The 251,109-nt window shown below is 42.4% G+C and overlaps 8 protein-coding genes, 1 long non-coding RNA gene and 1 pseudogene across 25 annotated transcripts; 7 read left to right on the top strand and 3 right to left on the bottom strand.

Moving 5' to 3' along the window:
- Positions 1 to 13,132: 13,132 nt before the first annotated feature.
- SLC38A5 (solute carrier family 38 member 5) lies at positions 13,133 to 73,821 on the bottom strand. Of its 3 annotated transcripts, none has more exons than XM_077145740.1 (16): positions 73,516 to 73,821; positions 23,872 to 23,924; positions 23,733 to 23,790; positions 22,981 to 23,096; positions 22,818 to 22,891; positions 21,994 to 22,086; positions 21,769 to 21,847; positions 17,145 to 17,227; positions 16,767 to 16,825; positions 16,540 to 16,674; positions 16,252 to 16,331; positions 15,459 to 15,559; positions 15,132 to 15,247; positions 14,254 to 14,398; positions 14,063 to 14,166; positions 13,133 to 13,533 (listed from the first exon to the last, which is right to left on the bottom strand). In XM_077145740.1, exons 1-16 carry the CDS (start codon positions 73,645 to 73,647, stop codon positions 13,432 to 13,434), a joined length of 1,530 nt encoding a protein of 509 aa, XP_077001855.1. In that variant the 5' UTR covers positions 73,648 to 73,821; the 3' UTR covers positions 13,133 to 13,431. The 3 variants fall into 3 exon arrangements, with proteins under 3 accessions (XP_077001855.1, XP_077001858.1, XP_077001856.1); XM_077145743.1 differs by lacking the exon at positions 73,516 to 73,821 and adding an exon at positions 25,369 to 25,463; XM_077145741.1 differs by lacking the exon at positions 73,516 to 73,821 and adding an exon at positions 25,096 to 25,147.
- FTSJ1 (FtsJ RNA 2'-O-methyltransferase 1) lies at positions 31,755 to 47,186 on the top strand. Of its 4 annotated transcripts, none has more exons than XM_077145745.1 (13): positions 31,755 to 32,041; positions 33,432 to 33,578; positions 33,853 to 33,922; positions 34,018 to 34,108; positions 34,448 to 34,526; positions 35,953 to 36,005; positions 36,091 to 36,144; positions 36,231 to 36,333; positions 36,435 to 36,518; positions 37,185 to 37,288; positions 37,381 to 37,578; positions 37,780 to 37,821; positions 43,113 to 47,186. In XM_077145745.1, exons 2-12 carry the CDS (start codon positions 33,458 to 33,460, stop codon positions 37,810 to 37,812), a joined length of 990 nt encoding a protein of 329 aa, XP_077001860.1. In that variant the 5' UTR covers positions 31,755 to 32,041; positions 33,432 to 33,457; the 3' UTR covers positions 37,813 to 37,821; positions 43,113 to 47,186. The 4 variants fall into 4 exon arrangements, with proteins under 4 accessions (XP_077001860.1, XP_077001859.1, XP_077001861.1 ...); XM_077145744.1 differs by lacking the exon at positions 43,113 to 47,186 and adding an exon at positions 38,066 to 38,111; XM_077145746.1 differs by lacking the exon at positions 43,113 to 47,186 and adding an exon at positions 38,066 to 38,111 and having other exon boundaries at positions 33,429 to 33,578.
- Positions 73,822 to 75,191: 1,370 nt separating the features above from the next.
- Positions 75,192 to 82,908, top strand: PORCN (porcupine O-acyltransferase). The gene is made up of 8 exons (XM_077145748.1): positions 75,192 to 76,373; positions 76,472 to 76,597; positions 76,761 to 76,861; positions 77,969 to 78,045; positions 78,152 to 78,215; positions 78,325 to 78,410; positions 79,520 to 79,630; positions 82,447 to 82,908. Exons 1-8 carry the CDS (start codon positions 76,366 to 76,368, stop codon positions 82,546 to 82,548), a joined length of 675 nt encoding a protein of 224 aa, XP_077001863.1. The 5' UTR covers positions 75,192 to 76,365; the 3' UTR covers positions 82,549 to 82,908.
- Positions 82,909 to 83,339: 431 nt separating this feature from the next.
- EBP (EBP cholestenol delta-isomerase) lies at positions 83,340 to 88,804 on the top strand. 2 transcript variants are annotated; one of them, XM_077146831.1, is made up of 6 exons: positions 83,340 to 83,373; positions 83,726 to 83,939; positions 84,611 to 84,973; positions 86,291 to 86,327; positions 86,456 to 86,586; positions 87,186 to 88,804. In XM_077146831.1, the coding sequence occupies exons 3-6, from the start codon at positions 84,673 to 84,675 to the stop codon at positions 87,407 to 87,409; spliced, it is 693 nt and encodes a 230-aa protein (XP_077002946.1). In that variant the 5' UTR covers positions 83,340 to 83,373; positions 83,726 to 83,939; positions 84,611 to 84,672; the 3' UTR covers positions 87,410 to 88,804. The 2 variants fall into 2 exon arrangements, with proteins under 2 accessions (XP_077002946.1, XP_077002945.1); XM_077146830.1 differs by having other exon boundaries at positions 83,348 to 83,621.
- Positions 88,805 to 91,789: 2,985 nt separating this feature from the next.
- TBC1D25 (TBC1 domain family member 25) lies at positions 91,790 to 138,887 on the top strand. The gene is made up of 6 exons (XM_077145374.1): positions 91,790 to 91,971; positions 93,503 to 93,612; positions 98,828 to 98,982; positions 131,420 to 131,547; positions 131,709 to 131,897; positions 132,189 to 138,887. The coding sequence occupies exons 1-6, from the start codon at positions 91,852 to 91,854 to the stop codon at positions 133,548 to 133,550; spliced, it is 2,064 nt and encodes a 687-aa protein (XP_077001489.1). The 5' UTR covers positions 91,790 to 91,851; the 3' UTR covers positions 133,551 to 138,887.
- Positions 116,136 to 119,267, bottom strand: LOC143671363 (isoleucine--tRNA ligase, mitochondrial pseudogene; annotated as a pseudogene).
- A 3,466-nt stretch (positions 138,888 to 142,353) lies between the features above and the next one.
- On the top strand, positions 142,354 to 146,039 carry RBM3 (RNA binding motif protein 3). 4 transcript variants are annotated; one of them, XM_077145382.1, is made up of 7 exons: positions 142,354 to 142,486; positions 143,123 to 143,242; positions 143,534 to 143,640; positions 144,294 to 144,399; positions 144,497 to 144,590; positions 144,985 to 145,068; positions 145,799 to 146,039. In XM_077145382.1, exons 2-6 carry the CDS (start codon positions 143,140 to 143,142, stop codon positions 145,043 to 145,045), a joined length of 471 nt encoding a protein of 156 aa, XP_077001497.1. In that variant the 5' UTR covers positions 142,354 to 142,486; positions 143,123 to 143,139; the 3' UTR covers positions 145,046 to 145,068; positions 145,799 to 146,039. The 4 variants fall into 4 exon arrangements, with proteins under 4 accessions (XP_077001497.1, XP_077001498.1, XP_077001501.1 ...); XM_077145383.1 differs by having other exon boundaries at positions 144,985 to 145,072; XM_077145386.1 differs by lacking the exon at positions 145,799 to 146,039 and adding an exon at positions 145,435 to 145,792.
- Positions 146,040 to 151,110: 5,071 nt separating this feature from the next.
- Positions 151,111 to 158,091, top strand: WDR13 (WD repeat domain 13). Of its 6 annotated transcripts, none has more exons than XM_077145381.1 (10): positions 151,111 to 151,331; positions 151,697 to 151,783; positions 152,560 to 152,766; positions 153,443 to 153,552; positions 153,648 to 153,778; positions 154,393 to 154,700; positions 155,607 to 155,787; positions 155,889 to 156,030; positions 157,299 to 157,417; positions 157,829 to 158,091. In XM_077145381.1, the coding sequence occupies exons 3-10, from the start codon at positions 152,761 to 152,763 to the stop codon at positions 158,011 to 158,013; spliced, it is 1,182 nt and encodes a 393-aa protein (XP_077001496.1). In that variant the 5' UTR covers positions 151,111 to 151,331; positions 151,697 to 151,783; positions 152,560 to 152,760; the 3' UTR covers positions 158,014 to 158,091. The 6 variants fall into 6 exon arrangements, with proteins under 6 accessions (XP_077001496.1, XP_077001492.1, XP_077001495.1 ...); XM_077145377.1 differs by having other exon boundaries at positions 151,133 to 151,197; positions 152,526 to 152,766; XM_077145376.1 differs by having other exon boundaries at positions 151,216 to 151,331; positions 152,526 to 152,766.
- Positions 158,092 to 160,844: 2,753 nt separating this feature from the next.
- LOC143671524 (uncharacterized) lies at positions 160,845 to 204,604 on the bottom strand. Its single transcript, XR_013169585.1, has 3 exons — positions 204,561 to 204,604; positions 198,665 to 198,787; positions 160,845 to 161,839 (listed from the first exon to the last, which is right to left on the bottom strand). It is a non-coding gene; the product is annotated as an uncharacterized LOC143671524 (long non-coding RNA).
- A 17,074-nt stretch (positions 204,605 to 221,678) lies between these two features.
- WAS (WASP actin nucleation promoting factor) lies at positions 221,679 to 232,849 on the top strand. 3 transcript variants are annotated; one of them, XM_077147069.1, is made up of 13 exons: positions 221,679 to 221,787; positions 226,562 to 226,727; positions 227,081 to 227,221; positions 227,478 to 227,564; positions 227,675 to 227,768; positions 227,880 to 227,921; positions 228,015 to 228,068; positions 228,979 to 229,153; positions 230,265 to 230,307; positions 230,507 to 230,660; positions 230,875 to 231,278; positions 231,529 to 231,643; positions 232,504 to 232,849. In XM_077147069.1, exons 2-13 carry the CDS (start codon positions 226,596 to 226,598, stop codon positions 232,557 to 232,559), a joined length of 1,497 nt encoding a protein of 498 aa, XP_077003184.1. In that variant the 5' UTR covers positions 221,679 to 221,787; positions 226,562 to 226,595; the 3' UTR covers positions 232,560 to 232,849. The 3 variants fall into 3 exon arrangements, with proteins under 3 accessions (XP_077003184.1, XP_077003185.1, XP_077003183.1); XM_077147068.1 differs by having other exon boundaries at positions 221,681 to 221,787; positions 227,666 to 227,768; XM_077147070.1 differs by lacking the exon at positions 228,015 to 228,068 and having other exon boundaries at positions 221,680 to 221,787; positions 227,666 to 227,768.
- The last annotated feature ends 18,260 nt before the right edge of the window (positions 232,850 to 251,109 follow it).

Here is a 251,109-nt window from a genome sequence, read left to right as displayed (position 1 = left end):
CCCAGATAGGGGTTGTAATGCTTCAGCTGTCCACTTTCGGGTGGTACCTGCATATCGTGCTGAACCATCTGTAAACCAAGCCCGAGTTTTCTCTTTCTCAGTCAATTCACTGTAAGGAACTCCCCAAGAGGCCATAGCTCTGGTCTGGGAAAGAGAAGGTAATGTGGCAGGAGTGGAGACCATGAGCATTTGGGCCACTTCTTCATGTAACTTACTTGTGCCTTCAGGACCTGCTCTGGCTCTATCTCATATAACATTTGCATTTTACAATAGAGTGCTGCTGTGCATGCCCAACTTTATGGCTTGGTGGGTAAGACAACACCCAACTCATGATAGGCAACTCAGGTCTCATGGTAACTTGGTGGCCCATGGTTAAGCATTCAGTCTCTACTAAGGCCCAGTAGCAGGTCAAAAGCTGTTTCTCAAAAGGAGAGTAGTTATCTGCAGCAGATGGTAAGGCTTTGCTTCAAAATCCTAAGGGTCTGCATTGTGATTCTCCTATAGGGGCCTGCCAAATGCTCCAGACAGCACCTCTATTTGCCACTGACACTTCCAGCATCACTGGATCTGCTGGATCATATGGCCCAAGTGGCAAAGCAGCTTGTACAGCAGCCTGGACCTGTCGCAGAGCCTCCTCTTGTTCAGGTCCCCACTCAAAATTAGAAGCTTTTCTGGTCACTCGATAAATGGGCTGGAGTAGCACACCCAAATGAGGAATATGTTGTCGCCAAAATCCAAAAAGACCAATTAGGCGTTGTGCCTCTTTTTTGGTTGTGGGAGGGGCCAGATGCAGCAACTTATCCTTCACCTTAGAAGGGATATCTCGACATGCCCCACACCACTGGACACCTAGAAATTTTACTGAGGTGGAAGGCTCCTGTATTTTTGTTGGATTTATCTCCCATCCTCTGACACGCAAATGCCTTACCAGTAAATCTAGAGTATTTGCTACTTCTTGCTCACTAGATCCAATCAACATGATATCATCAATACAATGGAGCAGTGTGATGTCTTGTGGGAGGCAGAAACGATCAAGGTCTCTGCGAACAAGATTATGACATAGGGCTGGAGAGTTGATATACCCCTGAGGTAGGACAGTGAAAGTATATTGCTGACCTTGCCAGCTGAAAGCAAACTGTTTCTGGTGGTCCTTACTAATAGCTATCGAAAAAAAAGCATTTGCCAGGTCAGTAGCTGCATACCAGGTACCAGGGGATGTATTCTTTGTTCAATCAATGATACCACATCTGGAACAGCAGCTGCAATTGGAGTTACAACCTGGCTGAGCTTATGATAATCCACTGTCATTCTCCAAGACCCATCTGTTTTCTGCACAGGCCAAATAGGAGAGTTGAATGGGGATGTGGTGGGAATCACCACCCCTGCATCTTTCAAGTCCTTAAGAGTGGCAGTAATCTCTGCAGTCCCTCCAGGAATACGGTATTGCTTCTGATTTACTATTTTGCTGGGTAAGGGCAGTTCTAGCGACTTCCACTTGGCTTTTCCCACCATAATAACCCTCACTGCATGAGTTAGAGAGCCAATGTGGGGATTCTGCCAGTTTCTCAGTATGTCTATGCCAATTATACATTCCGGAACTGGGGAAATAACTACAGGAAGGGTCCAGGGGCCCACTGGACCCACTGTGAGATGGACCTGAGCTAAAACTCCATTGATCACCTGGCCTCCATAAGCCCCCACTCTGACTGGTGGTCCAGAGTGACATGTTGGGTCCCCTGGAATTAATGTCACTTCTGAACCAGTGTCTAATAATCCCTGAAATATCTGATCATTTCCTTTTCCCCAATGCACAGTTACCCTGGTAAAAGGCCATTGGTCTCCTTGGGGAAGACTTAGAGGAAGATTAACAGTATAAATTTGTGGCAGTGTAACAGGTTTCTCCCCCAAAGGGACCTGGCCTCCTCTTCATTCAAGGGGCTCTGGGTCTGTAAACTGTTTCAAGTCTGGAAATTGATTAAGGGGCCGTGACTCCGTGTTTTTGTAATTCAGGTTAGACTTCTGTTCACTTGACCTAGAACTCTTTTGTTTATACAGCTCCAACAAGAATTTAGTAGACTGCCTTTCTATTATTTTTCTAGGTACCCCATGATTTACTAGCCAATGCCACAAATCTCTGCGTGTCATATAATTTTGATACTTCCTTTGAGTTTGCTGTCTATTATAATAGCCACATCTACCCTGTCTTTGGTGATTAAGTGCTGCCACCTGACTTCTGCCAACTCAGGATCCTGTCATCCCCATTGCGTTTAAGGATTCCAGCTCAGTGACAGCAGTTCCTACAGTAATATCTGACCTACAGAGAAGTGCAACCACAGAGCTCTTTAGGGATGATGGTGCTAGTCTCACAAATTTATTTCTCACTGTTCTGGTAAAAGGTGCATCCTCTGGACATTCCTGGGGTGTAAGAGCAGGCTTTGCATGATAAATCCACTGTAACATTCCAATCTCTCTAAGCCTCTGGATCCCCTCATCTACATTATACCAGGGCAGTTCTGGCATTTCAACCTCAGTTAATGTTGGCCACCTTTTGATCCATGTTTCAACCAACCACCCAAACAAGCTGTTAACACCTTTTCTAACCACTTGAGCTATAACATTGAATGCAGAATCTCTGCTTAGTGGGCCCATATCAATAAATTCTGCCTGATCCAGCCTTATATTCCTCCCACCATTATCTCACACCCTTAAAATCCATTGCCACACATATTCCCCTGATTTCTGTTTATATAAATTGGAAAACTCACACAATTCTTTTGGAGTATAACATACCTCCTCATGTGTGATACTTTGCACTTCACCTTTAGGGGCCTGTTGGGACTTTAGTTTAGTTATTGGTCTGGAAGAAATGAGGGGTGGTAGGGGTGGGTCATGAAAAGAATTAGAAATACCTTCCAAGCCATTTGCTTCAGGGCCTTCATTTGCAGTTTCATCTGGTGAAACAGGATTAATCACTCTAGGACTAATCCCTTCAGGAGGAGGTTGGGTGGCCAATTCCTCAAGGCAGGCTGGAGGTGAGGTGGCTATGTCCTCAGGGCAGACTATTACAGGGTTATCTAGAGAAGACTCAGCATGGTCTAGGGTTTCAACCTCGCCCCCAACATCATTATCAATCCATATGTCACCATCCCATTTTTCAGGGTTCCACTCCTTTCCAATCAATGCCCTCACTTTAACAGCAGATACCATGCAAGACTAAGATTTCAGTTTATATTGTAAAGTTGCTACTCTAACAATAAGATTCTGAGTCTGATTTTCAGAAATCTCAAGTCTGCAGCTATAGAAAATAAGATTTTCCTTCAGGATACTCATAGAAACGTCTACATCTTTCAGATAGTGCTTAAGCTTCTCGTTTGAAGACTTAAGCCCATCCCTTTCACCCCTTAATGTAGCCAGTGTATCTAACAACAGCCAACCAACATCTCTATACCTCTTATTTCTACAAAACTCTGTAAAGGTGTCAAAAACATTATCCCCGAGAGTCTGGCTTTGTACAAGCGAAGCATTAGGAGAACTGAATGATGATATTTTGACTATCTCCTTTGCCAACTCACTCCATGGATTGGGAGTGTCATTCTGATTACGGGAATCAGAGTCCTTAGTGTCTCTGAGTCCAGTCAGAGTAGAAAACCATTCATAAAAACCCATTTTTAAGATTCTGTTTCTTAAGAACCACTCCTGGTACCAAGATGTATTAGTGAAGGTTCTCTAGAGAAACAGAATCAACAGGGAACACTTGCAAATATAAAATTTATAAAAGTGTCTCACGTGACCGCAGGAATGCAGAGTCCAAAATCCACAGGGCAGGCTGTGAAGCCAACGACTCCGATGGATGGTCTGGATGAACTCCACAGGAGAGGCTCACCAGCCGAAGCAGGAATGGGACCTGTCTCTTCTGAGTCCTCCTTAAAAGGCTTCCCGTGATTAGATTAAGCATCACTCACTGTAGAAGACACATCCCTTTGACTGATTACAAATGGAATCAGCTGTGGATGCAGTTGACGTGATCATGATCTAATCCTATGAAATGTCTTCAATGCAACAGACAGGCCAGCACTTGCCCAATCAGATAAACAGGTACCACAACTTGGCCAAGTTGACACATGTCCCCAACCATGACAGATGGTATAATCTAGGAATGCCTAGAGTGTATAATGACAGTGACTAAATGTACAAATTTCAAAAATGTTTGTGCATGAGGAAGAACAAAGGAATGTCATTACTGCATGGTGCTGAAAATAGATGATAATTAATATTTTAAAATGTCACCTTATGTGTGAGACTAAAGTAAAAAATATTTATTTGCTACAACATTTATATTTTGACTAGTGCATCTCCTAATGTAACTTATGTTGATAGCTTGATTGAATACAATAAGTACTTGGAATCTTGGGTAGGACATGAGATTTTGTTGGTTTGTCCTGAGTGATGCCCCAATGAATCCCAGAGTGATTTGATCAGTGAGTGGAAAAGTATTTGCAAAGTCCCCTTTGGGGAATGGTGAGAACGGGGAGAAATTCAACTTCCCCAAGTTGAATTCTGGATATTCTCACAAGCAGTGTGGACAACCAAAGCTATAGGCTGAGCCCCCAGTCTTGGGGTTTGTTCATATGAAAGTTAACCGTGCAAAGGATAGGTCAAGTCTACTTAAAATTTAGGCCTAAGAGTCACCCCCAAGAGAGCCCCTTTTGTTGCTCAGATGTGGCCTCTCTCTTCAGCCAACACAACAAGCAAACTCACCACCCTCCCCCTGTCTACGTGGGACATGACTCCCAGGGGTGTGGATCTTCCTGGCAATATGGGACAGAAATCCCAGAATGAGCTGAGACTCAGCATCAAGGGATTGAGAAAAACCCTAGAATGAGCTGAGACTCAGCATCAGGGGATTGAGAAAACCTTCTTGACCAAAAGGGGGAAGAGTAAAATGAGACAAAGTGTCAATGGCTGAGAGATTCCAAACAAACAGAGTCAAGAGGTTATCCTGGAGGTTACTCTTATGCATTAAGCAGATATCACCTTGTTATTCAAGATGTAGCGGAGAGGCTGGAGGGAACTGCCTGAAAATGTAGAGCTGTGTTCCAGTAGCCATGTTTCCTGATGATGATTGAATAATGATATAATTTTCACAATGTGACTCTGTCATTGTGAAAACCTTGTGTCTGATGCTCCTTTTATCTACCATGTCAACAGACAAGTAGAACATATGGAATAAAAATAAGGAATGGGGGAACAAATGTTAAAATAAATTTAGTTTGAAATGCTAGTGATCAATGAAAGGGAGGGGTAAGGGGTATGGTATGTATAAATTCTTTTTCTGTTTTCATTTTATTTCTTTTTCTGAATAGATGCAAATGTTCCAAGAAATGATCATGATGATGAATATGCAACTATGTGATGATATTGAGAATTACTGATTATATATGTAGAACGGAATGATACGTTAATGTTTTTGTTTGTTTCTTAATTTTTTAATGAATAAATAAATTTAAAAAACAACAACAACAACAACAAAAGGTCACCAACATTACCTGAGGTTGAAATGCCAGATCTCTCTGGTGTAATGTAGATGAGGGGATACAACAGCTTAGAGATATTGGAATGTTAGAGTGGATTTATCATGGAAAATCTGCTCATACATCCCAGGAATGTCCAGAGGCTGCATATTTTACCAGAACCTTGAGAAATAAATTTGTGAAACTAGTTCCATCATCCCTGAAGAGCTCTGTAGCCGCCCTTCTCTGTAGGTCAGATATTATTGTGGGAACTGCTGTTACTGAGCTGGAATCCTTAAACACAATGGGGATGACTGGATCCCGAGTTGGCAGAAGCCAGATGGCAGCACTTAATCGCCAAAGACAGGGTAGACGTGGCTATTATAATAGACAGCAAACTCAAAGCAGGAGTCAAGATAATCTGACTCACAGAGATTAGTGGCATTGGCTAGTAAATCATGGGGTACCTATAAATATAATAGATGGGCAGTCTACTAAACTCTTGTTTGAGCTGTATAAACAAAAGTGTTCTAGGTCAAGTGAGCAGAAGTCTAACTTGAATTACAAAAACAGAGAGTCACATCTCCTAAACCAATTTCCATATTTGAGACGGTTTACAGACCCACAGCCCCTTGAATGAGGGGAAGGCTGGGTCCCTTTGGGAGAGGACCCTGTTACACTGCCACAAACTTATACTATTAAACATCCTCCCAGCCTTCCCCAAAGAGACTGATAGCCTTTTACCAGGGTAACTGTACATTTGGGAAAAGAAAATGATTAGGTATTTCGAGGATTGTTAGACACTGGTTCAAAAGTAGTATTAATTCCAGGGGAAAAAAAAACATCACCCTGGTTCACCAGTCAGAGTGGGGGCTTGTGAAGGTGAGATGATCAATGAAGTTTTACCTCAGGTCCATCTCACAGTGGGCCCAGTGGGCCCCTGGACCCATTCTGTAGTTATTTCCCCAGTTCCAGAATGCATACTTGGAATAGACATACTGAGAAACTGGCAGAATCCCCACGTTGGCTCTCTAACTCATGCAGTGAGGGCTGTTATGATAGGAAAGGCCAAGAGGAAGCCACTAGAACTGCCCCTACTGAACAAAATAGTAAATGAGAAGCAATACCAGATTCCTGGAGGGATTGCAGAGATTACTGCCAATCTTAAGGATTTGAAGGATGCAGGGGTGGTGATTCCCACCATATCCCCATTCATCTCTCTTATTTGGCCTCTGTAGAAAACAGATGTGTTTTGGAGGATGACAGTAGATTCTTGTAAACTCAACCAGGTGGTGACTCCAATTGCAGCTACTGTTCCAGATATGGTATCATTTCTTGAGCAAATCAACACATCCCCTGGTACCTGGCATGCAGCTATTGAAGCTGGAAAATGTTTTTTTCTCAATAGCTGTTAGTAAGGACCACCAGAAACAATTTGCTTTCAGCTGACGAGGTCAGCAATATACTTTCACTGTCCTACCTCAGGGTATATCAACTCTCCAGCCCTATGTCATAATCTTGTCAGCAGAGATCTTGATCATTTCTCCCTCCCACAAGACATGACACTGGTCCATTATATTGATGATATCATGTTGATTGGAACTAGTGAGCAAGAAGTAGTAACTACTCTAGACTTATTGGTAAGACATTTGCACATCAGAGGATACAAGATAAATCCAACAAAAATACAGGGGTCTTCCACCTCAGTGAAACTTTTAGATGTCCAGTTGTGTGGGACACGCTGAGATATCCCTTCTAAGGTGAAGGATAAGTTTCTGCATCTGGCCCCCCCCCCCCATGAGGAAAAAAGAGGCACAGCGCCTAGTTGGTCTCTTGGATTTTGGTGGCAACATATTCCTCATTTGGGTGTGCTACTCTGGCCAATTTATCGAGTGACCATAAAAGCAGCTAATTTTCAGTGAGGACCTGAACAAGCAGAGGCTCTGTGACAGGTCCATGCTGCTGTACAAGCTGCTCTGCCACTTGGACCATATGAACCAACAGATCCAATGGTGCTGGTAGTGTCAGGGCAAATAGAGATGCTGTCTGGAGCCTTAGCAGTCCCCTATTGGGGAATCACAATGCAGACCCTTAGGATTTTGGAGCAAAGTCTTACCATCTGCTGCAGATAACTACTCTCCTTTTGAGAAACAGCTTTTGACCTGCTGCTGGGCTTTAGTAGAGACTGAACGTTTAACCATGTGCCACCAAGTTACCATGAGACCTGAGTTGCCTATCATGAGCTGGGTGTTGTCTGACCCACCAAGCCATAAAGTTGGGTGTGCACAGCAGCACTCCATCATAAAATGGAAATGGTATATACGAGACAGGGCCAGAGCAGGTCTTGAAGACACAAGTAAGTTACATGAAGAAGTGGCCCAAATGCCCGTGGTCTCCACTCCTGCCACATTACCTTCTCTTTCCCAGACCAGAGCTCCTCTTGGGGAGTTCCTTACAGTAAATTGACTGAGGAAGAGAAAACTCGGGCCTGGTTTACAGATGGTTCTGCATGATATGCAGGTACCACCCAGAAGTGGACAGTTGCAGCACTGCAACCCCTTTATGGTGTGTCCCTGAAGGAGGGTGGTGAGGGAAATTCCTCTCAGTGGGAAGAACTTCGAGCAGTGCACCTGGTTGTTCATTTTGCTTGGAAGGAGAACTGACTGGAGGTGTGTTTGTATACTGACTCATGGGCTGTTGCTAATGGTTTGGCTGGATGGTCAGGGTAACTTGGAAAGCGCATGATTGGAAGATTGGTGACAAAGAGGTCTGAGGAAGAGATATGTGGACAGACTTTTCTGAGTGGACTAAAAACATGAAGATATTTGTGTCCCATGTGAATATGTACCAGAAGGTGACTTCAGCAGAGGAAGGTTTTAATAATCAAGTGGATAAGATGACCCATTCTGTGGATACCAGTCAGCCTCTTTCCCCAGCAACTCCTGTCATTGTCCAATGGACTCATGAACAACGTGGTCATGGTGGTAGGGATGGAGGTTATGCATGGACTCAGCAACATGGACATCCACTCACCAAGGCTGACCTGGCTACAATCATTGCTGAGTGCCCAATCTGCCAGCAGCAGAGACCCACACTCTGCCCCTGATATGGCACCATTCCCCGAGGTGATCAGCCAGCTACATGGAAGCAGCAGCGATTTGTTCTATCTGGAATAGACACAAACTCTGGATATGGGTTTGCTTTCCCTGCACGCAATGCTTCTGCCAAAACTACCATCCGTGGGCTTACAGAATGCCTTATCCATCATCATTGTATTCCACACAGCATTGCTTCGGATCAAAGAACACACTTCACAGCAAATGAAGTGCAGGGATGGGCACGTGCTCATGGAATTCTCTGGTCTTAACATGTTCCTCATCATCCAGAGGCAGCTGGGTTGATAAAATAGTGGAATGGCCTTTTGAAAACTCAATTATGGTGCCAACTAGGTGGCAATACTTTGTAGAGTTTGGTGATGTTCTCCAGGAAGCTGTGTATGCTCTGAATCAGCGTCCACTGTATGGTGCTCTTTCTCCCATAGCCAGGATCCATGGGTCCAGGAGTCAAGGGGTGGAAATGAGTGGCAGCACTCACCATTGCCCTAGTGATCCACTAAGAAAATTTTTATTTCCTGTCCCTGTGACCTTGAGCTCTGCTGGTCCACAGGTTTTAGTTCCAGAAGGGGGAGTGTTTCCACCGGGAGAAAAAACAATGATTTCATTGAACTGGAATCTAAGACTGCACTTCGGGCTACTCATGCCCCTGGATCAACAAGCCAAGAAGGGGATTACATTTTGTCTGGGGTGATTGACCCTGACTAGAAGGGGGAAATAGGACTGCAGCTACACAATGGAGGTAAAGAAGAGTTTTCCTGGAATATAGGAGATCCCCAAGGGCATCTCTAGTACTACCATGCCCTGTGATTAAAATCAATGGGAAAAAATAAAATAAACAAAAAAGTCAATGGAAAACTGCAACAACCTAATCCAGGCAGGACTACCAATGGCTCTAAAACTTCAGGAATGAAGGTTTGGGTCACCCCACCAGGAAAAGAACCACAGCCAACTGAAGTGCTTGCTGAGGGTAAAGGAAACATGGAATGGGTAGTAGAAGAAGGTAATGATAAATATGAATGACGACCACGTGATCAGTTACAGAAATGAGGACTGTAATGGTATGGATATTTCTTCCTTGCTTTGTAATTAATATCTATGTATTTATACATAAATCAAATCTTTGTTTTCCTCTTTATTTTATCCCTTTTATCATATGACATAAACTGTTTTGCTCATGTTATAGTATATAAGTTGTAAGATATCAAGTGTAAGAGTGAATATAACCCAAGGACTTGCACCCTATTCTGGAGAGATTTAATACATTTCAGGTTGTACACAGGACAGTTCAGTGTTGTTAGATGAGAAATAAATGTGTCTGTTATTGTTTTCTATTTATAGATTAAGTATGGTTTAAGGTGATGTGTATAGCTGCCAAGTTGACAAGGGGTGGAATGTCATGGTCAGGTTCATGTGTGAACTTAACCAGGTGGTGGTGCTCGGCTATCTGGTCAGGCAAGCGCTGGCCTGTCTGTTGCTGTGAAAACATTCCATGGACTTAAATCATAACCATGTTCACTGCATCCATAGCTGATTGCATTTACAATCAGCTAAGGGTAGTATCTTCTGCAATGAGTGATGCTTAATCTAATCACTGGAAGGTTTTTAAGGAGGATTCAGAAGAGACAATCACTCTTCTTGCTTCAGCCAGCCAGCCTCTCCTGAGAGTTCATTGAGGACCTTCATTAGAGTGCCAGCTTGAGGCCTGCCCTACAGACCTTGGACTCTTACATCCCCACGGTTGCCCAGCCAGTGTCTTCTGAGAGGTCATTGAGGACCTTCATTGGATTCCTACATGAGTACACATCATTTCATTTCATCCTGCACAGTTGCTAAGACACTGGATGTTAAATCAAAACGCTGATAGTTAGAATGAGGTTAATGCTGCCTTATCCCTTTGATCTTGTGCTGGGAACCTTTGAAGGCTTGTAGGTTGCTATCAGATTTGTACATTAATGTCTGTTTATTAAGCCTCTTAAAAATTTTTTTTTAAAAACCAGTACTATTATGTTTATAGCAACATTATCCACATTAGCCCCCAACTGGAAACAACCAAAATGTGGCATAGCCATACAATGGAATATTATTCAGCCATAAATAGGAATAAAATAATGTGTTGATAGATGCTAAAGGATTAACACTGAGAACATCAGGCTCAGTGAAAGAAGACAGACACAAAAGGTTACAAATTGTATTATTCCATTTATATGAATCTCTACAGTAGGCAAATCCATAGAGACAGAAAGTAGGCTAGTAGCTGACAGTTGATGGGGGAAAGGGGAAATAGGAAGTGACTGTTAAGTGGGTATGGGGATTCTTTGAGGAGTGATTAAAATGTTTTGAAATTAGTGGTTATGATTGCACAATCTTGTGAAGACACTAAAAACCACCTAACTATACACTTTAAAATTGTAGACTTTATGGTATGTGAATTATATCCAAAAAAACATTCAAAAGAAGAAATGAGGAAGATCTCTACGCAATATACCCAAAGTACTAGTAAAGCTCCCAGGATAATATTTTAAATGGAGTTCAACATTTTTTTTCACATGACATCAATTCCAAAAACCTTCAGAGACTCCCAAGACAGATTTATGTTAACAGAGAGCAGAACAAGTTATGACCATTTATATTAACAGAGAACATCAAGTTATGACCAGAACAAGGTCTCCATGCTGCATTGGAAAATAGGATTAAAATTCTTTTGAAAGCACTCACTTTAACATCACTTCAAAACAGGTCCTTTGATCAAGTTTTATGAAGCAGGAAGTTCTTGGCCTCTGCCAATGTAGGGAAGCAACAGCACCATCTTCATCTCTTTTTGAGGTACTTTTGGTTAACTGTGAAGACTTGCATTTTTAATGCCTGGCATCAGAATTTTAATAGTTAAAGTAATTAAAAAGCACACTTGTTGATCTTAAGGTTAGTGGCAGTCAGTGGGTAAGGAATGAAGAACAGTAAGACAAGACGCACATAGTATTAACTGACTCCAGTCTACTATCCTATTTGCAAATGTGGAGAGGGAAAATAAGACGATGTATCTGCATTGGGTTATATGCATTAAATGATGTGGGAAGATAAGCAAATGTCTCCTAAACATCCAAAAATTTTTCTCATAAAGAAACACATGAATTTTAACTATGATTTTTCACCCATAGGTCGTCAAAAATCCAAAAGTTAACATATGGATTAAAAATAAGTAAATAATAGGGGGAACAAATGTTAAAATAAATTTAGTAAATTGAAATGCTAGTGTTCAATGAAAGGGAGTGGTAAGGGGTATAGAAAAAAATAGGGAAACAAAGGCTAAAATATATTGGGTAGATGGAAATACTGGCAGTCAATGGGGGGGTATGGTATATATGAGGTTTTGTTTTATTTCTTTTTCTGAATTGACACGAATGTTCTAAGAAATGATCGTGGTGATGAATATACAACTATGTGATGATATTGTGAGTTATTGATTATATACAAAGAATGGAATGATCATATGGTAAGAATGTTTGTGTTTGTATGTTGCTATGTTTAAAAATTTTTTTTAATTAAAAATATATATTTAAAAAAATTCAAAAGTTTCAGAACTCAGATGGTCAGTGAATTTGTGGTGAAATCAGCGCTCACATATGCTGCTGCTGGGAGTGCAAAGTGGCCACACTGGTCTTCTCCTCCTTGAACCTGCTATGCTCATTCCTACCTCAGAACCTTTACACTGGCCACTCACATTGCCTTGAACACTCTTTGCCCAGATAACCATGGGACTTGCACCTTCTAGGACCCAGCTCCTCTTCTCTTCCTCATTGAGGCCTCCCTGACTTCCCTAAGTCATTGTCACATTATTCATTGTCCTCACGGTGCTAGTCTTCATTAGAAATTATTTCTCTCTTTTCCTATCCCCTCTGCTCCATCAGGAGTCAGCAAACTTTCTCTGTAAAAGGCCCAAGAGTAAATAGTTTACACTTTGCACCTGTTCTCTGTTGTAACTCGTCAGCTCTGTGGTCCTAGCATACAAGCAGTCATAAATAATACCTACATGCACAAGAGGGCAGGACTATGTTCCAATCAAATTTTATTTATGGACTCTGAAATGTGAACTTCATGTCATTTTCAAGCATCACAAACTATTATCCTCCCTTTGATTTTTTTTCCCCAACCATTTAAAAATGTGAAAAGCATTCTTAGCTCGAGGGCTGTAGAAAAATAGGCAGCAGGCTGGATTTGGCCTGTAGGTCATAGTTTGCTGAGCCTTGTGCTAGAACATTAGCTTCAGAGGATTATTGTCAGCTTGGTTCACTGCTATATCCCCAGCACTCAGAACAGTGCCTGGCACCCATGAGGCCCTCAACAGATGCTTCCTGAGTGAGTGAGTGAATCGAGAAATGACCAAAGGCATGGAGAAGTGGGTGAACATGAGAGTTGACTCAGTTCTACTCCCAGGGTCACCTTTTACCCCTGCCTGGACTTAGACAGGCTCCCCCAGGAAGTCTTAGGAAGAAATCAGAAGGTGGAGGCCATAGTTAGAATTCATTTTTATTCTTCCCTTTTAGCCTGAGGGAAACCCTGACAAACAGCTTCTGCCAGGAAGAAGCACACAGGTCTGAGCTGGGCAGGGGGACCTGCCCTTCCCCTCCTCCCATGGGGTTGGCATTGAAATCAGAGCACAATCCAAGCTCAGAATCCCTGGGGAAAAGGAAAATGGACCCCTCTACAGTCCTTCACCTTGATAGCCACGTTAATGGGAACCAGGCCTCCTGTACAAACCTCCTCCACACAGGCATGCGCAAGGGATCCCTGGGCAGGGCAGGACATGGTCAGTGTCCAGACACATGACTCTGGCCTGTGGCCCAATTGGCAAACATAAAGCCCAGACTGCCTGCCATAAAGAGGACCCCCAGGACACCAAAACACAGGGCCTGCAGGCAAAAGGGGGAAAAGATGGGACTGGTTGGGCCTCCACAACCTGAGTGCCCCCTGAGAGGGTTTCTGAAACCCCCCTCCCCCTCCAGAGAGTACTCCATCCATTCCTGACTTTCCTTAGTGCTCCCTCTCCTTCCTCAAAGCCAGCTCCTTCCTGAGAATTCCCTCACTCAAGGGTTTTCTTCCATCCTCCTCCTTAAAAGTGCTCTTGAGCCCCTTCCCACTAGTGCTCCTTCCAGCCTTCTGGGAAATGCTCCCTCTAGTCAGTCCTCCTGAATGCCTTGATCACTCAGAGCCAGCCCCATCCTAAGAGTTCCTTCTGTCTTCCCAGACTTTGCTGGTGTTCTGCCTGCTTTGTCCCTTCCTAAGACAATCTCTACTCTTCCAAACTAACTTCCCCCCTCCTTGGGTGCTCCCTCTTCCCTCAGGCCCCTTCTGAGAATGTTCTCTCTATCTCTGGCCATCCTGTAGTACTGCCTCCTCAGAATGCTCCGTCCTTCCTCAGTTCTCCTCTGGAATTCTCACCTGGATCTTGGGCCATGAGAAGAGGGGCTCCAACTCAGAAGGTACAATGCGAAGGTAGAAGATGCTGGGAAGCATGAAGATGAGGCTAGGGGCTGAGGTGGACCCTAGAGGACAAGAAGGACAAACAGGAGTCAACCCAGGTCTAGGCCCCATATTAAGTGGGGGTTGGGTCTGAGTTTGGGGGTACTAACCGATAACCCCAAAGATATACCGGATGGTCGGCACACAGATGACGAGGACATTGACCAAGACAAGCAGGACCAGGGCTATGGCCACGTGCCATGGCCAGCTGAAGGCCTTGCTGGGGAAGAGCAGCTGCTGCAGTGCCCGGCGGATCTGTGGCCAGGGAGTGACAGGACAGTGGTCAGGTCTCAAGTGCCACCTCCCCTTCCATGTGATCATCCATCTTTTAATTCCCCTTTTAATTCACAGGCATCCATCTGTGCCTCTAACCTGTTTGATATCCCTGATTCCTCCCCCATCTGACTATGTCTCCATACTGTCTGACCATCCACCAGTGCCTCCACGTTCTGAATGGGGTTCCTGCCTCCCCTTAGTCTGATGTCTCTTTCATCTATCCCTCCACTGCTGTTTGAGATCCTTGCCTTCTCCTCCATCTGACTATCTCTCCTTCTATCCTCTAATTATTCCCATCTCCCTAAGATCCTCACCCCTCCTGCATCTCACTACTTCTGCCTCCATCTTTCTTATGTCCATCCCTGTTTCCCCACTCTGGCTGGCCATCATATCTATGCCTCTACCCTGTCTGGCCATTCCTACCTCTCCCTTCTGTCTAGCCAACCAGCTGTGTCTCCTGCCTCCAAATGACTACCTCTGTCCACCAGTACCACCTCTACCCTGCCACCTAGGTTCCCCCTTATGTCTTACCACCTATTTTCTGCCCTCCCTGTCCCTCTGACAACTCTGCATTCTCTGTCTATCCATCCCTGCCTCCTTCACCAATCCTTCCACTCGTACCTCCACCCTCCATGCAACCATCCTTGCCTAACCCTTCCACCCATCCATCACTGTCCCTGCACTCCATGGGCCCACTCTCGCCTCCACGTACAGGGAACAGCACAACTGGGACAGTGAGGGTCACCGCAAGCAGCACAGCCAGGCGCACACAGAGGATGAGCAGGTCCTTGTGGCTGTACATGTGCAGCATCTCCGCCTCCACGCTATCTGGGCCATGGAACATGAAATACAGGATGCAGGATGTGTGGGAGCACCAGCACAGTGCCCCCCAAACTCTCACACATATATACTGTGACAAAATCTATGAACATGATGCAGACCTTCTTTGGAAATTAATCAATAGGCATGGAGGGAAGGACCTCAGAGGCACCACCCCTCTGCCCAAACCCCACCCAACCCTGGACCCAGCCCCACTCACCGTAGAAGGTGAGGTATCCAAAGGTTGCTGTGAGAGCATACATGCAGAACATTGCCCCGATGGACACGTTGGCCACTGCCTGCATCCTGTGCTGAGAGGGCCTGAGGTGCAGAGGAGATGGAACCATCATGCCCCAAATCCTGGACTCAGTCAAAATCCCTCAAAACTACCCCCTCCACACCCCTCTCAGAGCATTCCACAGCTGGTACACTGTGGAAATGCCCATCCTTGCCTCCCCTGTGTGACTAGCCAAGCCTCCCCTTTCTGTCCATCTATATCTTACCCCATATGACCCTCATCCCTTGCCTTTGTCAAACCATCCCTTTGACTGTCACTGCCTCTCCTTTCCATCCAGCCACCCCTGCCTCCGCCTCTGTCCATCTACACCTCTATCCTCCATCTGACCATCCTATACTCTCCTCTGTCTGTCCATCTAAGCCTCATCCTCTGTTTCACCACCCCTACCTCTTCCCTCTATTCCTGCATCTCCTATGTCCACTCAATCACCCCTGCCTCCATCCCTACTTACCCTCTCCATCTGACCATCCATGCCTCCTCCCTTCCATCTGATCATCCCTGTCTCTCCCCACTCCGTTCATCCACACTTATACTGAATGTTAAAATAGTAGAATACTTAAACCCCAATCAGTAAAGTGTTGCTTGAATCCCCCAAGGTCACTTTGCCACCCAAAACCCCTCCTTTGATACAACCTACCCGTGATCAAGCTACAAACCCAGGACTCCTGTAGGGACTATCACCCTCCCTGCTGGCCCGTCATGCATGCCTTCTCACCGGCGGAGCTCTGTGTATATGGGAAGCACCTCAGGGTGGCAGACGAAGGCAAAAGCCATGATGGGCACTGTGTACGACATCTGGAGGAATGGCCCAAGTACACAGGATTAGAGCCCAAGGGGGTGTGTACTCTGTTCCCAATCTCCCTGGACCCACCATTGCTCTCCATACCACACCCATAGAAGCCCCAAATGCCCAATATCCAGCTCCACTCTGAGCAGGATGTATCATGTGGCAGGGCCAGATGGCCTGAGCAAGATGCAAGCTCCTACATGCCTGGACACCCACCTGAGAGTCAATTGTGAACATCTGGGCCTCACAGCTTCTGTTGAGTCCCTGGGTGGGGAGGGTTGGGTGCTCAATCTCCATTGCTGTCTCATTGTATCCCACAGGACAGACAAGCTGGAACTTCTTATAGATGACCTGGGGAAAGGGGAGGAGACAGCAAGTTCTTGAAGGAGGCTGTGTCCCAAACTCCCTTCCCACTTTTTCATGTTCTTCTCTCTCAGACTCACCGAAATGAGGAAAAACAGCATGCAGATTAGAGAGAGACCGCTAGTATACCCAAGGTAGCCTGCAAGGGGCAACATACAGAGCCTCAAAAGTCAGGGGAACCCCTCTGCCCCAGACAACAAACCTATCCAAACTCTTCAAGGTTCTCTCACTCCCAATTACATAGCTATGTCTGTATCTCTTATGCCCTCTTTGCAAAAACTTTTACTTTCATATGGAACAGCCTCCCCCTCCTTAGCAAACTCCTACTCATCTGTTAAAACCCAAATCAAACAAGTTCTCCCCTGATATTTTAAAGCCCTTGAGAATGGGGATCTTTATCAGTCTGGCTCCCCATCTCTAATTCTGCTATCAAACAACCAATCCCGGAAGCCTCTTACCCAAGTGTTTCATGAGGGCCAGGGGAAGGATGATATGCACACTGACAATGATGAGGAGGAGGTTTCCCTTCAAGAACCAGTCCCTAGGGAAACAGGCAGACAGAATGACTAATTGCCAGTCAAAGAAAACTGTCAGGCAGACACTCATGGAAGACAACTAGACAGCCACATTTCTGCCTGTAGACAGAATAGACAAGCCAACACCCCAGCTGTGAGAAGTCATTCAGGTTGCAACAGGGCCAAATGGCAAAAGAGATGAACAGAAACAGACTGATGGCCAGACTGTCAGTCAGATACTGTCAGTGGGATACAACTGAAAATAGATGTATGGTCAGACAAAACTGTACCGTCAGCCTTACCAGTGGGCATATAATCAAATGGTCAAATATTCTGAACTTCCATATACAAACACAAGGTGGCAGAAAGAAAGGCAGAGTAAGAGTAGTGATCCTGGCACACTGGATAGGTAGAACAACAGCCTGATGATCTGACAGATAGGCAAAAATGCAGAGTTGGGCAAAAAGTGACAAACATACAAGTGATTGCTTGAATAGCATGAAGTCTATTGAATGCGTAGAAGTAGCTGGGCAGGTCTGGCTGCACAGCCAGAGAAAGACTGGAATAGAAACAAAATCAGCCAGCTAGCCACTCCATTGGAACCCAGCTCAAAGGAAAGTAGGCTCTATACAGATAACCGGAAGGAGGTGCCGAGTCAAGACAGCTAATAAACACAGAATCAGTTGGGCCACTGTTCATTCATAGTATGCACTCAATAAAATTATAAAAAAAAATTGTATTGAGTGCATACTACATGCCATGCTCTCACATACTCTCTATATCGTACACATAGTCACATAGAAATAAACTCACAAAGCACCAGTAGCCATATACACCACTGGAGCTGATCATAATAATTGGACACATGCAGTCACATAGACCACTACCTAGACAGTCTCAGAATCAAAGTACAAGTTCTAACAAGATACACACAGGTGGTGAATATCAAGCTCTCAGTTAAAACTTGTTAGGCGGACTCACAGACCCCTAGCTCAGTTAGACTGACAAAGCCCAAACATGCACAGTCAGACGTGGCACCGTCCAGGGGACCCACACAGCCAGAGTCAGACATCAGACACACAGCTGTGCATTGTGCATACAGTCAGCAACACACACAGCTGATTCTTATCATTTGTGGTAACATTCAGAAACGTGGTTATGAACACTGAATTAGCAACTACTGAACCATTGCTCCTTGGGAAATACGGGGTTGGATTCTTGTGAGCCTCTGGTCACAATATTTCTGACAATCAATCAATTCATAACCTGGTTTTATGTGAAGTTTTTGCTCAAAGAACCTTTATTTAATATATATTGTTGATTCATTAACATTGAACTCAGTTGACAGCACTCCAACTCATGCCTAAACAAAGCTTTTCTAACACATGTATGTTCTCCACAAAGGACATCACAGCCTTGTGCTTAGGAACACTAGACAACACTTCAGTACTACACTTGGCAGACATTTTTAAAAATATTTTTATTGATAAAACAACATACAAACATTCTTAACATACAAACATTCCACACATGGTGTACAATCAATGGCTCACAATATCATCACATAGTTGTGTATTCATCACCATGATCATTTTTTTGGAACATTTGCATCACTCCAGAAAAAGAAATAAAAAGAAAAAAGAAAAAACACATACATTCCATACCCCTCACCACTCTCTCTCATTAACCACTAGTATTTCCATCTACCCAATATATATTAACTTTTGTTCCCCCTATTATTTTATTTTTTATCCATATTTTTTACTCATCTGTCCATACCCTAGATAAAGGGAGCATCAGGCACAAAGTTTTCACAATCACACGGTCACATTGCAAACATTATATTTTTATACAATCATCTTCAAGAAAAAAGGCTACTGGAACACAGCTCTACAGTTTCAGGTACTTCCCTCAAATACACTATAAACTGAAAAGGGGATATCTATATAATGTATAAGAATAACCTCCAGAATAACTTCTCAACTCTTTGAAAACTCTCAACCATTGACATTTTATTTTGTCTTATTTCTCTCTTCCCTCTTTTGGTCAAGAAGGTTTTCTCAATCTCTTAATGCTGGATCCCAGCTTATCCCGGAATTTCTGTCCCATATTGCCAGGGAGATTTACACCCCTGGGAGTCATGTCCCATGTAGCGGGTAGGACAGTATGTTCACTTGCCATGTAGGCTGAGAGAGGGGCCATATGTGAGCAACAAAAGAGGTTCTCTAGGGGTGATGCTTAGACCTAATTTTAAGTAGGCTTAGCCTATCCTTTGCAGGAATAAGTTTCATAGGGGCAAACCCCAAGATCAGGGCTTGGCCTATTGATTTGATTGTCTCCACTGCTTGCGAGAGTATCAGAAATTCTCCAAATGGGGAAGCTGAATCTTTCCCCCTTTCTCCCTATTCCCCTAAGTGAACTTTGCAAATACTTCTTTATTTATTGTCCAAATCATTTTGGGATTTATCAGGGCATCTCACTAACCTGAACAAACCAACAAAATCTCATGCTTAGGTGACATTTTAAACAGCAAAATCCTCAAATGCAAAAACCGTGGCACTAAACATACCACAAAAAGGATACCTGCTTACAGAATCAGAAAGGCAGAGTGTCACCTTGTTCCGTCTCAGCAGGAAATATGCACGTCAAGTAATTCAAATTTTTTACCACTCTGCACATGTCTGCAAATTACTGTGAAAGCACCACTAGTATTGATTTGGGGTTTACAAACAAATTTTAGCAAGCAGGCAACACAAACATGGAATCCATGAATAATAAGGATTGATTGTTGGTGGCTGGACCATAAGGACCACAGTATACTGCGCCCTGCCCCCCCCACGCACACACACACACAGCTAGGATCAGCCATCATATGCATACAACCAGACAGATTCAGCCAGCATGATGGATCCAGAATCAAACACAGAATAAGCTGAACCAAAAGTCAGAATAAGGGTCAAACATATATGGTTGGGACCATAGTACAGAAAACACATACGGTCATAGTCAGGTATCACTCACATACACACCACAGAGAATTTTCCAGAACAATAGGCACCAAATTGAACATAGAGATAGAGCCAACTGAACAGGTACAGTTAGAACAAGTCACACACACATAGCTGGTACCAGAGTACACATGCACCAATGGGGTCAGCAATCATACACTCACAGCCAGACCGATTGAACCAGCCTGATGGACCGAGCCAAACACAGAGAATCAGCTAGACAGGTAAAGTCAAAGCAAGTGTCAAACATACATGGTTGGCAAAGCAATAGGCTGAGCCTTCAATCTTGGGGTTTGTTCAAATGAAACTTAACACCACAAAGGATAGGCTAAGCCTACTTAAAATTAGGCCCAAGAGTCACCCCCAAGAGAACCTCTTCTGCTGCCCAGATGTAGCCTCTCTCTCTCAGCCAACACAACAAGCAAACTCACCGCCCTTCCCCTCTCTACATGAGACATGACTCCCAGGGGTGTGGGACAGAAATCCTAGAATGAGCTGGGTCTCAGTATCATGGATTGAGAAAACCTTCTCAACCAAAAGGGGGAAGAGAGAAATGAGACACAATAAAATGTCAATGGCTGAGAGATCCAAAGAGAATTGAGAGGTTATCCTGGAAGTTATTCTTATGCATTATATAGATATCATCTTTTTAGTTAAGATGTAATGGAGAGGCTAGAGGGAACTGCCTGAAAATGCAGAGCTGTGTTCCAGTAGCTATGTTTCTTGAAGATGATTGTATGATGATATAGTTTTCTCAATGTGACTGTGTGATTGTGAAAACCTTGTGTCTGATGCTCCTTTTATCTACCTTATGGACAGACGAGTAAAACATATGGATTAAAAAGAAACAAATAAAAGGGGGAACAAATTTTAAAATAAATTTAGTAGATTGAAATGCTGGTAATTGAGGAGGGGGAGGGGGAGGGGGTATGGTATGTACAAATTTTTTTTCTTTTTATTTCTTTTTCTTTATTTTGATTGATGCAAATGTCCTGAGAGGTGATCATGGTGATGAATATACAACCATGTGATGATATAGTGAATTATTGTTTATATACCAAGAATGGAATGATCATATGGTAAGAATGTTCGTTTTTGTATGTTTTTATGTTTAAAAAATTTTTTTTAATTAAAAAAAAAACATACATGGTTGGAATCACAGAATACAGGACACAGTTGTCATCGGCTATCAGCTAGCCAGCCAGAGAGAATCAGGCAATACTACAGTCACTGAATCAAACCTACAGTCTACTGGATATGTACACCAGAATACAATGGATATATAGTCAATCCCCAGACAGAATCAGCCAGAACTACGTCACAAAAATCAACATGTGGAGTCTACTGGATTCATATAGTCAGGGCAACTCGTCACACAAACTGTTGGCATCACACTATAAAGGAATCACAGTCCAACCAAATTGGCCAGCCCAACAGTCTCAAAATAGAACACCTGGGAGTCAGTTAGATGCACTAAGTCAAAGATAACAGCCGCACCTCACAGGCAGAGTCAATGGTCTGGGAGGGTCACTGGCCTCAAGGGGGCATTGCTCACTCACCCCTCAGGGTCCTTGCCCAGGAAGGTGCCGATCACCAGTGGAAATTCGGATTTGATGATGAACAGGTAACTGGACATGGCTGGTACAGTTGGAGGGAGGTGTAAGCAGAAGGATTCCCCTCACCCACCCACCCCCTAATCTTCCCTGTCCCACCTGGGGAAGCCCACCATACCTAACCTAACCCTCTTCCTCCAAGCTGACTCCCCCAAATTCCAGAGTCCTCACCCCCAACATTGTGCAGACAGATGATCACGGCCACTACTATCTTTCCCACAGACCCAAACGCCCTCTGTCCCAGCTGCTCATAGGCTCGGATGCCTGGGGGTGGGGGGAGAAAAAAACAGGTTATGGGTCAAGGGGGCCAGGCCACAGGTGAGCAGCAGGGGACCACGGGGTCTGGTAGCTGGGGAGTTGGGACAGAGAGGATTAGGTCTGATAGATGGTACTGGAGGTAAGGGTTGGGCTTGGAGTAGAGTCTGGGAAGTGGGGTCTGAGGCCAGAGACTGGTGGCCAGGGAGAAGGCTGGGGGCTAAGGGTAGATAGAGGGGGTCTTAGAGCCAGGATATGGACTAAGACCACAGCAAGAGGGAAGTCTGGGATCTAGGGCAGGCAGAGCTTAGGAGCTGGTGGCTGAGGAGTGGGGATCTGGGGTTTGCTGGACTAGCTTCCAAGGTAAGGGGGAGCAGAGCCTGAGGGGTTGGTGTTAGAAGTTGACCATAGTGGACTGGGGGTGGGGAGGGGCTGAGGGATAGGATCTAATGGCCAGACTGAGGGGTGGGTACTGAGGATTGGAGTGTGGAGATCTGGGAGCTGAGATAAGGTCTGAGAGCCAGGGTGCAGCCTGGAATCTGGAGTCCACGGGCATCAAGTGTGGGCTTCAGGTACTGGATCTGGGAGTCAGAAAGGTATTCCCAGAGTCTAGAGTTTGAGTGGAGGCCTTGAGGTCCTGAGTGTTTGGATTCTGAGGTCAGGGGGGATGGGTCCAAGGTTTTGCATCCAAAGACCAAAGGGGTGGGGGTGGGGACAGGGGTCCAGGCTCTGGATCTCACCCACAACACCAGCGCAGGTCAGCAGGAGATGGATGGAGTAAGAAGACAGAAGTGCGATGCACAGCAGCAGAACCCTGTGGGGGATGGGACAGCTCAGACTTAGTCGCCTGGCCTCCCACCTGCCCCCAATACCCCAGGTCCCCCAGGCTGCTCACAGACTCACAGGAAGAAGATGACCCCTGTGTGGGCCATGGCGTAGGCCAGCCCCAGGATGCCGCTGCCCATGATGGCGTTGCTGAGGTTGAAAACTGACATTCCAAATGATGTCTTCCCCTCGAACTGTGGGCAGAGGCACAGCCCAGGCACAGCCCAGGCACACCCGGGGAAGGAGGACTGAGTGAGAGGACCAGTGCTGGAGCCAGGGCAATGCTGGGGGAGAAGCAGCTAGGGAGGGAAGAAGCCCGGGAAAGGTCTTTGGAGGAGAGGAGAAGCTGGGAAGGGAAAAGAGTCGAAGATGGGAAGAAGCTGGGAAAGGGAGACCTGGGAAGGATAAAACTCAGAGGAGAAACTTTGGGGAAGAGTAGGGGAAGGTGAAACAGTTACCTGAGGCAAAACAACCTGGGAGGGAAGTAGCTGGGCATGGAGGGCAGCTGAGGATGGAGAACACTTGGGGAGGAAGAGCAACTGGAGAGGGAAGTCACTGAGTAGGGGAACCAGCCAGGGAGGGGAGAAGCTGGGCAACAGAGATAACTAGAGAGGGAGTACCTGAGGAGGAGGAGAGGGACTATCTGGAGAGGAGAGCAACTGAGTAGCGAATAGCTGGGGTGGGAAATAGCTAGGCAAGGGAACAGCTGTGTAGGGGATGTAGCTGGCAAGAGGGAGCAGCTGGGGAGTTGATTATCTGAAGGAGGAGACATGGTTGAGAGGAGACTAGCTGGAGAAAGCACAGCTGAGATAGATCCTGTAGTTACTCACATCCGTGAACTGGCCAGGATCCTGGGTGGGCTGGAAGTCCTCAGGTCCCTGACTGTGTCTGGATAGGGCAGGGGGATAGAAAGGCTGATGAGAGGAGATCCCTAACCCCTGACCCCACCTCCTTGGACTCCTAACTTACTCCACAGTGCCCTCAGGGAGGGCTCCATTCATCTTTGAATCCTGCAGTTCCATCTGTAGGCAAAGAAATGGGGGGGAGGGTTGTCAGAGATGGAGCAGGGGGCTACAAAATGAGAAGAGCTAGGAGGGGGGAAGGGATGAGAGACAGAGACAGAGATGAGGCCGAGGGAACAGTAACAGAAATGGATAGAGAGAGACGGGGAGATAAATGGAGAGAGCTGGAGACAAGAGAGGCAGATGGAGACAGCGATGGGGAAGAGAGAAGAAAAGAATCGGGGTGGGGGGAAATGCCAACAGTTACTCAGAGAGACAGTCAGGGAGACACAGAGAAAAGAGGGCAGTGACAGATAAAGGGGGAGAGAGACAGACTGACAGAAAGATACAGAGAGATAAGACCGACCCCACAGCAGATGAGATGGACACTTGGGGCTAGGATAGCCTCTCCTCCCAGACCCAGATTCACTCTGTCTCTCCTTCTCTTTCCCTGGTCCCCTGCCCTCCCCCCTGCCCCTCCACACTCACTCTGTGGCCTGCCAGCCCCTCACTCCTTGCAGGGACACGTGTCGCCTGGCTGTCCCACCCCTCCTAATGCCCCTCCTCCCTTCTCCGAGGCTGAGCCCAGAGCTGATGCAAGGGGCTGGAGCTGGGGGATGGAGGGCCATGAACCCTCAGAGACCCCAGACCAGGACACCCCAAACTCTCTGCCCCAACTCCGCATATCCTCACTGGACACTAAAGACAGTTCCCCAAACCCAAGCCCTGGAATGGGACTCCAGAAGGGACTCCCTTCTCGAGGGACTCCAGAACCCCCATTTAGCCCCCTTCTAGAGGCTGGGGGTATTTTCTGGGACACATGTAAAGTCTTATGCACTCCTCTTCTAGCAGAAGTACCTTTGTTGACACTCCCAGACTTGAGACTCTCCTGGGTCTTGGGCTTCTCAGGAACCTGGCCTGAGCCCTAATTTCCCCTCCTGGGAATGATCTGTTTCTGAGACATCCATCAAAGCCCCCTCCCAGGGTCCGATGGGTTTCCTAGGGTGGGGATGTCTCTGCACTCCCCATCCAAGCCTGGACCTCCTGTCCTACTGATGGAGGGTCTCTGAAGAAGCCCCACACCCCGAGCTCACTTCCTGGGAATGAGGTATCTCAAAACAGCCACTCCAGTTCCCCATTGGTGCTAAAACTCTATCCCGGAAACCCTCTCCCCAAGCCCTAAAGCCCCTACCTGAATATGGGGAGAGGTCTCAAGGGGCTCCATTCCAAGTCACCGGCACCCTGTGGGAACATTCCCCCCCCCACACACACACACACACTCCTGAGTTCGCTTCCTGCAGTCAAGATACCAAAAGGACTTAACCCCCACCCCCATTCAATTTCCCACTGCTGCTAAAAATGTCTCCAAGGGACCCCTGAGCTCCCTCCAGGGACACCCCACCACCACCACGATTCATGCCCTGGGTCTACCTCCACGCCTCCACCCCACCCTCCCCTTCCTTACCTCTCTGCTCTCCTCAGCTTCAGAAGCGACGGCAACTCCCGGTTGAGCTCAAAGACCCCAAGTACCCGCCAATCCACTCCGCCCGCGCCTGTCCCACAGCCAATTAGTCTTGCCCGCGCCCCATCGGCCCGCGGGTTTTTTTTTTTTTTTTCTGGGAAAAAGTTTTCATTTTAATTTAGTTTCCCTCCTTCTGGCCCTAGGGCTGGGGAGGCAGGGAAGAAGGGGGGCGGGGGCGGAGGGACGGGAGACACATTTCCACCCCCACCCCCCCTCCCATTTCCCCCTCCCTCCCGCAAGCCAGACCCACGTGGAGGGAGACAAGTTTGTGTGTGCCATGGTGGTGGAAGAGACTGACAGAAAGATTAAGACAGCAGGCTAGATGTCAGGAAGAGATGCAGAGAGGACAGAGTGAGAGGGAATTAGAGAAATAAGCAGTGGCAAATAGAGAAAGGCAGGCAGGAGAAACAACCCACAGGGAGAAAAACAGATGTGAAGTGGGGATGGGGGGGTCATAGTTGACAGGCAGGAGGACAGTAGTCACTGAGAGAAAAGACAAGACTCAGAAACAGGCAGGCAGGGATAGGCTCACACAAACACTTGGAGGGAGGCAACGGGCAGTCAAAGCCCAATAATAAACAGGAGAAACAGGCTGATAAACAGGTGAACACAGCCAGACACATCCCTATCCAGAGATAGAAAACAGACACACCAGCCCAGAAAGACAAGGGGACAAGAGAAGAGTGGTGGAGGTAAAGAGACACCAGAGGGAACACATGACAACAGGAAAAAAAGTCAGGTTCTGGCAGAGGAGCAGACAGGGTGGATGATCAGGTCTGGGGACGAGTGGGACAGGTACAGGGCAGACTAAAGCAAGCAACCATAGACACATGCTGGGAGACACCCTTAGGTCCTGGGGCCCCGGGAGGGAGGCAGGGAGGGTGTTTGTGGTTGGGTGTGGCATCTGAACACACAGGCTTCAAACTCGGCACGCCCAGGAGTCCTGGATTCCAGCCCAGCCATGGGGCTAGGCCTGTCCAGGACCTAACCGAGGAGCCCCACTGTCTCTGTCTTTTTCATATGGGGTCCATCTGTCCATCCACTTCAGGCATCTGACAAGCGTGTCTGTCCCAGCAAGGCATGTGTCCCCTGCAGAGTCGGGCTGGGTGGAATTGGTCCAGGTCCTACTTGACTGAGCTGCTTGAGGCCCAGGTGGATGAAAAGCATCTTGTCCAGGCCCCTCCACCCACCTGCCACCCCCCTACCCCCACCCCCACAGGGAGTGCAGAATTCCCGGAAAGGCTAAGAGCTGGCTGGGGCTTCAAAGTCAGAACTAGATGCCCCCATCCCACCCGCAGTGGAGGAGGGGGAAGAAGGGGCGTCTACTGCCCCACAGCGGGACAGAGGTTCCTACCCAATCAGGAATCACAGCTACGTAGCAGCTCCCATGACAGCCCCACAAAAGTTCAGAGAGAGACCACGGAGGCAGACTCACAATCATCAAAAAGGTGCAAACAAACAGGCAAATTTGCACACAAACTCACAGCTGCACGGAGGAAGTACAGGTTGACATCTAATACACACACATTCTCACCACTGCACATAGAACACCCAGGCTCCTGGCACAGTCACCCCCACACAGCCACACAGAGTCACAACAGTTTCACGGCCTCAGAGCTGCACAGAGTATAGCCCCACACAGATTTACAGACATGCCAGACTCACAGACATCTTTGCCCACTGACTCGCAGCCACATCACAGAGAACCAACAGACAGGCAAAGCACACACAGATTTACAGCCACACATGAGCAGATATGATTATGCACAGCTGACAACATCATGCATGGGCCCTGTGTCTCTCCCACACATATGATTCCAGGTACTGACAGCCCTGGAGGCTGACTTCCAAATTCAGGCTTTTTGATGATACCTCTGTGCACGTGAACTTGCGCGTCTGGGTGTAACCACATGTAACCATACACACAGCTCTGTTCACACAGAAAGGGGTACTGGGAGGCAGACAGAACTGTATGGACAGAGAAGCCACAGTCAAAGGCACATGCACAACTGCATTCAAGGATACAGCTACACACACACACTTGTGGGCACACACACAGCTATTTGCAAATCAAGAAACAGGCAGAGAAACAGCTACAGGTGGGCAAACAGGGGACGCAGGAATACAGAGCGTATCCTTACTATTGTTACAAAGAGGAAATACAGAAAACACACTTAAAAGCTGCCTGAAGGGAAAAGAGGGGAATCAGATAACACGCATACAATGGCACCGATGGCATCAAAAGAAACATCCACAGCTTGAGCACCTACAACCCCTCCCCAGGGAGAGATGCAGAGACAGTGGCAGATTCAGAGAAGGAAAGCACATACATCCTTAGAAGACGTGCTCATGGGAGAGAGGAATCCTCCACCACGTTCACCGCCCACAAGATTACAAAGGAACCACACAAACACCCAAGAATCACACACACAGAACCCCATACAGATGAAATGCACAAGTAGTTTTTACCCAAACAGTCAACAAAAGGAAACCACCAGGCAAGTTGCATAGGAAGACACTGGGACAGTTCACACGCACATGGCCGTGACAGAGTAATGTACAGGTAATGAGCTATACTCAGGGTATTCACACACACACACACACACACACACACACACACACACACACACACACACATCCCTATCCATCTCCACCACCCTACCCACTCTCTCCTGCCCTACTTCCATTTCTCTCTTTTCTTATACTCCTCCCGCAATCACACACTCCCCGCACCACCCCAGCCACCCGGGTGGTACAGGCTGGCCAGGGAAAGAGACACCTGTTAGCAAAGGCCTTGACCCAAGTGGCTGAAGTAGGTGGGGGAGGCTACATAGATGTCTAGATTTCAAGCAAAGTCTGAAGTGTTCTGTCCTAAGAGCTAGTATACCTTGAACAAAAATAGACTCCCTCCCACCCACCACCTCCGGATAGCAGCTTCCTGCTCTGACCATTCTCCTCCAGTCCCAGGACTTCCCCAGCCTTTCAGCGTGGCCCAGCACAGGGCCACCAGCACACAACAAGGGCAGTTTTCAATGGTCATGTCCTCATCATTATGAGTTTTATTTCTTCCAAGTGAGCTTTTCTAGGGGAAGAATGGATCATCATCCATACTCCACAGCACAGCTAAATTCCCTGGGGAGTGCAAATAGTGGGTGCTCAACATTGGCTGGTACAAGGGAAAACAAGGGAGAAAGTGAAATCTGGCGGTGGAGGGCAGTCTGCTTCAGAAGGAAGAGATGTGTCTGTCTTTAAGCAGAACAGAGGCCTTGAGGCTGTGCCAGGGATAAGAAAGCCTTGTTACTTTATCAAAGTAGGGCCCCTTCTCAGGGTCAAGAGGTTTTTGCTGGTTCATTAAAGCAGATCTTCATGTGACATTTTAGATTCTTATCCAGTTTATTAAAATTCATTAGAAGTTCTTGTTGGTCTTTTTAAGCAGACCTCTGTTCCATGGCAATTTGAGCCCTTATTTTCATTAAAATGGATCATGCTTGGCAGCCTTCGGGGGGGGGGCAACCAAGCAAAACCCTTAACCACACACGCTTTCCCATTTCTGCCACTTGTTAGCTGTGTGGCTGCGAGCAAGTTACTAAGCCTCTCTGTGTCTCAGCTTCCTCAAGGCATAATAATGCCTACCTCATAGGGTTATTGGAAAGACAATGAATTAATGCAGGTAAAGCACTTCAAACGATAGCAATTACTTAATATATTTTTGTTCAAGGAATTCGTGAATTAATCCCCATTCCTTTAAAGCAAGTGCCCACTCAGCTGCCTTTAGGATTCTAATTTATCCTTTCAGGAAGGCTCCCCACTGACTAACTCTTTGAGTGGCTTCCGCCCCTCAAAGCAGCCCCTGGAGAGCAAGTCTTCTTGAGTCTTGGACCCTCTCTTTTCCTCACACTGTGAAGATACCCTCCGGGAAACAGCTGGCTTGGCATGGCCCCCATCCTTGACCTCTTCAGGAGGCTAAAGGGAGGAAAGAGACCTTTATACTCAGTGGGGTGCCGGGTGGGAGCTGCAGGATGACACCCTACTTCGGGAAGAGCCTGGGAAGTTCAGAGGGGAAGAGCCTGGGAAGTTCAGAGCCTGGCTCCTGCCCCCAAGTCCCTGGCCCTGCTGGAGGAAGCAAGTTTCTTTACTAAATATTAAACATCTCATTGTGTGCGGGCGAAAAAACAGGACATGGGAAGCATCCCACAGGGTGAGCATGACCCCACACCCCCACCGCGCAATGCCTGGCGCTCCCTCCTCTCTGTGGAGCAGTGACCTGGTGGATTGAACCCTTCCTTTCCCACACTCGCTCACCACCACAGGGGAGCCAAGTTCCCACCACCCTCAAGGACTCCGGCCCCCACAAGCCCCTTGAGCTCCACAGACAACACTCTGGTTTCCTCCCTGGTTCTCAAAGACTCCTCCAGGAAGCTGCTCCCACAGTGTCTCTGTCTCTGTCTCTACCTCCTTCCTGGGATCTCACTGCCTCCTCACAGGTCCTGTATAAACGCAGACCATACCATGGAGGGAAGAATGAAGGACGAAAGCAACAAAAGGGTGAATTCAACAACCATTTCTTGAGGCAGCAGTAACTTAACAAGGAAATCCCTGCCTTTCTGAAGCTCACATTCTAAGGAAGGATGAATCAATTGTTCAGTCTTTTTTTTTTTTAATATTTTTATTGACAAAACAACATACAAACACAAACAACTGTTGTGTCTTTTGGCTACTCATCAACCTTGTTCCCACTTCAGGGTCTTCACACTTAGTCTTCCTTCTGCCTAGAGTGTTCTCTCCCAAATATTCCTACGGTGTGCTCCCCTGCAGTTAACCTGGGGCTCAGCACCACGGTCACCTCCTCCAAGACGCCTTTCCTGAGACAACTCAGGAAAGTTAACCCCTCTGTTACTCTCCATACCCTTTCTTCAGAGCTTTCTTCACTACCTGACAAAACATTACATATTGACATCTTTAATAATATATTTACAACTGTAGTTACTTTGTTGTATAAATAAATGTATATAGATAGTGTATTTATATATTAGCATACACATCTATATATTATATATAAGATGCTATGCATATTTTTACACACGCTATAAAATGCATAAAATATAAACCATCATAAATGTCTTTATATTTACATATAATGGCATAGTCGTTATGTTTCATATCATTTGTATATTAGCAAATATACATTACTATATTTTTATATAATTACAAATATGTTAAATGTCATATATGCTTATATATTTAATATAATATATCCCATCTGTTATCTCAGTTTCCTCGTCTGTAAAATGGTGATAATTACAGTAACCACCTCATAGGGTTGTTTTAAAGATTAAATGAGCTAACACAAAAGCATTCAATGGCTTACTGGAACCCACCCTGATAGGTTTGCAGAAAAGCAGACTTAAATTTTCAGGCATTTTGCAAACTGGTCGTTAAACACAACTATTACTAAAAAATTAAAGGATATACATTTACAACTAAATAAATTCTGTTTTTAAAATGGTGATGAGTACTCGGAACTCGTCACTGCCTAATAACCCTGTTAGGTTTCACCATTATCTCTGCTCTTTAAGTTGTATAACCTCTATTCTAGCTAGATGGTGGAAATATACAGTGGCGCGCTACTGCATCTCTTTCCAGTTCCGTGTTCAGTGACCACACGTTAGTTAACTTCGAATCTGCCAAGATGAGAGTATATAAATCATGGAAACCAGCAACTGTTGGAAACTAATCCGCAGCCCGCGACCCCAGCCAGTTGTTAACATTTACCAACATGCCACTGAAAATACGTAAATCTCCATTATTATATTTGTATTTGTGCACTAGGTCGCGATATATATATTGGGGGAGGGGCGGGTTCAACAATGTTAAAAGAACACAGAACTACGAAAGACCTGACAGTGTGTTAAGCTACATCTATTTAGTCCTCCCGATAACCCGGAGAAGTCTTGTAGTAGTTATAATCCCCATTTTACAGATGGGGAAATCGTGAAGTCCCGAGGTGGTAAAATGCAAGCAGCATTAGCAACCAGCGGGGGTGGGAGTCGATCCTGTTACAGAGCAGCTTTAGCGCGCTCACCCACTTAACACACCTTCCTCATTCACAAATTCTCGAATTTAGGGAGAACGTTGCTTCGAAGCACGCTGAAAGGTCACGGACACCGTCGCGCTCGTTGCATCCTGGGAAATGTAGTCCACAGGCTCAATTAACGTCTCGGTCCAAAGGAAGAATGCGGGAGTAAATAGATCTTAGCCTTGGAACAAAAGAGCAAAGAGCTAGTTCTCGTGCCTCGCGATGTTTCAACTACGGCGTGCGCGTTGCATGCTGGGAACGGCAATTCGCATGACCAGCCACGTCGGCACAAGATGAGTGGATTCACGTTGTACGTTCAAGTCGAGTCCAGAATTTGCCCGTGCCCCGGCGTCCTACGGTGCCAGGAATGGCATGCCGCTTTAGCCTTTAGGCATGCGCGAGAGGCATTCGAATCAACTAGGGACACAAACTGAAGCCCTCCAATCTCCCACTCTCCCACCCATTTGCGCTCTCGCCGAGGCTCGGGCTGCTGGCATACTAGCCTCCTTCCTCCCGTTTCTCTCCGCCGGGTGAGCCAAGGTAGGCCGTCCGGCGCCTTGAGGCGCGCCTGCGCTCTTCCGCCAGCGCGGGGAGCAATGATCTGCCCTTGTCCCTGCCATTGCGTAGTCCGGGAAGCTGGCACTGGGTGCGCTCCAGACCCAAAGTTTGTTTGCAGAAAGGGACCACTGTTCTTAGTGGGCTCGGGAGTCCGATAGGGGTGGGAGACGGGAGTCCAGATGTAGGCATAGCCACCTTCGGGGGGGTCCCGGTGGTCCCAAGGTGCCATGGTCTTTGAGGTATTGATGAGGAGGGCACTGAGGTTGTGGTCAGAGGTCAATGGGGGATGGGTTACGTGGACAGCGTGCATAAAGTGGATGACTGGCGGAGCCTTGATCCGTGAACTCTTGGGAGCTGATAGGAATGTTTTAGTCAACTAGGTTCATGGTGTGATGATCAAGGGATTGATGGGGTGATCAAAGAGATGAGAGGCTGTGGGGCATGTCATAGTCAAAAGTTTAATGGTGGGTGAGTCTAGAATGGTCATCGAGGAATTAATGGGGACAGAATGAGCAGTGAAAGGGTAATAGTACGTTTTGGAGGCATGATCAAAGTGATTGGTGGGAGAGGGTGGGCAGTGAAGGGAGAATGAGGAGCTAGCAAGTGTGTGCTCATCCAGGGATGAATGTCAGTGGGTGGTAATGGAGGGATTAATGGTTAGTCCTTGCGTCATAGTAATTGGTAGGTGGATAGGAAACTAATGAAGGTGTGAGCTGAGGTATAGATTGGGGAAGGGCCATTGGGGGTGAATTGAGTTAATGGGCTGTTAAATCATAGTAATTGAGAGATAATAAGTCTGACCATTCAGGCATTCTTGGGAGCAGATAAAAACAGAGTAATAAAAGGAATTACTGAGGGCTTAATTATTTTCAGGGATTAATCTGGAATGAGGAGAGCAGTGAAGGATTAAGGGGGATTTATAGGGGAATACGAATGTAGGGCCAATGGGATCAGTTGGGGCACACAGTCGGAGAGATGTTAGTGGAGATGATTTGGTCATATTGTGAAAGTCACGAGGTTTAATGTGTGGCATGTGGATGGCAGTGATGTGCAGTGACAGGGACAGTAATGGGTCGGTCATCTGTGAGCTAAGTGTTGGCGGGATTGCAGGGCTTTTTGTGGTCTGTGGAATCAGCAATGGGGGATCTGTGCCATGAGTGATAGAGCCTGAGAGCTCAGAGATGGGTCCTTTGGGGTCTATGGGGATCAGTGACTAGGCTTCAGTCTTCCCATCTGTTGAATGGGCTGTCATGTGGGTCAGATAGCCCAGTTTGGTTTATATGTCCTTGCTGCCCTACAGAGGTAGGTGGTGACCACCCCCACCCCCCCACCCCCGTACCAATATGGGGTAATGTCAGCTTTCTGTCAGCAGGTCCCTGGGTAAACAGAGTATATGAAATGGGACGGACATCGAAGGACAAACGGGATGTCTACTACCGCCTGGCAAAGGAGAGTGGCTGGCGTGCCCGTAGTGCGTTCAAACTGCTCCAGCTCGATGAGGAATTCCAGCTCTTCCAAGGTCTCTACCCAGTGGGCAAGTCACTGGGGGACAGAAGAGCAAGGGGGAGAGACAAATGAGCTAGGGCTACAGGGTTCTTTGTGTAGGTGGGCTGACTTGGAGGGTCTCTGGGGCAGGGAGACAGACAGGAAAATCTGCGGAATCCCTGAGAGGAGTTGGGTATGTGGGCAGTGGCTAGACGTGGATGCTTCCCAGGGTAGAAGGATAAACTTTGCAGGGTCTGCATTGGAAAGACAGGCACAGCTGACTAGTATACGTTCCTTTCTGTGCCCAGGTGTGACCCGGGCAGTTGACCTGTGTGCAGCCCCAGGCAGCTGGAGTCAGGTGCTGAGCCAGAAAATTGGGTGAGTGTGGGGTCCCAGGTAGGGGCCAAGGAGAGCAGGTTGGATAGGGGTACCAGAGATGCAGAGTAGGCTAACATGGGCTGTGTTGTCCACAGGAGCTTGGGTTCTGGCCATGTAGTTGCTGTGGACCTGCAGGCTATGGCTCCACTGCCAGGCGTGTTACAGATACAGGGAGATATCACCCAGGTAAGTCCACGGCCAGTAGTAGTCAGGGTGTATCCTGGGCAAAGGCCCTCACTTAGGAACTACAGAACATGAAGGAGAGACAGAGAGAGAGAAAAAAGAGAAACAAAGACCAAGAAAGACAGTAACAGTAGCCATGTGCACATAACTGGCGAAACAGGCCATCATTGCAGAGAGACAGAGAATGATGAGACTGCGTCCCCAGAGATGGAGCCTGGTCTTAGATGGGCAAAGCCTGCGAATTTGGCTGCTCCAGGAATTGCAGGACAGGTCTCTGGGCAGGTGGGGATCAGAGGCAGCAGCTGGGAGCCCTGGAGCCACCCATTCTCCCTCTCTCCATAGCTGTCCACTGCCCAGGAGATCATCCAGCACTTTGAGGGCCACCCTGCAGACCTAGTGGTGTGTGATGGGGCTCCTGACGGTAAGCAGCAAGGGTTGGGAGGCCGGGCAGGAGGTCCTTGTATCTGTCCTCTGTATTGCCCATCTCTTGACTTCTTTCAGCTACTCCCTGCCTCTCCCCTCCACTGCTAGCTTCTCCCCACCTTTACAAGCCTGCCCTCTGCCTCTGTCATCTCCTTCCCTCTCCCTTCCCCAACTCACCCTTTCTGTTTTGTGTTTGTTGTCCAAACATCCCTCTTCTAATCACTCTGGCAACTGTCCAATTCCATTTTTGCTGTTCATTCACTTCTTCATTCAATCACCTATCTATTCTGCACATATTTAGTGAGCACCTACTATGTATCAGGCACTATTCTAGGCATTGGGAGACATCAGTGAAGAAAATCCCACTAATCCTTGACCTCATGGAGCTGATGTTCTAATGGGAGCAGATGGGAAAGAACCAAAGTAAATGATTGAACTGTGTAGCCTGTTAAAAGGTGATAGGCACCATGAGGAAGTCAGTTACACGCAGAGTATATGTTGGAATCTTAAATAGAGTAGATGGAAACTTTAGAGCAAAGTTCTAAAGGAGGCAAGGAGCTGAGTTCAAGTATGTCTGGAAGAAGACCATTCTATGCAAGGCCATAGCCAGTGCAAAAGTCCTGAAGTGGGAGTGTACTTGGCATGTATGAGGGACAGCGAGGAGCCTAATGTGGTTGGAACAGAGTGAGGAGGAGAGTGATGGGGGTGGGGAGAGGTCAGAAAAGTGACAGGGGCCTGAGCCAGTAGGGTCTCATGGGCCATGGTGAGGACTGTTTTTTTCTGAAATGAGAGCTCAGAGGAAACCAGGAGAGGGTTCTGAGCAGTGAAGAGCCATTCTTGGCTTGGGCTGTAACTGGATCCCTCTGGCTGCTATGAGCAATGTAATGACAAAGGGTGAAAGCAGAGGTATCAGTGAGGAGGAGGCTACTGCAATAGTGGTAGCAGTGGTAGAGATGAGAAGAGGGTGGAGTCAGGATATCATTTGAAACTAGAGCTGGCAGTGTTTACTAATGGCTTGAATGCGGGTGTGAAGCAAGGGAGGGGCAGTTCCAGCGTAACTGAAGTTTTTGGCCTGAGCAACTGGAAGGATCAAATGAGATGGGGAAGATGGTGGAAAGAGCAGGTTTGGCCCGGAAGTTTGGTTTGAGACATATGGAGTTTGATCTGAGTCTGGAATGCTAAGGAGCAGTCTGGGCTGGAGATGGAAGTAATGGTCATGATACTTGTGTTTGAGGTTGTTTTGAGAATTAAAATGAATTCCTAAGGATTAGGAGCTTAGAATATGTGTCCGATTGGCAGATATTTAATTTGCATCCCAGTAGGAGAACCTAGAGAAGGTTGATTTTAGCTTTCTAATCTTTTTGGTACAAAAGGATACATAAAACTTGATGCCCCCTCCCCCTAATGCTATTCTCTTGTTGCAGTAACTGGCCTCCATGATGTCGATGAATACATGCAGGCCCAGCTCCTCCTCGCTGTGAGTAACCCTGACTGCCCCTGCCCTGGTTTGGCCCCCTCCTCGCTGTCTCCACCGCAGCCTTAGCCATCTCTCCTGCTCACAGGCTCTGAACATCGCTACACATGTTTTGAAGCCTGGAGGCTGCTTTGTGGCCAAGGTGAGCTTTGGGGAGCTTAGTGGAGTATAGGGAGGGGTCCCTGAGGGCCGCCCTCGCCCCTCCACCTCTGACTCCCCACCCTGCAGATATTCCGAGGTCGTGATGTGACACTGATCTATAGCCAGCTACGTGTCTTCTTCTCCAGTGTGGTCTGTGCCAAGCCCAGGAGCAGCCGGAACTCTAGCATTGGTCAGTGGGGTACATGGCCTGGGGAGGCAGATGGGAACCTTGCAGATGCTGCCACACTGGCAGAGATGGCAGTCGCCCCTCACTCCAGATTCCATCCACAGAGGCCTTTGCTGTCTGTCAGGGTTATGACCCCCCTGAGGGCTTCATTCCAGACCTGACCAAACCCCTGCTGGACCATTCTTACGGTGAGAACCAGAGCCTTGGGCCCAGCCCTGGGGAAACTTGGCCCCCTTCTAGGAATTCTGTCCTAGGAGGATTCTCAGCCCCGCCCTCTGGGGAAAATTCCACCCTGTTATGGCTATTTTGTCCCAGGATGCTCTTTAGCCCAGTCTCCTAGTGGTAACTCTTTAGCCTGGTAAAGATTCTGTCCCAGGAGGATCCTGAGCCCTGCCCCGATGGTGATTCCACCTGCTTAAGGAAATTCTACCCTAGGAAGAGTCAGCCAGTACCCCCAGGTGGAAACTTCACCCCTGTGTGGAAATTTTGCCCCATGAGGGTCTTTTCCCTTGCCCCAGGCTGAAAAAGACAATCCTGCCCTGTGAAGATGACATACGAATAAGACAAGATACAAACAAGCTTATGTTAGAATGCCAGGTGGAGATAAGTCCTATGAAAGAAAATAGAGCAGGGGGCTCCATGTTTTAATAGGGGTCCCGAAGGCCTCCCTGAGGAGGTGATCTGAACCAAATGAAAGCATCCTGGTGCAGGGGTGTGAAAGTAGCTGGTGGCACTTTGGGCCAGATTGGTCAGGAATCTACTTGGAGGAGTTAATAGCCAGGTTGTGGCCTGGGTCCTGACTCTTTCCAGGCATCCCAGTCCCATCCTCAGTATTCTGTCATCCTCCTCCTCAGACCCAGATTTCAACCAGCTGGATGGCCCGACCCGCATCATTGTACCATTTGTGACCTGTGGGGACCTGAGCTCCTATGATTCAGACCGCAGCTACCCACTAGACGTGAGTGCCCCAGCAGCAATAGGCAGAGTGGTGGGAAGAAAGGCTGTCCAGATTCCGGGCTCCTCACCATCTCCTCCCATGTGTCCCCGCAGCTAGAAGATGGCTCAGAGTACAAGTACACCCCGCCTACGCAACCCCCCATCTCTCCACCGTACCAGGAGGCCTGCACGCTGAAGAAGAAGGGGCGGCTGGCCAAAGAAATCCGCCCACAGGACTGCCCCATCACCATAGTGGACATGTTGCCCCCACCCATGGACATCCCACAGTGCCACACTCTGCTGACCTCTGAGGTCTGGAAACATGGCCAGGGCCTCTCTCTGAGCCCACACTGACCCCCTCCTGGTGTACCTCTTTCCCCATTTAGCTCAAGTGGTTTCTCTGGCCAAAAATTCTCTTCCCTGCCTCCCAATAGCTATAGACATCAGTGGGGAAAACCAAGCACGGTAAATGGAAAAGCTTAGCCAAGGATCTCTTTTATTTTTCTTTGATAGGTGGAAGACAGTGATATGAATTGTTCACCTTAACACCTGAAGGTGAGTTTGCCTTTTATCTAAGAGCTTTCATAAAGGGCACCTTTAAGCAAAAGCTCAGTAACATTTCACCTTTGAAATTTTTATATCACCTGATAAGATTTTTTTTAACATTTTTTAAGTGTGAAAAATAACATACATACAAAAAAGCAATAAATTTCCAAGTACGTTTTAACAAATAGTTATACAACAGATTTTAAAGTTTGATATGGGTTACAGACCCACAATTTTTCATTTTTTCTTCTAGCTGTTCCAAGACACTGGAGACCAAAATAAACAATCAATATATCGATTCAGCAGTCGTATTCATTTGTTAAATCCCTTCTCTATTATACCCTTCTCTTTTTTGTGAAAAAATAATATATATACAAAAAAGCAGTAAATTTCAAAGTACATTGCAACAATTAGTTGTAGAAAAGATTTCAGGGTTTGGTATGGGTTACAATTCTACAATTTTAGGTTTTTATTTCTAGCTGATCTAAGGTACTGAAGAAATATCAGCACTCATACTCATTTGTTCGACCCTACCTTCTCTGTATAATTCCACCATCACCTTTGATCTTTCTCTCACTCTTTAGGGATATTTGGGCTATGCCCATTCTAACTTTTTCATGTTGGAAGGAGCTATCGATAATATGGGATGGAAGGTGGAGCAAATTAATGTTCTGGAGAGGCTGGCCCCTCTACATTTTAGGATTTATCTGGTCCCGGGACCCATCTTGAGGTTGTAAGTTTATGGATAGTTACCCTAGTGCATGGAACCTTTGTGGAATCTTATATAACACTCTAGGTATTCTTTAGGAATGGCAGGAATGGTTTAGGTTGGGGGTTGGCAAATTGTGATAGTAGCAATGTCTTACTGAAACTTGTGTAAGAGTGACCTCCAGAGTAGCCTCTCAACACTATTTAAACTCTCTCAGGCACTAATACCTTATTTGCTATATTTCTTTTCCCCATTTTGGTCAGGATGGCATTACCGATCCCACGGTACCAGGGCCAGGCTCATCCCTGGGGGTCATCTTCCACACCACCAGGGAGACTTTCACCCCTGGATGTCATGTCCCACGTACAGGGAAGGGCAGTGGTTTCACTTGCAAAGTTGGGCTTAGAGAGAGAGAGGCCACATCTGAGCAATGAAAGAGGTCCTCCTGAGGTGACTCTTAGGCGTTCCTATAGGTAGGCTAAGCTTCTCTGCTATATTCATGAGCTTCACAAGGGAAAGCCTCAAGATCAAGGGCTTGGCCTATTGATTTGAGTGTCCCTAATGTTTCACACAATATCAGGGGTTTCCCGGGTGATAAAATTTAATGGTGCCATGTTGTTTCTCTCATCCCTCAAGGGCCTTTGCCAATACTTTTTGGTTATCTGCTTAATATACTTTGGGATGTATCTAGGCATAATATTAAGCCATATAGGATTAAAGGCCCTCATTCTTATTCTGGGCTCCCTGTGTTTGGATTGTTTAAATGATCTATCCATACAGGTTGCCTTAGATTATGTGCTACGAAAATTTTGGTTCTGGACAAAATAAACCTTTCTTCCTTTGGTCTCAGAGAGTAGGTGAAATTCTAAAATATGGACAATGTTTTCCTTACCCCTGTATTCTGAATTACCTTAATCATGACCTGATCAGCTTTGTTCTTATCTGTAAATACCAGGTTGTACATATATAAAACAGCCCCTCAAAATCCAAAAACAATTACTCCAGACTTAATGTGACTGCTATAAGAGCTTACAGTCTAGGCCCTAGGTTTCTTATAAATATTTTCTAAATGAGATCATACAATATTTGCTCTTTTGTTTCTGATTCATTTTGCCTTACCAAATGTCCCACATGTTCATTTACATTATTACGTGCCTCACAACTTCCTTTTTGTAGCAGCACAATGTTCGATCATGTGTATCAACAACAAAAAAAGATTTCAGTCAAGCTTTTCTTTCTTTTTAAATGCAATTTTTGTGACATGTATCCATACACTATATAACCCATCAAAAGAATATAGTCCATGGCTCACAGTATTGCCACATAGTTGTGCATTCATCACCACAATCAATTTTAGGATATTTTCATTACTCAGGAAAACAAAACATCCCATACCTCTTATTACCCCCGCCATCATTGACCCCCTAGCATTGGTGTGGTATATTTGTTACTTTTGAAAGAATATTACTGTTAACTATAGTCCATAGTTTACAATAGGTGCATTTTTTTTTCCATATACCACTCTATTACTAACTCCTTGTAGTAGTGTCATACATTTGTTCTAGTTCGTGGAAGAAATTTTTTATATTTGTGCTGTTAATCATAGTCAGCATCCACCATAAGATTTACTTTGTTACACTGTCACATGTTTTGTTTTTCATTTTTTTAATATTTGTATTGAGATATCTTCACGCACCATACAGTCCATCCAAAGAATACAATCACAGGCTTACAGTATCATCACATATTTGTGTATTCATTGTCATGATCATTTTTAGAACATTTTCATCACTCAAGAGAAGTAAATTATAAGACAAAAGAAAAAACTCATACATCCCACACCCTTTACCCCTCCCTCTCATTGGCCACTAGTATTGCACTCTACCAATTTTTTTGGCTCTTATCCCACCCTCCCATTATTTATTTTTGTCCTTATTTTTTTACTCATCTTTCTGTACCCCGGAAAAGGGAAGCATCAGACACACCATTTTCATAATCACACATTCACGTTGTAAAAGCCATATAGTTATATAATCTTCAAGAATCAAGTCTACTGGAATACAGTTCAACAGTTCTAGGTACTCTCCTCTAGCCACTCCAGTACACCACAAACTAAAAAGGGATAACTATATAATGCATAAGAATAACCTCCAGGACAGCCTCTAGATTCTATTTGAAATCTCTCAGCCACTGAAACATTATTTTGTCTCATTTCTCTCTTCCCCCCTTTTGGTCAAGAAGGCTTTCTCAATCCCATGATGCTGGATCCCAGGTCATCCACTATATGTTCCCATGTTTTAACCTCTGGCTTTCTGGTGACACACATGACTCTAAACGTCCCCTGTCAACCACGTTCACACACACCATTCAGCACTGTTAATCATACTCATGGTAATGTGCTACCATCACCTCCATCCATTTCCCAGCATTTAAACTCAACCTAGTTAAAAATCCTGTACATAGATTCTGTGTCTATGAAACAAATTCTTAGTAAGTATCTGTTGTTATATGACAGGAACTGCTTCAGGCAACCTACACATTACATATTCAGTTGTACTGTGTACCAAATACTGTCCTAGATTTGGAGAAATAGCAGGGAACAAAACACAAATATCCTGACCCTCATGAAGCTTCTGGTTTGGGAAAGAGATAATTAATAGTACAACATTCTGTGAATGCAGGAGTTCCATATATGTGAGAGACAGAGCAAGTTTGCTTGCATTTCACTACATATTTGTATTTAGCATTGCTGTATGTGTGTGTGTAATATAAGGTAATAAGAGTTATGAAAAAGTAGAAAAAAGTAAAGCAGCATAGATATGAGTTCATTATAACATGTAAACTCATAGACATAAAATATAGAATATAGGTAACCAGGATATAGAATGAGACTAAAGAATGGGGAGTGGTGGCTTAATGCATGCAGAATGTTTAGGGTGTCCATTTGGAAGTGAACAGAGGTGACAGCATGTTATTGTGAGAATCATTAACAGTACTGAATGGTATGTGAGAGTGGTGGAAAGGGGAAGTTTAAAGTTATGTGTGTCACCAGAAGGAAAGTTGGAGATTAAAACATGGGAATGTATAACACAGTGAATCTTGTGGTTGACAATGTCAATAATTAACTGTACAAATACAAAAAAGTTCTTACATGAATTAGAGCAGGTGTATAAACAACACTATTATAAGGCGTTAATAATGTATGACACTATTATAAGTTGTTAATAATAGAGAAGTATGTGGAGGGAAAATGTACCTGTTGCAAACTATGAGCTATAGTTAGCAATATGTTAATACTCTTTCATCAACAGTAATAAATGTACCACACCAACACTATGGGTCAATAATATGGGGGGATAAGGAGTATGGGAGGATTAGGGTTTTCTTTTTTTTTTATTTACTTTTATTTCTTTTCTGGAGTAAGGAAAATGTTCTAAATTTGATCATGGGACTGTATGCACAACCATGTGATGACACTGAACCGGTGATTGTATACTTCGGATGGTTTCTATTCTGTGACTAGATTGCAATAAAATTAATTGCATTTAAAAAAACATAAAGAGAATCAGGAATTCTAGGGTTGGCAGTTTGCACCTTTTAAGAGTAGTCATAGAAGGCCTCACTGATGAAATAGCATTTGAACAAATACCCGAAGAAGGTAACGAAATGAATCCATATGTTTATTTAGGGAAAGAACCTTCCAGGTAAAGGAAAGAGCAAATGCAAAAGCCCTGAGGTGGAACTATGCCTTGTGTGTTGTGAGAAACAGCAAGGGGGCCTGTTTGCCTGTAACAGTGGGCTAAGTCCATCAGTACTGGAGAAATTCTTATATTTAGGATATAATAGTAGAGGATGTCCTTTTCTGACAGTGGTTTTGGGGGTTATTCAGACTAAGCCTTCCATTTAAAAAAAAAGAAAAAAGAGACACCTTTTAAAAAGTGAAATGATAAATCACAGCAGGAAAAGATAGTTTCAATCCCTGTACATGGTATCCATAAGATTAGAATGCTCCTACAAATCACTAAGAAAAGATACAAGAATGACCAGTATAAGCCATGAAAAAGTGCTCATCGGGGGAAGGAATGCAAGCTAAAACTGAAACGAGTGACAATACTAAATGTTTGAGATGCTACATGACACTTGGAACCTTGTTCACTGCCGGTGGGAGTATAAAATGGTGTGGTCTCTGTTGAAAACGGGCATTATCGACTAAAACTGTAAATGCCAATTCCACTCCTTAAGAAATGAGTGGAATGCTCATTGCAGCACAATTTGTATTACCCCCAAAAACTAGAAAAAAAACAAACATTCATCAGCTGTACAAGGGATAATAAAATTGTGTTCAGTTCACCACAGAGAACTACATGGCAATGACTGAACATTCTACAGTTATAATGCAGATATATTGTTCACCTGATAGTTACTCATTAAACTGAACATACCTGTTTTCTGTGGGTTTTTTTTAATGTTATCCTTCACAATAAAAGTAGGGAAAGCCTTCACAAAAATGCTACTAGCTTAGTGACCAGTGTTTAGAGAATAAAGTGGGAAAAAATATTTTTGTGTAAAATTTTTTTTCTTTGGCCTTCAGTTTGCTGGCAAACGGCTACAATTCAGAAGCCATCAGGAAAGCTGGAACTGATGAACTTGTTTTCCATGTATCATTATTTCATCAGCATGACATGAACATACAGGCTCCACATGTGAATCTGCTTCAACCATCATGAAAACAGCTAGGAAACAAACATTGCAGAATATCCATCTGTACTGCAGTGGAAATTCAAGAACAAGGTCTGGCCCCTTCTCTAAGTGAACTTTTCCAGGGGTGTTCTAGTTTGCTAACTGCCATGATGCAATATATCAGGAACAGAATGGCTTTTTAAGAGTTCAGGTTTCAGTTCAGGTTTCAGGTTTCTCTCTCAAGTGAGAAAGCACATGGTGAACACTATCACAGTTTCTCTCGGCTGGAAGGGCACATGGAGAGCTAGATGTCATCTGCTAGCTTTCTCTCCTGGCTTCCTGTTCATGAAGCTCCCTGGGAGGCCTTTTCCTTCTTCATCTCCAAAGGTTGCTGGCTGGTGGGCTCTCTGCTTCTCATGGCTATGTCGTTCTTCTCTGCTCTCTCTGAATCTCCTTCATTCTCCAAAATGTTTCCTCTTTTATAGGACTCCAGAAACTTATCAAGACCTACCCAAATGGGTGGAGACATGTCATTACCTAATCCAGCTTAACAACCACTCTTAATTAAATCACATATCTAATTACAGTTTCAAACATAGCAGGGATTATTCTGAATGGGATTTTGATTAAAACATGGCTTTTCTAGGGTCCATACATCCTTTCAGACCAGCACAAGGGCTGTCCTAGTTTGCTAGCTGCTGGAATGCAACACACCAGAGATGGATTGGCTTTCAATAAAAGGGGATTTATTTAGTTGACGTATAGTTCTTCAGAGGAAAGGCAGCTAACTTTCAACTGAGGTTCTTTCTTACATGGGAAGGCACAGGATGGTCTCTGCTGGCCTTCTCTCCAGGCCTCTGGGTTCCAACAACTTTCCCCGGGGTGATTTCTTTCTGGATCTCCAAAGGCCTGGACTGAGCTGCGAGTGCTCAGATGAGGTATGCTAAGCTGCTTGGGCTCTGTTACTTGCACTCTCTCATTTAAGCACCAGCCAATTAAGTCAAACATCATTCATTGCAGCAGGCACGCCTCCTAGCCAACTGCAGATGTAATCAGCAACAGATGAGGTTCACATGCCATTGGCTCATGTCCACAGCAAGGCACCTTCGCCTGGCCAAGTTGACACCTGAATCTACCACAAGGGGTGTCCTGAATTTACCCCTCAAGGAGGGGTTCATAACTTGCTAGAAGGCAAGGGTATCTGTGAACTTAATGGAGGAAAATATTGCCTCTTTATTTTCACTGATATAACTGAAATGTAGCTTTATTCCCTACAGTGCAAATACAAGAGTATCCCCACTGGAGTCTCTGCAACTCCAGTGATGAACACATTCCAGTCTGTCACCACCGGAATGTCCACACCCTAGCTTAAACACGCTAGGAGGGTCCACAGAGTTCAGGCCCCAGTCTGTGTGACTCCAAGAGTGAACACACCTGTCTGTGACCCCGGGAGTGTATGCACTTCAGGCTGTGTGTCCCTACTTGTGTTACCCCCAGTCTTGTGACAGCAGAAGCTTACATAGCGAAGACTCCAATGGAAGGCATATCCTATTCCCAGTCCACGTGACCTTGCAGTCAATAGCCACAAGTGTGTCCACGTCCCAGTGTCTGACTTCAGGAGCCTTCACATGCCTGTCTATCACATTGTGAGTCCCCACACCCCAGACCATGTATATCCCCATGGAGTATGCATCCCAGATTGTATGACCCTAGAAAAGTCCAAACACCAGCCAGTGTGAACCCAGGAGTGTCCTCTTCCCAATTAGTATGTCCTCGAGCAGGGCGTGCCTGGGGAAAGAGCACTCCAAGCAAAGGGAGGCCCTGAGATGGAAGCATGTATCTGGAACAGGGAAGAGGAGGAGGTCACTGTGGCTGGAACAAAGTGAGTGATGGGGATAGTGGTTGAATTTGAGGTCAGAGTAGAGTCTTGTGAGCTCTCAGAGAAAACCATGAGAGGGTTCTGAGTAGAGGAAGGCCAAGCATTTTGAGTTGTAATGGAACCCTGCTGGCTACCCTGAAGACAAACTGAAGTTCCTGAATGGCAAGCCAGGGATCCAGCTGAGCCTTCAAGGGTCCCAGAGAGCCTAGCCCAGCATGTAGGGCCGGCAGCGAAAACCACTTGGCAGACATCCCTAAGGGACTGTGCATTCTCTCAGGGGCATATCGTGGGCTTCTGGTCTTCCTGTTCCCCCAGAAACTCAGCACATTTTGGGGAGAGTGCGTAGCAATTGAGTCAAGATGACATCACCGTGGGACCTCAAGCCAATTCTGCCTTTCTCTGGACCCCGGTTTTCCCTGTTTATCAGATGAGTACTAATTCCTGCCTGCCAGCCTATCAAGCCTTCCCTACTCATTTCATTTTCTACAACTACACCGGCCTCATTGATGTTCCTCAAGCACACCTCAGGGCCTTTGCATTTGCTGATCCCCCTGTGTTTGGACACTGTTCCCGAGATATGTACAAAGTTCACATTTACAGGGCTGCTATTTACATGGATACTATTTACGTGGATACTATTTACATGACTACTCCTTCATTTTCTTCTCAAAGATCACCTCCTCAGGAAGCCTTCCCTGATTACTCTATCCCAAATAATACCCCCATCACTCTCTATCCCTGCATTTGTTTTCTTTCATAGCACTTAGCACTTCTTGATAATATATTATTTATCTACTTGTTGGACCAGACAGGGTCCTGGGGAGGGGGTGGGACACAAAGCATACACAGCTGGAATTTTGTAGAGACTTCAATGAAGGGACCATTGATGGGGCTGTGAGAAGGATAGAGTAACCCCAAAAAGAATCCTGAGATACTCACGGACTAGCAAAAGAGGGGAGCTGTTACCAGAATCCAGGGGAAACTGGAGCCCAGCCACAACCAGAACTACAAGGCTGAAGTGGTGAGAGAGTGAGCAATAGAGAACAAGATTTCTCTTTCCTTCTATTATCCAGTTACCTGCCAGTGCCGCTTATTGGCCAAACCCAGAAGCCAGAGTGGGGCAGAATCCAGGTAATGTAGTCCACAGTAACAACCTTCTGGGCCACAGAGCAGGGCAGGGCAGGGGGGCAAATTGGATTGGGGGTACAAATAAAATATCTAACACATTTGTTTGGTATTTTCCATTATCTGTTTAATAATATTGTACCTGTGAGGTCCCTGAACGCAGGGATTTTTGTCTGCTGTTTCCCTTCTGTTTGTAGTTCCTGATGCAGCATCCAGCCACAGAGTAGGTGGTTCTTAATAAATATTTGTTGAAACAATGAATGAACCAAATAACAGATATTAAAGTAGAAATGCAAAAATGAAAGGACACTCAAAGCAGCATTCTTCACAATTGCCAAATGATGTAAACAACCCGAGTGTCCATCAACCGATGAATGGGTAAACAAAATGTGGTATATACATACAATGGAATATTATTCAGTAGTAAAAACAAATGAAATCCTAATGCGATAACATGGATGAACCTTGAGGACATTATATTAAGTGAAATAAGTCAGACACAAAAAAACAAATATTATAAAGGAAAAATATTGTATGATCTCACTAATAGGAACTAATTATAATATGTAAATTCATAGACATAAAATCTAAAATATAGGATACCAAGAGATAGAATGAGGCTAGAGAATGTGGAGTGATTATTTAGTATGTGCAGAATTTTTAACTAGGTAAAATTTAAATGCTTGAAAATGGATAGAGGTGATGGTAGCAATTATTGTGAGTATAATTAACAGTGCTGAATGGTATGCGAATATGGTGAAAAGAAGTTTGGAGTCGTATATGTCACCAGAAGGAAAGCCAGAGATCAAAACATGGGCTGTATAACACAATGAGTCTTGTGATGGCCAATGACTGTGATTAACTGTACAAATATTTAAAAGCTCTTTTGTAAGCTAGAACAAATGTACAACACTGTTACAAGGAGTTAATAATAAAGTAGTATATGGAGAAAGTGCATCTATTGCACTTTCTTGAACTATAGTTTTATAGTTTTAACTATAGTTTTATAGTTTCTTGAACTATACTTTTATGAACTATAGTTAATAGTAATATTTTAAAATTCTTTCATCAACAGTAATGAATGTACCACACCAATGCTAGGAGTCAATGATATGGGGAGACAAGGGACATGGGGGGATGTTTTGGGTTTTCTTTTTCTTTTTTTTTGTCGTGATGAAAATGTTCTGAAATTGATTTCAGTGATGAATACACAACTATGTGATGATACTGTGAGCCATTGATCATATACTTTGGATGGACTGTACCATGTGTGAAAACATCTCATAGTATTGCATTTTTAAAAATGAAAGGACACACCACAAGCCAGAAGAAAATATTTGTAAACCACATTGCCTGGTAAAGGACCAGTATCCAGAATATATAAAGGATTTGATAATAAGAAAACTAACAACCCAATTAACAAGTGGGCAAAAGATTTGAGCAGACACTTTACCAAGGAAGAAACACAGACAGCAAACAAGCACCCAAGAAGATGATCAACATTATGAGTCATTAGGGAGATGCAAATCAAAACCACAATGAGATATCTATTGCATTATTATAATTACAAACTTTAAAAGATTGACCATATTAAGTGTTGATAAGAATGTGGAGGAACTGAAACTCTCCTGTGCTGCTGGTGGGAATGTTAATGGTGCACTCACTTTGGAAAACAATTGGCAGTTTTCCATAAAGTTAAACATACAGTTACCACGTGTTCTAGTTTGCTAGCTGCCAGAATGCGACACACCAGAGATGGATTGGCTTTTAATAAAAGGGGATTTATTTTGTTGGTTCTTCAGAGGAAAGGCAGCTAACTTTCCACTGAGGTTCTTTCTTATGTGGAAGGCACAGGATGGTCTCTGCTGGTCTTCTCTCCAGGCCCCTGGGTTCCAACAACTTTCCCTGGGGTGACTTCTTTTTGCATCTCCAAAGGCCTGGGCTGAGCTGCGAATGCTGAGATGAGGAATGCCGAGCTGCTTAGGCTGTGCTACATTGCGCTCTCTCATTTAAGCACCAGCCAATTAAGTCAAACCACTCATTGCAGCAGACACGCCTCCTAGCTAACTACAGATGTAATTGGCAACAGATGAGGTTCAGGTACCGTTGACTTATGTCCGCAGCAACAAGATTAGGTATGCTCACCTGGCCAAGTTGACAACCGACGCTAACTAACACACCACGTGACCCACCAATTCTACTCCTAGGTATTAAATAAGAGAAATGAAAAGTTATGTTTGCATAAAAATCTGTACGCAAATATTTATAGTGGGTTTATTCATACCCCTCCCCCCCCCAAAAAAAACTGGAAACAACCCAAATGACTTCAACTGACAAATGAATAGACCGGTACATCCTTATCTATTACTCAGCAACTACAAGGTACAAACAACTGATACATACAACAACATAAACGAATCTCAAATGCACTATGCTAAGTGAAAGAAGCCAAAATAAAAAGCCTACCTGATGTATGATTTCAATTACGTGACATTCTGGAAAAGGTAAAACTATGGGAATAGCAAACAGATCAGTGTTGCCAATGACTTCAAAGTGGCCACACAAAGGAATATTTTGAGGTGAGAGAACTGTTCTGTATCCTAATTGTGGTGATATTTATCCAAATGTTTTTGTGTGCCAAATCTCAGAACTATACACTAAAAACAGCGAATTTTACTGTATGTAAATTACATCTCCATAAACATAATTTTTTTAAAGTGCAATGGTGGAAACAACTGATAAATAGATGAACAAAATGTGGTATATACATACAATGCTCTATTATTCAGCCATAAAAAGGAATGATATTCTGATACATGCAATGATATGGATGAAACTTGAAGACATCGTGTTGAGTCACAAAGGGACTCAGACACAAAGGGACAGGTAGTGTGTGTGATTCTACTTATATGAAATATCTATAATAAGCAAATCTATAGAGGCAAACTAGATTAGACATTACCAGGGACAGGGAAGAGGGGAAATGGGGAATCATTGCTTAATGAGTACAGAGTCTCTTTTGGGGGTAATGAAACTGTTTTGGAAATAGATAGTGGTGACGGTTGTATGACATGAATGCAATTAGCGCCTCTGAATTGTGCACTTGAAAACGGTTAAAATGTGTAATGTGTTCTATATATATTACCAGAATAGAGCTTTTTTTTTTTACATGAAATACTTTACAAAGCAATAAAGAAGTATGTGAATACATGGAAGGTTGTTGTGACAGCATCTCTTATTCCTCTCCAAGAGATTTCTACACGGACACATCTCAGGAATGCATCCTGAAAAGAAGGATATGTCTGGGCTGTGACCATCCTGCAGCTGCCCCTGGTGTGCTTTGTTGCTCTCAATTTCAGGGCTGATTTCAGGAGACTCATCTCAACCACCTGTGAGGGGAGCCAGTGTTCAGGGAAAGGAAGAATTCAGGTGTACTTGAAGGGAGCTGTGGAGCCCAGAGAGGGGGCAATTGGCTCAGGGAAACCAGGCTCAAAATCTAGCACTGTGTGGCTTCTGGGAGCTGTGTCCTTGGAATCTCCTCAGCCACATTGCAAGATGAGTAATCATTGTTTGGGGAGCTTTCAGAGCTGCCCCACATCTCCCTTTAAAGCTCCTCCCAATTGGTTCATGCCAGGTTGTTCCTCCCGTGGAACACGTATACATTTTTAGAGCCATGATGCCTTGGTTCGGGAAATTAGCTGTAATGGTGTCATTTCAGTACTGGTGGCAGCGCAGAGGAAGGAACAAATGTCTGGGCCTCTCTAGATGACATAGGGGTCTAGCAAAGCTGGGATGACTCCTGTGTCACAGCCTGTTCCTCCCAAAAATGTTCGGGCAGATTCAAGAACTGGGAGAGATTGCCAGCCAGGCAGGATAGGTGGATAAGCGACTAAATGGAAACTGGGTGTGTATGCCTGCATGAATGCATGTGTGCACATGTGGGAACTGAGTATATGATCATGCAGTACACATGTGCGCATGCCAGCACGTGTGAAGTCAAATGCATACATGATATGGCTGTGCCTCTGTGGGTTCATATTTGCAATGCCTTTGTGCATATGTGGTACACATGTGTACATTTCTGTTTTGCTGGTTTGGATGCAGAATCGGTTATGCACGTGTGTCCACCTATCAGGGAATTTAAGCTTAAGGAGATGATCAGGGTTCCATGAACCACTTCAGGCACTTGCTTACCCTCAGTATTCTCCATTGTCAATTGTCCTGCCTGTTGGCAGCATGGATCCAGAAAAGCATGTGGCCTAAGAGAACAGCCCATGGGCAGTGAAAGTTGGACCACCCTTCTGCTCCTCTGCCACCTCCAAGTCCTCACGCCCTGCCACCATGGGCAAGGCTTGGGAGAGACAAGTGACCCATCAACATAGTAGAGGCCTGGCCTGGTGGGGCTGCAACCCTGCGCTGGAAAGGGGCACCACCATACAGCTAGCTTGGATCCCCCACAGCCTGACCTAGGCATGTCAAGAGAGGCACATGGACCCCAACTGTCCTCTTGGCCCTGGTTGGGGAAAGGATGGCCGCTACTCCCTGAATTCCAGTTGTGGTCCAGATGTTGAGCAAATGTGGAGAGAGCAGAGTAGTCTCCCCTTCCAGCCTCGGCACTCAACTGATGCCAGGTTGTTCTGGGCTCTGTCTCAATCTGGAGGAAGAGGACCTGTGCTTTGTCTGGGGTGTGGAACAGAAGACTGTGACACACTCCAGCCCCAGTTGAATGTTGAATGACCCTCTGGGGTCAGCGGCCCCATAGTTGTTTCCCACCCCCTGTGCTATGCCCCAATTCAGATTAAAGGCCCAGACAGTCACCCTACCCCAACCCCACTCCTCCAGGCCATTCAGACTGGGTGACCATTTGAGTGGGTTTATTCTGAATTTCGGGGGTCTGAAAATGCCCTATTGCCCATCCACCAGGCTTCTATTCTTGTGATCCCTGTGAGAAGGCCTTTATTCTTGGGCAGATTATTTCACCTTCCTCATCTGTAAAATGAAGATAATTATAGTTTCCGCTTTATAGTGGTATGCAGAAAAGTAAATGAAATAATGGACATTAAGTTCTTCAAATAGCCTGGTGCATAGTAAATACTCAACAAATATCAGCTGTGAGTCATTAGGTCCATGTGTTTTGCAAAACTGCCAGACGTGGGAATGTTTGAAAGGATGCTTGGAACCCCTTCCAGATGCTGGCCTGGCTGGGCCCAGCTGCTCCATCCTTGGATAAGACAACCAACAATCCCTGGGTGATGGACAAGTGAAGTCAGATCCCTAGTCAGTGAGAAGGTGCCCTGGCTTGCTCTCTTTTGTGCACCTCCCCCCACATACACCCAATGGCTGCCACTTATTGGATACTGGGGCCCTGTTATGGATTGAATTGTGTCCTCAAAAAAGACACGTTCAAGTCCTAATCTCCGGTCCTATGAATGTGTTCCCATTTGGAAATAGGATCTTTGAAGATGCTATTAGTTAAGAAGAAACCAACCTGGGTGAGGGTGGGCCCTAATCCAATATGACTGGGATCCTTATAAGAAAAGAAAATTTGGACACAGATGGAGAGATAGACAGAGGGGAAATGCTATGTGACAGAATGAAGCAGAGAACACCCTGGACTGCTAGCCAGCCACCACCAGAAGCTAGAAGAGGCACAGAACAGATCCTTTCCTACAGATTTCAAAGGAAGCATGGCCCATTGATAGCCTTGATTTTGGACTTCTGGCTTCCAGAACTGTAAGAAAATTTCTGTTATTTAAGCCATGCAATTTGTAGGACTTTGTTACAGTAGCCCTAGGAAACCAAGGCAGGCCCAGAGGAAAAAGGAGGGGAGAACAGAGGCAAATTCCTGACAGGTAACTGAAGAGTGCCCTGGGAAGAAGTCATCTCTTTGAGCCTTAATTTCCCCATCTGCAGAATGCACAATTTGGAGCTGGGAATTGCTGAGGACCTTTGCAGTTACCTCTTAGAGAAGAACAGATGGTCTCTGTGATGGTTAGGTTCAAGTTTCAACTTGGCCAGGTAATGGTGCCCAGTTGTCTGGTAAGACAATCACTGGCCTAACTTTTAGTGCAAGGATATTTTATGGACTTAAATCATCAGCCACTTGATTGCATCTATGGCTGATTACATCTCTGATCAACTAAGGAATGCTTAATCCAATCAGTTGAAGACTTTTAAGGGAGAGATGACGACTTCAGAAGACAGAAGAGAGCATCTCTCTTTTCGCTTCAGCCAGCCAGCCTCTCCTGGGGGATTCACTGAAGACCTTCAGTGTTGTTGCCAGATCACATCCTGCCCTAAGGAATTTGGACTCGTGCATCCCCACAGTTGCGTGAGACACTTTTACAAAATCTCATATTTTACAAATATCTCCTGTTGGTTCTGTTTCCCTAGAGAACCCTGACTAATACAGGCTCCAAAAACATAACAGCTAGAAGCTGAGGCCTCCTGAGCCCAGATCCTACTCTCAGAGGCAAAGTACACCAGAAGATGGTGAAATTCATTCCTCTCCACGCTATGTGGTAAAATGAGGCTCAAGAAGAGCCCCAAGTCACCTAGCAGGCTGTGCCGGTTTGAAGCTGTCGTATACCCAAAAAAGAGGCATGCTCTTTAATCCTCATTCATTTTGCTGCGTGGGATCTTTTTGATGGTTTCCATGGAGATGTGACCCACCCAATTATGAGTGGTAACTTTTGATTAGATGGTTTCCATGGAAATGCATCTCCACCCATTCAAGGTGAGGTTGTTTACTGGAGCACTTTAAGAGGGAAGCATTTTGGGGAAAGCTCAGTGCTGACAGAGCCCACAGAGCCAGAAATCTTTGAAGATACACAAGGAAAATGCCCACAGGAAAGCCTTATGAAATGAGGAGTAAAAGCTAGCAGTTGTCACCGTGTGCCGTCCCAGCTGACTGAGAAACCCCGAACTTATCGGTCCTTTCTTTGGAGTTAGAGTATCTTTATCTGGATGCCTTAATTTGGACATTTTCACAGTCTTAGAACTGTAAACTTGCAATTTAATAAATTCCCTTTTTAAAAGCCATTCTTTTTCTGGTATGTTGCATTCTGGCAGCTTTAACAAACTAAAACACAGGCTCAGTGACAGGTAGTAGAGAGCCAAGTTGCCCAAGCGAATTGGCCAGTGAATATGAGGTTTTGATACAGTAGACAATGCCCGTGATTAACTACAAACATTAAAAAGTTCTTTTGTGAACTGGAACAAATATACGACACGATTGCAAGGAGGTAATAATAGAGGGGTATATGGAAAAAATTACCTATTGCAAACCATGGACTATACTTAACAGTAATATTTTAATATTCTTTCATCAATATTGACAAATGTACTACACCAATACTATGGGTCAATAATGGGAGGATAGGGGGATTTGGGATTTCTTTTAAATTTTTATTTCTTTTCTGGAGTAATGAGAATGTTCTAAAATCAATCATGAGATTGTGTGCACAACTGTGATGAAACTGTGAGCTAGTGACTATACTTTGGACAGTTTGTATGGTGCATGGCTATATCTCAGTAAAACTGAGTTACAAAAAAGAAAATGGGCGCAATAAAATTGCATGAAAAAAACAGCAAGCCAGCAATTTTAAGTCTTTAGGGCTGCACGGTATTCAATTGACCAACCAGTTCTTATACTTTAGTTACTGCCTCATTAACTCTAAAAATAAATTATCTTGGATTCAAAAGCAAAGCATAGCTTTTATTCCATGAGGGAAAATCCAATTATAGCTTAAAGAGTCTATGTGAGTAATACTGATATGAAATTTAGAAATGAACCATTAAATTATTTCACTAAAATATGAGTAATACATGTATTACTTCTAAGTCAATAATTTTTCCCCCTTATTTTCCAGGAACATTTACCTATTTATTCATTAATTTCCTTTGTTAACTAGGAAAGTATTACCCTTTCATTCAATCTGCACATTTTCTATATTCTTCATTCCCGTCTCATTTATAAAAAGTATTCTGATACAAGGTAAAGGATGATATTGTCTGTATTTTAGAACTATACAACTTCAATTTCTGTGTGGGACCAAAGGAAGAAATGCTTATTTGGCCCAAAATTTAATTTCTGTAGCACACTATCTAATTTAACCCATCTGGTCAGTTTATTTAAACAACATAATAACATGAAACCTAGAATAGGGACTGAGATCTTGCTATCCTGTACATGTTAATGTAATACCCTAATAGATTCCAGAATATTTTGAGTAGAAAATAAAAAAGTATATGTAAAGTCCCCTTGAGGGACTGGGAAAAAATGTGGAGCTACTAAACTTCCCTACTTGGGGAATTCCTGATATTCTCTCAAGTATTAGGGACTCCCAATTTAATAAGCCAAGCCCTCAATCATGAGTCTTGCCCTTATGAAACTTATTTCTGAAATGGCAAAGCTAAGCCTACTTACATTGTGCCTAAGAGTCACCCCTATAGGACCTCTTTTGTTGCTCAGATGCGGCCTCTCTCTGCCCTCCCCCCTACATGGGACATGATTCCCAGGGGTGTAAATCTCCCAGGCAACATGGGACACAACTCCCAGGTGTGAGTTTGGTCCTGGCACTGTGTGATAGAGGAAACCTTCTTGACCAAAGGGGGAAAAGAAATGAAACAACATAAAGTTTCAGTGGCTAAGAGATTTCAAATAGAATCAAGAGTTCATTCTGGAGGTTATTTGTATGCAAGCTTCAGCCATATATTATAAATTGCCATAGTATGCCAAGCCCCCACCGACAGTATTCCTGAAAATCCTAAAGAATACCCTGGGCTTTAAGACTTTATAAAAGTTTTACTTAGTAAGTTTATTTTTTCAAAAGCTTAAGGCCTCAATATTGTCCCTATGCAGGATAAGCCCTGAAATCCAGAGGTACCAGTCTCTCCAAGAACATCAACTAGTTTCATTCCTCTACCACATAAGGTCAACACCCATTTCCAGAATGAAGAAGTTAAAATGGTCATTGCCCAGATATTCCTGAAGACTGAGAGAATGATCAAATGAGAGAGAGGAGGTATAATTGAGAAATTGGGTTCTAACAAAGAATTATGACTACTGACTCTTTATATAGATATTTCTTTTTAGTTCCTAGTATGTTATATATTAGAATAACTGCAAGGAAATACCTGATATTGTTGAACTGTAATCCAGTAGCCCTGATCTTTGATAATGATTGTATAATCATATAGCTTTTATTATGTGGCCATGTGATTGTAAAAGCCTTATGACCGACACTTCTTTCAACCAGTGTACGAGTAGATGAGTAATAAAAACAAAAAAAATAATATGGGGGTGTGCTGGTTTGCATGTATTATGTACACCAGAAAAGTCATGTTTTAATCCTAATGCAATCTGTGGGAGCAAAGATTTCCTTCAATCCTGATTCAATATTGTGTGATTGAAACTTTTGATTAGATTATCTCCATGGAGATACGGCATGCCCATTGTGGGTATGAACTTTGACTAGATGGAGATGTGACTCCACCCATTCCAGGTGGATCTTGACTAGTTTACTGGAATCCTTTAAAAGAAGAAACATTTAGGAGAGAGAGCCAGGAACAATAGAAGCCTCAGAACTGACAGAGAGAGCAGATGCATGCACTTGGAGAACAGTTGCTTTAGAGAACAGAGACATGGATGTTCGGAGCTGCTTGGGGCCCAGCAACCACTGCCATGAGATTAAGCAAGTGTTAATCAAGCCGGAACCTGTGGAGAGCCAAGGGAAGCCAAGAGATGAAAGCCAGCCCCCGAGAAGCAAAGTGAGGAATCCCCACAGGAACAGAGGCTGAAAGCTACAGAGCCCAGGAGCAAGGGACTAGCAGATGCCAGCCATGTGACTTCCCAGTCGACAGAGGTGTTCCTGACCCATTGACCTTTCTTGAGTGAAGGTAACCTCTTGTTAGTGCCTTAATTTGGACACTTTCACTTCCTTAGAACTGTAAACTTGTGACTTATAAAATTTCTTTTTAAAAGCCATTCCATTTCTGGTATACTGCATTCTGGCAGCTTAACAAACTAATACAAGGCGATAAGGGATGTTTTGAGTGTTTTTTTTATTTATTTTTTTGGAGTAATGAAAATGTTCTAAAATAATTGTGGTGATGAATACACAGCTATATGATAATACTGTGAGCTTTTGATTGTATACTTTGGATGTATTATATGGTGCATGAATACATCTCAGTAAAATTGCATTTAAAAAGTGTTCTGAAACAAAAACATGCCATCTATTGCTTGAGTGCATTCGTGGGTTTATGATTAAAAATTAGATGCTATGTATATGCAGCTAAATTATGGCTTTCCCGAAAACATATTAACATTTCAAATAAGTGTCCCAAGTGTAATTCAGAGAAAATCAATTTACTTTCTCTTTTTTATCTCAGATTCAGGTTGTAATTTTGCAGTCTCCAAAACCTGTGAGAAGCCTATGGTATATTCTTCCACTTCTTTTCTAACTATGCATTTCATATCTATCCTTTGGAGTTGATTTTGAAGGAAAATTAATGGGCTCCTTATTCAATATTGCAGTGTTTCAGGTAGCAAAAGCATGACAACTACTTAAATCCCTGAGTAGCCAGCCAGTGAACGTGGTATTAATGATCTTGGAGAAAATTAACTAAGTACATCTATCACTTTGTCGCGTGTGGTAAAAGAATGCATCAGTCAGAGGACAGGAGGGGACTTGACTTTGTTTCTGTCTGTGGATACTACTGAAATCTGTTATGAAAATCAATAGAATAGGAATGGGAAGCTACATTTATGTTGATTAAATAAAATAGGTGGAAAAATAGAAGGTAAGAGGCTGGTAATATAGCTCCCTAAATAAAGCAGATATCAGTTTCTTGAGATAGGAATCAATCCTAGGAATTTGACATTCTTGAGAGGGTTATATATCATTGTCATGTAAGGATGATCTAAATGGTTGAAATATTAATTTTTTCAAAATGCTATTTAACCCATACAAAGAGACACAAATTATTATCTATTTATTATTAGTAGTAGTATTTAATCCACCACCAACATTTGCAATCCATTTAGGAGATTTTCAGTGAACTTGCTTCCTAATACAGACTTAACTTCTGCCACTGCAGCAGTATCTTTCCTGTAACTTTATCTTTTAACTATTGGAATACTTCCATCTCAGTACATATTGTCATCTAGAATTTCTTTAGCAAGAGCAAATATAGAACAAAGTCCCTAAGAAGAGACAAAGATAAAAATAACCCCTGAATTAAGAAATTCTTTCATAAACTGGAACAAATGTATGACACTATTACAGGAGTTAGTAATAGAGGGGTATATGGGGGGAAAGTACCTATTGCAAACTATGGACTATAGTAAACAGTAATACTTTAATACTCTTTTATCAACAAAACAAATGTACCACACCAATGCCATGGGTCAATGGTAGAGGAGGATAAAGGGTATGGGATGATTTGGGTTTTCTTGTTTCTTTTTATTTCTTTCCTGGAGTAATGAAATTTTCTAAAATCGATCATGGGTTTGTACGCCCAAATATGTGATGATACTGTGAGCAAGTGATTGTACACTTCGGATGGATTGTATGATGTGTGAGTATAGCTCAATAAAACTGCATTAAAATAATAATAAGCATTTGATGAATGACTGATATGAATGAAGGAACTGAGGAATAAAAAGACCTCCAAGACTACTAGACCAATCCTTAAGGCAATCATGGAAATTACATTAGCAAGGAAAAAATACAACTTTTAAATGTAGATGGAAGTTAAATAAAACTAAAAATGGAGAAAGCATTGATACATTTCTTCATAGAAGGACAAAACAATGATTCAGTTACTAAAAAATGAGAACGGGCTCCCACCTTCAAATACTTCCCAAGTATATACAAAATTCCAAAGCAAAAGTGGCAGGGACATTGTTGTGTTTATTTTTCAAGAAATATACATGAATTAAATATTCTGGAATTAAGTAACTGTACATGGAACCAAATAGCAACATTATTTATAATAAAATGCTGAAATGACTTAAATTTGCAACAATAGAGAAATGTTTCAGTAAATTATGGTACATCCAAAAAAAAAAAAAACAAGGAAGAACATGGAGGGTGGTGTTTAATAGAAGAAGGCACAGGTGCTGAGTTGACAAAAGGAATGTATGGAATGCAAGGAACATTAAAGTAAGCCACTGCTGATTCCTTAAGTGAAAAATCACTGGGCGCTTTAGTCCCTCCTTTATCCTTTAGAGGTCCTCAGTTTTATGCCTTAAAGTTGCCTTGTCTCTCTCAGCCCCCAGAAATTTTGCATCCTATGATAGTTTAAAAATTAATGTATGCTAAAGTTCAATGACTCCCAGAACCAGTTAAACATGTTCACAGCAGAGGCTGTCTGGGGAAGGCAAAGCCTCCCTGGAAACGATTTAATAAAATGGGAGAAATTAAGGCAATGTGACAAAGGAATGAGTCTCTTGGGAGACTTCCAAATATACTCAATGGACCAAAGGGCATAAAGACAGTTCAAGAAGAGAGAGAAAAGTCTTTCCACTCTCATCTCTCCTTTCAAGCCAGATGACCCTCCCAGGCACATCATAGCTCCAGGCTCGTCTATTCCCCTTATCTGTGCTCTCTGCCTGTCCCGCTGTCAGCCTGTCAGTTCAGCTGTGCTGCAAAGCTGCTGTGCAGGTGTGTATTCATTGAGCTTCCATTTCTAAAGCACTGAGGAAGGATCTTTCTAAAGAGAAAGGTATGTTTTTCTGGGCTGTTAAAGCATAGAGTGAATAGAGGACCGAGGCAGAAGTTGACCCTGGAAAGTTAATCACGGACTATAATTCCTGGCCCTGGGGAGCCAGTGTTAGCTTTTGAACAAAAGATCTGGCCCCCAGAAACCTGGGGTAGCTTGCCTGTTCTTGCTGTAGGCCCTAAAGAGAATTGCCAACCTCTAGTCTCCAACTAAAAGAAAGAAAGAAACTAACAAACAAAAAAAACCCAAACCACAGGAAGGATGCCATTTTTAGGAACTGTTTTCAAGATGGACAGATGGATGGATGGATGCATAGATGGCTGGTTGGTATGCAGAAGCAACCATGAGCTCAGGTCCATGCCACAGGCTCCAAGGACGTATGCCAGGAGCCCAGTGTGGTCAGGGGCATCAGGCATGTCCACAGGGCTTAGAAGGCTCACAGGATGCATGATCAGATCGCCAAGGGGATAGGACAGGAGGGAGTGCTGACAGTCGCGGGGCTAGGGAGTCAATGTGCTGCTGGTGGCTCTAACCAGGCCTTGAACTCTAAGAATTTCCTCAAGCGCAGCAGCTTCTGAATTGTCCTGAGTGTAGCTGAATTTTTCTTCTAAGAAACCATCATAGTAGACCAATTAGAAGCATTGGTGCCATTGGCTCTCTTGAGATGGAGTTGTCTTTCACAGGGAGCAAGAGACAAGAACACAGTTGAGGATGTGTCCTAGGAATGACACTCCTGGCAGAGGACCGGCTTCAGGGCTGAATAAACCTGACCTGTCTGGTGACACTGGCCTCCCAGGTGTCAGGTCTGGACAGAAATGCCCTCAGCTTTGACAGCTGGACATGAGGTCAAGGCAGTTATGTCATGGGATGGCAGAGGGACCTGGAGCAGGGGACAGCACACAGGAAGGCTGTGAGGAGACCCGAGCTGGCTCTGGAAGGAAGTGGGGGGCAGAAGCCTATAGATGGGCTGGGCTTGGAAGCTGAGGGCAAGGGCAATGGGGCTACAGGGTGAGGAAGAGCCTCAGTGCCCTCCCCTAAAGGCAGAGAGTCCTCTGTGGGGCCAATCCCGAGGATTCTCCAGGCAGGAAGAGGGTGGGTGGAGAAGACTGAGTACCAGCAGCACCCACCCCTTCCTCAGCCTCATTATTTGGCTAGTTGGTGGTGTCCTATAGTCAACATTTGCCAGACATCTCCTGAAAACCCAGCCCAGTGCAGGCACCGTTTTTTTCCAGACAGGACAGAGATAGAGGCACTGTCTTGTGAAGAGATAATCAAATGGTTCTGTGTGATGAGGATTATGGAAAGAGAAGATCTGTGGGGTTGTGGAAGGCCCAAGGGCAGGAGGTGGAAAAGATTGGAGGGGATACTGAGCTGGATCTTGAAGGGAAATGATGAGAGCTCAAGGATGAGAAGGGAAGAAAAGGCAAACCAGGGAGAGGGCATGGCTTAGGCAAAGGCAGGGAGGTGCGTCAAGGTAAATTTAGAGATGGGAATGAGGTATGCTTTCGGTGCTGGGGTCTGTGAGGGTCTGGGCCTGAGAACACAGAGCAGCTGAATCAGGGAAGATGAGGCTCCTTAGAGCTGAGGCCTCCCCCAGGGTAACCCAGAGATGGGGGTTCCCTTATCCCCTCACTTCAACCTGGGATCTTACTGCCTCATTTTACAGAAAGAACACTTGGGCAAGGAGGGAATGAAGCCATCCTTCAGCGATGAGCCCATGCAAATCCTGTCGGGTGGTTTTGGGGCTTGTGCAGAGAGGACGTTGTTACCCTTCATGTTGAGACCTGCCTGGTTGGGTCAGGATGGGTGTGGGTACAAGTCCCGTGACTTCTGAACACTCTTCACCTTGAGATCAGCAGCCACGGTTGTCAGTTTCCACCTGGCTACCAGCTCATGCTGGGACTTTGAGGAAATCATTTAATGTCTCTAGCCCTCAGTCTCTCCATCCATTTAAGGGTATTACTGACACTTGAGGCCACTTAATTAGGAGCCCATGGACTAGTTATCCATAAATGGGGATCCCAAGAGCCCTTGACCTTACAACGATCTCTCTAAGCACTCTCTAAGCCCTCTAGTCAAAGATCACCAGTGGTTCAGCAAGTTGAGGTTATTGCTCATTGCAAATAGAGACAATGCACACTGTAGGGAACCATGGGGGTAACTTAGTAAGAGGATGGTAGAAAGCACTTATAGGATGTGAGTTTATGTTAGATGATTTGGAAGCAGGGAAGGGACTACCTTTTACTTTTTCAGTGTGTTCCCAGGGAGAGGGCTCTTAGCTTTTATCTGATTTTCTGGGAGATCTGGGGTCCCAGAGCAAAACAAATGCTTAATCTCTAAAGACTGTCTGTAACTGTATTAGTTAGGGTTCTCTAGAGAAACAGAATTAACAAGGAACACTCGCAAATATAAAATTTATAAAAGCGTCTCACGTAACCATGGGAACGTAGAGTCCAAAATCTGTAGGGCAGGCTGTGAAGCTGACGATTCCGATGGAGGATCTGGACGAACTCCCCAGGAGAGACTCGCCAGCCAAAGCAGGAAGAAGAGCCTGTCTCTTCTGAATCCTCCTTAAAAGCCTCCTGTGATTAGATTAAGCATCACTCATTACAGAAGACACTCTCCTTGGCTTGATCTGAGCCTCGGTTCCTGTCTCTGTAGAATGGGTGGCATCTATGGCAGCGTAAGCCTTGTGTGGGAGGATGAGTCAATCCTGGTGAAATTAAATCACTCAGTAAACCTCAATCTTCGTAAAAAAAAAAAAGTCAATTGTGATGCTAAAAGAATATTTATTCCTTCTAGCCTCCTATATTCTAGAGCAGCTAAAAGGAAAATCTGAGGGGATGGTATGGTAGCCCATGACAAACTCTGGGATCTGTCCTGTAACTACTTGTTAAAGAGTGCTTTAAGAATTATTACTTTTTTCTTTTCTTTTTTTTCTATATATGTTATATTATACAATAAAAAAGTATAGAAAAAACTTCACCTTTGTAAAATTAAATTCCTCCATCTTAAAATCAACATGGACTACTGGATGGCCATGCGAAGGGCCATTTGTCTTTTCATGTAAACAGGAGCCTTTCTTCTTCTTGTGCTTTAAAAAAAGGTCTTTTTACATTCCCAATGGAAGGAAATTCAGCATCTAACAAAACTGCATGGATGCTTATTTTTCTGATACAGCAATTCATTTCTAGCAATTCACTTGGAAGATATACCTCTGACAATGTGAAAATACATACGCACAAGGTTATTCATTGTGGCATGGTTTGTAAGTGTAAAATATTGAAAACAATGTCAGTTCCTATACAAGGCAGTGGTTGCATAAACTGTGGTACATCCACACAACAGAGTCCTTGCAACTGTAAAAGACTGAAGAAAATCTCTATCAACTATTTTGCTCAAAACAGACTCTAAAAACCAAAGTATAGAAGAAGTTTATTGAACTAAATTAGCATTAATGCAGAACAGCAACAAAAGGTCACCGCTCAAAAGGCAAGTTTGGGGCAAGCAGCATATAGGACTACTAGGAACAAAAGGAGGGTATGGGTAGAGGGAAGGGGAGCCAGGGAGAGGGAGCTACAGGAGTTGTTTGGGGTGGGATGTCCTTGGGCTATGTTTCATTAATTTTGCAACTTGGACAGGCAGGATGTCGCTGCAGGAGCTGGGAAGATAAGTAAACTTGTTGTTGTCATCATGACTTGTTTCTTTTCTGCAGGGGCAGAGTTCTTAGTTAGTGCTGCGAAGGATTATGGGTATGTCAGCCTGACTCAGTTGTTCTTTGTTTCTTCTTAGTAGTTCCCCAGATAAAAAGGAAGCTCAAGCATATCAAGCTGATTAGTGAAGCTACTAACCATTCCATTTTCACATTCCCTCTTTTTGGTCAAGGGAGTTTTTGGACTCCCCAAAGACCAAGTACAGTCGGTTTATGATTTTATAGACTGGTACCGTAAAGCTACAAAGGATAGGGGAAAGAGGTGGGGGGCTTTGAGGTATTGTGGGATGAAATTGATGATGATGTGGATGAACACAGAGCCAAGGAGCAGGATGATGATTAACATGATCAGCAGTGAGGCATTAGGCAGGAACCCCTTGACTGATTCCCACATGTCTCTGGGTTGCTGGTTCGTGGTTCATGCCTTGAAGCCATTTGGTTTGTTTGAAGATTTTTTTTTGGATGTTAGTTTCGACTTGTCCAATGGTGTTGATCCAGGTGCAGCAGGAGGTATTGACAACAGCACAAGTGCCACCTTCTTCAGCAAAAAGATAAATCTAAAGCTAGTCAGTCATCCATATCTACAGTTGTGAGGGAATTGAGCAAAGTGGTAGGTTCTGAAAGGGCTTGTCTGGTTTTGGATGCAATTTTTTCTAAGTGTAATAGTTAGGTTTCAGAGGGTGTTTTCATGCATTCCAAACCTGATCCAAAGGGCAGCTAGGCCTAAGAGAGCTCCTGCCCCTGCTAGGATGCTGGCTAGTGCCTTACAACGCCATGGGTGGAAACAGGTGGAATTGTACTTAGTGAGGCTCGGGTATGAGATGAAACCGACAGTGCATTGTCATGTGGTATGATTGTGTGGAGCAAGAAAGACTGAGGAAACCTTCAGAGCTATTAATAGGAAAGTAAAACCTAGAGGGAGGCAGACTTTTCTAAAGTTGCACTTACTGGTGGCAGAGAGGATGAGGGACCAGGGAGATGGGGATAGACTTGGTGGGGGGGAGCGCGGTTATCAGGCTTGAGAGGGTTATTTGAAACACGAAGACTACCTTCACTTTTGCTGAATTTTTCTATGTAATGCAGTGGGTTTTTGGAGTTGAAAGTTACACAGGGTAGATTGTTTGGAGCGGGCTGGGGCGGGGTTATATAGATGCCTGGGGGAATGGAGATGTCACCAGCAGTATTTCAAGTGCCTGGCCAGTAGGAAACATTACTTAAGGATGTTCCCACTGATGGAGGGGAAGAGTGCTGTGGGTTGTTATAGCAGATCCAGCAGTTAAATTTTCTCCACTTATACTGTTTGGGATAATTGAATAATGGCATTATTATTCTAAGCGTACATTAGTAGGAAAGGAGGACAGAGTGAGAGTTCGGGCTAGGGAAGGGGAAATAGAGGCAAAATTGAGGGAGAAGATAATTGATAATTGCCCATATTAGGGCTACAATGATAATAGAGGTGAAAAAAGCAGGTGGTAGTGCTAGCAGGGATGGCTTTCATCATTACCACATAGGGGTGTAGTCAAAGGGTGTTTTCGTTTGTTAAAGCTGCCAGAATGCAATATACCAGAAACAGAACAGCTTTTTTTTTTAATGTAATTTTATTGAGATACATTCACACAGCATTGAAACTAGTATACAATACTGGTTCACAGAATCATCACATGATTGTGCATACAGCCCCATGATCAAATTTAGAACATTTTCATTAGTCCAGAAGACAAATAAAAAAGAAACCCTAATCCTCCTATATTCCTCATCCCGCCCCATTATCTTTTTTTGCATTCTTTATTTTTTTATTATTTTTTTAAATACCAAAAAAAAAACCACCAAATAAACGCAAACATTCCTATTTTGATCATTCCATTCTACATATATAATCAGTAATTCACAATATCATCACATAGTTGCGTATTCATCCTCATGATCATTTCTTAGAACATTTGCATCAATTCAGAAAAAGAAATAAAAAGACAACAGAAAAAGAAATAAAACAAAAACAGGGAAAAAATTATACATACCATACCCCTTACCCCTCCCTTTCATTGATCTCTAGCATTTCAAACTAAATTTATTTTAACATTTGTTCCCTCTATTATTTATTTTTATTCCATATGTTCTACTTGACTGTTGACAAGGTAGATAAAAGGAGCATCAGACACAAGGTTTTCACAATCACAGAGTCACACTGTGAAAGCTATATCATTATACAATCATCCTCAAGAAACATGGCTACTGGAACACAGCTCTACATTTTCAGGCAGTTCCCTCCAGCCTCTCCATTACATCTTGAATAACAAGGTGATATCTATTTAATGCATAAGAATAACCTCCAGGATAACCTTTCGACTCTGTTTGGAATCTCTCAGCCATTGACAGTTTATTTTGTTTCATTTCCCCTTTTGGTCGAGAAGGTTTTCTCAATCCCTTCATGCTGAGTCTCAGCTCATTCTAGGATTTCTGTCCCATGTTGCCAGGAAGGTCCACACCCCTGGGAGTCATGTCCCACGTAGACAGGGGGAGGGTGGTGAGTTTGCTTGTTGTATTGCCTGGAGAGAGAGGCCACATCTGAGCAACAAAAGAGGATCTCTTGGGGGTGACTCTTAGGCATAATTTTAAGTAGGCTTGAACTGTCCATTGTGGGGTTAAGTGTCATATGAACAAACCCCAAGATTAGGGGCTCAGCCTATAGCATTGGTTGTCCCCACTGCTTGTGAGAATATCAAGAATTCAACTTGGGGAAGTTGAATTTTCCCCCTTTCTCACCATTCCCCGAAGGGGACTTTGCAAATACTTTTGTATTCACTGTTCAAATCACTCTGGGATTTATTGGGGCATCACTCTGGACAAACCAACAAAATCTCATGTCCTCCCCAAGGTTCCATGTACTTATGGTGTTCAATTAAGCTGTCTACATAAGTTATATTAGGAAATGCACTAGTCAAAATATAAATTTTGTACCAAATAAACATTTTTTGCTTTAGTCTCACACATAAGTTAAAATTTTAAAAGATTAATTACCATCTATTTTCAACACCCTGCAGTAATGACATTCCTTTGTTCTTCCTCATGCAAAAACATTCTTTACATTTGTATATTTAGTCACTATTGTTATATACTCTAGGCATTCCTAGATTATACCATCTCAATCTTTATCGTCTATCTTTCCTTCTGATTTCATTTGTGCCCCCAGCCTGAAAGGTACAGCTTTTAAAAAGGGAATTTATTAAGTTGCAAGTTTACAGTTGTAAGGCAATAAAAAATGCCCAAACAAAGGCATCCAGAGAAACATACTTTGGTTCAAGAAAGGCAGATGGGCAAGCAAACTCACTGCCCTCCCTCTGTCTGCATAGGACATGACTCCCAGGGGTGTGAAACTCCCTGGCAACATGGGGCAGAAATCCTAGAATGAGCTGGGACCCAGCATTAAGGGATTGAGAAACCTTCTCGACCAAAAGGGGGAAGAGAAAAATGAGACAAAATAAAGTGTCAGTGGCTGAGAGATTTCAAAAAGATTCGAGAGGTTATCCTGGAGGTTATTCTTACGCATTATATAGATATCCCCTTTTTAGTTTAAGGTATAATGGAGAGGCTAGAGGGAACTGCCTGAAACTGCAGAGCTGTGTTCCAGTAGCCGTGTTTCTTGAAGGTGATTGTATAATGATATAGCTTTCACAATGTGACTGTGTGATTGTGAAAACCTTGGGTCTGATGCTTCTTTTATCTACAGTACGGACAGATGAGTAAAAACTATGGATCAAACATAAACAAGTAATAGGGGGAACAAAGGTTAAAATAAATTGAGTAAATTGAAATACTAGTGGTCAATAAAAAGGATGGGTAAGGGATATGGTATGTAGAGTTTTTTCTTTTTTATTTCTTTTGCTGGAGGGATGCAAATGTTCAAAAAATGATCAGGGTGATGAATACACAACTCTGTGATGATATTGTGAGTCATTGATTATACACCATGTATAGAATGTTTGTATGTCAAAAATGTTTGTATGTTTGTTTATTAAGATTTATAATAAAAAAAAATTTAAACAAATGAAAGGCCAATGGGTGTAGAACACCTCTGTCAGCTGGGAAGCCATGTGGCTGGCATCTGCTGTAGTCTCTGGCTTCTTGTTTTAAAGGACTTCCCTGGGGGCATTTTCCTTCTGCATCTCCAAAGGTCTCTGGCTGTGTGGGCTCTGGTGGCTCTAAGCTTTCTTCAAAATTGTTCCCTCTTAATGGGCTCCCGTAAGCAATCCCATCTTGAGTGGATGGAGACACATCTCCATGGAAACCAGCTAATCAAAAGTTACCACCCACAATTGAGTGGGTCACATCTCCATGGAAACCATCAAAAAGAACCCACCCAGCAATATTGAATGGAGATCAAAGATCAACTGTGGGGTACGCCACAGTTTCAAACCAGTACATAAGGGAAGGTATAATAAGCCCTCATCGGAGTCTTGAGAGAGCAGTCTACTTCTGGTGCTATCTGCTTCTGTGGGATCATCAGGTCCAGGGTATCGGGACTGCAGTCTGCAAAGGATGCCGTCTGCTTCTGGATTCCAGAGAATTGCAGAGTCAGGCCTCTGCTGGTTTCAGGGTCCACTTAGGTGGAGGAGCTGGCTTTTATGTGCAACAGATGGATCCAGGATTCTACTCCTCAAAGTTTGGCAGCTGTGGAGGTGATAAGGAGAACTTGGTAGGGTCCTCTTCACCGGGGCTCAACCCCGTGTTCCTGGAGGTGTCATTTCTAATAGACCCAATCTCTTGGGCCTACGAGGGGTGGGGGGTAGGGGTGTAGTGACAAGTGGCTCTCTGGCACAGGAGAAGCTGGGTGAAATTTATTTGCTAGATTTCAAAAGGCCCCTGTGGTGGTGGGAATTTTCCAGGACCAGAGTTGGGGAAGTAAAAAATGAGCCTGGAAACTTGATGTGACCTAGATAAAAAGTTATGCTCAAAAAAAAGAGATGTATGCAAATGTACTAAGAAATGATGATCATGCAGCTATGTGATGATGTTAAGAATTACTGATTGCATATGTAGAATGGAATGATTTCTAAATGTTGGGTTAATTTCTTTTTTTTAATTAATAATAAAAAAAAGAGATGTGATTGTTTTCCTAATTTTGAAGTGTTCATTGCTGGTGTATAAAAACAACTGGTTTTTGCATATTGACCTCACACCTGAAATTTAGGTGAACTTGTTTATTAGCTCTGGTAGCTTTCTTGTAGATTCTTTAGAATTCTTTTAATATAGGATCGTGTTATCTGTAAAAAGTGCTGCTGTAAATTTAAAATACTATAGCCGCTGTGGAAAACAGTTGGTGGTTCCTCAGAAAGTTAAACCTCAAATTACTATTTGACCTGGCAAGTCCACCCTTAGGTATATATCCTAAAGAATTGAAAGCAGGGACTCAAACAGATCCTTGTACACCAATGTTTGTAGCACCATTATTCACAATAACCAAAAGGTGGAAACACTCAAGAGTCCATTGACAGATGAATGGATGCACAAAGTGTGGTATTTCCATACACTGGAAAACTATTCAGTCGTAAAACGAAATGAAGCTATCTACATGCTACGATATGGATGAACCTTGAAGACATTATGCTAGGTGAAATAAGTCAGACACATAAAGACAAATATTTTAAGATTCCACTTATAAGAAATATCTAGAATAAGCAAATTCACACAGACAGAAAGGAAATTAGAGGTTACCAGGGCTTAGGGAGAGAGAAGAATGGGGAGTTATTGCTGAATAGATACAGAGTTTATCTCTAGGGTGATAAAAAATTTTGGTAACATTGTGGTATTAATACCAATGGATTATACACTTAAAAATAGTTAAATAGGAAATGTTTGTGTTATATATACGTTATCACAATAAAAATTAAGAAAAAATGATGGGGCCATGTCAAAAAGACAAAGAAAAATAAAATAACATAAAACAACAAAAAATAATTAAAAAAAAAAAAAGACACAGGAGCTGCTCAAGGGAATTTCCTACTGGCCAGAACTAGAACTATTTGAACATACAAAAAAAAAAAATGATAGTAACTGATTTTAACTTATAAATTAAAATAATTCACAACTTCCAGGCTGATTAAATAAATGAACAAACAAATGAATAAGGGAGAAGGGAAAGCTCTTCCTTATAGTAAAACCCCGGCTATACATGTAAAAGGAAATCACCATTTGGCCACCATCGGAGCTGTAATTTCATCAAGCAAGAATCACCAATGGATGCTAAACTATTAAGTGGAAGTTTGAAGAAAAATAGGGTAGCTGTGTAGTATCAAAATATCTCCCTACAAGATACTTATTAATTACAAAGGGGGAAATTGTAACTTTACAGTGGAGAAGAAACCTGGAAAACACCACCAAAACCAAATAATCAAAGCTAATGCCACCAGTGGTGGGACTAACTGACATCTTGGGCCTCCTGATGCACTGACAAGGACATGACATCACTTCAGTGGAATTTCTGCTGAAAATGCATAACCTGAATCTAATCATGAGGAAACATTAGGTAAGCCTGAACTGAGGGAACTTCTTCCAAATAATTGGACTGTGCTCTTCAAACACATCAAGATCAAGTGAACAGAAGGCTGTGAATTGCTGCAGATTGAAGGAGACTAAAGAGATGGGACAACAGAACGTATCTGTGACCTAGGATTTTCTTTTCCTATCAAAGGACATTATTGGGATGTTTGGAAAAAAATCTGAATGCATTCTGTAAATTAAAAACCAGTACTGAACGAGAAAAGGATGTCCACTAGCTGCCGGAATGTAATATACCAGAAATGGAATGGCTTTTAAAAGGGGAATTTAATAAGTTGCTAGTTTACATTCTAAGGCCAAGAAAATGTGCCAATTAAAACAAGTCAATAGAAATGTCCAATCTAAGGTATCCAGGGAAAGATACCTTGATTCAAGAAGGCTGATGAAGTTCAGGGTTTCTCTCTCAAGTGAGAACGCCCATGGCGAACACAGTCAGGGCTTCGCTGGAAGGGCATATGGTGAACACGGCATCATCTGCTAGCTTTCTCTCCTGGCTTCCTGTTTCATGAAGCTCCCCTGGAGGTGTTTTCCTTCTTCATCTCCAAAGGTCGCTGGCTGGTTCTCTCTGCTTCTCGTGGCTGTGTCGTTATTCTCTGCTCTTTCTGAATCTCTCCCATTCTGCAACATGTTTCCTCTTTTATAGACTTCAGAAACTAATCAAGACCCACCCAAATGGGTGGACACATGCCTCTACTTAATCCACTTTAACAACCACCCTTGATTAAATCACACCTCCAGGGAAATGATCTAATTACAGTTTCAAACATATAATACTGAATAGGGATTAGAAGAAATGACTGCCTTTACAAAATGGGATTAGAATGAAAACATGGCTTTTCTAGGGTACATATATCCTTTTAAACCAGCACAATGAGTAAAGGGTTTCTGTTATGGATGATGAAAAAACTTTAGTAATGGAAGGTGGTGATGGTAGCACAACATTGTAAAAGTAATTAATGCCATTGAATTGTACATTTAAAGATGGCTAAAATGGCTAACTTTGTGTTATATATTTGTTATCACAGTGAAAAAAATCTGAATTGAATTAAGCTAAGAGGGAGAGGGAGATTTAAGGAGAGGAATTAATATATTGCAATGTGTGGATTGTATATGGACCCTGATTAGAACAACGAAATACTCCCAAATTTTTTGAGAATTGAACATGACTCAATAATGATGTTTTTCGGGAATTATTTTCATTTCTAGGTGTAATAATGGTATTATTTATGTTTTTTAAAGCACCCTTATCTCTTAAAGAAGCAGACTGGAATAGGTATGGATTAAAAAAAATGTGTAATGATTCCTGCAAATCAATATTCACTCAAAGTCAATACATATTTATTGAGGACCCTACGATGTGCCAGGCACTGGACTAGGTGCTTGGGATACATCAGGAAGCACACCCCTCCAAAAAAAAAAAAAAACAAGTGTCTAATTGGGGGAATTTTAATATGAGCCTAATGAACTGCATGAAACTAAGGAATGACCATTAAACTGTGTTAGGTGTGATAGTAGCACTGGGGTTATGTAAAAAAGAAAAAAAAAGTCCATATTTCTTGGAGATGCATCCTGAGTAAGGGAGAAGTCTTGGATTTGCTCCAATGTAGTTAAGCAAGGAAAACAAAAGAAAAAGTAAAAACAGAGGGTAGATGAAGCAAATGTGGTAAAATCCTGAGAACGATTGAATCTGAGTGATGAGTATGTATGTGTAGGGGGGTCATTTTTTACTCTACCCGAGTATGTTTGAAAACTGAGAAAAGAAACTAAAATGAAGTCTAAATCATTAAAAATAAAAAAAACTTATGGCCTGTATTCTGCTGTTAGAGAAAGGAATTGGTATTTGTGCATCTAGCTTATGATTTCTATCTAATATATAATCTATCTATATCACTGTATATTCTTACTGGGTTAAATATTTTTCATTTGTAATACATAAGTATTAACTTGTGAGCTAAAACTCCATCTAACTTCATGCTAACTTTTTTTTAAAGAGGAGACTATACATCTCTTCTCGATTGCCTCTGGCGTTTCCAAGCAAAGGACTGCTACTCCTGTTTTTAACAGATAGGAACGCTGTAGCCCGATAGGCATGACTTGCCAGGTTCCATACAGGCAGGTATTAATCTGATTAAAACTCTTCTTAGAGCCTCAGGTCAAGGTGGGGTTCTGTTTCCTTTTCCCTTCTACCATCAGAGCTAAGCATGCAGTAAGTGCCAAATAAATGCTCTTGGGGGGGGGGGGGCGGGAAAGAGGCCCTTCATCAGCCTAGGGGCAGAGTGGAGTGCCCAGACTCTGTAGGGTAGGCAGATGGCAGGTGCTGCACAGATCCTTAGTGAGGCAGATAGAGCCCAATACAAATCTTCCTTCCCGAAGCACTTACTTCCCACTGTAAGAGCTTTATAAATGCTCCCGATCGGTGATGCTGCGTAGCAGCCTCCTTCTGGTTCACAAAGAGCAGACTGAGTGCACGGTCGAGTCTGGTGGGGAATTAAGCAGGCAAATCAGTTCTTAACGACATGCTCACAGGTAGTACCCCTATAGGAAACGCAGGCGTCTAATTCGTGCTCCTGGGTGACACATTCGTTACTTAAGTTTCTGGCGGATCCCTGGGCCACCAGCCTCGGAGGAAGAAGCTAGGTGGAGCTGGCGTTGGGTCGTGTTGGACATTTCTTTTAGTTCCCTCGCGGACGGGGGAAGGAGAGACAGTTTATTTTCCCATCTGTGAAATGGGACGCAGCAATGAGAGCGCGCGCGGGTGAATACTGAGTGGAGGGGAGTTCCTTCTTCTTACCTCCCCCGTCTTTCCCATCGCAGCTTCCAAGGACTAGAAACCTGGTGATTTTTGGCCTGCCACAAAATCTCCAGCCCTGAAAGTTCAGGAGCCAGAAAGGTGCATGCACCAACGCTCTGCGCGCCCAAGTCCCGCCGCGTCCAGCTCCACTCCACACTCCGGCTCCTCCTTCCCCAGGTCCTCTCGCACCCCTCCTCCCCTGTCTCCGCCCCACTCTCGCCCTCTGATTGGCCGAGCCCGCCTGCCGGGCCTCCCCGGGATTTAAAGGGCCCGCTCTCCGCGCCGCCCTGGGAGCCGCAGCTGGTCCCGGCCTTGCGGCCTGCAGGGTAGGCTGCCCGGAGGAGGCGGCGACGGTGGCGGCGACGGTGCGTCCCCGACCGCTGGGACCGCGGATTCCTTCCTGCCAGGTAGGTTGCCAATAGTGCGCGCGCGGCTCCCCCACTCGCATCCCAGATTCGGCCTCCCCGATCCCGTCTGCAGCGCGTGTCCTGGGGCCCCCTCCCCATCACCTTTCCCACACCTCCTCCCACTCTGCCCTCCTCCTCACCTCCACCTCCCTGCAGCCCTGGACCCGGGCCAGGCTTTGTTGGCGGTCTCCAGAGGACGGGTCGGGGTGAGATGGGGCGCGCAGGGATACAGGATACCCCCTCCCCAACCCCCTGCCAGTCCAAACAAGGAGAGATGCACACGGCCCCCCAAGTGTCACAGGATCTCATTCCTTGCCTGCTACACAGAGAGCGACCCAAGCTGGTTCTATGCCTTGGCAACCAGGAAGCAACCCCCCCACACCCCATTTGAAATACAGACCTAGAATGTACACCTCTCAATCACCATCGGACCCGACCGTTCACAGCATACAAGAGACACAGGTCCTTCATTCACTGCAGGTCAGTCTGTGTGTGTGCACGCCCACAGCACCCCTCCCACACACAGTTGGCCAGTCCCTATCTGATGTCCCTGAATCTCACATCCTCCTCCAGACCCCGGATACCCCTTACCCTGTCTCTACAACAGTTGGGCAGCCCTAGACTGAAATCTGAGTGTTGAGTTCGATGGGTGAGCACTGGTCTGCCCCCCTGGACGTCCCAGCTCCCTCTGTGTCCCCCCTTTTTGGCAGGTCTATCCATCTATCCATCCATTCGTGGGGGTCCGTCATGGCTACCTTCAGCCGCCAGGAGTTTTTCCAGCAGCTGCTGCAGGGCTGTCTCCTGCCTACTGCCCAGCAGGGCCTTGACCAGATCTGGCTGCTTCTCGCCATTTGTCTCGCCTGTCGCCTCCTCTGGAGGCTTGGTAAGGACAAGTACCGCCACCCCAGCCTACATCACTCCTACCATGTTCGTCTCTGCCAAGCCGTACACTGCCATGTCCTGCCATGCCAAGCCAGGCCCCACTGTGTCCAGCCTCACCACATGCCACGGGGCCCAGCCTAGGCTGTGCCCTCTGCCCAGATGGCCCTCCACTCTCTACCAGCCCACCAATCTTCTGTTTCTGGTTTTCTCTCACTCTAAGGGTTGCCATCCTACCTGAAACATGCAAGCACCGTGGCAGGTGGGTTCTTCAGCCTCTACCACTTCTTCCAGCTGCACATGGTTTGGGTCGTGCTGCTCAGCCTCCTGTGCTACCTCGTGCTGTTCCTCTGCCGACATTCCTGCCATCGTGGCGTCTTCCTCTCCGTCACCATCCTCATCTACCTACTCATGGGGTATGGGTGTGCATCCTCGTCCTCATGCTGTGAGGTTGTGCAGTACAGGGAGGAAGTGGGAGTCCCTGGAGAAGGGAGTCTGGGAGAATCGTTCTCCTATGAGGGGGTTCAGAACAGGGAGGGTGTTGGATGACCTTGGAGAAGGGAATCTAGAAACACTGTTGTCAATACAGGGTTACTCAGGACAGGGAGAGTGTGAGATCCTCTTTGAGGAGGAAACGTGGGAGACTTGTTCTTTTCCAAGGCTATACAGGATGGGAAGGACATGGGCTTCCCTGAAAGAGGAAGCCCAGGAAACTTTTTCTTCCATGAGGTTTTGTAGGACGGGGGAAGGCATAACCTTCTCTGCACCTGGGGTTTCCACCCTCTGAGGTCTCCGAGGCCATAGGGATCCCAGGGTCAAGACCATCACCCTTTTTTTTCCCCTCAGTGAGATGCATATGGTGGACACTGTGACATGGCACAAGATGCGAGGTAGGCAGCCTTGCCCCTCTCATCTGCCCCAGCCCTTCTGCCCCAAACCCACACCTCTTAACTCCCCCTACGTTGTGTCTTTCTTTCACCCACTTTCCTCCTGGGTCGGTCCACTCCACTGGACATGCAGGCCTCAGATTCCCCTTGTGTCTGTGTCTCTCTCCACTATATTTGTTGCCCCCACCCGTCCCACCCCAGTGTGTCTGTCCCATGCCATGTACATGCCTGACTTTTGAGTCAGGGTGTCTGTCTGTCCTGAGCCCACTTGCCCACCTGTCCATGCTTATACTCCCTTTTCCTTACCACCTCTCACCTGGTGCTCCCAATCCACCTCCACTCTTCCATGTTGACCTACTCTCTGCCCATCCACTTGACCTTGGGCACCACACATAGGAGCCCAGATGATCGTGGCCATGAAGGCAGTGTCTCTGGGCTTCGACCTCGACCGGGGCGAGGTGGGTGCGGTGCCCTCCCCCGTGGAGTTCATGGGCTACCTCTACTTCGTGGGCACCATCGTCTTTGGGCCCTGGATATCCTTCCACAGCTACCTACAGGCTGTCCAAGGCCGCCCGCTGGTGAGGTCCTGGGTGGACAGGTGAGCAGGGACTGTGGGGGCCACCGTGGGCAGTGCTCATGGAGCCTTGATCCCCCCACTACAGAGCCGCCGATGGCTGCAGAAGGTGGCCCGGAGCCTGGTGCTGGCCCTGCTGTGCCTTGTGCTGTCCACCTGTGTGGGCCCCTACCTCTTCCCGTACTTCATACCCCTCGATGGTGACCGCCTCCTTCGCAAGTGAGCACAGCCTTCAAGGCCTCTGCTCTGCAGTGAGGGGGTTGGGTAGGGACCTGGGGTCTCCCCGCCTCTGAGCCTGTCTCTTAATGCTTCTGTCTGTCTTCTGTTACTACAGCAAGAAACGCAAAGCCAGGTAAATGAGGGCAGGTACTGAGGGCAAGTGGGGCTGACTGGGGGATGGGGGTGGGGCCGTGATTGGGGACTGATTGGTTCTGGAAGTCTGCATCTGTCTGACTGTCTACCCCGTGACTAGACAGAGTGGGTGCCCGTCTGTGGCTGGCTCTTTCACCAAGATTGGCTCAGTGTGTGACTCCATGTACAACTGGCGCTCTGACACAAACTGTGTCTGGCTATCCATCTGTTCGGCTGATTCACTCTTAGAAACCAGTTATGTAACTGATGGGGAGTGATGAGTCTGTGTTGATTGGTGATGATGACCTGTCTGGCTAGGGGTACATATGGGTTGTTTGCCTATTGGCATCTGTCTCCCTGAATGTGGGACCAGCCATTTGGCTGTGCCATTGTCGATAATAGGCTGTGTAGCTGTCACGGGATAAGACTGTGTTGCTGATTCTCACCTGTCTGTGTCTGACCACGGCATGTTGTGTGCCCATATGATTCTGACTGTGTGATGCCTTGTCTGGCCCCTTAGCATTGTCTAGCTGAGGGGTTGTAACTAACTATGTACCTGTGCCTGATTGTGGGTTCGACTGTCTGCCACTGGTTTGGCTATAAGATTCGATCTGGCTGTTTGTGACACTCCCTGTCCGCAAACCCATCCACCCCCATCCCAGTCGCCACTGGTTATGTCTAATGCTGAATGAGGTTCCAAAACTTTGAGAGATTTGCCCAGTGTCACTGAGCTAAGCAGCCAGACTTTAAACCCAGGCCTAATTCCAGGATCTGTGCTTTTTCCCATGCAAGATGCCACCTGCCTTTGACAGTGTCTGATTGTGCCACTGATAGGGTGACTGTGCTTGACTGTAGGATTGTGTCTGTGCTAGCAGTGGGGGAGTGTTTGGTAGTCTCTGTGCCAAACTAAAGGGCTGTTTTGTCTGCCTCGTGTTCACCGAATCGGGTTAGAGAACTGCAAAGCTGGGAGTCTGATCGTGCTTCTGTCTGCTTGTGAGGTTGAGGCAGGGTATGGGACTGTCAGGTCGGGCCCCTGACAATGGCTGTGTTTAGATGTCCAGCCATGTCAGGCTGCAGAACAGTTCCCATAGCTGTTTGATCCACAGGAAACTGTCTGACGGTATATGTCTGTGTGTTGGCCATCCCAGTCCACCTCTTTTGCCACTGTGTTTCTGTCTGTCTTATCTGTGAACAACTCGGGCCAACTCCCAGGGCCTCTCTGACTCCTTTTTCTTTTCTGCTGCCTTCCCGACCCCTGGGGTCCCTAGGGGCACCATGGTAAGGTGAGTCCACAGAGTGGGGCTGGGAATGCTGATGGATGGTGGGGTGCCATGCCAGGGGCTGGGTATCACACCTCTCTTGTCTTCTCCTTCCTCCCCAGGTGGCTGCGAGCCTACGAAAGTGCTGTCTCCTTCCACTTCAGCAACTATTTTGTGGGCTTTCTGTCCGAAGCCACGGCCACGTTGGCAGGGGCTGGCTTCACCGAGGCGAAGGATCACCTGAAATGGTGGGGAGGGCTAGTGGGCTCCCCCTGTCCTATAGGGTGCTGCCTAAAGTGGCTGCAGGGAGGAGGGAGAGTGTTCCTGGGGAAAGGGAAAGGCCAAGGCAAAAATGTGGAAGTCAGATGGGTTGAGATCCCCTGTGGATATGCAGGTTTCTTTTGCCCCCAGGGACCTGACAGTGTCCAAGCCACTGAATGTGGAGCTGCCCCGATCAATGGTGGAAGTCGTTACAAGCTGGAACTTGCCCATGTCTTATTGGCTAAATAACTGTGAGTTGCCAAATCACCTCTCTGGGGGTTGTCATATGACAAACATTTGCTGAGCACTTACTGGGGGCTAGACTCTGAAGATACAGCAGGGGAACAAAACAAAAAAATCCCTGCCTTCATGGAGCTGATATTTCAGTGAGGGGAGCAGATAGTAAATAAGAGAAAAAATACACAATAGTTCAGGTGGTGATAAGTCCTAGGTGAAAAAAATAAAGTGGGTAAGGGTGATTTATGAGTGTTGACTTGGTGGAGAGGGGCAGAAGTTAGAGGGCAGGCTGCAGTTTTAAATCAATTAGCCAGGGGCAGTCGCCCTGGGGAAGTGACATTTGAACAAAGACCAGAGGAAGGTGAGGGAAGGTCATTGCGGATTTGTAGGGAAAGAGTTTAACAGATGGGGGGAACAGCCATTGCAAAGGCCCTGAGGCAGGAGCTTGCTTGGTGGATGTGAGGAACACTGAGGTGGCCAGTGTGGCTGGAGCAGAGTGAGTGAGGGAGACAGTGGTAGGAGGTGAGGTCAGAGAAGGACCAGATCCTGTAGGGGCCTGCCTCCCATGTGGGCCATAGGGAAGACTGGTTTGTTTCTCTGAGTGCCATGGGATCCATGGCAGGGCTCCAAGCAGAGGTGGGGTGCACCTGACTTGTGTCATAACAGGATCCATCTGGCTGCTAGGAGGACAAACTGGAGAAAGGGTGAGGGCAGAAGCAGCCAGGAGGCCACTGCAGATGGTGGTGGCAATGGGCCATGGGCGTGGTGAGCAGAGCTCAGATTTGTGATAAAACTTTGAAGGTGGAACTGACAGGAATTGTCAAGAGTTTGGGTGTGGGGATGGGGCAGGGGTAGATCAGGGGTGATTCTGAGGTTTTTGCCTAAGGAGCTGGAGGGGTGGAGTTGACATTGAATCGGGGAAGACTATGGTGGTGAGCGGGCTGGAAGGGAAGATGGGGAGTTCAGTTTTTGGACATATCAAGTTTGAGGGCATCATAAGGATTTAAACTTGGGGGCTCCAATAGGTTGTGGATATCACTCACTCATCCTGCCCTATGACCTTCCAGGAAGGGTGGGGGGGGGATCTCAGGAGTCTCTTGACCCAAATCTCCTCCGTCCAGACATTTTCAAGAATGCACTCCGCCTGGGGACTTTCTCAGCCGTGCTGGTCACCTATGCAGCCAGTGCCCTCTTGCACGTGAGCAGGGGAGAATGGGATCAGGGTGGAAGCTGGGCGGGGCTGGCAGCACCTCCTCCTCACTCATCTCATTGCCCCACCCCCACCCCACCCTGGGTGCACCCAGGGCTTCAGCTTCCACCTGGCTGCAGTGCTGCTATCCCTGGCATTTATCACTTACGTGGAGCACGGTGAGTGCCAGGCCCAGCCTGGCAGGCGGAATGGGAAGGATGGTGAGGGGCTGGAGTGCCACCCCCTGAGGCTAATCTGACCCCTGCCCCTCCCCCCAACCCACCCCAGTCCTCAGGAAGCGCCTGGCTCGAATCCTCAGCGCCTGCGTCTTGTCGAAACGGTGCCCAGCAGGCTGTTCACACCAGCATCACTCGGTGAGGGTTCAGCCCGGGTGACCTTGTGCCCAGCACTTCCCCCTCAAAGAAAATGATACTTCTGTCCCCATCTTTTATCTGTCTCTGGGTGGGGGTGGGGGTGAGGGCCTGGCTTCCTCTACTGGTCCCTGAGCCACCCTCATAACCTCGCCTGTATTCATTGGCATCTGTTTCTCTAACAAGCATTTATTGAGCTCCGGTGTATACACTTCTGGCAAATTTTTCCCCCAGTGAACACTTACTGTGCAACTGCTGGTGCCAGGTACTGTTCTGGGTGTTAGAGATGTAGGGCTGGACAAAACGGGTGAAAGTCCCAGCGCTGGTGGGGATATGGTTTTAATGGGGGAGATGGTAAATAAAGAATAAGTCAGTGAAGTAGGATCGTTTGCTAGGTTGTGATAAGTGCTAAGGAGAAAAGAGATAAGGGAAAGGGGATGGGACATATCAGCGACTTGGTGGTTTCAGTTTTAACTAGAGAAGTCAGAGAAGGCCTCCTGGATGAGGTGACTTTTGCATTCTTTAAAGGATGTAGATGAGGGAAGGAACCATTCCAGGTAATGAGGGCTGTCAGGGTAAAGGCCCTGAGACTGGAGTGGGCCTGGAATATTCAGGAACAGCGAGAAGGGCCTTTGTGGTTTGAGCAGAGTGAGCGATGGGGAAGGTGGTGGGAGGCCTTACAGAGACATAGCTGGTACCCTGCTCTGTTAGGGCCCTACAGGTCATAGCCAGGATTTGTTTTTTGTTTTGTTTTCATTCTGTTTACAATAAGAAGTAAAGACAACCTTGTATCTGTCCTCCCTCCTGACAATTGATGTTTACCACCATAAAACCCTGACTCCACGATCCACCATTTTTCTTTCCCTGCCTGAAGAGTCTCATCTCCCTCAATGGACACTCTCATTGCTAACAGGACCCTCCTTCCTGGATCACCTCTGACCTCCCACAGTTGGACCTGAACCTTCTCTTTTGTACCTCAGGGGGTACCATGGACACCCTCACTCCTTGTACTCACTGCGTCTTGTGTGTCTCCCTGGGCTCCCCTGCTTAGGTGGGTATAGGGTGACAGTGAGTAGGACCGATCTCCAAGCCTATCCATCTGTTCCCCACAGGGCCTGGGGGTGCGAGCTTTAAACCTGCTTTTTGGGGCCCTGGCTGTCTTCCACCTGGCCTATCTGGGCTCCCTCTTCGATGTTGATGTGGACGACACCACAGAGGAGCAGGTGAGGTGGGACCCTGCGGTAGGAAGGGTTAGCTTGGGGTGGTGCCACCTGGTCATGGGAACCAGGAGGACAAAGGTGGAGTGGCCAATTGTGAGGTCCTCTCGTGCTGTGTGTCTTCAGCTTGTGTAGCCAGTGCTCCTCTGTCCTTCTCATTGTTCCTCGGGTTCATTCGCTCACACTTTGGGCCGTTAATTTGGCTGGAGCATGCCACAGCGATGTTTTACTTATTTTACCTTGTTGTTGTTTTTTTTTGTTGTTGTTGTTGTTTTGCATGGGCACGCTCTGGGAATTGAACCCGGGTCTCTGGCATGGCAGGGGAGAACTCTGCCTGCTGAGCCACCAGTGCACCGCCCTTTACTTATTTTAAATGAAAAGATGTATTTTATGGAGCTGGAGTACAAAACCCAGGTGTTACTTTTTTTAAAAAATTAATTTTTGTTTCCCTTCTTTTCTGTTGAGCTCTGGGTTTTCATTCTTATATACTTTTTTAGAAAAGATATTTTATTTTTACTCAGGTTGAGAGTGCCAACTCTGGGTTTTTCTACCTTAAACATTTATATTAAAAAGTATATTTTATTTTTATTCATGCTGAGTATGCAAATTCCAGGTTTTACTTCTTTCTTAAATTAAAAGCATTTCTGAAAATAACTGTCATTCATTTGGCTGCCGCAAAATCCAGGCTTTGCTTCTTTTTAAAACAATTCTTTTATTGAAAATCAAACTTTAGTTCATTTTGGTTTTGTCATTAAAAACAATTTTTTAAATTTTTATTCAAGTTGAGTGTGCAAAATCTGGTTTTGCTTCTTCTTTAATGAAAGTTTTAAACAAGTTTTTATTAAAATATTTTAAATAGTTAATGCACCGCGCATGGGTCAAAAACCAAACACTTTTCAAGATATTCAGGGAAATGTCTTGCTCCCATTCCATGCCCTCTCTTCCCAGTACTGCTCTCTGCCCCCTTACATGTAACCACCTTTGTCCATTTTATTAAAATATCCTTCCAAACTTTAAACACGACAAGAAAATATAAATATATATATTCATTTCTCCCCCCCCCCCTTTTTCTGAAATAGAATTCAACCTTATTATTATTATTTTTTGGAAGATAGGATGAATCCAACACTGGTGATTGGGACTCTGAGGCTGCACTTTCTCTCAGGACGGTGGGCTGGGCTGGGGTGGTTTCGGATCTGCCTGGCTCCCTAGTTGAGCCTCAGGCCAGTCTCCCCAGAGCAGAATCCTGGGATCATTGAGAAATCGTTGGCTGCATTGTCCAGCACTGGCCCTGGTGCCATCTCTGGACCTGGGTGCAAGTCAGGCCTGGGATGAAGAGGGAAGAGCCGCCACAACACAGGGGCCTCTTCACTGAGGGGTCTCACCGTAGGATGAACCTCATCACTTTGGTCCTCTCCACGTGGCTGTAAAACCTCGCCAGTGCCTGAGTTTTGGGGTCTGTGCCAAGACGCAGTGGGTGGTATGGTACAGAAAGCTGAGCCTCTGGAAGGCCTAGTAGTCCCTCACTGGCCTTGTCACCCATGTGGGTTCAGGAGCCCCAAGCACCCTCCCCCTGGTTTTTACTCTAAAGGTAGCACATGAAAGATATTTTTGTGCATGTTGCCTTTTTCACAAAATAATACTTGAGAATCTTCCACATCAGTATGGAGAGTACATTCTCGTTCATTTTTTTTCCATTGTGAGGATGTGACACAGTTTATTTGGTCTGTCCCTTACTCATGGGTGTGCAAGTGGTTTTTCCTTTCCTATTGCAGATGACACTGCTGCAAATGACCTCATACCCACATGGACTCACACAGGTGCAGTTTAGAACTGCTCTCCCACCAGCAATGCATGAATGTGCCTGTTGTCCCACCATCACAGGGTACCTTTCAAACTTCCTAGTTATGTTTGCCAGTCTGATAGGAGGATGATGACAAATGAGGCCGAGCACCTTCTCATATATTTAAGGGCCATTTATTTTTCCTTCACTGGGAATTGCCTACTTACCTCTTTTGCCAATTTTTTGTCTTTTTAAAAAAAAAACTGGTATCTAGCAGCTAATCCCTAATAGATACCTTGTCTTGTTTTTAAAATGGTTTTGTAAAGGATCTTTTACATATTTATTTAATCTATTTTTTATAAACAAACACTCTACCCCCTTCCCCTGCTAACCTCTAATCTGCTTTGTCTCTGCAAATTTGCTATAAAATGATTTTTTTCAGCTATAGAACTCAGATTTATTGAGATTTATACAGGTATATCTTTTTAGATACACAGTTCTATGGATTTTTGACAGGTATATATAGGTGTATACAATCATAACTACGACCACAATCAAGATACATAATTCACCTCTTCCCAGCCAAAGTCCCCATTGTCCTTTTAGTCAATCCTTTATCCCCCATCCCAAGCCCCTGACACCTGTTTTCTGTACTTAGAGTTTTGCCTTTTCACACAGTATGTAGCCTTTTTGATTTTGGCAAGAAAGTCAGATTTGCAGAATATATACAAACACGATCTAGTAATATTTCTCATGGACATTTCATTATTTTATTAATATAAAGCTTTAAAAGATTAAAAATAAAAGTAAACTTTGCATTAACACAATATAGTGCACAATAAAACGTTTTTTTAAGAAGAAAACACAAAAGAAAAAAACAAACTAAATCTGTTTTACCTTTTGTATGTATGCAGGCCATTCTATGGGGCCTCACCTAGGATTAGTGGAGTCACAGAAATGTCCTTGAGCAAAAGGATGGGTTTTCCTGAAACCCTCTTGTCCTGGTTGAGTGGGACCATCACCTCTTTCTCTCCTACAGGGCTACGGCATGGCATACACTGTCCACAAGTGGTCAGAGCTCAGCTGGGCCAGTCACTGGGTCACTTTCGGATGCTGGATCTTCTACCGCCTCATAGGCTGAGGCACATCTGTGGACCCCCACACCCTCCTCAAGACCCCTCTTCAGGGTGCCAGCTGAGGGCAGGCCCCTCTCCAACCTTGACTCCCAACACCCCCACCCACTACACACACACACACACACACGCGCGCACACACATACACACACACACACACACACACACATCATTCCATGCTTGACTATCCCCACACCACCAGAAGACGGGGAGGGAGTGTTCCCTACTGGGGCCCAGAAATGGAGGATGCGTGGGGAAACAGAGGAGGAGATCGGGCCTCCCCGCCTTCCTTCTCCCTTTTTATATAGTTTGTTACTGTCAAATAAAAGTAGGAAAGCACTGATAGGCTCTTTCTTTACTGCTCAGAGGGGAATAGGAGTGAATGAGGAAGGGGGTACAGAACGGACAAAGGTTTAGAAGCTGGAAACCAGGAAAACGGGCAGGTTGTGATTGGTTCATGGTCACTCTATTATTTATAATTGGTTCATGATTGGATAATGAGGCCGAGGGTGGAAATGTCCTGGTCCTTACGGACTTGAGTGGCACGGGCACATGTTGGACAGTTGTATGACGAAGAGGCCTGATACCAATTGGCTGGAAACGCTGGGATGCATGTTATGATGGGTTTTTCTGTCTGGGACAGAGAGGAGGAAAGGTAAGACAGATGAAGGGTTGATGCTTATTGGCCTTATGCTGAAGGTTCTGGGTTCTAATTGGTTGAGGGGGTCTGAGTGACAGCTCTGTGGAGGCGCCCATTGATTTAGGATTCTGGCTTCTGATTGGCTCTTTATAGGGCCTCCAGGCCAGTCGGCCGGCAAGACTGAGGGACCTAGGTTCGACCGGGTTTTCTGACTTTCAAGCCGGGAGGGCGAGGATGACATGTTGCCATTAGGACTAAAGAGTTCTGAGCGCTGAAGAGCCTAAGAACTGAAGGGCGGCGGCTGGGGGCGGAGGGCTGCCTACAGGATGTGATCTGCTGATCTGCCTATCGTATTAACAGTTTTCTTGACCATTTGGGCATTATGACTGGGGGTTGGTACGGGATCCGACTAGTTGCTCTGCCTAGAAAACAATGATGGAGGTGAGAGATCACAATGCGATGGGTCTTTGCAAGCAGGTGCGCTTGGGGGAGGGCAGAGATGAACACCTCAGTGATTCCCACTTTTGGTTAACCGCTCTCACTAGGGTCCCCGCCTCCTCTGCCGACTGGTCTCAGCCAACAGTAGAAATGGCACCATGCATGGGGGCGGGACCGGCGGCGCACAGAGAGCTGTTATTGGTTGAGAGCTGGACTGACCGCCAATGAAGGCAGGCTCAGGGCAGAATTCTTCTGGATCCCGGAGCGAGCCTAGAGAGGGTCTGGAACCTGTGGGAGAAGCCGCTGCGACCGCGCTGCTGGGTAAGTGGCCTCTGCCTGCCTAGTCCCCCACTCCATCCCCTTACACTCAACGGGAAATGGCAGGCCTGCACAAGACCCTCTACACCACCTGCGCGAGACCCCTCCCCCCTCCCCTCCAGGTTACTGCGCGGTTGTCGGGACGACAGGAGAGCTGCCCTCTCATTGGGTGGCTGGATTTGAGGGTCCTGGTTCTGATTGGTTATCTCTGTATTTGACACGTATCCCTTCCTCACTTTTCCTCATTATCCCTTTTAGGAGGACTGCTAGCAGCCTTCCACTTTCCTCACCTTTTTTTGTTTGTTTGTTTGCATTAGCCTATTACTGTGGGGAGAGTCTGGTTTTACAGACTCTGGCCCTGAGGGTCGTGGTTCAGGTTTTTCGTCTCCGGTCTCCCCAGTTGCAATTTTGAGGACTTCGGGAAGGGTATAGCTTTCCACTGAACGGTGCAACACAGTGATCCCTGTAATGGGACTAAGCCTGGTTCGTGTGTCTCTCTAACCAGACAGTGACCCTTAAGGGCTGGAACTAGACCTGGTCCCTGTGTCTCCCCCAACAGACTGTGACCCCGGAGGGCCAGGATCCAGTCTTTTAGTGCATTTGTATTTATTATGATTGATGAAGTATTTGAATATTTAATTTTACTATCTCATTCTGTGCTTTCTATTTGCCAGGTTTGTCTGTTCCTTCCCTCTCCTCTCTACTTAACTAAGCACAACCATCAGCTTACAAAGATATGGCCACCACCACCAGCCCCTTGCACCCATACTGGCCTCAGCACCTGAAGCTGGACAATTTTGTGCCTAATGACATCACCACCTGGCATCTCGTGACTGGCCTCTTCTCCATCTCAGGGGTCATAGTCATGACCACATGGCTGTTGTCAGATCGAGCTGCAGTTGTCCCACTAGGGACATGGCGTCGACTGTCCCTGTGCTGGTTTGCAGTGTGCAGTTTCATTCACATGGTGATCGAGGGATGGTTCTCCCTCTACCACAAGGATATCCTTGGAGACCAAGCTTTCTTATCTCAACTCTGTGAGTCCTGAGTGGGGGGGGGGGGGGTTCTGAGCCAAGATTGGCTTGGATATTTACTCACCCACCAACTCTTCTTCCATTAATTTATTTTTTAAATTTAACTTTTTTGTTGTCATCATATCACAGGGATCAAAAAACAATTTAAGGAGGTATGCTGTTAAAATGTGTCTTCTATCTCACCTAGTTTCCCCAAACACACCAATAACCACTGTTAATAATCGCTATACTTTCTTCCAGAGTTATGTACCTATAAATTACATGCAGAGGCTTCAGTTTACTCAACTGTAAAAGGAGGATAATATTAATATCCAAATATACTTAAGGCACTTAAAACAGGGCTTAGTACAGACAATGCCATGTAACTGTTTACTGCTACTGCTACTATTATCATTATTGTTTTAATTTCTCCCTTTTTAACACAAATGATAGCATTCTATATACACTTCTGAACTTTGCTTTTTTTTTTAAACACTGTATCCTGGAGGTCACTCCTTGCGGGTTCATAAAGAACCTTCAAAATGTAGATATTTAGAATTATTTGACTTGCCCAGTAATGATTGGCATTTCCCTCAAATCTTGGTGGTTATAAGCAATATGAATAAAACTGCTCTGACCATTCTTATAGAAGTTTTGAATGGGCATAGGCTTTCATTTCTCTTGGGGAACTACATAGGTGGGGAATGACTGGGTCCTATGTTATGTGTGCTTACCTTTATGAGAAATTACCAAACTTTTCCAAAATGCTTGTATCCTTTTACATTCCTACCAACAGTATATGAAGGATGTGAGTGGTATTCCATTATGGCTTTAATTTGCTTTTCCTTTATGACTAAAGGAAGTTTGAGAAACTTCCATATGTTTATTGAACATTTGGAAATCCTCCTGGGAAGAATCTGTTCAAGTCTCCTGGCTATCTTTGTATTAGGTGGTCCGTCTTTTTCGTACTAATTTCTCTGTTCAGTCTTCCATTAATCTATAATCCATTCATCTGTTCGTTTGTGCACTTGCTCTTGTGTCCCTGCCTCTTTCCCTTTCTCTCTCTCTCAGGTTTCTTTACTCACTCTATCATCTATACCTTCCTCTTTTCATTCCACAAATATTTATTGAATACCAAACAATCACAGGAAGACTTTTCTGTACCAGGCTCACACACATTATCCTATTTTATATATATTAACTTATAGAGTCCAAATAGCTATCCCATTTCACAGATGGAGAAACTGAGGCATGCAGAGATTACAGGGGCCCTCTGTAATCTCAAAATGTCAGTTCTTTTTTCTGCCTTTATTATTCACGTGTCTCTCTTGTTTTCTGTAGGGAAAGAGTATGCCAAGGGGGACAGCCGATACATCACGTAAGTGTTTGCCTTTATCAAGGGAGATCTACATTGTTTGGGGGTGGCAGCAAATCAAGGAGTACTAATGGGGTACCTGTGGGCAGAGTTCACTGATGTCAGGTATCTCCTATCCCTTTCTCCTGCAGGGATGACAGCTTCATAATAACCATGGAGTCTGTCACGGCTTGGATATGGGGACCACTCAGCCTGTGGGTGGTGATCGCCTTTCTCCGTCAGCAACCGCATCGCTTTGTCTTACAGCTTGTGGTCTCTGTGGGTGAGGAGAGGGCCTACACTGGGCACAGGGGTTGGTGGGGGAGCCACAGACACAGGGGCAGCCCTGTGGGTGGGATCTTTCAATTGTGCCCACACAGTAGCAAGTCAGACTGGATCAGAAATCCCTTGAGCTTCTGGGACAGTCCTTGTCCCTCTCTGAGCCTGCACCCTAAAGCAGGGAAGGTTCATTTATCCTCCTCCATCACACAGTCTCCTGAGACAGTTACATGAGGTGGTCCATGGTGGTGGGAAGCCCCTAGCTCCTCCAGGATCAGGATTCTGACTTCCCTTCATCTGAGATTCAGTCTTCTTATATACTTAAATCATTCACTTTCTCTAGTTTTGGAAATATAAGTTCTCTTTAGTTCTGGAATCCTGAGCTGTCTTGAATTCTGTAATTTAAAATTGCAGAAGTCCTGGAGAAATGAGCTCTCTCAACTTCAGAAATTTTTAGCTCTCTGATTTTGGAATTCTTGGTTCTCTGAATTCAGAAATCCTGAGCTCTGAGCCCTTGAATGATAATTTGGGAAAATGCCTTGGAATAGAGAGCATAGAATAGCTCCCACTTCCTCACTGGAATTCTCCTCCTCTTTCCCATAGGCCAGATCTATGGGGATGTACTCTACTTTCTGACAGAGCAATACAATGGATTCCAGCATGGGGAGCTGGGCCACCCGCTCTACTTCTGGTTCTATTTTGTCTTCATGAACACACTTTGGCTAGTACTGCCCGGAATGCTTGTACTCGATTCTGTGAAGCAGATCACTCATGCCCAGAGCATGCTGGATGTCAAGGTCGCAAAAGCCAAGAGCAAGCGGAACTGATGACTGGACTTTGAAAGCTAGCTGTGGAACTCACTGCCTGCTAGAAGAGTCAAATCCTGCTCCCTCAGGCTGGTGGGTGGGAACAAAAAGAGCCAGGGTCAGGATAGGGGTGGAGCTACTGGCAGGAGCCATTGGGACAAAAGGAGAAGAGGGTATAGGAGGTCTGTTGTGGTGGCAGTCTTGAAAATAAGGAAACAAAAGATCTTGACTGTATCTCTGTGAGACCTTTATTAACCCCAACCCCACAGACCCCTCTGTTGGTTATTCAACAGACCATCCATCTCCCAGCCCACCTACCCTCATCATCGTCACATGGATCTCTCCTCTTTGACCCCACAAACCCCTATCATGCACCACATAAACCCCATCACTGACCCCACAGAATCTCATCAGTCATACTGCAAAACTCCCCATCGCTCAGCTTACGGGCCCCCAAACACTCACCCCACATATACCCCAGCACTTATCCCATAGATGTCCCATCACCTACCCTCAAGACCTCCATCACTCACCCCACAAATACTCATAGCTGACCCTACGGACCTCCCCATCACTCACCCCACACAGTTCAACACTCACCCCTCAAATAGCCCATCATTCATTCTACAGACCCCCCCCACATCACTCACCTCAGTCCTCTATCAACCCCATATACCCCATCACTTGTGCAACAGATCGCATAATTCACCCCAGTCACTCACCCCATAAACTCCCATCATTCACCCCACAGATCCCCTATTATTCACCATATAGGCTCCCCAGTCATAGACTTCACAGATCATCCATCACTCACCACAGACTCCCCTAACACTCACCCATGGACTACCCCCATCACTCACCCTAAAGACTCCCTATCACCCCACTAATGCTCCATCATTGGCCCTACAGACCCCTTATCACTTGCCCTACTCAATCCCCAGTATTCACCCCACAGACCTATCACCCCACAAAACCCCCATCACTTCTTCCACAGACTCACCCTTCACCCTGCAGAACCCCCATCACCCCAATCACTCCCTAACTCACCTTAAATACCTTCCATCACATATCCCTGAGACTCTAATCACTCCCCCACAGACTGTGCATCACTTCAAAGAACTATCACTTCACAGTCCTCCATCGTTCACCCGTAGATAGGCCCCATCACTCACCTACATGCCATAATTCACCTGTCTCTCCATTACTTAACCCACAGACCCCACTGCACACTCCACAGATCCCTCAATACTCATCTGACAGGACCCTTTTCACTCACCCCACAGATACCCTCATCACTCAGCTCATAGATCCCTCATCACTGACCTTAAAATCCCTATTACTCAACGGGCAGTGCAACGGTGGTGCAGTGGCAGAATTCTCATCTGCCATACTGGAGACCCAGGTTTGATTCCCGGAGCCTGCCCATGCCAAAAAAAAAAAAAGTCCCCATTACTCACCCCTCAGACCTCACATAACTCTTACAGACTCTCTGTCATTTACCCATCTTTCAACCCGGAGGAATCTGAATCATCCCCCCCCACACACACACACACCTCCATCACTCTACAGACTTTCCACCAATCACCCTACAGGCTCCCTCACGCCTGGTCTCCCTAACATTCACCTTGGCTACTTGATGAATTTTGAAGACCTGACAAAGAAAGAATAAGAAAATTGTAGACACACAATTGTGGAAAAATTGTAGACTGGCTCCAGGTGTTCTGTATTGAGCAGGACTTCAGTTCAAATCCTGCCTTTGCTTGTGCTGAATGTACCTTTTGATAAATGTCTCACTGTGACGCCAAGACCCTGCATGACCTTGCGCTGATTACTTTTTCACCTTATATCCCATGATTCACTCCATGGTTTACTCTGATTATGGCATGCTGGCCTCCTTGCTCTTCCTTGCACTCCAGGGACAACCCTGCCTTCCGGCCATTGCAGCGGCTCCTCTCTCTGCCATTTAATATCCCTTTGACCTTGAGCATGTTTCTTAAACCCCCTGGCCTTCCATGTTCTCATCTGAAAGATGCTAATAATAATAATATGTCCCTTATAGGGTTGTTTTGCAGACTAAATGAATGAATATATGTAGTCCACCCAGCATACACTTAGAATTTATGAAATGAAGAAGAAGGAATAAACAAATGAAAGAAAAAGGAGAAAGTTCTCCCCAGGACTAAGGCAAGGATCTCCTTTTGGGTCTCTTCCATATCTTCCATCCGAGGCTCACTCTCCGCAACCAGTACAAGAGGCATCTGACCTCAACACAACCTACACCTTTGCCCTCAGGATAAACTCCAAGCTCCAGACTAATGTCTTGCGCATCCCATTCTATGATAACTTATATGAGAAGCTGACTCTCAAACCCTTCTTCCATGAGAAAATCCAAAACCATAGATGTTGTATACTCTATGGGACGAGAGACATGCCATTAACCCTCTTCTGCCTTTCAAGGAAAATTCCCCATTACTTATACGTTCCAGAAAACAGAGATGCCTATTTAACTATTAATACCAAGGCAACAAATTATTGTAAAAGAAACCAAAAGAGAATTGTGAACTTTTCTTAAAAGTTGACATTAAGATACAGCTTTCGGGGGGAAAATTCAACTTCTCCAAGTTGAATTCTTGATACTCTCACAAGCAGTGGGGACAAGCAAATCAACAGACCGAGCCTTGCATCTTATGATTTGCCCTTTTGAAACTTATTACTGAAATGCTAGGCTAAGCCTACTTAAAATTAGGCCTAAGAGTCACCCCCAGAGAATTTCTTTTGTTGCTCAGATGTTGCCTCTCTCTAAGCCAACACAGCAAGTGAACTTACTGCCCTCCTCCCTACAGTTGAGAATGACTCCCAGGGGTTTAAACCTCCCTGGCAACACAGGACAGAAATTCCAGGATAAGGAACCTGCCATCAAGGGATTGAGAAAACTTTCTTGACCAGAAGGGGAAAGAGAAAAATGAGAAAAAATAATGTGTCAGTGGCTGAGAGATTTCAAACAGCATCAAGAGGTTTTCCTGGAGGCTATTCTTATACATTATATAAATATTCCCTTTTTAGTTTATGGTATATTGGAGTGGTGGGAGGGAAGTACCTGAATTGTAGAGCTGTGTGCCAGTAGCCTTGTTTCTTGAAGACGATTATATAATGATATAGCTTTTACAATGTGACTGCGTGATTGTGAAAACCTTGTGTCTGATGCTCCTTTTAACTAGGGTGTGGACAGATGAGTTTAAAATAAGGATAAAAAATAAATAATAGGGGTAACGAAGCTTAAAATAAATTGAGTAGATGGAAATAATAGTGGTCAATGAGAGGGAGGGGTGAGGAGTATGGGATATATGAGTTTTTTTCTTTTTTATTTCTCTTTCTGGAGTGATGCAAATGTTAAAAAAATGATCATGGTGATGAATACACAACTATGTTATGGTATTGTGAGCCATTGATTGTATACCATGTATGGAATGTTTGTATGTTTTTATGTTGTTTTATTAATAAAAAATATTTTAAATGGCTTTTTTTGTCAATTATTTAATGAAATATAACACAGGTATAGAAAGTAAAAAAATCATAAATGTACAGCTTCAGGAGTTTTCACAGTGTAAACTAATTTTTAATCCTTTTTGTTCAAAGTGTAAAATCAATGGCTGTTAGGATAATCAGTTATGTATTCACCACCAGTCAATGAGTACATTTTGATTTCTTAAATAAAAAATTCCATATCCCTTATAGCCCCCTACTATTGACACTTAGCATTGGTTTAGTACCTTTGTTACCACTGATGAAAGAGTATTACAATATTACTTTTAACTATAGTCCATAGTTTGCATTAGTTTTTCCCATATACCATCCTATCATTAACACCTTTTACAGCGACGTACATTTGTTCTAGTTCATGTGAAAACATTCTATTTGTACAATTAACCACAGCCATTTTACAACAGGGTTCACTTTTTGTTAAAAAAAAAAACTCTAGAAAAAGGATGTTTTTTTCCTCCCCCGTACAGCGAATTCATTTGAAGCTAGGACCACAAGTATTTGAAATACATGACATCATTCATCAGCGGAGGCTCGGGGCGACAGGGGCGGGGCCTAGGGCTTGGTGTCAACGCGGTAGCTTCCTTTCCCCGCCCACTCCTTTAGCCCGAATTGGTCGTCAGTATAACACACAGCAAGGTGAATCCGGAAGTAAACTACCAAAACATCCCAACCGAAGGGAGGTGGGGCCTTACTGGGCCCCTGCACACTAGCTGAAGTGAAGCTAAAAACCTGACTTTTGTGGTGAGGGCTCCTAACAGCGCCCTCTGCGCATGCGCAAAAGTGACCCCTCCCCCCTTGCTAGGTGGGAGGGGCGGTGGGGGTAGGGTCGCGCAGTACCCACTGCGCTTGCGCCCCGGCGCAAGGTGGGGCCGCGGGTTTCTGCACTCTAGGGTTCGCGCACTCTAAGGGGTGGGGGCGGGATGGCGACGGCTTCAGGGTCCACGGACTTGGCCGGCTCTGGACCGCCTCCGCCCGGCGGTGGACCCCTGGCGGCGGCGGCCGAGGAGGAGGAGCGGGAGGTGGTACGGGTCCGAGTCAAGGTGAGGCCAGCGGCGGGTCGGCCAGCTGGCCGGGCTATCCTAGGGAAGTTGGTGGCTTTCCTACGATGGAGGCGGGACCTGACATTTGGGGCGTTACCTAGGGGCGAGGCTGAGGGCAGAGTGGTGGGGGCGGACCCGCTGGCAGGGAGGCTCAGGGACATATCTTGGGGCGGGGGGCATTGAAACTGGAGGGGCAGGGCCTGAAGAATGGATGGGTGGAGACTGTGGGTAGAGGGGAGTGGCTGTAGGTTTGGAGGTGGGACCCTAGTACTTGCGTGGTGGGGTCCTGAGAAATGGGGGGAGGGTAGGGGGAGAAGGACGAGCTATTGCTGTCAGAAAGGGGCTCTGAAGTCAGTCCACACATATGCATTGAGAGTGGACTTCTAGGCAAGTCCCCACCCTCGGTGAGCGAACATATTCATGGGGAAGACAAACAGTTAAAGGAGATGTTTGCATACTGATGAACGTCAGGAGGAAATAATGGAAAGGGTGATGAGTTAGGGAGTTACTTTAGCCAAGGTTGTATGGGAAAAGCACAGAAGAGGTATTGAAGGAACAGAGACTCAAATAAAAAGGAGTCAGTCATGTGCATATCTGGAGGAACAGTGTTCTAGACTGACGGAACAGCAATGGCAAAGGCTGGGGGATGGGGATGAGCTTGGCATGTTTCCGTAGGTTCCCATATTGCTGGACTGGAAAGAGTGAGAGGGAGGAGTGGTAGGAGGTGAATCAGAGAGGTAAAAGATGGCGGGGTGGGGTGGGATGAGTGGGGGACTGTGGGGCAGATGGTGAAGGGACTTTGGTGTGGCTCAGACCAGTGTGGTGGCAGAAATAAATAGATCATTTCAGTCTAATAATGCTATAGTAGAGGTTTGGGGGTTCAGAAAAGAGATAATGCCTGAGCTGTGAGTGAGCCAGGTGAAGAAATTGGGAAGGATGTTTTATAGACTGGAAGATCACAAGCAGAGGCCTGGAGCCTTGATGCATTCAAAGTAACTTCTAGCAGTTTGGTACTGCCAGAGTACTAAGGTTTAAAAAGCTGACAGGAGGGCTTACTGGAGCCCTATAGGCTCACATACTGAGGACACTGGGGTTTCTCCTGCAGGTGGTGGGTGGCCATTGAAGAGGTTTAAGCAGGGGAGTATTGTAGACCCACATGCTAGATTGGTTTCAGCATAGGGGCCTGTTTGAATAGAAATCAGACTGGACATGACAATGCTGGTGATGGTAGTTGAGGGGATACAGAAGAAAAATTGGGTGCCTGGACTGTTGCAGTAGCCTCCTCCTCTGTTCTCAGATCAGCCAAGGGATACTGTTAAATCTTAAGTCACGGCACATCCCTCCCCTGCTCTGAACCCTCCCGTGGCTCCCAAAACCACAAAAACCACAGTCCTCGCTGTGGCCCCAAATGCCCCTCCTTGATCTGTCCCCGCCACCTCTTTAACCTTGCCTCCCATCGCTCTACCCTTCACTCACTCCACATTAGCGTGATGTGGCCCTGACAGCCTACCCCCATGTCTTTTTGCCCTAGAAATGTGAGAGCTTCTTACCGCCTGACTTCCGCTCCTTTGCTGTTGATCCCCAGATCACCTCACTCGACGTGTTACAGCACATCCTCATCCGAGCCTTTGACTTGAACGGGTGAGTGAGGGGATGCTGGGAATTGGCCAGTGGGTAGGGTGTTTGTTTATTTGTTTGTTTTACTATTACAAATAGTCCCATAGTGAACAACCACATATACATATCTTAGAGTATTGGGAAAGTCTAGTCATAGGATAAAGTCTTAGTGGTGGTATTGCCAGGTGAAGGCTATGTGCTTTTAAAAATTTTTGGATGTTTCCAAATACTTCCCAGACAGGTCTTGCCAATTTCACCAACAGTATATCACACCCGCACAAACACTGCTTATTACAAAACACTGTAAAATTTGCCACTTTCATAAATGAAAAGTGGTGGTTCTTAAAAGCAGGTGTGATGGTTATTTTGTTGTGGTGGTTTGTTGGAGAAGGAGTACACGCTTTTGGTAACAAATTCAAACAGTACAGAAGTGATGGGTATTTAGGATATTTCTATGGTTACAATGATCACACAACATACTTTGCACAATTGCACAAATATATCTGAAGGTAAATTTTTTTTTCATTTATCCTGGTAGCATGTACATAATAAAAATTTGCCAATTTTAACCATTTTTATGTGTAAGTTGTGGCATTAATTATATTCATAATGTTAGGCAACCATCACCACCATCCAGTACCAAAGTTTTTTATCACCCCAAACAGAAACTTTGTACCCACTAAGCAATAACTCCCCATTCCCCCACCCCCCAGTCCCTGGTTACCTCTAGCCTACTTTCTGTCTCTATGACTTTGCTTATTCTAGATATTTCATTTAAGTAGAATCTATATATTTGGCTGGCTTATTTCACTTAGCATAATGTTTTCAAGGTTCATCCATGTTGTAGCATGTATCAGAACTTTATTCCTTTTCATGACTGAATAGTATGCCATTGCATGTATATATAGTACCATGTTTTATTTATCCATTCATCTTTTGATGGACATTTGGGTTGCTTCTACCTTTTGGCTATTGTGAATAATGCTACTATGAGCATTGGCATACAAGTATCTGCTTAAGTCCCTATTTTTTTGTTCTTTGGGGTATATACCTAGGAGTGGAATTGTTTGGTCCTATGGTAATTCTACGTTTAACTTTCTGAAGAATTAACAAACTTTTCCACAGTGGCTGTACCATTTTGCATTCCCACCGGCAATGCATGAGGGCTCTAATTTCTCCACCTCCGCATTAAATTTATTTTCCATTTTTAAAACAATAACCATCCTAGTGAGTGTGCAGTGATATTTCATTGTGCTTTTGATTTGCATTTCCCTGATAACTAATGATACCGAGCATCTTTTCTTGTGCGTATTAGCTGTTTGTATACCTTCTTTAGAGAAATGTCTATATAAGTTCTTGCCCATGTTTAAATTGAGTTGTCTTTTTGTTGTTGAGTTGTAGTTCTTTATATATTCTGCATGTTGAACCCTTATCAGGTATATGGTTTCTAAATATTTTCTCCCATTCTGTAGGTTATCTTTTCACTTTCCTGATAATATCCTTTGATACACAAAAGTGCTTTTTTTTACACAAAAGTTTTTAATTTCGATGAAGTCCAGTTTATCTTTTTTTTTTTTTAATTCGGTTGCTCTGATTTTGGTGTCGTTTCTAAGAATACATTGCCAAATCTAAGGCCTTGAAGATTTTTCCCCTAGGTTTTCTTCTAAGTTTATGGATTGAGCTCTGACATTTAGATTTTTTTTTTTGCTTCTAAATTTTTTTACATTTATTTATTAATTAAAAAAATAACAAATGAAATAAAAATTAACATAGATAATCAGTAATTCACAATATCATCACATAGTTGCATATTCATCATTTCTTAGAACATTTGTATCCATTCAGAAAAAGAAATAAAAAGACAATAGAAAAAGAAATAAAAAGAAAACAGAAAAAAAAAAGATTATACCTACCATACCCCTTACCCTCGCTTTCACTGATGACTAGCATTTCAAACTAAATTTATTTTAACATAAATTATTCCCTCTATTATTTATTTCTATTCCATATATTCTACTCGTCTGTTGACAAGGTAGATAAAAGGAGCATCAGACACAAGGTTTTCACAATCACACAGTCACATTGTGAAAGCTATATCATTAGTCAATCATCTTCAAGAAACATGGCTACTGGAGCACAGCTCTACATTTTCAGGCAGTTCCCTCCAGCCTCTCCCTTACATCCTGAATAACAAGGTGATATCTACTCAATGCATAAGAATAACCTCCAGGATAACCTCTTGACTCTGTTTGGAATCTCTCAGCCATTGACACTTTGTCTCATTTCACTCTTCCCCGTTTTGGTCGAGAAGGTTTTCTCAATCCCGTGATGCTGAGTCTCAGCTCATTCTAGGGTTTTTCTCAATCCCTTGATGCTGTGTCTCAGCTTATTCTAGGATTTCTGTCCCACGTTGCCAGGAAGGTCCACACCCCTGGGAGTCATGTCCCATGTAGACAAGGGGAGGGTGGTGAGACTGCTCGTCATGTTGGCTGGAGAGAGAGGCCACATGTGAGCAACAAAAGAGGCTCTCTTGGGGGTGACTCTTAGGCCTAAATATTAAGTAGACTTGACCTATCCTTTGTGGGGTTAAGTTTCCTATGAATAAACCCCAAGGCTGGGGGCTCAGCCTATAGCTTTGGTTGTCCACACTGCTTCTGAGAATATCAAAAATTCAACTTGGGGAAGTTGAATTTCTCCCCATTCTCACCATTCCCCGAAGGGGGCTTTGCAAATACTTTTCCACTCACTGATCGAATCACTGTGGGATTCATCGGGGCATCACTCTGGGCAAACCAACAAAATCTCATGTCCTACCTGAGATTCCAAGTATTTATGGTGTTCAATCAAACTATCTACATAAGTTATATTAGGAAATGCACTAGTCAAAATATAAATTTTGTACCAAATAAACATTTTTTGCTTTAGTCTCACACATAAGTTAAAATTTTAAAAGATTAATTACCATCTATTTTCAGCACCCTGCAGTAATGACATTTCTTTGTTCTTCCTCATGCAAAAACATTTTTAAAATTTGTACATTTAGTCTCTATTATTATACACTCTAGGCATTCCTAGATTATACCATCTCAGTCTTTATCGTCTATCTTTCTGATTTCATGTGTGCCCCCAGCCCTCCTCCCTCTATCATTCTCACATGCAGCTTCATTCAGTATTTTAACAAAATTATATTACAGTTAGGTAGTATTGTGCTGTCCATTTCTGAGTTTTTGTATTCAGTCCTGTTGCACAGTCTGTATCCCTTCAGCTCCAATTACCCAATGTCTTACACTATTTCTATCTCCTGATGGTCTCTGTTACCAACAAAATATTCCAAATTTATTCACTAATGTCAGTTCATATCAGTGAGACCATACAGCATTTGTCCTTTTGTTTTTGGCTAGTCTCACTCAGCATAATGTTCTCAAGGTCCATCCATGTTGTTATAAACTTCCTAAGTTTATTCTGTCTTAGAGCTGCATAATATTCCACCGTATGTATATACCACAGTTTGTTTAGCCACTCGTCTGTTGATGGACATTTTTGCTGTTTCCATCTCTTTGCAATTGTAAATAATGCTGCTATAAACATTGGTGTGCAAATGTCCGTTTCTGTCTTTACCCTTATGTCCTTTGAGTAGATACCTAGCAATAGTATTGCCGGGTCATATGGCAATTCTATATTCAGCTTTTTGAGGAACCACCAAACTGCCTTCCACAGCGGTTGCACCATTTGACATTCCCACCAACAGTGGATCAGTGTGCCTCTTTCTCCACATCCTCTTCAGCAGTTGTCATTTTCTGTTCCGTTGGTTATTGCCATTCTAGTGGGTGTGAGATGATATCTCATTGTGGTTTTGATTTGCATTTCTCTAATGGCCAGGGACGTTGAGCATCTCTTCATGTGCCTTTTGGCCATTTGTAGTTCCTCTTCTGAGAAGTGTCTGTTCAAGTCTTTTTCCCATTTTGTAATTGGATTGGCTGTCTTTTTGGTGTTGAGTTGAACAATCTCTTTATAAATTCTGGATACTAGACCTTTATCTGATATGTCATTTCCAAGTATTGTCTCCCATTGTGTAGGCTGTCTTTCTACTTTCTTGATGAAGTTCTTTGATACACAAAAGAGTTTAATTTTGAGGAGTTCCCATTTATTTCTTTCTTTCTTCAGTGCTCTTGCTTTGGGTGTAAGGTCTATAAAACCGCCTCCAATTATAAGATTTATAAGATATTTCCCTACATTTTACTCTAACTGTTTTATGGTCTTAGACCTAATGTTTAGATCTTTGATCCATTTTGAGTTAACTTTTGTATAGGGTGTGAGATATGGGTCTTCTTTCATTCTTTTGCATATGGATATCCAGTTCTCTAGGCACCATTTATTGAAGAGACTGTTCTGTCCCAGGTGAGTTGGCTTGACTGCCTTATCAAAGATCAAATGTCCATAGATGAGAGGGTCTATATCTGAACACTCTATTCGATTCCGTTGGTCAATATATCTATCTTTATGCCAGTACCATGCTGATTTTGGTGTCGTTTCTACGAATACATTGCCAAATCCAAGGCCTTGAAGATTTTTCCCCTAGGTTTTTTCTAAGTTTATGGATTGAGCTCTGACATTAAGATTTTTGATCCATTTTGAATTTTTTATATATCATGTGAAGTTGAGATCCAGCTTCATTCTTTTGCATGTATATATCCAGTGGCCCCAGCACCATTTGCTAAAGAGACCATTCTTTTCCATTGAGTGGACTTGGTACCCTTGTTGGAAAGCAATGGCCATAGCTGTATTTATATAGCTATATTACTTATGGCTTCTCAATTCTAGTCCATTGGGTGAAGAATAAATTCTTCACTTTTGTTTAACTTTTTTTGAAAAATAGTTTCTGGTTGTGAAAAGTAACAAACAAATAGACTGTTTTATTTCGTTATGCTGTAAAGAATAAAGACTGCTTTCTTCCCATTCTTACCCCCAGCTGCCTTTTTACCCTCTTCGGAGGGGATCAGCATTTACCAGTTTCCAACATGCCCACCCAAATACGAGCAAAGGTGTGACTGTTTCTGTGTGTAACAAAGTAGGTATAAATGACTTAACCTCAGGCTGCGTACAGTCCTTGGCAGAGCACCAGCATATAGGAGGAAGTTGTTTCCAACATCTTCTATCTTACCTGCCTCATTTTGGAAACTGTCCCAGAGGCTTCCAGGGCACTGGAGCACTCAAACCTCCCTGTGTCTCCTCTGTCTAGGAAGAAGAACTTTGGGATCAGCTACCTTGGCCGGGATCGGCTGGGGCAGGAAGCTTACCTCTCACTCCTTTCTGACTGGGACCTCAGTGCAGCCTTCGCCACTGCCTCCAAACCTTATCTGCAGTTGCGTGTAGATATCCGACCCAGCGAAGACAGTGAGTACCCAGGTCCCTGAGAGCATTGTTCTGGGACCCACCCTTTCCCCATAAGATGATTCCGCCTCTTACCGTCTATCTCTTATGTAGACTGCGGACCAAGGTATCCTAGCTTGGCCAGGGGACCTCAGTTTCTTTACTTGTAAAGTAGAAATAATGTTATCTTAGGGCTATTGTGAGGATTAAACAGGGTAATTCATGTAAGATGCATGGCCACTTAGTGAATGCTCAAAAAATGTTGGTTCTAATAATTATATTGTAATATTATAGCATATAATCTGATTGTATATGTTGTAATTATATAATGTAATATGACAACGTAGCTGTAATATTGTATATTTTAGTTTTAAAATTAACTAAGTATAGCTATTCTTATTATAATGGTAGTTATATTTATGTATTCATTCATTTTACACCCATACTCATTTGTTTACACTCTTGGCTCACTTACTCATTTGTTCCCATGATCTCCCAGCCACTTGTTCTCGTCTCATACCTAGATGAAGGTTGTATGGGTTATCAATGTATACTTCTTTTAACTTTATTGTAGGTTTACAATTTTTTTAAGTAAAAAGTTGTGAGGTAGAAGACATGGTTCCCAGCCTCAGTGAACTCACATGTCCACTTGGGATAAACTGAGACATTTCCATTGAGGTCATAATAATATATGAATAGCTAACATGTATTGAGCAATTGGAGGGCCATTCTCCTCACATAATGTTTATTCACAAAATTGTCAAAATAATCATTTAAGGTAGGAAGGATTGTTATCTCCATGTTATAGCAGAGGAAACTGTGGCTCAGAGAGGTGAAGGGATTTGTCCATGTCACAAAGACATTAAGTGGTGGAGCAGGATTTGAACTCAGGAAGTCTGGTTCTGGAGTCCTTGCTCTTAACCATTAACTCGACAGAATTTGCAGCTTGTTAAGGTTGGTAGCCTCAAGAGAAAGTGACAGAGAGATTGGTACACAAGAAGAGTGGGAGAGAGAGAGTGGGAGAGGGAAACAAGTGTCAGAAAGACAGTGACAGAGACAGGCAGACAGACAAACAGAAGGAGACAGCTAGCCAGAGATAGAGGAACCTCTGCCGTTGAGTAACCAGCCATATGTGCTTAGGTAAGTCATGTAACTAATTTCTCAAGCCTCGGTTTCTTCACTTGTCAAATACACGAAGTAGCACTGTTTTAATAAAGAAATCAAATCTGCATGGCTAATAGACTTGTGAAGAAAAACCTTAATTGCAGGAGAACTGAGAGTAATACAAATTAAAGCACAAAGAGAGGCAGTCTCTCTCTCTCTCTAAGCCCAAGTCTTCAAGGGAAATCATTGCCCTCCCTGCTATGTGGGACATGATATCCAGGGGTGAAAGTCTCCCTGGCAACATGGGAGATGATTCCTAGGGATGAGCCTGGCCCTGGCACTGTGGAATCAACAAAGCCATCCTGACTAAAAGGTGGAAAAGAAGTATAACAAAGAAGGTATTAGTGGTGAGAGAGTTCAAATAGAATTGAGATACTATTCTGGGGGTCACTCTTATGCAAGCTTCAGTTAGACATCACTACCTATCATAACTTACCAAACCCCAACCAATACCACTCCTGCCAATCCTAAAGAATACCTAGGGCGTTATATAAGATTCTACAAAGGTTCCATGCACTAGGGTAATTTTCTATAAACCTACATCCTCCAGATGGGTCCCTGAATGCAGATAAATCCTGAAATGCAGAGGGGCCATCCTCTCCTGAACATCAACTAGTTCTATCCCTTATCCCATATTATCAACAGCCCCTTCCAATATGAAAAGTTAGAATGGCCATAGCCCAAATACCCCTAAAGAGTGAGAGAAAGATCAAAGGTGATGGTAGAGTTATACAGAGAAGGCAGGGTTTAACAAATGAGTATGATTGCTGAATCATTATATTGATGTTTCTTTCAGTCACCAGTTTCTTAGAGCAGCCAGAAGTAAAAACCTAAAATTGTGGGATTGTAACCCATATCAAACTCAGAAATCTGTTCTACAACTAATTGTTGCAATATGCTTTGAAATTTATTGCTTTCTTCTATCTGTTATTTTTCACAAAAAAGAAAAAAAAGTCAGTTGTGATGATAAATGCAAAACTATATGATGATATTGTGAATCATTGACTGTACACTTTGGATGATTGCATGGTATGTGAATATATAATTGTTCTGGTTTGCTAGCTGCCAGAATACAATATACCAGAAACAGAATGGCTTTTTTAAAAAAAATTTTATTAATAAAACCAATCAACATACAATATGAACATTCTTTTTTCATTATTTTTCATCACATAATTGTATATTCATCATCATGATTATTTCTTAGAACATTTGCATCAATTCAGAAAAAGAAATAAAAAGAAAACAGAAAAAAATTCATACATACCATACCGCTTACCCCTCCCTTTCATTGATCACTAGCATTTCATGCTACTAAACTTATTTTAACATTTGTTCCCCCTATTATTTATTTATTTTTAATCCATATGTTTTACTCATCTGTCCATAAGGTAGATAAAAGAAGCATCAGGCACAAGGTTTTCACAATCACACAGTCACATTGTGAAAGCTGTGTCATTATACAATCATCTTCAAGAAACATGGCTACTGGAACAGAACTCTACACTTTCAGTCAGTTCCCTCCAGCCTCCCTGTTATGCCTTAACTAAAAAGGTGATATCTATTTACTGCATAAGAATAACCTCCAGGATAACCTCTCGACTCTGTTGGAATCTCTCAGCCATTGATACTTTATTTTGCCTTATTTCTCTCTTCCCCCTTTCTCAATCCCTTGGTGCTGAGTCCCAGCTCATAGAATGGCTTTTAAAAGGAGAAATTTATTAAGTTGCAAGTTTACAATCTAAGAACATGAAAATGCCCAAAGTAAAGCAAGTATGTAAAAATATCCAAGTTAAGGCACAATCAAGATGTTACCTTCACTCAAGAAAAGCCAGTGAAGCTCAGGGTTTCTATCTCAACAACTGGACAGGCACATGGCAAACATGGCAATGTCTGCTAGCTTTCTTTCCAGGCTTCTTGTTTCATTAAGCTCCCCCATGGGCATTTTCCTTCTTCATCTCCAAAGGTCTTTGGCGGTGTGGGCTCTGTGGCTCTCAAGCTTTTTCCAAAATGGTTCCTCTTAAAGGGCTCCAGTAAGCAATCCCACCTTGAATGGGTGGAGGCACATCTCCATGGAAATCATCTAATCAAAAGTTACCACTCACAATTGAGTGGGTCACATCTCCATGGGAACAATAAAAACATCCCCACCCAGCAATATTGAATGAGGATTAAAGGACATGGCTTTTCTGGGGTATACCACAGATTCAAACAGGCACATTCCACCCTCCGGACCCAAAAAGACGTGTTCTTTCCAAATACAAAATACATTCATTCCATAACAATATGAGAAAGACTTAAAGCATTTCAGTAATAATACAAATGCAATACAAATTCAGAAACAGTACAAAATCTCATCAAAGTCAGCTACAGCCATGGTCTGTCCTAAGGCAGAATTCTCCTCTGGCTCTGGGCCTATAAAACTCAGAACAAGTTATTTGCTGCCAACATACAAATGAGAGACAGTCAAAGGATACATATTTCCATTTCTGTAGGGAGAAATTGGAAGGAGCATGGGGCCACCTGACCCAAGCAGTTTTGAAAACGTGCAGGGCAAACTCCATTAGATTTCAGAGTCTGAGAGTCATTTATCTTTGGGGCTTTAGAAAGTGCCAGTCCCACCCTTTCCAAGGGCCTATGCAGTGGCCTGCCTCTCCAAATGCAACCTGTGGGACATTGAGGAGACCACCTTTTTCTCTGCTCCACCCTGTCCCGGCATTGGGGCTGCATCTGGGATCTCTGCCATCTCTGTGGCACAAGCTCAACCCCTCCATGTGGTGGCAGCCAGGCTCTCCCCAATCCCCAAGGAATGTGCTGCATCCTCTCCAAGGCCTGAGGCAGCACAACTCTCCCACTGCAAGGAGGTGGGAGGCCCACCCTCTGTCTTCAGGGCAAACTTACCCTTTCCAAGTGCTTGGGTGGGTCCACTTTCCTGGCAGTGGTTTCTTGACTTTAGACTTTAGCTTCCATAGTTCTGCCTCTGAAGTTATTTTTCCTCCATTGTGTCCCTTCTCTGTCCCTCTCAGTCCAAACTGGCAGTGGTTCTGTTTATACAGATCCTGTAACACTCTCATTGGCTTTCTATGCAGTAGGTTCAGCTCATGTCCATCAGGCAGAAGGAGTTTCCACAAATTCTTACTGGATAACTCCATATCCAATCCTGGCTTCCTCTGAAATGGCTGACTGTTTCCACATTTGGTTAGATCCTCATATGGGGCACTATTCACAGGGATCTCCCTTCCTGGAAGCCCAGAATTTTCCAGAATATCAGTTTCTGGTTTCTTTGTACCCAAGAGTTCAGTTCTCAGCTTCTCTCTTTCCTGTCGCATTTCACTATAAGCTGCAAGGAAAAATCAGGCTGCACTTTCCACATATAATTTGGAAATCTCTTCTGCTAAATATCCAAGTTTATGGCTTTTAAAATCTGCCTTCCAGCTAAAGCCATAGTCAATTTTGCCATATTATCTGCCATTTTAAAACAAGGTTTCCTTCCTTCCAATTTGCAATAGCACAGCCCTCATTTCTGTCTAGACCCTCGTCAGAGGGATCTTTAGAGTCCACATTTCTACCAACAGTCTCTTCAAAGTATTCTAGGCCTTCTCTATCAAGCTCCTCACAGCTCCACCAGACTCTTCCCCTTATCCATTTAAGAAGCTGTTCTAACATGTTTAATATTTCTAAACTGCAGCAGCATCCCACTTCTCTGGTACCAAAATCTGTTCTAGTTTGGTATCTGTGGGAATGCGATATACCAGAAACAGAATAGCTTTTAAAAGAGGGAGTTTATTAAGTTGAAAGTTTATGGTTCTAAGGCCGTGAAAATATCCAAATTAGAGTAAGTCTGTAAAAATGTACAAATTAAGGCACAATCAAGAGGTTACCTTCATTGAAGAAAGGCCAATAAAGTACAGGTTTTTTTTCTCAATTGGAAAGGCATGTGGCGAACATGGTGACATCTGCTAGCTTTCTGTCTAGGCTTCTTGTTTTATGAAGCTCCCCACAGGGATGTTTTCCTTTTTCATCTCCAAAGGTCTCTGGCTGTGCAGGTTCTGTGGCTCTCAAGCTTTTTACAAAATAGTTCCCTCTTAAGGGGCTCCAGTAAGCAACCCCACCTTGAATGGGTGGAGACATAACTCTATGGGAACTATCTAATCAAAAGTTACCACTCAGGATAGGCCATGGTGGCTCAGCAGGCAGAGTTCTCACCTGCTATGCCAGAGACCTGGGTTTGATTCCTGGTGCCTACCCATTCAAAAAAAAAAAAAAAAGAGGTTACCATTCACAATTGGGTGGGTCACATCTCCATGGGAATAATCAGAAAGCTTCCACCCAGCAATATTGAATGAGTTTTAAAGGACATGACTTTTCTGGGGTACACACAGATTCAAACCAGCACAATAATATATATCAATAAAAAAAAAGAGAGAGCGAGGCAGAGAGGCTCGCATGCACAGACACCAGTTTGGCAAAAATAAAATTTTTGGTAAATTATCTTTTTATTTTCAAATGGAGAATCAGTTTTTCAGTTATTGATGAGTCAGTTTTTATCCTACCGTTTTCGGAGCCAACTCTTGATTGCCAAATCCCTGCCTATACACAAGTCTGTTTTCTGAATTACTGGTTCTATTGTTCTATTACATTGATTTCTTTATTAAATCCTACACCAGTTCTGTGTTGTTTTAATCACTGTACCTTTATGATATGTTTTAATGTCTTCTTTTATAAATTGTCCTGAGTATTCTTGTGCACTTACTGTTCTCTTGATTTAATGTAATTAGCTCATTATTCCATTAATATCCTAATGGGAATTTGATTGGAGCTGCATTTTTTTTTAAAGAAACTAACATTAATTACCCAATACATATATTTCCCTTATTAAAAATGAAAACGGAGGGAGGTGCCAAGATGGTAGCTTAGCAAGGTGTGGAATTTAGTTTGTCCTCCAGAGCAGCTACTAAATAACCAGGAACAGTACAGAACAACTGCTGGGACCACGTCAGTGACTGGACACACAGCGTACCCCAGTCTGGACCAGCTGGACTGGCAGCGAGCCCACCCAGAACCATGAGTTCCCCAAGCCATGGTGGCCGGCGCCCCACCCCCACAGGCTGCATCCCAGAGGGGAAAGGAAAGGGACTTTACCTGCAGCAGGGGCCTAGCACAATTAAACTTCAAGTGTGGAATTAATTCACAAATTCTGACTACTAAAAATAGGCCCCCAGCTCAGGTGAACCTGGTCAAAGTGGAGGTTGCTGATTTCAACCCTGGCCCCAAGGGGCAGGGCTGACAGAAAAAGAAAAAGAAACAGAAGTTTTTGTGGCTGTGCTTCTACAAAGGCTTGACTCCCTTTGGATACAGCAGCAGGGCTTCTCAGGCTGCAACTGCTCCAGGCATATGCAGAAAGACACTTGTTTGAGAATTTGTCTGAAGCCTGTGCCTTCCCCAGGGGAGGGGTGAGGCCCAACTCAGGTGGAATCCCTCCCTCAAGGAATTCAGACCCCAGGGCTTGGAAATTTGAAGCCATTAAAGCCAGCCTACAATCTTTCCTCTGTCTCCACCATGGCCTCTGCAGGAGAGTCTGCCAAAGTTAAAGGTACCACATCATCTTATGCTGGTGGGACCTGCAGGCAGACAAGCACCACATACTGGGCAGGATAAGAAAAACAGAGTCTAAAGACTTCACAGGAAAGTCTTTCAACCTGCTGGGTCTCACCTTCAGGGAAAACTGAGGCAGGTGACTCTTTCCTCCTGACAGGAGGCCAGTTTGGTCTGGGAAAATCTGGCTGGGGTGTATAATACCTAAGTAGACCCTCCTGGGTGGGGGGGGGGGGGAAGGCACCATATAAGCAGGGTAAGAAGCAAGAAAACAAGAACTGAAAAATTCTGCTCTGTTAAGCAAAACCTAAGCTAGTGGTCCAGAATAAGCTGAACTGAATGTCAGAACAGACAGATAGCCAATTCATCCAGCAAGAAAATCCTAGGTCAAAGAAGTGAAAACAATCTCCAGAATAAACAAATTAAGGTTATTAAATGCCTAGACGCCAGCAAAAAAATTACAGATCACACTAGGAAAACTGAAGATATGGCCCAGTCAAAAGAACAAAGCAAAAACTCAAATGAGATACAGGAGTTGAAACAATTAATTCAGAATGTTCAAACAGACATGGAAAACCTCATCAAAAATCAAATCAATGAATTAAGGAAGGATATAAAGAAGGCAAGGAATGAACAAAAAGAAGAAATAGAAAGTCTGAAAAAACAAATCACAGAGCTTATGGAAATGAAAAGCACAGTAGAAGAGATGAAAAAAACAATGGAAACCTACAATGTTAGATTTCAAGAGGCAGAAGATAGGATTAGTGAACTGGAGGACTGAACATCTAAAATCCGACAAGCAAAAGAAAATATAGGGGAAAGAATGGAAAAATATGAGCAGGGACTCAGTGAATTGAATGACAACATGAAGCACATGAATATAGGTGTTGTCGGTTTCCCAGAAGGAGAAGAGAAGGGAAAAGGAGGAGAAAAACTAATGGAGGAAATTATCACTGAGAATTTCCCAACTCTTCAGAAAGACTTAAAATTACAGATCCAAGAAATGCAGTGTACCCCAAAGAGAATAGATCCAAATAGATATACTCTAAGACACTTATTAATCAGAATGTCAGAGGTCAAAGAGAAAGAGAGAATCTTGAAAGCAGCAAGAGAAAAACAATCCATCACTTACAAGGGAAGCCCAATAAAACTATGCGTAGATTTCTCAGCAGAAACCATGGAGGCAAGAAGACAGTGGGATGATATATTTAAATTACTAAAAGAGAAAAACTGCCAACCAAGAATTCTATATCCAGCAAAATTGTCCTTCAAAAATGAGGGAGAAATTAAAACATTTTCAGACAAAAAAGTCATTGAGAGAATTTGTGACCAAGAGACCGGCTCTGCAAGGAATACTAAAGGGAGCACTAGAGGCAGATATGAAAAGATAGGAGAGAGAGGTGTGGAGAAGAGTGTAGAAATGAAGACTATCAGTAAAGGTAAAAAGAAGAAAAATTAGATATGACATATAAAATCCAAAAGGCAAAATAGTAGAAGAAAGTACTGCCCGTACAGTAATAACACTACATGTTAATGGATTAAACTCTCTAATCGAAAGACATAGACTGGCAGAATGGATTAAAAAACAGGGCCCATCTATATGCTGTCTACAGGAAACGCATCTTAGACCCAAGGATAAACATAGGTTGAAAGTGAAAGGCTGGGAAAAGATAGTTAATGCAAATAACAATCAGAAAAGAGCAGGAGTGGCTATACTATTATCCAGCAAATTAGACTTCAAATTAAAACAGTTAAAAGAGACAAAGAAGGACACTATGCATTAATAAAAGGAACAATTCAACAAGAACACATAACAATCATAAATATTTATGCACCGAGCCAGAATGCTCCAAAATACATGAGGCAAGCACTGAAAAGAGAAATTGACACATCTACCATAATAGTTGGAGACTTCAATTCCACACTCTCATCAATGGACAGAACATCTAGACAGAGGATCAATAAAGAACCAGAGAATTTGAATAATACAATAAATGAACTAAACTTAACAGACATTTATAGAACATTACACCCCACAACAGCAGGATATACCTTTTTCTCAAGTGCTCATGGATCATTCTCAAGGATAGACCATATACTGGGTCACAAAGCAAGTCTCAAGAAATTTAAAAGATTGAAATCATACAAAACACTTTCTCAGATGATAAAGGAATGAAGTTGGAAATCAATAATAGGCAGAGTACCAGAAAATTCACAAATATGTGGAGGCTCAACAACACACTCTTAAACAACCAGTGGGTCAAGGAAGAACTGATAAGAGAAATCAGTACATATCTTGAGGCAAATGAAAATGAAAACACAGCATATCACAACTTATGGGATGCAGCAAAGGCAGTGCTAAGAGGGAAATTTATTGCCCTAAATGCCTATATCAAAAAAGAAGAAAGGGCAAAAATCGAGGAATTAACTGTCCACTTGGAAAAACTAGAGAAAGAACAGCAAACTAGCCCCAAAGCAAGCAAAAGGAAAGAAATAATAATTAGAACAGAAATAAATTAAATTGAGAACATGAAAACAATTGAGAAAATCAACAAAACCAGAAGCTGGTTCTCTAGAAAATCAATAAGATTGATGGACCCTCAGCAAGATTGGCAAAAAAGAAGAGAGAGAATGCAAATAAATAAGATCAGAAATGGAAGAGGAGCCATAACCACTGACCACACAGAAATAAAGGAAGTAATGACAGGCTACTATGCTAATAAATACGACAATGTAGATGAAATGGACAACTTTCTAGAAAGGCATGAACAACCAACATTGACTCGAGAAGAAATAGACAACCTCAACAAACCAATCACAAGTAAAGAAATTGAATCAGTCATTAAGAAGCTCCCCAAAAGAAAAGTCCAGGACCAGATGGCTTCACATGTGAATTCTGCCAAACATTCCAGAAAGAATTAATACCAATCCTGCTCAAACGTTTCAAAAAAATTGAAGAGGAGGGGAAGCTACCTAACTCATTCCTCAAAGCCAGCATCACCCTAATACTGAAGCCAGACAAAGATCTTACAAAAAAAGAAAACTACAAACCAATCTCTCTAATGAGTATAGATGCAAAAATCCTCAACAAAATTCTAGCAAATCGAATCCAGCAGCACATTAAAAGAATTATACACCATGACCAAGTAGGATTCATCCCAGGTATGCAAGAATGGTTCAACATAAGAAAATCAATTAAGGTAATACACATACCACAAATCAAAGCAGAAAAACCACATGATCATCTCGATTGATGCAGAAAAGGCATTTGACAAAATTCAACATCCTTTCTTGTTGAAAACACTTCAAAGGATAGGAATAGAAGGGAACTTCCTCAAAATGATAAAGGGAATATATGAAAAACCCACAGCCAGCATCATCCTCAATGGGGAAAAGCTGAAAACTTTCCCCCTAAGATCAGGAACAAAACAAGGATGTCTACTATTGCCACTGTTATTCAACATTGTGTTGGAAGTTCTAGCCAGAGCAATTAGACAAGAAAAAGAAATACAAGGCATCAAAATTGGAAAGGAAGAAGTAAAACTCTCACTGTTTGCAGATGATATGATACTATATGTCGAAAACCCCCAAAAATCCACAGCAGAACTACTAGAGCTAATAAATGAGTACAGAAAAGTGGCACGTTACAAGATAAACACTCAAAAACCTGCAGTGTTTCTATACACTAGTAATGAACAATCTGAGGGGGAAATCAAGAAAAAAATCCATTTACAATTGCAACCAGAAGAATAAAGTATTTAGGAATAAGTTTGATCAAAGGCACAAAAGACCTATACAAAGAAAACTACAAGAAATTGTTAAAAGAAATCACAGAAGATTGGAAGACTAAATATAGTTAAGATGTCACTTCTACCTTAATTGATTTACAGATTCAATGCAATACCAATTAAAATCCCAAAAACATACTTTTCAGAAATAGAAAAACCAATAACCAAATTTATCTGGAAGGGCAGGGTGCCCCGAATACCTAAAAATATCCTGAGAAAAAAAGATGAAGTTGAAGATCTCACACTATCTCACCTTAAGGCGTATTATGAATCTACAGTGGTCAAAACAGCATGATACTGGCATGAAGATAGATATACTGACCAATGGAATCAAATCGAGTGTTCAGATGTTGACCCTCTCATCTATGGACAATTGATCTTTGATAAGGCAGTCAAGCCAACTCACCTGGGACAGAACAGTTTCTTCAATAAATGGTGCCTAGAGAACTGGATATCCATATGCAAAAGAATGAAAGAGGATCCTTATCTCACACCCTATGTAAAAATTTACTCAAAATGGATCAAAGACCTAAACATTAGAACTAAGACCATAAAACTGTTAGAAGAAAATATAGGGAAAGATCTTATAAATATTATACTAGGAGGCGGTTTCCTAGACCTTCCACCGAAAGCAAGAGCATTGAAGAAAGAAAGAAAGAAATGGGAACTCCTTAAAATTATACACTTTTGCACATCAAAGAATTTCATCAAGAAAGTAAAAAGACAGCCTTACACGATGGGAGACAATATTTGCAAATGAAATATCAAATAAAGGTCTAGTGTCCAGAATTTATAAAGAGATTGTTGAACTCAACAACAAAAAGACAGACAACCCAATTACAAAATGAGCAAAGGCTTGAACAGACACATCTCAGAAGAGGAAATACAAATGGCCAAAAGGCACATGAAAAGATGCTTAACTTCCCTGGCTATTAGAGAAATGCAAATCAAAACCACAATGAGATATCATCTCACCCCCACCAGAATGGCCATTATCAATAAAACAGAAAATGACAAATGCTGGAGAGGATGTGAAGGAAGAGGCACACTCATCCACTGTTGGTGGGAATGTCAAGTGGTACAACTGCTGTGGAAGGCAATTTGGTGGTTCCTCAAAAAGCTAAATATAGAATTGCCATATGACCCAGCAATACCATTGTTAGGTATCTACTCAGGACATGAGGGCAAGCACACAAATGGACATTTACACACCAGTGTTTATAGCAGCATTACTTACAATTGCAAAGAGATTGAAACGGCAAAAATGTCCATCAACAGACGAGTGGCTAAACAAACTGTGGTATATACATATGGTGGAATATTATTATGCAGCTCTAAGACAGAATAAACTTAGGAAGTTTATAACAACATGGATGGACCTTGAGAACATTATGCTGAGTGAGATTAGCTGGAAACAAAAGGACAAATACTGTATGGTCTCACTGATATGAACTGACATTAGTGAATAAATTTGGAGAATGTCACTGATGACAGAGACCATCAGGAGATAGAAATAGCACAAGATATTGGGTAATTGGAGCTGAAGGGATACAGATTGTGCAACAGGACTGATTATAAAAGCTCAGAAATGAATAGCAGAATACTACCTAACTGTGATACAATTATGTTAAAACACTGAATGAAGCTGAATGTGAGAATGATAGAGGGAGGATGGCTGGGGGCACACATGAAATCAGAAAGAAAGATAGACGATAAAGACTGAGATGGTATAATCTAGGAATGCCTAGAGTATATAATGATAGTGACTAAATATACAAATTTAAAAAATGTTTTTGCATGAGGAAGAACAAAGGAATGTCATTACTGCAGGGTGTTGAAAATAGATGGTAATTAATCGTTTAGAATTTTAACTTATGTGTGAGACTAAAGCAAAAATGTTTATTTGGTACAAAATTTATATTTTGACTAGTGCATTTCCTAATATAACTTATGTAAACAGCTTAATTGAACACCATCAGTACATGGAACTTTGAGTAGGGCATGAGATTTTGTTGGTTTGTCCACAGTGATGCCCCGATAAATCCCAGAGTGATTTGAAATGTGAATACAAAAGTGTTTGCAAAATCCCCTTCGGGGAATGGTGAGAAAGGGAGAAAATTCAACTTCCCCAAGTTGAATTCTTGATATTCTCACAAGCAGTGTGGACAACCAAAGCTATAGGCTGAGCCTCCAATCTTGGGGTTTCTTCATATGAAACTTAACCCCACAATGAACAGGTCAAGCCTACTTAAAATTAGGCCTAAGAGTCACTCCCAAGAGAACCTGTTTTGTTGCTCAGATGTGGCCTCTCTCTCTCCAGCCAACACAACAAGCAACTCACTGCCCTCCCCCTGTCTACATGGGACATGACTCCCAGGGGTATGGACCTCCCTGGTAACGTGGGACAGAAATCCTAGAATGAGCTGAGACTCAGCATGAAGGGATTGAGAAAACCTTCTCAACCAAAAGGGGGAAGAGCGAATGAGACAAAATAAAGTGTCAATGGCTGAGAGATTTCAAACAGAGTCAAGAGGTTATCCTGGAGGTTACTCTTATGCATTAAATAGATACCACTTTGTTGGCCAAGATGTAATGGAGAGGCTGGAGGGAACTGCCTGAAAATGTAGAGCTGTGTTCCAGTAGCCATGTTTCTTGAAGATGATTGTATAATGATATAGCTGTCACAATGTGACTGTGTGATTGTGAAAACCTTGTGTCTGATGCTCCTTTTATCTACCTTATCAACAGATTAGTAAAACATATGGAATAAAAATAAATAATAGAGGGAACAAATGTTAAAATAAATTTAGTTTGAAATACTAATAATCAATGAAAGGGAGGGGTAAGGGGTATGGTATGTATGAATTTTTTCTTTTGTCTTTTATTTCTTTTTCTGAATTAATGCAAATGTTCTAAGAAATGATTATGATGATGAATATGCAACTATACGATCATATTGTGAGTTACTGATTATATATGTAGAATGGAATGGTCAAAAGTTAAGAATGTTTGCATTTGTTGTTATATATGTTTTTTAATTAAAAATTAATAAAAGAAAAATCTAATCTATCTCAAAAAACAAAATGAAAACATTTCAAATAATATTGAAGTCTCCTAGGATCATTATGCCTAACCAGAATCCCCTACCCCTTTCCCCTGAAGGAACCCCTTTGATCAGTTCGATGTGTAAACATACAGGACCTTTATTTATATATACACACAGACACATGTAGAAATGTATCCACATATGTAGATACATGTGTGTATTCCTATTTGTGCGTATATATACAGAAATGGAATGTGTTTTAGTTTCCTAGCTGCTAAAACAAATATCATACAGTGGGTTGGCTTAACAACAGGAATTTCTTGCTCATGGGTTCAGAGGCTAGAAGGGGTCAGTATCTTCTCTTGGGGTCAGTATCTTCTGGCCAGTTGACGATCTTTGGGATTCCTTGGCTTTCCTGTCTCATGGCAATGCACGTGGCAGCATTTTTGCTTTCTCTTACAGGTTCTGTTGATTTCAGATTCTGGCTGCTCCTCATGGTTTCTCCTTCTGTGTCCAGTTTCCTTTGCTTATAAGGATCTCAATGTATACTGGATTATGGCCCATCATCCTTGAGTTTGGCCTCACCTTAACTAATAACATCTTCAGAAGACCTATTGACAAATGGGCTCACAGGACCCACAGAACTGGGGATTAGGACCGGAACATGCCTTTTGTTGGGGACATGATTCAATTCACAACAGTATGTGTTTAGCATAACATCATAGGAGACATTAATGAGTGTCCAATAGATGGGATTTGTTATAAATATTATTCGTTTCATTCTTGTGATCATTTTCATGGCTGTGAAAGGAACAGGCATGTTGTGACCACTTGGATGGCCCAGTACCTCTTTCTGGGAAGAAGCCAGTTTCTATCAGCTCTACAGTGTGAAGATTATGAAGCTTAGTTCTTTGATCAGTTTGTTCATTTGTGATATGGAGCCTCCTTCTGTCATATGTATTGCAAATTTTTTTTCCTAGTTTATCTTTAGTTTTGTTTTTCTTTTATGGCTTTGTTTACGATATCTCTTTTTGGTCATACCAAAATTTAAAATTTGTGTGCAGTTGTATACATTTATCTGTATTTTCCTTTATGATTTCTGACTTTTCAGGACTCAGAACACTTTGGAACATCTTGCCATTCACAGGCTTATACAGGTATTCTTCTAAATTTTCCTCTCATGTGCTGATTATTTTCTTTTTTACATTTAAATCCCTACTCCATCAACAGTGCAATAGAGGACCTAGCTTTTTTTTTTATCCTCCCCTATTCTTATTTTTTTAACTTTATTAAAATTTTTTTTTAATTGACAAGCCAAAACAACATACAAACGTGAACATTCTTAACATACAAACATTCCATACATGGAGTACAATCAGTGGCTCACAATATCATCACATAGTAGTATATTCATCACCATGATCATTTTTTAGAACATTTGCATCACTCCAGAAAAAGACATAAAATGAAAAAAAGAAAAACTCATGCATGCCATACCTCTTACCCCTCCCTCTCACTGACTACTAGTATATGTTCCCCCGATTTTTTTCTATACCCCTTACAACTCCCTTTCATTGATCACTAGCATTTCAATCTACTCGATTTGCTTTAACAATTGTTCTCCCTATTATTTGTTTAATTTTTATCCATATTTTTTACTCATGTGTCCATACTGTAGATAAAAGGAGCATCAGACACAAGGTTTTCACAAACATTGCAAAAGCTATATCATTATACCTTCATCTTCAAGAAACATGACTGCTGGAACACAGCTCTACAGTTTCAGGTACTTCCCTCTAGCCTCTCTAATACATCTCAAATTAAAAAGGGGATATCTATATAATGCATAAGAATAACCTCCAGGATAACCTCTTAACTCTGTTTGAAATCTCTCAACCACTGACACTTTATTTTGTCTCATTTCACTCTTCCCCCTTTTGGTCTAGAAGGTTTTCTCAATCCCTTGATGCTGAGTCCCAACTCATTCTAGGATTTCTAGCCCATGTTGCCAGGGAGGTTTACACCCCTGGGAGAAGTCATGTCCCACGTAGAGAGGGGAGGGCAGTGAGTTTGCTTGCTGTATTGGCTGAGAGCGAGATAGGCCACATCTGAGCAACAAAAGAGGTTCTCTGGGGGTGACTATTAGGCCTAATTTTAAGTAGGCTTGACCTATCCTTTGTGGGGATAAGTTTCATATGAACAACCCCCAAGATTGGGGGCTCAGCCTATTGATTTGTTTGTCCCCACTGCTTGTGAGAATTTCAGGAATTCTCCAAATGGGGAAGTTGAATTTTCCTCCTTTCTTGCCATTCCCCCAAGGGGACTTTGCAGATACTTATTTAGCCACTGTTCAAATCACTCTGGGATTTATCAGGGCATCACACTGGACAAACCTACAAAACCTCATGTCCTATTCAAGGTTCCATGTACTTATGGTGTTCAATTAACGTGCCCATATAAGTCATATTAGGAAATGCACTAGTCAAAATATACATTTTGTACCAGTTAAGCATTTTTTGCTTTAGTCTCACACAAAGTTGAAGTTTTAAAATATGAATGGCCATCTATTTTCAATACCCTGCAATATTGACATTCCTTTGTTCTTCCTCATGCAAAAACATCTTTTTTAAATTTATTAATTAAAAAATTAAGAAACCAAAAAAACAACATATATAATCAGTAATTCACAATATCATCACTTAGTTGCATATTTAACATTTCTTAGAACATTTGCATTAATTCAGAAAAAGAAATAAAAAGACAATAGAAAAAGAAATAAAACGAACACAGGAAAGGAAAAAAAAAAAGGATTATACCTACCATACCCCTTACCCCTCACTTTCATTGATCACTAGCATTTCAAACTAAATTTATTTTAGCATTTGTTCCCCCTATTGTTTACTTTTATTCCATATGTTCTACTCCTTTGTTGACAAGGTAGATAAAAGGAGCATCAGACACAAGGTTTTCACAATTACACAGTAACATTGTGACAGCTATATCATTATTCAATAATCCTCAAGAAACATGGCTACTGGAACACAGTTCTACATTTTCAGGCAGTTCCCTCCAGCCTCTCCATTACATCTTGAATAACAAGATGATATCTACTTAATGCATAAGAATAACCTCCAGGATAACCTCTCAACTCTGTTTGGAATCTCTCAGCCATTGACACTTTGTCTCATTTCACTCTTCCCCCTTTTGGTCCAGAAGGAAAAACATCTTTTTTTTTTTTTTTTTGTAGTTTACCAAGATGACTTTATTTTATAGAACTCTAAATACTGTGCTAAAAAGATTACTAAAATATAGAACATTTCCTGCTCAGCCACATTTTTTAAGGTAAGCATATTCAGTGGCCAAGAATAAGCCCATTACGGATATATATACACGCAAACACAGGCACACACTTCTTTCTTTAATCACGGGAAGTACTTCCCTCATAATTCTCACTGTGCTCTTCACCTTCCACCATCTGCTCTTCTGTTCATTAGCTGAATTTGGATTTCTCTCCAACAATGTAAATAATCCATCTAAACTCTCAATCAGTACTGTCAGCAGGTTCTTGTTCAGAAAGCTGTTCACACCAGAGTGAGGTACTACTTCCCAACAGCATCTGCACATCGGGGACAAAGTGTATCTGAAGACTCAGCTGTATACTTCCAACAACGAGGGCATTTTTCTTTGGTAGCTGGCATGACAATCACTTTATATGAAGACTCTTCACGAATATCACCACCTTCGAAATTGATTAGGAATGTTCCTTCAAGCTTAATTACATCTGCAGTTATCTCTAGTGGTTCCTGAGTAAGCAAAGTTGTCTGGGAAGCCATCATTAATTCATTCAGCTGAGAGGTGCTGGAAGTCTCCTCACTTTGTAGCATCTCTATCATCTCAAAGAGCAGTCCAGGCTCTATCACAATGATAACATTGTACTCTGCTGCATTTTTGCCAGGGATGCTTCCAAGAAACGAATCTCTCATTGCACATGCACTCTCCACTGCTTCTTCCAAGCCAGGCTTCTTCCAGATAGAACTCATACTAATCCACCCAGTACGAAAAACACTCTTGGGTTCTTCAACATAAGGTATGTGCTGGAAGACTTCTTCAGCCAAATGAAGAAGAATGGGAGCAAAAGAACGAACTATTACATCCAAAATTTCAGCTAATGCAGTCTGACAAGAGCGTCGTTTGGGATCATTTTCATGATTGCAATAAAGCCTGTCTTTGATTATGCTGAAATAAAAGTTGGAGAGTTCTCTGGTATAAAATGCTCGTAACAGCCGAATAACCTTTCCAAAATCATATTGTTTATATGACTCGGTAATCTTACTTGCAAAGTCCTGCAGTAAGTGCAGCATATACTGGTCTATGACGTACATATCCTTAGCAGGAACTGAATCTGTTTTGGGGTTGAAACCAGTCACATTTCCCAAAAGAAAGCGGAGTGTATTCCTAAGCTTGTTAATATCATCTCTGGCAGCATTAAGTACAGATGGACCAATTGTCACTTCAGTGAAGACATTGGACTCAGCTACCCACCGCCGAAGGACATCAGCACCATAGGGAGGCTCTTTGCTTTGGTCTTGTCCTCCATTAATGACAACATCAGGATTAATCACATTCCCAAGAGACTTGGACATCTTTTCTCCCTTTTCTCCAAGGGTAAATCCATGAACAACCACTGCCTTATAAGGTGCTTTATTTCTTGATGGCACACTTGTTAATAAAGAAGACTGAAACCAACCCCCAAGCTGGTCTTTTCCTTCCAAGTACAAATCTGCTCTTTGGTCAGAACCTGGAAGAACAAAGGACCATGAAGTTCCACTGTCAAACCAGATGTCTAAAATATCCTGACCGGGAGCATATTCCAGTGCATCTGAACCACCAATCTGAGATAAGACTTCTTTTGGAAGAAACTGCTCAGGGGGAAGAGTCCACCAAATATCACTGCCATGTTGTTCTACTAGTTGAATAATATGCTCAATGGTTTGGCTGTTCATCAAGAATTCATCTTTTGTCTTATGATGAAATACAGGAATTGGAACACCCCAAATTCTCTGCCTTGATATACACCAATATGGTCGCCTGTCCATCATTTCAATCATGGCATTCTGTGCTGATCCGGGAATAAATTTCACCTTTTTTAACAATTCCTTGGCTGTGGTCTTAATATCTGTGATATTTACAAACCACTGCTTGCTGGCACGAATAACAACTGGTTTCTTAGTCCTCCAGTCATAGGGATAGCTGTGTACAAATTTTTCCTCTTTCAACAAATTTTTTGCAGCTTCAAGCATCTTTATAACCATATCTGTTCCCTCTTTAAGAACAGCTTTATTTTGAAGTTCAGGGCCTGCATCATCCGTGAAAATGCCATCTTCATCTACTAAACAATCCATGAGCTGGGGCTGTGTGAACCAATCCTGTTCCTTTTGTCATGGTCACATGATTTGCAGGTAAAAGAGGGAGACTTTGTCAGGAATTACTGGATGAGCACAAGTACCATTTTCCAAATCTACACCTGAAAATGTTGCAATAATCTCAAACGTAGTTTCCAAAACAGAAGCAACAAATGTTACTTTATCAGCAACCAGTATGTAGATGTCTCCAGAATTGGCACATTTAACAAGAGAATACTTTGAATCTGGCATATAGCAAACAGCCTGATTGGCTGGAATTGTCCAAGGTTGCGTAGTCCAGACTAAATAACTAACAGGAGAGGAACCATCTATAAGAGATGCCAACTTAGGAGGAGGCTTCAGGAGAGGAAATTTTATATATATTGAACGACTGACATGCTCAGGATTATATTCAAGTTCTGCTTCAGCCAATGCAGACCTTGATGAGAGAGACCAAAACACAGGTTTATAAGCTCGATAAACCAAGCCCTTATCATACATTTGATAGAAAATTCTCAACTGTTTGGCCTCATATTTCCCATCAAATGTATAGTAGCAATTATTCCAATCTGCCATTATTCCCCAACGAATAAATGCCGATTTCTGTTTCTCAATGGCTGCTTTAGCAAATGATCTGGCTTTTTCTCTAATTTCCAAAGCTGAAAGATTCTGAGCTTTTTCTCCAAGTTCTGATAATACCTTTATTTCAATGGGTAACCCATGACAATCCCAACCTGGTACAAAATGTATTTTGGAACCTTTCATCATATGGTATCGGTTGGCTATGTCTTTTAAAATCTTATTTAAAGCATGTCCAACATGGGGGTCACCATTTGCATAAGGAGGTCCATCATGAAGACAAAATTCACTCTTCACTTTTCTTTCTCTTTGCCATGAATAAAGTTCTAAAAATCTGCAATTCCGCTGGACCTCCAGCTCCGTGTCCGGCTGCTGGCGGCCCAGCAGCTTCATGGGGAAGCTCGTCTGCGGTAGCAGCACCGTGTCCCAGTATCTGCCTCCATCTGGGTTCCACGCCCGGTTACTGGCACCGGCGACCGACCGCGCCAGAAGCTTCCCAGTTGCTCGCCACCTCAGGTGACGAGGAAGGAGGGGCGGCCCCCACAGATTTCGGGCCTCGGCTAGGACCGCCGCCCCCGGCCTTCGAGGGCGCAGTCCCCAGCGCATGGCGGAGCACCCTCAGCCTCCCCAGCTCCCGCTAGAGTCTTGAGGAGTTGGAACCCCAGAAATACTCCACGAATCAGGCCCAGGAGATGGGACCCGAGAAAACCTCCGCCAGCTGCCCGGAGCGCGCACGCGCACTCCATCTTTTTTTAAATTGTTTTTAAACATAACAACATACAAACCCGAACATTCTTACCATATGATCATTCCATTCTTGGTTTATAAACAGTAGCTCACAATATCATCACATAGTTGTATATTCATCAACATGATCACCTCTTAAAACATTTGCATCAATCCAGAAAAAGAAATAAAAAGAAGAAAGAAAAAAATTCGTACATGCCATACCCCCTACCCCTTCCCCTCACTGATCACTACCATTTCAATCTACTAAATTTATTTTAACATTTTTCCCCCTATTATTTATTTTTTTTAATCCATGTGTTTTACTCATCTGTCCATAAGGTAGATAAAAGAACCATCAGACACAAGGTTTTCACAATCACACAGTCACATTGTGACAGCTGTATCATTATTCAACCGTCTTCAAGAAACATGGCTACTGGCACACAGCTCTACATTTTCAGGCAGTTCCCTCCAGCCTCTCTGTTATGCCTTAACTAAAAAGGTGATATCTATATAATGCATAAGAATAACCTCCAGGATAACCTCTTACCTCTGTTTGGAACCTCTCAGCCACTGACACTTTATTTTGTCTCATTTTGCTCTTCTCCCTTTTGGTCGAGAAGGTTTTCTCAGTCCCTTGATGCTGAGTCCCAGTACGTTCTAGGATTTCTGTCCCACGTTGCCAGGAAGGTCCACACCCCTGGGAGTCATGTCCCACCTAGGGAAGGGGAGGGCAGTGAGTTTGCTTGTCGTCTTGGCTGTAGAGAGAGAGGCCACATCTGAGCAACAAAAGAGGTTCTCTGGGGGTGACTCTTACACCTCATTTTAAGTAGGCTGAGCCTATCCTTTGCGGGGTTAAGTTTCATATGAACTAACCCCAAGATTGAGGGCTCAGCCTATTGCTTTGGTTGTCACCACTGCTTATGAGAATATCAGGAATTCTCCCCTTGGGGAAGTTGAGTTTTCCTCCTTTCTCGCCATTCCCCCAAGGGGACTTTGCGAATACTTTTTTATTCACTGTTCAAATCACTCTGGGATTCATCAGGGCATCACTCTGGACAAACCTACAAAATCTCATGCCCTAGTCAAGGTTCCATGTATTTATGGTGTTCAATTAAGGTGTCCACATAAGTTATATTAGGAAATGCACCAGTCAGAATATAAATTTTGTACGAAATAAACAATTTTTGCTTTAGTCTCACACAGAAGTTGACGTTTTAAAGTATAAATGACCGTCTATTTTCAACACCCTGCAATATTGACATTCCTTTGTTCTTCCTCATGCAAAAACATCTTTTAATTTGTACATTTAGTCACTATCATTGTATACTCTAGGCATTCCTAGATTATACCATCTCAGTCTTTATTGTCTTTCATTCTGGTTCCTTATGTGCCCCCAGCCCTCCTCCCTCTGTCATTCTCACATTCAGCTTCATTCAGTGAACTTTATTGTGCTACTATCAGATAGTATTGTGCTATCCATTTCTGAATTTTTACAATAAGTCCTGTTGTACACTCTATATCCTTCAGCTCGAATTACCCAATATCTACCCTGTTTCTATCTCCTGATGACCACCTCTGTTCTTAACTGAAATTCTCCAAGTTCATTCATTAATGTTAGTTTGTATCAGTGAGACCATACAGTATTTGTCTTTTTGTTTCTGGCTAATCTCACTCAGCATAATGTCCTCAAGGTCTGTCCACTTTGTTACATGCTTTATGACTTTATTCTGTCTTACAACTGCAAATAGTGTATTATATATACATACCACAGCTTGTTTAGCCAGTCGTCTAACCCAGCTTTTATAAAATTCCAGATAGTCTATTATGCCAGCATCATTTATTAAATAAACCACCTGTTCTATATTGATTTTTGTTGTTGTTGTTGTTGTTGTTGTGGGCAGGCTCCGGGAGTCAAACTTGGGTCTCCAGCATGGCAGGCAAGAATTCTGCCACTGAGCCACCATTGCACTGCCCTATTCTGATTTTAATTTCTACTTTTATCTCATATTGAGTTCCCAAATATACTTAAATTTATTTTTAGGATTTCTATTTAATTCCACTTGTTGGATGTATTTGTCTATTACTGTGCTAACTCCATATTTTTATTATTATTATTTCATTTTTGTTTAGTATCAAAATTTTATTATTGGTTATAATTTTAAATGTATAAATTAGTGAGAAAGTGATTTACTTTATCAAAAACATTTTACTTCATGAGCATGTACCTAAACGTACCTCTTTAACTGAGGTACATTTAGAATCAAATGTTAATGATATTGAAAATATGCATATAGATCATCTGGTTTAAATTTCTGTTCTCAGATAGCTATTGACCAGTTTTACAGATGAGACAACCAAAAAATATCTAAGGTTCTAGGAAGTTTCTGTGCCTTAAGTCACATGGTAAAAGGTTTTCTTGGCATATTAGAAATACCTTTCTGCCTACTCTTTTTTTTTTTAACATGGGCAGCACCGGGAATCGAACCCGGGTCCTCTGGCATTGCAGACAAGCATTCCTGCCTTCTGAGCCAGTGTGGCCTGCCCCCTACTCTTTTTAATATATTCCTTTCTTTCAATTCTCTTCATGAGAAGACACACATAAATTCACAGTGATGACTTATAGAGAGAGTATAGATCGCCTTGCCTCCTCTTACTTTATCTAAAGTAGAGTTTTAATCCTTTTAACCATGTTTTCAAAAACTTAAGGTTTGGTTGAAGTGCCTCAGGAAGCTTGATAAGAGTCAGATGGAGGCTGAACAGTGGGCCTTTGGGCTCCAGCTCTGCTTCAACTAAAAATAAATAAATAAATCGAAGGAGCTGCTCTCATCTGTATTCAAAATTGGAATATTACACTTCTGTTAGAACTCCTTTGAAAATCTAGTTCTGCTCCTAACAATCAAAATTTAAAACCAATGTTCAGTTCATATTTATAGATTTATAGATTAGAGCCAAGACCCTTCACAACAGGCCAAAGGCATGCAGATGCAGGGCCAGAATACATAAGGGGTATAAATACTATGACCATTTGGAGTCAAGAATGGTCACAAATAGTTAACCCTGAGAATGGATGGCAGGGGAGGGAATGTAGGTAGGCAGGTAGGCAAACAAGTACTTAAGTTATTGTCTATAAAGTATGGTACTATGATTACTGAATCAGAACTGCCCTGGGGAAAACTCCTTTCAGGTGCATTAAAACTGGAATTGTGTAACTGGCATCCAGAGATGACACATTTTGATGTTCACTTTCCTGAGAACCATTTTGCTGCTGAAAACTGTGACACTGCCCTGCTGTGACTGCTCCCCAGTGAAGTGTGAATTTGGGTACTGTCCCAATGCTAAATTAAGCATGAAGGTGTGTATGTCTTACATGAAAATGGCCTCAGACCAAGGTGTGTGTGTGTGTCTCTTTTTTCTTTTCACAGTCTGTATAGCTCATAGCATTTGGAGAAATGGGAGTGCCCTCCGTTAACTGCTTCTTTTGAATCTGTTCTGTGCCTTAAACTCGGACTCATGAATCAGCTCTAAGTCCAAAAGAACCCTGCCACTAGGTGGCAGATATGTTAGTTATTCACATAAACCAAGTAATCAAATTAGAATCCCTGGTATATTTCCTTGGTTCAGTTGCAAGCCCACAACCCAGAAATCATCCATCTCTGACTCAATTATGGATGATAGGTATTCAATACCTGCTCCAAAGTTTTAGAAGTAATTTAAACCGTGGAATAAAATGTTGCTTTTGAGTATTCTTGATGTATATCAGCAATTCAGTTAATCCATTTAAGAAAAAAAAAGGATTGGGAATATTTCCTTTCATTAAATCTGTGCTCAGCGATTTTACAGCAAGTGTGCTATACACAAAATGGAAATTAATTCAGTTTAACACTGGTAGGTATGTACGAAGGTATAAAACCAAATGATTGGGTGGTGCAACGGTTGTTCAGTGGCAGAATTCTCACCTGCCATGCAAGAGACCCAGGTTCAATTCCCAGAGCCTGCCCATGCCAAAAACAAAACAAAACAAAAAAACCAAATGCTTGGCTTGGAAATTGAACTTTATTTACAGATGTTCTCCTATAAACAAAAATGTCATTCCATCCATTCAAAACACTATAACTGATAATTCCCACAAAAAAACATTGCATAGTTTTGACCTTTTTCACAAAACTGTTATTATGGATAAGCAAATAACCTCACAAGATGGTCTAAAACATAAAAACAATACCAAACATAAAACAGTTTATCCAGCGTAATTGCTCTGTTGTCAAACAGAATGAAGAATTAAACTCACACACCTTAATGTTTCCACGAAGAACTGGAAATGTGATCATTTTTTTGCAGGTAAATCCTTCGCAATAAACATAGTCTTTTTATATAGTATAGTTTAATTGTGATTGTTTAGGATTGCTCTTGTAGGCTTACATTTATGCTGATTTAAAAAATTAAGTCATCGTCATAAAATATGACACAGACTTTTCTACACAGATTTTTTTAACCAGTGAAAATATGGTCTGATATCATCAATCAGGCAAATCAATAAAATAACAAATGCATGTAAGAACTTAAAACAGAAACACAATCATTATGTGACTGGCTGACTTACAATTTTAGAATTCTCCCTGAAATCAGGGAGTACTGCTCCTCAATAGTTATTATAAATTTGACTTTTCCATAACTGAGACAATATATAGTCAAAATATTTAACTAAGTGGACAACCAAAGCTATAGGCTGAGCCCCCAGTCTTGGGGTTTGTTCATATGAAACTTAACCCCACAAAGGATAGGTCAAGCCTACTTAAAATTAGGCCTAAGAGTCACCCCCAAGAGAACCTCTTTTGTTGCTCAGATGTGGCCTCTCTCCAGCCAACACAACAAGCAAACTCACTACCCTACCCCTGTCTACGTGGGACATGACTCCCAGGGGTGTGGACCTTCCTGGCAATGTGGGACAGAAATCCTAGAAAGAGCTGAGACTCAGCATCAAGAGATTGAGAAAAACCCTAGAATGAGCTGAGATTTAGCATCAAGGGATTGAGAAAACCTTCTTGACCAAAAGCGGGAAGAGTGAAATGAGACAAAAGTATCAATGGCTGAGAGATTCCAAACAGAGTCAAGAAGTTATCCTGGAGGTTTTTCTTATGCATTAAGTAGATATTACCTTGTTATTCAAGATGTAATGAAGAGGCTGGGGAAGCTGCCTGAGCTGTGTTCCAGTAGCCATGTTTCTTGAAGATGATTGTATAATGATATACCTCTAACAATGTGACTGTGTGATTGTGAAAACCTTGTGTCTGATGCTCCTTTTATCTACCTTGTCAACAGATGAGTAGAACATATGGAATAAAAATAAATAATAGGGGAACAAATGTTATAATAAATTTAGATTCAAATGCTAGTGATCAATGAAAGGGAGGGGTAAGTGGTATGGTATGTATAATTTTTTTTCTATTTTCATTTTATTTCTTTTTCTGAATAGATGCAAATGTCCCGAGAAATGATTATGGTGATGAATATGCAACTATGTGATGATATTGTGAATTACTGATTATATATGTAGAATGGAATGATCAAAATAGGAACATTTGCACTTGCTTTGTGTTTTTTGGTATAAAAAATAAAATAAAATAAATTTAAAAATGCTAAAAAAATATTTAACTAAAAAGTTTTTAATTGCCTATTTATCATTTTATATGTAATAATTAGTTTTTCAAATTCTTTAAATTTTATCTAGGGAGATAATCACTCTCACATCATAGCTAAGTCATAAGGAACGTCTAAAATTTGGAAAAACAAACAAACTTATCTCTGACAAGTGAGGAATATGAATGTAGACATGACAGTCTTGTACCTTTTTAAACAATTATTACCTCAGAAAGAACTGTTATTAACAGCAAGCAATCAAATGTATTTCAATTCTGAATATTATTGCCTCTGTTGTATTAGTCTGATCTTTTTGTAATGAAACCATAAGTTTAACATTTTTAAAAATCAGATAAATAAGAACTCTTATTTTATTATCAGCTTTACATTTTTGTCAAGTGCAAGGTTGGCCAGCAAAGATATCTATATATTCTAATAATGACTCAAGTAATAACTTTTGCTTTTATCTCTTTTTCCAAGTCTCCATTTCCCCCATGGCTCTTTACTCAAATAATAAAAGTAATACAATTGCAGTTGAGTTTATTATTTTCAGTGGTACTCTCATCACAGTTCTTACAGGTTGAATAAGGTTCATTTGCTGAGATTTAATTCTTGAATCCTCTCCAGATCCACTAATTCCTTGGTTTGTTCCCCAGCCAATCTTTTTCTGTCTCAGGTTCCCCATTGTTCTTGGGGAAGGGCTCCTCGAGCTATCTAGAGATGGCATTGTTGCAGAGCAGAGCCACCTGTAGCAGCGAGTACAGGGTAAAAGCCATGGCTTCTAGAGCTGCCCTGGGCCCAAACAGCTCACACACCTGTGGCAGATGGGGACACGGGACCACCACGACCCAAGCTCCCATATTTTTATGACAGTGGTTTTGTAGTAAATTTTAATAAGGTAACCAATAGGGGGAAGAGAAATGAAACAAAATAAAGTTTCAGTGGTTGAGAGATTTCAAATAGATTTGAGAGGTCATTATGGAAGTTATTCTTAAGTAATTTATAAATATTCCTTTTCAGCTTTTGGTGTATTGGAGTAGCTAAAGAGAAATATCTGAAACTGTTGAACTGTAATCTAATAGCGTTGATTCTTGAAGACAGTTGAATAACCACAGAGCTTTTAAGGTCTGTCCGTGTGATTGTGAAAACTTTGTGACTGACACTTCCTTTATCCAGTGTAAGGACTGATGTGTAAGAAAAAAAAAAGACAAAAAATAAACAGTTGGGGGGATAGAGGAATAGATGTCTTGGGTGTTCCTTTTACTTTTTATTTTCTTTTTAAAAAAATGTACAGAGCTCCTTTTGGAAGGATGGAAATGTTTTGGTAATGGATGTGGTGATGGTAGCATGACATTGTGAACATAATTAACAGCAGTGGAGTATTCTGAATGTGGTTAAAAGGCGAAATGTTATATTGTATATATGGTAATAGGATAAAAAAATTTTTTTAATCCATGAAACCACATTATACAATGAATCCTAAGTTAAACCATGGAATATAGTAGTAGTACAGTTATAAAAATGTGCTTTCACCAATTGTAACAAATGTACCACAGCAGTGCAAGTAGTTAATAATATGGTGGTATATGGGAATCCTATATTTTATGCATAATTTTTCTGTAAACACACAATTTCTTTAATAAAAATTTTTTATAAGGCTATCCTTTGCCATCCTCCCACTATTCTCTTTTCTTAGCTATTCTTAAACATGGATTCTTTCAGATTGTAGCAAGCAGGCCCCCCCTTTCTCTCTCTTGTTCGGCTGCCTTTCCTGTAGAAAACCCCAGACCCCCTCTCCTGACCTCTGGGAACGGATGAAGCTGCAGGCAATAAAGATAGGATACATTCCTGGGGTAAAGACCCCCTCTCCTTACCGCTGGGAACGGATGAAACTCCAGGCAATAAAGATAAGATACATTCCTGGGATAGGGACCCCTCCCCTAACAGCTTATCTGCTTCTGTAACCTGCTTTGCACCTTAAACTGACCAATTGTCTTTCCTTTAATATTGCTATTTGCCGTATTACACTTGCCCTATCTGCAGCATGTAATAGTGTCTATAAAAACCAATGTTGCCTCTCTACGTGGGACATGACTCTCAGGGGTGTGAACCTTCCTGGCAACGTGGGACAGAGATCCTGGAATGAGCTGAAACTCAGCATCAAGGGACTGAGAAAAACCCTAGAATGAGCTGAGAATTAACATCAAGGGATTGAGAAAACCTTCTCGACCAAAAGGGGGAAGAGTGAAATGAGACTAAGTGTCAATGGCTGAGAGATTCCAAACAGAGTCGAGAGGTTATCCTGGAGGTTATTTTTACACATTAAGTAGATATCACCTTGTTGTTCAAGATGTAGTGGAGAGGCTGGAGTGAACTGCCTGAAAATGTAGAGCTGTGTTCCAGTAGCCATGTTTCTTGATGATGATTGAACAATGATATAGCTTTCACAATGTGACTGTGTGATTGTGAAAACCTTGTGTCTGATGCTCCTTTTATCTACCATATTAACAGAAGAGTAGAACATATGGAATAAAAATAAATAATAGGGGGAACAAATGTTAAAATAAATTTAGTTTGAAATGCTAGTGATAAATGAAAGCGAGGGGTAAGGGGTATGGTATGTATAATCTTTTTTTTTCTCTGTTATCGTTTTATTTCTTTTTCTGTTGTCTTTTTATTTCTTTTTCTAAATTGATGCAAGTGTTCTAAGAAATTATGAATATGCAACTATGTGATAATATTAAGAATTACTGATTATATATGTAGAGTGGAATGAAAAAAAACAATGTTGCCTTTTGTTCAGGACTCAGACTTTCGAGGTGACTTGGCTGAGCCCCGTGGGCACGACTAATAAATCACTTGCTTCCCTAAACTGTGGACCCTTAGTCTCAGCCTGCTCTAATTTCGTGGAACGTTCCTGGAGGCCTGCAGCCTCATGCGTTGTTTTCGTGCTACAATATGAACCTTGAAATTATTTTAATCCAGTTCCAGGAAAAAACCCATTAGATTTCTGATTGGCATTGCATTTAATTTATGTTAATTTTAGGTTTGGGAAATCTGATGATGTTATGATAAGGAAATGTAGTGTGCACAACATATATTATGTAATACCACAAGCAGGGTCTGAGGCAGCATCTCATAGTGAAAACACTTAAATGTTTCTTCAGGGAAATGTTGCATATTCATACTAAGTGGGTTACGTAAAAACAATGTATAGTCTTATGTCAGTTCAGATCAGGTTTTGCCACTAATTGAGTTTGTGCTTATATAGAAATCCTTAACCCATTTTATTAATAGGTTTGGTCTTTGTTTTTGTTCTTGTTTTTTAATCAGTATATAACCTCCTTCTTTTCCTGTTTATTGCTTTTGATTTTAAGCCGTGCTTTTTCTGGTATTCACACTGCTGCTCTTGTTTTTTGTTTGTTTGTGTTGTCTAGGTATGCCTTTATTTTTCTTTCACTTTCAACCTTTCTGTTACCTCATTTTAGGTGAGTCTCTCACAAATACCCTATAGCTGAATGTTTTAGTTTCTTGGCTGGCTAAAACAACTATCAATACAATGGGTTGGCTTAACAGCAGGACAGTCATTATTGGCTCATGGTTTCAGAGGCTGGAAGGCTTCCTCCTGGGGTTGGTACCTTCTGGCTACCTGGCAATCTTTGGGGCTCCTTAGCCTTTCTGTCATCTGGCAGTGCATATGGCAATGTCTTCTTTTCTTCTAGGTTTCATGGACTGGCAGCTGCTGCCTGCTCCCTGTGGCTTCTTTCTCCATCTGACTTTCACACTGGCTTAAAAAGGACTCCAGTAATCTGGATTAAAGCCCAATTTGATTCAGTTGGGCCACACCTTAATTGAAGTAACATCTTGACGAGATTTTATTTATAATGGGTCCACACCCACCAGAATGTGGACCAAGACCAAGAACATGTCCAAACTGGAGTGTACAAGTCAATCCACCACACTGAATTTATGCTTTTTATACAATCAACAGTGAAACCTTTAAACTACATTTTCTCCTCTAGTCTCTCCCATTTTCCTCCAACCCTTGAAATGAAAGTTTTGAAACAATTCTAACTCTTATTCTTCCTCTGATCCCTAACCCTTAACTTCCAGGTTTTGCTTACACAGCTTTGATTTTTTTTCTTATTAAATTCCAGGTCATCATTACATTTCCCTTTATAGTAAGTTGTTTATGTTTAGGACTTCTAATGCAACACTTAATATTAGACATTCCAAGTTATACTGTCTTTGTCCTTTTATGTTTAGCTGTATAAAAAACTTGTGGCCCACCACCATTTCCCTGCCTCTTTGCCTTCCCCAACTTGAGCTCTTACTGTTCTTCAGTAGCCATTTGCTTAGAGAACTGCTTTGATGTTTTCCTCCAATAGAGTGCATGGATTAGATGTACACCCTGAAACCTCACATGGCCAAAAATGTCTTTGTATGGTTGTGATGCTATGTACTGTCTTGGTTGGGTGTGGGACTCTTGGATCTCAGGTGTTTCTTCTCGGTGCTCGCTAAGTGCCATGAACCACTGTCTTCTTGCTTCCAGAGTTGTGGAGCAGAAGTCCATTGCCAGTCTCATCTGCTTTCCATTGTAAGCAGCCTGTTCTTTTTCTCTGGAAGCCAGCAAGAGTTTTTCTTCATTCTTAGAATCTGGGTATCTCATCAGCATATGAATAAGGGGGAGGCTGTTGTATGTGTTTGTTTTTTAAAATTAATTCTATCTAAGATTTGCTGAGTCATTTCTACATCTCGGGAGAATTTGCCTTTATCACTTGTTTAATGATAATGCCTCCATCTCATCCCTTTTCTCCCACTGTATTTCCTAGTATTTGTACATTTAGGTCTCCTTGATTTCTCTTCCAGGTCTCTACTTTTTTACTCAAATCATTACATTTTAGCTCTGTGTCTTGAAGTGGTTCTTCTATTTGGTCTTTCAGACCATTAGTTTGATTTTCAGAATCAAAAGGTGTGGCCTTTCTCATTTTACCTGTTAAATGTTTCAATGATCTGATTATTGTTTTAAGAAAGACCACTCTGGCATCTCTTGGGAGAGATTGGAGAGGGAAAGAGGAAGCAGGGACTGGATAGGAGGCAGTTTCAGGTGAGAGATGAAGGTGGCTCAGACAAGATAACAAGTGGAGATGAGAGAAGAGGTGGAACTGAAGTATATTTAGCATGCAGAAGCCTCAAGGTTCAGTGACGGCTTGGCCCCGGGGGCTTGTGAGAGTAAAAGGCTGCAAGTATGTCTCTCAGGTTTCTGGCTTTAGCAACTGAATAGAGAAGAGGTGCTGTTCATGCAGAGGAGGAGGTCATGTCTGAGAGTAGATCTTGGGCTCCCTTTTTGGTCACCTTAGGTTTGCAATGCCGTGTGAGACATCCAGAGAGAGACAGTGACATCCAAATGTGGCCTAGGGTTTGCTTTCCCCTCAGCTCTGTGGAAGAGAATGCAGTGGACTCCATGGAAATGCTAGTTAGGGATGGCATTTGCCTGCAAATGACAGTGGCTGAAACAAATAGAGGTTGCTTTTCTTCATGTAGCAGGGTTTGAAAGTTGGCTACTAAGCATTGCTGATGTTGGCCTAGCCACTCAGTGGTGTCAGAGCTGGCGTCTCTTAAGATTCCATAAAATTTACCTTCATGGTTACAAGGTAGTCACACTATTTCAGCCTCCACATCACATTCGAGGTGGGAAGAAAGGGTATGAGGGAGAGTAAGAGAGAGAAGGAGCAGACTTTCACTGACGTTTCAAGGGTCAGAACTGGAGAAAGTCCTTTGTCTAATGTACACATCATGCTTTTCTAAATACTTTTCTGAAATATGTTTGGGCTCTGAAATAAGTTAAATAAGATTTCAGTTTTCTGGCTGTAGTGCATTGGGCTGTTTACCAATTGTTCCAAACCTTTTTGTCATCACTTGTAAAATGAGAGCAACAGTGGTTTGTGGGAGAAGGCTGTTGTGAATGTAAGTTAAAGAGTTTGGGCTCTTGAGCTAGACAGCCTGTGGTTGAAATTTGGGTTCTTTGATACTGGCCCCACACTTACTAGCTGTGGGGCCAGTACCAATTCGACTGTGCCTTTTTCCTCATAAAAAGAATGGAAATAATAATAGAACCTAAACTTGTAGGATTGCCGTGAATATTAAATGAGTTGATATCTGTAAAGGGTTCACAGCAGTTTCTGGTGCTTAGCACTTTGAAAGTGTTATTTATTATTCTTATTTCTTTCATTAACTTAAGTACCTAGCATAGTGCCTGGAACATAGTTAAGGGCCCATTAAATATTATTTTATATCATTACAGTGGTATATGTTAAAGGCTGTCCAGCCATTTTCTGAGATGGTTATCACAAAAGAATTGCTAATGGTTTTAATTTTTGCATGTTTTGGATGACATGAGAAGAGGGATGGGAGTTATTCATTGCCCCTTGGGTGGCCTGGCTTTGGTAGACAGAGAGGAACCTGGCTCTGAGGTCTGGGGTTCTCATCCCCCATCTTGCTTCACCTTGTATACCCAGGCCCACTGCTGGAAGACTGGGACATAATCAGCCCCAAGGATGTCATTGGCTCTGACGTGCTGCTAGCTGAGAAACGATCAACACTGACAACAGTTGCCCTGCCGATCACACAGTCCATCCTTTCTCAGGTGATTTCAGGGAGCCCTGGGGCCTGACTATGGTTGGAGGGCAGGGCATACCTGGTAGTCCATAGGAACACTAGTACCCCTAATTCTGAGCATACTGGTTGGCATTTGCCCCTAGCTTGCCCAGCTTACCAGTGGCTTCCACACCTCTCCTTCCTTCACAGGTAGGTCGCACCTTGTCTAAGGTCCAACAGGTGCTGAGTTGGTCATATGGGGAAGATGTCAAGCCCTTCAAGCCACCCCTGAGTGATGCTGAATTTCACACCTACCTGAACCATGAGGGACAGCTCTCCCGCCCTGAGGAGTTACGCCTGCGGATCTATCACGGTGGTGTCGAGCCCTCCCTGAGAAAGGTAAGCTTCCTTGGCCTCTCCATGGGCCCATCACCCCTACCTCCCCGCCTTATTCACTTGCTAACTCAGTCATTAATAACTCATGAGACCCATACAGTCTACTATGTTGTGGGGTGGGATGGGTACTCGAGGGCAGGAAGCTCACCTTTAGAAGGGATTAAGAGTCAGAGGTGAGAAGCCATACTTTTCAGGAGGAGGCCAGAGGCTCAAGGTGGGTAGGTGGATGGTAATGGATATATACTGGAGTATGGTAGCTCATCTGTAGAACCTCAGCCTTTCATCCCTGGCCAGGTGGTGTGGCGGTACTTGCTGAATGTGTACCCTGACGGGCTGACAGGCCGTGAGCGGATGGACTACATGAAACGCAAGAGCCGTGAGTATGAGCAGCTCAAGAGTGAGTGGGCACAGCGGGCAAGCCCTGAGGACTTGGAATTCATCCGCAGCACAGTCCTCAAGGATGTGCTACGTACCGACCGGGCCCACCCCTACTATGCGGGGCCTGAGGATGGCCCACACCTGCGAGCACTGCACGACCTGCTCACCACCTATGCTGTCACCCATCCACAGGTATCCTACTGTCAGGGCATGAGTGACCTTGCCTCACCCATCCTTGCTGTCATGGACCATGAGGGCCATGCCTTTGTCTGCTTTTGTGGCATCATGAAGCGCCTGGCTGCGAACTTCCATCCTGATGGCCGCGCCATGGCCACCAAGTTTGCACACTTAAAGCTGCTGCTGCGACATGCTGACCCTGACTTCTACCAGTACCTGCAAGAAGCTGGTGCTGACGACCTCTTCTTCTGTTACCGCTGGCTGCTGCTCGAGCTCAAGCGTGAGTTCGCCTTTGATGATGCCCTCCGCATGCTTGAGGTTACCTGGAGTTCACTGCCCCCAGATCCTCCTGAACATGAGGTTGAGCTTGTAGGACCCCCCAGCCAAGTGGTAGATACCGGCTTCGGTGGCCACAGGGGGAGGCCTGTGCGACAGAGGCACATGTTGAGGCCTGCTGGTGGAGGAAATGGTGCTTTCGAAGATGCTGTTGACCATTTGGACACAGCTAGCCGGGGGCCTGGTGGCGGGGGCCGTCTCCTGAGACAAGCCAGCCTGGATGACCTCCAGCAACTCAGGGATAGCACAGGCCCCAGGAGGGACCCTTTGCTCCAGCTGGTATGCCCAGCCGCTCTCCTCAGCTCCAAGTCCCTCTCTGAGCCCTTTCTGAATTCCCCAGATCCATTGCTCTCCTCCTCTTCCCATCCTGATTCCCCATCCTCCTCATCTCCACCATCTACCCAGGAGGCCTCTCCTGCTGGTGACATGGCTGCAGGATCCCCTTTGATGCAAGACATGGGCTCCCCACAGGACCATGGGAAGTCTCTGCCACCCCCACCACCACTGGGCCTGCCACCCCCACAGGAGTTTGGCCGGGGAAACCCATTCATGCTCTTCCTCTGTCTTGCCATCCTGCTGGAGCACCGTGACCACATTATGCGCAATGGGCTGGATTATAATGAGCTGGCCATGCACTTTGACCGCCTTGTGAGAAAACACCATCTGGGGCGAGTCCTCCGCCGGGCCAAGGCTCTCTTTGCTGATTACCTGCAGTCAGAGGTGTGGGACTCAGAGGAGGGGGCCGAGGCCACAGCTCCATCTTGATCAGGCTCCCTCCATCCCACCACCAGCCCCACCAGATATCCATTCTCTGCCATGAGGGCCTATACGTGAGACCCCACCTCCCTGCCTGCCAGCCCTAGACCTGCCGGAGTGTGGGGCCCTCTCCCCAGGTCTGAGTGTGTGGGGCTCTGCTCTGGCACTGCCCCATGGAGGTTACAGCCTCTTTCTTTGTTTGGTTTGTTTTATTTTTAAACAACTGTATTTTGCACACATGAAGGTCACTATGGTCTGTGTATTATTCTGCTCCCTTCCTTGGTTTTTCTGTAAATGGAATCTCCATGGGCTCTTTACCTAATGGAGTTGAAATACTTCTACTTCTTGGAGGGTGGCTCCTGCATCCCCGAGGGGGTGGGGGCGCTGCTTGAGGAAGAAGACCTGAGTCTGTTTATTGATACACCTGTCTGCCTATGAGGGTCTGTATTAAGTCTGTGAATGTAAGTTTTCTGGATGTGCCCCTTGACTTAACTATTTTGAATAGATGGATGAGAGAGAGTTCCTGGCTCAAGAAAGGGCAAGATTCATTACAAATACTGGGAAGTGTGGACTAATTAGAAACATTGGACCAACCACACCTGGCATTCCACATGTCATCATTTTTAGGATCTAGATCCTCCCCTGGGTGTCTTATACACAAATGCTGGTGGCTCTGGGTAGGGGGCTACGGCTCCTATCATCACTTGCGTAGGGGCCAGCTCATGCCACAAACCTATAAACTCGTTTTCTAGCTCGTGAGCACCTGTTTTGTTTTTTTTTTCATGAGCACCTGTTTTAACCATTTATTTGCCTTCTCTATCCCACTGATGTGGACATATAAATCAAGACCTGATAAAACTCAGGTCCTGAAAGAAGTTGCCTACTTATTTGTGGGGCAGTGGTCAAAAAAGGTCCCTTTCCCCACCTGGGGTTAACATCAGGGCAGTAAGAACCCTGCTGGGGTAAAGAGATGACCAGCAGAGGTAATCACCTCTCTACCTCTTCCCTTCCTGACACCAGGGCTGGTAAATTATACCTCCTCTTTAAGCTGCTTTTCTCATAGGGTTTAAAGATGAAACCCCTACCAGAGGATTATTAAGTGGTATGCTAGTAGATAGTAGAAATAACTGTGCTTTTGTGGTATCTGGGACTGTCCACCCTCTGCTTCAATTCCTTGTGCATCCCTTTCCCCCTTTGAACTCCAGATGATTGACTAGAGTCTGGCCTCCAACCTTTCCTCAGTACATTTTGCCAGCCAGAACAGCTGATAACTTCAGGGGAATATAAACTCATAGCCTAAAAAACCATAGACATCTGTGCAGTATAACTACCTCCAGAGAAATATAAACTTGCTATATAACAACATATCCCAAAACCTATCAGCTTAAACAACGAATATTTATTATCGAAAAATTTCTGAGGGTCAGGAAGCAATGAGTGGCTTAGCTGGGTGGTTTTGTCTCAGGGCCTCCCATGAGGTCTCAGTCAAGTTATCAGCCAGGACTGCAGGCAGGTGAAGGCTGAAGGACCCACTTCCAACGTGGCTCACTCCCATGACTATTGCCAAGAGGCTTCATAGGCTGCTTACAACATGTGATCTGAGTGAGCAAGCAAGAGACGGTGACCAAGACTATTATAACAATCTCAGAAATGACATGCCTTCACATCTGCTGTATTCCATTGGTCAGATAGACCAACCCTGGCTTACAACATGGGAGGGGACTACACAGGGGGTCCTTGGGACCATCCTGCTCCCATACATATAATATCTGAAGCATTGGGACAGACAGATGAAGAATTTTAAATAAGTATAATAAGGTATAATATTAGAATATGAAACAGGAATAAGAACTTATCTTTAAAAAAGGACCCAGAGGAAATATTAGATATGAATATGATAATAGAAGAAAAGAACAAAAAATACACTGTAAATGGAGTCTATGAAATGAGATGTCAGAACTAAGTCCTAATATAATAATAATTACAAAAATCTAAATGGGTTAGACTGTTTAAAACACAGAGACCCTCAGTGTATTTTAAAAAAAAAAGTCCAACAATACACACACATAGAAAAAGAGTCAGAAATATTGAAAATGAAAGGATGATAAAAACATTGATCAAACTAATAAAAGCCCAAAGAAATCTGGGATAGCCATCTTGATAGCTAATATAATAGAATTTAAGATCACAAAAGACAAAGGACATGTATTTGAGTATACAATAAAGATGTCTCTACCATCAACACACACGTATGTATTTCTAAGAAACCCTGAACAAGTTATTGTCAAGTCATTGTTAAGATTGATACATATATGTGTATGTGTATATATATATATATATATATGTATATATATTATACATCTATATAACCCATCACTTAAATGGAGACTTCTAAAAGTTTACATTTAGCAATTACAAAAATAGACAATGTTAGGGCACAAAGTCTCAATAAATTCAAAAGTATCAATATTAAAAATGTTCTCTGACCATGATACAATGAAATTAGCAAGCAATAACAAAATTAGCAAGTAATAACAAAAAGCTGGGGAAAAAAAAGCAACCCCTAAATTACTAAACAATCCTTGGATAAAAGAAGAAATCATGAAAGAACTTTAGAAATATTTAAAACTAAATAATAAAGCACCACATGCCCACACTTGTAGGACACAGAAAAATCAGTTATAGAAAATGTATAGCTTTAAATACACTTATCAGGAAAGAAGAAAGGTTGAAGAATGAAAATGATCTAAGCATTCAACTCAAGTTGGGAAAAGCAGAGGAACAAACTCAAAGGATTGAGTCATGGAGGAAATAATATAAGGAAGGAAATAAGCAAAAATAAAAATAGTAATAAGGATTAAAATCAAAAGCTGGATTTTTGAAAATATTAGATCTCTGCTAAGGCTGATTTTAAAAAATTAAAATACAGAAAAAGGAAAATTACACAAAAAGAGGCTAAAAAATTGCAAGCTGGTACATTTGGAAACCTAGATGAAATGCATAAGTTTCTGGAGAAATAAGAATGTGCTCAGATTGATCCAAAAAGAAATACAAAACTTGAACAACCAATAAATTTAAAGAAACATTGAAATGGTAGTCAAAGACGCTCCATTTTCCCGTAACAAGACTCAGGACCAGACTCACATGGTTTTGTAGAGGTAGTTCTATCAAGCTTTCAAGGAAATAAACTCCCATCTTATACAAATTGTTCCAGAAAATAGGAAGAAAGCAAAAAATACAAAAGCTACCAGCTCATTTTATGAGGCTAGGGTAATCTCGATTCGAAAACCAGATAAGGAAAATCCAAGACAATGAAAGTTAAAGACTCACTTCACTTATGAATAAATATGCAAAAGTTCTAATAGTAGCTAGCTGAAACCAATAGTGTATTTTTAAAAATCACAAATACGGCTTATCCCAGGAATGCAAAGATGCTTCAACATCAGGAAATTCATGAATGTAATTTACCACATCAATCAACTAAAGGAGAAAAATATGATAATATCAAAGCAGAAAATGTATTTGACAAAGGTTCTGTGCCAATTTATGATATTTTTAAAAGAACTCAGCAAAATAAGAGAAGTTCCATACTTGATAAAGGTTATGTAGCAAAAACTTACAGCAAATATTTTGAATAGAGACATTTAAAAAAATTTTTCAATAAAAACAACATGCAATATGAACATTCTTTTCTTTTTTTATCACATAGTGGTATATTCATCTTCATGATCATTTCTTAGAACATTTGCATCAATTCAGAAAAAGAGATAAACAGAAAACAAAAAATTCATGCATACCATACCCCTTACACCTCTCTTTCATTTCAATCTACTAAATTTATTTTAACATTTGTTCCCCCTATTCTTTATTTATATTTAATCCATATGTTTTACTCATCTGTCCATAAGGTAAATAAAAGAAGCATCAGACACAAGGTTTTCACAATCACACAGTCACATTGCGAAAGCTATATCATTATACAATCATCTTCAAGAAACATGGCTACTGGAACACAGCTCTACATTTTCAGGCAGTTCCCTCCAGCCTCTCTGTTACACCTTAACTAAAAAGGTAATATCTATTTAATGCATAAGAATAACCTCCAGGATAACCTCTTGACTCTGTTTGGAATCTCCCAGCCATTGACACTTTATTTTGTCTCATTTCTCTCTCCCCCTTTTTGGTTGAGAAGATTTTCTCAATCCCTTTGTGCTGAGTTCCAGTTTATTCTAGGATTTCTGTCCCACGTTGCCAGGAAGGTCCACACCCCTGGGAGTCATGTCCCACGTAGAGAAAGGGAGGGCAGTGAGTTTGCTTGTCGTGTTGGCTGAGAGAGGCCACATCTGAGGAACAGAAGAGGTTCTCTTGATGGTGACTCAGGCCTAATTGACCTATCCTTTGTGGGGATAAATTTCATATGAACAAACCCCAAGAGTGGGTGCTCAACCTATTGCTTTGGTTGTCCCCACTGCTTGTGAGAATATCAAGAATTCTCCACTTGGGGAAGTTGAATTTTCCCCCTTTCAAATAGAGACCTTTTTTTTTTTTTAAATATTTAAGACTTTATAGACTATTTTCTTATGTACATTTAAAAAGTTATATCCAAATAAAATCACAGTTTCTGACAGAAATAGCTGTGCTATATTATCACTAAATGGAACAAATGGATTACTTTCAGTTCAATTACATTCAAAATGGGCATATTCTAAAATACATAAATTAGCTAATCTGATATTTAACCTCTAAATTAGTCTGTGTTATCTGGATCAATATTTTAAATGTATTCATTAAAATAATAACATGTAAAAATATAAAAAGTTTGCAAGATACATTATCAAACCATTCCAGATGGATGAACTAATTTTATGTGCTGCAAATGGGAAAATGCTAATAAGAGAAATTGAATCTCTGTGCATCAAATCATTAATAAAACCCTGCAAACAAATTAGATTTGAATATATTTCAAATAGAGACATTTTAAATACATTTCCCTTTAAGATCAAGAATAAAACAAGGATGTTCACTCTCAATTCTATTTAATATAATACTAGCCAATGCTGTAAGGAGAGGAAAAGAAATGTGTACATTTTGGAAAGAATTGATAAAACTCATTTTCAAATGTTATGATCAACTACCTTAAAGAAACAAAAGAATCAACAGAAAAGTTACTAGGACAAATGAGAGAGTTCAGAAGGTTACCAGATACAAGATCAACCTATGAAAATCAAAAGCGTTTCTCTATACCAGCAGTAAACAACAAGAAAATATTCAAAAACAAATTTAAATTTAACATTGGTTAATAAAAGAACTCTATTAAGAAAATTTTTTAAATTCTAATAACAAACATGATCTGAATAAAAGGAGAAACATTTCTTGCTCTTTGCTGAAGATTTCTGGTGATGTATTAGTTATCTATTGTGTAGCAAATTACCCCCAAAACTACTGGCTTAAAACAACAAACACTATCTCATACAGTTTCTGAGGATCAGGATTCAGGGAGAGGCTTGGCTGGGTGTTTTCTGGCTCAGAGTCTCTGAGGAGGTGAGGTTGCAGTCAGGATGTGGGTTAGGGCTGCAGTTATCTGAAGGCTTGCTGGGACAGGAGAATTCACTTCCAAGAAGGCTCACTCACATGGCTGTTGGCAAGAGGCCTTAGTTCCTTGTCATCAGGGCCTCTCCAAAGGGCTGCTCACAACATGGCAGCTAACTTCCTGCAGCGTGAGCAATCCGTGTGTGGGAAAAAGTAGGAAGCCAAAGTGCCTTTTATGACCTAGTCTCAGAAGTGTCACACTATTACTTATGCCTTATTCTATTCATTACAAATGAATCACTATGCCCAGTCCACATTCACGGGGAAGGGAATTAGGCCCCAGCTCTTGAAGAGAGCAATGTTAAAGAATTTATGGACCTAACTTAAAACTTCCACAAGTAATATTAAGATGCTATTTCTACGCAAATCTACAAATTCAATGTAGATAATCCCAATAAAACTTCCACTACTTTTTTTAGAATTATAATAACTTACATTAGAATTTAGAATGGATAAAGGATCATGAATATCTAAGATAACCTTCAAAAAGAGGAGTTTTGATGGGGACTTGCCTTACTAGATATTAAGACATACCATTAAGCCATGGTAATTAAAGAAAAAAAAATTGGCCTGAGAGCTGACAGGAAGACCAATGGAACAGAGAAAATAGCTCAGAAACAAAACCATGTATCTACAAGACATAATATATGAAAGAGGTTGTACCAAAAAAAAAAAAAAAGGATGGAATAGATTGCTTAGTAGATGGTGATGGGAAATCTGGCTCATGAGAAAGGATACAGATCCCTTTCTCACATCACATATAGGAATGGACTCTACATAGATTAAAGAGAAAAAAATGTGAGGGCAAAACTATAAAGTTAATATAAGAAAATGTAGGACATCTTTTGTGATTTGGGGGAAGAGAAGGATTTCTTTAAAAGCACTGAAGCTCAGATTATAAGGAAAAATGTTTTATTATTTCAAAGTTAAATATCTATATTCAACTAAGGATACCATACCACAGTGGGAGAGGTACCTAGGGGATTAATATTCAGATTATGTGAGGAATCTCTGAAAATCAACAAGGAGAGGAATATGGGAATTTGACCAATAGGGATATTGGCAAGGGATATGAAGAGGCAATTTACATGAGGAAAACCCAAACTGAACAAGCACATGAAGAGATGCTCAAAATCATTATCAATCAAAGAAATGTAAATTTTAAAACCAACAAACTATGACTTTACACCTATTAGACTGGAAATTTTTAGAAAGCTAGATAATGCTAAATGTTGGCAGGGACGGGAATGTAGGCACCTTCATGCACTGCTGGTAGGAGTACAGACAATACACCCATTCCAGATAATCTGGCACTGCTTGCAGAAATTAAGTATGTACATCCCCTATGACCCAGCAATTATTCTCTGAGTATATATCCTAAAGGAATTTTCACACTGGCCCATAAAGAAACATTTACAAGGCATTATTTGTTGAAGTGGGGTGTTGAGGCAATTTGAGTGTCCCTTGTTGGGAATGTGGAAGGGTAAAATGATGCAGTTTTTGCACAGCATGGAGTTTATTACAACCATTAGATAAGCAATGGACAGATTAGATGTACACATAGCAACACAGATGGCTCTTAAAAACAATGCTCCTTGGTAGTTCAGTGGTAGAATTCTCGCCTGCCATGCAGGAGACCAGGGCTTGATTCCTGATCCATGCACTTCCCAAACAAACAAACAAACGAAAAACCAAACCAAAAAACAAACAAGGAATTCAACAAATGGTGCTGTAATAAGGGGATACTCACATGGAAAAAAGAATGAAATGTGATCCCCACCATACAGCATACAAAAAAAAATTAAATTAAATTAAAATAATAAAAAAAAAAAACTGCTGGTTGAAAGAAAAAAATTAAAAGCAGAACATCACATTTACTTTAAAAGCATAGACAAAAATGCAAATTTCATATGAAATAATGCAAAAAAGATACACATTAAACACAATAACATGGTTGACAATGAGAGGAAAAGAAAGGAAGTTGGGTGTGAGAATAAAGGCAATAAATAAAATAAGAGGGTCTTTGCTTGGAGTAGCAGTGAGGATGCATCCTGAACCACGGAGTATGATCAGAGCTCAGACGCTTTAAGAGGCAAAGAAATATATTTTTGTATGGGGGCTCATTCTTTAGGACCATCTAAGACTAGTATTACGTGGCCAGTGTATTCAAGCCCATTCTGGGGGCAGGAGGAAGCCAGACGAGTCCATTTTGTGGAAGAGTAGCAAAGTATTCTGAAGGTGAACAAATATATCTGTGTTTGGGGGACTGACCCTTAGAAGGCTGGCCGAATCCATCCTATGGATAAGGAATTTAGAGTCTCTGAGGGTAAACCAGCCCACTCTCTGTTGATGGTGAACTCAGAAACAAAAAATCTGTCAAATCTATTCATTGCAAAGGAAGTTCAGACGTCCTGCAAGTTGGACAAGACCAAATCATGGGCAGCAGGCTAAGACGCTCTTGCCTTTTGGATAAATCCACTGTGTATTGTGCAAGTCCTTTCTGTGGATGAAGAACTCAACTACTCTGAGGGCAAAAATCGTTCTGTGAATCGGGATGTACACCAGTACACCATCTGAAGATCGGAGCATCATCCTAGAAGGCATCTCAGGCAGTCTACTGCCAGGGAAATCAAGAGGCTGATTCAGGGAGCTGTCAGATGAGGACTGAATACAGAGATGAGAATGAATGACTCCAGTTAAAAGGGTCCAGTGACAGGAAATAAGATGTTGGGCATAGAGGAGAAGGGGTAGGGGTCAGTGGAGGGTCTGATGTCAGGAACTGTGAGAGGTGATGAAATCAGGGATAAAATGTCAGCCCTTGAGGAGTGTAAAATTAGAGGACTAGAGGGTGAGGAGGGGATATAAGAGGACAGTAATTATGTCGTCAGGGACTGGCGAGGAAGAGACTGTGATGGTGAGGATGACAACAGAATCACTGGGGGGTGACGCAAAGGACAATGAAAATGATGTCAGGGACAGTAAGGAATCGAGACCGCCAGGCAATAAAGTTCGTGCACGAGAGGGATGACGACCGCGCGGCTGGTGGGGGGTGCTGATGTCAGGACACAACAATTCCACACAGGGAGCCCCATTTCCGGATGCGAGAAGAGCGCACTTCTCCTTTTGCTTTGCTGTCCCTTCCTCCCTCCCGTACCCAGCCCTCCACCCTCCCCCGCTCACACACCCCCACCACTGCTCTTTTCAGCCAATGAACACGCACACCGCCCCTCACGGTGCACGTTCCGTGACGTGCTTCCTACGTACGCTTTATCAAGCGTCTTCCCGCGCGGCAGTCTCCCCATTCTCTCTGGTCCTCAACGTTAGCTGTTGGTCTCGTCTTGTTTTCCAGTTTCCAGGTAAATAGCGTCTGTCCTGTGGAGCAGCCGCTCCTCGACTCGCTCAGTTGCCACCGCCCCGGGCGGGACCTGGGGCGTGGGGGCGTGCATGGAGAGCAGAGTCTCTGACACGTAGGCTTGGACTTCTGGGCGGGCGGGCCTGTGTTCGGAAAGGAAACATTTCGGTTGGTTGGAGGCTGGCGCGCGGTGTCCCAGTGTGAGGAATGCCGGGAGGGATTAGTGGCATTAGTAGCGGCTTTGACCACGCGTTGGCCCAGACCTGCTTGCTCTCCACCACCCCCCCACTTCCCCATGTGACCGCCGCCATCTTGTTCTGTGGGCACGGAGGGAATGCAAGGCTGTTCTAGGCCTGCGCAGCGGCACAAAATGACGGGCGTGGTGGCTGGGGATTTTTATGGGCATGCGCAATAGCGGCCCCCAAATGGCGACCTCTGCGTGATCCTGTTCTGATTCCCGCCTTTTCGGCTCCCCTCCCCCACCCTCGTCTCTCTTTAGTTACTCCTCATTTTGTTTCTCTCTTTTTTTTCTGCCCTGTCTCCGTTCCCTCTCTTCATTTTTCTTTCCCAGTCCTCCAACTTTTCTCCTTTTTCTTCCACCTCCGCTGTTTCTCCCACCCTTTTCCTTGTTCTTTCCTAGGACTCGAATTTCCTGCCATGTCGTCTGAAGAAGGGAAACTCTTCGTGGGAGGGCTCAACTTCAACACCGATGAGCAAGCGTTGGAAGACCACTTCAGCAGCTTTGGGCCTATCTCTGAAGGTGAGAACAGGAACCAGGTCCCCGATAAGGGGTGGAGGAGAGAAAGTCTGGGGCTTTTGGATATCAAGAAACATTGATGGTGAAAAGTCGAGGCCCTCGACCTTCAGATTTTCCTTTCCTTCCTATGTTCCTCGGTCTAAGGGTTCAGTTTCTAAAGTCGAGGATAACCTGATAACTCTCCAGGATTGGTGGGAGGAATCCCTCTTTTTAGGCTTCCGTTTTTTTGTTTTTTTTTTTTTTTTTATGTTATGACTTAACAGCATTTCCTCATCTACTTTCTCTCTTCCCCAGTGGTTGTCGTCAAGGACCGGGAGACTCAACGGTCCCGGGGTTTTGGCTTCATCACTTTCACCAATCCGGAGCATGCCTCAGATGCCATGCAAGCCATGAATGGAGAGGTGAGGCCTCTTACCTGCGGAGGGGCTCTGCCCCCATCTGCTACTTCTCTGTTCTTCTGTTTTTCCCTCTGTCTGCTAGGGGCAGCGCGGCCACCAGGCCCCGCAGTGCCCACTCACGGGAGCCGTGACTGCCTTCTGTTCTAGGGGGTGGAGGGCAGCGGCAGACTGAGCCGGGCTGCCTGGGAGGCGACGACTGGTCCTGCATGAGGCCGAGAAGCCACCCGTGGATGGTTGACCTGCCTTGGGCTTAGGTAGTAGAGTCTGCAGACCTGCGGGCCTGGCCCGGAGAGGACCTCGTGAGTCTTCTGGGATGGACTCTGAAGCCTCAAACCAAGAGAGGTGTCTGTGTCTATCTAGCCCTAATAGTCGGGCAGCTTAGAGGAGTGGGGAGGAGAACTCAACCTGAGTTCAGTCAAGATGTAAGTAGTAGCAGGGGGAACACGGTGGATCCAGGTCATTTTGTGGGCTCCTGATAAAGCTCCTGATAAAGCCATTCTGGTCAAAGGAGCTTGTTCTGGAATGTGGCACCCAGAACCTGGTGCCTAGCAGAAGTTTCTGGGCTCCTTTGCCCACCTGCCCTTGCCCACTCTTCCCTCACCACTGCCCCGACTGACCAACAACCCATTCCCCTTGTGTCTCCCTTCCACACCTAGTCCCTGGATGGTCGCCAGATTCGTGTGGACCATGCGGGCAAGTCAGCCCGGGGAACCCGAGGGGGTGCCTTTGGGGGCCATGGGCGTGGTCGCAGCTACTCTAGAGGTAAGTGCCTTAGGTGTTTGATCACGGGGGAGCATGAGCACCTTTTATTGCCCTGTGTCTGGACAACTACTATTATTTAAATGTTTATCTGCTGCAGGTGGCGGGGACCAAGGATATGGCAGCAGTCGGTATGACAGTCGGCCTGGAGGATATGGATATGGATATGGAAGGTCCAGAGACTATGGTGGCAGGTGGGTAGCAAGAGGTTGGGGCACTAAGGCAGTGCTTCTTCTCCGTAAGAGGTCAGCTTGCCTGTGTTTTAATCCCCAGCTCTAATGAGCTGTGCAGTTGTGGCAAGTTGGCAATTAATGTTAATTGTATGGTCGTATATAGGAGTACTGTCTGGTAGGTGGTAAATATGTATGTAACTGTTTTACATTAATGTTATGTGGTTTATATGTAAATTGTGTGCTGTACAATTACATGCTTTCTGTGATATTCGTAACTTTAATATATCCTGTTTCACATAGATATGTAACATAAGTTAATATGTACATATAGTGTATATAAGATTATGTGACTTGTGATTAATATCAGAGGTATGCAGTACATTCCTGTAATATAACTTTTTTTTTTCCCCACCAGAAGCCAGGGTGGTTATGACCGCTACTCTGGAGGGAATTACAGAGACAATTATGACAACTGAGATGAGACATACACACATATAATGTAGGTGAGACTTGTATTTCTTGCCACTGAGAAGATTCTTTTGGTCCAGCCCTGTCACCTTTTTTTCTTGCCAGACTACTCAGCATTTCCACTTCCCTTCATATATCACCTGGCCAGCCCACCTAACCTCATTCTTAGGCCTCTGGCCTCCCTTGTTCTCTCAGATGCATGTCAGGGCTAGTTGCTTGGGATCAGGGGCTGAAAACTTGTCTCCCTGAAGTCTATCTATACTGCTTGACCTGGAGGGAGGTAAAGGGGGGGCCCGTCTTATACAGCCCTTTGCATTTTATCAACCCTGGGAGGTGAGCATGTTGTCAGCCTGTCCCTTCCTGACTTCACAATTTTCCCCATTCTTACTATTCTCAGATACACAAGGAATAAAAATTCTTCTGATCCAGCATCGTCTTTCCAAATCGCTGTATTTATAAGATTTTTGGAGCTGCACTGAAACATCTTTGTTTTAGTACATAAGTTTATTTTTGAATTGAGCTCCCAGGGTAGCCTCTGTGAAAGGCCTTTTAGAAAAGTCCATGTGTTTCAAAAATTTTCCCTCCATTTAGAGACATTCTGGGACATTGTAAAGCCTGGCTGTTTTTCTTTTACTAGCTTTTTAATTTTAGTTTGGGCTCTCAGGATTAATGGTTCTGGCAAAAAATGGTCAGAATTATTTTTTTTTAACGTGCATGTAGGGACATCTAAAAAATTTGTACACAATGTTTTCTTATCACAGTTAGGAAGCAATTTCCGAACGTACCTACAAGAAATCTCCGTCAAGAACATGGTTGCTAAGAGGTGTTTTTTACTCCAACGTTATGAGACTACCACCCTGATTATATAGAAGAACTTCTTTAAAATGTTTGTGAATGTCATCTTTTTAATACTGGAAGAAAGAAATATTCTGTTGTGTTTCATAGTGTTTAGGATGTCCTTCATGGAGCTGATTAAAAAGATGGAATTTGAAAACATGAAAATTGACAGTGCTGTTTCCTTACTCAACCCAGTTTACAAACTGAGAATTAGAGAAAGGTCAGGAGGAGGGAGGCTTTGAGAAAATAATTTGGTGAAGGAGTGGAAAGGTGGATGTGGGCGTGGACTGCTGGAAGAGGAGAGACCTCAAGTTTCATAGTTTGACTAAATTTGGGAGTGTTTTGGGTATACATTGAAGCCTTTAAGTGTACAGGAGAAATCCTTATGGCTGGGATTTCCTAAGATGGTCCCATTGTTTTAATTAGTTTCTGTTTGGGAATCAGACTGCTTGGGTTTGGATCTCCCTAGCTTTTCTGAGTATTCGGAACACTTTCAAGATTGTTTTGAGAACATAAAGCACCCAATCGCATGTCTTGAGCTAAACCTGCCATAAATGGAAAGTGGTTTCACTTCCCCTGAAGTAATGGGTTCAGGGAGGTTTATTCACCTTGTGAGGGATATAGGACAAACTTGGTTTGAAAGTGGTTAAGAGCTTGGACTCCAGATTCCAGGATTCAAATCTAGGCTCTGCTACTTCCCAGCTATTTGACCTCTTACGAGTCTAACCTGTGCTTGACACAGCTTCGTAGGCATCATTATCCATTACAGTTTCTGCAGAAGCTTAAGTGAATTTAATAGGTATGTAAGCCTGTTTAATAATAAAGCCCTCAGTCACAGGGATTCAGTCTTCTTGGTGCCAGAATGATGGTGATGGCCCTTAGTCTGGTTTTATACCTCTAGCAGGTCTTAATACCTCACTTCTCCAGTTAATCACAGTTCTGATGGTTGTATTGAGGCCCCATGGTTGCAGTTGGGAAGAGAAGAATCAGTGATGTCCATGGCTTCCACCTGGCTGGTGTTTAGCAGGGATACTGGAGTGAAAGAAAGCTCTGGGACATCCTAAATTGCCTTATTCCCTGGGGTATGGGCATTCTATTGAGAGTCCTGGTCTTTGAGGCTGTCTCCTGGATCTCCTGGCCAGCTGGGACAGGCCCGGGGACCCTTCCTCCCACCCAAACAGTTATGAATTTGCTTTGGCAGGTGGAGACTCAAGAACTCAGACTTCTGCCTCACCCACTGAGCCAGGCCCAGGTTATGGGGCATTGTGGCTACCCGCACCAGGTGGGTACTTGGTCTAAGGAGGCATTATGTACTGGACCATTGGTGAACTAACAACAGTGGGAATTGACAAAAGGATCACCATTAGTACCTTGTAGGTGTGTGAAGGTGGGGAGGGGTCCTACTCTGCTCCTTGCCTCAGGAAGGAAAATACCTGTCACCCTCAATGTGGCTAGAGGCATGATCTCATAATTTATGATATTTCTGTAATAGTGTTCCCCAGGTGGGATCAATAGACTGTAGTCTCATACTAACAACTCTGGCAAGTGCTTTGTTCAGCCCAGAGAGATCCAGTCACTTCCTGTTTATTTGCTCTAAGGGAAAGGGCCTAGAGGGCCCGCAGTTGGGTTTTCCATGGTTCCCACAGTCCTTGAATAAAATTCCATATTTCAGGTTGAAAGTCAGGGATCAGGCTTAAAGTGCTTTGGTTTGGTCAGAATCTTAGTGTTTCCGAAGAACCCATAGAGGCCAGAAGTTCCCAGATGCTCAAAGGTACTTTGAGAGCATATATCCCCAAGGCCTATGCATCAGACAAAATACCTACCCTGCAGGTATTTTTTTTCAAGCCCTGGATCTTATCTGCACCAAAAACTTTGAACATCAAACAATCCTTGGACCTCCCTCAAACCATTTCAAGGTCTAGAATAAATTCTAGATGTGGTTTTCTAATCTCAGGTCCACCCCTCCTACCCCATGTGGACAGAGATCTGTTTTTAGACTTTATAGCTTAATTTCTTTGTCTCAGTTTTCACATCTGTAAAGTGGAATAAAATTAATGGTACCCATGTTACACGGGTTTAGGGTATTAAATGACTTATAAAATGTTTGAACAGCTCCCCACACCCTAGTCCCACATCTAGGATTTAGTGATGTGTTGAAAGCTATGTTCAAAATGCTTTTTTATATGTTAAGAATCTTAAGGCATGTCAAAAAGCATCTTGAAAGACAATCAGTAGTCATTGTTCCTACCGCTCTTAACTGCTTCTCAAGACAAAATGTGACCGAGTCTTTACCCAGCTACATTCCTCTTACAGACTCTGTGGAATAGCAAATAGGTCCACAGTCCCTGATACAGAACACACAACAATCTGGAAAATAAAAAGATTTCAAATTTGATGGCAAGACCTAACCTAAGGCTTTTTATATAATCTTTATTTTTCCCACATAATGTACAAATGCATTCAGTTCACTGCAGAAATACTGTTACATGATGTTTGGTTACAGGGAGCTGACCTAAACCCTCTGGGGAGTGGGATTTCCTATATACAGAAAGTTAAGGTGTCTTAAGTTGTCCAAAAAAAAAAAAAAAACTCATGGCATTGTTCTGCATAATCATTGCTAATGCATTGTTGAAGAGTTACATTTTTTAACTTAATTTTAAGCTGTAAGCAAAATGCATCTCGAGCAATTTCCTTTACTCTTTCTAGTCCTTATAGCCAGAGCAGACAATTTGTAATCTATAATACAAAGTAGATTTTTTTTTCACTGTGATCCAGTACTCCCATTTGTCTGTGTAAAGGAAAGAAAGGCTTAATGACTATGTCTTTGTGCCAAGTTCTCAGATGTTTTCTTTTTTAACACTAAAATGAATATAGAGCTTGCAGTTTGAAAGATGCTGTTGTGTTTATAGTTGAATCTGGGTGATGGGTACGTGAAGGTTCATTATATTATGGATAACTATTCTTTTGTGTGAGTTTGAAGATTTCCATAATAAAACATTTTTTAAAAAATGGGTCTGGTTTATTTGATCTCAGTTCTGGGGTGGGAGTTAGTTAGGTAGCCATCAGGTGTTCTCTTCTAGCTTGCCCTGTACCTACAAAGCCCCCTCCATAGATAGTTAAAGGCATTTCTACTCTGGTGGCCTGAAGAAATGCTCTTCTGTAAGTTCTGTTCTATTTCTTAGCATCTGGTATTCATTAATTAAATATTTTCCAGGCACTGGCCCTAGAGCCCCTTCTTGCTTGCCTGCCCATCTCCTTACCTGTAAAATGGAAATAAGAAAGGTACTCTGCTAAATGAGCCAGAAAAATGGGAAACACCTAGAACAGAGGTACCTCGCATGTAGTGAGCAAATTGGTTTTGTTATATCTATGCTGTATAATAGGAACACAGCAACAGATTTGACGTTCCAGGAATCAGGTATCAGTGGAGCCTATGGTGAACTAATCTTGTGTAAGGCTAGGCAATGGCAAGCATTAAGGAAAGCAGGCTGGAGGTGGGTGATGGGATGTGCTGTTTTACACAGGCAGTCAGGGTAAGCATCTCAGACAAGGTGACGTTTCAACAAGCAATGATATCTGGTGCCTGTGAATCTGCCATAACACCCTTAGCTGCCTTGCATATCTCCACAGGCCTTGTAGGAGGCTGAATTTGAGCCTTAGCAGAGGGCCTCATGATCCTCTGGGAACACAGGCTTGTCAAGAGCTGCTACAAAACCATTCCCTGTTCACCTCCCTGACTACCAAGGAGGCTGTTATCATTACTTCTGGCGGTTCTGATGAGAGATGAGCACTCAATCCCCACCATTTAGGGCTATAGAACTAACTGTTAAGCTGCAGCATGAAATTGGTCCCTCAGCAAAAGACAGTCATTGGGCCCCTTTTTGTGTCACCCTATGCAAGGAACATGAGCAGTCAGCACCTGCCACTATTCTTGCTGTGGCTGTGTTTATAAGTGGTAGGCATATCAATCTAAAAAGGGTTGCTTTTATTTACCGGCCAAATCTTTCAGCCTTATGTTCCCTTTACATCTAGGGGAAGAGAATAGAAAAAGGAAGTACAACAGCGAGGTGGCTAGTGTGGCTGGAGCGGTGAGTGGAGGTGAGGTCAGAGAGGTCACTGGATGATGCTTGTCACAAATAGGAGGTCAGCTCCTTAAAATGTGGCTCTGGACTCCCTGAGCTTCAGATTTCCTCATCTGTAAAATGGGAATAGTGGCACCCACAACATTCAGTTATTAGGATTAAATGGATTTAATATTGGTAAATTACCATGAACAGTGCCCAGCACATTGTCCATGTTCAATAAATGTCAGTGGTTTTTGTTAGGGTTACAAGTTTTGTAGAGTAAAATACAGTTCATTCTTTAGCGACCATGTGATAGGGTATTTAATATGGAAAGATAGTGATAGCTCAGTTACATAAACAAGGGAGATGCAAAGTCAATACATACAGTATGACCTGTTTGTGATAGAACACGAAAAAAAGAATACATTTTTAGATGTGTCTCCCAGTTGCAAAAGAACTCCGTCTTGAAAATTATTAGTTGATGTTAAGATCCAACAGGAAGCCACTAAACCTTGTATTTCCACCTTTTCAATTCTGTTTATCCTGACATTAAGATGAAGGGTTTGAGATACATCTTCCTGCTACAGCTGACATAAAAAGATGATTCTGATAAGCCTTCTTGGGTCCAAATCTCAAAGCGTGTTTTGCCTAATAATGTCTTGTGCCTTTAGAGACCTAGCTTCCTCGGAGCATTCAAACCCTCCATCTCACCCTCAGTCACACATATAGAACGGACTCTTCTCATCCAAGGGGTGTCCAGAGGCTTATCAGTCACTCTTAAGAACCTCTGCATACGTGATCCCTGAAAGAGTGGGACTGTCAAGCCATTCGAACCAATTAAAGGACAAAAAAAGTTTAAAGAACAGAATAAATTTGCCTTCTTAGATACCAGGAGCTTAATGAATAAGGAATATCAGGGCTAGGGGAATTCACTTTAAAACTCTTAATCGTTTATTCTATGCTTCATATCTCGCTTGGCAAACGTGCTGCTTAAAGGAGATGGATGCTCTTTCAAAAGAAAGTCGTGTTTCCTTTTGTTTGAAAGTCGCATTTTTGAGCCTATTTTAAGGAAGTAATTCGCAGACTCGCCCAGTCCCTGTGGCTCTTGGACCTAATCATCCCTTGTGTATACAAAAAGTGCCAATAGGGTAGAACTTAAGGGGCGGAGCATCCGTCCTCACGCCAGAAGCTGCTGTTCCTTAGTGCGCCTGCGCGAGTCTCCCACGCCCTAGGGAGAATTCCCATAGATTCTCTCTGCGGTGAGTGGTCCTTCCTGGCAGCGAGTGGCCATCTTGCCTGGAGCCTGAGAGAGCGAGAAGAGAGACAGAAGAAAAGGGTGACAGTGATCTCAGGGCCGCCCCGGGGGCCTCAAGAGCCGGAGGCAGCCCCGGAGGTGGTTCCCTGTCCCGAGCTCTGCTCTTGGACCCGCGAAGGGAAGGCGGGGGGGAGCACGGGCAAGATGGGTGGGGAATGCCAATAAGGATTGCTCGGCGGGGGAGGGGCGTCGCTATGGCGACCGGGGATGGGCGGCGTGAGGTCTGAAGCTCCGCTCTGAGTCATCTGGGCGCTGCCCGGGAAGGGTTGGGCGGGGGTGATGGCCGGGATAACGCCAGGTGCGTTTGAGGTGGGTGGGATTTCATGACGTCCCTGCGTGGCGGGACTTGATGTCTACGGCAACGTTCGCTTAGCGGAAGGGGCGTGGCCAAATCCCTTCCCTTGGGACCTGGGAAGCTGAAGTTCGAGGTCCTTGTCCTGTAGGCTTCCGCGGGCGAACGCGCCGGAGGAGGGGTCCGGAGTTCGGGGAATGGCCGCGGTGTGGCAGCAGGTCTTAGCAGTAGACGCGAGGTGAGGCCTGGGGTCGGAGCACACGGGAGCGGAAGTTACTGTAGTGCATGCGCAATGGCGATAAGTGAGGCCGGGAGAACCTGCCTTATGCTGCTGCCTGGGCATGCCAAAGGTGAGCGTGCGCAGTAGCGGGATATGGGTACCCATCTGCAGTGAGATGGCCAGGCCAGAGGGGTCCTTAAAGAGCATGCTGGGGAAATGCCGTCAGATGCGGGCATGCGCAAAGAGGTCGCAGTGCTAGAGCCTTTGTGGGGGTGGGGGAGGGATGGAGCTCAGGCTGGTGACATCCTGTCCCCCATTATTGCCCCCAGACTTCTTTTACCATCATCACTTCCCCACTCTGACTGCATCAGTCCCCAGACTGATCCCAACACCACCCCACACTAACCCCCCATCACCATGCCAGTCTGACTTCGATCGCCATGCTACTTGACCCCTATTATTGCCTGTACTCAGTCTTCCCACACCAACCCTAGCAAAGCTGCATACTGACTTTATTGTTCCCACAGTAACCCCATTGCCCTGCCTGACCGACACCCGTGATTACTGCAGACACCCTCATCACAACACCAGAGAGAACATTCTCCCCATTACCACTCTACTTTGATGCTGATTCCTCTTGCCATCCTGACCCCCACTCACTACCACACACCTCATTCTCCTTCCCTGTCTCATGAGCTGATTGAGTCCCCTCTGTCCTGTGCCTGCCGCCTGCCGCCTCCCCTGCCTCCTGCCCTGGCAGGTACAACGCGTACCGCACGCCAACATTTCCCCAGTTCCGGACACAGTATATCCGGCGGCGCAGCCAGCTGCTGCGGGAGAATGCCAAAGCTGGGCACCCCCCAGCCCTACGTCGGCAGTACCTGAGGCTGCGTGGGCAGCTGTTGGGCCAGCGCTACGGGCCCCTCTCCGAACCAGGCAGCGCTCGGGCCTATAGCAACAGTATTGTACGCAGCAGCCGCACTACCCTCGACCGCATGGAGGTGAGCTCCTTGCCGTGCCACCTACCTTGCCGATCACCTGTCTCCATGCCTTCTCTCAACAGATTTTGGTCAAGCTCTTGTGGTGTGTCACACACTGTTCCAGGTGCTCAGGATCAGCAGGGGAGGAAAAAAGAGAGAGACAACATCCAACATAAATAAGTCAATAAACATATAATATGCAAGATAAACAGGCTGATGGACAGGCAATAAAGAAGACATATAGGTCAATAAATATACAGCAAACCAGATAACCAAGTCAATACATGCTATGGTAGTAAGATGTGCTAAGACAGAAACATAAAGCAAATGGAGGGGATTAGAAAAAGAATTGGCATGGGGGGCAGAAGGGAGCTGTATTTGATGGCAGTGATCACAGACCTCTCTGAGGAGGTGACAATTGAGGTAAGACCTCAGTGAAGTGAGAGACCATGCCAAATGGTTTTCTGGGGGAAGAGTGTTAGTTCTTTGTTCACCAAACATTTATTGAGTCTTTGCTGAGCAGGGCAAGGGCAGTTACAGGGGAGTTTACAAGGCTACTGCAGTAGCCTAGGCAAGCAGTGATGGGAGTGGTGGACATGATGAGAAGGGATCCTGGGTATAGTTTGAACACTCCGCACATCACAGGGCCTCACAGCCTGTTTCAGGATGCACCCACCTTGACCCTCTCCATTTGCAGGACTTTGAGGATGATCCTCGGGCCTTGGGGGCCCGTGGGCATCGCCGTTCCATCAGCCGCGGCTCCTATCAGCTGCAGGCACAGATGAACCGTGCTGTCTATGAGGACAGGTATGCACCAGACGCAACTGAGGTTGGGGGTTTGTGGGGAAGAGAGGGCCTACAGGGGAATAGCAAGCCAAATACTCATATCTCCCTCCTGTCAGGCCCCCTGGCAGTGTGGTGCCCACGTCGGTAGCAGAGGCAAGTCGGGCCATGGCTGGGGATACGTCGCTGAGTGAGAACTATGCCTTTGCAGGCATGTACCATGTCTTTGACCAACACGTGGACGAGGCAGGTAAGCCAGGGGGTGGCAGGTCCCATCACCAAACTTTTGCCCAAACTCCAGCAGCTACCCCTGGCACTCTTTTCTGGAATGCAAAGCCTCTTGCACACCTCAGAAGAAGAAATTAAAATCCATAAAGCCTTTTGCAAATGGAAAAGCCCTCTGCAAAGCAGTCTGCTAAATTTCAGGTACTTCGTATCCTGTGAAGGGCCTCAGAAGCTTAAAAGAGCACTTTGCAAAAGGCTTCCAGATTTGCATGTCACTTGGAAGAGTTCAAAGCCTTTGTTGAAGACAAATCCCCTTGTAAAGGGCAGAGTGGGTTAGGTAGTCTCAAGGGTTGGCAAATTGCCAAGACTTTTGTAACTAACTAAAGCATTCACTGAGATTTAGGAGCTTTGTTACATTGCAGAAGACTTTCATTTCATTACAAAGTACCTGCTAAAATATAGCTTTTGGCAGAGGGCCTTCTGGGGTTACAGCTCCCTTTATCAGTCAAAGAAAGCCCTTTACTGATCCCAGTCTGCCTTGGGCAGTGGGTTACAGCCCCCAGCACACAGGCTGGGACTTTAAAACTAAAGCATCCAGTGAGTGGGCCGACTCCCACCAATGGCTCCTTGGCCTTGCAGTCCCAAGGGTGCGCTTCGCCAATGATGACCGGCACCGCCTGGCCTGCTGCTCACTCGATGGCAGCATCTCACTGTGCCAGCTGGTGCCCGCCCCGCCCACTGTGCTCCGTGTGCTGCGGGGCCACACCCGTGGTGTCTCCGACTTTGCCTGGTCCCTCTCCAATGACATCCTTGTGTCCACCTCGCTCGATGCCACCATGCGTATCTGGGCCTCTGAGGATGGCCGCTGCATCCGGGAGATCCCTGACCCTGATGGCGCTGAATTGCTCTGCTGCACCTTCCAGCCCGTCAACAACAACCTCACCGTGGTCAGATTCCAGGGGAACCGGTCACCAAGGGCGGGAACTCTGGGTCAGGAGGGTGGGGGCTCAGGCTGTCCAAGGGAATCAGAGCATGAAGGGGTACTTCCTGGGGACAGGATGATGGCTCTAAGGCCCTTGTTGTCCCATTGATACAGTCCTACTGTGGTCAAACATGAAGGGAAACATCAGAGAAAGGGAAGTGCAGTTACTGGTCTGGAATGGTCCCACTGTGGTACACTCCAGTGGTCATCAGTACTGGATAGGGTTATAAGGTTTGGGACCCCTGTGATACTGTCAGCAGTTGTTCTCCTGTCTTCTGACTGCAGCAGGTACTGGCTGGGGAGCAGGATTATGCTTTTGAGACCTCATCTCGCCTGTCAGTGGCAGCCCCACTTGGGTCAGACTCCAGGATTGATTGGTGCAAGGGAAGCAAATTAAAAGTCTGACATGACCCTTAGTGGGTAAAATGCAGGGGAAGTTGGCAAAGCGTGAATTTATGGTCTGGGACCATTGTAATTCTATCAGCAGCTGTCTTACAAGGTTCAGGAAGGACAAGTCAGGGAGCAGGGAAAACTATTATCACAGGTCTGGGATAGCACTGTGGTGTTTAGACTACAAGGGGGCACTGACCAAGGGACAGCCTTGTGGGTTTGAGACCTCATTTAGCCCCATAGAATCTGTCCTACTCTGGTCAGATAATGAGAGGGATCGACCAGGAGGGAGATTGCAGATGAGGGTTACCTTCTAGTCTACCTGCTGCAACCTGGCTGTTTCTAGTTTCCTGGAGTGACCAGTCAGGAACAGGATTGCAGGTCACCAACCTCTTTAGTTCTATCAGCAGCAGCCCCACTGTGGTCAGCTACAAGGAGGGACTGGCTGGAAGCAGGATGATGGTGTGGGTTCCACCCACAGGTGGGGAATGCCAAGAACAACGTGCATGTCATGAACATTTCCACGGGCAAGAAAGTGAAGGGTGGCTCCAGCAAGCTGACAGGCCGGGTCCTCGCTTTGTCCTTCGATGCCCCTGGCCGGCTGCTCTGGGCAGGTGACGACCGTGGCAGCGTCTTCTCCTTTCTTTTCGACATGGCTACAGGTAAGCGAACCCCAGGTCTATGTCTGATTGCTCCCTGTCCTGCCCTCCTTGTGCCCCACCCTCAACCTTTACTTTTGCTTCCCCTTCCTCTGTTGCTGCAGGGAAGCTAACGAAAGCCAAGCGTCTGGTGGTGCACGAAGGTAGCCCCATCACTAGCATCTCCGCCCGTTCCTGGGTCAGCCGTGAGGCCCGGGACCCCTCGCTGCTTATCAACGCCTGTCTCAACAAGCTGCTGCTCTACAGGTGGGTTACCCCTGTCAGTGCTCCCCAGGGGTGGAGGGTCTACCTCCTCAATCAGACTGAAACAGAACACCTGTCTCTCCCATCCGCCCAGAGCCGTATAAGCACCAAGCACCTGTCTCTTCCATCAGATTATTTTCACTGAGGGCATCTTAGTAATAAAATAACAAGAATAATAATATCAGTAGTAGCAGTAATAGTAACAGCTAATAGTCATAGCAGTTGCTGTGTCCATGCCCTATTTGGAGCCTTTATACGTATCACCTCATTTAATCCTCACAACAGCCCTGTAAGGTAGGTAAATTATCTTTACAGATGAGCAAACTGAGGCCCCCTTAGGAGAGACCCTGTCTTTTCAATTGACCAGAGTTCCTGGAGGACAAATTCCTGTTTTCTGCCTTCATTTATTTTTTTATTAGGTTTAATATCCCTACTCACATCTGGCACATTACCAAATGCAGTTCTCAGCCAGGGCTGTACATTGTAGTGAACTAAAGAACTTGAAAACAGTAATGCCCAGTTCCCACTCCAGGCCAACTATATCAGCAGCTTTGGGAGGAATTGGGCATTGGTATATTTAAAAGTTCCCCAAGTCATCCCTGTATCTAGCCAGGCCTGAGAACCACTGCTTAGCAGGATGCTCTTTATTTTAGTATTTTATTCTTCTCCTTTTGAAACACTTTTTCTCAAGAGACATGTATACTTTTAATTTTTTATTTATGTATATACTCTTAATTATTCTGCTCAGTTCCCTCATCCTCTCCCTACTTTCCTCCTTCCTGCTGCAGCAAAGCATGTTAAGAGCTTCATACGTAACTTTCCATGTTCGGTTCTCTATCATATAATCCTAGACATGCACACACAGCCACACGTTTTTGAGGGAAGGTTACTATTTTACAGAAATGGGCTCCTTCTCCATCCTTTCCCACTTCTCACTTTTCTAACCCAGGTCCACTGCAGTAGTTTGTTCTTATTAATGACTGTGGAGTATTTCATGATGTAGATGTCCCACAATTTGTTCAGCCATTTCCTTTCTTTGTGCTGCTTTTGGAGCAGAGGCTCCCACTTACATCAGCAGAGACAGATAATGAACCATCACAAACTCACACATTAGCTCATAACTTACAGGTTTATGCCGTTGTCTCAAAACTGGATTTCATGTTTCTTGAAAAGTACTCAGGTTCAGGGGTGTGGACACAGGCTGGCCCACCAGTGGTCCCCCTTCTAGGGCTGGGGCTTCACTCTGATCTGCTGTTCCACCCTCCCCTCAGGGTAGTGGATAATGAGGGCACCCTGCAGCTGAAGAGGAGCTTCCCCATTGAGCAGAGCTCCCACCCCGTGCGCAGCATCTTCTGCCCCCTCATGTCTTTCCGCCAGGGGGCCTGTGTGGGTAAGTTCCACAGGATCAGGGTGCCTGGGTGGTTGGGGAGGGACAGGGACCAGGGCTGGTGCTGATCTGGCCTCATCATGATACAGGGATGACTCACGACTTCTCATGTCCCAACAACCTCATTTCGGGCCCCACAATTCCCAACAGCTCAGAGAACTCATGCTTTAAACACAAATCTTAGTCAGCTTAGAAACCTCACAGCCTGAGACATCAATCCCCCAAAGAGCTCAGAGACCTCCTACTCTGGCTACAGAACCCGAACAGTTAGGTGCCTTCCCATCCTTGGAGACACCACCCCTCCCAAAACTACTCTGAACCTCACCACTGGGCATAAATCCCTCCTCACCTCAGAGACTTCACACCTAGGACATCCTACTGCCTTCTAATGCCCTCTCTCTCTCACCTGGACAGTGACGGGCAGCGAGGACATGTGTGTGCACTTCTTTGACGTGGAGCGGGCAGCAAAGGCTGCTGTCAACAAGCTGCAGGGCCACAGCGCACCTGTGCTCGATGTCAGCTTCAACTGCGATGAGAGCCTGCTAGCTTCCAGTGACGCCAGTGGCATGGTCATCGTCTGGAGGCGCGAACAGAAGTAGGGTCCTTTCAGCCCTGCCATCATCCACCTTCCCACCCCCTCCTGCCTTGTGTTTGTAAATAAAGTTTCTGTGATTGTGCTGATGGCTGGCTCTCCGGTCTCTTGGAGGGGGGTGGTGGTGAAGGGCATGGGGGGGGAGGTGATGGGAGGAGTGGGAAGCTCTAGGATCAAAAATGGAATGGGGTTCATTTACTCATGTTTGTTCACTCATTCAGTAAGCATTTACTGAATATCCACTGTGTCATACACACGGTTTTAAGTGTTTTACATAGTCGCACATTCAGCAAACATTTTTGAATACCTTCCGTAGGATAGGAACTGTCTTCCATATTGGGGATGCAGCTGTGACCTAAACAGACAGAAATCCATCCCTTATAAAAACCTACATTCTAGTGGAGGCAGATGGGTGAGGGGATGGGAGGAGGCATTCTAGGCAGAAAGAAAACCAGTGTAAAGGTGCCGAGGTTGGAATGTGCCAGAAGGAACATTGTAAGGGCCACATGGTGGGCCAGGGTGTGGTTGTAGATAAGGTCAGAGAGACCACATAGTGTGGGGCTTTGTGGCCACTGTGAGGGTTTGGGCTTTTCCTCTGAGTGAGGGGTGAGTCACTGAAGGATTTTGAGCAGAGAAGAGGTGTGATCTCACTTGGTTGTTAACAGGATCCTTCTGGCTGCTGTGAAGAGAACAGACAAGGGTGAGGATGGAAACAGGACCAGTCAGGACTGCTGTAACAGTTCAGGCAAGCACTGATGGTAACTTGCACCAGGGGTGTCGGCAGCAGACAAGTCAAGGTGGGGACTGCGGTTCTATCATGTCTCATTAGACAGCTGGACTGTGCTGGTTTCTCAGGGCACTTCCTCCACACCTGGCAGGACATTGGGTTTCCCACAAGCACTGGGCAGAAGTGTTAAGTATTTGGAGCTCCAGGTTGGTGTAGGATCAACCCTAGGCCCAAAGGCTGACCCAGGGGCTCCTGCTGTGGAGTGAAGATGATGGGGACTCCCCCCATCCCCAGGGAAACCCTCAGACCAACCTGTCTCCTCCCACATCTGCCCCATGGGTCACATTCGAGTCCTGAACAGCTCAAGGACCAAAAACTGATGTTCAGTGTTTGAAGGGGGAGCTTCCCTGAGTTAAGAGAGAGCTTGAGGTATAGATAGGGAGATAAATAACCCAAATCCGTTATGAATGACCTGTCTTGTGATCCCAAAACCAAGTTACCAGAAATGTCAGAGGCTTTGGCTCTCCTTGCTTCCTTCCCTCCCAGCTCCAAATGTGCCCACATTCAGATCAGATGCATCAATGGCAACTATGATAACATTTTGAGACCTTTAGGGTCAGTCCACGTAGTCACAGAGACCCTAACCTGGCCTAGCAGTGTTGGGACACTGAACCAACACCAGCAGCATTGTTGGAAGATGTGCTGGTTTAAAAGCTGTTCTATATCCCAGAAAAGGCCATGTTCTTTTTTTTTTTCACTTTTTAATTTTATAATATAACATATATCCAAAGCAAATAAAAAAGTAATAGTTTTCAAAGCACTCTTCAACAAGTAGTTACAGGACAGATTCCAGAGTTTGTCATGGACTACCATATGATCCTCTCAGATTTTTTCTTCTAGCTACTCCAGAATACAGGAGGCTAGAAGGCATAAATATTTTTTTATCATCACAATTGACGTTTTTTTCTTTTTCTTGTGAAAAATAACATCTATACAAAAACAATAAATTTCAAAGCACAGTACCACAATTAGTTGTAGAACATATTTCAGAGTTTGACATGGATTACAATTCCACAATTTTAGGTTTTTACTTCTAGTTTTTCTAAGATACTGGAGACTAAAAGAGATATCAGTTTAATGATTCAGCAATCATATTCATTTGTTAAATCCTATCTTCTCTGTATAACTCCACCATCACCTTTGATCTTTCTATCCCTCTCTTTAGGGGTGTTTGGGCCATGGCTATTCTAACTTTTTCAGGTTGGAAGGGTCTGTCAATAATATGGAGTAGGAAGATGGAACTAGCTGATGTTCTGGAGAGGCTGGGCCCTCTAGATTTCAGAACTAATCTAGACCAGTGACCCATCTGGAAGTTGTAGGTTTCTGGAGAGTTACTCTAGTGCATGCAACTCTTGTGGAATCTTATATATTGCCCTAGATGTTCTTTAGGATTGGCTGGAATGGTCCTGGTTGGGTTTTGACAGGTTATGATAGGCAGCAATGTCTAACTGAAGGCCATGTTCTTTTAATCCATTCCTGTGGGTATAGACCTGTTTTGGGTGGAAACTTTTGATTATGTTATTTCAATTGAAATGTGACCCACCCCATTCAAGATAGGTCTTAATCCCCTTGCTAGAGTACTTTATAAGAGGACAAACCAGACACAGAAGTAGAGATTAAATTAAGAGAGGCTCATAGAGAGAAGCCCCCAGAGAAGCTGAGGACAAGGACATGCCCACAGAAGCTGAGAGAAGGAGCCGCTGAAGCTAGAAGCTGAAAACAACGAAACCTGGGAAAGAAGGACCTGCAGACGCCAGTCATGTGACAGCAGTAGCCTGGATACTGAGGTGTTCTGGATGCTAGCAGCCTTTCTTCAGAGAAGATAGTCCCATTGATGCCTTAATTTGGACATTTTCATAGCCTTAGAACTTTACATTTGTAAGCTAATAAATCCCCACTGTAAAAGCCAACCTATTTCTGATAATTTGCATTCTGGCAGCTTTGGCAAATCAAAACAGAAGAGAAAAACAATCTCTTGTTTATTTGATCTTCTTTATTTGACAGTTTGGTTACTTTCAGCCAAAGCATTCCTAACTGGTACTTCTGGCAGACCTTAAGGTAAATGGTAATGAGATAAGGATAACAGTGAGTTGGAAGGGCGGTGCCATGGTGGCTCAGTGGCAGAATTCTCACCTGCCATGCCAGAGATCTGGGTTCAATTCCTGGAGCCTGTCCATGCCAAAAAATACAAAAAACAAAAAACAGTGAGCTGGATCATCCATGTGGTTGAGATATACTTATGTGTGTTGGAGGTCCCCAAGACCACCCAGGTTCAGTGGTTTGCTAGGAGGAGTCACAAAACCCAGCATCTAATTGTTTTCATGGCCATCATTTATGCCACAAAAGGGTACAAAGGAAAATCAGCAACGGTAAAAGGCCTTTGGAGCAAAGTACAAGAAAAACCATGCACAAGATTCCAAAAGTCCTCTCCCAGTGGAGGCACACAGAACATGCTTAATTCCTCCAGCAATGACTTGTAACAACACATGAAATGTTATCTATCAGGGAAGATTGCATAAGCCCAGCAGTCCAAGGTTTTTATCAGGATTATTCACATAGGTACCCTCTGCCTAGCATGTACCAAAATTCCAGATTCCCAGAGAAGAGCAGATTTTCAACATACATCACACTATTTGTTCAAACAGTTTAGGCACAGTGAGTCACTCTTGTCAGTTAGAGAATGGTGGGAACCCTTCTGAAATCCAAGTTCCCAGCCACAGGCCAAGGGCCAACCTTGCAAGTGGGTTTTCCAAGGAGAGCAGTTCAGGCCCACTATGTTCATTCTTTTCTACATATTATGTAACACCAAATAGATGCTTGGCTTCAGCTAAAGTTAGTGTATGGGCAAGATAATTTTGGGCAACCTCTTTTAACACTTTCTATTTTTCACCACACTCTTTCATGTTATTGAATCTGGAATCAAAATGCTCGATCATGCTTGTTCTTGGACAGGATTTTGCATTTTCTTCCTTGTGCAATTCTGAGGTGGCACAGTTGACATTCTGCCTTAAATTCCTCCTCGTGAGACTTTTTCTTGACTAGCAACCTAAGGGAAAATAGATCATGAACAAATAAGCAATGAATTAAAAATGTTATTGGTCAAACTCAGACCTCTGTTAACTGGTCCATTATCAGTGTGCCTTTCGCTTGATGTCAAATCTTGGGCTCTGTTATCTATTTCCACTATCAATGCTGCTCTAGTCTTGCCTAAAATCTTGCTCTATTAACTATTCCATGGTCAGTGCCCTTTGTCTGACTTTGAACCTGTGCATTTGTTAGTTTCCATCAAGAGCCTCTCTGGTCTGAGCTTGAAGCTGGGCCTTTGTTAATTATTATCCCACCAGTGTACCACCAGTTAAATCTCAAGCCAAGGCTTCTGCATAGGATTCCACCAGCAATTCTCTCCTGATCTGACCTTGAACTTGGACTTCTGTTAAATATTTTGTGATCAGCACCCTTGTGCCCCATTTCAACCTCAACTAGCCTCATCCTGATCTTGAATTTGGGCCTCTGTTAACCCTTGTACCATCACTGCCTCTTTGTCATGACCTCAAATCTGGGCATCTCTTAACATTTCCTCCATTAATGCCTATCTAATATGACCTCAAACCCTGGCACTTAAAAAATGTTTTGGAAGTGTTACAAATATTCAAATTTTATTATGAATAAAATACCGTTTTTTTCTTAAACAGAAAAAATGCCAAGAATTGCATTTTATTCACCACCCTGAAGAGCAAGACTTTATAGTGACTAAGGCAAACAGATGAAGTGAAGGCATGCTTGGTATTAAAAGACAAAAATTTCAAACCCCAGGCACTTTTGACTCTACAACCACCAGTGTTCACCTCAAAATAGTTTACATTCAATTCCAAACAGGAAATTCATGTCCAGTTCCAAGACATACAAGGAAAAAGGACCCTAATTCTTCACTAATTTTGCTACTAAATTTCATACAGAACTTCAGAACAAGCCAGGGCTTAGGACTCTCATCAATGAAACTTACTAAATCAGATACCACACGAGAAGAAGCTGCATCTCTCAATGGGGCAATTAGATCCTTGGGGTTTCTCTTTTCCTGTAATACATTTTATTTTCCAATTAGTTTCTGGTTGTATTTTATCAGGAGAGCATAATCTTTCCTCATAGTTAGGTTTCTCTTAAGCTGTCTTTTCTGTGTGACTTTTATTTCTCAAAACAATATATTTTGGGGGGTTGTGTCCCAATTTTTAATACATTTAACTATATAAAACTTGTTTATATAAAAGTTAAAGCTGGAAGATGGCTGAATAGAGTAGCTCGAGCTTAGCCCTGCTCCAGGGAAAAGTTAGAGAAGGGACAGGAGGACGACTGAGGTGGCAGTTCGGGAGTGCAGCTGATATGGGAGAGCCTTCTGCATCACATGTGGCAGCCCTGGTTGCAGAGGTCGAGGAACTGAGAGGCAGAAGTTTGAGCCTGGTACACAGGTGCGAAGCCACGGAGCCCGCAGGAGTGCACGGAATGGAGTGCAGGAGTAGGAAGTAAGCCAGGGCACGTCCCTTGGGCATGCTACCCTCACCAGCGCAGCCCCGTGACTGGTGACCCACCTCATACCACAGGCACCTGAACCCTGTCACCCTCTCCCATTCCTTGTGCTCCAGGAACCCCCGCTCCACCAGCCCCCAGTGCATGTACCTGCCCCACCCCAACTGCAGCCCAACCCACCTCTCCTGTAACCCTCCCAAGTACTACCACCCACTCCCTGCTCCCTGCAGGCTATTGCCCGTGCAGGCAATAATCTTCATACCTAGGTTACCCCGCCCCCACCCCCACCCCTAGTGTTGCACAGCCTCACCCCACCCTCCCTGAGCTCAGCACATCCCTTTACAGCACTCACAGGTCCACACATGCACATGGGCACCCAATCATGAATGGTTCCCCATTCAGCTCGGGAACCGCACTTTACAACAGTCCTAGAACTGCACATGCGCACAGCCCTCAGCCTCACTTCCAGCTCTGAGAAACTGCTGACCTGCCTAAGTGGGTCACATCTGCCCCCAATCCACGAGGGAGTAATGCCAACCCGCTGTCACAGCTCTACACATGCTCACAAAGGGCCCCGTGCCTTAGACCAGTGCACACCAGGGTTACACCCCTGAGACCGGTGCACCCACACAGCTACATCCTCCCTGGCCACTGGGAGCCCATGTTCACAAGCATCAGCGAAACATCCTCAACTTGTGCCTATACCTGCCCTCAAACAAATCACCGTACTGAGTGCTCCACCCCGTGCCCTGCTCCATGCTGTAAAACCATCCAGCAAACACAAGGCCTTAGTCTACTGAAAGAAATCAACTGCCAAAGTAAATCAATCAAGATATTTACATGCCCTTTCTAAAGGGGAAATAGCCAAGATGGCTTCTCAGTGAGATGTGGGATTTAGTTCATCCCCCAGAGCAGCTAGTAAATAGCCAGGAACAGTACAGAACAACTTCTGGGGCCATATCAGTGACTGGACACAGAGCATACTCCAGTCTGGACCAGCTGGACCAGCTGTGAGCCCACCCAGAACCGTGAGTCCCCCATGCCATAGCAGCCGGCGGCCCTCCCCCACAGGCTGCTTCCCAGAGGGGAAAGGAAAGAGATTTTACTAGCAACAGGGGCTGAGCACAACCAAGCTCCAACTGTGGAACTAATTAACAAATTCTGACTACTAAAAATAGGCCCCCAGCTCAGCTGAACCTTGAGTAAAAGCTGAGGTTGCTGGGTTTTGCCTTGGGATGGAGGGGGCAGGGCTGACAGAAAAAGAAAAAAAAAAGAGGTTTTTTGAATTGGACTGCACAAAATACTTCAAAGGGTCTGGGCCCTGAAAGAAAGGAGGGGGCACGTAGGACCTGGAGATACACAGTGTAACGTACCAACTTAAGCTCTTAATCAGCAAACCTGAGGAATGGGGGTCCTGCTCTTAAAAGGATTTTTTTTTTCTTTTCTATTTTATGGCTGTGTTTCTACAGCTTGACTGCTCTTTGGATACAGCTGCAGGGCTTCTCAGGCGCCAGTTGATGCAGGCACTGGCAGAATTAAACTCATTTGAAAGTTTATCTGGAGGCTGTGCCTTCTCCAGGAGAGGGGTGGGGCTCAGCTCAGGTGGAATTCCTCCCTCAAGGAATTCAGACCCCAGGGTCTGGAAAACTGAAGCCATTAAAGCCAGCCTACAACCTCTCCTCTCTCTTGACCATGCCCCAGCAGGGAGAGTCTGCTAAAGTTAAAAGCACCACATCATTTTATGCTGGTAAGACCTGCAAGCAGACAAGCGCCATATACTGTGCAGGATAGGAAAAACACAGAGTCCAGAGGCTTCAAAGGAAAGTCCTTCAACCTGCTGGGTCTCACCCTCAGAGAAAACAGATGCGGGTGACTCTTTCCCCCCAAAAGGAGGCCAGTTTGGTCTGGGAAAATCTACTTTCCTCAACAACACACTCTTAACCAGTGGGTCAAAGAAGAAATGACAAGAGAAATCAGTAAATATCTCGAGGCAAATGAAAATGAAAACACAACATGTTAAAATTTATGGGATGTGGAACTTCTGGAGAAGATGGCGGCTTAGTAAGACGCGCGGATCTTAGTTCCTCCTCCAGAACAGCTACTAGGGGAGAAGAAACGATACAGAACAGCTCACGGAACCACGACAGAGATCAAAAAGACAGCGTACCCCATCCTGGAACGGCTGACTGGCTGAGAGAACCCGCTCCGATGAGATCGCCGAGGGGCGCGGGCTTCACCGGGCGGGGCGGCAAGCGGCCAGAGTTCCTCCCTTCCCCTTTCCCGGGCCGGCTGGGAGAATTGGACAGGTGGTCCCCTCAAGCCGCGGCGGCTGGCACCCACACCACGCGTGGCCCCCCAGACCTACTGAGAGAATTGGATCAGAAATCCCCAGGCCGCGGAGAACGGTGACGGGGGGGGCCTTCCAAAAACGTGACTCCCCGGGAACGGTGCACTCTCCTGGGCGGGCCGCGGTGGCTGGTGCCCTCCCGCCACGCTTGGCGCCCGGGGCCGACTAGGAAATTCGGACGGGCGCTCTCCCGGGCTGCGACGGCCGGCGACCCTCCCCGATTTCGGACCCTGGGCCGGCTGGCACTCTTCCAAGCCGATTCGGCTGGCGAACCTCCCCGACGGCGAGAGTTTTCCAAAGTTAAAGGACCCACAGCACCTTTTACTGGTGGGACCCGCAGACAAACGTGTGCCATGAGCGCCACCTACTGGGCAGGATAAGAAAAACAGATCCCAGAGATTTCACAGAAAAATCTTCCAAATTATTGGGTCCAGCACCCAGGGAAATTGGACTAAATGCCCAGACACCAGCAGAAGATAACGGATCACGCTCAAAAAATTGAAGATATGGCCCAGTCAAAGGAACAAACCAATAGTTCAAATGAGATACAGGAGCTGAGACAACTAATGCTGAATATACGAACAGAAATGGAAAACCTCTTCAAAAACGAAATCGATAAACTGAGGGAGGACATGAAGAAGACATGGGCTGAACAAAAGAAGAAATAGAAAAACTGAAAAAACAAATCACAGAACTTATGGAAGTGAAGGATAAAGCAGAAAAGATGGAAAAAACAATGGATACCTACAATGATAGATTTAAAGAGACAGAAGATAGAATTAGTGATTTGGAGGATGGAACATCTGAATTCCAAAAAGAAACAGAAACTATCGGGAAAAGAATGGAAAAATTTGAACAGGGGATCAGGGAACTGAAGGACAATATGAAGCGCACAAATATACGTGCTGTGGGTATCCCAGAAGGAGAAGAGAAGGGAAAAGGAGGAGAAAAACTAATGGAAGAAATTGTCACTGAAAACTTCCCAACTCTTATGAAAGACGTAAAATTACAGATCCAAGAAGTGCAGCACACCCCAAAGAGATTAGACCCAAATAGGCGTTCTCCAAGACACTTACTAGTTAGAATGTCAGAGGTCAAAGAGAAAGAGAGGATCTTGAAAGCAGCAAGAGAAAAACAATCCATCACATACAAGGGAAACCCAATAAGACTATATGTAGATATCTCAGCAGAAACCATGGAGGCTAGAAGACAGTGGGATGATATACTTAATTTACTAAAAGAGAAAAACTGCCAACCAAGACTCCTATATCCAGCAAAATTGTCCTTCAAAAATGAGGGAGAAATTAAAACATTCTCAGACAAAAAGTCACTGAGAGAATTTGTGACCAAGAGACCAGCTCTGCAAGAAATACTAAAGGGAGCACTAGAGTCAGATACAAAAAGACAGAAGAGAGAGGTATGGAGAAGAGTGTAGAAAGAAGGAAAGTCAGATATGATATATATAATACAAAAGGCAAAATGGTAGAGGAAAATATTATCCAAACAGTAATAACACTAAACGTTAATGGACTGAATTCCCCAATCAAAAGATATAGATTGGCAGAATGGATTAAAAAACAGGATCCTTCTATATGCTGTCTACAGGAAACACATCTTAGACCCAAAGATAAACATAGGTTGAAAGTGAAAGGTTGGGAAAAGATATTTCATGCAAATAACAACCAGAAAAGAGCAGGAGTGTCTATACTAATATCCAACAAATTAGACTTCAAATGTAAAACAGTTAAAAGAGACAAAGAAGGACACTATCTACTAATAAAAGGAACAACTAAACAAGAAGACATAACAATCATAAATATTTATGCACTGAACCAGAATGCCCCAAATACGTAAGGAATACACTGCAAACACTGAAAAGGGAAATAGACACATATACCATAATAGTTGGAGACTTCAATTCCCCACTCTCATCAATGGACAGAACATCTAGACAGAGGATCAATAAAGAAATAGAGAATTTGAATATTACTATAAATGAGCTAGACTTAACAGACATTTATAGGACATTACATCCCACAACAGCAGGATACACCTTTTTCTCAAGTGCTCATGGATCATTCTCAAAGATAGACCATATGATGGGTAACAAAGCAAGTCTCAACAAATTTAAAAAGATTAAAATCATACACAACACTTTCTCGGATCATAAAGGAATGAAGTTGGAAATCAATAATAGGCAGAGTGCCAGAAAATCCACAAATACGTGGAGGCTCAACAACACACTCTTAAACAACGAGTGGGTCAAAGAAGAAATTGCAAGAGAAATTAGTAAATACCTAGAGGCGAATGAAATGAAAACACAACATATCAAAACTTATGGGACACAGCAAAGGCAGTGCTAAGAGGGAAATTTATTGCCCTAAATGCCTATATCAGAAAAGAAGAAAAGGCAAAAATTCAGGAATTAACTGTCCACTTGGAAGAACTGGAGAAAGAACAGCAAACTAATCCCAAAGCAAGAAAAAGGAAAGAAATAACAAAGATCAGAGCAGAAATAAATGAAATTGAAAACATGAAAACAATAGAGAAAATCAATAAGACCAGAAGTTGGTTCTATGAGAAAATCAATAAGATTGATGGGCCCTTAGCAAGATTGACAAAAAGAAGAAGAGAGAGGATGCAAATAAATAAGATCAGAAATGGAAGAGGAGACATAACTACTGACCTCACAGAAATAAAGGAGGTAATAACAGGATACTATGAACAACTTTACGCTAATAAATACAACAATTTAAATGAAATGGACGGGTTCCTGGAAAGACATGAACAACCAACTTTGACTCAAGAAGAAATAGATGACCTCAACAAACCAATCACAAGTAAAGAAATTGAATTAGTCATCCAAAAGCTTCCTAAAAAGAAAAGTACAGGACCAGACAGCTTCACATGTGAATTCTACCAAACATTCCAGAAAGAATTAGTACCAACTCTCCTCAAACTCTTCAAAAAAATTGAAGTGGAGGGAAAACTACCTAATTCATTCTATGAAGCCAACATCACCCTCATACCAAAACCAGGCAAAGATATTACAAAAAAAGAAAACTACAGACCAATCTCTCTAATGAATATAGATGCAAAATCCTCAATAAAATTCTAGCAAATAGTATCCAACAACATATTAAAAGAATTATACATCATGACCAAGTAGGATTCATCCCAGGTATGCAAGGATTGTTCAACATAAGAAAATCAATTAATGTAATACACCACATCAACAAATTAAAGCAGAAAAATCACATGATCATCTCAATTGATGCAGAGAAGGCATTTGACAAGATTCAACATCCTTTCCTGTTGAAAACACTTCAAAAGATAGGAATACAAGGGAACTTCCTTAAAATGATAGAGGGAATATATGAAAAACCCACAGCTAATATCATCCTCAATGGGGAAAAATTGAAAACTTTCCCCCTAAGATCAGGAACAAGACAAGGATGTCCATTATCACCACTATTATTCAACATTGTGTTGGAGGTTCTAGCCAGAGCAATTAGACAAGAAAAAGAAATACAAGGCATCAAAATTGGAAAGGAAGAAGTAAAACTATCACTGTTTGCAGACGATATGATACTATACGTCGAAAACCCGGAAAAATACACAACAAAACTACTAGAGCTAATAAATGAGTACAGAAAAGTAGCAGGTTACAAGATCAACATTCAAAAATCTGTAGCATTTCTATACACTAGCAATGAACAAGCTGAGGGGGAAATCAAGAAACGAATCCCATTTACAATTGCAACTAAAAGAATAAAATACCTAGGAATAAATTTAACTAAAGAGACAAAAAACCTATATAAAGAAAACTACAAAAAACTGTTAAAAGAAATCACAGAAGACCTAAATAGATGGAAGGGCATACCGTGTTCATGGATTGGAAGACTAAATATAGTTAAGATGTCAATCCTACCTAAACTGATCTACAGATTCAATGCAATACCAATCAAAATCCCAACAACTTATTTTTCAGAAATAGAAAAACCAATAAGCAAATTTATCTGGAAGGGCAGGGTGCCCCGAATTGCTAAAAACATCTTGAGGAAAAAAAACGAAGCTGGAGGTCTCATGCTGCCGGACTTTAAGGCATATTATGAAGCCACAGTGGTCAAAACAGCATGGTATTGGCATAAAGATAGATATATCGACCAATGGAATAGAATAGAGTGCTCAGATATAGACCCTCTCATCTATGGACATTTGATCTTTGATAAGGCAGTCAAGCCAACTCACCTGGGACAGAACAGTCTCTTCAATAAATGGTGCCTAGAGAACTGGATATCCATATGCAAAAGAATGAAAGAGGACCCATATCTCACACCCTATACAAAAGTTAACTCAAAATGGATCAAAGATCTAAACATTAGGTCTAAGACCATAAAACAGTTAGAGGAAAATGTTGGGAGATATCTTATGAAACTTACAATTGGAGGCGGTTTTATGGACCTTAAACCTAAAGCAAGAGCACTGAAGAAGGAAATAAATAAATGGGAGCTCCTCAAAATTAAACACTTTTGTGCATCAAAGAACGTCATCAAGAAAGTAGAAAGACAGCCTACACAATGGGAGACAATATTTGGAAACAACATATCAGATAAAGGTCTAGTATCCAGAATTTATAAAGAGATTGTCCAACTCAACAACAAAAAGACAGCCAACCCAATTACAAAATGGGAAAAAACTTGAACAGACACCTCTCAGAAGAGGAAATACAAATGGCCAAAAGGCACATGAAGAGATGCTCAATGTCCCTGGCCATTAGAGAAATGCAAATCAAAACCACAATGAGATATCATCTCACACCCAGCAGAATGGCCATTATCAACAAAACAGAAAATGACAAGTGCTGGAGAGGATGCGGTGAAAGAGGCACACTTATCCAATGTTGGTGGGAATGTCAAATGGTGCAACCACTGTGGCAGGCAGTTTGGCGGTTCCTCAAAAAGCTGAATATAGAATTGCCATATGACCCAGCAATACCATTGCTGGGAATCTACTCAAAGGACTTAAAGGCAAAGACACAAACGGACATTTGCACACCAATGTTTATAGCAGTGTTATTTACAATTGCAAAGAGATGGAAACAGCCAAAATGTCCATCAACAGACGAGTGGCTAAACAAACTGTGGTATATGCATACGATGGAATATTATGCAGCTTTAAGACAGGATAAACTTATGAAGCATGTAATAACATGGATGGACCTAGAGAACATTATGCTGAGTGAGTCTAGCCAAAAACTAAAAGACAAATACTGTATGGTCCCACTGATGTGAACCGACATTCGAGAATAAACTTGGAATATGTCATTGGTAACAGAGTCCAGCAGGAGTTAGAAACAGGGTAAGATAATGGGTAATTGGAGCTGAAGGGATACAGACTGTGCAGCAGGACTAGATACAAAAACTCTAAAATGGACAACACAATAATACCTAATTGTAAAGTAATCATGTTAAAACACTGAATGAAGCTGCATCTGAGGTATAGGTTTTTTTTTTTGTTGTTGTTGTTGTTTTGTTTTTTGTTTGTTTTTGTCTGTCTGGTTGTTTTTTGTTGTTTTTTTTTACTATTATTATTACTTTTATTTTTTTTCTCTATATTAACATTCTATATCTTTTTCTGTTGTGTTGCTAGTTCTTCTAAACCGATGCAAATGTACTAAGAAACGATGATCATGCATCTATGTGATGATGTTGAGAATTACTGATTGCATATGTAGAATGGTATGATTTCTAAATGTTGGGTTAATTTCTTTTTTTTCTTTTTTCCGTTAATTAATAAAAAAATAAATAAATAAAATAAAATTTATGGGATGTAACAAAGGCAGTGCTAAGAGAGAAATTTATTGCCCTAAATGCCTATATCAAAAAAGAAGAAAGAGCAAAAATGGACAAATTAACTCTCCACTTGGAGGAACTAGAGAAAGAATAGCAAACTAACCCCATAGCCAACAAAAGGAAAGAAATAGCGATGAGTACAGCAGAAACAAATGAAGTTGAGAACATGAAAACAATCAAGAAAATCAACAAAACCAGAAGTTGGTTCCATGAGAAAATCAATAAGATTAATGGACCCTTAGCGAGGTTGACAAAAAGAAGAGAGAGGATGAAATAAACAAAATCAGAAATGGAAGAGGACACATAACCACTGACCCCGCAGAAATAAAGGAGATAATGAGAGGGTACTATGAACAACTTTATGCTAATAAACTCAACAATGTAGATGAAATGGACAACTTCCTAGAAAGACATGAACAACCACCATTGACTTGAGAAGAAATGAATGACCTCAACAAAGCAATCGCAAGTAAGGAAATTCAGTTAGCCATTAAAAAGCTCCCCAAAAAGAAAAATCTAGGACCAGATGGCTTTACATGTAAATTCTACCAAACATTCAAGAAAGAATTAGTACCAATTCTGCTCTAACTCTTCAAAAAATTGAAGAGGAGGGAATGCTACTTAACTCATTCTATGAAGCTAACATCATCCTCATACCAAACCCAGAGAAAGATATTACAAGAAAAGAAAACTACAGACCAATCTTTCTAATGCATGTAGATGCAAAAATCCTCAACAAAATTCTTACAAATTGATTCCAGCACCACATTGAAAGAATTATACACCATGAGCAAGTAGATACATCCCAAGTATGCAAGAATGATTCAACAAATGAAAATCAATTAATGTAATACACCATATCAACAAATCAAAGCAGAAAAAACACATGATCATCTCGATTGATGCAGAAAAGGCATTTGACAAAATTCAACATCCTTTCATGTTGAAAACACTTCAAAAGATAGGAATAGAAGGAAACTTCCTCAACATGATGAAGGGAATATGTGAAACACCCACAGCTAACATCATCCTCGATAGGGAAAAACTGAAAGCTTCTCCCTAAGATCAGGAATAACACAAAGATTCCACTATCACCATTGTTATTCAACTTAGTGTTGGAAGTTCTAGCCAGAGCAATTAGACAAGAAAAAGAAATACAAGGCATCAAAATTGGAAAGGAAGAAGTAAAACTCTCACTGTTTGCAGATTATATAACACTATATGTCAAAAAACCCCAAAATTCACAGCAAAACCACTAGAGCTAATAAATGAGTACAGTAAAGAGGCAGGTTACAAGATCAATACTAAAAAGTCTGTAGTGTTTCTATACACTAGTAATGAACAATCTGAGGGGGAAATCAAGAAAAAAATTCCATTTACAATTGCAAACACAAGAATAAAATATTTAGGAATAAATTTAACTAAGAGACAAAAGACCTATACAAAGAAAAATTACAAGAAATTGCTAAAGGAAATCACAGAAGACCTGAATAAATGGAAGGGCATACTGTGTTCATGGATGCAAAGACTAAATATAGTTAAGATGTCAATTCTACCTAAATTAATTTATATATTCAATACAATAACAATAAATTCCCCAAAACTTGCATTGCAGAAATAGAAAAAACAATAACCAAATTTATCTGGAAGGGATAGCTAAAAATATCCTGAGAAAGAAAAATAAAGTCAGAGGTCTCACACTACCTGACTTTAAGGCATATTATAAAGCTACAGTGGTCAAAACAGCATGGTACTGGCATAAAGATAGATATACTGACCAATGGAATCAAATGGAGTGTTCAGATATAGACCCTCCCATCCATGGGCAATTGATCTTTGATAAGGCAGTCAAGACAACTCACCTGGGACAGAATAGTCTCTTCGGTAAATGGTGCTTGGAGAACTGGATATCCACATGCAAAAGAATGAAAGAGGATCCATATCTCACACCCTATACAAAAATTAACTCAAAATAGATCAAAGACCTAAACATTAGAGCTAAGACCATAAAACTTTTAGAAGAAAATGTAGGGAAATAGCTTATAAATCTTAATATAGGAGGCGGTTTCCTAGATCTTACACCCAAAGCACAAGCATTGAAGAAATAAATAAATAAATGGGAACTCCACAAAATTAAATACTTTTGTGCATCAAAGAACTTTGTCAAGAAAGTAAAAAGACAGCCTACACAATAAGAGACAATATTTGGAAACAATATATCAGATAAAGGTCTAGTATCCAGAATATATAGATCGTTCAACTCAACAACAAAAAGACAAAGGACACAATTACAAAATGGGCCAAAGACATGAACAGACACTTCTCAGAAGAGGAAATACAAACAGCCAAAAGGCACAGGAAAAGATGCCCAACTAACTTCCTTGGCTATTAGGGAAATGCAAACCAAAACCACAATGAGATCTCATCTCACACCCACCAGAATGGCCATTATCAATAAAACAGAAAATGACAAGTGCTAAAGAGGATGTGGAGAAAGAGGCACACTTATCCACTGTTGGTGGGAATGTAAAATGGAACAACCGCTTTGGAAGGCAATTTGGCAGTTCCTCAGGAGGCTAAGTATAGAATTGCCATATGATCCAGCAATACCATTGTGAGGTAGCTACTCGGAGGACATGACGGCAAGGACACAAGTGGACATTTGCACACCAATGTTTATAGGAGCATTATTTACAAGTACCAAGAGATGGAAACAGCCCAAATGTCCATCAACAGATGAGTGGCTAAACAAACATATACATACGATGCAATACCATGGGTGAATTTTGAGGACATTATGCTGAGTGAGATTAGCCAGAAACAAAAGGACAAATTCTGTATGGTCTCACTGATATGAACTGACATTAGTGAATAAATTTGGAGAATTTCATTGGTAACAGAGACCATCAGGAGATAGAAATAGGGTAAGATATTGGGTAATTGGAGCTGAAGGGATACAGATTGTGCAACAGGACTGAATATAAAAACTCAGAAATGGATAGCATAATACCACATAACTGTAATAGAATTATGTTAGAACACTGAATGAAGCTGCATGTGAGAATGGTAGAGGGAGGAGGGCTGGGGGCATAAATGAAATCAGAAAGAAAGACAGACGATAATGACTGAGATGGTATAATCTAGGAATGCCTAGAGTGTATAATAATAGTGACTAAATGTACAAATTTAAAAATTGTTTTTGCATGAGGAAGAATATAGGAATGTCATTACTGCAGGGTATTGAAAATTGATAGTAATTAATATTTAAAAATTTTAACTTATGTATGAGACTAAGGAAAAAATGTTTATTTGGTACAAAATTTATATTTTGACTAGTGCATTTCCTAATATAACTTAAGTGGACAGTTTATTGTACAGTTTCATAAGTACATGGAACCTTGAGTAGGGCATGAGATTTTGTAGGTTTGTCCAGAGTAATGTCTCAATAAATCCCAGAGTAATTTGAACAGTGAATAAAAATGTATTTGCAAAGTCCCCTTGGGGGAATGGTGAGAAAGGGGGAAAATTCAGCTTCCCCTTGTGGAGAATTCCTGATATTCTCACAAGCAGTGGTGACAACCAAAGCAGTAGGCCCAGCCCTCAATCTTGGGGTTTGTTCCTATGAAACCTATCCCCACAAAGGATAGGCCAAGCCTACTTAAAATTAGGCCTAAGAATCACACCCAGAGAACCTCTTCTGTTGCTCAGATGTGGCCTCTCTCTCCAGCCAACAGAACAAGCAAACTCACTGCCCTCCCCCTGTCTACGTGGGACATGACTCCCAGGGGTGTGGACCTTCCTGGCAATGTGGAACAGAAATCCTAGAATGAGCTCAGATTCAGCATCAAGGGACTAAGAAAACCTTCTCAACCAAAAGGGGGAAGAGAGAAATGAGACAAATAAATTGTCAATGGCAGAGAGATTCCAAACAGAGTCAAGAGGTTATCTTGGAGGTTATTCTTTTTACTTTTTATTTTTTATTTTTTATTAACAGAAAGAAAAAAAAATTAACACAACATTTAGAAACCATACCATTCTACATATGCACTCAGTAATTCTTAACATCATCACATAGATGCATGATCATCATTTCTTAGTACATTTGCATCGGTTTAGAGGAAGTGGCAACACAACAGAAAAAGATATAAAATGTTAATATAAGGAAAAGAAATAAAAGTAGTAATAATAGTAAAAAAAAAAAAAAAAAACCCTATAGCTCAGATGCAGCTTCATTCAGTGTTTTAACATGATTACTTTACAATTAGGTATTATTGTGCTGTCCATTTTTGAGTTTTTGTATCTAGTCCTGTTGCACAGTCTGTATCCCTTCAGCATAAATTACTCATTATCTTACCCTGTTTCTAACTCCTGCTGGACTATGTTACCAATGACATATTTCAAGTTTATTCTCGAATGTCCGTTCACATCAGTGGGACCATACAGTATTTGTCCTTTAGTTTTTGGCTGGACTCACTCAGCATAATATTCTCTAGGTCCATCCATGTTATTACATGCTTCATAAGTTTATCTTGTCTTAATGCTGCATTAAGACAATGCATCGTACGTATATACCACAGTTTGTTTAGCCATTCTTCTGTTGATGGACATTTTGGCTGTTTCCATCTCTTTGCAATTGTAAATAACGCTGCTATAAACATTGGTGTGCAAATGTCCGTTTGTGTCTTTGCCCTTAAGTCCTTTGAGTAGATACCTAGCAATGGCATTGCTGGGTCGTATGGCAATTCTATATTCAGCTTTTTGAGCAACCGCCAAACTGCCTTCCACAGTGGTTGCACCATTTGACATTCCCACCAACAGTGGATAAGTGTGCCTCTTTCACCGCATCCTCTCCAGCACTTGTCATTTTCTGTTTTGTTGATAATGGCCATTCTGCTGGGTGTGAGATGATATCTCATTGTGGTTTTGATTTGCATTTCTCTAATGGCAAGGGACATTGAGCATCTCTTCATGTGCCTTTTGGCCATCCATATTTCCTCTTCTGGTAGGTGTCTGTTCAAGTCTTTTTCCCATTTTGTAATTGGGTTGGCTGTCTTTTTGTTGTCTATCTGAGATTCTACAAAAGTTTCACACGCTAAAATTACTTTCCAGAAACCTACAAACTACAGATGGGTCCCTGGACCAGATAAGTCCTGAAATGCCAAGGGGCCAGCCTCTCCAGAACATCATATAGTTCCATCTTCCAATTCCATATTATCGACAGCCCCTTCCAACATGAAAAAGTTAGAATGGGCATAGCCCAAATACTACTAAAGATTGGGAGAAGGATCAAAGGAGAAGGAGGAGTGTAACAGAGAAGATAGGATTTAACAAATAAGTATGATTGCTAAATTAGTATATTGATATCTTTTGGAGGCTAAAGTGTCTTGGAGCAGCTAGAAGGACAAACCAGAAATGGTGGAACTATAAACCATACCAAACTCTGAAATCTGTTCTGTAACCACTTGTTAAAATGTACTTTGGAAATTATTGCTTTTTTGTACATGTGCTGGTTTGAAAGGATGTATGTCCCCTAGAAAAGCCATGTTTTAATCAAAATACCATTCCCTATTCAATACTGTATGCTTGAAACTGTAATCAGATCAACTCCCTGGATGATGTGATTTAGTCAAGAGTGGTTGTTAAGATGGATTAGGTGACGACATATCTCCACCATTTGGGTGGGTCTTGATAAGTTTCTGGAGTCCTATAAAAGAGGAAACATTTTGGAGAATGGAAGAGATTCGGAGAGAGCAGAGAATGCTGCAGCACCACGAAGCAGAGAGTCCATGAGCCAGCAACCTTTGGCGATGAAGAAGGAAAATGCCTCCCGGGGAGTTCATGAAACAGGAAGCCAGGAGAGAAAGTTAGCAGATGACACCTTGTTCAGCATGTGCCCTTCCATCTGAGAGAGAAGCCCTGACTGTGTTCACTGTGTGCCTTCTCACTTAAGAGAGAAACCCTGAACTTCATCGACCTTCTTGAAACAAGGTATCTTTCCCTGGATGGATGCCTTTGATTGGACATTTCTATAGACTTGTTTTTTTTTTCTATTAATTAAAAAAAATTAACAACAAACAAAACATTAAGATATCATTCCATTCTACATATACAATCAGTAATTCTTTTTTTAAATTTTTTTATTAACTAAAAAAAATTAACAGACAAAACATTAAGATATCATTCCATTCTACATATACAATCAGTAATTCTTAATATCATCACATACTTGCATATTCATCATTTCTTAGAACATTTGCATCGATTTAGAAAAAGAAATAAAAAGACAACAGAAAAAGAAATAAAATGATAACAGAGAAAAAAAAGATTATACATACCATACCCCTGACCCCTCACTTTCATTTACCACTAGCATTTCAAACTAAATTTATTTTAACATTTGTTCCCCCTATTATTTATTTTTATTCCATATGTTCTACTCTTCTGTTGATATAGTAGATAAAAGGAGCATCAGACATAAGGTTTTCACATTCACAGAGTCTCATTGTGAAAGCTATATCATTGTTCAATCATCATCAAGAAACATGGCTACTGGAACACAACTCTACATTTTCAGGCAGTTCCCTCCAGCCTCTCCACTACATCTTGAACAACAAGGTGATATCTACTTAATGCATTAGAATAATCTCCAGGATAACCTCTCGACTCGGTTTGGAATCTCTCAGCCATTGACATTTAGTCTCATTTCACTCTTCCCTCTTTGGTCAAGAAGGTTCTCTCAATCCCTTGATGCTAAGTCTCAGCTCATTCTAGGGTTTTTCTCAGTCCCTTGATTCTGAGTCTTGGCTCATTCTGGGATTTCTGTCCCACGTTGCCAGGAAGATCCACACCCCTGGGAGTCATGTCCCATGTAGACAGGGGGAGGGTGGTGAGTCTGCTTGTTGTGTTGGCTGGAGAGAGAGGCCACATCTGAGCAACAAAAGAGGCTCTCTTGGGGGTGACTCTTAGGTCTAAATTTTAAGTAGGCTTGATCTATCCTTTGTGGGGTTAAGTTTCATATAAACAACCCCCAAGACTGGGGGCTCAGCCTATAGCTATGGTTGTCCACACTGCTTGTGAGAATATCAAGAATTCAACTTGGGGAAGTTTAATTTCTCCCTGTTCTCACCATTCCCCAAAGGGGACTTTGCAAATACTGTTCCACTCACTGATTGAATCACTCTGGGATTCATCGGGGTATCGCTCTGGACAAACCAACAAAATCTCATGCCCTACTCAAGGTTCCATGTACTTATAGTGTTCAATTAAGCTGTCTACAGAAGGTATATTAGGAAATGCACTAGTCAAAATATAAATTTTGTACCAAATAAACATTTTTTGCTTTAGTCTCACACATAAATTAAATTTTTAAAATATTAATTACTATCAATTTTCAACACCCTGCAGTAATGACATTCCTTTGTTCTTCCTCATGCAAAAATAATTTTTTTAATTTGTACATTTAGTCACTATCATTGTACACTCTAGGCATTCCTAGATTATACCATCTCAGTCTTTATCATCTATTTTTCTTTCTGATTTCATTTGTGCCCCCAGCCCTCCTCCCTCTACCATTCTCACATTCAGCTTCATTCAGTGTTCTAACATTATTGTATTACAGTTAGGTAGTATTATGCTATCCATTTCTGAGTTTTTATATTCAGTCTTGTTGCACAGTCTGTATCCCTTCAGCTCCAATTACCCAATATTTTACCCTATTTCTATCTCCTGATGGTCACTATTACCAATGAAATTCTCCAAATTTATTCACTAATGTCAGTTCATAACAGTGAGACCACACAGTATTTGTCCTTTTGTTTCCGGCTAACCTCACTCAGCATAATGTCCTTAAGGTCCATCCATGTTGTTACATACTTCATAAGTTTATTCTGTCTTACAGCTGCATAATATTCCATCGTATGTATATACCACAGTTTGTAAAGCCACTCATCTGTTGATGGACATTTTGTCTATTCCCATCTCTTTGCAATTGTAAATAATGCTGCTATAAACATTGGTGTGGAAATGTCCACTTGTGTCCTCTGAGTAGCTACTTAGTAATGGTATTGACAGGTCATATGGCAATTCTATATTTAGCTTCCTGAGGAACCACCAAACTGCCTTCCACAGTGGTTGTACCATGTGACATTCCCACCAACAATGGATCAGTGTGCCTCTTTCTCCACATCCTCTCCAGCACTTGTCATTTTCTGTTTTATGGATAATGGCCATTCTGTTGGGTGTGAGAGATATCTCACTGTGGTTTTGATTTGCATTTCTCTGATAGCCAGGGAAGTTGACCATCTCTTCATGTGCCTTTTGGCCATTCGTATTTCCTCTTCTGAGAAGGGTCTGTTCAAGTCTTTTGCCCATTTTGTAATTGATTTGTCGTCTTTTTGTTGTTGACTTGAACAATCTTTTCGTATATTCTGGATACTAGACCTTTATCTGACATATTGTTTTCAAATATTGTCTCCCATTGTATAGGTTGTGTTTTTACTTTCTTGATGAAGTTCTTTGATGCACAAAAGTGTTTAATTTTGAGGAGTTCCTATTTATTTGTTTCTTTCTTCAGTGCTTGTTCTTTGAGTGTAAGGTCTACGAAACCATTGAGGCTTGCTCTTGTGAAGCTTATTTAGGTAGCAGAGAAGCTTAGCCTACCTATAGCTCTGCCTAAGAGTTACTTCTGGAGGACCTCTGCTGTTGCTCAGATGTGTCCTGTAGTCTCTCTAAACCCAACTCTGCAAGTGAAATCATTGCTCTCCCCCATACATGAGACATGACACCCAGGGGTGAAAGTCTCCCTGGAGACATGGGAGATGACTCCCAGGGATGAATCCACACCTGGCACAGTAGGATGAACAATTCCAACCTGACCAAAAGGGGGAAAAGAAGTGTAGCAAGTAAGATATCAGTGGCTGATAGAGTTCAAATAGAGTTGAGAAGCTACACTGAAGGTCACTCTTATGCAACCTTCAGTTAGACATTGCTACTTTTCATAACCTGCCAAACCCCAACTAAAACCGTTCCTGTCAATCCTAAAGAATACCTAGGGTATTATATAAGAGTGTACAAAGGTTCCATGCACTTGGTTAACTCTCCAAAGCCTACAACCTCCATACGGGTCTCTGGACAAGACAAGTCCTGAAATGCAGAGGCACCAGCCTCTCCAGAACATAATGAAAGAATGTTTTATTATATCCAGAACCTAGGTTTTCTATAGCACATAATCTAATTCAACTTGTCTGGATAGAACATTTAAACAATCCAAACACAGCAACCTGTGTTCTGAATTACCTTTATCCCAATCTGATCGGCTTCATTCTTATCTCTAAATACCAGGTTATACATATATAAAACAGCCCCTCAAAATCCAGAAATAACAATTGCCTCTCCGGACTAAATGTGACCGCTATAAGAGCTTACAATCTAGGCTCCAGTTTTCCTGTAAGTATTTTCTAAATGAGATCATACAGTATTTGCTCTTTTTTTTCTGGCATATTTTGCCTTACCCACAGGTTCATTCACATTGTTGCATGCCTCACAACTTCATTCATTTTTGTAGCAGTACAATATTCAATCACATGTATACACTGCTGTTCGCCAATCTACTTCTCAGTCAGTGCATCATAAAGCAACCTCCATCCACTGGGCCTCAGGTATAATGTCCAAAGTCAACAGTCCATCAACACACTCAATTTTAGATAATTTCACTGTTCCCAAGAGAAAGATAACTAATAAACACGCCCTCACAAAATAGAAAATCCAAATCTCCCCTTAACTCTTGTATATCCCCCCATTATGTACCCCTGGTATTGCTGCAGTATTGTTGATGTTTTCCTGTTAAACATAGCCCATAGCATGCAGTAGCAGTTTTCCCCCTATACCCAGAACTTATACACTCTTTGTACAAGATTCATACCTTTCTTGTAGTTCATGCAAGAACTTATTTACATTTGTAGTATAATTGGTGGGACACATGAGTCTATACAATCCCTTTCAATCATGTTCACCTTCAATTTGGTAATACTACTTATAGACCCACTAGTGAACCACCCTCACTTCTACAGATTCCCTTACAATTAAGTTCAACCTTATTAGCAAACTGTTCATCCTCTCCAGCTTCTGTGTATCTCTAGATCCACTCTATTCGGTATTACAAGCCTCTGACTTTACCTTTGCCATGGTCATAAAAATGGAATCATACAGTGTCTATCCTTTTGTGGCTGACATATTTCACTCAGCATTATGTCTGCAAGGCTCATCCATCTTTTCATGTGGTTCAGGACAGTAAGTAAGCATTATCTTACTGCTGCATAATATTCCATCGTATGTATATACCTCATTTTGTTAATCCACTCACCTGTTGATGGACACTTGGATTGTTTCCATCTTTTGGTGATTGTAAATAATGCTCTGAACATCAGTGTGCAAATGTCTGTTTGCAGCTCTTCTGGGTATACACCGAGTAGTCTTATTGCTGGGTGTTCTAGTTTGCTAGCTGCCAGAATGCAATATACCAGAAACAGAATGGCTTTTAAAAAGGGGACTTTAAAAAGTTGCTAGTTTACAGTTCTAAAGCCAAGAAAACGTTCCAATTAAAGCAAGCCTATGGAAACGTCCAATCTAAGGCATCCAGGGAAAGATACCTGATTCAAGAAAGCTGATGAAATTCAGGGTTTCTCTCACAAGTGGAAAGGCACATGGCAAACACAGTCAGGATTTCTCTCTCACCTGGAAAGGCATGTGGTGAACACAGCATCATCTGCCAGCTTTCTCTTCTGGCTTCCTGTTTCATGAAGCTCCCCAGGAGGCATTTCCTTCTTCATATCCCAAGGTCGCTGGCTGGTGGACTCTCTGCTTCTTGTGACTATGTCATTCTCTGCTCTCTTTGAATCTCCAACTTTCTCCAAAATGTTTCCTCTTTTATAGGATTCCAGTAAACTAACAAGACCCACCCAAATGGGTAGAGACACGTCTCCACCTTGTCCAGCTTAACAACCACTCTTGATTGAGTCACATCTCCAGGGGTAAGATCTAATTACAGATTGAAACATACAGTACTGAATAGGGATTAGAAGAAACAGCTGCCTTTACAAAATGGAATTAGGATTAAAACATGGCTTTTCTAGGGTACATACATCCTTTCAAACAAGCACACTGGGTCATAGGGCAACCTGATATTTAGTTTTCTGAGGAAATACCAAAGTGTCTTAGATAGGAGCTGTATCATCATACATTCCCACCAACAGTGCATAAGTGTCACAGTTTCTCCATATCCTCTTCAACATTTGTAGTTTCCTGTTTGTTTAACAGCAGCCATTCTTATAGGTGTGAGGTGGTGTCACATTGTAGTCTTGATCTGCATTTCCCTTATAGCTAATGAGAATGAGCATCTCTTCATGTGCTTTTGACCTATGTATTTGCTCTTCAGAAAAATGTCTACTCATATCTTTAGCTCATTTTATAATTTTGGGTTGTTTGTTCTTTTGTTGTTGAGGTGTATGATTTCTTTGTGTATACAGGATATCAAACCTTTACCCTTAACCCCATTGAGTTGGCTGCCTCTTCATCTTTTGGCAAAGTCTTTTGAGGCACAAAAACATTTGATTTTGAGGAGTTCACATTTATCTATTTTTTTCTTTTGCTGCTTGTGCTTTGGGTGTAAAGTTAGGAAGATACCTCCTATTACTAGGTCTTGTAGATTTTTCCCTACATTTTCTTCTAGAAGCTTTATGGTATTGGTTCTTATATTTAGGTGTTCAACCTACTTTGAGTTAATTTTCATATGGGGTGTAATGTAGGGGTCCTCTTTCATTCTTTTGGCTATTGATATCCAGTTCTCCCATGCCCATTTATTGAAAAGACTATTTTGTTCCAGTTTGTGGAGTTGGGGGCCTTGTTAAAAATCAGTTTACCAAAGACTTGGTGATCTATTTCTGTGCTCTCTCGATTAGATTCCATTGGTCAATACTTCTATCTTTGTGCCAGTACCATGCTGTTTTGACCACTGTGGCTTTATAATAAGTTTTGAAATTGGGTAGTGTTAATCCTCCCATTTTGTTCTTCTTTTTTTGGGATGGTTTTAGCAAAGGGTCTCTTTCCCTTCCAGATGAATTTGGTAACTAGCTTTTCCAAGTCTTCAAAGTAGGTTGTTGGAATTTTGACTGATACTGTGTTGAATCTGTAGATCAACTTGGGTAGAATTCTCATTTTAACTGCATTTAACCTTCCTTTCTATGAGCATGGAATGTCATTCTATCTATTTAAATCTTCTTTGATTTCTTTTAGCAATGTTATATAGTTCTCTGTGTACAAATCCTTTATGTCCCTAGTCAAGTTCATTCCTAGATACTTGATTCTTTTAGTTGCTATTTTGAATGGAATTTTTCCTTAATTGACTCCTCGGTTAGGTCATTGCTTGTGCATAGAAACATTACTGTCTTTTGCACATTAATTTTATATCCTGCCACCTTGCTGAATTTATTAGCTCAAGTAACTTTGTTGTAGATTTCTCAGGATTTTTCAAGTATAGTATCATGTCATCTGCAAATAATGAAAGTTTTACTTTTTCCTTTCCAATCTGGATACCTTTTCTTTCTTTTTCAGAGTATGTATTTTTATATGACTTTTATGTAAACCTACAACGTCTCTAATTATAAAAGTAAATAACAATAATTTTAAGAAAAAAACCAGCATGTTATGCTAAGTGAAAGAAACTCAATACAAAGTACTCATACTGTATGATTCCATTTGTATAAAATGTAGATATAAATATATCTATAGAGATAGATTAGTGTGGTTATGTAGGGCTGGGGAAGGATAGCTTGACAGGTGACTGTTAAGGAGTATAGGGTTTTCCTTTTTTGGAGTAACTAAGATGTTTTAAAATTAATTGTGGTACTGAATGCACTACTCTGACTATATTAAAAGTCATTAAGAAGTTCCAGGAAGACAGTGGATTAGGGTAGATTGAGTTCAGCCCTGTTCCAAGGAAAAGTTACAGAAGTGGTGGGAACGTAACTGTGATGGTGATTCCAGAGTGCAACTGACTTGGGAGAGCCTTCTGCACCACATAAGGCAGCCCTGGTTGTGGGGGCTAAGGAACTGAGAAGCAGAGAACTGGAGCTTGGTGCGGAGGCCAGGACCCATGGGAGTGCATTAGGACAAGGAGATAGGGTCTAGGAAGTAAGCCAGGCCGAGTTCCTTGAATGTGCTACCCTCACCAGTGTAGCCCCATGACCAGCGACTCACCCCACACCCCATGCACCTGAACCCTGTCACCCACCCCACTCCCTATGCTCCAGACACCCCCATCCCGCCAACCCCTAGCGCCCGTACCCGCTGCACACCCCCATCCCAAGTGTAGTCCAACCCACCTCTTCTGCACCCCTCCTGAGCACTACCACCCCCTCTCTGTTCCCTGCAGGCTGTTGCCAGTGCATAAAGGCTGCAGGCACTAACCTCCACAGACAGGCTACACCCGCCCCCTGCTCATAGTGTCCCACAACTTCACCGTAAACATTAGTTTATGACATTTCTAGGCCCGCTCATGCACACAGCCCTCAGTCAATCCCCTTAGCTCTGGGAACATCCGTTTTACAGCACACCTAGACCCATGCATGCACACGGTCCCTCGTCACACCCCTTAGCTCTGATAACATGAATTGATAGCACTCCTTGACTCGCCCAGGCATGTGGCCCCCAGTCACACATCCCCAGCTCTGGGAAAGTGCTGACCTGTGCAGCCAGGTCTCATCTGCCCCCAGTCCATGCAGACATAAGGCTGACCCACTGCCATAGCTCTGCACATGCGCACAAAGGGCATGTGCACACCAGTGCGCACCAGCACCACACCCCTCAGACCGGTGTGCCCACACAGCTACATCCTCCCTGGCCTCTGGGCGCCCACATTCACAGGCACCAGCATAGCATCCCCAACCTGTGCCTATACTTGCCCTGAAACAAATCACCATACTGAGTGCCCCACCCCGTGCCCTACATCCTACTACACATCCATCCTGCAAACACAAGGTATTAGGCTACTAAAGGAAATCAACTTCCAAAGTAAATCAATCAAGATATTTATATGCAAGGAAAACAACAGAAGATCACTAAGCATTTCACAATGCAGAGAGATATAGCCCAGCCTAACGACCAAATAAAAACACCAGAAGAGACACAGATGTTGGAACAACTAATCAAAGGTGTTCATACAACTCTACTTAATAAACTAAGTGGAATGGCAAATGACATAAAGGAGATCAAGAAGACAGTAGAAGAGCATAAAAAGGAATTTGAAAGGACAAATAGAAAAATAGCAGATATCACAGAGATTAAAGGCTCTGTTGACCAAATAAAAATATACGAGAGGCACACAACATGAGATTTGAAGTGGCAGAAGAAATAAGCAAACTAGATAACAGGATCGAACACTCAAAATAGCAAATGACAAAAAAGATGGAAATTTTTGAATTGGATCTCAGTTAAATGATGGACAAAACAAAGCACACAAATATAAGAATCATCGATGTCCCCAAAGGAGAAGAGAGGAGTAAAGGGCTAGGAAGAGTAGTTGAGGATATAATGGGGGAAAACTGCCCAACCCTTACAAAGGACATAAATATACAAGCCAGAGAAACTCAACAAACTCCAAACAGAATAAATCCAAATAGGTCTTCCCCAAGACACATACTAATCAGTCTGTCAAATGTTGAAGAGAAGCAGAAAATTCTGAAAGTGGCAACAGCCAGAAACAAAAGGACAAATACTGTATGGTCTCACTGATATGAATTGACATTTGTGGATAATCTTGGAGAATTTCATTGGTAATAAAGACCATCAGGAGACAGAAATAGGGTAAGATATTGGGTAATTGGAGCTGAAGGGATACAGATTGTGCAACAGGACTGAATATAAAAACTCAGAAATGGACAACACAATACTACCTAACCGTAATACAATTATGTTAAAACATTGAACAATAAAAAAAGATGGTGGAGTCAAGAAACACCTTTTCAGTAATAACTTCGATGTTAATGGACGAAACTTACCAATTCAAAGATACAGACTGGCAGAATGGATTAAGAAGTATAATCCAGCTATATGCTGTTTACAAGAAACTCATCTTAGACAAAGGATACAAGTAGATTGAAAATGAAAGGATGGAAAAAGATTTTCCATGCAAGTTTTAACCAAAAGAAAGCAGGAGTAGCTATACTAATATTGGACAAAATAGACTTTAAATGTAAAGATACATTAAGAAACAAAGAAGGATACTATAAACTAATTAAAGGGTCAATTCACCAAGAAGAAATAACAATCATAAATGTTTATGCTCCCAATCAAGGAGCTCCAAATTACATGAGACAGACATTGGCAAAACTGAAGGGAGTGATAGATGTTTCACCAGTATCATCTGAAACATCTATTGCTCCCTTCATTTTCTATCTATAGAGGAGAGTGGAAAACCACACAGAAGATCAACAAGAAAATAGAGAAGTTAAACAACTTGATAAATTAATTAGACCTAACAGACATATATAGGTCATTGCACCCCAAAACACAAGGATATACATTCTTCTCTACTGCTCATGAGACATTCTCCAGGATAGGTCATATGCTGGAGCACAAAACATATCTTTATACATTTAAAAACAATGAAATTATTCAAAGCACCTTCTCTGACCACAATGGAATGAAGCTGGATCTCAATAACCACCAAAGAACGAGAACGTTCACAAATATATGGAGATTAAATAACACATTCTTAAACAACCAGCAAGTCAAAGAAGAAATTACTAGAGAAATCAGTAGCTAGCTGTAGACGAATGAAAATGAGATACAACATATCAGAACTTGTGGGATGTGGCAAAGGCTATGCTGAGAGGGAAATTCATTGCCCTAAATGCCTATATTAATGAACAAGAAAGAGCAAAATTCGATGACTTAACTGCTCACCTGGAGGAACTTGAGAAAGAACAGCAAACTAAAACCAAAGCAAATAGAAGAAGAGAAATAACAAAGATTAAAAGTTACTTGTACACTTTGGATGGAACGTATGGTATGTGAATAGATCTCAATAAACTCCTCTTTTTTTTAAAAAAAAAAGCAAGGAATCGGGTAAGAAGGAGTTGTTTAATAGAGAGAATAGGATTTGGCAAATGAAGATGGCTGCTGAATTGCTATATTGATGTTTCTTTTGACCTCCAGTGTTTTGGTGCTGCTAGAGGGAAAAACCTGAAATAGTGGAATAGTATATTGCTTTTTCTTTCTTTTCTTTGTATATACGTTCTATTTCACAATAAAAAACTAAAGGAAAAAGCAAGGAAATGTTCAAAGATTACTAGGGTCATATCAACTAAATTTAATGTGCTCCCACTTGCCAAAGATCAAGTAATTTGAGCATCATAAAGAATAAAAACTGCAGTGGATTGAAACACATGAAATAAGTTTAAATTCAGGAATTTCTGGTGAATTCCCCGCAAAAAGTATCTTATTGGTCACCTTTCTGGTATACTGGTGAACCCACTCTTTATTCTGACATCTGGTAAACAAAGGGAAAGAACAAAGAAAGTATTCTGTCTGTTTTTTGTGAACTGTACTTTGGAGCAATCAAAGAATTGATGAAGGGAAGTTATTCTCCATAGAAATATTCCCACTCATAAATGAAAAAAAAGGCTGAGAATATTGCCATTCTGCAATTCCATAATGAAATGCTGGATCTAAATCAATGGCAGCTAAAACCATTAAGCGATAAGCTGATGGGGTGCTTTCTAATGGAGGGGTCAGGCTGATACACCCCGAACCCATGAGTCAAATTCAACAGCACAAAAAGAGATCCTAAAACACCACGTCCCTCCTGGGAAGAACACAGAGTCACCCATGAAGTAATCTTGCCAAACAAATTGAACCCACCTCTGACCAAGCCCCTGGAGAGGGCTAAAGACCAGTTTACAGAAAATACAAGGGGCATATTTACAAGGGACAATCACAGAATACAGAAAAAGCTACAAAACAAGGGACGGCTATTATTTTTTCCAACAAATACATTCCAAGGAAAATAAAAGAGACAGAGGCAGAACCTATAGTTTAAAGAGACTTAGGGAGAGCGAGCGACGAATTGCAATTTAGGACCTTTTTTGAATCCTGATTTCAACAAAGAAATTTTTTTTTTAATTACGAGAAAATAAGGAAAAATTTAACACTAGCTGGATAATTGATCTTAAGTAATTGTTGTTCATTTTTTTGAGTGTGATAATGATTTACCGCTAACTTTTCTGAAAGAGTCCTTATCATTTACAACAATATCTTAAAATATTTATGGATCAAATGGTATGTTATCTGGGTTTGACTTCAAAATAAACCAATGGGAATGAGGAAGTGAATGGGGGATAGAGATGAAATGAAAAAGGAGAAAAGAAAATGCAGGATAAATGCTTGATTCTTTCCCTGTATTCACCTGTTTTCAGTGTAAAGAATTGCTTCCCAGGTGTCCTCCAAAGGCGACCAATGAGCTTTTTTTTTTTTGTATCATTATGCATTCCTGGATTTACTTTTTTTGGCAAGGACAGGCACCGGGAATCCAACCGGGGTCTCTGGCATGGCAGGCAAGAAAGAACTCTGCCTGCTGTGAGCTCCCGTGGCCCGCCCAGGTTTTGTTTTGATTTTTTTTTTTTGAATCCGTGGATTTAAACCTAGTTACATTTAATATGCTTCAATCCACTGCGATTATAATCCTTACTGATAAGCAAATGGTCCCATCATCGTCAGTGGATCATTTTCAAGTTGACTTCTGAATGCTTTTTTTCATGACTCCCGGAGTTGGGGCCACAGCTATTTCTTTCTTTCTGACCTTCCGGGCTTATCTTCACGCCAAGGTGTCGTTGTGAGGCTTTCTCACAATTTCCTCTTGGTGGTAGTGTTGCCCCAGAAATGCCGAAGACACCCGGAAATTCCCTCCCCAGGCCCACGTTCGCCCCCGCCATTTGTGTATATATAAAAAAAATGCCACTAAGCGACGAATTATTTCTGGAAAATAGGCTCCTTTGATGTGCGGGAAACCTGCTCACTGTGGCTGCAGTTTTGTTTCTTCTTTGAATCAGAAATCAATCTGAAGCCTAAATTGCAAACTCTTATTAGACCTCTTTTAAGAATTCCATTTCTTGTTCTAAGAGATGATCATGATGATGAATATGCAGCTATGTGATAATATTGTGAATTATTGATTATATATGTAGAACGGAATGATCATAAGTTAAGAATGTCTGTGTTGTTATAGTTTTTTAAAAAATTAAAAATTAATTAAAAAATAAAAATAAAAGAATTCCATTTCTCGTCCACCGAAGCTTTTTCTGTCTGCTCAATTCTACCCCACATTAGACCCCCAACATTTTCCAGGTTATTCAATTGTCAGGTTGAGGAGGCAAGCCTCAGGGATGAAGGCCGGATAAGGAAGCAAGACAAAGCCCGAAGGCGGGCATCTCTAGCCACGCAACCCTTAAGGTTCCCTGACTTCACATACCTTCCAGGCCCCTGGGATGTCCTCCATCAGCTGACTTATGCCCTAAATCAGTGGCTCTCCAAATATGGTTCCTGGAACAGCAGCGTTTGCATCACTGGGCACTTGTTAGAAATGTAGATGCTCAGATTCCACCCCAAACCCACTCAATCAGAAACTCTGAGGATGGGCCCCCAGAAATCTGTGGTTTAACAAGCCCTCCAGGTGATTCTGATGTAAGGTAGAGTTTGAGAACCACTTTCCTGGACCAGGTGCCTTAGGTGGGAAGTAGCTATTTGGCTCAAGTCTTCAGAGGGACATCAGTATCACCATACAATACTCACATGCAGACATATGTCCTTGTGTGTGTGTGTGTGTGTGTGTGTGTGTGTGCGCGCGCGCGCGCGCACATGCACACGCACATAACACAGTTTTATCTCCTGGTTTTAACGCTTATCATTGGAATGGGAGCCCTTTCCCATGCCATTAAATCGTCTTGAAGTGCTTCCTATTTCCTTCACTTTCATTTCAGAAATCGGGGCTTCTCTTTTCATGAGAGAAGTCATCCCAGCTGCTTGCAAGTTTTTCAGAAAAGAAGGAAATACATTGCAGAAATAAATGGCAAACATAAACCCAACATCCTAGGAAAAATTTCTCATTTCTGTACTTTAAATATTTATATCTTTCTAAATTTCCATATTTATATAGTTTTTTAAAATAAAAAATTGGGTGTATTTTTGCCCATATTATTTTGGTTCCTACTTTTTCACTTCTCTCCATACTGTTATATAACTTGCAATTTCCCAGGAACAGCAACTTGTGAGTTATAAGGAAAATTCAGGAATATAGAAGCAAATAAAGTACATATTTCAACTCAAACTAACTTTCAAAAAATATATTCACTATGATCAGCTTGATTTGTATAATTTCAGGCTATCTCTATTGACATGCAATCGCATTATATCGAATATATATGAGCATGGACACAAAATGCCCAAAGATACAATCCATATAATACTCATTTTGCAAGATATATATATAAACATGCGTGTAAACATTTATAAACAATACACTACATATTTTTTTCTTTTATACGTTTAAGTATAAAACATATAAAAAAACTTTTATAAGTTTAAGTATAATGTATATGTACGTTAAGTATAATGTATAAGTACATTTTAATGTATTAGGTACATTTCTTTTTTTTTAAACTTTTTTTATTGTATAGTAAAACATATATACAAAGCAAAGAAATAAAAAAGCAATAGGTTTCAAAGCACTCTTCAACAAGTAGTTACAGGATAGATCCCAGAGTTTGTCATGGGCTACCACACCATCCTCTCAGATTTTTACTTGTAGCAGGTACATTTCTTTTATACATATACAGTGTGTCATGCCATCATCTCATTATTTACCATAGCAATGTTCTCATGTAATTAAGCTCAAAGTGCCTGCTATATCTTTATTTTTAAAATTATGAATAGAAATTTAGTATTTATTCTGATTGGAAAACCAACATAAGCATTTGCTAAGTTTCGAAATAATTAGAAATTATAAATAAGAAAATAATTTACCTTTATCTCTCAAAAAAATTAAGCATTTAAAAAATTCTTAGTGAGTTTCTTTCTATGCATTATCTAATAGAAAAATATTCATATTTCACTTAAAAGTGGACTTTTGTCTACACAGTGTTTTTAAACATTTTTAAATTTTGAAAAATATATACAGAAAAGGAATAAATTTCAAAGTACATTGTAACAAGTAGTTTTCAGAGTTGGTATGGGTTACTTTTCCACCATTTCAGGTGTTTCCTTCTAGCGGCTCCAAGACATTGGAGACTAAAAGAAATATCAATATAATGATTCAGCAATCATACTCATTTGTTAAATTCTATCTTCTCTGTTATAATTCTACTTTCTCCTTTGATCCTTCTCCCACACTTCAGGGATATTTGGGCTATGCCCATTCTAATTTTTTCGTGTTGGAAAGGAGTGTCAATAATATGGGATAGGGGGATGGAACTAGCTGATGTTCTGGAGAGGCTGGCCCCTCTACAGGATTTTATATAATAGTTCCCTATTTATCCTTTTATGATCAAGGCCTACAAATTTATTTTCCAAAAACATCCAAAAAAGAAAGTCCTGAACAGGTTAATACTCTTCTTTACACCTAATGACTTTTTAATTTAGTAGCATAACTTCTCCTTTTAACCTATTCATATTAGATATAAATATTTTAAAACGAAATACCAATCTATATTGCATTTGTTTTGCTTCATGGGCTGACTTAGGGGATTTTATTTCCTTTTTCCACTCGCTTGGAAGTCATACTTCCTATTATTTTAGTGTTTGTATAAATTTCTTCACTAACTGAAACCTGTATTTTCCTACCATACCCAAAGTTAATCAGTATCTCTACTGTCTGCTTTTTTTTTATGAATAGATGGTGAAGTTTATTAAAAAGGGAAGTTTAGCAAAGAGAAAGAGTACATGTTAAAGAGGTGAATGCCACATGCCCAAGAGAGGGACATGCACTGAGTGCAGTGGGCCAGCTTGTTTTTATAGGAAAGCTTTACCAGTGGCAGTTTTCCATAGTAACTTTTGAATACTAGAAGTCTTCTTTGTTCTAGAAGATAGCTAGGGAATTCCTGGTTTATTGTCACATACATAAAATTTGTCTTTGGGCAAATGGTTAACAATCTTCTTAACCCTATGCTTCCTATTATTAACTTAGAGTTTGCTTTGGGCCGAGAATTTTACAAGCTTTTATGGTATGGGAAGGTCTACTGTCTACTTTTAAAAAAATCACATCCTATCCCTTTACTTCAATAAGAACAGATAGATTCATCTGCATCACAGGCTACTCCTTCTTTCCATCTCTCACATTAATATTTTTGGCAATTTAATTTCCAGACTTCTTCCCAATCTTAGGGTGAAAACATTCAGTCTTTTGCCATTATAATACTAGTAGAATTTTGTAGAAATGCTAGTAGAATTTTGTAGAAATATCAGGTTAAAGAAGTTTACTTCTATTCCTAATTTGATGAGTCTTTTTTTAAAAAATATTTTTATTGAAAAAATTAACATACAAACATTCTTAGCAAACAAATATTCCATACATGGTGTACAATCGATGGCTCACCATATCATTACATAGTTGTGTACTCATCACCATGATCATTTTTTTGAACATTTGCATCATTCCAGCAAAAAACATAAAAAAGAAAAAAGAAAAAACTCATACATGCCATATCCCTTATCCCTCCCTCTCATTGACCACTAGTATTTCAATCTACCCAATTTATTTTAACCTTTGTTCCCTCTATTATTTGTTTATTTTTATCAATAGTTTTTACTCATCTGTAAGGTTTTCATAATCATGCAGTCATATTGTAAAAGCTATATCATTATACAATCATCTTCAAGAGTCAAGGCTACTGGAACACAGCTCAGCAGCTTCAGGTACTTCCCTCCAGCCACTCCAATACACCATAAACTAAAAAGGGATATCTATATAATGTATAAGAATAACCTCCAGGATGTTGCACACAGGCCCCTGGCAGCAAGCACCCCTCCTTGTTTACTCAAGCTATTCCCTCTTTGGAAAGTCTCCCAGCCCCAAGGACAGTCGAAAGTACACATAAGCAAAGATAAGAGGTTTCCCTAGGAGGTCCCTCCCCCATATCTGCTCATCCACTTCTGTAAACTCAGCTTTGCAATCTTTCCGGGTCTGATCGAAGGCATGCAGACAATCATCTCCTTCAGACATTGCCAGTTGCCATATTAGGAACACCCTACCTCTAAGGAGCCATCTTGTCATAAAAATCTTGTGTCAGCCCTTGTTCAAGGCTCAGACTTTCAGAGGTTACTTGGCTGAGTCCTATGGCCATAGACTAATAAAACCTACTTCCTGAAACTTCGGAGCCTTGATCCCGGTTTGTTCTGTTTCCGTGTAATGTTCCTGGAGGCTCTTGCAGAACCTTGTTCCTGATTTCACACTACAAGGAAAACCTCTTGACTCTGTTTGAAATCTCTCAGCCACTGAAATTTTGTTTTGTCTCATTTCTCTATACCCCCTTTTGATCAAGAAAGTTTTCTCAATCCCTTGAGGCCGGGTCCCAGCTCATCCTGGGATTTCTGTTCCCATGTTGCCAGCGAGATTTACACCCCTGGGAGTCATGTCACATGTAGGAGTGGGACGGGCAATGGATTCACTTGCTGTGTTGGTTTAGTGAGAGCAGCCACATCTAAGCAACAAAAGGGGTTCTCTGGGGGTGACTCTTAGGTCTAATTTTAAGTATGCTTAGTCTATCCTTTGTGGAGACCTATTGATTGGGTTGTCCCCACTGCTTGGGAGAGTATCAGAAATTTTCCAAATGGGGAAGTTGAATCTTTCTCCACTTTTCCCCATTCCCCAAAGGGGACTTTGCAAATACTTCTTTATTCACTGTCCAAATCACTCTGGGATTTATTGGGGCATCACACTAACCTGGACAAACCAACAAAATCTCATGCCCTATTCAAGATTCCATTTACTTATGGTGTTCAATTACACTGACCATACAAGTTAAATTAGGAAATGCTCTACCCAGAATATAAATTTTGCACCAAATAAACATCTCTCCCTTTAGTCTCACACAGAAGCTGAAGTTTTAAAACATGGATGATATCATTCCTTTACCCTGTATTCTGATATGCCTTAGTCCTATCCAGATCAACTCCATTTGTATCTACTCGATGTCTGATCACTTTTTCAACTTTTCAAACAGTTCCTGTATGGGGTACCCCTATGTTCTGAATTACTGTATGTGGTACTGCTGACTTTCATGGCTTCAGAGCTCTAACTCTGAGTCTCAGGTGTCACATAAATACCCAAAGTAACTGGGAAAGACCATGTTATATGCAAACAGTTCAGTATCTCAGAATTCAGAATTAACAGTTACACCTCCTGAATATATGTGGCTGCTGTAAGAGCTTACAATCTAGGACCCTTTACAATAAATGCCAACCTGATAACCCATGCTCTTGACTTTGGTTCATCAAGTTTTTATATTATAGTTAGTCCATATGTTTGACACATGATAATATTTGGCTTTTTTGTTCCTGACATTTCATTCAAAATACAGTCCTTAAGGTTCATTCACCTAGTTGCATGCCTCACAACTTCATTCCTTCTAGTAGCCCCTCAGTAGTCCATTGTGTGTATACACCATAGTTCCCCCTTCCATTCCTCAGGCTACTTCCACCCATTATGAATCACAAACTGCCCCCATAAACATCAATGTGCAAATGTCCATTCGGGTTCCCACACTCAGTTGCTACAGGTATATACTGAGCAACAGGGTTGCAGGAGCATATGGCAAATCCACCCCTAGCCTCCTGTGGAGCCACCACACAACCCTCCAAGGGGCTGCACTTCTTATTTCCCTACCGGCACTGGATAGGTACATCTCTTCTGCTGCCTTTTCTCTAGCACTTGTTTCTCTCTGATCATTTTTAAAGTTTTAGTCACACATCATACAATCCAGCCTGAGTGTATAGACGTGACTTCCCCACCATACTCTATCTGATTGTCGAGAGTTTTTAATCACAAATGGGTGTTGAATTTTGTTAAATGGCTTTTCTGTGTCTATTGAGATGATCACGTGGTTTTCGTCTTTTATTATTGCGGTAGTTAGATTCAGTTGTCAACTTAGCCAGGTGAAGGCACCTAGTTCTGTTGCTGTGGCCATGAGTCAATGGTATGTGAACCTCATCCGTTGCTGATTACATCTGCAGTCAGCTAAGAGGCGTGCCTGCTGTCATGATTGGTGTTTGATTTAATTGGCTGGTGCTTAAATGAGAGAGCTCAATGTAGCACAGACCAAGCAGCTCAGCATACCTCATCTCAGCACTTGCAGCTCATCCCAGGCCTTTGGAGATGCAGAAAGGAATCACCCCAGGGAAAGTTGTTGGAACCCAGAGGCCTGGAGAGAAGGCCAGCAGTGATCGTCCTGTGCCTTCTGATGTAAGAAAGAACCTCAGATGAAAGTTAGTTGCCTTTCCTCTGAAAAGCTAATGAAATAAGTCCCCTTTTATTAAAAGCCAATCCGTTTTTGGTGTGTTGCATTCTGGCAGCTAGCAAACTGGAACAATTATCTTAATATGTTTTGTTAATACCAATTGAAGCCCGCCCCTTCTGATCATCTTCCTTGTGCAAAGAAGAGTTACTGATTGGAGGTACTGAGGTGCAAAACAGATTGGATGATGACTGTTGCAGATTTCTTCCTTAATCCTTCTAACCCAACTTTTCTCCATCAAGCTCCAAAAAACCTGGTGACAAGTTCCTAACCTCAGCTGGAGGCTTTCTGGGTCATAAAGATAATTCACATAACTTCATCATTCCTTGCAAAATAGGAGCATTTCCTGTTCACACTGGAATAGAATGGAGACTGTCCTGTAAGAATCCAGGCCCACCAGCCCTGAGAGCCTCCAGGTGAAGTTTCAGGAAGCTTCAGCCTTATCTGGATGTCCCAATCATCCCCTGAAGGTTTGCCTTTGCAGTGAAGGTCTTTGCATTTCTAAAAGTTCCAGAAGGTTCCATGTTTTCCTCTGATCTGAATGTGACATTAGAAAGAGGTGAGGTAGCACTCAGCAGTTTCTTTTCTATGTGCAAATATTACATTATACAGGAAATCATATGCTTTGAGGAAAAATAAATTTGTGAAAAGTATGGTCAAGGAAGGTTCAGTTAAATTATGGGCTTTGCAGAAAATGTTTATTTGGTACAAAATTTATATTTTGACTAGTGCATTTCCTAATATAATTTATGTGGACAGCTTAATTGGACATCATAAGTACATGGAACCTTGAGTAGGGCATGAAATTTTGTAGGTTTGTCCAGAGTGAAGCCTCAATAAATCCCAGAAGGATTTGAACAGTGAATAAAAAAGTATTTACAAAGTTCCCTTTGGGGAATGGTGAGAAAGGGGGAAAATTCAACTTCCCCAAGTGGAGAATTCTTGATATTCTCACAAGCAGTGGGGACAACCAAAGCAATAGGCTGAGCCCCAAGTCTTGGGGGTTGTTCATAAGAAACTTAACCCCGCAAAGGATAGGTCAAGCCTACTTAAAATCAGGCCTAAGCGTCACCCCCAAGAGAACCTCTTTTGTTGCTCAGATGTGGCCTCTCTCTCCAGCCAACACAACAAGCAAACTCACTGCTCTTTCCCTTTCTATGTGGGACATGACTCCCAGGGGTGTGAACCTTCCTGGCAACGTGGGACAGAAATCCTAGAATGAGCTGGCACTCAGCACCAAATGATTGAGAAAACCTTCTCAACCAAAAGAGGAAAAAGTGAAATGAGACAAAATAAAGTGTCAATGGCTGAGAGAGTCCAAACAGAGTTGAGAGGTTATCCTGGAGGTTATTCTTATGCATTAAGTAGATATCACCTGGTTATTCAAGATGTAATGGAAAGGCTGGAGGGAACTGCCTGAAAATGTAGAGCTGTGCTCCAGTAGCCATGTTTTTTGAAGATGATTGTATAATTACACAGCTTTTGCAATGTGACTGTGTGATTGTGAAAATCTTGTGTCTGATGCTCCTTTTATCTACCTTATGGACAGATGAGTAGAACATATGGATTAAAAATAAATAAATAATAGGGGGAACAAATGTTAAAATAGATTTAGTAATTGAAATGCTAGTGATCAATGAAAGGGAGGGGTAAGGGGTATGGTATGTATGAGTTTTTTCTGTTCTCTTTTTATTTCTTTTTTTTGAATTGATGAAAATGTTCTGAGAAATTATCATGATGATGAAAATACAACTATGTGATGATTTTGTGAGTTATTGATTATATAACAAGAATGGAATGATCATATGGTAAGAATGCTTGTGTTTGTATGTGGTTATGTTTCATAAAAAATGATTATGGTGAAGAATACACAATTATGTCATGATATTGTGAGCCACTGATTGTATACCATGTATGGACTGTATGTTTGTGAAAATTTGTCAATAAAAATATTTTTTTAAAAATCTACTCTGTAACTACTTGTTAAAATGTACTTGGGAAGTTGCTGCTTTTTTGTATCTATGTTATATTTCACAATAAGAAAAATGTTAAAAAATTATAAGCCCAGAGACCTCTAAGTATTAAAGGATTAAAAATCACAACTATTTGTGGCACCCCTCTCTCTACCCATGCTCTTGTGCAATGTGACTTTACAGCTTCTCCCATCAGGAAGTGGAATCTATTTCTCTATTCTATGAATCTAAACCTGCTTTTTAGCCCATAGAACAGTGGCAAATATGATGCAAGTAGAAGCCTGAAAGTGTGTACAGGTTGAGTCTTGCTCTTTCATATTGAACCCTTAATCTAGAATAGCCTACTGCAGCAGAGGGAGCCATCCCAGGAGAGGCCCCTCTTAGACCTACCACCCAGCCAACACCAGACATATGAGTGAGGTCATCCTGTACCCTCCAAATGAGCTGATCCAGGCCAGAAGAACCACCCAGCCGACCCACAGAATCATGGGAAATAATGTTTATTATTTTAAGCTACTAAGTTTTGAGGTTCTTTGTTACATAGCAAAAGCCTATTAATACACAATTCCTAAAAGGATATATAATACCAACATAAAAATGAGAAGAGAAAATTTAAATAACCTCTTACTGCTGTACAAGCATCATCGTCTTGGCATAGTTTCTTATATGAAGTGAACTTGTCAGTTTCAAAAACAAGTCAAGGATGTATGTTCTTGCCATTTCTTCAACACTGTACTGAAGGTTCTGGCAATTAAGGGAAAAAAAGGAATTAAAGGCATCCACATTGGAAAGGAAGACGTACAACTGTCTTTATTCATAGATGGCATGATACTATATGTGGAAAATCCTAAGGAATCCACAAAACTAACTACTGGGACTAATATGTGAGTTTAGTAAGGTTTCAAGATCAACAGAAAAAATCTATTGTATTTTATATACTAGCAGTGAGCAATATGAAAATAACATTAACAAAATAATTCCATTAACAATTGTATCCAAAAGAATAGAATACTTAGGAATAAACTTAACAAAAATAATTGCAAGATTTGTGCACGGAAAACTTTAAATATCGCTAAGAGAAATTTTAAAAGATCTAAATAAATGGAGAAACAATCTATGCCCATGAATTGGGAAACTCAATATTGTTGAGATGGCTGTTCTCTAAAAATTGATCTATAGATCCAGTGTAATCCCTAAGAAAATCCCAGCAGGTTTTGTTATAGAAATTGACAAGCTAACCCTAAAATCTATATGAAATGCAAAGGATCTATAACAGACAAAACAATTTTGAAAAAGAACAAAGTTGGAGGACGTAATTACACTACCAAATTTCAAAAGTTACTATAAAACCACATACAGTAATCAAGACATTATGGTATTGGTGTAGAGATAGGACTATAGAAAAAGGGAATACAATAAGAGTTCAGAAGTAAAACCTACATTTATGGCCAATTGATTTTCAACTAAAGTACTAAGATCATTCAATGGGGAAGGGACAGTCTTTCCAACAGATAGTGCTGGAACAATTGGATAGCTATATACAGAAAGTAAACTTGGATCCGGTGCCTGCCCATGCAAAAAAAAAAGTAAACTTAGACCATTACCTCAAATCATACACAAAAATTAACTCAAAATGGGTCATAGACCTAAATATAAAATTATAAAATTTTTGGAAGAAATCATAGTAGAAAATCTTTGAAAAGATAATAAATGCACATGAAAGAAAAAAGTTGGCAAAATGGACTTCATTAAAATTAAAAACATTTGGACTTCAAAATATACCACTAAGAAAATGAAAAGACAAACTAGACTGGGACAAATTATTTTCAAATCAGGTGTCTGATAAAGGACTTGTATCCAGAATATGCAATGAGCTCTTAAAACTCAATAATAAGAACAAACAACCCAATTTTAAAAATGGACTAAAATCATGTATAGATGTTTCATCAAAGAATATACTGGAATGGCTAACATGCACGTGAAAAGATGCTGAACATTATTGTCATTGGAGAAATGAAAATTAAAACCATGGTGAGATGCTACTATGCACCCATTAGAATAGCCTTAACCAAAAAGACAGACAATACCAAGTGTTGACAAAGAAATTTGAAATGGTGCAGCTATTTTGGAAAATAGTTTGGCAGTTTTCATAAAAATATATTCAAAATAGATTGATAGGTAAATGGGTGAATGGATGGATTGATAGATAGATGGATAGTTTGAATGAAATGGCAAATATGGCAAAATGTTAAAATTGGTGGCTCTGGCATCTGGGGGGTGGGAAGCGTATGTTGGAAGTCTATGTGTAGGGTTTGCATTATTTTTTACAATTCCTATAAGTTCAAAATATTTTTTTTCCTTTTTTTCTTTTTTCTGTGGAGAGGGGGTTGGTGGATCGTCTGGGAGACGAAGAAAATAATTTTTTTTAAGAAAATAAAAATAAATAAAATGCTTTAAATATATATTCATAAGTTAACTATATGACCCAGCAATTTTAGTCCTAGGAATCTACCTAAGAGAATAAAAACATATGTCCGCACAAAGATTTGCATGCAAATATTCATAAACAAAAACTAGAAACTTTCCAAATGTCTATTAACAGGTGAACGAATAAACAAAAAATGTAATATATTCATACAATGGACTACTATCAGCAACAGAAAGGAACAACATACTGATATGGGCTACAGCAGAGAAAACTCAAAAACATAATGCTAAGCCAAAGAGGCCAGACACAAAAGACCACATACTAGAGGATTCCATTCACATGAAATGTCCAGAACAGGCAAAACTATAGAGACAGAAAGGTCAGTGGCTACCTGGGGCTGTAGTGGGGCGAGACTACAAACAAGAAGCAAGATGTTGGAGGTGATGGGAAAATTCCAAAACCGTATTGTGGTGATGGTTGCACAACTCTGATAAATTTATAAAAAGCCATTGATTATACATTTGCCATGGGTGGATTTCATAGTAAGTTATATCTCAATGAAGTTCTTGTAAAAAATATGCGCAGGGAAAGGAGAGCTGAACAGGCTTTATCTTGCACCAGCAGCAGTAGCAACACCAACTACAAGTTTTTGCCTGAAAGATAAACCCAGGGTTTCGCCCTGAGTCCACGGATGAGGAACAAGGGCTGGGGAAGGTTGTTGCATGTATGATTCCTTCTGACCAAACCCTGTCTGGCTGACTCCCTCAAGGACCTGCTATTAACATTATAGGAAATGTTTCCAATGTTCTGGAACTAGATAGAGGCAGTGGTTGCACAACATCGGGAATGTACTAAACGTTACTGTACTATGTACAAAGCGTACTAAATGTACGCTTTAAAATGGTAAACTTTATGTTATGTGAACTTCGCCTCAATTTTAAAAAACAAACAAGAAGCTGTTCTAAGGGTTTTAGCGACTGAATATTTCATTTCCTTGGCTTGGAATTAGACTTTTTAAGGCTTGCACAAACAGACAGTGGTACCTCTGCTGTCGCCCTGTTTCCCTCCAAATCATTACCATAACAAGACAGGTACAAACCCACATCAATTTCTTACACCAAGAAGGGATCACAAGTGTTGCTGAGCCTTCACATCCTTTCAAAATAACATTTATTTACGTTTGGGAAGGAATTCCCATTTCTCTCAAAAAGTATTCCCAAGTTTGACCAGTACCCTCAAGCTTATTTCCTTATTCCTTTGGCAGATGTCCTATCCCACATCATCTGGAAGATTCTTCCCACCTTCCTGCTCAGTTTTTGACATCTTCACACCCTCTCTTGCTTCCTTTTCTGATATCCCAAAGGATGAGATGTCTTTATTCTGAGATTCCGTCTTTCCTACTCTTTTGTGTGGGATAAAACAAAAGTTCTTTCATAAAATGGTCATGGCACAGTCAGGCTGAGGCTTTGTTAGTTGGTTCAATGCCCTAACTTGGCAAAATTAACAGTTGGCAACCTCTGCCCCCTCCCACATGTACACATACGTGCTTACATCTCTTTTTGGAGGTGCGGGAGTCCATTGGCTGACTAAAATTCGTAAATAGGGCTTTTCAGTGAGGTTGCTTCAGTTAAGGTGTGGCCTACCACCATCAGGGTGGGTCGTAATCCTGTTACTGGAGGCTTTATGGAGAAGGCCACGGAGGGAGACGCCACCAGGAGCACCAAAAAGCTGGAATTCAATGGAACCCGAAAAAGAAAAGAGGAGATGCCTCCACGTGCATTGCCGTGTGATGGGAAAGCCAAGGAATCCCAAAGATTGCTGGGCAGCCAGAAGATAATGACCCTGGGACTTAGCAAGTCTTCTAGGCTCTGAACCCATGAGCCCACAAATTCCTGCAGTTAAGCCAACCCTTTGGGTGGCATTCATTTTAGCCACCAGGAAACCGAAAGAACTAGTGTCCATATTATGGACTTTCTTTTTTTTTTTTTGCCATTTCACAATTTTTGTGATATTTCTTGTTCACTAATAACGTAGACTCAAGTCACCAATGTCCTTCATGTGGCTTTTTTTAAAAAAGTGACCTTTGTCCGAGGGCAGATCATCTAAAGGAGAAATAATGAAAAATAAAAACAGCGACTAAAACTTTCAGTCATGTGCCAGGCATTACTTCAAGTAAATGGCCAGAGGCAATCTTTGAGGGATTAAGTGAAGAGAACAGATGTGGGGAGGGCAGATAAGCCAGCAAGCCAGTACAAGACAGTGCACGCTCAGGGCGCTTGGCAGTGGGGTGCAGGGAAACAGCAGAAATCTCCAGCCGCTGGGGCTGAGGGACCGTCCAAGAAAAAGGACGTCTTGTGTTTAATTCTCAATTTTCTGCTGTTTGACCCGCGGTTATCATCCCTCCTTCTGTGATCTGTAAACATACAAACACAGAGAAAAGAACGAGAATTCTGGGGACAGTGGAATCGGAGCCAGAGATGACACCCAAAGACACATTGCCCAGGTGGTAGCTACCGAGGAGTAAATAATATGTAATGTGACATTTAAAAAAAAAAAATGAGGCTGGCAGAAAAAAAAAATACAACACAGGCAGATGTGGCACCTTCACTAATGGGGCTTTGGTTAATTCACCACATGGGATTTAATCTCAACTGTCTCTGTCAAAATGTTATTCTCCATCCACCTCATACTTTGCTTTCTGTCCTTTTTAAGGCATTTCCAAAATATATGTGTTCCTGGTCAGAATATGTTCAAAGGAAAAATTCCTTTTCACTCCCTTGTGGAGTAACTGATTCTGTTCTTTTATCTTGCAGTTGCCTGTCCTTCTTAAGCATACATTTCTGGAGAAGAGAGGCCAGGCCTGTTTCATTATCCTTAAATGTCACCTGGCACACTGCCATGTGCAACAAGGCATTAAACAAACAGGTCCTGAAAAACAACCCCGACTGTCTTTGGAATCATTAGAGGATTGCAACCAACGGCAGTAGAATCCCATGGCTGATTAAGGCCCAAAATGTGTGTTATTTCTACTGTGAAGCTTTCAGGCATACGTCAGTTGGTTAATAAAGGAATTGATCCAAAGGATGAACCTTCAGCGAGATCCCACCACGCTTTCTCATCTGATCCTAAGTAAACATTGACTTTGGTTGTTTATTTTCTGAGGGGATGGCAGTGGGAACCGAGGCATTGCCAAGAGATGAGGCTTAGAAGCTTACTCAGGGAAATGAGCTAACAGTTGCAGTTGCGGTTTCTGGTTACTGACAGCTTTTCATTTCAGCTCTGGCGCACTCCTTCCCTTTCCCGTGCAGTGGTGCGAGCGGTAGCGTCTGGTCTCAGCAAGCAGAGGGGGACAGTCCTGAGTAGCGTCTCCAGCTGTCATCCAATTCAAAAGCCAAGCCTGAGCTTCTCTTTGTTCCACCTCTTTTCAGTGGAATGACAGGAATTAAGGGTGTCAAATACCATCACAGATAATTCAAGAACTGCTCATCTCTGAAGTCTCTGTCAGAAATGAAGATGACAAAAGCAGTGATGGCTTCCTTCTTACCCTTTAACTGTCCCACATTTGGAAAGAATGGCAGGCAGCGTTTTTTCACTGTAAATTCATTCAGCTTGATTAACTGAGCTGTAATCAGCTTGATTACAGTTTAGAGATTTGGGGGGTGGGGGTGGGGGTAACAGCTTGCTGCAACGCCTTTTCTAATCATAACCCAAAATAAAGGCTCATTTACAGTCTCAGAATGCCAATATTTCTAAAATGACTATGGTATCATTGTTTTGAAATTCATTCTTTAAAAAAAAAAAAAAGAAAGAAAGAAAAGAAAGCCAGCTACTTCTAACCGTTTTTACACAGCCAGAACAAAATTTCTACAGAAGCAGCATGTGGTGGCAATGAAAGCATCTCTGCAGTTGGTTATCTTGGGAATGAATTCTGTCTGCCACTTACCAGCTGTACAAGTTACTTGCCATCTTTGTGCCGCATTTTGAAAATTGGGTTAATAATAGTACTCGCTTCATAAGGATGCTGTGACGATGAAATCAATTATACAATAAATACAAAAGAGTTCAAACAGGGCCGGAAATATTCCATACCTTGGATGATTCGCTTGACTCTACAGTGCCTCCATTCTCCCCTTCTCTTATGAAGGGGTTACAGTTATCAGGACTGGGGATGGATTTAACCCCAAGTGTCAAGTCTGAAGCCTGCTAACAGCTGCCTGGCATGCAGGGATGAGAGCTATTCTGAGGTCCAGCCTAAATATCCATGCCTGAGCAAGGGAGTGAGGATTGGAGACATGGGAGCCTTTATTTTGAGTTATGATTAGGGGAAGCTACAGAGACAAAGTTACTCTAGTGTCTGGAACCCCTGTGGAATCTTATATATTGCCCTAGGTGTTCTTTAGGATTGGCTGGAATGGTCCTGGTTGGGGGTTGGCAGGTTATGATAGGTAGCAAGGTCTACCTGAAGCTTGTGTAAGAGCAACCTCCAGAGTAGCCTCTCGACTCTATTTGAACTCTTTCTGCCACTGATACTTTATTAATTACACTTCTTTTCCCCCTTTTGGTCAGGATGGAATTGTTGATCCCATGGTGCCAGGTCTGGATTCATCCCTAGGAGTCCTCTCGCATGTCGCCAGGGAGACTTTCACCCCTGGATGTCATGTCCCGTGTAGGGGGGACGGCAATGATTGCACTTACAGAGTTGAGCTTGGAGAGACTGAGGCCCCATCTGAGCAACAACAGAGATCCTCCAGAAGTAACTAAGGCATGCCTATAGGTAGTTTAAGCTCCTATGCTACCTACATAAGCTTCACAAGAGTAAGCCTCATGATTGAGGACATGGCCTATTGATTTGGGTGTCCCTAAAGTCTGACACAGTACCAGGGGATTCCCTGATGATAAGGTTTAATAGTTCCATATTCTTTCTCCCCTCCCTCAGGGGACTTTGCCAATATTTTTTGATTATCTGCTTAATATACTCTAGGATGTATCCAGGCATTACAATATCTATACAGTATTAAAAGACCTCTTTCTTATTCTGGGCTCCCCGTGTTCCAGCTCTTCAAATGAGCTATGCAGATAGGTTGAATTAGATTATGCACTACAGAAAATTTCAGTTCCAGATCCAATAAACCTTCCTTCCATTGATCTCAAAGAGTATGTGTGGTTCTAAAATAAAGACACTGTCTTCCTTACCCCTATGTTCTGAATTACTTTAACCCCAACCTGTTCGGCTTCACTCTTATCTCTAAATATCAGGTTATATATATAAAACAGCCTCTCAAAATCCAGAAATAATAATCACCACTCCGGACTTAATGTGTCTGCTCTAAAAGCTTACAATCTAGGCGCCTGTTTTCTGATAAACATTTTCTAAACGTGACCATACCGTTGTTGTTTTTTTGTTTCCGGCTTCTTTCGTCTCACCAAATGTCCCACATGCTCATTCACATCATTGCATGACTCACGACTTTGTTCCTTTTTGTAGCAGCACAACCTTTGTTCATAAGTATATACCATCGTTCGCCAATCTACTTCTCCATCAGTGCATCCTTCAGCCACCTGCGTTCATCGGGCATCAGGTAGAAGGCCCAAAGTTCAGGTGAGGGACATTTTTAACCATGGTTTGGGGGATAGGGACTTAGGGTTAGAAGCCCTTAGCAATGACTTGTCATTCAACATTGAGCCATGCTGACCAGCTCTCTTTCTCTCTTTATTAAACTAAGGAAGCCCTGTCAGACAGTCAAAGAATCTTTGTGGTTGTTATATGAATGGACCTCAAAAAGAAATCCTCTCTGAAAAGTGTGTGTGGACCTGAGAGGCAGGAGAATGTGGCAACCTCTCTACCTCATTAGCCACTAAAAAGTGCATTACTCAAATCTGACTTTTTCCTGTTATACATCTCTGTAACTTTGTGCCGCACCCATGAAACTTGCATTCATGAATACTATGTTTATGCGTACACAGAGACTTACACAGGCAAGTCTTTAAACATAAACCAAATCCCTGCCAGTGATAAAAAGAAGTGAATAGAAAAACGATCACAGTCTTGGGTTATCCTCCATATCCTATATTTTCTTACATTCATTTTTTATATATATTTTTACATTTAATATGTATACATTTTCTTACATTCTTACATTTATTGCATATAATTGTCACCAGCCCATGTATAATAACTCGGACGTTTTAGGACAATTATGAACAGTAAATTATCCATATATCCTAAGAATTTAATATTACCTGATGCAACGAGTATTTTCCCTCTCTCCCCAATAATTTGGTTCTTGAGCTGCATTATTGAAGCAATGTGCCAAAATTGCTTTTATTTTTCCTAATTGAAAGGCATGATATTATCTACGCTTATTAGCAGAGGAAAAAGGACACCTTAGAGAAAGAAAGGTAAAAGAAAAGAATAGGGTAGTCCTTCTGCTTTCAGGATTACAAAAGAACATAGAGAATTAAGCTCCATAATTTTCAAGAATCCTGAAGCAGAAAGCTTTCATCAAAGTTCTAATTCTACTCATTCTAAAAGTCCATCCTCCTTTCTCATCCAACCTGCACTCAAGTATTTCAGCCCAAGGGTTAAAGTTAATGTGTGCCTTGAGCAAAGAGGAACCCCTAGTGTAATCTGCAGGAGTGAAATCCTAAACTATTAGACTAGGAAACTCTGAATTAAGGGTCCAAATTATATACCTTTCTCCACCTTTGATCTGGCCTGGCCCGAGGCTGTGGACGGAACAGAAATAAGAGTCACCATTCCTAGCCTCAAACTGTCTCCCTTTTCTTTGGGGGAGAGGGGCTAAGTTCTGAACTGCCCAAAGAGGGAACAAGCTGGAGCCTGGGTGACAGAGAGAGGGTGGCAGCCAGAAGGACCCAGAGAGGAAAATGTCACCAAGGACAGGAAGGGTGGGGTGGGGTTTGAGGAGGTGAGCACACCCTAGAAGGGAGGGTGAAAGAGGGAGTGCAAAATGCCATGGAATTATGAGGAAGTGATAAGTCACTTGTAACAATAATCACTTGGAAATAATAAAAGTGACTGATGGGCAAAAGTACTGTGAATATTTAACCTACAGCCTCAGGATCTGATTATAAAGGCTAGATTTTCCAGTTCTCACATTTGAATTGAGAAACAAATACGGACTACCCAAACTTATTTGTCTCATCTGCGATGACGTCATTTGATTTTCTTTCTCTTAGCTGCCCTCACCACGCTCCCCACCCCCACCCCCTCCCAAATTCCTAGAGCCTTACACAGCCCTGTCCTCCAGCCCTGGGCAGCACATTGCATTCATTACCAACAATTTAATTTTTGGTCTGTTTCTCCAACGATCAGTGAACCCACAATGAATAGGCACATTCGTTTGTGTACCAACCCCACCCCTACCCCCTCCCTGGAGCTAAGCACAGGGCCTGGACCTAAGTAGTAGACAGAATGTCTGTGGATTGCTCAAATCTGGCTCTTTCCCATTATAAATCTCTGTAACGTGTGCCATGCTAATGAAACTTGCATTCTGGAATTCCCGGGTGACTTTTGGAGTGTATCCTTCACACATTGATTTATTCACTCATCCAATCGCTATTTCTTGAAGATCTACTCCATACCTGTAACTGTGAAATAAGGCCACAAGTCTCTTGCCCACATAGAGATTACAGAGAAGAGGTAAATGGCCTTGGAGTCAGTGTGACAGGGTAAATTCAGGGGGCAGCAGAAGCTCACAGGAGAGGCACATAACCTGAACTGGGGTGTCAGCAGGTCTTGGCTAAGATCTGAAGGATGAATCAGAGTCTGATAGATGAATGGGGTGAGGTGATAAGAGTTGGGAGCAGGGATGGCTAGACATTTAAATTTTTTCAATGCAATTTTATTGCGACATATTCACACACTACACAGTGGGATGTTTAGACTTTTGAGGACGCAACTCAGCTTTATTTTTGTTTGCTACGTGTCCTTGAGCAAACAAGTCACCTAAACTCTCTTGTAACTGAGAAGTTAGGATTTAAGGGAAGATTTTGATTACTGAATCATTATATAGATTTTTTTTTCTGGTATATTGGAGTAGACAGAGGGAAATTCCTGAAATCTGTAAATTGTAATCCAGCTGCCTTGATCTCTGTTAATGATTGTATAGCCTTTACCTTCTGCCCCTGTGATTGTAAAATCCTTGTAACTAACCTTCATTTGTACCCATTTTATCCACAATAATCTAGTTGCTCTGATAACATTATATAGCCTTTTTCTTCTGCCCCTGTGATTGTAAAAATCTTGTGACTAGCCTTCATTTGTACCCAGTTATCCAGTTTTTCAACGTTAGAGTCTTATAAATCACTCAAGACAGCCCCTAATAAAGGGTCTTGGGTCAGCCCAGAACTAACCCACCCCAAGTCCAAAGTTATCTTGATAACTGAGACTGGATCCATCCAAGGTGGGCCCGCCTGACATGCACAGCAGCTTAGACTTTAACCTACCAGTCACCTACATCTCATTATAATAGTATAAATCATGCCCATCATCATATTAAGGTTGCCATTTTCTTACCTACTTCTGTGACTAAGCATGTAATCAACCTGTGCATGCTCAATAATTAAATCACCTCTAATTACATCATCTGGGGCCACCTGCTCATTATCCTAAACCCTGCCCATCTTTTTCTCTAATAAAACTTATCAGAATCACCGTAGTTTGGGGACAGATTTTGGGCTGATAGGCCATCTGACCTTCTGCTATGTGCCTAGTAATCAACTTCTCTCTCTGAAACCCCAATGTCTCAGGAATTGGTCATTTGTGTGCATCAGGCAAAAGAATCCACGCCTTTGTCTGGTAACACTTTGAATCTCAGTTTCCTCACTAGTACATGGGTATCAAAGTAGCTAATGAATATGTTATCAGGGTTACATGAAATTCTCTATATGAAACATCTGGCAGAGTGGCTGGCTTGTAATAGATGTTCAATAGACATCTGATGGAGCAGCGTCAATAATTCATCAACTCAATTCCCCCTTTTTTGAAGCAGGGGCATATCTCTTGTTGTTTCTTTTTGTTGTTGTTTTGCAAAGATCTAGGTTGAGATACAGCTCACTTTTGCAAACTGAGTGGACTAAGTATATACCAAGTGCTTCATGTTTAGCTGTTGATGAAAGCTGACCAAACTGGTAGGGAGTTTACTGCAGATGCCAGGCAATCAGAATCCAAATAATTTTCTTTTGAAAAGTACATATTAGACCAAAAGAAATTGTTCCTGAAAATAGATGCAGGGAAGCACTAAGGAAATCCTACCGGACAAACTCAGATTCACTTCCCAAAGCACTCAATGACTGATTCTGAGAAGCCAGGATTTCAAAGCAAGAAAGTGCTTTTAATTGTGGTGCACAGCATAAGAACAGGAGGTTAAAAACCTCAGATCTGTCTCCTTAAACTGCAGAAACTTGGATAGTTTTATAGTATTCAAACCAAGGGACGGAGGCTTAGGGTAATGAGCCAGCTGGTTAATTCTAGGCACTTTAATAATTATTAGGGGCTTACATACAGGGGAACCAGGCTTGAGGTTTAGGTTAACAGACACTAAGACAAGATAAGAGTCTGCTGAGTTTGCTGGCAGAGCCAGTTACAAGTTTGTTTTTTTTTTTAAAGAAGTGTTACATTTTTTTTCAAGAAACTTACATTTATAGATAAGATCTATGTATCTACTTAATAAGGCATTATTAGCGAAGCATCCAGACATCTGGGTGGCAGTCTACTGCCTTACATAGGCTTTTTTTTTTTTTAACATGGGCAGGCACTGGGAATCGAACCCGGGTCCTCTGGAATGGCAGGCAAGCATTCTTGCCTGCTGAGCCACCATGGCCCGCCCCTCACATAGGCTTTTTACTTCTGGCTACTTTAAAAGTTACAGACTGTAGTTCAGTCAGGGTTTCTTTTTTTTATATTTTAAGTGTTTGTCTTCTGGCTACATCAAAGGTAAGCACACCTTTGTATTACAGTTCATTTAGGGTTTTACTTTACTGTATATACATCAAAGATATAATATGAATGAAAACTAGTTTTATAAAATGATTCAGTTGCTAATAAAAAATAATACATTGGGTGGGCCACAGTGGCTCAGCAGGCAGAGTTCTCGCCTGCCATGCCAGAGACCTGGGTTTGATTCCCAGTGCCTGCCCATGGGGAAAAAAAAAATACATGATCGTGGGATTGCTGGTTTCACTCTGCAGCTTGGGCAAGGGGCCATTGATGGTGTTCTGGTAACTTTAGTTACCATCTCCTGTCACCAGCAACAGCTTCACAGTCTAGTAAGAGGGCAGATTTGATGTTTAGAATTCTAAATGATCCTTGATTTCCCTGTCTGGAAGGGAGCAGATTAGACCTCCCCAATAGGGAAATGCACAACTCCGTACCTAAAACAAGAATGAAACTATTGATACTGAGAAATTACACATTTTTACTGAGTTAGCTGACTCTAGGAAACATAGTGTGGTACTTAGATTCAGGTGTCAACTTGGCCAGGTGAAGATGTCTACATCTATTGCTGTGGACATGAGCCAATGGCGTGTGAACCTCATCTGTTCCTGATTACATCTGCAGTCGGCTAGGAGGCGTGCCTGCTGCAATGAATGATGTTTGATTTAATTGGCTGGTGCTTAAATGAGAGAGCTCAACATACCACAGATGAGCAGCTCAGCATACCTCATTTCAGCACTTGCAACTGAGCCCAGGCCTTTGGAGATGCAAAAAGGAATCACCCGGGAAAAGTTGTTGGAACCCAGAGGCCTGGAGGGAAGGCCAGCAGAGATTACCCTGTGCCTTCCCATGAAAGAAAGAACCTCAGTTGAAAGTTAGCTGCCTTTCCTCTGAAGAACTATACGTTAACTAAATAAAACCCCTTTTATTGAAAGCCAATCCATCTCTGGTGTGTTGCATTCTAGCAGCTAGCAAACTAGAACACATAGTTAACTGTGTTTTAAAAGACACGATGCTCAAGGGATTGAAAAAACCTTCTCAACCAAAAGGGAGAAGAGAGAAATGAGACAAAATAAAGCATCAGTGGCTGAATGATTTCAAACACAGTTGAGAGGTTATCCTGGAGGTTATTCTTAAGCTTTATATAGCTATCTTTTCTAGTTTATGGTGTACTGGAGTAGCTAGAGGGAAGTACCTGAAACTGTGGTGCTGTGTTTCAGTAGCCTTGGTTCTTGAAGAAGTCTGTATAATGACAAAAAATTTTACAATGTGACTGTGTGATTGTGAAAACCTTGTGTCTGATGCTCCTTTTATCTAGGGTAGGATAGATAAGTAAAAAATATGGTTACAAAATAAACAAATAATAGGAGGAACAAAGGTTAAAATAAAGTCAATAGATTGAAATACTAGTGGTTAATGAGAGGGAGGGTTAACGGGTATGGTATGTGTGCATTTTTTCTTTTTTCGTTTTTATTTCTTTTGCTGGAGTGAGGCAAATGTTCAAAAAAATGACCATGGGGTGAATATACAACTATGTGATGATATTGTGAGCCATTGATTGTATACCATGCATGGAATGTTTGTATGTCAAGAATGTTGTTTTTACAATAAAAACATTTTTTTGAAAATGAAAAAAAAAGACATGATGCTGTAACTATGTCTTTAGAATAATATGGCTTATTAACTTACTTGATCATAAATTCATCACTTTGGAGCCAAGTAATTAATAACTGCCTGGCAACCTGTCCATCTTCCCCTGTGGCCTGAGGCTCTACCCACAGGGCTGACCACTGTGCCTGGCAAATGGTTGGTACTCAAAAATATTTGTTGAATGAATGAATTTTGATCAAGTGGATCTAATGCATTCTATAATGTTTACATGTGTTCCTCTCCTGCTTCTGTGTGATAATCTCAAAGCATTAGTTCATAAGAATAACTGGGGATCAAAGATAGGTGTATAGTCACATCACTTGGATCACTGTAAAATTAGGCTTCTCCCCTTGAGGACCCTGACCAGTATATGGGTCTATGATCCACATAAACACACATACATGTGTGTAGTTGTGCACATAAAGCATTTATACACATTTACTTTTCTGAATAAAGGTCATGTGAAGATTGCATATTTGTCAGGGGCCTTTTCAGCTCGTTAGATGGATTTCTGGAGATTTCTCAACCCTGTGGTTGAGCTTTACAGTTTCCTGTTTCAATAAACATAAGAACTACTGCGATATACTTTTTCTGAATGAAAAATGCCATTTGAACTCAGAAGTTACTAGAGGAAACTAAAGACTGAAAGTTGAAAGTTAGTATCACAAGGCAGTATTGTTAACATGTAAACCTTTAAGGGTGATTATTTTAGTTTCCTAGCTGCTACAAACAAATACCACAGAAAGAGTTGGCTTAACAACAGGAATATATTGGCTCATGGTTTCAGAGGCTAGAAGGCTTGCTGCCTCCCCTGGTTGGTATCTTATGGCAGGTGAGCTATCTTTGGGGTTCCTTGGCTTATCAATCATACAACAGTGTACATGGCGGCATCCTCTCCTTTCTCTTCTGGGTTCCATTGATTTCCAGCTTCCTGCTTCTCCTGTTGCTTCTCTTTCCATGTCCAATTTCCTTTGCTCATAAGGACTTCAGTCATACTGGATTAAGCCCACCCTTATTCAGTATGGGCACACCTTAATTAATAATAGCTTCAAAGGTCCTATTTACAAATGGGTTCCTATCCATAGGACCAGGGGTTGGGACCTGAGCATGCCTTTTGTAGGGGACACGATTTAATTCCCAACAGTGATTAAAAAAACAAACAAAAACCCACAAGCGTACTCACTGTGTAATCAAACTATTCAGTGAATTTCTTATCCTGAAATTCAACACCCATTTGGGCAGGGGGATAAAAGACACTTTTCACAACAATGCTTTAGAAAATTTTTTTGCAAGTCTTCAGAAGGAATCGCACTTCTTTTGTATGAGAAATTCCTCCTCACCCAATGCCAACAAGTTGCTGATAGAAATTAAATTTTTTTTTTAACATTTCAACTGAAAATCCCAATTACTCTTTGGCAGTGGAAAGAATTCTGTAATAGACTGGTCAAACCTATTAAAATAGCAAAGCATTTTTTTTTATTAGAGAGGTTTGGGGTTTACAGAAAAATCGTACATCAAATGCAGGGTTCCAACAAACCATCCAATTATTAACACCTTGCATTGGTGTGGTACAGTGCTTAAATTGATGAAAAAACATTTTAACAATTATACTATTTACTATAGTCCATGTTTGCTTGTGTAGTTCCATGGATTTTTTTAAAATTTTTATTCTAGTAACATATATGCAACTTAAAATTTCCTTTTAGCCACAATCAAATAAATAATTCAGTGAGGCTAATGACATTCACAACGTTGTGCTACCATCACCACCATTCATTACCCAAACTTTTCCTTCATCCCAAATAGAGACTCTACATTTTCAGCCTTAACTCCTTATTCTTTATCCCCACCCTGTCCTTGGTAACCTATATTCTAGAGTCTGACTCTATGAGTTTGCTTATTCTAATTATTTCCTATCAGTGAGATCATACAATATTTGTCTTTAATAAAGCAGTTTTGATGGACTTTTCTCTCTGGATTTCGAAGGATGCTGTTTCTACATTTGAAATTATACACTTGGTTGTTCAGATTACATAATTAGGTATTCAAATGATATACCATCACTTGTCCAGAAAACACCTTATAGAGACACTTATTTGGAAAAGGCTCACAATTGATTTAAATACATTTTTAAAAGTTTTTCAGTAGTTATCACCACGATTTCAAAGATCACAAAGGCTATTGACTCAGAATCTTGGGAGAGAGAATTAAAGCAGATGCCTGTTGAGTGTCACAATGGGACCCCCAGCTGGAGGTGGAGGGTCTTCATTGCCTCCTTGTGAGAATTCCCTGGTCTTCTAGCAAGGACTGGTCTTTTGGTTGCCAAAATGAAGAAAGTCCTTTGGAAATACTGTCAGGTTTTCTCAGCTCTGGCCAGGGAGAGGACCAATGTTGTATCAGTTAGTTATTGCTGCATAGAAAACTACCCTAAAACACAGGAGATTGGAATTAAAAACCATGTACTTACACAGAATTCTGTAGCTAGGCAATTGGAACTGGGATCATTTGGGTGGTTCCTCTCTTGGTTTTCCTTTGACTTATTTTTGTGGCTGCAGTCAGCTGGAGGGTCGGTTGGACTAGAAGGTCCAATATGGCTTTACTCTCATGTCTGGTAACTGATGTTGGCTGTCCCACCCCCTTCTCATCTTCCAGCATGCTAGACCAGTCTCCTTACATGGAGGTCTCAGGGCAGCGTTCAAACAGGGGGAAGATGGAAACTGCAGGCCTCTTGAGGCCCAGGCTCTGAATCTCACCTAACATCACTTCAGCTGCATTTTGTGGGTCAAAGCAAGTCATGAGGGCAGCCCAGATTCAAGGCCTTCTATCTCTGGATGGGGGAGATGCAAAGTCACATTGCTAAGGGACATGAATAGAGGGATGAGAGGAACATTTTTGTGGCCATCTCTGCAAACAACCTACCCCAAATGCATTGAGTTTTAAACCAATCACAATTACTTGTTTTGACTTCAGTGCATGATTTATTTCTTTGGGAAAAAATATTTCTTTGGGGTGAAGACAGTGGCTCAGAAGTTGAGTGGACCTCTCTGCCTTGTAGCCTGGGATTTTTGGCAAAACCCAAATCACTAGAGTGTTCGGGGACATCACAAGCAGATATTCAGAATGTGACGGAGGGGGGATATATTCTCTTTGACACCTGGCCTCACTCTTTGCCAGGTAACCATTGCTCTAATTATTTTATAATTCAAATCTCACATGAGGAGTGCATCTATCTTTTTTTTTTTTTGAGGCAAAAAAGGTTTATTTGTGTTTGCCAGGAGGACTGAGGAGATTTCCAAATTAGCCTCCCTTTGACTTGGCTTTTAGGCAGGTCAAAAACAATGAAAGATAATCATCTTAGTTAATAAGTAACAAAGATCTGGAGAATTTCAATAGTATAGCTTAGTTACTTCCTATATCCTTCAGGATTGACATCCTGTGACACCTAAAGTGTCTCCCAGTTTAGCGAGATAAATGAAAAGCTTTATTTATATCTGGGAGTCCCAGGATCATAAATGAAAGCTTATTTAAATCTGGGTGCAGACTTTATATTCACACACTGCTGTAAACTTTACATTAACACATTGCTTCTTTGTGAGAGTAAGAGCTCCCATTAACAGCCTGCTTCTAGCTTAAGTTACATTCAAAGGTTGTTCTAGTTACCGAACTTTTAAATATAATCTTAAAACTGTAAGGAAGCTGGCAATTGTAAAATAGAATGTAACCTCTAGAACAACCTTTGAATGTAAATTAAGCTAGAAGCAGGCTGTTAATGGGAGCTCTTACTCTCACAAAGAAGCAATGTGTTAATGTAAAGTTTACAGCAGTGTGTGAATATAAAGTCTGCACCCAGTTATTTTGTAGAATGTCTCTCAACTTGGGTTTGTGTGTTACTTTATAATTAAATTTGGGTTTAGCAGTTTTGGAGGGAATGCTAAAAATTGTCTCCCTTCAGGGAGGACGGAATGTACCTACATCCCTCTACTGATAACATTAACTGATCACTTGGTTAAAGTGGCATCTCCACTGTAAATTTACTGTTTCTCTAGTTGGAGTTAATAAGTAGCTGCAGGGAAATCCTCTGGGACCATCTAAGTATCTTGTTCTCGTCATACTTAGGTCTACTAATTTTATCATCCACCCATCACTCTTTTTAAAAACTATAGCTTATTGAAGCATAACTTACCTAGCATAAAATTCACTCATTTTATGTCTACTAATAACGAATTTTAATGCATTTATACAGTTGTGTGACAATCACCATAATCCAGTCTTAGAACAATTCCCCCATCCCTCAAAACTCCTTTGTGTCTTTCCAATCAACTGCCTCTCCACTTCGGGCCTCAGGCCACCTCTTGTGCATTGTATCTTTGTTTCCGACTTAAATTTACATGACACATTAAATTTTTTTCTCATTGTTAAAAAAAAAAAAGTTACCATTACAATTTCCCCCTTAAAACAATATGTGTTTCCACTCTTGGGAATTTGGCCATCCTTCTGGCTATTTCCTGCTAGATTGGGACGTAGTTAGGGGTCATCGGTGAAATTCTTGACTTATAAATTGCAGATATTGTCAAATTCCCTTGGGGGAGAATGGATCATTCTTGGTAGTTCTGTGTTCTGGATTAGCAGGAGGATTTACTGTCACCGTGGCTTTCCAGCTAACAGGACGGTGTCTCCATCCTGGAACAGTTGCATTGATTTTCGTGTGGTGAATTCCAGGGCTTTACTGCCTGCAACTTGGGGATCAAGGAATCCACTGAACTTCATTCAAATGTTTTGGTCCATTCATGGTCACCAAACTGTAGAAGGGGCACTTCTGAAATTTGGGTTCATCGGTCAGCATGGCTAACACAATGTGACTGAGGAGGAAAAAGAGGTTTATTTACACTGGTGGGAGGATTGGGAGATTTCCCAAATCAGCCTCTTCATCTATCTTTTTTTTGGGGGGGGGGGTGCATGGGCCAGGAATTGAGCCTGAGTCTCCCACATGGCAGGCGAGCATTCTACCACTGAACCACCCATGCACCCCCCCATCTCCCATGTACCCCCATCTATCTTTTTTTTCTAATTGAGAAATCTTCACACACATACATTCTACACATGGTGTACAATCGATGGCTCACAGTGTCATCACATAGTTGTGTATTCATTACCATGATCGGTTTTTAGAACATTTGCATCACTCCAGAAAATGAAATAAAAAGAAAAAAGAAAAAACTCACACATACCATACACCTTACCCCCTCTTTCATTGACAACTAGTGTTTCCAACCCCATCTTTGATAGTACCATTACTAATGAAGCAGAAAAAAGTTTCAAAAGGATAAATGCTTTTAAACATTGAAAATGTTTTTCAGTCATCAAAGATAATCAGAAAGAAAAATTCATCTTTAAAATATTTTGCTTTGATTGTAAAGGAAGACCATCATTGGCAATAAATAAATAAACATGTTTTTGAAGCTGCCTTGACCAGCTCTAACACAGGCCATGCTAACACCATGTCTACGTACATATTTATCATCCAATTCTTGGAAAGTTCCATTGATCATAAGATTATAAACACACATATTGTGTTTTCCCATAGTGGCCAAACTTAGCAAACCGCCACCAAAAAACCAACAAGAACAAACTTTCTCTTCAAGTTGCCTGTAAACAAGGTCTAAAGTGTGGTTGATGGTGGTGACAAAATTCTTATAATAAAGGGCAACTGACCTACAGTGTGAGCTACTTTTATTGGAGGGTTTTTTTTTTTTAGCATTTTAGTCTATTCAAATAGGCTAACTCATAAGCTAACAGTTTTCTTTTTCTTTCCTATTTTCTTTAATTGCATTTCTTTTGGGTGCATTTCCCCCAAAAGAGATTATATAGCTTATTGCATGTTTGGTTATACCATACTATATTCATTAGAGCAAGATTTATTTTGGGTGCATTTCCCCAAAAAGAGATTATATAGCTTATCGTATGTTTGGTTATACCATACTATAGCTATTAGAGCAAGATTTCCAACAAATTAATGCACCTTTCACCTCCCATAGCCTCTGAGTGGGGGTACTAAAATGAAATATATTTTAGGAATCCAGCCACCATTGAAAAGATCCAGTGATGAAGTGTCCACACTTCAACTGAACTTTTGCTTTGTTTTACCCATACACACCCCCAAATACCCACACACTTAAAATAACAACCTTCCTTAGCATCAGAGCTGATGTTTTCACATTGGATGCAGCACCTGTTATACAACTGGAGTTTGCAAGCTAACTAAGGGGAATTTGCTCAGCCTGGTGGAGGCAAGGAGCTCAGGGCTCAGGCCTCCTAAACCTTTGGTCACTATGTTAAATTATCAATGGTCTCCTTTCCTTCAGTATTTAACTGACTTAGGACAGTGAACTGGGGCCCCACTGCTTTATCTAAATCATATGTATCCATATCCTACAAATTATGTATTTATTTATGCATATTTGCATGTACTTTTATAAGGCAGGTTATATATATATATACATAATTTTCAAATTGTAAACGTCAAAACAGGTGACTGAAATGGTGCAACCTCTGTGGAAGGCAGTTTGGCGGTTCCTCAAAAAGCTGAATATAGAATTGCCATATGACCCAGCAATACCATTGCTAGCTATCTACTCAGAGGACATAAGGGCAAAGACACAAACGGACATTTGCACATCAATGTTTATAGCAGCATTATTTACAATTGCAAAGAGATGGAAACAGCCAAAATGTCCATCAACAGACGAGTGGCTAAACAAACTGTGGCATATACATACGATGGAATATTATGCAGCTTTAAGACAGAATAAACTTATGAAGCATGTAATAATATGGATGGACTTAGAGAACATTATGCTGAGTGAGTCTAGCCAAAAACTAAAGGACAAATATTGTATGGTCTCACTGATATGAACTGACATTAGTGATAAACTTGGAATATTTTGTTGGTAACAGAGACCATCAGGAGATAGAAATAGGGTAAGATATTGGGTAATTGGAGCTGAAGGGATACAGACTGTGCAACAGGACTGGATACAAAAACTCAGAAGTGGACAGCAAAATACTACCTAACTGTAATACAATTATGTTAAAACACTGAATGAAGCTGCATGTGAGAATGATAGAGGGAGGAGGGCTGGGGACATAAATGAAATCAGAAAGAAAGACAGATGTTAAAAATTGAGATGGTATAATCTAGGAATGCCTGGAGTGTATAATAACAGAGACTAAATGTACAATGTACAAATTTTAAAAATGTTTTTGCATGAGGAAGAACAAAAGAATGTCATTATTGCAGGGTGCTAAAAATAGATGATAATATTTTAAAATGTCACCTTATGTGTGAGACTAAAGCAAAAAATCCTTATTTGTTACAAAATTTATATTTTGACTAGTGCATTTCCTAATGTAACTTATGTAGATAGTTTGATTGAACACCATAAGTACTTGGAATCTCAGGTAGGACATGAGATTTTGTTGGTTTCTCCAGAGTGATGCCCTGATGAATCCCAGAGTGATTCGATCAATGAGTGGAAAAGTATTTGCAAAGCCCCCTTCGGAGAATGGTGAGAATGGGGAGAAATTCAACTTCCCCAAGCTGAATTCTTGATATTCTCACAAGCAGTGTGGACAACCAAAGCTATAGGCTGAGCCCCCAGGCTTGGGGGTTGTTCATATGAAATTTAATCCCACAAAGGATAGGTCAAGTCTACTTAAAATTTAGGCCTAAGAGTCACCCCCAGGAGAGCCTCTTTTGTTGCTCAGATGTGGCATCTCTCTCCAGCCAACATGACGAGCAGTCTCACCACCCTTCCCCTCTCTGCGTGGGACATGACTCCCAGGGGTGTGGACCTTCCTGGCAACGTGGGACAGAAATCCTAGAATGAGCTGAGACTCAGCATCAAGGGATTGAGAAAAACTCTAGAATGAACTGAGACTCAGCATCAAGAGATTGAGGAAACCTTCTCGACCAAAAGGGGGAAGAGTGAAATGAGACAAAGTGTCAATGGCTGAGAGATTCCAAACAGAGTTGAGAGGTTATCCTGGAGGTTATTCTTACGCATTAAGTACATATCATCTTGTTATTCAAGATGTAATGGAGAGGCTGGAGGGAACTGCCTGAAAATGTAGAGCTGTGTTCCAGTAGCCATGTTTCTTGAGGATGATTGAATAATGATATAGCTGTCACAATGTTACTGTGTGATTGTGAAAACCTTGTGTCTGATGCTCCTTTTATCTACCTTGTCAACAGTCAAGTAGAACATATGGAATAAAAATAAATAATAGGGGGAACAAATGCTAAAATAAATTTAGTTTGAAATGCTAGTGATAAATGTAAGCGAGGGGTAAAGGGTATAGTAGGTATAATCTTTTTTTTTCTGTTTTCTTTTTATTTCTTTTTCTATTGTCTTTTTTTTCTTTTTCTGAATTAATGCAAATGTTCCAAGAAATGATAAATATGCAACTAAGTGATGATATTGTGAATTACTGATTATATATGTTGATTTTTTGGTTTCTTAATTTTTTAATTAATAAATAAATTTGAAAAAGAAAAAATATTTACTGATCTCTAAATGTAACAATAAGTGCAACATAAAGACACTGATCATCTTGGACTGTAATCTGACAGCTCAACTGTACAGTTTCCATATTATTTACATTATGAATATTGTGACTGTGTTTACTGATGAGCTATCTCCTGTCTTAAATACTCATGAAACTACTTCTACATTTCATTTTCAAATCAAACAAAAGAAACAGTGAAAAAAAAAAACAGGTGACTGGCTATATCACCTGTGATGTGTATTAAATAACAGGAGTCAATCTCAGCAACCCTTCAGGTCTAACCAGGCAGGCCTAATGCTCCGAAACCATCGCTTGGCACATCAAAAACTGGAGCGTGTTTATTCTTTTAAATACACTCTGTCAAAGGCCCCTCCATTAGAGCGTTGAACTGCTGTACACTTTGTATCCCTTTGGGCCGTATCTTAGTCAACTAATATAATTTTACTACTTTGTATCCAAATACCACAGGATGCCTCACTGCATCTTTTTGGTGTTGGGAGAGCCAAGCGTCCCACTGCGGCAGAATTTAATTTTATTAAAACCACTTCTGAGAGTTGTCCTAAAATTCAAACCGAAGGCAACGCTTTTTGTTTTGAGCAAACCACAGAATAAATGAATGCAGGAACGACGGGGGAAGGCAGGAAAACCCTAAAGGGCTTGTTACAGAGTTGTAACAATTGAATCACCCAGGACACTAAGTGCCACGCCCCAGCGCGTGATCTCACTTAAACCCCAACAGAAAGCACCATGCTCATTCCTTTTACAGATGAACACAATGACAGCCCGAGGTGGTTTCAGAACCCACCACCCTTAATCTTCAAAACCCTGCCTCAGCGGACCCTAACACTGGTCTGGCATCTACTGCGCATGCCCCGATTCAGTGGCCAATAAGAGTCCGGCACCCAGGAGTGGAGGCGGGGCTATGTTATTCTCCCAGAGCCCTGAGGCTTCAAAGCACAGCAAGGAGGGGAATTCGTTCACCGACCAATCAGAGCCCACGTCAGTCCCCGATCTGCTCGCACCCTGAGCCAATTGCCTGCTCCGGTGTGGCAAGAGCTTGTTCGAAATTACGGAAGCGAGGGGTGGGCGGTGAACGAAGTTAATTAAGATGGCGGATATGAGAGAGGCTGCGGGCCTGAAAGTGAGGTCCGCTCTAGGCGGGTGGGTGTCGGGAGGAATTGGGAGGCTTGGGACGAGTAAGATTGTGACATTCTCCTCTCCGTTTGGAGCTTGGGCCTGGCTTCTTGTTGGGATGAGGCAGCCTTTAGTAATCCAGCCCCGCAGAATAAAAGTGGTATGTTACAAGATGGCCGCCACCACCCAGTGCTAGGATCGTAGGCTGACTGTTTCATTCTTACTCCCGGGTGATCCGTCCCAGGCTGCGGACTTTACGCAATCTGGGGAGTGGGTCCCCTTGGGGTCAACACAGCCCTGGGGTCCCCTAACTGGTGTGTGGACAGTCCTGTGATCATACCAACTGAAAGGAGTGGACATTCCTAGAGCTACAAAGATTGGGATGCAGGGAGGAAGCACCCATCCAGGGAGAGTTGGGGGTGACTTTGAGAGTGTGGACAATGTAGGGACTGGGGGGAGGGGGGAGGGAACTCTGGACCCCCAGCTGATCCAGGTTAGCAGCCATACCGTAGAGCTATTGTCTAGCACAGTGTTTTCCTGTACGGGAGTGGGAAACCTGGTGGGTGGGACCTCTGAGGTTGGCCGGGAGGGCTCCAGGGCCATCTCACAGCACTGCAGGAATCTGGCCGGGTCCCACCAAGTGGACCTCTGAGATGGGCTTTGCAGCAGAGAAAGTAAAGAAAGGGCAGTGGGAAAGTGGTCGTGTATTCTGGGTCTTTGACCATCCAGGAAGGAGAAGGGTGAAGAAGAACTCGAGAGAACAGGGCGTGAATGCTAGGCTAAAGGGATAATATTTCATTTATCTAGGTTGCCCAGCTAATTCATAAAAACAGTAACAATAACGCATAATTATAATATGTCAAGCTCTGCCCTAATCACTTTCTATGAATTCTCATTTAATCTTTACAACAACCCTAACCACCATTGTTATATTCCCTTTGTGGGTGAGAGAACTGAGGCATTTGAGAGGTTGCCAGAAGTTACACAGCTGGTAAATGGCCAGCAGTAAAGCCAGGCTAAAAGGCTCAGTAGGGTTCTGACCACTGAGCCCTTCTTATCTCTACAGATGTCTCTGCTTTTCTGTGCACACCCTATACTCACCCCACCCCCACCAGGACTAAAAATCAGCTGCTCTCATAAGGGCCCTTAAAGAACCCATTTTTCCATAGTGAACAGTGTAGAGCCTTTATGGGAGGGGGTTAGGCCCTCAGCGTTCTGAGTTATTTTTCTTCTCCCTTTTCCCAGGGGATACCAGAGAGGCAGTGGTAAAGAGAGGATGAGTTTAGCTTTGTGGGAAGAGGATGGTATATTCACAGCATAGATATCTGGACTATAATTATTTATTCAGCAAATATTGATTTACCCTCTACCACTGCATGCAGGGTCTTGTGCGAGGTGATGAGGATACTGCAATGAACAAGACAGACAAGGATCCTGTTCCTACCTGCCCTTGGGATGTATTTTGGGAATCCTGGGGACATTTGTGGTTCTCACTGTGTCAGGGGTGCTTCTGGCATTGAGTCGGCAGGGACCTGCAAGGCTAGGGGACAGTCCCACAATACAAAGACTTACAACATCCATACATGTCATTTTAGGATGCTGAATGCAAACACTTATTAAAACGGAGCATCGGGTCTGAGGGTTGGGAGCTATTGTTTTCTTAGGTTGGGCCTGTCCCTAGGAAGCACCCCTCAGGGGTATGGAGGGCCATGAGGGGTGGGAAGGTGAGGGGAGAAGGATGGCATTGCAATATCAATTTTGCGGTCCTGGCCTCTATCTTGATCTTAAAGGACAGCAGTTGGACCCTCCCCATGCCTAGATCTCCTCCATGGACTCCATGTGGTGGTGACCAGCATGTGGAAAACAACCCGGGATCATAATACTGACTGTGTCTTACTCGTCACAGGGCTTGAGGCATGGAAATGGGAATTGCATAGGCAGTAATCTCCCCAAAGAAAGCAAACTAAGCAAAGATATGAACAGGAAATGATTCTCAATTTGGTACCCTTTGAGGCAGGCGTAGATGATGGGGGAGCAATGGGTGGGTGTAAATTATTGGGCATACACTGGTATTTGGGGGTTTGTAGGTGTTCATAATATTATAAGAAGTGAATTAGACTTTCTGCTTCCAGCTGTTTTGGGCTGCCTGTATTGTATCAGACCAACTCTCCTGGTGAAAGCAATCAGAAAAGTTGGATTAAGGTTCGTTTTTTAACCTATTTGAAAGCATGGGAGAGCAAATTATCTTTGAGGTCATCACCTCACCGAATGCTATCCAGTGCCAAAAAGCACTGTTTAATGGAGACGTATAAACCAGCTCCAATTTATTAATGCAGGTTGACAGAGTAATTAATACTATATTATAATATGAACAATGATACTAAATTCAAAAATTGCTGTATTACAGAGTGGGGAAACTCGTTTTATTAAGGACCCAAATAACAAAATCTGCTTTAGGATTTTTATTTAAAGAAAAAGATATAAGCCTGTTTGCTACTTAGAAATACAAACAGGAAATATGCAACTTTCAAGAGTGACATGCAACTTTTAAATATTAATTTTAAAAAATAGCACATGTAGCAGAGGTTTAGGGTTCCCTGATGTAGAGCTATAGGGACACATCTGGGGGCCAAGAAAGGAGTAGGAAGGTGGAGAACAAAAGACATAAAAAAGAAGCAGAATTTTATCTTGGCCGCCATATGGCACCTAACAGTTTAGGAACTGTTGACCTCTACTCTCCTGCTTACAAGCTATGTGTTGTTGGGCAAGTTGTCTAAACTTCTCTGGTTCTCAGCTTCCCTATCCCCTATGGGGATAACAGTAGTGCTTCCTTCATGAGGTTGTCTGTGCATATTATATGAGTTGATAAATGTAAGGCCCTTGGAAGACATAGCAGCAAACACTAAGTAAAATTAGACATTATTATTAATTCTGCCTTCATTCCTTCAGTAAACATTTATTGAGCATGTAGTTTGTGTCTGATACTGGTGCTATGTTTGGCCCACAGTGAGTGCTTGATAAGTAGTATTAAAATGAATGAATGCAATGGCCTTTTCAGGACAAGTTGTGGGCTTACCCTAATGATCAAGTTGGAAGGTGCGCCAAGCCTGGAGGTATGAAATTGCCTGGTGTGTTTTGGGGCACCAACAGTTGAGTTGTGAGGGGGTGGCAGGTTGGAGTCACCACACCAGAAAGGGCTTTGAACCCACACTTAAGAGAGAAGCTTTGAACCCGGGGAAATGGGGAGCCACGGAAGTTTCCGAGCAGGATTGCGGGCTCCGCCCTGAGATGTGTTATTTCCTTGCAGGATACGCAGGAATGTCAGTCACATCCCACATCTACCTAGCTCCCCCAAACTGCTTACGAGTTTCGAATCCCCAAGCAGCCTACCTCATAGGCAGGGAAAGTGAAGCCCAGGGAGAAGAGGGGACTGATCTAGCATTCATTTGGGTAAAGTTAGAAAATGTTAAACACAGAATTACCATATGACCTGGCAATTCTACTCTTAGGTATATACCCCAAGAAGTAAAAGCAGGGATTCATCACGTAAAGTTAGAGAAATGCAAACCCACCAATTCCCTTCTTGGAGTAAATAAAGGCCTGAGAGCTAAGCATCCTTACGTGGCTTGGGAGATGTATAGAGAAGCATCCATGGAGGTATTGCTCCCAACAGCAAAAACCAGAGAAAGCCGAGCTGTCTGTTAACAGGAGGCTATGAACAAACAAATCATACATTCATACAATACAATACTATACAGCCATGAAAATGAAAAACCACTGCCACAGGCAAATGTGCATGAAAAACGGTGCAGAGCATGGTAAGAGTATAGACTCTGGGCCCAGCCTGCTTGGCTTGCATTTGGGGTCCTACCACTTACTCTCTGGAAGAGAGGGGGGAATCATTCATTCATACTCTGCCTCAGTTTCCTCATCTGTAAAACAAGAGGGAGATGGTAAAAGTGTACATCCCATGGGCTGTTTTCAATGTGTCAGTATTTGAAAGGGTTCAGAACACTGCCTAGTATTTATCAAGACCTACATGAGGGTTTATTAGATAAAAACAGAATGTTGGGTGGAAAAAAGCAAGTTTCTGAAGGTATTTTTTAAAAGTTCAAACACAACATAAATTAAACAATATGTTGTTTAGGCAATCATGCATGTTATAAATTCCTCTCTTAAGAAAAGGGGATGATAAGCAGAAAGTAATTTGGGAGCTGTGGGGAGGCAAGTGTCGGGGATAGGGGAGTGATCCAGGTGAATATATGTTGTTGGCAATGTCAGCGCTGTGTAATTAAAGGGAAAAATTTTAGTGTGATAACCGTTCAGGTCTAGGGGCCTTTGACCTTGGCTTCAGGCCAACTCGATAAATCTGGGGAGGAAGGCGGCCACCTAGCCCCATGACTGTTCCCTGCCCCAAATGAACCCTGCAGAGCTGCTGCAGATGGTATAACTCTCACTGGCAGGAGCATGCTGGTGACCCCAGCCAATCAGAAGGAGGAGGGTCTGAGCCAGTTAAAGGAAGATGGGCCCCAAACAGTCAGAAGGGAGGAGGACCAGAACTAGCCAAAATGAGATGGGTCTAACCAGTCAGATGGAAGAGAACCTGAACTAATTATGAGAGGAGGACCCCAGCCGGTCTAAGGGAGGAGGGCCCAAACTTGTCCTAGGAAGGAGGAGGAGGCCAGGCACACTGAGGGGCCCCTGGAGGACTTGTTTCCCTTGTGGTTTTTTGCACTTCCTGTTCCCTTGCTCACTGCGGAAGTTCCTCTTCTTACTTTACACCCAGAGCCTAGCTGGAGAGGAGAAGGACAAGAAGCACCATGAGTGGGGGCCCTATGGGAGGCAGACCCGGTGGCCGTGGAGGGCCAGGGGTTCAGCAGAACATACCCTCCAACCTCCTCCAGGACCATGAGAACCAGCGACTCTTTGAGATGCTGGGACGGAAATGCTGGGTAAGCTGAGGACCTCCTGGCCTTCCCTGTCTCGCTTTCCTCCTCTTTCTCTCCTCCTCCTCTCTCATCATCTTCCTATCTTCCCCCCTCCTCCTTTTCCTCTCCCTCCATCTTCCCCATCCTTCCCCTCTCCTCATCTTCCCCCCCCCCCTTCCCTCATCATCTCACCTTCCTAGAATCCACTTGCCACTGTTCACCATCCCAGAAAGATCTTGAGGTCTACTCACTTTCCCTCTGGCTGTAGCTCTTCCTTTGGGCCCAGGGCATACATTGGAAAGGAAGGACTAGGTCTGGCTCCCACCCTCTGGCTGCTTCTGACCAAACTCCACTGACCCCTGCTTTTACCCTCCTAGACGCTGGCTACTGCAGTTGTTCAACTATACCTGGCACGGCCTCCTGGAGCTGAACACTGGACCAAGGAGCATTGTGGGGCTGTGTGCTTCGTGAAGGATAACCCCCAGAAGTCTTACTTCATCCGCCTTTATGGCCTTCAGGTGAATCCCACCCCTCACTGGACATGCAAACCACTTCTCATCCTGCAACCCAGATTTGTGTCCATAGCTCTGAGCCTTCAGAGAAGATCCCAAAACCTTGATCTCCAGAACCTCAACACAAATACTGAGCTGGAAATCTCCAAATCAGATCCTGGGGCCCCAAATCTGGACACCATGCTCCCTGCCCAGATAACAAAGGCATGCCACTGAGGGTGAGTCTCAGAGCCCATGTGTTCCCCATCCTGCACCTCTCCAGGCTGGCCGGCTGCTCTGGGAACAAGAACTATACTCACAGCTGGTCTACTTCACTCCCACCCCCTACTTCCACACTTTCGCTGGAGATGTGAGTGACCAACCAATCCCTGGATTTAAGTTGGGGTGCAGGGAGGAAATGGGGGAAGGTGTGGGGGGCCTGGAAGGTTTCTGATGCTAAGGCATGTGTAGGACTGCCAGGCAGGGCTGAACTTTGCAGACGAGGGGGAGGCCCAGGTCTTCCGGGCCCTGGTGCAGGAGAAGATACAAAAGAGGAATCAGAGACAAAGTGGAGGTGAGGAGGCCATGGGGGAGGAAAGGAGATTGGGGGAAATGAGTGCAAGGACGGGAAGCTAGAAAAGCCCCTCCTGTGGTTCTGGTTCCCAGTTTACCTGTCTCTCCACAGACAGACGCCAGCTTCCCCCACCGCCAGCACCAGCCAATGAGGGTGAGTCCACTAGTTCAAGTAGGGGTAATAAGGGGCTAGCCCAGGAACCTGTGGCAGGGTTATGATAGCACTTTATCCACTCCATCTTCCCAGAGAGAAGAGGGGGGCTCCCACCCCTGCCTCCGCACCCAGGTGGAGACCTAGGGGGTGAGTGCTGATTCTTCCACGTCTCTGGGTGGATGGATGGAGGTGGGGAGTTGGTGGATGGGTGAGTAGTTGGGTGGATACAGAGAAGTGGGTGAATAGTTGGTTAGGTGGATGGGTGGGTGATTGGGTAAATGGAAGAATGAATAGACAGGTGGGGGAGTGGGTGGGTGGATGGATGAGTAGATGGATGGTGAATGGATAGATGGGTAGATGGGTGGGTAGGTGAATGGGTGGGATGGATGATTGGGTGGGTGGGTGGGTGGATGGATGGGTGGACAGATGAGTGGATGAATAAATGGATGGATGAGTAGGTGCATGGATGTGTAGATGAATGGGAGGATGGATGGATGGATGGATGGATGGATGGATGGATAGATGAGTGAATGGAGGAACAGGTGGGTGAATGGATAGTTGAATTGGAGTGGTGGTAGATAGATGGTTGTGTGGGGGAGTGAATTGATGGAGGATGAGAGTAGAAGTAGTAGTATAAATGTATAGGTGGGCGTGTAGATGTATAGATGAATGGGTAGGTGGATTCATGGGTGAATAGATGGATGGATGACTGAGTGAATTTGTGAATGAGTGAATGAATGAACAGTGTATAAATGACAAAATTTTGATCAGTGAAGAAAGCAATGATTGAATGAATGAATAATTAAATTAATAAGTCAGTGAATGAATGAGACAATAGTTAAGTGATGATCTTGAGTGAATGAATAAATGAATGAATCAGTGCATTTATGAATGGTTTATGGGACTCACCCACTTTTCCATAGACCCTACTTTGTCTCCTCACCTAGCTTCCCCATGACCATCAAACACATACAGAGATTCCCCCTGTAGTCTTCCCTCTATGCTTTGGTTGGTAGGTGAGTGGGTCAATGGTCCAGTCACCCCATTTTGCCTACAGGCCCACCAGCCAGCGCACTGTCCCTGGGGCTGGTGACAGTGGACATCCAGAACCCGGACATCACAAGTTCACGATACCGTGGTCTCCCGGCACCTGGGCCTGGCCCAGCTGACAAGAAACGCTCAGGAAAGAAGAAGATCAGCAAGGCTGATATCGGTGCACCCAGTGGATTCAAGTGAGAACTTCCCCCAAGCGGGCCCACACATTCCTGGGTAGGCAGATGAACAGGTGGACAGGAGGACAGTTGAATGGATAGATGAATGGAAGGAAGAATGGGCAGATGGGTAAGTCGGTAGGTGAATGGGCTAGGTGGGTAAATGGTGAGGGGGTACAGGGCTGGGACTATGATAAGGCAAGTGGGGCACCTAGGGTACAAAATTTAAGGAAGCAGTCATTCTCAGGGTCATGCAAGTGCAGTTCATGACTCTGAGAGCGAGTGCCTCCGTAAATTCTTTGACCTTGGCACCTTGCTTGCCTCACCCTAGTCTCGCCTTGGTTGGGCTGGTGAGTGGGCAGATAGATGAATGGATGGGTGGATGATGTGGACGGTAGATGAGGTGGATGGCAGAGGAGGTGGGTGAGTGGGGAAGTGGGTGGGTGGGTTAGTGGAGGGTGGGTGGATGGACAGATGGATGAATGAATGGAGGGTGGAATGGAAGATGAATGGATGGGTGGTTGGATAGACGGGTGAATGGGGTAGATGGGAAGTGAGTTGGGGATAGATGGATGGGTAAGTGGATAGGTGTGTTGACAGATAGATATGTAGGCTGACTGGTTGTTAGATAAGATGGATGGGAATGAATAGGTGGACAGATGTGTCATGAATAGACAGCTCAATAGATAAGTGGACAGAGAAGTGTGTGGCTGGATGGGTAGACAAATTAGTGGATGTATGGAAAGGTGAGCACATGGATAAATGGATGGGCAGATGGAATATGGATGAGTGGACATGTGTGAGGATAGATAAGGTGGACAAAGGGTAAACAGATGTGTGTGGGCAGATGGGTAAATGGAGAGATGTATGGATAGATCACTGGTCAGACAGGTGAATAGATAGGTGGACAAATGGATAGGTGAAAAGAGGGACAGGTGGACAGATGGGCATCACAGACTATGGAATCCCTTCTAATTCCATAACTTCTGCTCTCACTCGTTCACTCTTGACTCATTCATTAATTCTGGCTTCTTAGTGTACCTCTGGGCAGGAGAGGGTGAGAGGGCTTCACTAGGAAGGGCGGGGAAGGAAAGGCAGTGAGGCTTCACTGGGGTCTCCTCACCTCCTTCAGACATGTCAGCCACGTGGGGTGGGACCCCCAGAATGGATTTGACGTGAGTAACTCCAAAGTTCCCTGGACCCCACTCAACTCCTACCTTTCCACAAACCATTGCTCAGATCTTACCCCCAAGCCCCACCCTTTCCCATACCGCTATCAGATCCCCCTCTGGAGTGGACCCAATGATAATCTGTGCCCCTTCCCTCCTCACCTTATCCCCCCACCCCTGCTCTGGCCTCTTTCCTCCCTGGCAGGTGAATAACTTGGACCCGGATCTCCGGAGCCTGTTCTCCAGGGCAGGTATCAGCGAGGCCCAGCTCACTGACGCTGAGACCTCCAAACTCATCTACGATTTCATTGAGGACCAAGGAGGGCTGGAGGCTGTGAGGCAGGAGATGAGGCGCCAGGGTGAGCCCCCCACCTCCTATTTACCCTCTTCTTGTCCAGCCCTGGCAACCAATACCTAAGAAATACACTGAAGTCACCCAGTCCTCATGGAAACTACTGTATTACTTGAATTGGGAGTTGGTTAGTTGGGGTACCCATTTTACGAATGAGCAAAACCGAAGCGCTGATAAAAGAACTATAATAATAATAGATATGTATTGTTCTCCCTGCACAGAGCCACTTCCACCGCCCCCACCCCCATCACGAGGAGGGAACCAACTGCCCCGGCCCCCTACTGTGGGGGCTAGCAAGGGTCGTTCTGGTCCGCTTCCTCCTGTACCTATGGGGGGTACTCCACCCCCACCAACACCCCGGGGACCCCCACCCCCAGGCCGAGGGGGCCCTCCACCACCACCCCCTCCAGCCACTGGACGTTCTGGACCACCGCCCCCTCTGCCCCCTGGAGCTGGGGGTCCACCGCCACCACCACCACCGCCGCCGCCGCCGCCACCCAGCTCTGGGAATGGGCCAGCCGCTCCCCCACTCCCTCCTGCTTTGGGGTCTGGGGGGGGCCTGGCCCCTGGTGGGGGACGGGGGGCACTTTTGGATCAAATCCGTCAGGGAATTCAGCTGAACAAGGTGAGGACGGTCAGGATGGAGGTTTGGGAGTCTGGGGCTCTGCGCTGTGCTGTGCAAGTCAGGATATTGGGCGGCCTGGGAGCAAAGACTGATGGGGTTTTTCGACTTTTGGATTCTGGGGTTCACTGATGGGGTTTGGATTGGGGGTGGGGGAGAGTGGGCTGGGGGGCCCTGAAGAAGATTTGCATGTGGGGAAGGAGACATAATGAAGCTTCTGAGTTCTACTGTGTTGTGTTCCTTCCTGCTGCAGACCCCCGGGGCCCCAGAGAGCTCAGCACTGCAGCCGCCGCCGCAGAGCTCAGAGGGGCTGGTGGGGGCCCTAATGCACGTGATGCAAAAGAGAAGCAAAGCCATCCACTCTTCGGGTGAGAGCCCTGCCCTCCACAGGCCTTTCCTGCCAGGACTGTAAGCCTGGTCCCCAGGGCCAATGTTGGCATAAAAACCACCCCACCAGTCCTTACCAATGTTAATGTTAGTTCCACAGGTTGGTGATGGGTGTTAACACAAATCTTATTATTTGACGGGTTAACATTAACTCATTATGCGACCATACTATAAATTAATTCTAGCTTTGTTAATAATAATAGCGTTAATGCCAACCCCATGTGATGATAAGATCACAAAGAATCCCATCTTTGACAATGACGTTAGCCTTAACTCCACATCATTAGCATTAACCCCAATATATGGCAATAATATTAACCTCAACCCAAGCCCATAAGATCAACATGAATTCATTATATGACAATATCATAATGAACCTCATCTTTTGACATCATTAACCCCATCGTGAGTCAACAATATTAACACTAACCCATTTGGAGACATTAATATTATAACTTACCCCACCTTTGACGATACTATTCAAATTTACCCCATTCAGTGACAAACTGGTTAACGTTAACCTTTTGGGTGACAATAACATCACAGCTAATCACATTTTCGACTATACTATTAACTTCAACTCCAAAAGAACCCAGACCCCAGTTATAATCCCTGTCTCATCCCAAACTGAAACCCTAACTTTTCACTCCTCTGATGAGGCCCCTTCCTCCTCCGACTGCAGGGTCTCACATCTGATTTCCTAATAGGAGACCCTTGTCTGCTAGGCCAGGAGATCTAACATCTCAAGCTCTAGGAAGTGCCCCACCCCCACCCTGTCTAGGCCTCTGAACCGTCCAGCCCATCCTGATTCCCCACCCCACATCTTTCTCTTTGCCTCCAGACGAAGGGGAGGACCAGGCCGGTGAGGAGGATGAGGACGATGAATGGGACGACTGAGTCACTGGCTCCCTGCCCCCAGCATCCTCCTCACAGACCTGCTTTGCCAGCTCTCTACTCGCACCTGCTCTCCCCTGTTCCCCTGGCAACCGCTGCTCGAAGCACTCCACTCTTTGCTTCTAGGCTCTCAAACCCTGTTTCTTCTCTACCAACCCGTCCAAATGCTGTTATCCCTGAATCATCCCCACAATTGCCCTTAGCAATTGTTGGGGCCCTTTTTGGATGAAATTTTTCAATCCTCCTCGCTTGGGATTTTTAAACCCAAATAAATTGTCTTTTTATCTCTCTAAGTCGCGGTTTGCTTATATTCCAGATGTGGGAGTTAGGGATCCTTTTTTTTCTCCCCCAAGGTTCCTTTTCTTCCTTCCTTTATTTATTTAGCTTTTCATTTACTCACTCACTCACTCAGTCAGTCATTTGAGTGTATTTCTTTGTTTCCTTTTGTCCTTCCTTCTTTCCACAAAAATCCATTGCCAGGCACTACTTTCGGTACTGGGCATATAGTGGTGGAAAAAAATTGACAAAAATTTCTGTTCTCATAAGGCTGACATTCTAGGGGATGAGACAGACAAGAAGCAAGGAATCACATAGAAACAAAAGATAGTTATAGATCATGATAAATGCTATGAAGTACTGAGACAGAGATAAAGGAGGTACCCCATTCATACAGAGTCGCCAGGGAAGGCCACTTGGGGGAGGTGACAGTAATGCTGGACCTAAAGGATGAGACGAGTCAGCTGAGTGAATATTAGGGGGAAAGATATTCCAGGCAAAGAGAACAGCAGCCACTGCAAAGGCCCTGAGGTGGGAAACAGCCTGGCTTGTTCTAGGAATTTACAGATGGTCCTGTATGGTAAATGAGCTGGAGATTTATTTATTCATTCACTTATTTAATTATTTTTTAAAAATTAGATCAACACAACAGCAAGTCAAGAAATACTTGATGGCCAGCCATCCCTGTTCCCCATACACATAACTCACACACAAGGCAATTTTTAAATTTGGCTCTGCTCAGCAACCAGCACAAACCAAGCCCTGGTCAATTGGAATGTAAAAGACAGAAACTTCATATTCAGACAGACCTGCTGTAGAACACAGGCAAGATGCCTCAGTTTCTTCCTCTATGCCATGGAGATAACAATATGAAACTGATTTCCAACTAGGATCCCACTGGATCACCCCTCTACTTGGATCTGCTCCTCTGGAAAAAAGGAATCACTCAAAACTGCCCCTGGTGTTTGAAACTTTTTTCAGTTTCAAACTCTTGCACCTGGAAACCTAGAATGGAGAACCCTACCCCTTTCCCATTTCTGAAATCTGGTGGATTCAAAATCCCAGGAATAGAAGGAAGGGAGGGAGAGGGAAATAAAGGTGAGAGGAAATCCAGACAGGGCCCAGAGAAGAATTTCTGTACCATTAAAGGGGACAGGGAGGAAACAATGAGGTGCAGGGCAGCAGGGGTGCAGGTAGAGGAGTGGAGGCTAGCTTGGCCCCAGAAGCAGTGGAAGAGGGAATTCTCCCAGAGCAGGAGAAGGAGATGGGGTCTCAGATTTCCTATAATTTAATTCTTTCATTATTCATCAATTCTCAGTCCTTTCCCCAACCCATCCATCAGCCCCAAAGGGCAGGCACTGAGTCTAGGAAGGACTTTCAGGTATCATTTATTCCACAACAGAAACCCTAGAAAGCCAGTGTTCTGGGACTCCTTCCTTTCCCCGGGGGATGGGGCCATTCGTGGCATGAAAACATGAAGGCAGACTTTGTCCTGCAAAAGACCTTACATCACACAGTCTTTAAGCTAAGAGCAGGCACAGATGTAGGCAAAAGAATTGACAGTGGGCAAGCTGCTTGAGCCTCTCTGCACTTCGGTTTCCTCAGTCTTTAAGGAGATAAAATGCTTACCTCACAGATGACATATGCAAAGTGCCCGGCTCACTGTAGGCATCTATGAACATTAGCTACTGCTGCTGGTGGTGGTGGTAATGGTGGTATAGTTCATTGACTTTGAGTTGCCACTGATTATAAAAGGCACCATTATGTGTCACTAAGAAAGAAAATACAGGGCTGCCAATTAAATTATGACCCACCAGTAAGATGCAGCCTGATTTCAAAGATGTTAAAAAATTAAACATTTCTGGGACTCTGGCTGGTGATGTTGTTTTATTTTAACCTGCATTCTGGTTCCACATGTGTGTCTGCTTGTGAAAACTCATCACTCTGTTCACCCATGGTCTGTTTACTCCTCTGTATGGGTGTTACACTTCATACAAGGTTTTACTTTAAAAGCAGGTCAAACCTGGGCAGTTTAGAATGGATTAAAAACATGTTTTTGTTCCAGCACTGGGCAAGGGAGTATACACAATAGGCACTAAATTAGTGCTGAATGAACACACAAATGGCTGTGGGTGGAGCACAGAAATAAAGGAACTTCATTCTTTTTTAAGACTGAGTAATATTCCATTGTATGTATAGACCACATTTTGTTTATCCATTCATCTGTTGATGGGATACTTGGCTTGCTTCTACCTTTTGCTATTATGAATAATGCTACCTGAATTCTGATGCACAAGTATCTGCTTGAGTCCCTGCTTTCAATTCTTTGGGGTACATACCTAAGAGTGGAATTGCCAGATCATATGGTAATTCTATGTTTAACATTTTGAAAAACTTCCAAACTGTTTTCCACAGCAGCTACCCTATTTTACATCCCACCAACTATGTATGAGGGATCCAATTTCTCTGCATTCTAGACAGCACTTGTTATTGTCCATTATTTAAATGACAGCCATTCTAAGGGGTGTTAGATGGTATCTCATCGTGCTTTATTGATTTCCATTTCTCTAATGGCTAATCATGTTGAGCATTTTTTCATGTGCTTACTGGCCATTTATAAATCTTTCGAGAAATATCTATTGAAGTCCTTTGCCATTTTTGGCAAAAAAGTTCCCTACTGGGTCATTTCTCTTTTTGTTATTGAGTTGTAAGAATCCTTTATATATTCTGGATATTAAGCCCTTATTAGATATATATGTTTGCAAATATTTTCCCCCATTCTGTTGGTTGTCTTTTCATTTTCTTGATAATGTTCTCCGATACAAAAAAAATTTTTAATTTTGTTGAAGTCCATTTTATCTATTTTTTCTTGTGTTGTTGGGTTTTGGTGTAAAGTCTGAAAATCCATTGCATAATACAAGTGCTAAAGATATTTCCTTATGTTTTCTTCTAGGAGTTCTATAGTTTTAGCTCTAATATTTAGATCCCTGACTCATCTTCAGTTACTTTTTGTATACAGTGTAAGGTAGGGGTCCACTTTCATTTTTCTGCATGTGGATATCGAGTTTTCCTAGCACCATTTCTTCAAGGGACTTTTTTTCCCCATTGAGTGGACTTGGCACTCCAGTAAAAAAATCAATTGAGGCAATAGCACTACTTGGTATATATATTCCCAGAAGAGCTGAAAGCAGTGACATAAACACACATTTGTACACCGATGTTCACAGCAGCATTATTTACAATCTCCTAAAGATGGAAACAATTCAAATGCCCATCAACAGACGAATGGGCTAACAAAATATGGTATATATAAATATATGATGGATTATTATGCAGCACTAAGATGAAATAACGTACTGAAGCACATGACAAGATGGATGAGCCTTGAGGACATAATGCTGAATGAAATACGCCAGACACAAAAGGATACATACTGTATGACTCCACTTTTATGACCATGGTAAAGGTAAAATTAGAGGCTTATAATACAGAATATAGGAGATTTAGAGATATATAGAAAGCTAGAGATGGGTGAACGGTTAGCTAATGAGGTTGAACTTAAATGTAAGGGAATCAATAGAAGTGAAGGTGGGTCACTACTGGGTCTATAAGTAATGTTAACATACTGAAGGTGAACGTGATTGAAAGGGGTTTTATCGACCTATGTATCCCATTGAGTAACACTACAAATATAAATAAGTTCTTGCATGAACTACTTCAAAGGTATGATTCTTGTACCTAAGAGTGTTTAAGTTCAGGATACAGGGGAAATCTCCTATTGCATGCTATGGGCTGTTTAACAGGAAAACATCAGCAGTACCACAGCAACACCAGAGGTAAATAATGGGGGGAAGGACAAGAGTTAGGGAGGTTTAGATTTCCTATTTGGTGAGGATGTGTTTATTGGTTATCTTTCTCTTGGGAACAACTAAATTATCTAAAATTGAGAGTGTTGCTGGCCTGTGGTCTTTGGGCCCTCTACATGATGCCTAATGAATGCAGGTGGCTGAAGGATGCACTGACTGAAAAGTAAATTGGCAAAAGATGGTGTATACATATAATCGAATATCATGCTGCTACAAAAAGGAATGAAGTTGCGAGGTACGCAACATTGTGAATGAACCTGTGGGACATTTGGTGAGGCAAAATAAGCGAGAAAAAAAGGAGCAATTTTGTATGGTCTCCTTTAGGAAATGCTTATAAGAAAACAGGAGCCTAGAATGTAAGCTCTTATAGCAGACAAATTTAGTCCAGAATGCTAATTATTATTTCTGGATTTTGAGAGACAGTTTTATATATGTATAACCTGGTATTTAGAGATAAGAATAAAGCTGATCAGGTCGAGATTAAGTAATTCAGAACACAGGGGTAATCAAGACATTGTCTATATCTTAGAACTTCACCTACTCTTTGAGACCAAAGGAAGAAAGTTTTATTTAATCCGGAACTCGAATTTTCTGTAGCACATAATCTAACTCAACCTGTCTGGATAGTTCATTTAAACAATCCAAACATAGGGAACCCAGAACAAGAATGAGGGTCTTTAATTCTGTAAAACTTAATGTAATGCCTGGATACATCCCAGAATATATTAAGCAGATAATCAAAAAGTATTGACAACCCTTCCAATATAAAAAATTTAGACTTGCCATAGTCCAAACAACCCCAAAGAGAGGTATGGAAAGTTTAAAGGTGATGGTGGAATTATACATAGAAGACAGGACTTAACAAATGAATATGAGTGCTGAATCATTAAATTGATATCCCTTTTAGTCCCCAGTATTTTAGAGCAGCTAGAAGTAAAAACCTAAAATTGTGAAATTGTAACCCATGTCAAAGTCTGAAATATGTTCTACAACTAATTGTGGTGCTGTGCTTGGAAATTTATAGATTTTTTGTATATATGTTATTGTTCACAAAAAAAGGAAAAAAAAGTCGATTGTGATGATAAAAAAAGTATTTAAGTCCTCTAGCCTCCTATATTATAGAGCAGCTACAAGGAAAAATATGAGAGGACCGTGTGGTAGCCCATGACAAACTCAGGGATCTGTCCTGTAACCACTTGTTGAAAAGTGCTTTGTAAAACTATTGCTTTTTTATTTCTTTGCTTTGTATATATGTTGTATATATGTTATACTATACAATAAAAAAAGATTAAAAAATCTAAAATGACAATGTTGCTGAGTATGTGTACATTGTCGGCGGGAATGCAAAATGGTGCAGCCACTGTGCAAAATAGTTTGGTGGTTTCTCAGAAATTTAAATATAGAATTACCATAGGATTCCACTCCTAGGTATACACCCAAAAGAATTGAAAACAGGTACTCAGATAAGATATTTGTGTATTTTTTCGTTCTTTGCTTTGTATATATATTATATTATATAATTTTAAAAAATTAAAAATCAGTTGGCCACAGATGTATGGGTTCATTTCTGAATTCCTTATTCTATTCCACTGATTTCTATGTCTGTCCTTAAGACAATACTAGATTGTTTTACTTACTGTAGCTTTGCAATAAGTTTTAAAAATGGGAAGTGTGAGTCTTCCAAACTTGTTTTTAGCTTTCAGTTTAGTTTTGGCTACTTGGGGCACCTTGCCCTTTCATATGAATTTGATGATTAGCTTTTCTGTTTATGCAAAGAAGGCTGTTGGGATTTTGATCAGGATGGCCTTGAATTTGTAAATTGCTTTGGGAAGCATTGACAACTTAATGATATTAAGTCTTCCAATCCATGTGCGTGGAATATCCTTCCATTTATTTAGGTCTTCTTTAATTTATTTCAGCAATGATTTGTAAATTTCCATGTTCAAGTCCTTTACATCCTTGGTTAAATTTATTCCTAGATATTTTATTATTTTGGTTGCTATTGTAATGAAATTGTTGTCTTGATTCCCTTCTTGGGTTGTTCATTGCTGGTGATTTTTGTAGGTTGATGTTATACCCTGCCACTTTGCTGAATACCTTTATTAACCCTAGTAGCTTTATTGTAGATTCTTCAAGATTTTCTATATATACGATCATGTCATCTGTGAAGAGATATTTTTACTTATTCCTTTCCAATTTGGATGCATTTTATTTCTTTTTCATGCCTAGTTGCTCTGGCTAGCACTTCCATTACAATATTGAATAGCAGTGGTGAAAGTAGGCACATTTCTCTTGTTTCTTATCTTATGGGGAAAGCTTTTAATCTTTCACCACTGAGTATGATGTTAGCTGCAAGTTTATTATATATGCTCTTTATCATGTTGAGGAAGTTCTCTTCTATTACTAGTTTTCTGAGTTTTCTTTTTTTAAATTAAGAAAGGATGCTGTCTTGTTAGTCAGGATGTAATGGAGAGGCTGGAGGGAACTGCCTGAAAATGTGGAGCTGTGTTCCAGTAGCCATGTTTCTTGAAGATGATTGTATAATGATATATCCTTCACAATGTGACTGTGCGATTGTGAAAACCTTGTGTCTGATGCTCCTTTTATCTACTTAATCAACAGATGAGTAAAACATATGGAATAAAAATAAATAATAGGGGGAGCATAGCCCAAATACCCCTAAAGAATGAGAGAAAAAACAAAGGTGATGATGGAATTATACAGAGAAGGTCAGGTTTAATAAATGAGTATGATTGCTGAATCACTATATTGTTATTTTTTTAGTCTCCAGCATTTTAGAAAAGCTAGAAGTATAACCTAAAATTGTGGAATTGTAACCCATACTAAATTCTGAAAACTGTTCTACAACTAATTGTGGCGATGTGCTTTGAAATTTATTGCTTTTTTGTATATACATATATATATATATGTTATTTTTTACAAAAGTCAATTGTGATAAATGCACAGCTATATGATGATGTGAACTATTGGTTGATGATATGGTATGTGAATACATATAATATGTATCAATAAAAAATAAATGATTTTTAAAAAAGAAAAAAAGAAAGGGTGCTGGATTTTATCAAATGCCATTTCTGCATTAATTGAGATGATAAATCACACTTGGTCATGTTGCATAATCCTTTTAATGTGCTGTTAGATTAGATTTGCTAGGAGCTTGTTAAGGATTTTTTCATCTATATTCCGAAGGAATACTGGGCTGTAATTTTCGTTTCTTCTGATAGCTTTATCTGGCTTTGATATTAGGATGATGCTGGCCTCATAAAATGCATTAGGAAGTCTTCTCTCCTCTTCAGTTTTTTTGGAGGAGTTTGAGAAGGACAGGTATTATTTCTTCTTGGAATGATTGTTAAAATTCACAATGAAGTCATCTGTCCTGGATGATCTTTCTTGGGAAGTTTTCCATTATTGATTCTCTTTACTCATTATTAATTTATTGAGATCTTCTATTTCTTCTTGAGTCAGTTTTGGTAGTTAGCATGTTTCTAGGAATTTGTTCTTTTCATCTGATTTTCTAATTTTTGTATACAATTGTTTGTAATCCTTTTTATTTCTGGAAGGTTAGAGTAGTAATGTCTTCCCTTTCATCTCTGATTTTTTGTTATTTGCATTCATTCTCCAATTTTCTTTGTCCGTCTTATTAAAGGTTTGTCAATTTCATTGATCTTTTCAAAGGGCCAACTTTTGCATTTCATTGATTCTCTCCATTGCATTTCTAGACTCCATTTCATTTATCTCTACTCCAATCTTTATTACTTCCTTCCTTCTACTCAATTTGGGCTTTGTCTGCTCTTCTTTTCCTAGTTCCTCCAGGTATGTACTTAGATCTTCTATTTGAAGTCCTTCTTCTTTTATATTGTATCCATTTTCAGCTATCAATTTCCCTCTGAGCACTGTTGCATCACATAAATTTCTCAGTTTCATTCTTCTCAAAATATTTTCTAATTTCCCCATGGTTTCTTCTATGACCTATTTGTTATTTGAGTGCATTGTTAAGTTTGCACATAGTTTTGAATTTTTCAGTTGTCCCTCTGTTATTGATTTCTAATTTCATTCTATTGTGTTTGGAGAAGTTACTTTGTATGATTTCAGTCTTTTAAAATTTACTGTGACTTATTTTGTAACTTAACATATGGCCTATCCTAGAGAATGAACCATGTACATTTGAGAAGAAGGTATATTCTGCTGTTGTTGGATAAATGCTCTGTCTATTTCTGCTGGTCTGATTGGTTTATACTGTTGCTCAAGTCCTCTATTTCCTTGTTGGTCTTCTGTCTAGATGTTCTGTCCATTACTGAAAGTCGTGTATTGAAGATTATGACTATTAATGTAGAACTATCTATTTCTCCCTACAAATCAGTCAATGTTTGCTTCATATATTTTGGGGCTTTGATGTTAGAGAGGCATATATGTTTATAATCATTGTATCTGCTTTTGGATTGACCCCTTATTCATATTTAGTGTCCTTCTTTGTCCCTTTTAACAATATTTGACTTAAAGTCTATTTTCTCTGATATTAATATAGCCACCACTGCTCTCTTTTGGTTACTATTTGCATGGAATATTTTTTTCTATCCTTTCCATTTCAACCTATTTGTGTTTTTTATTTTAAAGTGAGTCTCTTCTAAAGAATTATAGCTGGATCATGCTTGCTTGTATCCATTCTGCCAATCTCTGACTCTTGACTAGAGAATTTAGCCATTTACATTTAAAGTAATTACTGAAAATGCAGTACTTACTTTTGCCATTTTGCTCTTTGGTTTTTGTAAGTCTTACACCTTTTTTTGGCCCTCAATTCTTCCATCACTGCCTTCTTTCATATTTAGTTGATCTTTTATAATGAACACTTTAGAATCCCTTCTCATTTCCATCTGTTTATATTTTTCAGATATTTTCTTTATGGTTAACAAGGGGCTTAAATTTGATATCCTAAACATATAACAATCTATTTTGACATGATATTAACTTTACTTCAATTACATACACAAACTATGTTTCTATACCTGTCTGTCTCCCTTTTTGTGTTTTTGACACAAACTATGTCTTTATACATTGCATGTCCCAAACCACAGATTATCATTACTTTTTGTGCATTTATATTTTAGATTCTGTAAGAAGTAAAAAGTGAATGAACAATCCCAAAATACAACAGTATGGGCATTTATATTTACCCATGTCATTACATTTACCAGAGAGCTTTATTTCTTCATGTATCTTGTGCTCTGTTTCAGATCTTAGCCATGTTAACAATGGGCCTAAAGAATAGCTGGGAGGGGAAGAGAGGCATAGGGTCTTTCTGGTCTTTTCTGAGCATGCATCTTGTCCTGGGTATGCACTCGTGGTCTTAGGAACTCCCCAATTACACAAATATGAATGTACCCTTTTCCCCTAGAATAGTATTTCACTTAGTCTTAGTAGGTATATTGGAGGTCTTTGAAGTGGTAACTCTTTGCCCAAGGCAACAGTAATTTGATTGCTTTCTTATAGCATACTCATTGCCCTGCAAGTCACTTCTACATGCTGGGCAATTTCTGGGTCAGTGAGCTTGCAATGAGTGTCCTGGTTCAGTCCTTAGGCTGTCACCAGACAGATTTGCACAGACATACACACATCTTTGTAGGTGCATAATTGTTACTCTGTTGCCTCCAGAATTGGGTCCAGAGTCCTGCAATGGGAGCACAGGCCAGCTCCACACTGAGCCAGGGAGGGTGTGGTAGAAGGGTCAGCAAAAGCATCCCAAGGTTTTCCTACTTTTTAAAACATTTTAGACTTTTTATTTTGAAATAATTTCTAATGTGCAAGATAGTTTCAAAAATAATACACATCCCATACAAATAACTCCAACAAATCTCTATCTCCCCAGATACAAGGCCAACCAATATCATTCTATCTATCCATCTGTCTGTCTATCTATTTGACTATTTATCAGTCCATTTTCTGAACACTTGAATAAAGGGTTGTATACATCAAGTTCCCTGAACACTTAAAATTGCCCTGTACATTTCTTAAGAACAAGGATATTGACTTATGTATACACTTGAATTTTGGTTATCAAGTTCAAGAAAGTTAGCATTAATATAAAGCCTACAATCTATATCCCACTTTTCCCTATGTCCCAATAGTGTCCTAATGAGACTTCTCTCCTCCCTTGTTAGATTCCATCCACGATCATGTATTGTCTTTAATTATCATTGTCTATGTGATGGATTGATTTGTGTACCCCAGTTTGGAAATGTGCTTGCTTTTGGTCTGCATTCTGGTGGGTATAGATCCACTGTAAATAAGATTTCTTCAAGGTGGTACTTCCGTTAAAATATGGCCCAACTGAATCAGGTTGGGATTAATCTGGATTACTGGAGTTCTTTATAAGAGTGAAAGTTATGTGGAGAGAGAAGCCACAGGGAGAAGCCAGAAGCTGAAAGCCAATGGAACCCGAAAGAGAAAGAAGACACTGCCATGCACATTGCCATGTGACAGAAAAATCAGGGAGCAAAGATCACCGGTAGCCAGCCCCAGAACCTCAGTCTTCAGGGAAAAAGCATTATCTTGCTGATACCTTGATTTTAGACTTCTCCTAGCATTAAAACCACAAGTCAAAAAATTCCTGTTGCTCAACATTCTAAATCTATAACAACCTTCTTTCCTTTGATACCAACTTACTTCAATAGCATACAGAAACTATGTTACTATAGCCTTCTGCCTCCCCACCTTTATGTAATTCTTGTCACAAATTACAAATCTATACACTGAATCCAAAACCACCAATTTATCATTACATTTTATACATTACATTTATACATTTTACACATTACATTTATACCTGTCCCTGATCCTTTTTGCTAATTTTTCTAGTGTTGGGTATGAAAGTGTGGCCCTAGGAGTTCCCCCATTTACATGGTTCAGAATGTCCCCTTTTCCTTAGGAAACTATTTCCTCATGGTTCTGAACCCTTCACTGTTAAGTCCTGTTGCCAGCAATCCCTTGCCCCACGCAGCCTAACCTGACTGCTCTCCCACAACATTCCATAGGAGAATTCAGTGCTCTGCTTTCTACCTACAGGACAAGCTCTGGGAGGGCAAGTTTCGGGATGGCAAATCCCTTAGGCCTCCACCAGACACATTGGGCCAGACATACAAACTCCGAGGGTTACACCAGGGATCAATACTGAGGATGGCGACAGGTTCCAGGTTGAAAAACCGGTCACTTTATTTATTTATTTATTTTGCCACTTTGAAATGGCCTTTTTCTTAATTTGGCACTTGCTCTGATACTGCAGTCATTTAACTATTTTCTGGAGCTTTAATAAAGAGGTTTATTTTAATAAACCTCTTTTAATAAAGAGGTTTCTGCCAATTTTTGATGGCTGTTTAAAGCCCCGAAGCATATCACTCCACCATTTTCATCAGGTTGGGGCCTTCTTACTGTTTTTATTTTTTCTGATTATTTCTTATGAACCCTAGCTCTTTTTTATATATATATATTTTTTTCTTTGTAAAAGCTTAACATACAAACATTCTTGACATACAGACATTCCATACATAGTTTACAATCACTGGCTCACAATATAACCACATAGTTGTGTATTCATCACCATGATCAATTTTTTGAACATTTGCACCACTCCAGCAAAAGAAATAAAAAAGGAAAAGAAACTCATACGTGCAATATCCCTTGCCCCTTCCTCTCTTTGACCACTAGTACTTCCATCTACCTAATGTATTTTAACTTTTGTTCCTTCTATTATTTTTTTTATCACTAATTTTTTACTCATCTGTCCATACCCTAGATAAAGGGAGCATCAGATACAAGGTTTTCACAATCACACGGTCACATTGTAAACATTATATCTTCATACAATCATCTTCAAGAAACAAGAACACAGCTCTACAGTTTCAGGTACTTCCCTTTAGCCACTCAAACACACCATAAACTTGAAAAGGGATATTTATATAATGTGCAGAATAACCTCCAGGATAACCTCTCAACTCTGTTTGAAATCTCTCAGCCACTGACACTTTATTTTGTCTCATTTCTCTCTTTCCCCTTTTGGTCAAGAAGGTTTTCTCAATCCCTTGATGCCGGGTCCCAGCTCATTCTGGGATTTCTGTCCCAAGTTCCCAGGGAGATTTACACCCCTGGGAATCATGTCCCAAGTGGGGGAGGGGGGGGGAAGACAGTGGGTTCACTTGCTGTGTTGGCTTAGTGAGAGAGGTCATGTGCCGGTTTGAAAAAGTGTATGTACTCTAGAAAAACCATTATTTTAATCCAAATCCCATTATGTAAAGGCAGCCATTTCTTCTAATCCCTATTCAGTACTTATTGTTTGAAACTGTAATTAGATCATCTCTCTGGAGATGTGACTCAATCAAGAGTGGTTGTTAAACTGGATTAGGTGGAGACTCCACCCATTCGGGTTGGTCTTGATTAGTTTACTGGAATCCTGTAAAAGTGGAAACATTCTGGAGAATGAAGGAGATTCAGAGAGAGCAGAGCAGAATGACAGAGCCCCAAGAAAGCCACAACAGAGAATGCTGCAGAATCACAAAGCAGAGAGTCCACCAGCCAGCAACTTTTGGAAATGAAGAAGGAAAATGCCTCCTGGGGCGCTGGAAAGGAAGCTAGCAGATAATGCCGTGTTTGCCATGTGACTTTCCACTTGAGAGAGAAACCCTGAACTTCATCGGACTTCTTGAATCAAGGTGTCTTTCCCTGGATGCCTTAGATTGGACATTTCTACAGATTTGCTTTAATTGGGATATTTCTATGCCCTAAAAACTAACTTGCAATTTATTAAATTCCCTTTTTAAAAGCCATTTTGTTTCTGGTATATTGCATTCTGGCAGCTAGCGAACTAGAACAAGCCACATCTAAGCATCAAAGAGGTTCTCTGGGGGTGACTCAGGCACAATTTTAAGTAGGCTTAGCTATCCTTTCCAGGAATAAGTTTCACAGGGGCAAACCCCAAGATCAGAGGCTCAGCCTAATGATTTGGTTGTCCCCAAATTCTGATACTTGGGAGAGTATCAGAAATTTTCCAAATGGAGAAGTTGAATCTTTCCCCCTTTCTCCCCACTCCCCTAAGGGGACCCTGCAAATACTTCTTTATTCACTGCCCAGATCACTCAGGGAATTATTGGGTCATCACGCTAACCTGAACAAACCAACAAAATCTCATGCTCTGTTCAAGATTCTCTTTACTTATGGTATTCAACTAAACTGATCATACAAGTTAAATTAGGAAATGCACTACCCAAAAATACACATTTTGCATCAAATAAACATCTCTCCCTTTAGTCTCACACAGAAGTTGAAGTTTTAAGATATAGATATCATCCTTTACCCAGTCTTCTAATATACCTTAATCCTATCTAGATCAGCTTCATTCATATCTTACTTGATGTCTGATCACTTTTTCAACTTTTTAAACAGTTCCTGTATGGGGTACTGCTGACATTCAAAGCTTCAGAGGTCTAACTCTGAGTCTCAAGTCTCATATAAATACCCAAAGTTTCTGGGAAAGACCATATTATATACAAACAGCTCAGTATCTCAAAATTTAGAATAAACAAATTACACTTCCTGAACATATGTGACTGCTGTGAGAGCTTACAATCTAGGACCCTTTACAATAAGCTTCAACCTGATATCCCATGCTCTCAACTTTAATTCACCAGATTTTTATACTATAGTTAGTCCATATAACTGAGGCATGACGATATTTGTCTTTTTGTTCCTGACATTTCATTTAACATACAGCTCTTAAGTTTCATTCATCTAGTTGCATGCCTCACAACTTCATTCCTTCTTGTGTCAGCTCAGTAGTGCTTTGTATATATACACTATAGTTCTCCCTTTCATTCCTCAATCGTTATAACCTTAGGCCACCTCCATTCATTGTGGATTATGAGCACTGCTACCAGAAACCTCAGTGTGCAAATGTCCATTCTTGTTCCCACACTCAGTTCCTCCAGGTTTAAACTGAACAATGGGTTTCAGGATTATATGACAACCCCACCCCTAGCCTCCTGTGGAACCACCGCACTGCCCTCCAAGGGCCTGCACCTTTCATTTCCCTACCCACAGTGAATAAGTACATCTCTTTCTCTGCATTTTCTCTAGCACTTGTTTCTCTCTGACGGTTTTTTTCTCTCAATTATTTTTATTATTTTTATTTTTATAAATGCTTTATTGAGGAGTAATTGACAAACAATAAACTACATGTAAAATGCACAATCTGAAAAGTTTTGACATATATATACACCATTGAAGCCATCACCACAATCAGTATAATCATAATATTCATCACCCGATGAGGAAATGGGTTCTTTTGTCACTGTTCATCTGACCATAAACAATCAGAGTATTTTTGTAGATCAATTTGGGAACATTCATCAATATACTCAAGTTTATCCTTTGATAAAATAATGCTACTTCTAACAATCCATCCTGCAAAATTACTTACAAATAGAGACAAATATACATGAAAATTAATTATATAGTAGGGAAAATTTTAAGGTAACCTAAACACTTATCAATAGGGGTGTGACTAAACAAATTTTAGTATTTTCATATGAACTATGAAACAATATGTGGCTGCTAAAAAGAATGAGGTTTTTCTCTTATATATAAAAATATATCTCTTACAGGAATTCCCCAAAACCTATTGCAAAGTTTTGATAAATTATGAAAGTAAAATGGATAGACTATATAGACTAATTTCATTGATCCCATTTGTAAAGCACATCTACATATCTGTGTGTGGTCATGAAATTGTACAGAAAGAAAGTCTGGAAAGATATACCACAACCTGTTAACAGAGAGTAAAGTAATTCATGTAAAAGAGAATTGTGGAAGGGAGCTCTTTTTCAGTTATTTTATATTTCCCTGTACTATTTGGAAAAAAAATGCAAGTATGTATATCTTTTCTCATTAAATTTTTATGAATTAGCAATGTGTAGATGTTTTATTAATGTAGCTCTCATCTTATACAGAACTACTTGGTCATAGAATAAACTATGGAGTTGCAAAGCCCAGAGATTTCTTTTGTTAAACATTCATAACTTTACCTTATTTTTTCATATTTTATGTAAGTAACTATAGTTTTTATAAAGGTTCAGGTAGTACAGAAAGAGTGAAAATCTTTAATAAAATATTTGTTCCTATTTTTGTGGAAAAAAAAAATTCATCACCCGAAACCTTCCTCTCTCCCTTTGTAATCTTTTCCTTTTACTCCTCCTCAAACCCCAACCCCAGCCGTTCACTGCTTTCTGTCACTGTAGATTGTTTTGCATTTATTACAGTTTTATTTAAATGGAATCACAGGAAAATGTACTTTTCTTTTATCTAGTGATATTGAGAGTCATTCATGCTGCAGTGTGTATCAGTAGTTCATCCCCGCCCCCTTTTTTTTTCCTGTGATTTATCGGGGCATCACTCTGGACAAATCGACAAAATCTCATGTCCTATTCAAGGTTCCATGTATTTATGGTGTTCAATTAAACTGTCTGACCATTTTTTAAATAGTTTTATTCACACATTATACAATCCAGCCTAAGTGAATAGACATGCCTTCACCACCATAATCTATTTTCTTTTCTTCCACAAAGAATCCATACCCCTTTCACAATCCCCCCACCTATTGATATTTAGTTTCGGTATAATGCCTTTGTTACATTCAGTGGAAGCACGTTACAATGTTTCTGTTGACCACAGACCCTAGCTTACATTGATTGTACTTTTTCCCATATACCATTTATTTTCAACACCTTGCAATACTGACATTCCTTTGTTCTTCCTCCTGCAAAAACATTTTGAAATTTGTACATTTAATCACCATCATTGTCCACTCTAGGCATTTCTAAATTATCCCATCTCAGTCTTCATTCTCTATCCTACCTTCTGATTTCATACTTGTCCCAGCCCTTCTCCCTCAACCATACTCACATTCAGCTTCATTCAGTGTACTTACATTATTATCCTACAGTCAGGTCGTGTTGTGCTATCCATATCTGAGTTTTTGCAATCAGTCTTGTTGCACAATCTGAATTCCTTCAGCACCAATTTCCCAATCTCTCCCCTATTTCTATCTCCTGATAACCTGTGTTCTTATCTTCCATTCTCCAAGTTCACTCACTAATGTTAGTTTACTGATAAGTGAGACCACACAAAATTTGTCCTTTAGTTTCTAGCTAATTTCACTCAGCATAATGTCCTCAAGGTCCATCCACATTGTAATAGGCTTCATGACTTTATTTTGTCTTACAGCTGTGTAATATTTCATTGTATGTATGTAACACAGTTTGTTTAGCCACTTGTCTGTTGATGGACATTTGGGCTGTTTCCATCTTTTGGCACTTCTAAATAATGCTGCTATAAACATTGGTATGCAAATGTCTGTTTGTGTCCTTGCTTCAGTTTCTCTGAATATATACCTAGTAATGGGATTGCTGGATCATATGGCAATTCTATGGTTAGCTTCCTGAGGAACTACCAAACTGCCTTCCAGAGTGGCTGTACCATGTTACATTCCAACCCACAGTGGATAAATGTGCCGCTTTCTCCACATCCTCACCAGCACTTGTCGTTTTGTTGTTGTTTTGATAATGGCCATTCTAGTGCTTCCTACTGTTTTAAGTTGCTTATTTTTTTAATTTGGGACTTGCCAGTTGGGACGCAACCCTTTTACTGTCTTCCAGAGCTGAGATAAAGATGGGTCTGCCTGTTTTTTTCGTTGTTTAACACTTCTTTGGGGGAGGTGGTGGTGGAGCAGTGAGCATCTCACTCCACCATCTTGGTGATTTTACATGACCTCTTACTTTCGAGGTGCCTTGAAAAGGTGATAGACCAATAAGATTCATTTTCTACATAAAAGGGAGATGCGCACCCCAAGAGCACTCACCTGAGGTTTCACAAGTGAGGAAACTGAAGGCCAGAAGGGTTAGTTTGCCTAACGTCACACATTTTGGTACGTTGTAGAGTTGGGATGTGAAAGCAGGCAGTGGCTTTAGAATCCATGCTTTTATCAAGTACGTTATACTGTTTGGGAAAGGTCAAGAGATGCTCCCCACCACTAACAGGGCCCCAGTTGCCCTCCAGATGAGGAAGGAAAAGGTCATTCTTTAAACTACTCTCCTGGGACAAGTCTCCAGGATTTCTGGATATGAGAGGGTCTTGCCTGAATAAGGAGGCACCAGAACCTGAGTTTGTTCTAGAAGGAGTAAGGAAGGGAAGGGAGGTGTATAGTGGAATTTACTCTTTTGAGTGCTCCATTCATGCCAAGTATGGGCTGATGGAACTTCTGACTGACCAGCCATTGCTCTAACTAGCTCATAGCTGGACTGGCAAGCAAACAGAATAACCGTTTGGTTAACTGTAAAACTGGTTGACAGTATTATTCATGAACCGACAAGGAGAGGAGCAATTTGAGGAACTGATGATGTGGTTTCCTGATGTTGGGAGGTACTGAACATCTGACTGAATTTCAACCCCCACTGGGACTGGCAGGTAGTCTCACAATGTGGAAGACAGGCAGCCTCCTAAAGGAATTATTGACTTGCTGATGATTTATGGTGTTGCTGCCTAACTGGGTGGCAGGATGTTGTGAATGACAGACTATTACCAGGAATCATGCCAGGCCTAAGGGATGGATGTTACACTGTTTGAGAATGTGTAAAGGAGAGCTACCTTAAGGGGATTTCAGGCTGGCTGATCAACAGATTTGTGGCTGCCTGATAGGCAACTGTGAATGGTGAATGACTGGCCACCCTGACTGGCCACCATGCTTGAGGGCCTGGCTGAGTGCTCTGACTGCCCAACTGACAGACAGTAGTAATTAATGTAGTCAATTGGATGCTGAGGATGATTCCCTGATAATATGATGAGGGGTAGACTGAAGGAATCACAGGGTAGTTGATCAACTGAAAGATCAGTGTACCTGCCTGAGTCAATGGCTGTACATGGCTACAGACTGCCCTGATGGAATCACAGCTTTCCTGAAGGAGCCCAGTGGAACAAAGGAAGCTGACTGATCAATGGTGTGCTTGAGAAACTACTGAGTTATTGAAAGTGGCATTGTGACTTTACTGTACCTTTACTTGCTCTGACAATTTGCTCTGTGGGCCTAGCTGGGTATTGTACCTGAATAAACTGCTCAGGGTGTGAATGAAGAGCAACCTGAAGCGATTACAGAGTGACCAACTGACAGTATGGCTGCCTTGACAAGGTTATATTAGATGCTGACAATGACAGCCTGTCCTGACCTAATCACAACCTGCCTGGGGGCATATTTGGACGCTGTGGCTTACTGGGGTGTGTACAATATGATTCCGTGAGGTGGAATCACAGCTGGTCCCAGGGCAAGGATAGAAGTGACCAGCTGATTGAGTGACTGA

This window comes from Tamandua tetradactyla, chromosome X (assembly GCF_023851605.1).
Source record: "Tamandua tetradactyla isolate mTamTet1 chromosome X, mTamTet1.pri, whole genome shotgun sequence".
NCBI classification, from domain to species: Eukaryota; Metazoa; Chordata; class Mammalia; order Pilosa; family Myrmecophagidae; genus Tamandua; species Tamandua tetradactyla.
This window is presented reverse-complemented; position numbering and strand designations above follow the sequence as displayed.

What these genes read in the sequence shown, in the direction of transcription:
- FTSJ1 (XM_077145745.1), top strand. Translation starts at nt 33,458, where the DNA reads ATGGGACGGACATCGAAGGACAAACGGGATGTCTACTACCGCCTGGCA. An exon ending in AGGCCCAGCTCCTCCTCGCT is followed by an intron (nt 36,006 to 36,090) that starts GTGAGTAACCCT and finishes TCCTGCTCACAG; the next exon opens with GCTCTGAACATCGCTACACA. An exon ending in GAGGCTGCTTTGTGGCCAAG is followed by an intron (nt 36,145 to 36,230) that starts GTGAGCTTTGGG and finishes CCCACCCTGCAG; the next exon opens with ATATTCCGAGGTCGTGATGT.
- SLC38A5 (XM_077145740.1), bottom strand. Translation starts at nt 73,647, where the DNA reads ATGGCAGGAATGTCGGCAGAGGAACAGCACGAGGTAGCACAGGAGGCT. An exon ending in TCCCAGTTGTGCTGTTCCCT is followed by an intron (nt 14,399 to 15,131) that starts GTACGTGGAGGC and finishes CCCTGGCCACAG; the next exon opens with ATCCGCCGGGCACTGCAGCA. An exon ending in TCTCATGGCCCAAGATCCAG is followed by an intron (nt 13,534 to 14,062) that starts GTGAGAATTCCA and finishes TTTTGCCTGCAG; the next exon opens with GCCCTGTGTTTTGGTGTCCT.
- PORCN (XM_077145748.1), top strand. An exon ending in CAGCCAGTGCCCTCTTGCAC is followed by an intron (nt 78,046 to 78,151) that starts GTGAGCAGGGGA and finishes GGGTGCACCCAG; the next exon opens with GGCTTCAGCTTCCACCTGGC. An exon ending in ACGACACCACAGAGGAGCAG is followed by an intron (nt 79,631 to 82,446) that starts GTGAGGTGGGAC and finishes TCTCTCCTACAG; the next exon opens with GGCTACGGCATGGCATACAC.
- EBP (XM_077146831.1), top strand. Translation starts at nt 84,673, where the DNA reads ATGGCCACCACCACCAGCCCCTTGCACCCATACTGGCCTCAGCACCTG. An exon ending in GGGGACAGCCGATACATCAC is followed by an intron (nt 86,328 to 86,455) that starts GTAAGTGTTTGC and finishes TTTCTCCTGCAG; the next exon opens with GGATGACAGCTTCATAATAA. An exon ending in ACAGCTTGTGGTCTCTGTGG is followed by an intron (nt 86,587 to 87,185) that starts GTGAGGAGAGGG and finishes TCTTTCCCATAG; the next exon opens with GCCAGATCTATGGGGATGTA.
- TBC1D25 (XM_077145374.1), top strand. Translation starts at nt 91,852, where the DNA reads ATGGCGACGGCTTCAGGGTCCACGGACTTGGCCGGCTCTGGACCGCCT. An exon ending in CGAGCCTTTGACTTGAACGG is followed by an intron (nt 93,613 to 98,827) that starts GTGAGTGAGGGG and finishes TCCTCTGTCTAG; the next exon opens with GAAGAAGAACTTTGGGATCA. An exon ending in TCGAGCCCTCCCTGAGAAAG is followed by an intron (nt 131,898 to 132,188) that starts GTAAGCTTCCTT and finishes ATCCCTGGCCAG; the next exon opens with GTGGTGTGGCGGTACTTGCT.
- RBM3 (XM_077145382.1), top strand. Translation starts at nt 143,140, where the DNA reads ATGTCGTCTGAAGAAGGGAAACTCTTCGTGGGAGGGCTCAACTTCAAC. An exon ending in TGGTCGCAGCTACTCTAGAG is followed by an intron (nt 144,400 to 144,496) that starts GTAAGTGCCTTA and finishes TATCTGCTGCAG; the next exon opens with GTGGCGGGGACCAAGGATAT. An exon ending in TCCAGAGACTATGGTGGCAG is followed by an intron (nt 144,591 to 144,984) that starts GTGGGTAGCAAG and finishes TTTCCCCACCAG; the next exon opens with AAGCCAGGGTGGTTATGACC.
- WDR13 (XM_077145377.1), top strand. Translation starts at nt 151,743, where the DNA reads ATGGCCGCGGTGTGGCAGCAGGTCTTAGCAGTAGACGCGAG. An exon ending in TCTTTTCGACATGGCTACAG is followed by an intron (nt 155,788 to 155,888) that starts GTAAGCGAACCC and finishes CTGTTGCTGCAG; the next exon opens with GGAAGCTAACGAAAGCCAAG. An exon ending in AACAAGCTGCTGCTCTACAG is followed by an intron (nt 156,031 to 157,298) that starts GTGGGTTACCCC and finishes CCCTCCCCTCAG; the next exon opens with GGTAGTGGATAATGAGGGCA.
- WAS (XM_077147068.1), top strand. Translation starts at nt 226,596, where the DNA reads ATGAGTGGGGGCCCTATGGGAGGCAGACCCGGTGGCCGTGGAGGGCCA. An exon ending in ACCCCCAGAATGGATTTGAC is followed by an intron (nt 230,308 to 230,506) that starts GTGAGTAACTCC and finishes CCTCCCTGGCAG; the next exon opens with GTGAATAACTTGGACCCGGA. An exon ending in AGGGAATTCAGCTGAACAAG is followed by an intron (nt 231,279 to 231,528) that starts GTGAGGACGGTC and finishes TTCCTGCTGCAG; the next exon opens with ACCCCCGGGGCCCCAGAGAG.